The following is a 288,358-nucleotide window of genomic DNA, read 5'->3' on the forward strand; positions in this document are numbered from 1 at the left end:
CAAATATGGGGATCTTACTATCATTTGAGAGAGGAAAACCTTTGAATTTTCTGCACTGTGATTGTCTGAAATCAACTTTTCAGAATCAAATCCTTATGGCTTGTATACATTAGGAAACTTCATTGTGTTTAACTTTGTTCTGTGTTACTGATAAACATTAAGATGTTATTTTACTTGGTACATTGTAATAAAATGTGGAAGTTTCCTTTTTTATATGTCATGGGGTTCATCTGGTTATTCTGAATGTTGTCTCATGCAACGTGGCAGGAATTCACACTCATAAAAGACAAGATTCTTTTCCTCATTGGAGATTAACTCAGGCATAAATAGTGCCGTTTTATATTACCACGACCGTTCATAACCCCGAAGACTAGTTTGTTCTGTTAAGAAGGGTACTCTGCTGTGAAAAGTACGCATTGTGTAATGTGTGCTCCTAGTTTGTTGATGTTGTTCTTATTATTATTATTATTTATTATTGCATATTTCTTTTTCTCAGAAATATGTCTGATTCACATATAATTTTAGTTGATTAATTCAGTCTGTTAGGACTCAAGAACCCAGATGGTTCATTCAATTAAAAGATAATAGGACAATTACCTCATTCGTATGTGTTTGCAACCACAGCAATATATAAACAACAGTTTGTGTATATATTTGACTATTATATGAGAAAGACAAGCTGGGTGAGGTAATATCTTTTATTGGACCAACTTCTGTTGGAAAAAGACAAGCCTTTGAGCTACACAGAACTCTTCTTCACATCTGGGAAAGGTAACTATTGTATTAAACAATGCATCCGACGAAGTGGGTATTCACCCACGAAAGCTCACGCTCCAATACGTCTGTTAGTCTATAAGGTGCCACAGGACTCTTTGCTGCTTTTACAAATCCAGACTAACACGGCTACCCCTCTGATACTTGACATTATATCAAAGAGTAACAGATTGTTTAGCATAAATAACTCACACACATTGTAAGAGACCATTCAGCATGCAGCGGGCAATTAACATCTCTGCAATCACAGGACAATATTGCTATGGCTACGCTAGAGAGCTTACACAGCAGCAGAGATGTAGCTGTGCCACTGTAAGCTTTCTAGTGTAGCTGCTCTAAATTGACAGGAGAAAGCTCTCCTGTCATCTTAATTAATCCACCCCCAATGAGCTATGTCTGCGAGAGAAGCTCTCCCATCAACATGGTGCTACCTACCTCAGCGCCTTGGTCAGTGCAGCTTATGTCGCTCAGGCGGTTGGCTTATTCACACCCTGAGCAACATAAATTACACTGACATAAGTAGTAGTGTAGACATAGCCAAAGGAGGGTTACAGATTGTTGTAATGAGACATAAAACCAGTGTATTTACTGAGCCCATCATTTTTAGTGTTTCAAAGTTATGAATTTAAGCTCCCAACCTCATCTTTTGAAGGGGTTGTGCAGGTTTCCATTGAGGATGAGGAGATCCAATATGTAATGATAGTTTTTGAAAAGTGTTCTCGCATATATAGTGGACATAGGCCTGGAGAATTTATGAAGTATTTTTAAGGCTCCCAGTAGCTCTGGAAGTCCTAGGGTATCTGGACCAATCTGATATATTAGCAAGTGGTTTAGTTGTAAGTACTGCCACTTGGCTGATGGTGACAGGTTATACTGTTGCTTTAGTGCTAGAAAAGAGAGAAAGCCCTCATCTTTGATTAACTTGGAAATCCACATGATGCCCTGGCTCAGCCAGTTCTTCCAAATTATAGGGTTTTTTCTCCCCACTTTACAAGTCTGGATTTCCGCAGATAGGTGCTTTTTCATGACAACAAGGATGAAATTGGTACCTTTTTAGCTAGGATATCCCAGCCCTTTCACACAGCCACCACTGCAGGCACCTTATTTTTTTTCATCGGACAAAAAAAGCAGACTCACAGGCGGAATTGGATTAATCAATTCTATGATAGGTTGTTCACCCCACACCAGAAAGGAAGGGGTTAAAAGCAGCGTAGGGAGGCTGCACAGGGAGCAGCCAATCAGGGCCCAATGGGTTCACATAAAAGGGAACTGCAGGGCAAAGTTGGGTCAGTTGCTGCAGGGAGCCCAAGTTGAAAGGACTGTGTTCCTAGTAGGCTGCAGGAAGGTAGCATCTTAGACAGAGCAGTTGCTAGCAGGTACTTAGGGAATAAGAAGGAGTTCCTGACTGGCTGCTGGGACATGCTGGCTGGAGGCCCTAAGAGGAAGGGGAAGAAGGTGCTAGGGTTGTGGGGAAGTGGCCTAGGGAATTGGAGAAGTTTTGGCAGAGAAGATAAGAAGATGCAACAGGAGGCTGCTATTGACAGGGTCCCAGAGTCGTGAACAGGCTCAGGTGTTCCCTCCCTCACCCACCAACCACTGGGGAAATAGCTGGACTATAGAACTGGGAGATACTTCCTCCCTGGAGGGGGGAAAACACAGATGGTGATGTAGCCAGAGGTTATCCAAGGTCATGTTGTGATTCAAGAGGTTGGGTAAGAATATAACAGTTGGATCTAGGAAATAAATATAAGTCCAAATTTTTGTAAGGTACAAAACATATACCTCCAAGCTGCTCTATGAAAGCCTTTCTGCATCCAAGGCTAATATGGCTTGTGGTTTGGGGTCATATTTCACTGCTATAATATCAATAAGAAGTCAAAGCTTGTCAGAGTCCATCATGGCTCTGATAAACCCAACTTGAATTGGGTGCATGACTTTTGCTAATATTTTGATATCACTATTAAGTGAAATTGGCCTATACCTGGAACACAGTGTGGAATCAATTTTTGACTTTTTGAGCAAATCTTAACTTCTTTATGTCTAAGTTTTCCCCTCAGTAAAATTGGAACAGTGTTTTCCCACTTAACAAGGTGTTGTCAGGTTTAACCCATTAATATTTGCAAAGCACTTTGAGATCCTCAGATGGAATGTGCTAGAGAATTGCAAATCATTATTGGTATTATTTATTCCTTCCCACATTTATGACACATTGAGAGAAGTGAATATTACAAACTTTTTGAAATATCCCAAAAGCTGGTAAATTGTATATCAAAAGGAGATTAACTACAATTATATACATTCCTTCTCCTTTGTTTATAACATTGTAGAAGTTAGAAAACATTTGGGAAAACACTGGTTGGCTGGTTGGTTTGTTTCTTCTCCTGTTTCATGTCTCTCTTTTCTCCTCATGTCTGTGTGCCAACATTTTCAGTAAAGACAGCATGAATCTACACAGGTTTGAGAATAAATTGAGAGCTAACCTCAGCAAAGCCAATGCAGCCAGTGAAAAAGAGCTCAAAAAACTGGCTACTGTTTGTGTGTGTTTGTTTCAGTTTAGAACAGAATAATGGATTTTTTTTTAAGTAGATACTAGGCTCAGTCTGCACTCCTTACTTCTACCTAGGCAAAACGTCCAGTTGTTTTAAGGAGCACATTAGTGGGTCTATTCTAGAGAAATTTCTCAATAATATAATTTCAAGCTAGGTCAAATTTGGGGCTTACACTACTTGTCAGTGTCCCTTTTGCTTTTTTCCTTTGCTATGCTCATTCCACTACCTAGCAGTAACCAACGAATGATGTCATTCTTTTTTCCAGAAGTGTCACTAGGGAATGAAGCGTCTAAGTGAGTGTTGCCAATGCAAACTACTGACAGTGCATTCCCTGAAATACTAATCAATGGCATGTTCGTTTCTGAAAATGCTGTAAATAGATGCCGGGGTAGGTTGTGTGTATTCCTTTGTGATGTATCAGATATAAGAAGTGTAAATGGTTCCTTTTGACTTAGGGCATCTCTGCACTTAAAACTCTGCAGAGGCACAGCTGTAGCACTTCAGTGAAGATGCTATATATGCAATGGGAGGGCTTCTCCCATTGACATAAGTAATCCACCTCCCTGAGAGGCAGAGAATTCTTCTGTCAACCTAGCACTGTCTACATTAGTGGTTAGGTCAGTCTAACTGTGCCATTCAGGAGTATGGACTTTTCATCCCCCTCGAGCAATGTAGTTTTACCAACCTAATTTCCTAATGTAGACCAAGCCTCCCATGTTTCATGTTTTGCATATGCTTGTTTGCTTACCTTTAAAAAGGTAGAGATTGGTGGCTGTACACATTTAGCTTGTTTTGAGCAATTCCACTCCCTTTTGTTCAATGCCCATCATTTTCTAGGATGCGTAGTCTCAATCTTGTGAATGGAAAGGCCTCTGAAGTATATTTCATTTTTTCAAGAAATACCATTGCTGAGGCCAGAAACCAATGAGGGCAGATACAAACAGCTATAGAAAGTGGCTAAATGGGAGCAACTTGATTGAATTACATGTAACAAGGCATCTTTCCCATTTCCCAGTCACTGCGGGGTTGGGAGAACAAATTACCAATAGCCCATTGTTTTTTTTATTTAACCCTGGCTGGGATATTGATTTAACCCCAAGACAAAATGTCCAAAGATAAAGCACTGTGAAACAAGAAATGAAATTAACCACATATCTAACATCTACTTGTTCTTAAAATTCATACCCATTCAAAGTGATCCATGCTGCTGCTCAGAAGTGAATATCTGTCAGAACAACTAACCAAAAAACTAAAAAAAAATGCATAACTGCATATTTGAACTAACTGGGGAGATCAAATTAAAAGATAGTACATTTATATTGTAATTTAGCTAAAATATCTTTATACAGTAATGTAAGAGAGATTGGAAGCAGCAGGGTGGAACAAAAAGGAGGATGCTTCATGGAGGATTGGTCCATTAGCGACTATTAGCCAAGATTGTCAGGGATGCTGCCCCATGCTCTGGGTGTCCTAAGCCTCTGACTTCCAGAAGCTGGGAGTGGACAACCTGTTCTGTTCATTCCCTCCGGGACACCTGGCATTGGCCCTGTCAAAAGACAGGATACTGGGCTAGATAGACCATTGGTCTGACCCAGTATGGCTGTTCTTAAATACTATTTGCCTTTTAGGAGTGGCATCCCACTCCAGGCCAACCAATCCGTGACTCTGATTGGATCCAAGACTGATCAATGTCATCCTTCCCAACAAGGAAGATATTACAGTGGTTGGCAGGTGCTGTGAAACTGCCAACACAGAGGCCAATCTGCAGGGCGCACCTCAGCAATCTGACATCAGCTGTTAGGATAATTATACCTTTTTTGTGACACTTACACGATACATTTGCTCAGCTTGCAAAGTCATTTCTTACAACAGCATCAGGGACAGGAGAAGAGGACTCTCTGGGTACGTCTACACTACGGGATTATTCTGATTTTCCATAAACCGGTTTTGTAAAACAGGTTGTTTAAAGTCGAGTGCACGCGGCCACACTAAGCACATTAATTCGGCGGTGTGCGTCCATGGTCCGAGGCTAGCATCGATTTCTGGAGCGTTGCACTGTGGGTAGCTATTCTGTAGCTATCCTATAGTTCCTGCAGTCTCCCCCGCCCCTTGGAATTCTGGGTTGAGATCCCAGTGCCTGATGGGGCAAAAATCATTGTCACGGGTGGTTCTGGGTAAATGTCATCACTCATTCCTTCCTCCATGAAAGCAACAGCAGACAATCATTTCGCGCCCTTTTTCCCTGGATTGCCCTGGCAGACGCCATAGCACGGCAACCATGAAGCCCATTCAGCCTTTTTTTACTGTCACCATATATCTACTGGATGTTGCTAACAGACACGGTACTGCAGCGCTACACAGCAGCATTCATTTGCCTTTGCATGATAGCAGAGACGGTTATCAGTTGTTCTGTACTGTCTGCTGTGCCATTGTAAATTGGCAATGAGATGACGGTTATCAGTCATTCTGTACCGTCTGCTGATGTCATGGGTGCCCCTGGCTGAGGTCGGCCGGGGGCACAAAGGCAAAAATGGGCATGACTCTCCGAGTCAATCCTTCCTTTATGGTATCTAAAAGTAGAGTCAGTCCTGCCTAGAATATGGGGCAAGTGTACTAGAGAACCAGTGTACCATAGAACCAGAGAGCACAGCCGCTCCATGTCAGATCCTGCAGAAATGATGAGCTGCATGCCGTTCACAGGGGGTGCCCCTGCAACAACCCCAGCTGTTGCTTCCCTCCTCCCCCAACCTTCCTGGGCTACCGTGGCAGTGTCCCCCCACATTTGTGTCATGAAGTTATAAAGAATGCAGGAATAAGAAACATTGACTTGTTAGTGAGATAAAATGAGGGGGAGGCAGCCTCCAGCTGCTATGATAGTCCAGGCAGGACATTAAGTGGTGTGGGGGAGAGGAACTCAGCATCCCACTGCTATGATAGTCCAGGCAGTACAGAATCTTTTCTTTACACATGAAAGGGAGGGGGCTGATGGAGCTCAGCCCCCAGTTGCTATGAAGAGGACAGTTACCAGCCGTTCTGTACCATCTACTGGGAATGACCGGGAATCATTCCTATTTTTACCCAGGCGCCCCCGGCTGGCCTCACCTGAGGCCATCCAGGATCACTCACAGGCTCATGACGAGGACGGCTATCAGTCCTACTGCACTGTACCGTCTGCCACCGGGGAGGGGAGGAGAGGAGAGAGGATGCTACTGTTTACTGCTGCAGCACCGTGTCTACCAGCGCATGCAGTATACATAGGGTGACATATAAAAAAGTCAAGAAATGATTTTTTCCTCTTTTCTATCACAGAGGGGAAGGGGGGGGTGTAAATTGATGAGATAGACCCTGAACCACCCCGGACAATGTGTTTGACCCTACAGGCATTGGGAGCTCAGCCAAGAATGCAAATGATTTTCGGAGACTGCAGGGACTGTGGGATAGCTGGAGTCCTTGGTACCCCCTCCCTCCCTCCATGAGCATCCATTTGATTCTTTGGCTTTCCATTACGCATGTCACGCAGCACTGTGCTGTGGACTCTGTATCATAGCCTGGAGATTTTTTTCAAATGCTTTGGCATTTCGTCTTCTGTAACGGAGCTCTGATAGAACAGATTTGTCTCCCCATACAGTGGTCAGATCCAGTATCTCCCGTACGGTCCATGCTGGAGCTCTTTTTGGATTTGGGAATGCATCGCCACCCGTGCTGATCAGAGCTCCACGCTGGACAAACAGGAAATGAAATTCAAAAGTTCGCGGGGCTTTTCCTGTCTACCTGGCCAATGCATCCGAGTTCAGATTGCTGTCCAGAGTGGTCACAGTGGAGCACCGTGGGATACCACCCGGAGGCCAATACCGTCGATTTGTGGCCACACTAACCCTAATCCGATATGGTAATACCGATTTTAGTGCTACTCCTCTCGTTGGGGAGGAGTACAGAAACTGATTTAAAGAGCCCTTTATATCGATATAAAGGGCCTCGTTGTGTGGACGGCTACAGAGTTAAATCGGTTTAAAGCTGCTAAAATTGGTTTAAACCTGTAGTGTAGACCAGGCCTAAGACTTAGCACCAAGCCTTTTCAAAGCCCTGTACAAACATCAGTTAACCCTCACAATACTGTGAGGTAGGTGCTAGCATGTTTAACAGAAATCAGGAGACTTGTATGAGGCCACATAGCAAGTCATCTGCGGGCTGGGATTACAACTCAGACATTCCTGATTTGTAGCCTCATGATCATTCCCCTAGATTACACTGCCTCCATATCTGTAGACCTCAGTCTTTCTCCCATGGCATCAATGGCAAAACTTCTATTGTCTTCAGTGGATGCAGGATGATGCCTTTATTGGGGGTACTTTAATCCAATGCTGTTTCAAGATCCAGCATTTATGGATTAGTCCATGTCATCAGCAAAGGTATATTGTTTACTGAAACTGCAAACAGGTTTTACACTGCAGATCATAAAACCGAGATCCAGCATGTATTTAAAATTGGAAGCTGACTACTCCAGCCTTAGAAATCAGTAAATTTATACTCCAGCTATTTTTGCCAAACCTTGAGAAGAAGCCATCTAGCAATGCGTTGGTGACACAATAGATGATATAACCAACCTCAGCCTGTAGGGTTGGGTGTGCATATTATTTTTCAAATATATATTCTGGTAGAGCCCAGGGGCTGTGTGATAGACGATATACAAAAAAAAAAAACGTAAACATTGTCCCTGCCACACTTAGAATAGAATCTAAGAAAGCAAGCAATGTACAGAGCTTGAGGGAGAAGGAAACAAGATCTATATTTTTTGCATTTGCTGTTTTATTTGTATAAGCATTGACTTTCCCCACTGCCACTCTAATTAGATATAAAGTATCAACTGTTTGTTTTTTGTTTTGTTTTGTTTTGTTAATGGGCATCACAGTAAAAAAGGGACTTGCAAAGAAGTTGAAGGAAGAAAGGTGCTTCCAAGCATAAGAGGCTGGCGTGGAAGAAAGAGATGTAGGTCTATATGGAGAAAGAAAGGGACAGAATATATGATGGTAGCATGTAGCAGAATACAAAGATTCAGAGGGTTTTTTGTTTGTTTTTTTAAAGGCCAGAATGGATCACTGTGATAATCTAGTCTGACTTTCTGTATAGCACAGGCCATAGAACTTCCCTGAATTAATTCCTGTTTCAAGTCCAGTAGCTGTGCTTGAACTAGAGCATATCTTTTAGCAAAACATCCCATCTTGACTTAAAAATTTCCAGGCACGGCAAATCCACCACAACTAGAGCTGTGCAGAGAAAGGTACCTATAATTCCATTTCATGGAGGATTTTGGTATTTCCCATTACGTTTTGTTCCAATTCAGAATGAAATTTTTTTTTTAAATTCTCTGCAAAAGAGAATGGAATACCAGCTCCGGAGCAGTCTGACTGTTAGATTATCCTAGAGCCAGGAACCTTGGAAGTCCTGAGGTCCCCAACTCAGAAGCAGTCTACCAGGTGGTCTGCTCCGAGACTGGCTCCTGGAAACCTGGGCTCCCCATCATCCTACTGCGTGGGCTGCCAAGTGGCCAAGCTACCAGGAAACATAACAGGTTTTGAATGACCTGCCTGTCTTCTGTCAGATTGTACCATAGCTACAAAACAATTTGATTTCCACAAATCGACAAGTTCTGACCAAAAAAATTATTTCAGAGGAATTTTTTGAACCAGCTCTAACCACAACCCTTTCTAAGTTGTTCCAGTGGTTACTTACTCCCACTGTTCAAATGGGTTAACAGACTGATTGGCATAATTCCAGAATAGTTGCATTATCCCGGAGCCTGTGTTTCATATTCAGGTCTCCTGCTTGTTTGCCGCTGTAATAATGCATGGTGATCTCTTTCATTAGCATCCTTTAGTTTCCTATGGACCTTCCCTTAGGCTGTGAAGAGCAAAAATGTCCTAACTAATCAGCTGTCAGATGTGGCCAGGCTGCAGCAGAAGAAGGCAGCAGTGGTAACATGAAGCTCTGAACACTGGGTTTTATTTTTAGATTCCTACTTTGTTTTTTCGCTGTAAATATAACTAAACGACAGCTGGTTATGTGCTGCGAATAATTTCCCATGCAAATTCTTCACAGGACGATGCGTATGGTCCTGTTGTAGTCACGAATGTACAAAATATAGGCATATCTGTAAGGGCACCCATTCATTAACAAGAACCGGATATATGTGAGTTGAAGTCTCCATGACAATGTTTAAAATAGCTTCCCTTATATTATAGGCACATAAATCATAGTCCCTAAATACTATTTTATGCAGTATGGGTCTAATCCAAAATTTACTGAGATAAATGGGAGATTCTCATTGACTTCAGTGGTCTTTGGATTACAATTTATGATGATTTGGTAACAATTAAGCACTTAAGGTCTGATCCTGCTCCTGTACAATTCAATGGCAAAATTCTCATGACTTAAAATGTGCTGGATTGAGCCTTTAAAGTCAAGACCTTGGAAAGGCTGTTGTGTATCTGCCCCAATATATAATGTGAAACAAAATGGTTTATGAGACTGTCCAATGTTATTTATCTCTGACACTACCTTCTTCAGCTCAAACTCAACATCGCTAAAACAGAGCTCCTAAACCTTCCCCCTAACCCTTCCTTCTACCACCATTCTTGATCACTGTGGACAGCACCATCATTCTACCTGTCTGTCAGGCCTGAGATCTGGGCCTAATCTTCAACTCTCAGGGTACGTCTACACTACCCGCCGATCCGGCTGGTAGTGATCGATCTATTGATCCATTTATCGTGTGTAGTGTAGATGTGATAAATCAATCCCTGATCACTCTTCCGCCCTCCACCCCCAGTGTAGACAAGGCCTCAGACCCTCAGACCTAGGTCCTCACATCCAGGCCATATCTAAATCTCACCAAATCTTTCTGCATAACATCTCTAAGACATGGCTTTTCCCATCCATCCACCCACACAGCTAAATCTCTCATCCAAGCTTTCATTAACTTGTGTCTCAATTATTGCAATATCCTGTTCTCTGGCCTTAACAAATACAGTCTTGCCCCACTGATATCCATTCAGAATTGTGTTGCAAAGATCATTTTCCTAGCCCATTGCTTTGAATATGTCACCCCCCTCTTTGCATCCTTTCACTGGCTCCCCCTTTTCTGTTGCACCAAACATTAGCTATCTGCATTTACTTTCAAGACCTTTCACGGTCAAGCCCCACTCTACATATCATCCCTCAATTGCTATCAAGATGTCAACTCTCTAATTCGCCCATGATGCCAGCCTCCATCGTCTACTTGTTACATTTTCAAACAAGCACTTTCATGCTTTCTCCCATACTGCTCCTCATGCTTGAGAGAAGTTTCCCTAAACATCTGCAAAACTACTTCATTATCTACCTTCAAATCCCTCCTTAAAATTCTCTTTAGTTGTAATTGTAATAACCTTAGTCCCAGATTTGGACCTTAGCGTCCAAAATATGGGGGTTAGCATGAAAACCTCCAAGCTTAGTTACCAGCTTGGACCTGGTACCTGCTGCCACCACCCAAAAAATTAGAGTGTTTTGGGGCACTCTGGTCCCTCTGAAAAACCTTCCCTGGGGACCCCAAGACCCAAATCCCTTGAGTCTCACAACAAAGGGAAATAATCCTTTTTCCCTTCCCCCCTCCAGATGCTCCTGGAGAGATACACAGACACAAGCTCTGTGAAACTACACAGAGTGACTCCCCCTCTCTGCTTCCAGTCCTGGAAACAAAAAGTACTTTCCTATTCCCCCAGAGGGAATGCAAAGTCAGGCTAGCAATCCAACACACAGATCTCCCCGATTCCTTCCTCCCACCAATTCCCTGGTGAGTACAGACTCAATTTCCCTGAAGTAAAGAAAAACTCCAACAGGTCTTAAAAGAAAGCTTTATATAAAAAGAAAGAAAAATAAGTACAAATGTTCTCTCTGTATTAAGATGATACAACACAGGGTCAATTTCTTAAAAGAATACTGAATAAACAGCCTTATTCAAAAAGAATACAAATCAAAGCACTCCAGCACTTATATTCATGCAAATACCAAAGAAAAGAAACCATAGAACTTACTATCTGATCTCTTTGTCCTTACACTTAGAAACAGAAGACTAGAAAGTAGAACTACTTCTCCAAAGCTCAGAGAAAGCAGGCAGGCAGGCAGACAAAAGACAAAGACTCAGACACACAATTCCCTCCACCCAAAGTTGAAAAAATCCGGTTTCCTGATTGGTCCTCTGGTCAGGTGCTTCAGGTGAAAGAGACATTAACCCTTAGCTATCTGTTTATGACAGTAATGCCTACAAGAAACTTGACAATGGTTAGCCTTCTAGTGTGCTGAACCCACTACCTATCATGCTGAGCAGTGTTTTCTTGTACTCCCCTGTTTGTTGTCTCTTGTCTCATACTTAGACTGCAACTCAAATTGGATCAACTTTTTGATCTGTTTATGTACAGGGCCTAGCATAATGGTGTCCATGACTAGGTCTCCTGGGTGCTATGTCAATACAAAGAATAACATTAATAATTACCAGAAAGTGCCAAGGGCAGGGAGTGTGAGGTCATCATTATCCATTTACTTCAAAGGTGGATCATTACATTATTTAAAATATGAATAAACCTTTTAAACTAATCTCAATAATACCCTAAATCTCTTTAGTGCTCTGAAAACTTAGATTTACTGTATTTGAAGAAAAAATGGTAATTAGCTAAGTAAAACTAATTGCAGTGTCCTGTAAATTCTGTAACATGTTTAATTTTTTTTAAATCATAAATTAAGAAAAAGATTTAAAATCTTAATCCCATTTGCAATGTGCTTTATTCTTAACCATTAAGGGATTTGGGATTCATGGTATCCATTTAATAAATCTGATCTGAAAGAGGTAATTTGTCATAGCCAGAGAAAGTGCTTACAAAAAAAGCATGACAAGTTAATTAAATAAAGCTGAATATACTGTATAATAAAAATAAGAATCTGTATTTGGTTTTTGTTTTAATAACATTTGATGCCTGGAAAATCAAGGCACAGAAGAAATTTTATAGACGTAAGAGGGGGAAAAAAAAACCTGGCAATAATTAAGGTATATTTGTTTATTTTATGCTTACAGGATGTGATCTTGCATTCCTTGTACACCCTAAACTCTGAGTGAAGTCATTAGACAATTGTATGGTTCAAAAATTAAATCAATTTTTTTTAAATGTCACTGTTTTCATATAATGCCTAACTCTGCACCCCTTGCTGAGGACTAATGCAAGATCACACAAGATTACTCATATGAGTAAAGAGTGTAAGACTAGTCTTTTAGGCCCTGTTTTACAAAGACTTACACATGTGCTTAACTTTACTATCCCAAAATCAATGGGACCTCTCGTGGTAATAAAGTTAAGCATCTATCTAAGTCTTTGCAGGGCTTTAGAATCTTTTGTTCAAAGGGGCTGATTTTTACATACATATAAGTAACTTTGTTCATTTGACTAGTCTCATTGATACCAATGTGTATAAGTGCTGCAAGAGCTGGCAGATTTGCCAGCTCATAAAAGGCTTAATCCCACTGGTGCTGAGCCTCTCCCAAAAATTACTGTATACCTACAACTCCCATTGATGCCTTTTCAGAGGAGCTAGTATTGCCAGCTCTAGACATTCAAAAATCACAATTCAGGACCCCCAAAATCATGAGATTGCCTTAAAGAAAACCCACATGTTTTTAAAACAATACATTTTGTGTTGTGTTATTTGTTTTTCTAATTTTTGAGCTTCCAGGGGTCTCATTTTAAGGCTTTTTCCACAAACATGATGGCTAGAAACACTTTTTTTCCCATTATTAAATAAAAGCTGAGATTCTTGTATAATCACATGACCTGAGGAGCTGGAGCTTTAATAAAAAACTGCAGCTGTCAGAAGAACCACAAACAAATCATGAGCATTAGCAACAGTGGGCCCTGAGGCTACTGTGAGGTTATAGCAGTCTCTTTAATAATTATTAATCTTTCACAATATAATAATTGAAAATAAAATATTTTTGCTAGCTCTCTCCCCTCAAAATATGTTAGGGCAACTCCAGTTTAAAAGCTTGATCCTGCAAACACTTAGTACCTGCTGTAGTCCCTTTGGAGACTGACTAAACCAAAAGCATGTGTTCCATGAGTTGTATTCCATCTATGCCAGGTTCCCCACTCCTATCCTGGGCTCCCTGACAGCATGGCTCTTTAGGGATGTGTTGCACTGACTGTCTCTTGCTGCTGCTGCCGTCTCAGACACACCTTTCCAAGGAAGTCACCCCAGCATGGAGAGAGTCACATAAAATGTAATGCAACCTTGCAATGGATTAACCTAATATAACCTTTCTGCTGGTCTCCAAACAGACTGACTTTCAATCCCATTTCACCCCTTCTCAGGTCATAGTTCCATGCACTTGTGAAGGGCTCACTATGTGTCTGGTGGAGGATAGAAAGGGGAAGAATGATGGGGCAGAAGTGACTGACTCTCCTGAACGTACACATACACACATAGAGCATATCAGAGATCCATGAGGAAGGTTATCTCCAAATTCTCATATTACTTTCAATGTGATTAGGCCCTTAGGGAGGGCGGTATAGTGGATTTTACTGGGGGAAGAACAAACTTAAAAGATGTCTATGCCCCAGCATTGAAGTCAGTGGGAATTGCATCCATATTATTTTATTTTATTGTTTTAATTCCAGGACTAAATTTGATCCATTGTTCCAGATTAAAGAGCCAGATGCTGACTGCCTGGTGTGCTTCATTATGCTCTGTAAAAACCCACAGCCAGAGAAGGAAAATGGAGTGGAAGTTTTCCATACCAATTCTAACTCCCACAAACCCATGGAAAAGCCACAGAACAAGGACTGGGGCTCTAAATTTGTGTGTGCACATTCCCTGTCCTGCCATAGCTATATGCACATACAGCCATATACACAGATTATTTATGATCCTAATAGGAATAATTTATATAGGGGGAGAAGATAAATCAGTGACAAGAGCACAATAATGAGGTGTCTACAAGTGTATTTGTCATCTATTTTGGTGGAATTTAAACAGAGATATAACTTGGCCTCAAATCCTCTTTCTATTACTACTTAAATTCATTTTATACTCTTATAAAGGTATTCAGACAACAGCTGAGGCATTAATGTACACCAACATGTTCTTCTGCTGCCCACTCTTCCGAGTTCAAGCCAGACTGGAGAAGGGAATTTTGCCCCAAATGTCAACATTTTGTTACAGTACTAAACATGCTCAAATTAATATTTCATTTCTATGAAACAAGTTTCCTTTCCATCAACATACTCCACAGAGTAGGAATAAATGTGGACTGAAGTAAAGTGAGTCATGATAATAATAAGATAATCTTACCTTTAAATATCAGCTATTGTTCTATTCTAAGATCTCTCTACATTGTAGTCCTTAGAAAGTTAAATGAGAGACTGCCACTGCACTAGACAAACACAATAAAAAAAATTATCGCCAAAGAAACTACTTTGGGCCTTTCTTTTCCTCTAAGACAGGATTAAAGAGAACAAATTCCATCATTAAGTGCAAATGTAACATTAACCTTCATAACAGTGTCTAATGTACTTGAGGAATAGGTCAAAGCAATTTTTTTTGTTTTGTTTTGTTGCATGAGGATCAGAAATGTCAAACCCTCCTCGCTGTCTGTGTCACACTGGCCTCCTGATCCTTCACAATACTGCAGCAACACCAACACAAACTAGCAGAGATATGAGTCAGGATTCTTTTATTATGACAATAAGGACAAAATTGATTGGCAACTTGCTTTTGTTGCTGTTGCTATAACAGGAAAGAATATCCATGGCAGTTACCTAGGGGCAGTGCTCTGCAGAAACCACAGGATCAACTTTCAGGCCATGGGCCAGGTTGTGACTCATTTACTCCTAGGTAAATCTGATGCCATCCCCCTGACTTTAATTAAGGACTTATCTACAGACAAAAATTGTACCACTTTACCTATACCCTCCTGCTCCCCCGCCCCCAGTGTCAACCATATGGGAAGAGGAATAATCTTTCCTGGTATAAGCCATCTTTAGTCTGGTATAACTGTATACACACTAGAGGTTGTAATGATGTGATTATACTGGTAAAAAAATCACAACTCTAACTAATATAGTTATACCAGTACAGAGGCTATAGCCCCAGAGTTAGGCCTAAGTAAGGCAGTTACATTGACTGAATTATGCAAGTGTCTACACTAGTGTCTTACTTCCCCCGAAGTAAGTGGCCTGCCACACCGACATAGCTCCGTCTCCAGAAGAGGTGTAGAGCTTATGTCAGGCCTTGTCTACTCGGCCACTTTACAGCACTGAAACTTTCTCACTCAAGGGTGTGAACCCCCCCGAGCGATGCAAGTGTCAGCGCTGTAAAGTGGCCAAGTAGACAGTGCACCAGTGCTGGTAGCCGCGCTCCAAGCACTGGTAGCTACTCTTCTTGTGGGGAAGGTGGGGGGGTGTGGGTTTGGTTTTTTTTGTTTTTTTTTTACAGCACTGGGAGAGCTCGGGTGTAGTCGCTGTTGCTGCGACTACACAGTCATGTTAAAGTGCTGCTGTGGCAGTGCTTTAACGTTGGTAGTGAAGACGTACCCTTAGTGTAGTCAGAGTGACGCAGTGTCTATGTAGACACTACAATACTTCAGCTGCCAGGCTCACCCCTGAAGCCATTAAATTGACAATGTCAATTTCACTGCTGGTAGGCTCCTTGTTGTGAAATTAAGCCCAGCTCTGGACTCCTAGCTTCCCCTGCCCCAGCTGTGTGCCAGGTGTCTGGTTTAGAGCTGGAGCCCCCATCCCCGGGGAGACAGCCACAGCTGTGACCCCAGTGAAGGGCTCAATTTCACAAAATGGAGACTACTCCCAGTGAGATTGACATTCTTGCCAGTTTCACAGCTCCAGCTGTGAGTCCCCCTCCTGCTCTGAGCCCCAGGCAACTGTGAAATTGATAGGAAGGTCAATTTCAGTGCCTGCAGGCTCTGTGAACTCACAAGGGGCTCACTGCTCCAGCTGTCACCTCTGGGTGGGTGGCTCCAGCTGTGAGCCCCACTCAGCTGTCTGTGCCTCACAATGCCCCACTTCAGAGAGTGCAAGTGTTCCTGGTGAGGAGACACACCATTTGCAGAAGGAGGGTAGTGTGGACAGCAACAGCAAATTGAATTACTGCGGTGGCTGTAGGTTGACCTAAATTAGGGTGACCAGATGTCCCAATATTCAGGGCTTTGTCTTATATAGGGACCTATTGCCTCCTCGCATCCCCATTCTGATTTTTCACAGTTGCTATCGGGTGACCCTAACCTAAATTATGTCAACCTAATTTTGTAATGTAGACAAATCCTTAGTTACTTCAAGTTTAATGGAGTGCAAATTCTGGCCTCAATTCTCAAGCTCCCTGATTCTACAAGGGTTGAGAGCACTGTAGCCTTGCTACTCTCTAAGAGGCAGGGAGTATCTTTTATTATTCAGCAGCAGCTGAGTCCTGATTCAGAGCACTGGAGTTTTGACTAGTCACTCCTATGCAGCCAAATAAATAAATAAATAAATAAATAATGGTGTCCTTAGTATGAGGAGCTCAAGAATGGGAAGGATTCAAAGTTGAGGGAAATATGGGCATCCTCGGCACTTCATCTGGAAAGTGAAGAAACCCTGGGAGTAAGGGACAATCAGAGGCAACTCTGCAGACCTTCTATGGCAGAAGACACAAAGACAGGGCATGCCCTATGTATCAGGGACATGGTCCCAAGGAGGTAAGAACCGAAAAACAAAGCAAGGTTGCTGCTGCTAATAACAGACCTGGGGGAGAGTAGTGAGGGTGAGTGACAGAGCTGGGGGAGGTTGGATAGTGAGGGTGTGATAAGGGTCCATGCTTGTTTTTCCTGCCTGCCAATGCTCAGTGGTAGTAGAGGCTATATAAGAGCTCAGACTAATGCTCGCAATGGCTAATTGCTGCCCACAGTTAAGCAAAGCAAACTGGTACACTGAGGAATGCTACATCACCAGACTTCCTAGGGTGCACAAAAAGCTAGCACCAGCTCTATATACTGTTTACACAAGAGGTTTTGCTCTACACTTCACAGAGTGATTCACAGGGCTGTACCCTGCAAGACTTAGATCGGATTCTTGCACCTGCTTTTATATCTGTCCCTGGTATTTTTTCCCTCTAGGGCAAAAGCAACAACATAGTAGCTTTATAACCCAAGTTGTCAAAAACTGCCACTGAAATTGTGCCTGCAGTTTTGTACCCATAATTATTTTTAGCCATATTTTGTGTTTGCAGGTGTAGTTTTCACAAGCAACTCCTAGTTTCTGAACATATAAAAACTTGAACGTGAAAATTTGGGAATGCAAAGTTGTAGGCATAATTCTAAAGTCTCTCATGACTAATCTGTAGTATTGCTGATATGAAAGAAATTTCTCTATTATATGTATTTTTGAAGTGTCTTAGTATGAAAAATGATGGTTTTCAAATACATGAAGCATAACAAGAAAACAGAATGTTATAAAATAATTTATTTATATTAATAATTGCAGCTGCAGAGAGTAACACAACCTTGCATATATCTAGTGTTGATAGCAATATACAGCCAAGTGTAATAACAAGCTAGATTTCACAAGGCACAGGAAGTAAATCTGGCATGATTTCTTGCATTATAGATAGTAGTCTTTTTTTCAGAAGCAATTCCTCCTCATCTGTTGTCTTTTATATGCTAAAATATTTTAAAAGGATTTTGTTCAAAGGACATGATCAGTGGGACAATGGGCATCAGAACTCTTGCATTATAATTCCAACTCTGTCACTGACCTATTGTGGACTTAACTTTTTTGTAACTCAGTTTTCTATCTGTCAAGTGGCTATAATACTCAACAACCACACAGGAATCTTGTGCAGATAATATTTTCAAAGTGTTTTGTAATCTTCAGATTCCAGAAGGTATGTATGGAAAAGAAAAGAATTATGAATTCAAAACTATAGGCTGAGAGTGCGGTATGCAGATCAGAATCCATCTGAAGTCCCTTCAGATTTTGGGTCTGATGCACAGCCAAACCTGTACAGGCAAAGTCAGCCTCTAGCATTCCATAATGAGTCACTCCCCACTTCAAAAATTCGGAAGGGTTCACATTCAAGATTTTGATTTTTGGCTGATCTCTATTCTAAACCTGTTATAACTGATGCTATGCAAATGTAATGGAGTGTTTTTAATGTGGGGTTTCTTCCTTTATTATAAAAATGTAGGCTGTTGTGGCAGTTAATTAAGAACTAATATTTTCTTCCAGTTTGTTTTCCCCCTCATGAGAATTTATTATTTGATCTTTTGTTGATAATCCTTGCATCACTGTTAGATGTTGCTTTGGACATGAACAAGGCTTTCCCTGTCTATCATAACTCCCTTTTTGTGTTTCTCTGAGTACATCTACACTGCAGCTGGAGATGTAATTCACAGGTTGGGTAGACATTCACGTGCTAGCTTTGATCGAGCTAATATGCTAAAAAAATAGTGTTGGTACAGGGCAATAGCGGGGGCTAGCTGCCCAAATATAATCCTGTCCAAGAACCTAAGTACATACTTGGGCAACTAGCCCAAGCCTCTGTGGCAACACTGATTTCTTTTCAGTGAACTAGTTCAACCAAAGCTAGCGCATGTACATCTACCCAAGCTGGAATTTACAACTCCAGCTGCAGCGTAGATATATCTTCAGGCTTAATTTTTTGATGAGGACGGGTTATTGGGCTATCACTCAACCTCCAACCTGGAGGACCAGCGGAATCTTTTTCATCTAGTCACAATCCTTTGACTCATAGGTGCTGGCTCCATGGGTGCTCTGGGGCTGGAGCACTCATGGAAAAAAAACAAAGGGTACACAGCACCCACTGTAAGCCCTGTGGATCAGCGCATCTGCCTGCCCCCCAGCACCTCCCACCTGCCGTGGTCAGCTGTTCAGCGATGTTCAGGAAGCACTGGGGGAGAGAGGGAGGAGCAGTGGCAGGAAGAGGTGGGGTGGGTAGGGGCTTTGGGGAATGGGTGGAGTCGAGGTGGGGCCGGGGTGGGAGTGGGGGTCAAGCACCTCCCAGGAACAGAGGAAGTCAGCACCAATGCTATAACCTGTCTAGCTTTGGTGGCTCTACCCTTGCACAGATTTCAGAGACGTTGTAACACAGCCAGGGAAGGTATTGCTGGTATAGAAATCGCTTTATAATATATAGAACAAAGGCACTTACAGAACTTTTTATTGCCCCTTTTCCCACCAAAATAGTTGAGATCAGATTATTGCCTTTACTCTCCCTCCCAAAATCTAATTGGATCACACTGATGCTGGGCTACTCACTAGAAATGCTTTGCTTGTGAAATTCCCCCTCTGAGGGTGTTTTCAGAATTGTCAAGTGTGTCCTATTTGTTTCAGTATTCTGTGACCACTTCTTTCCCTATTTCCAGCCTACCCCTCCTTTGCACAAGAGAGTTTGGATCTTGATGCTGGCTGTTTGGGATTAATGGAGTTGTTTTTGAAAAGTGCCTTTAAAGTGATTTAATATTTGAAACCTGTTTTGTTTTCATTCCTTCTTTGGTTTTGCCTTGGCAAGCCATATTGAGTGCTTTGTATTTGTGCTTTGCATTTTATAATCCCATTTTTAGATCTTCACAGGGGGTGAACTCATCCCTGTGCAGAAAGCCAGCACAAGGTATAGGTATCACTTAAGCTTCATTTAAACCTTCATTTGAGGTATTAAGAGGGAATTAAGTGTTGTATGGGCATTATTCTGAATCTCTACAGAGAGCTGAATTTCATCCTTTGACAGCAGTATCCTCACTAATTAGGACTATTTTTTTGCCTTTTCTCTCTTAGTACTCAATAGTACTATTGCTCTGGAAGGCATAGGGAGAACTGATTTGACTCACTAAGAAGGATTATAGTAAATTACAAAATTGCTTTTCAAGAGAGAGGACACAGAAATATCTACAGAACCCTTTAGGCCTGGATGGCATGAAGCCACATAAGGAGCATAGGCTTTTGAGAACCTCCACTCTCAGTTCAAACTCATTCATGAATGCAACCACATCCCTGGCCCAGTATCCCACTGCAACTCCCTGCTCCTGTCACTGTCTCCCCTTTGAATTTTTGTATACGTTGGTGTATAAGGAAGTTTGGGGTATATCACACTCAAGAGCACACCAGATCATGCAAGACTGGGATTTGATGGGCCTCGGAATCCACTGTACACCAAGATCTACAAAATATCAAAGGAAAATTCAAAAATAAATGAACCTCAAATTCATCTTTAAAGGGGGAAAGAGGTTGCAACTGGCTTTCAGGTAGGGAGGTCATAAGTGTATGCTGAGCACAAGAAAGATCTGACTGAGTGGTCCTTTAAAAGCTTAGGCCCTGTGTCTCAGACCAAGTACATTTGGCACAGACTAGGGGCTAACCCTCAACTGTAAGTATCTGCATATATTCTGATGAAAATTATTGGGGGTCTGAGAGATGAGATTGATGTGCCTTGCTGCAGATGCAAAGCACTTACTATTAATCTATAATAACAAAATGTCAATGACAAGGAACATCTTGTAAAATGCTGCTGCCACATGTGAGGTGCAAGTGTCTGTCTACACCCTTGATCTCATCAGATTCAAGATCTTTAAATGCAGAACTGAAAGAGAGGTCCACCCACAGGGCAAAGGGGAAGTCAATCACTGATGGAGAACCATAATAAATATGCTGCTGCATGGAACAAAAATAAGATAGAAGACCGAAAAGCAGAAGCATGTACTCAAAGCAATGCCAGCTATGAGAGTGAGTCAAACTATCCGAGAAGGATGGAAAATCCAGACATCCACCCTCTCAGTCTTAATATCACACAATCCATAACTGAAGTCAGAAGCAAAGAAAATGTCTTGGTCCTCTGAAAGATATAGAAGACGACGCTGTCAATTAAAGCATCAACAGATCTGAGCTCTTCCATAGGAGATTTTTTTTAAATTAAATTAAAAGCAAACATTTCAAAAATAAATAAGGCAGGAACAAACAGAATCAGTTTCTTCTTTGTGACAAAGCATTAATCATATTATAAAATCAAAACGTAAGGCACTGTTTCTACAAGCTGATCCATATGGGCAAACTCCAGTGTTAGCTCATAGCCCCACTGTCTTCAGTACAGAGATCAGCTGGCAGAATCAGAGACTAAATGATTAACAAAAGTGAAACTAACACATTTATGGCACAATCACTGATGCATTTCCCATTTATTTGCCTAACCTGTGGCCCTATACCACTCAGGAACTGACAGATAATATTAAGAGATGATCCCTCCACTTCCCATGAATATTTGGGCTGTATGTGGATTTGAATTTAATCAGGCATCAAATAAACTTTGACCAAGATTCTCAAACATGGGTGCCTAAAATTAGAATTCTAAATCTGTAGTTAGGCAACTGAATGATAAGTGACTTGATTTTCAAGTGTGCTGATCATCCAGAAGCTCCCATTAAAGTCAGTTTTCTTTTTTGGGTGAAGTAAGAGCCAGCTGCTCTTTATCCAGGTGCTGATCTCCTGTTACCATTAGAACATCTTTGCAATGTTATTGGTTATGTGAATCAGAAATAAGGTATATGTAAGACTGCGAGTTTGTCACAGAGGTCATGGAAGTCACGGATTCCGTGACTTTCTGTGACCTCCATGACTTCTGTAGTGGCTCGTACAGCTGGACTGGGGGCCACCTGAGCAGCTCAGGCAGCCCCTGGGCCAGCTCCACTGGCTGCTGGTTGGGGCAGTCTCAGGCCTCTGCCCTCCAGCAGCAGGAGTTTGGGTGTGGGATGGGGCTCTGGGCAGCACTTACCTTGGGCGGGCTCCCTGGAAGTGGTGACATGTCCCTCCCTCAGCTTCTAGCTCTGCATGTTGCCTCCGTCTATGGGCACTGCTCCAACAGCTCCCAGTGGCCCTGGTTCCCAGCCAATGGGAGCTATGGAGCTGGAGCATGGGGTGGGGGCAGCGTGCAGAGCTAGGAGCTGAGGGATGGACATGTTGCTGCTTCCAGGGAGCCGTGAGAAGCCATGTAAGGAGCCTGCCAATCCCCCACCAAGAGGGGACTGCACACAGTGCCCGCTGGACGGCGACCCCCCCCCCACCAGCACCCACAGCACCCCCCAGGCCACCCCCCACCAGCACTTGTGGCGCCCCCTAGGTTGCCCATTCACAACACCCATGGCACCTCTGAGCCTCCCCCTCCCCAAGATTTAGTCAGGAATATATAGTACAAGTCATGCACAGGTCACGGCCGCGCCGCTTCCCGCAGCTCCCATTGGCTGGGAACACCAGACCTGCAGCCACTGGAAGCAGCGTGGGGCCATGCCTGCAGACAGTCAATGTAAACAAAACGTCTCGCAGTCCGCTAATGGATTACCCTGATGGTCCGTGTGCCGAAGGTTGCTGACCCCTGGTGTATACCCCCACTTAGGTGGAGTTTTATTTAACTAAAATTGCAAATTTATGACACTCTACTGAAATTACATGAAACGTCCTAGATATCACATCAGAAGCCTTGCTCTTTTGCAATGTGGACAGTCAAAGGACTGGAACATCTTAGAATCCAGGTTCCTAGAGGAAGGTTTATGCCACCTGGTCATGTTGGGGACTAAGCTCAAACTGTAGTTGAGGTTCTGTTTGCATCATTGAGGTTTGATCCTGAAAGTTATTAACTACTCTGACTTTGATCCAGCAACACATTTAAGCCTTACTGGAGTGTAAGTATGAGTAGTCCTCTTCACTGGCACTACTTGCATGCTTAATGTTAATTCAGCTTTTAAGTGTTTTACTAGATTGCAGCCAGAGTACTCAGTACCTTGCAGGACTAAGCCCAGGGTGAGCGGCATACAATGGGAGATGACGTTACTGAGGTAATGTGTGGGACAAGAGCTAAGGAGCAACATACTGGAGGCACAGTCACAACTACAGGATTGTCAGGCAAGAGCATTCCATTGGAGGAGTGGGATGAAGAAAGGAGAGCCATTATAGTACTGTATTTACAGTGACAGCCCAAATAGCAGGGCTTATAATAGTGCTACTACAGGGGCCATTACTGTTGCCAGAATACTCTTTAGTTTCTCCTTTAAGAGGAAATTGGTGGCATTTCATCAAAGGCTCAAGCTAAAACCCTACTCCTATACCTCTGAGGCTGCAGTCATGTGTTTTCAGGGCCTGTGCTAAAATGGTAACTTCAGTGAAACAGAGGATGGTTGGTATATTACCAAGATGATCAGAAGTTGGCCATCTCTCTCTACATGTAAAGTAATTTATTGCACAATTATATTTACTTCTTAAAATATTAAATTCCTGAAAGTGAAGCATTTAATATTTCTCAATAGTTTAATAGAGAAGAAACTTAAATTACCAGATATATTATATTAATTTAGATACAATAGAAGAAGAATTCAATTTTTTTTAAAAAAACCCACTACTAATATCTACTGGATAATGCAATCGTAAGCAATATGCAGCATGGGTTTGCTAAGAATAAAAGCTGACAGACAAACTTGATTTTTTTTATGGAATTACAGAATTAGTAGATGAAGATAACATGGTAGATGTAATATATTTGGATTGTTAGTACAGCATTTGAAGCAATGTCTTAAAATTAATTGAAGTTAATAAGGAAAGTACAGCAGGTTGTAACCTTAATCCAATTTCTCCCAGCTGGCCTTTTAAATAACTTCCACCCACTTCAACCCACGGAGTAATAAGTGGCAAAATATCAGCTTGAGTATAAGTGTCTAGTGGATTCCACAGGGTTTGGTATTAGGACCATTTTTTTAGGGCAAGATTCTGATCCTCTTACACTGAGTAGCATGTTACTTTGCAATGCCACTGAAGTAAATGGAATTACTCCTGGAGTAAGATGCTACTCAGTGTAAGGGCATCAAACTCTGGCAATGGTTTGGAAGATGGGGCAAACAGCATGTGTATAATATGTGAAGATAATAAATTGTGAGGAGTTGGAAATATAAGTGGGAACAGAAGAAGACTATAAGGGGCTCTAAATATTAAAAAATTGGCAGAACAGAACAAAATAAGACCCCACTCGGGGAAATGCAGCCTGGTACATCTCAGGGGAAAATAATCTGAAACACACAAATGTTCAATGGGAGGGAAAAACCTGGAACCAGTAATGTGGAAAGAGACATGGGGTCAAAGGCACTGACTCCCTTGGTGCTCCAGGGCTCCCATAGGAAATCACAAAGTCAGTGCCTCTGTATGGGGTGATAAAGTACTGCAAATCTGACATGAGTCTGGAGTGCATTATTGCAGCAAAAAGGCCAGGTCACTTTTGGGCTGCACATACAGAAACATCAGTTCACAGAACAGGAAGATAATGGTCCCTCTCTCTTTGACTTTGGAGCCTAGTAGGCTACAACTCAGCTAGCTACATCAAACTACAAGGTCTTTCCCTACATCTACACTAGGAAAAAGGTCCAGTTTAAGTCAGGATTACCTAATGTGTTAGCCAAACCTGAAGTAAACTTGATCACTTTTCCTAGTCAAGACAAAATGCTCTAGGGCTCTGGTCTGGCTACAACTGGAATAGTGAATAAATTTCTGAGCACCACCTCATAAGGGAGATATTGACAAATTGGAGACAGTTTAAAGAAGAGCAACAAGAATTATCTGGAGGAATGACTTTATGGAAAGATTAAAACAGCTAAATAAGTGATTCTGTTAATGGATGACTAAATAGGGTCATGTGAACAGTCTACAGATATTTAAATAATGTAAACATTAAGGATGGAGTGGAAGTATTTAGACTGGTACACATGGGTGTGAGTAATTAAATGAAATTAAGAAAGGAAATTTTAGAATGAATATCAGGAAACACATCCTGACAGGGAAGTGCATTAGGCTGAGAAACAATCTGCCAAAGAAGTGCCTTCAGTTAGGACATTTAAAACAGGAGTGGAAAAAATGCTAGAAAATGCGTAGTAGGGAGCAAATCCATTGACAGGAAAATGGACTAGATGATCTGAAGTCTTTTTTCCCCCCCTCTCTCTTTCTTGCATGAAAATTATCAAGAGAAGAAAATGAAGGCTTGACACATGAATTAGCCAATTTACAACACAATTATAGGAGCAAAGAGTAGATAACTCAGATCTACCTCTATCTCCTGAAGGATGACAACCAATATAACACCTGTGTCCTTTGTGTTCTTCAATGTACTGTTTCTCTGCCACTCACAATAGCAAAGCTGACAACCACAGCAATGCTGAAGGTGTGGTTGGCCATTGCAAAACCTGTATGGCTGATATTTTTCTGTGCAATTGGCTCTCCCTATTTATCATATGATTAAGGCACCTCTTGAACTTAATTGGCTAATTATTGCTGTAATTTCTCTTGAGCAGCAGGGTTTTATTCACATAGAACACATACTCTCCCAAAAACTACATTCTCTGTCCCATCATGATTTATAATCAGAAGTTCATTTTCCATACAAAACTTGACAGTCTATTTTGTTGTCGTTCACTGGGAAACAAGGATACTTTTGTATTGAGAGTAAATTATTTCCCTGCCATCAAAATATATTAATACATCCTGCTCCTACTTAAGTGTAACTGAGAACAAAGATTGAACTTTTAATATATAGGAATACTGTATATATGCCACCCAGCAACCTACTGTAGAACATCAAATATTTATGATTTAGTATAATCAGATTAATCCAGGAATAAATCTTAACAGAATACCTTCTCTGTTATTTACAGACCTTGAGCCCTATTATATTATTTTTGCCTGCACAGAACTCTTACTGAAAACAGTGGGAGTTCTGGACAAAGATGAAGGGGAGAATATGTCCCAAGAGCTATTTGTTTTCTATCTATTTAATAATATTCTACCAGAAAGTCTTCATATAGAGCATTTAAAAATGGTGAACGTTTTAATGCTACATTTAAGGTATATAAAACCCTGAATTGTTTATATTTGTAATGTTTCTTGCATGTTTCATAGTTATTAATTTATTTTTCATGAAATGTTCAGTTGGTGCTTCCAACGTTTCATTCTGAGATAGATTTTTGCCATCTACCTTCATTAGAGAGCCCACTGATTCCAATGGGACTTCTTACGGAAAGAGATATTACACTGTGAGTAAGGCTGACAAAAATCTGTTCCTCTGAGTGTTTTAACAGTGAACTGAAAATGTAAGAAGTAGAAAAACGGTTTATTTTTCAGAAAAGAGCACCTGTGTGCAGCAGAAGACTGAGTAAGGGGGCAATAACTAAGGGTGAGATTGTGCCATATAATACACATTCAAACAATTGCTCGGAGGGTGTCTTTTAAAGTTTTGTTTTTTTCCTAAGGAAAACTAAGAGCTCTTGGGCCTCATCGTGCTTCTTGGTGCCTAGACTCATTTCCCATTGAAGTTAGTGAGCGTTGCTCAGATTTCTCTAAGGTTGCTCAGGCTCTTTCATGTTGGGTGTGCACGGGTGGCTCTCAAAACTGTTAACAAACATTCACTACTAGGACAACGAGGAGTCCGGTGGCATCTTAAAGACTAATAGATTTATTTGAGCATAGGCTTTCGTGGGTATAAAACCCCACTTCTTCAGATGCATGGAGTGAAAATTACAGATACGGGCATAGATATACTGTCAAATGAAGAGAAGGGAGTTACCTTACAAGTGGAGAACCAGTGTTGACAAGGCCAATTCAGTCAGAGGGGATGTGGTCCACTCCCAATAGTTGATGAAGAGGTGTCAATACCAAGAGAGGGAAAATTGCTTTGTAGTGAGCCAGCCACTCTCAGTCCCAGTTCAAGTCCAAATTAACGGTATTAAGTCTGCAAATGAATTGTAGCTCTGCAGTTTCTCTTTGAAGTCTGTTTTTGAAGTTTATTTTTTGAAGGATGGCTACTTTTAAATCTGTTATTGAATGTCCAGGGAGACTGAAGTGTTCTCCCACTGGCTTTTGTATGTTACCATTCCTGATGTCTGATTTGTGTCCATTTATTCTTTTATGTAGAGACTGTCCGGTTCGGCCAATGTACATGGCAGAGGGGCATTGCTGGTACATGATGGCATATATCGCATTAGTAGATGTGCAGGTGAATGAGCCCCTGATAGTGTGGCTGATGTGGTTGGGTCCTCTGATGGTGTTGCTAGAGTAGATATGGGGACTGAGCAGACAATGGGACTTGTTACAGGGATTGGTTCCTGGGTTAGTGTTTCTGTGGTGTGTTGTGTGGGTGAGTGTTTGCTTCAATTCAAATGTAAGCCTTTCAATACAATGATCAAAAGGCTATGGAGTTCCAGCCTAGGATTTACAGAATGTCAGGAATGAAGGCCTGCAGCCAGGCCTGAGATCAGCTAGCAAGTTCGTAGGCTTCCTTCAGTCTCGAGAGACCATGGGTATGCACCCATAAGAGATAAAGAATTTATTCAGTTGGATTTATGGCAGCCAGAAACGTAGCTGAAGAGACCTACTAGAGAGGGACAAGCTCTGCTGCATCTGTCACATTTTAAAGCTGATGTTTCAACCCTTTGGACTCTGCCTTCTGGGAACTCTTTTCTCCTCTGCTAAGCTGGACTGCTTCCTTTTGTAACTCCACAGATCAGTTAGCTAACTTCAGCGGAATCCTCTAGTCAGAGAGGTTGCTTGATTGACTGAATGGCATTGCCAAGACAGCTCTTAAGCCCAGCAGTTCCATTGGCCAGTGGCTGCTCAATGCTTACACCTGCAGCTGTGCTTGCTCTTATGCCTCTCTTTTTTCCAGTTGTGCTCCAGTTGTTTCCCAGCCTTGGTCCAGCCCTGCTCTAGTCTGCTCCAGCCATGCTCCCCTGCTCTGTTTCTGACTCCTGGATCTGGAGTCTGGCTCCAACTATTAGGCTGGATCACCACTGCTCCGACCATTAGGAGTGACCACCCATGACCTGATGAGTGACAGTTTGAGCAGCCTACCAAAAAAAAAGGAGGTAAAGAAGGGGAGTAGAAATGGGTCGGTTACTGGGATGGATCCCGCTAAGGCCAGCATGATCTTGTGTGAGATAGTGAATGCCAATGTTCTCTCTAATTTTTTACATCCAATGTGTGGAATGAATTTTATGTGCACCAATATGGAGGTAATATGTGGTGGGGTGGGGCTAAAGGGTTATGAGTGTGGGAGGGGGCTCAGGGCTTGGGCAGAGGGTTGAGGTGAGGGTGGGTGAGGGCTATGGCTGGGGGTGCAGGCTCTGGAGTGGGGCTGAAGATGAGGGGATTGGGATGTGCAAGGGGGTTCAAGGCTAGGGCATAAGGTTGGGGTGTGGAGGGATGAGGGCTCTGGCTGGGGGTGCAGGCTCTGAGGTGAGGCTGGGGATGAAGGGTTTGAAGTGTAGGAAGGGGCTCAGGGCTGGGAGAGAGGATAGGGTGACCACGTGTCCGGAAGCAGCCAGCATGTCCTCCCTCTGGCTCCTATGCCAAACTGGACCTTCAAGGGGCATATAATCTAGTCTGGATCCGAGAGGAAGACTGCTTTCTGTACCAGGTACAGGCATTTCAAATACCTGGTCCTGCCTTTTAGCTTGTGCAATGCCCTGGCAACCTTTCAGCACTTCATTGATAATATCTTGGACCAATTTATCTTGATATCCTAATTTTTTCTCCGGATCGGGATCTTCATAACCAGCATGTGCACTGCATCTTAGAAGAAAACCACCTCCGTGTGAAGGCTGAGAAATGTGAGTTTGATGGAGACATGGTTTAATTCCTACTGTATGCTGTTTCCTCTAAGGGACTCACTGTGGACCCACGCAAGGTGTCAGCCATATCCAACTGGGAGGCTCCATAGGATATTTCAATAATATCTACTGGTGTTTCATCAAGGGATTTTCTAGGTTGGTCGCCCCTATGATGGCACTCCTGCAAAAAGGAGCATGGTTCATCTGGTCCTCAGAAGTTCAGCCTACCTTTGATCAATTGACTAGGACATTCACCATGGCACCCATCTTACCACTCAAACCCCACCAGATCATTAATTGTGGAAGCTGACATGTCAGATTTTGCCATATGCGAGTCCCAGCCAGTGAGCTCCCATAGTCAACTTCACCCATATGCCTTTTATTCCTGCAAAGTGAATGTGGCAGAGAATAATTATAACATCTGACACATGGCATTACTACCAATCAAGGCAATGCTGAAGAATGGTGTTACCTCCTGGAGAGAGCTCAGTTCCCAATTCAGGTTCTCACAAACCATAAGAACCTAGAATACCTCTGGATGACCAGGCACCTCAATCAATAGCAGATTTGATTTTGGTGTTACCTAGCACCCAGGGCCTACAAATGGGAAAGCAGATGCTCTGTCCCACGAAAAGGTGTACCTATGACTGGCACAAAACTTCTCTTCACAATCCTTAATGCATCCAATTTTTGTTTCAGGTCAGTTGATTGAAATCTAATATATCTGTTGTCAGCTATTCCACGACCCTTGGCGACCCAGATCCATCAGACCCTGGATAACATAGATGCCCAATCTGGCTCCAAATTCAGGCTGAAAGATGGCCTTCTCTATGACAAGGATTGTATTTATGTTCTGGAGGGTCAAGCTAGACTCCAGGTCCAGAAACTGTCATGACATGCCAGTTGATGGTCACATTGGCCAACCCAAGATGTAGGGCCTGATATTGCAGAGTTTCTGGTGGCTTGATCCACATGCATGAACCAAAGAATATGCAAGGCTCTGTGACATTTACTCCCAAATCAAGAGCTGGCACTTGAAACCACTCAGCCTTCTCCAGCCTTTGCCCATTTCCCCATCAACCCTGGCCTGTTGTATCTATAGACTCTGTTGTGGAGCTGCCTCAATCTCAAGGGCACAAATATCTTCCCCTACATGGGTTACCAACTGGAATCCTGCTGGACTGTGGCCCCCAGTTTGTCTCCAGTTTTTGACAGGCGTTTCAACAGTTTCTCAGCATAAAGTCTCTCACCTTGTCTGCCTGCCACCTGCAGACCAACAGGCAAACAGAACAAGTCAACTAGATTCTAGAACAGTATCTTCATTGTTTCTTGAATTACCCCCAGGACGACTGTTTTCTCTTCTTCACTATGCGGAAGTCGCCTTTAATAAGGCAATCCATGTCTCAACATAACAAAGCTCATTCTGTGTGACTGTTTTCATTCTCAATTCCATCATGACATACTCATGAACTCCCCAGTACCACAAGCTACAGATTGGGATGCCCATCTACACCAAGAGCCCCAGGAGCAATTGATATCCATAAATGAAACTTACAAACACCATGCTGACCAAGGCTGTTGGACCTTTCTCATCCAGTGGGGGACAAGGTCTGGCTACTGACCCAGAACCTCAAGTTGGTCCGCTTGTCAGCCAGACCCGATCATCAGTACTTGTGACCATTCAAGATCTTGGAACAGGTCAATTCTGTAGCCTTCAAGCTATGAATACCTGCTTCACTCAAGATGCATCCGGTATTTCACATTTCCCTCCTTAAGCTTTGTACTGAACATACATTCCCAAATCACTACAGCCCACCACCACTGCCCACAACCATTAGGGAGCAAGAATAAATTAATCTGGCAAATCTTTAAATCCCAGTGAGTTAGGGAAAAACTCCCTTACCTGGTCAACTGAAAGGGCTATGATTTGGATGATTGATCTTGGGAACTTGCTGAAAACATCCACACCCCAGACCTACTACAGGACTTCCAATGGGCTCACAGGCACTGGCTTCTAATTTTCCCCCAGGGTGCTCTACCCCCACTCAGACCCAGGCCCTGCCCCCACTCCACCCTTTCCCCCAAGGCCTCACCCCACCTCTTCCCACCATGCCTCTTTCAGCCTCCTCCCCTGAGCGCACCCTGTCACCACTCCTTCCCCTCCCTCCCAGTGCCTCCTGCATGCTACTGAACAGCTGTTCCACAGTGTTCAGGAGGCACTGGAAGGGAGGGGGAGGAGTTGATCAGTGGGGCCTGACAGTGGGCAGGAGTAGGGGGGAGAGAGGGGAGCATGGCTGTTGGTGAGTGCTAAGCACCCTATGACTGGGCTCATCTTGAGAAACCAGGCCCTAGGGCTTCTGAGAGGTGTCTTCAAAAGGGAGGGGTACTGTCTGGAATGAGGGCCTATAGCTGGGCCTGGGGTCAGCAAGCACCACAGCTGCAACCTGTAATTGGCTGGACTGGCTGAGCAGCATTGCAAGGTCTGCTCTTAAACCTAGCTGTAGCACTTAGCACAGGCTGCTCAATGCTTATGCCTGCAGCTGTGCTCGCTCCTGTGCCTGCCCTGTTCCCAGCCGTCTTCTAACTTTGATCTAGTCCTCCTTAGTTTCTAACTCCTGCTTTCTGATTACAGCTCCAATTCTTGGATCTTGATTCCTGCTCCAGATACTAGGCTGGACTGCCACTGCACTGACCACTAGCACTGACTGCCCAGGCCTTGGTCAGAGACACAGAGAAGTCTTTAACCCTCTTTTCTATGCAGTAAGTTTCTATGAGATTTGTGTAACTGATGACATTGTCAATTGTTGAGGCTTCAGGTGTGCAGAATACCTCATTTCCTCCTTTCCCCCTTGAGATTAATGCCTTTCCCATCCCTTCTATACTGTGACTGTATCTCTACTGAACAGCAAGAACTAAAGACTGTAGAGAAGGGGTTGGCAACCTTTCAGAAGTGGTATGCCGAGTCTTCATTTATTCACTCTAATTTAAGGTTTCAGGTGCCAGTAATACATTTTAACGTTTTTAGAAGGTCTCTTTCTATAATATAACTAAACTATTGTATGTACAGTAAATATGGTTTTTAAAATGTTTAAGAAGCTTAATTTAAAATTAAATTAAAATGCAGAGCCCCCAGACTGGTGGCCAGGACCTGGGTAGTGTGAGTGCCACTGAAAATCAGCTCACATGCCACTTTCAGCACGCGTGCCATAGGTTGCCTACCCCTGCTGTAGAGTCTCAAGGTGGCCCAGGCATCATTAGACAATAATAAGAAACAAAAAATGAAAATGATGACACCAATAACTCCAAAGTATATTATTACTGGATAAAAGTCAGTGTTATCGTGTGGGTGTAAAGTGTAATAGGCCATGAAATGATTTAACCTGGTGATAGTCTAAACAAAAAACCTCCCAACCATTCTTGCGGCTGTTTCCATCACTTCCTCCTGACTCAACAGACACAATACATACCTCAGAATGACAAGGTGCTAATCTGGGATTAGGGCCCCTCCTGGATCTTTTCCAGTTTCTAAAAATAATGTGATTTCAAGAAATTCAACCTTAACAAGAGGGGTTAAAAATGCTGTTGGGGTGGGGAACTGGATGATTTGGGTATGGTCATATGCAATTTTTCACTCTAATCTTGCCCGGGGTCAGCAGTGAATTAAAGTTATTGCTAGTGAAAGCTGTTCAGTGACCCACTTTATGAGACATGACTGCTGGTCTCAGGGCAGCTCCTAGAAAAGAAGACCAACACAAAAGTCATGATCACACATGGCCTCCTTATTGATAGTCTTAGCATATAAAGCCATGGAATTGCATTGTTTATGCACAGGCTGTACTACATATCCCAGGGATAAATAATCTCACATTGCTATCACACCTAGCATCCCTCTGTATTTCAAATTTGCATCACAAATTTTCAAATGTGAATTCTTTTATTGACATGACAAGTTTTCACACTTTTTGAAAAAGAATACAAGATCATGCACTATATCATGTACTTGCCTCACCAACACTGGGGGCAGGAGGAGGCGGGAAAGGTTCATTCCCTTGCTGTTTGCCTTTTATTGTTCACATATGCACAGAGTACCATCCCATGCAGGCAGGGGGCAGGGGCAATTTGCTCCCATGCAATGCCCTGTAGGTCTATTAATGCCCACGCATGGGGGACAGGACCCAGATGATGTTCAGGCAGATCTTGTCACCTCTGGGGCTCCCAGGACAGCACCCTCCAGCAGCATTTAAAGCGCGGGGGGGAGGAGGGAAAGAGACAAAATCAAGGGGAAATATCTCCTTCCTCGGACGAAGCGGCCTCTCCCAGGTGTGTAGGGGTCTCTGAGGCGGAATCTCCCCCCACTCATTAATCCACCTTCCCCTTCCCCGCAGGTTGCAGCAGGGAGTGCTGCAGGCAGCATAGAGACAGTACCAATGCACCATAGAGACTAGACAGCAGCAGGGACGGAGCGTCGAGCTGCACTAGGGACAGGCGTCCGCCTCCCGCCGCCATCTTGAAGCCGGGCACGAAGGCCCTCCCCCGGCTACTTTCACCGCCGCATCCTCCGCTCTGTGGCGTCAAAAGGGGCTGGAGTTTCGCCGCCAATCATGTCACGCCAGCGAGAGAAGTAGGCGGTTTCCGGACGCACAAGCCGCTCCGCAGAGCGTCGCGCGGCCCCTGCCCTCACCTATGATGGCGACTCTCCGCTCCGCCCCTCCCCAGCGCGGCGGGGGCGGTGCCGGGCCCGCCCCCTGCCTGGGGGGGAAGGGGTGTTGTGTGTGCGCCAGGTGCCCGCCTGCCCCGGCCGTGACTGACACTCGCATGCGCCCCGGGACGCAGCGAGCCCGGAGCCCAGTTCGCAGGGCCCCGCCGACACACCGAGCCCGCGGCAGCAGCGCGATGAGGGCCCGGCGGGAGGTAGCGGCGGCCCCCGGCCCCGGCTCTGCCCTCCCGGCGCCCGCCGCCCCCCGGCTCGGAGCGGCGCTGCGGCTGCTGCTCGCGCTGCTGGCGCACACGGCCCGGGCCGAGCAGGAAGGTGAGAGGCGTCCCCGGGCTCCGCTGTTACCGTTTGGGGCCTGGCCGCAGAACGGGGCCCCGATCCCGGCAGCCTACGCCGGGCCCAGGCTGGGGAGGCTCCCCTGGGGCGGGGCGGGGCGGTTGCTCAGGGGTTTGCAGCGATCCGTAGCGCTCAAGCCGGGGAAGCGGCTTCTCCCCCCACCCCGCAGCTCCGGGGCTGAAGGAGCCCCAATGCCTGGGCCGCTGCCACCCTCGGCCGGGCCCCTGTGCGAGGGGTCCCCCTTCGCAGCGCCTCGCTTCTCCCGGCCGCGCTGCCAGCTCACAGGCTGGGGCTGGTCTCCTGCCGCCCTGCCCGGACTGTCACCGCCGGGCTGACGCGCCCCGCCTCGGCCCGGGGTCAGGCTGGGTGGCTGGCTGAGGAGCAGGGGTCAGGGCTGCCCGTTGAGGCTTATCCGCAGGCTTTCGGAAGGCAGTTGACATTGAGGTGAACTTCTGAATGGGCTTCACCTCGGGACTTTTTCTGAGGCAGTGGCAGGGGAAAGCTGGTGCTGCCTCGTAAAACACCTTCCCTTGCGGGCGCTTTCCCGTGCTTAAGTTCGAAGGCAGCTGCCCATTATAAGACTCTTTTGCATAGTTACCCCCCCACACACACAACTCCGCTAAGAGATTGATATCCACCCCTCCCCCAGAACTTTTGACAGGCTGGACCTAGTCACTGTGTAGGATAGAGAGTATGTTTTTGCCTGAGTTTGGTGACATTCAGAAAAGGACTTTTAAACCTGGTGTTTTGAAAAGTCTGCTACCACTTTTTTGTGTGGCTTATTTTATTTCTCATATGGGTTGATGCGAAATGCTAAGTTTGCTTTGTTGGAGTTGCTGAGATGTGCCTTCTGGCATTGCGGAGGGGCCTAACGGAATAGGTAAAAAGGTAGTTGTCTTTAAGTGTCAAAAGAGCAACATTTAAATATCAGTGTTATTGTTTGTAATATAAGCTGACATTGTGCTGACTTCAGGCTTAGATGCTGAAGCAATTCCTGGGTTAAACAAGAAGTGGAGGTGCACATACAAGGGGTAGGGCAGAAGTGTGTCCAAGCAGAAGCCCAGAAAGAGGGAGACTGATAGAGAACTGGGAAGTACAAGCAGGTCAAGGGGAACACAGACAGGTGGCCTAGAGCCATAGTTTTGAAGTGAGGAGAGAGCAGTATAGGTGGTTCTGCTGGAGAAATGTGGGATGGGACCCCAGTGTCATATACACAGAGATCAGAATACGTTTAGCTCGACTGCCATTTTCTAACCAAGGAATCAATTGTAATAATTAGCTAGTAATTTGTTTTTGTAGATTTTAAGGTGGCAATGTTGATATGGTATGATAGTGACAGAATCACAGCACAGAGCTGGCTGGATCCCTTTTTGTTCAATTCAAGACATTCTGGTGTTTGGGTTTAAAAAAAATGTGTAAAGAATGTTATATTTGAGTATGGCGAGTTCATAGACCCAACAGTCAGAACTGTGGTGTCTTCTCAGTCGTTGGGTAGTTCAAATGTAGACACTTCCAAAATATGGTTATTTCCATGCCTTGTGTTTAGTTATAATAATTCTGGTGTATGTTTGCTCATATGTATCTAGTCAACTCTTAATTGAAATAATCTCCGAATATGATACCACTGATCTATGCTCGAGACTTAGTGCCACCTTAAGACCACTATTTTATGTTGACTCTTCAGGAGGGCTGATCACCTTCATTCTTTGAGCAATTCCATATTGACATTTTCTGAGAAATAAATGCATTCTGAGACTCAAGATCAAAGTTTGAGCAGGGGCGGTTATACCACTTTCTTGAAAGAGCTCAACTGTGTCAGTAGTTAAATGTGCTTTTATCAGTATAACTTATGCCTGTATATTTACTCCAGCCATCTCCACAGAGTGAATTTGACATCCATGCTCTAGTCTAGAAGACTCCTTTTGTTTGCTTTTTTGCATGCTACCTGGATTGGAAGCCCTGGATAAAGTGAACAATTAAGGTTTACCTATCAAGAAAAACTCCTGGATACAGGACCTCTGTCATATTTATGGGAATAAGCTATACTGCTACAAGCACCCTTATACAGATATAAACTGTGTCTGTACTATAAGGCTATAGTACTATAACAAAACTAATTATAATGGTACAAAAACTGTGTAGCCCAGCCTTAAACTGGATAGAAATCCATATCCAGACTGAAATTGACTGGAATTTGTCATTGTCATTGATACCCATATGGTTCTGAAGAGCATCAGAGAGACTCTTGAGAATGCTGTTAATCTTTTTTATTTTTATTTTTTAATTGTTTGGGGAAGTAGCAGAGCGACTGGAATTGGTCAGCAGAGTGAGTAAGAAAATACTGAATTCACTCACAATTTGAAGGATCTGTCATCAGCCATAAGGACAAAAAACTTTAAATTTAACTACTCTTCTTTAAAAGCTTGCAGCTGTCTGTGTTTCAGGCTTTCCTTTCTTATTGTTATGAAGGTGTCCTACTCTACTGCCAAATGGATTTTTCAAGATCATTTGATATCTTCCAGTTTTTTGGATACTAATCATGACATGGCATAGAAGTGATATTAGTCCTTGCTTTCAGTATAAGTCTCTGGAATCAGTTCCTGATCAAAGTTTATTTAAGTCTGAGCCAGGCCACATTCAGGAAGAGTTTTAATTTTGCTTTCTAGCAGATGATCTGGAACCTCTGCCATTCAGTTTATTAACCGCATTTTCCTCACCTTCAACTTGTACAATTGTTCTGTATTTGTTGTCTTAGTATTCAATATATAACTTTATACAAAACGCTGACACTGGAAAGTAACTTTCCAGAATAATGCAGCATAAAATCCCTGCTTTGCAACTGGGCAACTGACTAATGGATGCCTGACTACTCTTTTAACTTCTGATAGCCGTCTTACCTGCCATTTCACAAGACTGGAGCAGAGAGAGCAGGACTGTTAGGGTAACTTTAGTCCCTGATGGTGTAACTCTCTTAAAAGATGCTTTTTAGTGCTTATATTGGAACAACTTTTATTTCAACAAACCTAACAACTGACAAGTCAGCATGAGCAAATAATACCTTAGCATGTTTGATTTACTCTCTTCTAAAGTCCTTGATATTTATCTTTGAAAGATGGCAACTGGACATAAATGGAAGTTAAGATTACCATTAAAGATGGTCTGTACTGGGACCTAGAGAATCCCCTTCTGTTTTCAGCTCTGCTGAAGACTTCCTATGTGATGTTGCGTTAGTCACTGTCTCTCTCCACCTTTGTTTACATCTGAAAAATGGGGAGAGTAATACTTCCTTATGTTGTAGGAGTATCATAAACATAAATTCATTAATACTAGTGAGGTCCTCAGATACTACAGTGATGAGCACCATAGAGAAAAAGCCTATGTGTGATGAAAGATAAGATCTTTCAGCCAAAGAAGTTTGTCATTTCTATTTGTATCAATAAAAAAGGAGCAGTAAGCGGTTAGGTAGTGGTTGTCATTTATATTTGCTGGTCCTGTTAATCCATATTCTTGGGTTGTTAGCCTAACTAAATATGGTAGACAGTGTAGTCATAACAGCCATATCCTGTCTTCTGACAGTGGCCAATGCCAGGTGCTTCAGAGGGAATGAACAGAACAGGTAATCATCAAGTGATCCAACCCTTGTCATCCATTGCCAGCTTCTGGCAACAGTGGCTAGGGACACCATCCCTGCCCATCCTGGCTAATTGCTGTTGATGGACCTATCTTCCATGAACTTAACTAGTTCTTTTTTGGACCCTGTTATAGTTTTGCCCTTCACAACATCCTCTGGCAAAAAGTTCCACAGGCTGACTGTGTATTGTGTGAAGGAATACTTCCTTTTGTTTGTTTTTAAACCTGCTGCCTATTAAGTTCATTTGGTGACCCTAGTTCTTGTGTTGTGTGAAGGAGTAAATAACACTTCCTTATTTACTTTGTCCATACCAGTCATGATTTTACAGACCTCTATCATATCTCCTTTTAGTCATCTCTTTTCCAGAGTGAAAAGTCCCAGTCTTACTAATCTTTCCTCATATGGAAGCTGTTCTATACCCCTAGTCATTTTTGTTGCCCTTTTCCAATATCCAACATAGTCTAGTGGCTAGGGAGTCAGGAGCCATGGATTCTACTCCCAGCTGACCTGATGTGTAGCGTTTGGAAAGTCATGTGGGTCATAGCCCACGAAAGCTTATGCTCTAATTAATGTTAGTCTTTAAGGTGCCACAAGACTCTTCATTGTTTCTGCTGACACAGCTACCCCTCTGAAACTTATATATCTGTTTCTCCTCCCATCCTTTGTCTTCTCTGTATAGGCCCCAAGCCTACAATTCGTTGCTTACAGGAAGACTGCTGTGCTCATGGAGCACCATGAAAGTCAACAAATTGCAGGTTGTGGGCCTTAGGTTGTAAGTTCTTCAGGGAGCTCTTTCATTATTGTGTTTTGTATAGTGCCTAGCAAAATAAGGCCCCAAACTGTGCTCAAGCCTGTAGGTGGTGGTGTAATACAATTAATATATATTGATGTTTTTAGTTTGAATCAACATGACTTCCAAGTCAACAGTATTGCAGTATTTTTGAAATACCTACTTTGAGCTATTTGGATATTTTTTGATGAAGGTATTGGCTGAATGCAGAACAATTTCATATAAAAATGAACGTTGGGCATCTATTGTACAACATATTTGGCTAACTTTTAAAATGCAGTTCTGCATCAAAACATGACTTGGCTTTTGGTTCCATATTTGTGTTCTCTCAGTGATTCCCAGATCAGATCCACTCCGTTTACAAATATAAAGATTACATTTCTTCCATAAGCTCTGCAACTCAGTCTGGAATTTGAAAATGAAAGATGGGCTTTTGTGGGCTGTGCATTGCAAACAGTGAAGGATCTGTGATTGTTGAAGTGCAAGCCAGAACAGAATCTAGCTCATTCACTTGCCTATTGCTCTGCAGGGCTAATGGGAGTAAACAGTAGTCAAAATGTTCTTTGTTGCTTTGTGTTCTTTCTTTGCTGTTTGCCTGTGTGCTTTCCCAACTGCCCTCCCCGTCCCCACTGCTCATGCATGTACACCTCCACCCTATTCATCTTGCTTTCCAGATTAAAGGGCTTGAGGCAGACATACTATGTAGAGCAGGGAAGCATGGGAAGAAGATAAAAAGGAAAGTGAGAGAGAAAACTAATGCTGCTTAAAAACTATTATTTCTTTCAAATACAAATTTGCCTCTCCCCATCCTTTCAGTCCACACCACATCTATTGGAGACATCTTCTTCAAATGTTTTTTTTCCCTTTTGTTGTAAAATTGGGTGACTTCCACTATAGTTTGTCATATCAATGAGTCATTTAATTATATTTGTGATTAGAGAGTCAGAGACTGAAGAGGTTAGAAATTGATTATCTAAGATGAAGAGTGAAGAAATTAGTTAGATACTTGATGGAGTGTATGTTCATTGGTTGTCTCAGTTTTTGGGGCCTCAGTTTGAAATCAGTGTTGCTTGTATTAAATGGATTAAAACTGGCTAACTGATAGACCTTAAAGTAGCTCTAAATGGGGAATTATACAATGGGGTTGCTTCTAGTGAGGTTCTGCAGGGATCTGTTCTTGTTCCAATTATATTAAATCTTTATCAGTGATTTGCAAGAAAATATAAAATAGCACAGATTGGTGGGATGGAAAATAATAAAAATGTCAGTTCTACAGAATAATCTATATTGTTTGGTAAGCTAGGTATATCAAAATGCAAGGTTATACATACTTTCATAGACTAAGGCCAGCAGAAATCACTGTGTTCTTCAAATACAGCAATAAATCTAAATGAATCTTAGCTAACTAAGGAATCTAACTGAGACAAAACCCCATTCCTGGGATGTGCCAGTGGTGCAGCTTGGATAGTGGAATGGAATGCGCTCCAGCAGGCACTGCTGTGAAACATTTGTGCTACCTCCTGCCTCTCCCTGTACTTTTTCTGACCATATTGAATGCAAGGCCATAGAAGGGGGTGTGGCACTCCACTTCCTCAGTTCTTTCCAGCTGTGGCTGCAGATGGACCAGGGACTTCTCCTGGCTGATCCATCCAGATCCAACCCTTTTGAAGATTGTACGTCATTTAGATCCCTTAGCTGAGATTTGTTTAGATTTATTGCTTTTAAGTTATTTATTTTAACATTTTATTAGTTCAGGTGGGCTCACAGATCATAGTGGCAGATCTGAAGGGGACGAGGCTTTGGACTCCCATACCAGGTATCTAGTTTGCTTGGAGGCAGAATACCCTTCTTCACAGTGCATGATCTGCAGCATCTTCTTTTATGCTCTTGGAGTGATGCATGAAACCAAACTCCAAGACTTGCTGCTTCAGGAGGCTATGCAAACCCTCCAGCTCTGTAACTGCCAGTTCCATGAGTACTGTTGGGCTTGCATCAACCCTTCACCTCCCAGGGAATAAAAAGCAGCCCAAGATCCCACCTGAAGGTAGTATCTTCCTATCATGGAGTGAAAACCAAACCTTTGGTACCAAAGGATCCTAAATCATTCGATTTTGGTTCTAGACGCAACAGAACCCCATATATGTCAGCCTTTATTAGAAGATCTTTATGGGTGTGCCCTTTCAGATATGACCATTTTGGTTCAGAATAAGGGTAGAGCCTGTCAGCAAAACTATGCATTGTTTTGGGTCTCTGTTCTTTAGGGTCAGTTCTGAAAACATCACTGGAACCTAGACTAAAAGTTACTGCCTCAGTGCAGGGAAAATCCCAAAGTAAGGGGTGTGCCCCTAATGTAGCAAGTATATCAGTTCCAGGTAATTTCGATTCCTCTACGTGGTCAGCATCCACTATAGTGGTAGTTGCCCAGGTACTGCTCAGATCTGCTGTTAGAGCCATTATCTAATTAGTGAACTGTATATCCCCTGGGCAGAGTGGTAGGGATGTTTCTGCTCCCACCTCCCCACTGGAAAAGAGACAGAAGGTCAGAGAAGATTCAGATTTCCCCAGCCATATCACTTCCTTCCCCGAAAACACCTCACCAAGGAGATTTGTCTCCCCTTTTTCAATTTCAAGAATTCCAAGGCATTAGTTGTCCCTTTACTAACTGCCTTGGACCTGATATTGGATCTGCAATCTGTCAGTGAATCAGATCACATAAATGGGTTAATATACCAGCTCAGTTCCCATCAGCTGAGGTAAAAGTGAACCCAAATAAATGTTACTGAGATGCTCCGTGCAGCACACACACAAGATCATACCCTTAACCAAGTAAGTACTATGATTGGGAATGTGATACTAAATATTAGCAGGTTTAGCAATTCCCTCCTTGGTACAGATCATCATCCCTACAGAGATCTAGCACCTCCTATAGATCAGGGAAAATCTCATATATTGGCTTGGTTTAGATTATCTGGATATACTGAGCACTCCCTGATAGTAGTCCCAGATACGCTCAAAGAGGAGGAACCGATGGGACTCTTCTCATATCAGGACATGGATTTGAAGTCTAATGATCAAATGTCCCCCTGATGACAATGTGGGAGTCACTTCAGCATCTTCCTCACCGGAAGATGTCATTCAGTTTCATGGACTGTGGTCAGAATAGCTTCAACCTTAAAGAATACAACTGTGTCCATAGAAGAGATCTGTCTTCGAGTATTCAATATATTGGGTCCTCCTAATAGCAAGATCACCCCACTCAGTTTTAGAAGCACTATTGCAACCAACCAAAACTATCTGAGAAAGTCCTGCCTCTGGTCAAGCCATGTCAAAGAAGGCTGACGAGCTATAGCAGTTACCACATGAGGGTTTTTCTTTGCATCTTCCTGCTCCTAACTTGGTGGTGGTGCCGCAGCAGTTCAGAGGACAAAATTTTGAGACCAAGTGCATTCTGTCCCATTTGACAGAGGTGAGAAACTGGGTACTCTGGACAGGATGGTTTTCTCCTCAGCCTCACTGGGCATTAGGATTGCTAATTGTCAGGCTCTAAAGTTGTAGATATCAGAACCATCTGTGGGGGGAAATGGCCTTGTTTGCTAAAGATCTGCCTGAAGAGCAAAGGAAATTGGCTAAAGCCTTAATAAAAGGACAGCTAGTAGTTAACATGGATGTGGCTAGATCTATAAAATGACTTGGGTGCCTAAGTCCAACATCTGGATGGCACTGAGCTCCTCAGAGTCCCCACTCAGCTGCTCATAAACGTATATGAACACACATTTCTGCTGTTAGTCACCAAGGTGCCTACAAATCTGCTGGTGAGCATGTTCACAGCTGCCTCAATCTAGGCAGTTGGTGCCTAAGTTCCAGCAGGATCCTCGAACTAAGCATTCCCCTCCCAATCTCGCCTGCAAGTCCTAATCCAATAGGCCTAAACCACACACAAAACTAATGGTGAAATTCAACCCTTTGCCTGACGTGGAGGAGGGACTTGAACACAAGTCTCCACCTATCAGAGTGCCCTAACCACTGGGCTATGAGGTATTTTGGGGTACGGGTGTCTACACAGTGGAACAGTTTCAACAGGAGATAAATATGTAAATGTGCATTGGAACAGGAAGACTGGACCCTGGGTCCCTTCCCTCCCTGACCAGGTGAGTGCCATAACCACTGATCTATAGAGTCATTCACACTCTCTGGCTGTATACATCTTTAAATATTTTATGTAGTGACACAGCTTCAACAGGAAAGATTGAAAGAGATCTGTGCTGATATCTCTTCTCCACATGAAGCAGAGGGGAGAATTGAATCCACCTCTTGTACATCCCAGGTGAGTAACCTAACCATTGGAGTAATGGCTATAAGAGAGGCATACCACCATCCCTTCCTTCAGTGTTTCATGTGGGTGTGTGGCGAGGGGAAGGATTAGCACCTAACCCTTTAAGGAATTCAGGAGATGTTTAGAGCTGTGAATTCTGAGCTGAGATTGGTGTTTCCCTCTGGCTTATATGTAGGTGCCTAACTGACTTTGAGGGATAGAGTTTAAGACCCACCCTCTTCTGAGCATTTTCTACTGTCTAGGCTCCCCGTACAATGGGCTGGCTTTTGTGGATCTAGTTCTTAAGCACTTAACTCTCCCCAAACACTGTGTTAGGGAGCCAGGTAGGTGTCAAACTTGGAGCTGTGGATTCCAATGGGTGACAAACCACCTGAAAGCTAGGTGTGACAATGCCTAATTTCCTTTGGTGGATCTAGCCCTTAGAGCCTCATTTGATGCTTCAGACACTGCAGCAACGGCAGTGGTTTCAGCTATCACAATAGGTCAACACACATGGTTTAGGCTGTGTCTACACTAGCGCTTTTGTCAGTATAACTTATGTCGCTAAGGAGTGAGAAAAAACACACCCCTGAGCACCGTAAGTTACATCAACAGAAGCACTGGTGTGGACAGTGCTATGTTAGCCCGAGACACTCTCCTGCCAACATAGCTATTGCTGCTCATTGGTGATGGTTTAATTATGTTGGCAGAGCTATCTTCCCGTCAGCATAGAGTGGCTACCTGGGAGATCTTACAGCTGCATTGGTATAGCTGAGCTGCTCTAAGGTCTCTAGTGTAGGCATGGCCTCAGATTATCTCATCTTCCACCTGAAACCAGAGCACATGTGGAAGAACATTCATTCATAGGTGATGGCTTGCTCAGTGGAAGGACTGATAGTCCTGGAGAAGATTAGATGCTAGATGAGCAGCTAGATTGCTAGGGGATTATTAACCCTCAAGGAGAAGGTTTGGAGCTATTGTCTTAATTATTGTAGACAGCAATACACTTCATCAGTTTATATTTCATACAGAGATGCTATTATTTGCACAAACAACTTCCAGTTCAATAGCAGCGAAGGAAAAAGAGCGCCAAGCAAATAAAGGACAAATAAATCATACCCTTTTCTTTTGTGTTAAGCCTTAGACCTCAGGTTTGACATGAGGTTCCAGAGCTGCAAACCAATCTTAAACTATTCACACCCCTCCTTCCACACCTTTTGAGCATTAATTTTCTCACTCCAACAACTGGGGTTTCATCCATACAAACAAATGGATCCTGGAAGTAGTAGTTTATTCCATATAATTTGACACCATACCATCCCTTCCCTATCTCATCAGGAATCCGCAAACAAGAACCTACTAAAATCAGAGGTTCACTTGTTCGCAGAAATAGGGGTCATAGAGGAAGTTCTAAGAGAATTCAGGGGAAAGGGATTCTTTGGAATCAGAAAGTATCTGAAAGCATCTTAAGCCTGAGAGTGCTTAGCTCCTTCATCAGAAAGTTCAAACTGTGCATGCTGACTCTTTAATTAATAATTCCCTCCCTCCCCACTCAAGTTTGTTGTGAGCTTTCTGTTTAAAAAAGGATGCATATTACCACATCTCTCTGGCTTTCACATTGCAAATACCTTTGTTTCTTTGTGGGGAGGAATGGGGAGGGAGGAAGATCGCTATCAATATATAATCCTTCCATTTGACCTTTTTACCCCCCTTGTATACTTACAAAATACTTATTTGTAGTGGCAGCACATCTAAGATAGGGTGTACATGTATACCCTAAGTTACGTGACACGCACATTAGAGGATCATAAGAGAGCTTATCCAGTGATACAACTTGCACCTGCTTCCATTTTGAGAAACTGGGACTTGGAATAAATTGGGTGGGGAAAAACATCACGCTTGCTTTCTACTCAAAGAATTCTCTTCATTGGGGAAGATCTGAATTCAAAAGCAGACAGAGCCTTCCTGCCGGAAGAAAGAATCCTGAACATTCAGTTAGCTATACTTAGGCATCAAGAGTTCTTACCAGATAGTAATGTTCTTCAGATTGGTGGGCCTCAGATCTCAGTTACACATACAAATCCCACCCATGCTTGTCTTAGGTTGAGAGTTCTGCAGCAATACTTAGCAAAACATGATCTCTAAAGCTCAGACAACATGTTCTCAAAGTTGACACCCCCAGGAGAAGGGTCACAGTGTCCTGAGAGAGAGAGCATTCAGTCTCCCTGTTTGATCTACAGGTATCCCCTTCAGTGTCTCCAACTTTAGGAGAGGAGCCTATTTCAACAATTTACTAATTCATGGTCATCCGGGCTATGTGGAGAAAGATGCATACTAATATTGAGGGAAATTTTAGTATGGGCTTGCAAGGCTTTCCTTCCTCATTTGCAAAGCATAGTAGTCCAGCTTGTTACATACAATACAACAGTGGTGTCTTATGTAAATAAGCAGAGGAGTTCATTCCACTCAGCTGTGCAGAGAAGCTGTAGCACCATGGAACTGGTGCATCATCACACTTTACCACATAGCCCTACATTGGGTGGGCTGGGCAAAAACTACTACTTGGCAGGTCAGCTGAGCAGGGGCAGAAGAGAACAGCATGAATGGTCAGTAAACACATCAACAGATGACATCTTTGCAAGTCTGAGTTATCTGTAAATAGATCTGCTTCCAGTAAAGCACAATGCCAAGTGCCCAAAGTTCTACTTGAGAGCAGGAGAGCATTCCATTTAGGATGCGTTACTCAACTGGTTTCCTCTCATCCAAAAAGCAATATAGAAGATAAAGCAAGATACAGCCAATAATAATATGGTTATGACAATGGTTTCCAGACTTTGTTCTTCTCTCCAGAGAAGTATATTGTTTATTTAATGTATTACTGTTGCACCTAGGTGCCCCAGTCATGAACCAGGACCTCATTGTTCTAGGTGCTGTACAAACACAGAACAAAAATACTGGCTTTTCTCCCTATCGCCATGGACCTGTTATCTCAGTAGAACAGCCAGATTTATCACTCCATCCTTCCATTCAGTATACCTGATAGCATGGGCCATAGGACCTCTCTAGATCTGTTAGTTCTGTTGCCATGTCTTGATAGGTTTCCTGAAACAATCGACTCACAAGGTCTATGACTTGAAGTGGAAAAGGCTTACGGTTTGGGCATTCAGTAACATAGTCCTAGGGTACGTCTTCACTACCTGCCGTATCGGCCGGATAGCAATCGATTGCTCACGGATTGATATATGGCGTCTCATCTAGACGCTATATCTCGATCCCCGAACGCGCTTATATCGATTCCGTAACTCCAGCAACCCGAAAGGAGTTGCGGAATCGACAGGGGGGGCCGTGGACATCGATCCCGCGCCGTGAGGACGGTGAGTAATTCGATCTTAGATACTTCGACTTCAGCTACGTTATTCACGTAGCTGAAGTTACGTATCTAAGATTGATTTTCCCTCGTAGTGTAGACCAGCCCCTAGCTTCAGCTCCAAACCAGTCTGTTTGCTTTGCTTGAAACTTTCTAATACCTGTTTTACTGTCTGTGAAAATTCATCTAGCTGTCATATGTGCTTACCACATACTCATTGATAACAGGATTGTATTTACTCATGGCACAGTAAAGAGATGTATGAAAGGTCTGGTAAGCATCTATCCTCCAGTCAAAGGTTCAGCTCAATCACAGGATCTTAATTTAGTGCTTACTCAATTTATGAAGCTGCCCTTTGAGCCTCTGAATGTTCACTGTTTGTCTATCAGTCAAAACAGCATTTATAATAACCTTAGCATCTGCCAGGAGAGTAAGCGAATTGCATGCTGATGACTTATGTTACCTTCACAGTTTTCCACAAAGCCAAAGTTGTTCTCCATCCCCACCCTAAATTCTTGCCCAAAACAATAATTTATTTGTATCTCAACCAATCATTTATCTACCAATAGTCCTTCCCAAACATCCACATACCAGATACTAAAAGCTTTCTATCTAAATAGAACCAAAGAGTTTTAAAAAGTCACTAAATCTTATGCATAAAATAAAAGGCAGACCATTACTTTAAAAACTATCTAAGTGGGTTATGCTGTGCATTGAACAGAGCTACAAATTGGCCTCTGTTCCTCTCTCTTTCCAGACAGGGATTAGAGCCCATTCCACGAGGGCAGAAATGGCCTCTGTGACATGCCTTAGGCATATTCCCATTGTGGAAATCTGCAGAGCTACAGCATGGAGTTCTAGCCATGTGTTTACAAAATGCTATGCACTAGACCTGGTCAGATGCTCTATTTAGTAGAGCATTACTTCTTTCGTTGTTTATTTAGGACTCCTTGTTTCCACCTTCCTTGAATGACGGTACTGTTGATCAAACTGGCCCATGAGTGGGAATGTACAGAGGCTAGTCAAAGAAGAAATGAAGATTATTCACCTGTAACTGGAGTTTGCATATTCACACTTCCTGCCTACCTCCTCCTCTTCCTCAGAGTCCTAATTCTAGTCTTGGATCTGAGAAGGTGGTGGTAAGAGCAGAGATGACTGGAGTACCTTGCCTCTTAGTGTTCAGGAACAGTGAAGGAAGGTGCAGGAGAGGGTGTGAGAGTGCTCCAGTGGGCACCACTACAAAACATTCCAGTTCCCATGCTCCATTGTAGGTGCATCCAATGAGTGGGAATGTGGAGAGCCCACTTGAAGAACTCCGTTACAGTTGCGTAACCTTGGTTTAAGCTAGCCTGATCAGCTGCCTAACATAGTAGGCTGTTGAATTTCACCAGGTGAAATGGAATTGGTGAAACTACTGGATTACTGTGTCCAGTTTTGGTGTCAACACTTCAGGTTTTTTTTTTTTTTTTTTTTTTTTTTGCAAATTGGAAAGAATTCAGAAAAGAGATACAAGAGTGATTTTGAATTCTGAAAAACTAGCCTTTTAGGGAGACTTAAGATAAATAGATTTTTATCTAAGACAGTTGAGAATTGATTGATCATGATCTAGAAGTACCTATCTAGGAAAGAGATTTCTGATAGAGGGCTCTTTAATCTAACAAGGCATAGGAAAATCCAATGACTGGAAACTGAAACTAGACAAATTCAGACTGGAAAAAAGGTGCATGTTTTGAACCATGAGGTTAATCAATCATTGGAACAATAGTAAGGAATGCAGGGAATTCTGTCACTTGATCTTTAAATACAGATGAAATTAATTTCTAAAAGAGGTGCTTTAGCTCAGACAGAAGTTATGGTCTTGATGCAGAAATTACATGGCCTTTGTTATGTTGGAGGTCAGAATGGATGATGATAATAGGCCCTTCTCACTTTAAAGTTTTATTCTATAAAAGGGCCTGATTTTTGGGGAAGGTGCTGTACATCCACCTTTGAGAATCAGTCTACTTTAAGATTTCTCAGGCAGATGGACTCAATTGGAAATCTTTTCAGTTACACATTGCAATATTAGACTTCCAAATATATATTGTGCTCTTAACTAATATTTATGGTTTGTTCTTTTCCAAAAGCCTACGAAGATCTTTCCTTTTGTATGCTGCTTCTTGTTTTGCCCTTGTCTCTTTCACTTTTTGTTGTTCTTGTACTCCCCCATGCGCTCTCTTCTCTGATTTTATTACGTTTCAGCCTACCTCTTCCTGTTCATCTGTGCTCCCACAATACAAGGTATTTAGTCATTTTGCTAAACAATATATAGGTAATATTAATGCAAGATTACTGACACTTTCCAAAAGGAAGGCTTTGTTTTTGCTCTTTCCCTGACCATATATGTAAACTTTGCATATGATCAGATGTTGTCTTGGTACAATTTTTTTTCCTGTCCTCCAGGCTAACACACTTTTTTCAATGACCTTTCTAGTATGGGAAGTGGAATAGAAGAACTTAAGCAGGATAGATAGATTTCACTGTTCCTTCTGATTAGTCTCCTCTCGTTTATTTTTTAAATATAAACTATTATGCAACACTCCTTCCCGAAGTTATCGGTTTAAAAACTGCTGCTTCTGTTGCTTATCAAAGTGCAGTCGTTGCCCTTGTGAAAATGAATACAATTCTACTCTGAAAAATGACCATGGAAAAAAGTGTCTTCTTACTCATTTGTCCTGCTGCTTATGTGTATTCAGTCAATCTGTTTAGTTTAGTGACAGAAAGCACCAGGTGATTGTGGGGCAGGAGCCAGAAAGGTGAGCAGCATCTGAAGAATGCTGCTGTAGCTTGTAGCCAATTGCAGTCCTTTGTTGTTAGAAAACTGCTTTTGGTAATCCTATTACTTTTTAAAGGTGTTGATATTGGGCGTCAGGGCAATGTTCATACCCTAGTATCTTCCTTTTCCTGCTCTCTGGCCCTCCCACACTGAAAAATCCTGTCTTTCTTCCCCTCTTCTTTAGAGTGAAGAAAATCCTGTGTCAGTATTCTTAACGGTTGTGTTGTGCGGTGGGATATTGTGAGGTGTCGTTGTAATTAGTCTGAATGGATACACTTTTGAAGCAATTTGCTTGAGTTATGTTTTCGTTGTGTTTGCACAGTCCACTTAATAGTTTCCTTAATCTCTAGTTAAATTCACAGAATTACAGCTTTAGGTAGTTAGTACTGGCACTAGTGGTGAGAATCCTCATATAAAGATAGAATTATTGTGGGTTGGTGGTTGGATCTCCTGAGCCTGCAGAGGTTATGAGTAGATGATAAAGAGCTTGGATTCCCAGGGAGGCCCAATCTCTCACCGAGTAGCTTGTATGGAACTGGAGGCTTTGGTTAGGCCTTGGATAGCTGCAGGTGTTGATTAGGTTGTCCAGAATTTGGGAATTGGGATGTGAGGGAGTGTAAGGTTGCCAACTTTCTAATTGCTGAAAACTGGACACCCTTGCCCCATCTTCTGCTCAGCCTCTTCCTCTGGATTTCCCCCCCCCCCCCAATCGCGCACTCTGTTCCCTCCCTCCCCCCCCCCCCCCCCCGCTCCTGGGACTCACCTGCCAACTGCAGAGCCAGGCTTGGAGGAGCTGATGTGGAGCTTGCCCACCAGCCCAATTAGGACACTGCAGTTGGACTCTGACTTAGAAAAGGAGTGAGAGGCAGGGGGCAACTGGGTCACAGTGAGGAGGTCAGTCCCTGAAGTGAGGGGCCAGGAGGAATTGTGGGAAGGTCAGTCTCTGCAGTGAGGGGCTGGGGTGGGGGCAATTGGGGCACAGGCTGAGGGGGTTAGGAAAGAGGGAGTAGACATGATTTCCTCCCTCCTCAGGCAGCAATGGCACTGTTACCTGCCTCTCCACCGGAGGCTAGAGCTTTGTATCTGGGTGCCAGTTCTCTCTGTCAGCAACTGACCAGCTCCTCCAGGTAGCAGCTGCTGCTCTTCTGTCTTGATGGGGAGGCTGATTGTAGTTACTTTGGTAACCAACGTTTAGTGTCTGGTCATCAGTACTGACTGAAGACTGCCAGGTCACCTTTTGGACTGGACTTTCTGGTCAAAAACCTGGCAACCCTAACTGTGGAGGATGGGGCAAAGGATAGGTTGTAAGTAACTCTATTTCAACATTAGTTCTAATCAGTTATAACTGTGCAAATGAAAACAACAGATTGGCAGAGGTATAACTGAAGATCTGATTTAGGTTACTGAGCCTTACTACTGATGGCGATGCGTAAGAAGGAAAAAGCTAGAGCCCTGTGTGGATACAAAAGGTTATATCCACAGAGCTGCAGGGCTCTAGTGACAATGAGTGAGACCATCAGGGCTATAGCCAGCAACCAGGCCAGGAACTGCAGTGGCAAAAGCAGCAGCATGTCGGGCTGCTGCTTGCAGGAGCCAGTGTTCAGCCTGGGCAGCTCCTCTGGTGTGACCGTGCCGCCTCCAGCCCTGCCTACTTGGACAGGCACCAGGCTCACCAGCAGCTGTGCCTGGTCACTCTGGTGTGTGCATACGACTCTCACACTCCTGGACAGGAGTCCCATCAATGTTGTACATTTGAGTTCTCATCGGCAGTAGGGGTAGTCTGTGCATTGGAACAAAAGATCTTGTAAGCATGGGTAACCTTTAGTGAGAGCACTTAATCTCTTTCTACTAGTAGGCGTACATAGTTCCTTGCAAACTCTTTTTTTTTTTTTTTGCCCAGCACATCATGTTAGTGGAATTTCTTGCTCTCTTTGAAGAGAAACCTTGGTACGCTTTTTTTTAGCTCTTAAAAAGTGACAGGTGCCCTAGGGTAGGGTCTGTTTGATCAGGGCCTGAGGCTGACTCACTTCCATTCCTCCAGGCTAAGTCTAAGTGCTCTTGTCCATCACCTATGTGAATCAAGAGTGTGTTGGCACCTTCTCTTTATGGCTTGCTTTCAAAACCAGACTTTACTAAAAGCAAACCCTGCTGCAAAGCTAAACTAGAAGTGGATGAGACAAGTGGATAAAATCCATGTCCAACTACAGGAAAAATAAATGATGTAACAACTCCCGGAAAGCATTCACTGAAGAGCTACTGTATAAAAAGGAATAGCAAAAGGTGTCTGTCCTTCTCTGTCTCAATGTTTTTCTGTCTTGAGTTTTAAAACTAGTATTTACAAATTGTGATAAGGCTTGCTCAAAACAAATACATTGATCTTAGTTATTCAACAAAAGTTACTTTGTTTCCAATTCATCTTAATCTGTTTGCATGTATGTATATTTATTTATTTAAAACCTGGTTGTTGCACTTTTAGTCTTGTATAAAATCTCTACTTCAGCTGTAAATGGTTTAACTGTCACTGAGTATTTTCCATGTGACTGTTAGCCCTTTGCTGGAGAAGAGGGGACAGGAGGGAGGGGGCGTTTAAGGAGATGGGGAAGTGAAAAGAGCAAATGAAAGTTTCTATGTGACATGAGTTTTTGGTCTCAGTCCAGTTCCCCATGGATGTTTTGCAGGTGGTCTGTGCTGCTCTCTTAAATGTGTATGTATAACCTTGCCGTGATGGTTCCATCTGGACTCCCTTTAGAAAAGAGTTTATTTTATCTGTGCACAGACCCCTGCAAAGGAAAGGAAGAAAGCAGGTCATCTGGCTTCACAATCAGCAAGAGCACCTAGTTTGAACTGAACAGCTGACTGGTCCTTTTCTACCCCTAGGACACTATGTAAGGTGATGGGGCCTGTAGGGGAGGAGTGATGTTCTGAATTCTCAACCCAAAATATCATGTCTTAGGAGACGGATAGAAGTTCGGGCTGGTTTCTGTGTTACTTGAATCAGTTGGTTCATCTCTAATGAGAGTTGGCTTTTTTTGAACAGCTTGCAGTAATGAGCTGCCTAATGTGTCTGTCTCTCTTGTGGCAGAATAAGCTTCCGTTCTCCAGTGAAACTGATGATAAGAGTTTATTACTGAAAACATATCACTTTCAAACTATTTTTGGTTGTTCTTGGATGTCTACGTTTTTTATGAAAAGTTGCACTGAGTGAGCATGGCAGTCATATATCCTATGTATAAGTTTCATGGCATGCTGTCCATTTCTCCCAAGTGAAAATTCCTATCTTGTTTTCCTACTCCTTGGTATCACTGCATATGTTAGCCATTTATTGAAACATATTACTTTTTCTCCTCAAGTATTCCACACGCTGCTCAATTTCCTTCTCATAGGTTATCCATCATCCTGTTAGTAATGTCTGTTCTATTGGGTGGACTATGGACTATAACTTTGTCAGAAAATCTCAGTGTTTCATTTGAGCAAGACAAAGTGCACTTTGTGGCTCATCTGAACCAAATAAGTTGTTTTTTTTTAAAAAAAAAAAAAAAAAAAAAAAGCTATGGTGTCTTTTCGAATTGAGTGATCTCAATTTTTATATGTAGTCTATTTCTTTGTGTCAGATACAGTCAAGGCTATAAAACTTTTTCATCCAGTTCTAGTCTACTAACACACTAACATGTATTTGTACATGTTATGAATCTTGATATAATGGCAATCACATAGATATACAGTGAATGACATTATTGAGCATATTGTAATTGGTTCACGGTTATAATAAGCTCATAGTGAGCTTAGTCACAGAGTAGGTTGGAAAATAAAATTTTAAATTAATGTAAAGTACAAAAGATTTTTTGAATAATCGACTTTTATCCGTTTTGGTAAATTAGGCATCACGCTTCCAAAGTGACAGACAAATCTGGAGATAATTCAGAGAACAGATGGTAACAAGTTTCATAAATAAGACTCATTAGGGAAAGGTTTACAGTTGGGAGCGTAGTCAGTCTAAAGAAAAGACTGAGGGGAGACATTCTTTTTATAAATAAATAAAGAAATATTTTTAAAAGAACACTAAGCAATTCGTCTTCCTAACATAAAAATAAAAGTGGAGGTAACATGATGCCTGCCTACCATTACTTTGATTATTCTGCTTGTATTTACTACATCTCTTTTTGTCATCCTTTGCCTCATTTATTTTAAATCACTGAGATCAAAAAGTAAAGTAAGTTGCTGCCTTTAGGCACCAGGAGGCATAGTAGATTTTAGGGGTGTTAGGCTGAATACAAACTTATTCAGTTTAGTATATTGGTTGCACAGTACATCTTTATAACTTTCTGGTGTTGGTTAGGAAGTTATGGTGCTAAGTGCCATCTTGTTTTGGAGGTTTTCCCCCCCAAATTAACCCTTCTTCTGGTTATCTGATGCACTGTAGATCTATATTATTTGTGTCCCAGGCCCAAACATGTTTTGTTCTTTTGTGCTGGGCAGAAAACTGCTGTCTGTACTTGGTAAATGAAATTTCCTTAATAGGGAATGAGAGAGAGAAAAATATTCACATGCATATTTGTATTAACTCCTACACACTTAGGGCAGGAAACAAGAGGTTGGTTGGTATTGGATAGTGCTGCCTGTAGCTGTATCAACCTGAAGGATGGTGGCATAGGCAAGAAATTACTTGTTTTTACCATACTTCAAAATAAGCTAGGACCTTACAATTAAAAAACACACTGGTTCCTGACCCAAAGAGTTTGCAGTCTAAACATGCGACATGACAAGGGAAGATCAAACTAGAGGGAAGTAAAAGGAATGAATTTCTGACCATCTGGGTACTTTTATGGGTCTCATCAGTGTAATATTTCAGTATCTGGCAGCTGTCACCAAAATGAGTGTCTGGTGGTTGAGCATGTCTTGTTTAACGTTTGTTTTTAAAGTTTTACACTTCAAAAATGACTGTTTTCAAGCTGTGGTAAAGAGTGAAATTTAAATAATCACACATGCTACAGCATATTTACTAAACTACCTTGATGAGCTTCCTTCAACATTATTTACTGAACAGAAATTCATGTCTCATTACTTAAGTGTTCATAAAGCAGTTTTTAGTATAAAAACATTGGATCAAAACTATGTTGTCCAACTGAATGTTAATGCACACTTGTGCAAAGATAATGTCTTTGCTCTGACAGATATTATGTATATTTAACAACTGTTAGACTACTAGATTTGTTTTCAAATGTGTAGAGGTTTATTAAGTTGTTTATGTATATGCATAACATTCTCCCTCTGTTTTCTTGTCATTTCCAGTAACATCATAATCAGTTGCTATGAATGACTGTGGATTATTTCAGTTTCTCCATAAAAGGATTCTTGGGACAGTAGAAAGTTTAACTTAGAAGAAAGATATTTGAATAATGCATGAATAGTAAGAAGACAAAAAAAAAAGTTGCTTAATAGGAAAGCTGTCCTAAACGAAGAATTTAACTTTTTGAGGTTGCATCTTGAAGCATATCACTAAACAGCCAGTGTATATGGTCTACAGTATTTTTACTAGCTGCTATTGCTTATGACATCACTTCTGTCAGTGATGTGCAGTTATCTACTTTACAGGAGACTTTCCATGGCTAGGCAAAAAATGGGCAAGCTGTCTGTAAAGGAAATTTTAAAACAGGGCTTTGGAGCAGAGCCCGGAGCTGGAGTGCGGGCCAGTAGGTTTTTGCCTGGAGCTGGAGCGGAGCTGGAGCAGAGCAATTCAAAAATTTGGTTGTTCCAAATCCCTGTTTTAAAATACAGCTCCCCAGACTCATCTTCTGAATTTAGTGACTTCAGTCTGAGTGGGAGTCTGAGAAGTTACATGCAACACAAATTTTATGTTATTAAGCTGCAGTTATTCACTTAAGTTTTGCTTTGTTTTTATGAAAATGGAAACAAAAGCTTGAGAGTCAGTGAGTATGTCACCTAAAGTAAAAGGTTTAACCACAGAAGCTTAACCACAGGCTGACTTAGGAGCCACCACTGCAGAGCTTGGCTGCTTGCCGTGACTTCCCCTTGTTCTAACTGTCGCTTACTCTCTGAAAACGTCTTGTGAAGTGATATAATGATGAAGGGCACTTTTATTGAAAACAATCACTCACTTAAACACAAAGCACTAGATGTTGCAGAAGGTTTAAGATATATGAAATACAAAAATGACTTGGAGAGTGGCAGAGGAAGTTTGTGGGTTTTACAGGAGAGCTGCCTGAACTCAAGTTGCTTGGTCGTAGGACTCTGACATAGTTATAGTGTATGAGTTGCTGTGTGTTAAGTTACAGTAGTGACTTTTGGAAAAGTACATTCTTTGTTTACAAATTTGAGGCTACAGTCATTTCAGCATGCAGTTCAGGACCTCTGATTTAAAAGTGAAACGTGGGGGGAGGGAAGAGCTCTTTCACATCTACATACATTATAACTCAGCAAAAGAGGCAAAGTGGTATTTTAATGGGAGGTGGGTGTTCCAGCTTATGTTACATTATACTTAAGTCCTATCTACTCTGGGTTTTTTCCCCCAAAGACTTTACAACTGGAGAATTTCTAGAATTATGATATCACAGATAACAAGCAACTAAAATTCGATTGAGAGGATTCCTATTCACAAATTCTTGCAACAGTTTTTTTTTTTTTTAAACACAGATGTAACTCAGATACTTCTTTATAGTGGAAGAGTGATGGATCTCTTTGCTAACGATGCAGCCCAGCCTGATCTCTCTCTTTGTCCCTCAGTTGAAGGCATAGAGCTCCAAATCGACATGAAGTTCTCCAGGATAAATTTCTGGGTGGAGTATTGAATACCAGATCTAAGATTCTTGATACTATGGTTAAAAATGGACTAGTAAAAAAAAAAACAACTTTTCTGTCAGTGCTATCTTTTTCTACTCACTACTTCCATTTTACCTCACCTTTAAAGTCCTGGATGGCCTGGACGGATTCAAGAGATATAGAAGCCAAAAATAATGGGTTACCTGAGAACTTGTCTGTTATACTTGTACTGGCAGTTAGTTTGACTGGAGGACTCATGTTCTGAGTTACTAGGATTAAATGTTCTAGGGCTGATGGCTGTAATTTCTCAGTTGATTCTACTGGCTTTGCAATTTGGGATTCAGAGCCCAAGTCCTAATGAGCTTGATGTTATGATATAGGAGCTAAATTAAATGGGTCTTGTTTGATTTTTTTTTCTATGTAGTTTGTAATTTTGTAAGTAACTGCTTGATTGCTAGGATAGATACTCTATAATACAAAACAGTTAATAGATTAAGAAAATTTACTGCTTTTTTTATTTGCATATTTAACATAACTTAATGTTTTCCAAGCACTCCTGTGTAGATTGATTAAGGTTGTAACTCAAATACACAAAAGCAAGCTAATTCAGAACTAAGACTGATGCTGGAATGACCTGTTCCCACTAATGCCACTGTTAAGATACTGCAGAACGTTTACACGAAGATTAACTATTTGGAGCCCCACATAATATTGAAGCATACCAGGATGAATGGGGCCATATTTGCAACCTTGTATTTGAAACTTTGCTTTTGAGTTTTAAAGTTTGGAGGCTGACAAAGCAATGCTGTAAAATGACATCCTGGGGTTCTGTATCCTCTTCTCACTTTACAAGTAAAAAAATGTTTTTTCTAACTGCAAAGTTTATAAACTCCACCTGTGAACTCAAAAGCAAACTGTGTTCTTCCTGTTATCAATAATAATAAAGATTCTGTAATTGGTACAAAGCAGTGTAAAGTAGATTCTCTCCTCCATTACAGAAGAGCAGCAGTCGAAAAAGCAAACAGGATATTAGGAATCATTAAAAAAGGGTTAGAGAATAAGATGAAGAATATCTTATTGCCCTTATATAAATCCATGGTACGCTCACATCTTGAATACTGCATACAGATGTGGGCTCTTCATCTCAAAAAAGATATACTGGCATTAGAAAAGGTGCAGAGAAGGGCAACTAAAATGATTAGGATTTGGAACGGGTCCCATATAAGGAGAGGTTAAAGAAATTAGGACTTTTCATCTTGGAAAAGAGGAGACTAAACGGGGATATGATAGAGATGTGGAGACAGTGAATAAGGAAAAGTTATTTACTTGTTCCCATAATATAAGAACTAGGGGCCACCAAATGAAATTAATGGGCAGCAGGCTTAAAGCAAATAAAAAGGAAGTTCTTCTTCACACAGTGGACAGTCAACCTGCAGAACTCCTTATCTGAGGAGGTTGTAAAGGCTAGGACTATAACAGGGTTTAAAAGAGAACTAGATAAATTCATGGAAGTTAAGTCCATTAATGGCTGTTAGCCAGGATGGGTAAGGAATGGTGTCCCTAGCCTCCTATTTGTCAGAGGGTGGAGATGGATAGCAGGAGAGAGATCATTTGATCATTACCTGTTACGTTCACTCCCTCTGGGGCACCTGGCAATGGCCACTGTTGGCAGACAGGATACTGAGCTGGATGGACTTTTGGTCTGACCCAGTATGGCCATTCTTATGTTCCTAACTGCACTGTGAAGAAAAACAGTATTTTGATAGCAAAATTAGCTGAAAGGGTTCTACAGAGTACATTAAAGTACTTTTTACATAGCACCATATTTATAGACGGGACCTCTAAGACTTTTTATAAACTAAACTCCATAATTAGATTGAATAAATAAGTTGGATAATGGTATCTTTTGTTTTAGCTGCTGAAACAGAAGGGAAGGGGCCAAGAAAGCCGCCTCAGTGGTCTAGTGGCAACACTCTATAGATCAGGGCTGACTTCTCTCCATTGGTCACAGAGGCTGAATATTGTGCAGTGAATCGAACTTTGAAGGAAGCTGGCCAATGTTGGGGCTAAAAAGTTAATTAAATGCCACCACCTTAAGAGAATTGCCCCACCTCCCGCATCCAGTGTAGTATCTTTTCCTTAGCTCTGCGGAAAGCAAATCAATCTTCTGGTTAGAGATGATTGGGAAACCAAACTTAAGTTCTGCACAAATTTGAAGAGTTTTTAAAATGTTTTTGTTCGTCCCAAATAGGATGAAAAACCACAACTTAAAATCACAGAACTGAAAGTTGGCAATTTTTTTCATTTTGGAAATACTGAAATATAATATTTTGAAATGAAATATGCTCCCTGGCAGCTGCCCACCTGCTTGGCTGCCATGAAGGTAGTGACCCTAGAAACCCTGGCAGCTGCTGACTCAAATTGTTAGTCTGATCAATTCTATCACTGACTAGCTGCTGTGAGCGGCAGGGAAACTGATAATTTATTTCAGTCAGCAGTTGCCAGGGTTTACAGGGTTCCTGACTCCATAGTGGCCCCCTGATGGCCTACCTTGGACCAGAAAGCCTGGAAGTCCCAGATGCTCATTAGTAGGCCTGTTGGGCTGACCAGGAGCCAGGAATGGGAAGCCCTGGGAGCACTGCCTCCCAAGCTCTGAGGCTCAGCCAGTGGGCAGAAGGGGAGCCAGGAGCCTGGGAGTGCTTGCTGTGCTGTAGGTTACCAAGGGCCTTGGGAGTTGGGGCTCCCTGACTCACAGTGAGTCAGTGGATCAATTTCAAGGCACTCCGCATAGCAGGGTTGCCCTAGAAGAGTGGCACTCAAACTTTTTTTTACTGGTAACCCCTTTCACGTAGCAAGTCTCTGAGTGCAACTCCCCCTTATACATTAAAAACACGTTTTTGTATATTTTATACCATTATAAATGCTGGAGGCAAAGCAGGGTTTGGGTTGGAGGTTGACAGCTTGCAACCCCCCCATGTAGCAACCTCGTGATCCCCTTGGGGGTCCCGACCCCCAGTTTGAGAACATCTGCCCTAGAACTCAGTGGATGAGCTAGGAGGAGACCAGGCAGGGTTCCATCAGAAGTTTGTCTGAGTCAGTTTCCACAAAATATTTAGATGTCCCCAACCTTTTTCGTCTGGTGAGTGCCAGATGACAAGCCACGGAGGACCTTGACGGCAGATGAGCATCCCCCAAAATTCCGCCGAGAAGCAGCAATGTCAATAGGCGTCACCACCAAAATGCTGCTGACAAGCTGCGTCATCCAGAGGCGTCACCGCCAAAATACCGCCGAAAATCAGCGGCATTTCAGTGTATGCTCATCCACCGGCCAGTATGCGGGCCCTGCACTGGGGACCCCTGGTTTAGATTTTGATGAATCAGTAAAGTGTTATTGGGGGAAAAATGTTTCAATTTTGCTGTCCAGCTCTACTGCTGATATGAAATGAACCTCAAATATTTGAGGGTTTTTTGTCTTGAACTTTGCAGATATATAACAGCTGTAATACACTGTTATTCACTACTCTAAAATCTTTTAGGATATAATGGAAGTCAAAATTAAGGCAGACAACTGAAGTAGTTGAGTTCTAGTCAGTTTTAAACTACAAATTAAAGAATGATGCTCAGTTACCATTTTGAGTAATATTTCAGTGCTTGACCATGATGTTCACTACTGATCAGTATCACTACTGATGCTTATTGATTAAAAATAGCTATGTGGGATAATCAGAATTAGTCACTAAGATATGTTGTTGAAGTTTTGTTGTTGCCCCTCATCTTTCATAGCAAAAGTCTGGGATTTTCATGGGGGGTAGGGGAGAGCTGGGTACTCATGTAACTTAAGGAACTGTAGCTTTCATAAACTGTTTGTGCAAGGCAAATATAATGCTTCCAGTTACGTTTGTTAATGTTATGAGATTAAGAATATTTGTCAGTAACTAGCTTTCCCTTTACTTCACAGCTTTCATCCAGTCGGATAGCATAATAGAAGTGCTACGTTTCAATGAAGGAGGCTTATTGCAGGTAAACAGTCATAAAGTAAGACCATATCAGTTTGAAGTTTTAGATCACCTCTGTCTTTTATCACTTCTGTAACTTTCATCCCTTTTTTAACTTGCTAGCTGCATTCAGTGTCTCCTGATCTTGATTTAAGTAAATTAGGCAGTGTTGCTAAAACTGCTGATTTTCTTAACTGACTTCTATGAAATCTTCAGCATATTTTTTCTGTTGTCTTGCTGCAAGCTGATGAATAATTAAACTGTATTATACGATCAGTATTATTCCTTTGAATGAAACATTAGAAAAGGGCATCGCAAAGTCTGTGTATACACTAGGCATAACTTTTGCTAAAATTTCCCACCATTACTACCACTTTTTCAGCCCATTGGTGTAGCAGAGTGAGTGGGAGAGGGGTGAGGGGGGCCACTAGCGTAGAGAGGTTTCTAGGTAGCTTCCATTGTTTTTAGGCACTGTTATCGATCCCTATGTCGTGCACACTTTCTCTGACAGGACTTAATACACCATTGCCTGCCAGTACCTTGTTTGTGCTAGCACTCCTACCTTTACTGCCATCAGTCGAGCTTAAGCGATAGTAGCTTAGATTCCTTTGCATTTGGCAGGGCTGTTTAAGTTCCTTGTTTCTTGCTCCTGCAATCTGTTGATGGCAACTGGCCCACTGTATACTTCCTTAGTACCTGCCATTATGTCCAAAAATAACAGTGTAGTGCCTTGGCTTGATTCAGTTAAACTGATCAGCAATGAAATTGCTAATGTTGAGAATTAAATTGTCATTGGACTTCGGCATGAATATCCTTGATGAATAGGGTAGTACATGTTTCTCTAAGTTTTTGTTTCAGGCTGTCTTAGTCCATTTTGAAGGTTGTCCTCACAACCATCATGGGTAGAGATCTAATATAAGATCTCATTTAAAAAAAAATACAGAGCACAATCTTGTGGCAAGGTATACAGGTGCATAATTACATTTATACATGGCGCTCTGCCTAATGTGCATTTATACATGGGGCCTTGCCTAATGTGCAAGGCCTTGTGTATGTGAGAAAGTAGCACTCATTTAACTTAAGGTATGGTTTAACTAAAATCAGTTTTAAATAGGTACAAACAGGGGTGTGGATACTCTTATTTTGATTTTAGTGATATAATTCTGTCTTGCTTAAAATGATTCTTTAATTGAGTTAAGGTAGACAGAAATAAGCCTGGTTTAAACTGAAATAAGTGTCCTTGCAAAGGGTTTGCACTCGTTTAACTAAATAAACCAGGTTAAAATCATACCTTAAACTAAACTTGTGCAAGTTCCTCATGTAGACAAGTCCCACATTTCTCATTTGTTGCTAGCACAGTTGGGAAGACAGTGAAATTCATGACAACTGAGAGCCCTTTGGTACTTGGTCTTATGATAGTTAACAATCTTAAAATCCAGTAGTGCTTGCAAGTTGGGTGAAGATTGAGAGCCTTATAATTCTGAGTTTATGACTCAATTATTTGTTTCTGGATTTACAGATATGGTAAACTCTGCTTGTAGCGCACCTGAGCTGTAAAAGCTATAAACCCTGAAGTATACAATAGGGCTCGTGTTCATGACAACATCTAGCACAGTTACTTCTCCCTGTTGGTCCCTATACATTACTGTAAGACAAATATGTAAGGCTAAGACACTGTATACAAACTTGCATGCAAAAAAAATCTCAAATTACCACTAAGATTATTAGAGGATATAACCTTTATACAAAATACGTATTAAGATTGTTATAATTAATGCGTAATGGTTTGGAGGTTTAAGAATGCAAATGACTAGGAAAGGTAACTAGCAAATATATATTCAGTTATTAAATTGGAATGTGTATATTCACCCTACAAATTCTAATGGCACTATCTCTCAGCCACCAGACCTGCTTATGCACTTTATCATCATATCACTCTCAAATTGTATAGACCGTAGTCAAAAATATATGTACATTAGTGATTAGTGAGATGCATATGCAAGTGGCTCAGAGGTAATGTTGTTGGAATGTGTAATGACAGATTTTCATATGCCTATTGTTGTGTAATGGTCTATTTGTGTATTTTAACTCTAGCACTAGCAATAGTTAGTATTGTCCTGGAACCATTTTTCATGTTTATGGACCTTTTTGAGGGCAGGGCATTTGGTAATGTCTAGCAAAAGTATATGGAATCTCTGATTTCCTTTGTAAAATATTAGGAAGTTTCTTCAAACTTCCTAGCATTTTACAAGTTACCTGATATAGCACTTGGAAAATGCCAGTCAAAGTTGTTCATGCAACCTTAACTCTGTACCCTTGTATGTGTATAATGATCATGTACTATTTCTGAAATAGTTCTACAATTATTTTTCTATGACTTTTCTAAGGTGAATCATTTAAATGAGTGAGGCAAGTGTGTGTACGGTGAATGAGGCAAGAACTCTATTGAATGCTTGATTTTTCTCACTGCAGCTTGAATCTAAATGAGGACATATATTTAAGCAGTAGTACATGATCATAGAATTTGTCATGCATGTGCAGATAACATTTGCAGGGCTACCATTCACAATATAGGTTTTGTATAAAGTTTGTATTCTAGTAACTTTAATTGTAAGTTAGTAAACTTACAATGGCTTCCATTGGTTGTTGCTTGTCCAATTTTATTCACATGCTCTGAAAGTTCACTATGTAAAATAGCAAAGCAAAAGCAAACTTTAATGATTTATTCTTATATTAAAAAATGTTCTTAGCAAGAATAGTATAGAAAGGTAGAGTAAAGGACAAAATATTTGTACAGTTCAAAGACCAGTTCTTTTGAGTGATCATTGTACAGTATATTGTACTCTCAAGCTATTTCATTTTGATGTTTTCTTGCTATAATGATTTTTCTCCTCGTTCTGTAGTTTTTAATATGGAGGTTTGTCACAGTTACTCATTTCAGCTGATCCATTGCAACCCAACAGAGGAAATATATTTATCATAAGTTCAACTTGCATATCTTGTCAGAGAACAGTTATTTTTACGGAAGCTGTAAACTCTGTAGTGTCTACTTCTGTAGTTACACTGCACCACTGTCAGGGTGTGTTTACGCATCGCTATTCAAGACTGAGCATTCACCTCTCTATACATCATGTAAGTTCTTATAAATATGAAAGGTTTTTCTGGGTCACCTGATGCTGTAGAATGAGAACGATAGGAATAACTTAAGTTTTGAATTTTAAAAAAGCTTGTCTGGAGGTCAGATACTAGCATTCAGATGATATTTAAAAGAACTGATTTTGTATGCAGAACTTCAATAATGGAATTAAGAAACATTGTATTAAACATTCTTGGGTGTCCTCTCCTTAAGGAAGTGATACCTCTCAGGGCAAGATTCAAACTTTTATACCCTGGAGGGAATTTACTTATCCAGTCAACAAATTACAAAAGTGCAGACTGTTGCACAATTTGCTTTATCTACTGGAGCTGAAAGGAAAACTAGTCTTGTTGTTGATTTTAAGATCAAAACGTGTATATATACCTGGAAAATACACTCACAGTAGAACGCTGCAAATTCATATTAGTTGGGAGCCCATTACAAATTGCTGCACTCAGATTTTGACCACCAAAAGCAAGGAAAATGTGTGCCAAAATGTAGTCAAAATACCTTTTATTGTTTACAATACTTGTTTAGTTTGTTTTTAATTGTCAGTCATCCACAGAGTATAGAAATCTAATTTACTAATAAATAGTCTGTATCAGATTTGATAAAAGTAAAGAAGCCTTGGTGAGTGTGAGACCATGCAGAAGGTTGCTATTAAAGTGCTGCTGAGAAGTAGGGCAAGAGAGTCATTTTTGTGTGAATTATGGCGTGAGTGTAAAGTGTGCACTAGTATGATGTTCTGCTTGCCTTAAGGGAACAACGTAGAAGGCTTAAGTGGAACAGTTTAGATTGGAATATATACTTGAACTAATGCATGGTAATTGTGCCCATGATAGAGAGAGAGTTTTAACTGTGTTTAATTTTGCAGATTTGGTCACCTCCACCTATATTCTGTATCCAAATCCATGTCCTCTGGGACTATATATAGTATTCCAAACCTACAAGCTTTCTCAAATAGCTTCTGTTTAAAGTACCAATGAACTTCAACTTTTTTTCCTCCAAAATATGGACCAGGTGAAACCAGGGATTGAAAATTGTGCAGGCATAGCAACTTTCAGTCCTGGGTGAATAAGTTTTTTGACCCAATATTTTGGTCTGAATGGCTAGAAAAATATTTATACCAGTAGACATTTGTCATTGTAGGCTTCCTGCCTTACAGCATTCATTTCTAATCTTGATGATTTAAGACAGCAGAATTTAAAATCTAAAATTAATCTCAAGAGGGAGGATAATTTTTGATCTTCAAAATTTTGATAGTACTTATGTTTGTCACTTGGAGATATTATTACTCTCATGGCAACAAAGGGAGACTGCCAAGAGGTGAACAGCTTAACCAATAATGAGGCTTATAGCTGTAGACTTCCTAAAACTATTTGCTCTATAATAGATTTTTAAAAAATGGATTTTTTTTAAAAAATGTGGTGTACTACACCTTTTGTTGGCCCTTGTTTGGCATGACCTATAAGTTATTCCTAACTAACATCAATGAAAACTTCACACTACTCTAACCATAGTTTTCTTTCACAGTAGAGACTTACCTTAAGGCTATGTCTACGCTACGGGATTCTTCCGATTTTACAGAAACCGGTATTTGGAAACAGCTTATATAAAGTGGAGTGCACACATCCACACTAAGCACATTAATTTGGCAGTGTGCGTCCATGTACCGAGGCTGGCATCAGTTTCCGGAGCATTGCACTGTGGGTAGCTATCCCATAGTTCCCGCAGTCTCCCCTGCCCATTGGAATTCAGGGTTGAGATCCCAACACATGATGGGGCAAAAACAATGTCACAGGTGATTCTGAGTAAATGTCGTCACTCAATCCTTCCTCCGTGAAAACAACGGCAGGCAATCATTTCGCACCCTTTTTCCCTGGATTGCCCTGGCAGACACCATAGCATGGCAACCATGGAGCCCGTTTAGCCTTTTTTCACTCTCACTGTATGTGTACTGGATGCTGCTGACAGACGCGTTACTGCAGTGCTACACAGCAACATTGCCTTTGCAAGGTAGCAGAGACGGTTACCAGCCCTATTGCACTGTCTGCTGCTGTCATGGGTGCTCCTGGCTGGCCTCGCTGAGGTCGGCCGGGGGCACATGGACAAAAATGGGAATGACTCCCCAGGTCATTGTCTTGTTTATGTTTTGTCTAAAAATAGTCAGTCCTGCCTAGAATATGAGGCAAGCCTACTAAAGGACTGGAGAGCACAGCCGCTCTGGGTCAGAGCCCCAGATGTCCCGCCAAAATGATGAGCTGCATGCCATTCTAGGGGGTGTCCCTGCAACAACCCCACCCATTGCTCCCACACCCCTCCTGGGCTGCAGTGGTAGTTATCCCCCCATTTGTGTGATGAAGTAATAAAGAATGCATGAATAAGAAACACTGACTTTTTAGTGAGATAAAATGAAGGGGAGGCAGACTCCAGCTGCTATGATAGTCCAGGCAGGACTGAATCTCCATTAGACAAAGCTTAAAGAAGGGAATGACCGGGAGTCATTCCCATTTTTGCCCAGGTGTCCCCGGCCAACCTCACCGAGGCCAGCCAGGAGCACTCACGGGATGACGACAACAGTTATCAGTCCTATTGCACCATCTGCCATCAGGGAGAGGAGGGGAGGGGATGCTGCTGTTTAGCGCTGCAGCATCCCGTCTACCAGTAGCATCCAGTAGACATACGATGACCTTGAAAAAAGGTGAGAAACAATTTTTTTCGCTTTTCTTTCCCGGGGGGGGGGAGGGAAGGGAGGTAAGTTGATGTTTATTTGTATTTGTCTTTAAAAATACAGTTTTTTAAAAGGTGTGATAAAGTATTGTTCAGCCTAACATAGGGTCACATCTTATTGTCAGCCATTATAGTTTATTTACCTTATATACCTTGAACCACCCGCGACAATGTTTTTGACCCTTGGGGCATTGGGAGCTCAGCCAAGAATGCAAATGGTTTTCGGAGACTGCGGGAACTGTGGGATAGCTCGAGTCCTCAGTCCCTCCCTCCCTCCATGAGCATCCATTTGATTCTTTGGCTTTCCGTTACGCTTGTCACGCAGTACTGTGTTGAGTCCCTGCTGTGGCCTCTGTCTATCATAGCCTGGAGATTTTTTCAAATGCTTTGGCATTTCGTCTTCTGGAACGGAATTCTGATAGGACAGATGTGTCTCCCCATACAGCGATCAGATCCAGTATCTCCCATATGGTCCATGCTGGAGCTCTTTTTGGATGTCGGACTGCATGGTCACCCGTGCTGACTGGCGCTCCACGCTGGGCAAACAGGAAATAAAATTCAAAAGTTTGCAGGGCTTTTCTTGTTTACCTGGCCAGTGCATCCGAGTTCAGATTGCTGTCCAGAGCAATCACAATGGTGCACTGTGGGATAGCGCCTGGAGGCCAATACCATCTAATTGCGGCCATACTAACCCTAATCTGACATGGCAGTACTGATTTCAGCACTACTCCCCTCGTCGGGGAGGATTACAGATATCGGCATTTGTGTGGATGGGTGCAGGGTTAATTCAGTTTAACTCTGCTAAATTCGGTATAAACACGTAGTGTAGACCAGGCCTAAGTTGCAAGTAAACCTGTCTAGGAGGATTTAGCAAGTCAGTCATCAAATTGTGCAAGAGGGATGCTGGCAGTTGTGTAGCTATTCAAAAGCTGGCTGAAAAGTTTGCTAACATGTCTCCCGCTACAGAAGGGAGATATATACCTGGGGGCAAGGAAAGGGAGATGTATAGAAATAAACTATAATGGCTATCTGTCAACAAGATGTGACCCTATGTTAGGCTGAACAATACTTTATCACACCTTTTAAAAAAACTGTATTTTTAAAGATAAATACAAATAAACACTTGCCTTTTAACTTTCAGAATAAACTCCTCATGGCTATTGACAAACGAGCAAATTTGAAGTGTGTGCTAAGGTCTGCTGTCCCCTAAGAAAGGGATTTACTATAAACTTAAGGCAATCCAGAAGAGGGGCGTATGTGTAGTTTTTTTTTTTTCCCCATTTGTCTAATGTTTACTCACCCACTCTGAGTAGGGCAGCTATCTTCTAGACTAGTGATCTCTTCTCACCTTAAATGGCTGTTAGGTACTGCTCTTAATGCAGTGCATTTTAGTCCTGAAGAATAAATACACCGTCTTCTATTATTAAGGAAGTGGCAAGAGAACCTCAAGCTCACTCTAAGGCCATGCTTACACTAGAGAGTTTACGGTGGCACAACTGTACCGATGCAGCAGGGCCTCTGTAAGATTGCTCATGCAGCCACGCTCTCCCCTTAACGTAATTAAATCACCCCCAATGAGCAGCGGTAGGTATGTCGGTAGGAGACGCTCTCCCACCAACATAGCACTGTCCACGCCGTCATTTCTGTCAGTGTAACTGTTGCTAAGGGGGGGTGTTTTCACACCCCGAGCAACACAAATTATATCTACAAAAATGCTAGTGTAGATATCCATACTGACTGAAGAGTTTTAGGCTGGTTTTTTTCTGCTATAATTATAGGTATGCAGAATTCCTTTCAGAAGCTGGCTACTGTAAAAGGGTGTAAGTCTTGGCAGGCACCAGCTGAAGGCACTGAAGGGCCAAATGGGATGGAAAGTAACAATAAAAATAACTATGTACACTTATATATAATGAGTATCTTTGGTGGTAGACTCATGTAAATTCTGCTTAGCACCAAAGGTGTAGGAATCATAACTGCCCTTCAGTCCTGAGCATCTCATGGACAAAACTAATAGGAAATATAGTGACTTTGCAGTGTGGACAGCTTGCTAAAAGAACCAAGCTGAAGAGTTAGGAGCCTGTGACTGGAGACCACCTTTGTAAAGGCTATAGTGTCGTAACCAGGATGCTGCCATGCTTTTAATTGTAAGTAATTTGATAGCTTTAATAGAAGTACTTTAAACACATTGCTACACTTCTTGATAAAACCAAAGATAGTGTCTCAATTTCATAATGTAAATCACTGAAATCCATGACATTGTGGAAATCTGAGGTGCTAGGATTGTGCACTCTATAAATGTCTTCATGTTGTTCACCTTTGCTCCTGAGAAATGTTTAGACATAAGCCTTTTTTTGAATCATTTCAGAAATGGGATTTTGTCTTGTTGTATGGTAGAAATTACTATCTTCAGTCTTCAGGGTTTTAAAAAAAAAAAAATCAGCAGTGACCAAAAGTGAATGAGTATTGCAAAGCCAATGTCAATAGAACAATTGCATCAGCTGGAGTCAACTGGTGTTTTCACTACCTCAGCTGAGTTAGGTGATGATAGAGCAGGGCAAAAATGACTAATTCTCAATCCACTAGTTCAGCGAACTCACAGATTTTAGGATATTTGATTTTGATTACTTTTATCAAGATATTCATTAATGCCTTATTTAATTCTTCTGTTTATTAACTTAGAGCTCATTAATGTGGAACAGAGACTGTTATTTCCTTACCAGTTTGGCAGTTGCCTTGTAAGAGCTCGACTGCAGCATAGCAAGCAGCTTTTGTACTACTAGAAACATACCTTAATAACAAACAGCAATGGATATGAAAGATCCCTAGTATATCATGATTGGGAGTGACTTTTGAATTTTAGTTTTTAAAATACACCTCTACCCCGATATAATGCTGTCCTCAAGAGCCAAAAAATCTTACCCTGTTATAAGTGAAACCGCGTTATATCAAACTTGCTTTGATCTGCCAGAGTGCACAGCCCCACTCCCCTGGAGCGCTGCTTTACTGCATTATACCAAATTCATGTTATATCGGGCCACGTTATATTAGGGTAGCGGTGTAGTGTATGAAAATTATAGGAATTAAAACCACTTTGAAGAAAATTATAAGTAGGTTTAAAAAGAAATCTAAATCTGGGAAGTGGTGGTAGTTTAGGAGCTTTCTCCATCCTTTTCTACTAGCTTATCAACCAGTGGGAACAGGACAGTCCAACAAATTTGTGATTCCAACTCCTTCTGAGGCTTGGTTCTGACCAAGTTGTTACAGTATTGGCTGAGTCCCTCTTGGGGGACAGTCACCAGATTGTGTTAATTGGACACAACCTTTGGATCCCACATGCATCCAAGACCGCTGGATCAGGGCAGAATCCAGGCAGTGTCTTGTTGTGTAGGGTTCACTCCTAAGTGCAGACTCCGTGTATGAAACCCTTCCTTGGGATGTGAGACTCCAGAGTCCAACTGCCTTAGGCCCTAAAACCAGTGTTAAACCTCCCAGACTTCCTGAGTCACTTATATGTGCTCCTCCAGAATCTCCTTCTTATAGGCATTCTGGTTTATAGTTTCCATCTTCAGGGACATATGGCAGGTAAAGTTAAGGAACACAGACTTTGCACAGGAGCTTTTTAAACACATGCACATTTTACTGTTAGTACAGGAGAGTTACAGATCTATGCAAAATAACAAATACCTGAATGCAATTCCCTCTTCTTGTCCTCACCATTGAGTCTCACAACAAAGGGAAATAAACCTTTTCCCTTCCCCCCTCCAGGTGTTCCTGGAGAGACGCACAGAAGCAAGCTCCATGAATCTAAACAGAGGGATTCCACCCTCCTCATTTCCAGCCTTGGAAAACAGAAGTACTAATCTCTCTTTCTCCCTCACCCAGAGGGAATGCAAAGTCAGGCTAGTAAATCTAACACACACAGATTTCCCCCTGACTTCTTCCTCCCATCAATTCCCTGGTGAGCACAGACTCAATTCCCTGGAGTTCCCCACTAAAGAAAAACTCCAACAGGTCTTAAAAAGAGAGCTTTATGTAAAAAGAAAGAAAAATACATAAAAATGGTCTCTCTGTATCAAGGTGACAAATACAGGGTCAATTGCTTAAAAGAAATATGAATAAACAGCCTTATTCAAAAAGAATACAATTCAAAGCACTCCAGCAACTATAGACATGTAAATACAAAAAGAAAAACAATAGAAACCTTACTGCCTTACTATATTGTACTTACAACTTGGAAACAGAAGATTAGAAAGCAGGAAACAGAAATCACTTCTCATAGCTGAGAGAGTGCAGGCAGAAGACCCTAGAACAAAGGACTCACACACAAAAAACCCTCCACCCAGATTTGAAAAAGTCTTGTTTCCTGATTGGTCCTCTGGTCAGGTGTTTCAGATTACTTTTTTTCAGGTGTAAGAGACATTAACCCTTAGCTATCTGTTTATGACAAGCCCATATTACCTTTTTTAGAATTCAGGGCCATGTTAGGAAGTTCCTATATCTGATTAGAAATGTGAATTTCTGAATCACTTTGTTTACCAGGGTAAGCAATATTTTATCTATCAGTTTTAGACACTTCAAGGTGAAAATCATGCATTTTTATTTTTGAGATGCATACTGCTAGGTCAGAAATCTTTTGGGGGGAACTTTCATACATGTGCATGGAAAGTTCAGGTTCATTAGTACGTATACCAATAAGACAGGAGAAATGTTCTGAGAACTGGTGCACATCTCAAATGCATTGAAATAAAAGGCTCCTTTTGGGAGCTGCAGGTGCTCAGCAATTATGATAATCAGGTCTCTTTTATTTAGCTGTCTAAAAGCAGATACTAGTGTTAGAAAAATTCAGCTATAGAACATAAGACTATTAAATATAGTTGCCACTATCCTACCACTTTTCCAGAGACATCTTGTTGAAAAAGTCCAATGCTTGGAGTCAAACAGAGGGTTGAATATGCATCCTTTTAAATGTTGGTTTATTTTGTAGTCTGAAACCTTGAATCAGGGACTCATACAGATGCCCTTTTATTAAATTACATCTTGTGATATTGTGAAAATATTTTCCATTACTTTAAAAAAACCTGCAAAAGTTTCCTGATGGGGGAGCATTTTGCCTGGGATATTGGTGTTGGAGTCTCTATTACTTGCTCTCCAGTATTCTGGAGACATTCAAGTGGAGAAGTGTCAAAAAATGACTTCTACAGTGATTTGTTCTGGAGACAGTGTGATGAAGCATGTGAATATTTTGAGTCTTAGCTCTTGAGCTCTTCCAGAAAGCTTAAGCATTGCAAGTGCCAGGTCAATGAATTTTTTTGCTGTTCCTTTGTAAATGCTGTGACTAACATTGCAATGGGCTAGTGAGGCCAGAAATAATATTCTTATGGTACTCGCAAGCTTACAAATCATACTAGTAAAACCTATAATTTCCTGAGGCTTCAGATGTATTTCTTCTTATGGACACAAGATTGCAGTCCCCCCGAATGCATCATTTGAAGCTTATTGGAAAGTAAGCTCTTCCAGAAGAACCTGTTACTAATACAATCACCACTGAGGAAACAAAGATTTCAGTAAAGATAGATTGTAGATAATCTGTTTAGCTGTTTTGGAGTTACGTTAGCAGGAAGGGGAGAGACTTCATTTTTAAAAGCAAAAACGAGAGGAAACTCTCTGACAAGTCATAAGCTTCTAGTGCCCTTTAACTAGATATAAAGCCAGGAACTCTGGAATTATTATATTAAATCTAAAGCCAGGAACTCTGGAGACTTGCAGCTGTGGTTCCAACACCAACCTTAATTCTACCCCATATTCCAACCACTCGCTAGTTTTAGGCCAGATACCACCTTACTTTGCCCACTTTTCTTCTTCTGATCCACAGTCCCACTATGAGCCAGAGACTAACATTTTACAGCTTGAGATCTGACTACTTATTCCTCTCCATATGGTGTGCTCCAGTTTACCAGTACATAAGCTGGAAGCCCCACTAGTCTTTCCTCGTATATCCTCTTGATAACAGCTGGAAGACTCACCTTCTGTATGCATTTCAGAGAACTAGCCCTATTCTATTCACTCTACCTATACTGCCGGTCTGTGTAACAAAGCAGGGACTTCCCATCACCTCAAAGAAGAGATAGGGGAGCAAGTCTACATCGAGGCCCTGCTCGGCAGCTTCCTAGTGCCCCCAACATTTCACTGCTAACTCTTACTTACTCCACCCCTAATTAGGTCACTTTCAGTTATGATGTAAGCTGATGCTTCAGCTGCTCCTCTTCCCTTCAATCTGAGTCCTGCATATTGCTGATGACCCTCTCCCACATTGGGCCTGATTCTTAGCCTGCTTTGGAGTTCACCTGACCACCTCTACCTATATAGAGTGAAAGGGTGGATTTACGATAAGTACAACTAAAGTCTGTTTCTCTGCAATTCATGTATTACTCTTGGGGGAATTCTGTGCCAAAAATTATGTGCACAATATTTTAAAATTCTGCGTATTTTATTTGTCAAAATAAGACAGTATAATCACACCAGTTCCAATTATTTTTGATTTATTTCAAAATACCTGTCAGCAAGTATGGTTGCAACAATACAGGCGATAAAAAAAGATTCAGGAAGTGGTTTTTGACCAATAGATTCCTTAGTAGGCATATTACTCAGTTCTGTATTAATAATTAATTATTAACTACAATACAGAACCATATTTCTCACACCCTTCAGAAGCAGTGCAAAGGCTTGGTGGAGTCAGGGGTAACGGAGGTGCTGAGGGAGACGGAAGTAATTGCTGGGGAGGATCCTGGGTTATGAACTTGGAGGGTTCTTGAGTATGGGTGGGAAAAGTATGGAACAGGTGTTTTTTCAGTGTGGAGGTGGGGAGGAATTGTTAGCGAGTTTCCCCCATGCAACTCTGGCTGACCCTTAGCCTCTCCAATTGTCAGGCACAGCTGACCCTGTCCCAGTGTATCCCTGCACCCCCTTAACCAGCCCTTCTCCCATGTGGCCCTGCACCCCCATCCCCATGTCTCTGTGCCCCCACTCAGCCATCCCTATTTGCCCATGTGGCCCTGGACCCTCTCCCCGTCACCCTGTTGCCCACCACTTCCTTCCCCACTGTGGCCCTGTGCCTCCCCTCCCATTCAGCCCCTGCCCCCAGTCTGTCCTCCACCACTAACACTTATGAGCCCCTATCTGTGACCGCCCGAAGCACAGCAGTCAGGCAGCTTTCGGTGACGTGCCTGCAGGAGGTCCGCTGGTCCTGCACCTTTGGCGTACCCACCGCTGAATTTCCGCTGAAGTCGCAGGACCGGTGGACCTCCTGCAGGCATGCTGCCAAAGGCTCCGTGACTGCTGCCCTCAAGATGACTGGCATACTGCTCCCCCCCTCATTCCCCAGGCACATGCTTGGTGCACTGGTGCCTTGAGCCGCCCTTGCTCCCCCTCCCAGCAGTCCCATGTGCCCCATGCTGTCTTTCTCCCCATATCCCCTCTCTTCTGACCTGGGCTGACTGGCGCTGTGAAGAAGGCACTGCAGCCTCTTTCTCTTCGCTATGGTAGCTGGGGCTGGCTGGGGATTGGCTGCTCTGTTCTAGTACCACAGTGCCCTCTGGTGGGCAAAATGCATAACTGCAGCAACTTCCCAGTAGAAGTTATTTTCGGCAGGGAAAAAAAATATGCATGGCACATTAATTATGTGCATGCAAAGTGCCGCAAAATTACCCCAAGAGTAATATATGCACAGGAGTATATTTAAATGTGGTATGGCAACTGGTGAAAGTCTCTAGCTTGAAGGTGGATGATGGGCAGAGGCTGATGGGGCTGATTTATGATTGATGTTAGAAACTTAATAGCAAATCTAGTTTCTAGAATTCTGAAACAATAACATTCTCTCTTAAAAGATAGTATCATCTTAAGCTTTATTTAGCCATAAAATGTCAGCTCTAATTTTTAACAGGTTCCAGTAGTGTCCATTCATTAAGTCAGCGACCATTACAACCAAAACCTACTTGGTTACCTTTATAAGATTAACAATTTTTCTCTCATTTCACCTAGACTTAAGAATTCATTTCCCACTAAATTACTTTTTTGTTTGGGAGGCATAGCTGCTAAAAGTAAAGATGAACACATCTTGGAATTGTTCAGAACTAAAACTATTGTGGAGTAAAACTTTTTTGTATTTTCTAGATGGTAAACTTCAAATTCTGCCTTTTGAGCTAATCTTGGAGGAAACAAGTGTCCCATTAATTGACAAGCAGTTAATATTAGTTTGTGCAAAGATGCCTATCATGAGGTGGACGTTGCAATAAAACTACTGCTGCAGAAGACTGACTAAAAGGAGCCTTTTATTTCTAAGTGAAAGAAGAGATGTGTGTCCAGAAATGACATGGTCAGGTTTGCTAAATGTCATTCATTTACTATGCAACTTATAGAAACTTGCATACATTTTATTATTTTTAACCTTGACCAGGTGCAAACTTCATCCTGGACTGTGCTAACTTTGCCATTGTAATTACATTTTATAATTACCTTTCCTCCTATGTAGATGAGATTTGACAAATTTTTCCTTTAAGTTTTTTATGCTAATGTTACACTCTCATTGATCTCTTTCAAGAAAGAGGGATATATTTTGTATGTACTGTAGAAGTGTGTGTGATAGGGCACAATATTTGTTTCAACTTAGCACTGCCTTTCCTTTGAAGTGTGGATTGGGAAGGAATAACTGATACATAGTTTTAGTTCTTGGCAGTCATGCACACAGCTGGTGGAGAGATGGACCAAGTCAGACAGGAAAAAGAGCATGCCAAGCTCCAACACAGAACACCCACAAATTCATTTGATGCTGGAAGAAAAAAATTGTCTAAAAAGAGAGTATGTAATTGAAAAGCCTTGTCTTATGCATCTGTATATATTATGGATTTTGCAGGACTACGTAGATTACTAATCAGTTTTATGTAATACCAATTACAGAAGCTGCCACATCAGTTTTGCATTTGCTTTAGTTGTGCAATGATTTAGTTATGCTCATGAGCTGTTCACGTTGCCTTGGTGTCATTTTACCTTAGTTCACCTTGATTTCAAAAGAATCATTGAGATTTGAATCTCATTTTACATGTATTACATTTAACCTAGGTAGTGAAATAGGCAAAAGAACACTTTTCTGTATAAATGTCAATCTTAGTGATCTTTTTTTTTGCTTCCTTTTTACAATTTTAATACACTGAGAATCTGTTTAGTGTTCTGTTTAGTGATATACAGTGTTTATGATATGTCTTCATGTATGAAGCATCAATCTTTTAAATTTAGTTTTAAAGCATAAGGGGTGTTTGTGTGTATATAGTGTGTGTGTGTGTGTGTGTGTGTGTGTGTGTGTGTGTATATATATATATATATATATATATATATATATATATATATATATATATATATATATATATATATATATATATAATATAGCCATTTAATCACTACTGGAGTAGAAGACATGGCAGTAGCTGCAGAAGTACTTATTATTCAGTAGTTCAAATAAGTTGAAGGAACATTTCCATTTATTCCTCTATGTTCAGAAGTTTAATTCTAGCCAACGTTTGCTTCTGGCTGCAAATTGGTCTAAAAGATCTTGGTTCAAGACTGACAACAAGTGTCTTGTTTAAGTTTAGAAATTGTGGGAGGTTTTTGGAAAAACTTTTTCACTAGGAGGGTGGTGAAGCACTGGACTGGGTTATCTAGTTGGGGATCAGTCCTGCTTTGAGCGGGGGGGTTGGACTAGATGGCCTCCTGAGGTCCCTTCCAACCCTGATATTTTATGATTCTATGACAGGTTGGTCTTGGAGATTATCTCCAAGGGTTACTTGATCCATTTCACATCCCTCCCTTCTCATGAGAGACTCTTAACTCATGATCTATTTCCTGACTTATGTCTAGGGGCCATGGTACTAGTCCCTACTCACCTCAAAGGCAAGGGGTTTTATTCCAGACATTTCTTGATCCCCAAGAGAAAGGGAGGTTGGAGACCCATACTAGATGTAAGGGCACTAAACAGATATGTGAAGGCACAGAAGTGCAAGATGGTTACACTAGCCGTCATTTATTCCATCTCTGGAGCAAGGAGATTGAAAAGTGGAAGTAGACATCTTGTAGGCTGAGGGCCGAGAATCAATCTGACCATCTTACAGGAGATTCCTCTGATTTACCTTTGGGTGGGACCATTGTCCATATAGAATGCTCCCATTCGACCTCGTCCGCACCCAGGATATTCTCCCAGGTCCTTCTGTTGTAGTGACATATCTACGAACATTAGGCATTGTCCAGGTATGGGTAAATAACAACTGCATTCTCAAGGTTCATTCCTTCGAAGATGCCCTGCAAGCCACCCAGAGGACCATGCACATATTTGTGCAACTGGACCTACACCTCAATAAACAGAAACCAACCTTGACGCCCATATGTCTGGAGTTTATTGGGACTTAACTTGTCGGAATGTAAGTGAGAGCATTCCTTTTGCTGCACAGATTCAGCACCCTGATGAGTCTCATTGACAGTCTGGGTCAGCCCATCAACACCAGCCAAGAATTGCCTCTAGCTTCTCGGGCACATGGCATGCACATTTGTGATCCCACATGCACTTTTGACATGAGATGTTTACATACATGCCTCAGATCTGCCTACTCTCTGAACAAGGACAGGCTAAACAAGCTGCTGTTGATGCCCTCCAGGATCAAATGCTCCCTGCACTGATGGAAAGAACCATCCAACAGCCGTGCAGACGTCCCGTTCACTCAACCAACACTGATTTTAACAATATGCCTCTCTGATAAGCTGGGGAGCCCACCTAAACAACTGCAAAGTCCAGGGAAAGTGGCCTCCCACAGAATCGGTACTCCATATCAATCTTGGAATTAAGAGCTGTCAGAAATGTCAGTGCACACTTTCTCACACAAAAGTCATGACAGACAATATGGTGTGCATGTTTTACGTAAATCACCAAAGGGGTGCCAGATCACCTTCCTTTTCCGTGGAAGCACTGTAACTTTGGAATTCGTGCATCCACCACAATGTACTCATTTCAGCCGCTTACCTGCCAGGGGTACAAAATGTGACAGCAGACAGACCATCAGAATTTCTCATACAACTACGAATGGGAGATGAACCCAGCAGTACTTCATGGCATATTCAGCCTATCGGGAACCCTGACAATAGACCTGTTTGCTACTTACTGCAACAAGAAATGTCTGCTACTGCTCTAGAGCTGAACTGGGGAAACGGTCTCTAGGAGATGTTCTTATCTTCCCATGGTGCAGGGAGCAGCTACATACCTTTCCTCCATTTCCTCTCATGTCAAAGGTGCTATTAAGGTTACGGAAGGACAGAACAAAAGTCATACTGATTCCCTCTACTTGGCTGAGGCAAGTGTGGTACCCACACTTTGGACAGCTGGCAGTGTGTCCTCCAATTCATCTTCAGTCCATTTGTCATGTGCTCTCCCAAAATGACAAGTGGATCCTTCACTTCAACCTACAGATCCTCTAGCTCCAGGCTTGGCACCTTCATAGTTCCAAAACTTAAAAAGCAAACGCTCTGAGGAGGTGAAAGAAGTGTTACTGCGCATTAGGAAATTGACAACTCCTCTCACTTACCCGCAGAAGTGGAAATTATTCCAAATTTGGTGCAATTCCAAACAAATAGCTCCGATATCTTCCTCTCTCCTCTTGATCCTAGATTATACTCTAGACCTCAAAAGGACTGGTCTCTATCTTAGCTTACTTAAAGTACATCTAGCAACCATAATTCATCCTTACACCATCAGTTGGATGGATGCTGAGTATTTGCCCATCCAACAAACATGTTCTTCCAGGGCATGGGAAATGTCTTCCTGCACATTAGACCACTCACTCCAATGTGGGATCTCAATCTAGCTCTGAAAACCCTAGCTAGACCACCCTTTGAACCTATAGCCACTTGCTTTCTCCTACACCACGTAGGTGCTGGAACTGGGGGTGGTTCTGCCGCCCCCCCCATCTTGAAGTAGTGTAATAACCCAAATACATGGTTTCCGCCTTCACTATCCTTACTATAAAAATTGTTCCAGCACCACTGCCTGTCCATGAAGGTAGCATTTCTTGAGGGCATGACTCAGCATGATGAATAGGGGAAATAGCGGCATCTATGGTGCAGCCACTGTTCAGTCTTTTTTTAAAGACAAAATCACCCTGTGGCAACACCCGAAATTCCTCCCCAAGATAATCTTGTCCTTCCCTGTGAACCAGTTCATTCACCTCCCTACCTTTTCCCCAAAACCACATCGTGACAACAGGGAGGCAATACTTCATACACTTGGTGTTAGGAGATCCTGAGTGTTTTATGTGGACAGAACTAAGGACTTTAGGAAGTCTCCTAAACTCTTCCTTTCGTTCATGGAAACACACAAAGGTTATGCAATATCAACTGAAAGACTCCAAATTGCTCTCCAGTTGCATTAACCACTGTTCCCATGTGTGTAACCTAACCCAATCAGGAATCTGCACAAACTCAATGAGATCCATTTTTACCTCGGTCACATTTGTTAAAGATGTCCTCGTCTTAGAAATCTGCAGGGCAGCCTTTGCCCATACTTTCAAGAAACGCTACATGATCACTCAAGACTCAGCCTCTGATGCCATCTTTGGCTACACAATATTATTGTCTATAATAGACTGCACTCTGAAGCCCCAGCCCTCCATGGGGGATACTGCTGTGAAGTCACCTACAGAGGATCACCCATTGGGACACTACTCAAAGGGGAAGTTACTCACCTTGTGCTGTAATAACGGTTCTTCAAAATGTGTCCCTATGGGTGCTTCACAACCCACCCTCCTCTCTTCTACTTTGGAGTTCTTGATGAGGGGTTCTGTAGTAGAGAGGGAACTGAGGGTGGTTTGCCCATGCAGTGCTAGATAGCCATGAGGGAGAGCTCATTTGCGGGCAGAAAAGACACTGCTACCTAAATTCTCTGATTTGAGGCGCAGGGGCGCAGATAAACCCACAGTGGTGCACCCATAGAGAGAGACATCTCAAAAAACCATTGTTACTGCACAAGGTGAGTAACTTCCTTCTCTGGGTTCTATCCCAAACTGTTCGTCAGTATGACTACAGACTAGTCAGCATCTCTGTACTTCAGTTCATCATTGATGATGATAATTTTAACACTCCATAGATATAAGTGATGCTTAGCTAAAGCCTTTGAATAGAAGATAATATAATGTTGATGGTGCTGTTAAATGGAATCAAGTTTGTATAATGCTTGGACTGATACTATCCTATTGCCCAGATCTCTAGGACAAGCAGAAGTGCTTTCTGAACTGTTGTCAATTTTCCTTCCTTCTGGACAGGGTGCAGTAGAGGACTTGTGGTTGGGTTGAGTATCTAGCACAACAGCTCTGTACTGCCAGTCACAGAAAAGGGTGGCTATGCATGTGCTTCCTCAGGAGCAGAGGAAGAAAAGGACCTGAGGGAACAGCAGAACACCTGCTGGTCATTGTGGAAGGGGATAGGTCTAGCTGATGTCACCCAGACAAATTATGCCTTGGAAGAGTGGGGTAGGGGACTACGAGCGAATGTTCTGCTGGGCTTACCTGTTGCTAAGCCTTTTATCTGAATGGGTTGTCTATTAGCATTTTGATTAGACATCTCTTAATGGGGAGGGGGAAGACAGATGGGATCTGGGCTTTCAGCAACAATTTAAATTTTCTAGCCAAGCCTGAGTAAGCTGTGTACTGATTCTTAGAGCCTTTCAGACATCGTAGCTCAGAGTTTAGTTTGATTTGGTTTTGAAAGAGAGAATAAATCTTACAAACTCTAAGGGCTTGTCTACATCAGAAAGTTGCAGCGCTGGTGAGGGAGTTACAGCGCTGCAACTTTGAAGGTGTACACATCTGCAGGGCACCACCAGCGCTGCAACTCCCTGTTTGCAGCGCTGGCCGTACTCCCGTTTTGTCTCGGGTGTAGAGGATCCAGCGCTGGTGATCCAGCGCTGGTAATCCAATGTAGACACTTACCAGCGCTTTTCTTGACCTCCGTGGAAGGAGGAGGAAGCCTCTGGTAATCAAGCTGGTCTCCTTTTCCGGTTTGCTCTCTCGTTCCCGGAGCCCAGAGCAAGCAGGTCTCCTTCCCTGCGGTTTGCTGGGTGGCTCCGGGAACGCGAGAGCAAACCGCGGCGAAGCGGGTCTCCTTTCCCGGTTTGCTCTCTCGTTCCCGGAGCCCAGAGCAAGCAGGTCTCCTTCCCTGCGGTTTGCTGGGTGGCTCCGGGAACGCGAGAGCAAACCGCGGCGAAGCGGGTCTCCTTTCCCGGTTTGCTCTCGCGTTCCCGGAGCCCAGAGCAAGCAGGTCTCCTTCCCTGCGGTTTGCTGGGTGGCTCCGGGAACGCGAGAGCAAACCGCGGCGAAGCGGGTCTCCTTTCCCGGTTTGCTCTCGCGTTCCCGGAGCCCAGAGCAAGCAGGTCTCCTTCCCTGCGGTTTGCTGGGTGGCTCCGGGAACGCGAGAGCAAACCGCGGCGAAGCGGGTCTCCTTTCCCGGTTTGCTCTCTCGTTCCCGGAGCCCAGAGCAAGCAGATCTCCTTCCCTGCGGTTTGCTGGGTGGCTCCGGGAACGAGAGAGCAAACCGCGGCGAAGCGGGTCTCCTTTCCCGGTTTGCTCTCGCGTTCCCGGAGCCCAGAGCAAGCAGATCTCCTTCCCTGCGGTTTGCTGGGTGGCTCCGGGAACGAGAGAGCAAACCGCGGCGAAGCGGGTCTCCTTTCCCGGTTTGCTCTCGCGTTCCCGGAACCCCCCTTGAAGCCGCCCAACAGCGCTGCAGTGTGGCCACATCTAACACCACTTGCAGCGCTGGTTGCTGTAAGTGTGGCCACTCTGCAGCGCTGGCCCTATACAGCTGTACTAATACAGCTGTAACAACCAGCGCTGCAAAACTTTAGATGTAGACATGGCCTAAGACCACAACTGTATAGTACAAAGGTAGTTATTTTTTGCCAGTAAAGTACATAGTAGTTCAATTTGTCAACCAACCCAAAGTATGCTGTCTAGTAAAATAAACTACAGTATGATTCCTTGTTGCTGGAAAGCACAATTTGATTAAACTTTAGGAGACAAGTTGCATCTGTAATATTTCAAGATGTTTGTTGTGTGTGTTTTTTTTAAAGCTTGTTAGCTGGTACCAGAGTCTAGCAAGTGAATTTGCAAATAAATCCTTGACTGACTTATGATCTAGTTTGCCATTTTTTGCACCAATTGCAGTCCAATAAAACCAAAAGATTTAAAAACAAAAAACCCACCCTCAAAATTTTTGAAAACTATGGATACGCAAAAGGGAAAAGAGTATTCTGACATCCTGGTTTAATGGAAGCATTAATCAAATACTGAGATTTGTAAAGCAAAAATTCACAGTTCCTTAATACTCCAGTATTTTTGCTTTTCAAAGACTGTATCCTTAAAAGGACTCCATAACAAGTTTTGTTTTGGGATTATCTGTAGTATATTACTTTTAGTGGTTAAATGTTCTTTTAAAACTTGATTTCTGATGTAGTATTGGAAACTTTAAAGCTCAATCCTATTTGCTAACTGAACTTTCTGTCAATTTCTGCAACTTGTTTGACTTTCGTTTGATTTATAGAATGCCATTCATAAACGTTTCTTACCCCCACGTTAACTCTTGGTAGGTTAGAGGTGCCTACTTTCCTCTTCTGGCCCATAAAATGTTGCCCTTTCTGATTTTTTTTTTCCTCCTCCCTTTTCAATCTTCCTGAACTGCTACATACCTCATAGTTTTCCATGTTCCTAAGATTTCAGGAATCATTACTAACCGCTTGATTTCTGAATTGCAGGGTGCTTTGGTGTGTGTTAGTTGCTTGATTTGTTGATATCCTTGGAGGTAGACAGTTGGCAGATACTGACGTGGACTTCCTGCCCCAGACTCAGAACTTCCCTTGTCTTTTAAAAGACTGTTCTAATTACTGTACTTGTTAGCATTGTATTTTTTAATATGGAAAACATATATTTTATATCAGCCATTGCAACCTTAACTGTTCATTCTTCTTGTTACAGACCGACACAAGTATTGGCCTCAGTTCATATCAACAGAAGAGGTAAGGTGTGTTCCAAAGTAAGATGTTCACTTTTAATAAATTCCCCACTGGGGAATTTGTGATTCTTGATGTCCAAAAAAAAAAAAAAGACTGTTTTTGTGCAAGTCACTGTTAGAAGTAAGAAGGCTTAAATCCAAATATTGTAATCTTTCATTTAGTAATCCATTCAAATTTCATGTCTGCTATATATAGAAATTTTAGTTGGCTAATGTTTAAATACTAAACATTCTAATGTTTAGTAAACATCCTGTTAATGAGCATCTCACTTCATGTATTTGGAACAAGTGAGAAAGAAAGAACACCCTTTTTTACCCATGAAAAACAATTCAGTTGAGTCAGTTTTCTGTTGTGTTAGTGAACACCTCTGCCATTGGGAGAGTCCTGTGTATGTAACTCACAAAGAAGAAAAGAGCAGCACCACATTAACATGGAAAAATTAGGCTGAATATCTTGGCGAATGTCTTAACAATTAGATTTCTGAGCTTGGGGAATAAAGTGATGGAAGCTCAGTAGCTTAGGACTCTTGGAGCTACACTGAACAAAAGACTAATGTACATCAAGGAACAATCCTCCACAGCAGAGATGAGGCTTGACTGACTGACTCTGCCTATAGATTGTGTGTTCTGTTAAAGGTGACCTTGCAGGTAAAAGAGGTGTAGTCCTCTTTGCTGTTTTATGATGATTAAAAGCCTGAAAAACTTTTTAAAAAGTGTTCTTATCTGTCCTGCATTTTAAAGACTCTGTGGGTTACTTGAGAACTTTGTATAACTATGACATCAAAGAATCAAAACAAGTGAAATGTGATTAATTGCAAAAAGTGGCTTATTCAAGCTGTTACATTTTAATACTTCTCTTCCTCTTGGGAAACATTCAAGAGGAAAAAGATGGTGGTAAAGATTCGGCGCCACTGCCCCTTCCATTAAAGGCTAAGAAAGTAGAGTCCAACCCATCTTTGACTTTTGGTGATCTTTTTTCTAGTAAAACCAGAATGATTTCCTTTAAAAGATTGAAGAAATCATAATTAAAAAAAGGAGTGTATGACTTTTTGGGTGGGGCTGGGGAACTACCTGTAGGATTTTTTTATGCATTATGCCTTTTGTTTCTTTATGGTCCTTTTTTATACATCTATATTTGACTTTAGAACGGTGGACAACATAAGTCCAGATAAGGGCCATGCACACAGTATTAAATACACTCTATAAAGCTTCCAAAAGGGAAAGGTTCATGATATCTTGTTTTAAATAGTGGTGATAAATAGATTACATAAAACTTCACATATTTTGCTGTACAAAATTACCATAGCAACTGCCGCACATCTGGGTTGTGATATATAGGATTGCATTGTTCTGACTCACAAGTTCTGTTCTTTTTAAAGAATCTTATATGCATGTGTTGTCCATCTTTATATTTTAAAAGTTGCATCTTTGAAGCTACAAGGAAAACTTTGATTTGGTCAGGGGAACAGATGAGGTGTCTGTAATAGGACTTTTCTCTTGCATGGTGTCATATTTATTCCTAAATCTCAGGGAGAACCCAGAAAATAAAAATGTACAGTACAGGTAATTACATAATCATTTACAAATACCTATGGGTAGGTCTGCTGTCAGCTTTCCCCCTTTACCCACCCTGGTCCACAGCCAACCCACTGCTGTGACCTCGCCATCCTCCCCCTCGAATGGGGATTTAAGAGGATTATAAAGGGGGGATTGATTCCCAGCCGTACCAGTCATAGAAGCCTCAAAACCCACTGTTTCTGCTCCCTTAAAGAATACCTCATTTAAATCCTTTACCAATCCATTTTATCTGATCACCCTATCCCTTCCCTATGGAATATCTGTGCTGGACATCTGCCCCAATGAGGCGCCAGCAATTAGCTTGGCTGCTTCCCCCATACCTAGCCGGATTCCTAGACATCTACTAATGCCCTTTTTTAGTATTGGCCAAAAGCGTGTCAGCTCCCAAATCTGACCGGTAAACCTCATTTTCCCCCCCTAAATTATTCTGGTGCCCCAAATGCTATACCAAGATGAGAAATTACTGACACCCCCTCCTCTCAATGCCATGTATGAATTTGGCCATCTCCCTGTTTACATCCCTCCTAGCCTTGTTGGCACAAGGGGGCTTCATTGCTTCCCACCATGCCCTGCATTGCAACATGACCAACGAAGTAATTTTTATTCCCAGAAGAAGTTCCAGGGTCCTCCTGAGGTCCCTCTTAGCTCTGAGCATTAAGTCCACTGCTTTACACGTTCCCAAATCTGGGAACAATGTATGCCCTCGCATCCTCCGCAGGGCAGGAGCTTGTCCCATAACATGCCTCTCCTCCCATGCTAGCTCAGGACTGCTTCACCACTGAGGCCCAGCTGTGAATCTCCAGACAACTTGGAAGCCTGCCTATGTGCCTAGTAACTAATACTGTGCCCGTAGAGCCACACCACCATCTGCGTGGCCCATCTGCCAGCATCTGGAATGCAAATACAAAGGAAAATTTGACATTGATTCTCCACCTGGGATCTCATGTACATTCTGTATGCTTTGGAATGTCAACATCCAATTCCCTGAATTACTGTAGCTCCCAAGCCCCTCTGGGCCACTGATGTTGCCGCCCTGATCCTGAATGAGTGGGAACCAAACTCGTGTGCCGGAAGCTTCAACCTAATCAGTCCTTATCTTAAAACTTGAATAAACCAGTATATTGTGAGGGGACTCCCATCATGTGAACCAAGAAGGACCTGGCCATCCAAGGCCTTATTACCATGTATGCCCTCACACCCTCCGCAGGGCAGATCCACCCTCCTGTAGAATAATAGGTTCACCCTGCCCGCATTGATCCATGTTCATCCTCCTCAACATTTATATCACTGATCATCCCTCCCAACATATAGCCCTCAGATCCAAAACCCTTCCAGAAGAATCCCTACCCCTAGGACCCAGGTACTAGTTCATATATCTTAAAAACTCCAAAAAAACACTACCAGAAATGCCTCCTTGAACAAGGCCATCTCTTGTCCACAAAGATATGTGGGCTTTAGGATCCATGTCAAATTCCTAAGTGTTATTAATAGTGATGGGGCAACATGTATTCTGTCTAGTGTTGGTGCTTCAAGATTACCAGGCTAGAAACCTCCGAACTAAAATCACATGACAAGAACCTTGGTAACCATTCAGCCTATTGACAAACATAAGGACCAGTAGGCAAGTGGAGATGGTTGATGAAGCTGGTTGCTAACACCATGTGCTGCAGCACCCATTCCTGTGTTGTAGGCCATATCAGTGCCAGGCCCTCCTGCTCCTGAAATTGCACAAAATCATTAAAACTTTTCTCATAGCACCATAATGTTCGCAGAACCACTGATCTGACAGCCATCATGTGCCAAGTTTCCTTAGTACCCGCAAATAAAATGTCATCTAAGTAATGCACTACCTGCCATAAACCAGTTTCCCACATCACTGACCAGTGTAACATTGCACTAAATTTCTCAAACGCCTAACAGGATATTGCCCAGTCCCCTGGGCATAGCTTTATCAAATTGTCCTTTGAAAGAGAAATCTAAAAGATTAAAGTCAGAAGGGTGCACCGTCAGCAACTGAAAAGCAGACGATACCGCAATTGGCCATCAGTGACCCTGGGCCACAATATCTAACCATGCACACAGTCTTTTCAATGGAGGAGTAGTGCATGGAACACAAGGCCAGGTCTAGTCCATCGTTAACTGAGCTACTCTGTGGTTCTGATAGGTGATGATATCACCTGTCTTAGGGACCAAGCCTAGGGGAGACTTTTTGTATTGTCTATATATGTAGAGGGTTGAATGGCCCTGCTGTCCTATTCTTTAATTGTTGTGCAATCTTTTTCTTTACAAATATAATCCATTCCCACTCAGGACTTCAAATTTTCGGCATCACATGACTTCTTTTGCTGGTAAAGGAGATAATAAACCCCACAAAAATGCCCCATCTGTCTTGTATAGGGTAATCCCAAAGGAGCATCTTTATAAACCTCCATCTTAGCCAGAGATGGTGCTTCTGTCCAGCCCCCATGTTCAGCTTGCCCCCCCACTCCTTCCTGTACGTTAGTCCCTAAACCCTGCTCCTGCCCCCAGGGATCTGCGGGCAGCACCTGACTTATCCCACATTCTGTTTCCTCACTGCAGCCTTCCCCAACTGCTGTGGCAATTGCGGGCTGTATAGGCCCCAAAGCATATTTTGCAAGCATGCTGAAATTTCCAGATGCTACGAAACACCTGCCTTCACTAAAATGTCATTATAAGATTCAGGCCTCTGGCGGGCATGCTGTGGAATGAATGGGCCACTGTCAGTGTGGAAACCAAGCCGCGTGGCGTCATCCATTCTAATCATATCACATGATATGGAATGTCCCACCGGATCCCAGGTTGTGTCACCACCCTCAACCCAGTCATAGTTAAACCAAGCTGTGCTCCTTAAAATAGTATGGTTTGATTTCTCCTGACTTCTTGTGAGGGAATGAGGGGTAAATGACCACCCTTCTCTCCCTTAAATCCTCCCTAGAGGAAAAGTGGGCTAGTTCCCTAAACCTCACCAGATTCCCCCCTATAGATACCCATGCAGCATGGGACAGAAGGGATTCACTTTCACACCCTGCCCCTGCAATCTCCAGCTGGTGTTGGTCACATTCATTCCTGCCAGCTTTGTTACTTTCCAGTCCTGCAATCCGTTCATAGTTTCATGCTGTCTGGAGTGGCTCACTGCCATGACTGCCAACCTCAGTGCAGATTGTCAAAAATCAGGGCAGAAACCTAAACTCGTTGTATGTTCTATAGTTAGATTTCACCAACCCAGTAACAAGTGTGAACTCCTAAAGCACTAAAACAGTCTTACCATGGAGTCACAAACAATCCCCCTCCCTTGGGCATTCCAGTCTGTGATAGATGGTCACTTTACACCAAAATTCACTAATAATAATTTGATTACTCCCAGTCCCAGAGGCCCAGCCACTTAACAAAGCTCAATTGTACTCAGATCTCAAACCAAAGACAATGCTTGTAGCCAATCCTGTAATAAACTAACTAAAGATTTATTAATTAAGAAAAGATATAATTATTTACAAGGTTAAAACTGGAGATGCACATGCACAAATGTATCCGAAGAAGTGAGCTGTAGCTCACGAAAGCTCATGCTGAAATAAATTTGTTAGTCTCTAAGGTGCAACAAGTACTCCTGTTCTTTTTGCGGATACAGACTAACACGGCTGTTACTCTGAAACACGCACAAATGAGTTAGTTTTAGATTTTAAAAGATAATAGAAACTTTTATGATCAGTTCCTATATGTCCTGTAGGGCAGACCCATGCCAGTCAGCATAGGCATCTCTCATGTTTAGGAATCTTTGCCTCTCAGAGTCCTGACAGCATACAGATCCCGGTTTCTCCTTGTCCATGGATTGTTAGTCCCTTCAGCCCAGAAACCAGGCTGATGGCATTTGTTCATGCACAGATCTCCTCTTCTTGGAGGGAGTGAGGCAGGCAATCAGCAAGGTTTATGTCCTGTGACACTACACAATGCCTTCTTTGCCTTCAGCGGGTCATCTTGTGTGCAGGATGAGCACTTTACCCTAAATAATGCCTTTTTCCTGTTTAGTATGTTACACTGACAGAGGTTTAAAATGCAAACACAAGATATAACTTTATACCATGAGATACGGGTATTATAAGTAGGATTAATCCATGCAGCATTCTATAAGCATTCCATAAAATCTAAGCACATTCTTATAACACTGATGCCTAACTATGTTAGGCGAGCCAGACTAGTTTCCAGCTATGCATTTGTCAGTGTTTAGTGAGGCCTTGGGCCTTGGCATGAGCTGGCTCCTGGTCTGCCAGCATCACTTAGTAAGCTTCGCAGTGCTGCAGAAACAGCTTGGGAAGCAACTACCTGGATGATTTGAATCAATTCTCTGTTAGCTCTGCCACATCTAAATGCAGCTAGTTCCCCACTAGGAGTGTTTGCTTCTCCCGGATTTACATTACTTCCCAATGGAGGGGAATCCATTTGGTGGGTAGGCAGGCCACTCTAGGATCTGCCAACCGCAGTCCTGGGTCCTCATGCAGCTAGGAGCCCACCCCCTGGGATTCTCATGGCCTCTCGAACACCACTCCATCCCCCCTGAGCTGGGGTTGGAACTCCTTCCCCTGTCTTCTCTAACACACCTGCTGTGGCCACCTTGTACCCATATCCACCTAACCTCGCTAGTCGGCTAAAATCCCACACTGATCTGTTTGAAACTTCCTCCTCTTCCCCTTCTGCTACAATACGCCTGCTTCTGCTGCTGCTCCTTGCTCCTCACTGTTCTCACTGGTCTGGTGTGGCTCCCAGCTGAGTGGGAAACTCCCTCCCCCTCTGTTATTGAATGCCTACTGCTACTGCTGTGGGCTAGAAGTGGCCGGGCTCTTCTCCCGACTTCCCTGTTCTCACGTGTGCCACCACATGGCACCATGAGAGAACAGTTTGCTGTGCTACTGTTCTGCAGCGCTGCCTGGTCCAAGTAATAGAGGGCTTTTTCTACACCACCGTGGACCTAAATATTTCCCCCTCTCTTCTGGTTACCCTGGGATGGGGGGATGGATCAGTGTAACAAGGCTGACTTGGTCTGAAGCTGCCACAGCAAGTCACTGTCTGGCTATCTAGCCCTTAAACAGACAAGCCAGACAACAGTCCCCACAATTTGTGTGGTGAGGTCATTACACTGCCATACTGACAGGTGCTAACTTCTTTATGCCAATTTGTTAAGAAGATAGGTCATTTCCCTCTGTGCATATTTTATTCCACTGTTTAGCTGTCCATTTGCCTTATCTCAATCCCCATCTTGATTCTCTGTGTAAACTACATATATGCCCACAATCTTTCTCTACTTAATGCTCCCTCAAATTGTGTTTAGAAATAGTTGCCTTTTCTGATCCTAGCAATGGGATGTTAGTCAGTATGTATTTGGCTTTAATTGCATGGGTTAAACTTTTTGTTTCTCTTGTTAAGAAAATGTTTTGAAAAAGTTACTGACCTTCCTTTCAGTTCTTTGATGAAAAGATTTGTATATATAGAATTAGCTAGATAAAAAGCTGCATTGTTTCTTTCCTCATGCAGACAACTCATTTTGTATTGTTTTGAGTTTGGCTGTTGAGAACCACACCTGTATGAATTGCATTACAGACCTTCATAAAGCAGTAAGAACTGGCAAAAATTAAACTGCAAAAGCATAAAACAGATTAATATTAACTAACTTTTTAGTGGTCTGTGTTTATACTACAAACAGAATAATAATCTGAATTAAGGCAAATTTTCTTCATAGCCTGCTTTTCATGGATAGATATTACAGGCATCCACAGTCAATTTCAACTTGAATTTTACTTTTTTATTCTTTTGTGAATTTGTTCTGCCATGTGTGTCTGTGTCGGTATATATGTGTGTGTGTTGTTTTTTTAATTTTTTTTTTAAAAAAGGGCCTTAAATTCCCCAAATGAGTTGATTACTAATGGCAAGCTTCAGAAAATTTTTGCCACATAAAGAATCAGCAATAGCCGATTCTACAGTTTTTAGCGTGTGAATTGTGACAGAAGTTTTACTAAAAATCCTTAGGTATAGTGGCAAGAAAAGAATGGTGCATGAATTTTTGTGTGCATGCTGTTTTTAATGCCTTTTAAACAACCTGAGAATGGGCTGAGAGGCATTGGAAGTACAGGATATAGTGCACAAGTTCCTCAAGCAGCACTGCCAAAGCACTTTGGTCTTGACCTTGCACCCCCTCTTCTCAATTTTTTGCCTCTTGAGTATTCATTAATAAGGCTACAATTTAGTCACAGATATTTTTAATAAAAGTAGTGGACAGGTCATGGGCAATAAACAAAAATTCATGGCTCATGACCTGTCCATGACTTATAAATACCCCTGACTAAACCTTGCAGGGGGAGGTCACCTCTGCTGGCGGAGGGTGGCCCAAGGAGCTGCTGCTTGGGGGGGGGGGGGGGGGGAGGGGGAAGGGTGGCGCCACCAGCTGCTGGGGGCCGCTGAGAAGTGGCTGCTCTGGCCACCCCTGGACTGCTGCTGAGGGCCACTGACCAGCGGCCGTTCTGGCCACCCCCAGAACTGCTGCTCAGACGGTCCCTGAGCCAGCAGTACCTGTGACTGTTGGGGCTGCACCTACAGTGGCCGGTGCAGCTGGCTGCTCGCAGGACCAGCCACTCGAAGACCCGCCGGTGCAGCTGGCTGCCGTGGCAGTCCTGGGGTCAGCCACACTGACCGCAGCAGAAGTCACAGAGGTTGTGGTAAATCATGGAGTCCATGACTTCTGCAACCTCTATGACAAAGACGGAGCCCTATTCATTAACTAGTGTGCAGTATGAGGAAGCCATCCTGATTCCTTTTCACACAGTGCTCCACAAACTTTTCCAGTAGGTCCAGATCTCATGAAAATTGCAAGTTGTAAATTGTCCTTAATACTGAAAATTCCAATTCCAGTATTCACATTCCTAGCAGAATTTTTGGTTTGCTTCAAAGCACTGTTTTTGATAATACAACTGCCTTGCTGTTAACATCACTACTGAGATAGTTGCTGTTTGCTTTCTACTGCAGTTTAGAGTGGGTCATGCTGATGCTGTCTGAGGCCATGGCTACACTTACAGTTCTGCAGCGCTGGTAGTTACAGCTGTGTTCGTACAGCTGTGTAGGGCCAGCGCTGCAGTGTGGCCACACTGACAGCTACCAGCGCTGCAGTGTGGCCACATTTGCAGCATTTGCAGCGCTGTTGGGAGTGGTGCATTGTGGGCAGCTATCCCAGCATTCAAGTGGCTGCAACGTGCTTTTCAAAAGAGGGGGGTGGGGTGGGGTGGAATGTGACAGGGAGCATGGGAGAGACAGAGAGATTGGATTTTTGGAGCTGACACTGTTCTCAGCTCCCTGCCTTGCAAGTTCTAAGGACTGGAAGACACACAGTGCCTACCTTCAATCATTTTAAAAGTTCTGACCCCTTCCCCCACCCCTCTCTCATTCACTAAATGCAAATTATGCACTCCTAAATAGCCGTCAGACCAGATAAACATCTGCTCAACATGGACTTCCCCCTCCCCCTTTGCCGTGTGAGCATGCTGTTTCTCTCTTCAAGCAAACAGCTGTGAACATTCCAAAGTAATTCCCCTGCCTGCCTCCGCTCGCTCAGCAAACAGGAGCTGTGTTTGTGTTTGTTTTTTAAATAAGCAGTTTGGCTGAACTCCGAGCTCCCCCTTTCTTCCGGTTTGTTGTGGACAGGAATTCTGGGATACCTCCTTATACCCCGGGCGTCAATAAAAGCGCTGGTGGGGTCCACACTTGCTGACCAGCGCTGGATTACCAGCGCTGGAATCGCTACACCCGAGTCTCGACCGGGTGTACAGCCAGCGCTGCAACCAGGGAGTTGCAGCGCTGGCCGTGCTTTGCAAGTGTGGCCACATCCTAAGTTGCAGCGCTGTAACCCCCTCACGAGCGCTGCAACTCTCTCTAGTGTAGCCATGGCCTGAGTAACAGAGGTACATGCTGTAGTAGGTGGGTTCTCCAGCTGTGACTTGTAGAACAAGTGTACACAGTGAATTGTTGGCTTTCTGACTTCCCACCAGAGACATGTTGTATGCTGGTCTTTTTTTTAATAGATCACAAATTTTGTCTTATTACTTCTAACCTGAGTGCTTAAACTGCGTTTTAATTTATATTTAGGCACCTGAGTGGTGTGACTTTGAAGGGTTGGTTACTAAAGCTCCTATTTGATTTCAGTGGAAGACATTAGCGCTCTGACTGCTTAGGTACCTAACTATGGGGTTAGGTGTCTAAATTCAAGTATCCAGATTTGAAAATTTCAGTTAACTGTTTGTGTATCTTAAGTGTCCTGTTTAACTACTTATTTGAAAATGTTCTTCCAAAATATTTTGGATATGAATAGATAGAAAGTTTGATTACTAAATAGGACTTCCTTTGTAAATGTAAATATGCTTAGTGCAAAGAGACAGCATTACAAGAAAAACCAGCAGCATGCAGAAAGGTTCTTACTCTGACACAGCCAGAATTCTTGCTTGCTGCTTCCTCTTACACATTTTAGACACTATATTGAGAGCTGCAATAATAAGCATTATTTTCTTTTAGAAATTGTTACGCCAAAAAAAAAGGAAGTATATTTGAATAACGTTTCTTGCTCCTTCGTGCAGTATTAGGGCGTAGATTTGAATGCTGCATTTCAATTTAAAAGTCAATTGTTTGCATTGGTACTGTAAAGTTAAAGCCATCAAATAACTTCACATTAACCCCTTAATTTGTAGTTCTTTACCAAGGATCTATATTAGACCAAGATTTCTCATCCCATTGATCATGACTAAGGCTATGTTTTAGTCACGGGTATTTTTAGTAAAAGTCACAGACGGGTCATGGGCAGTAAACAAAAATTCACAGCCGGTAACCTGTCCATGACTTTTACTAAAAATACTCATGACTAAAACTTGGCCGGGGGGGGCGGGGGGGGGGGAAGTTGCACACCCCTGCAGGGGGGAGAGAGGGTTGACAGGGCCGGTAGGCTCCCTACCTGGCTCCATGCCTCCCCCCAGCAGCAGCAGAGTTTAGATGTGGGAAGGGGCAGAGGATTTGGGGCATGAGGTGGACTCTGGGCAGTGTTTACCTGCAGGTCTCCCTGGAAGCGGCGACATCCCCCTCTCTCATCTGCTAGGCAGAGGCATGGTCAGGCAGCTTGGCGTGCTGCTTCTGCCTAGAGCACTGGTTTCACAGCTCCTGTAGGCAGAGGCAGCATCGTGATGGAGAGACAGCGGGGGAAAGGGGGGCTAGCCCTCCAAATTTGAGTGAATGATGCTGCAATCACATGCATCAGATACCAGTGCTGTTCTCACAGATTTGATCTGACCAGCTAGCCAAAACTGAGCAGCACTGCAACATCACATCATCTGGAGCGAGGAGCCATGCCCAGCCAGCCCCAGGAGACACGAGTTTCAGGAGCTTGCTGCTGTGGTACACACAGTGCACTTAAATACTTATTACATAAACGTGTGTTCTATATTGTGGTTAATATTTAGTAAGCTAGATGGTTTTTGCACTAAAGTTATTTATTGGGTCGTAACTGGCCATCAACATTTACAAATGGGTCCTTAGCCCAAAAAGGTAGATAACCACTGTATTAGACAGATCTATTGTGACCTTGTCTCACTGCACAACATAAATCCCTCTTCATTCCAATCTAATAATTTGATGCAGAAAACAACTGATGCAACAGATTTAAATACAAGTCTCATGTATATTTAATCAGTTTCTGTATATATTGTTCACAGAAGAAAACATCCTTGGCTGAGATACACCTCTACTCTGATATAACATAAATTCAGATATAACACTGTAAAGCAGTGCTTCGGGTGGGGGGCTGCACACTCTGGCAGATCAAAGCAAGTTTGATATAATGCGGTAAGGTTTTTTGGCTCCTGAGGGCAGTGTTATATCAGGGTAGAGGTGTAATTGCGAAAATCCAGAATCTTGTGATGTTATGGGTGCTTTCACTCCCATTGAAAACAATGGTATTTGAGGGTATTCAGTATCAAGATCCAGACCCTAAATTTAACTAGATTTACTGAAACTGAAAAATTTCTTGAAAGTTTTGCAGATAGTCACAGTTCAAACTGATTCTCTCCACCACCGTAGTAAACAATTGAGAAGAGCTTTTCAAAGTAAACTCATAATAAAAAAACAAAACAAAACACTACCACTGCATTAACAATTAAAGGTTTGTTCATTTAGTGCTATGCTATTGCTGCTATTCTAATCACTTGATCCTGGCTGGAGTAGTTACTCATTTCTTTAGCTCATCTGTAAACTGGCAATGCAGTACAGCACAAAAAATACTATCAGCCAGTTGGAGAACTTCATATTTTGTTTATAGAAAAAGCTGATGCAAGATTCCTCCACTCAGGATTTCTTAACTCAGACTCTCAGCACTGGGTTCAGAGAGCAGCCTTTTTTTTCCCCCCCCGGCACTTATTGTGTAATATTACCTCAGACTGTTAAATGAGCATGTGTGGTAGTAATATTTTACATATGCAGTGCTAAGAAATGTACTCAACTAAACCATTAGTTTCTTTTAGTACCGTATGTTTTTACTATGGCAACGTAGCAGGAGTTTGTGAACTAACACTTACACTGTCATGGTTTTAGTAACAGTTATCTTGTGAACCATTTGTTAAGTATGGATTCCTTAATGCACAAAATTCCATCAGTTTAGTGCTACAATTGTCCGTGAAAACTCTTGTGATTCAAATCACAACCTTCAGAAATAACTGAATGTTTGTGTGCAAGTAAGAACCATCTTTATGAAAGTGCAACTATGTAAAACTAAATTTAGCACTGTCTGTTTCTTTTAAAATATTTTTAAAGCAACAAAATTTAAAGGATACTCTTAAAGCTTCAGCATATCCTTGACTGACTCAGTACTGCTTATTGCATGCAATTGAATGTAATGGACCTATTTTGCTATTCCAGGAAGAATGGCATAACAGATTTAAATCCAGAGTAGATGCTTTAAATGTAAATGTATGTATTTTGGGGGGAGGTAAGTCAGCCCTTAATGTTGGCGCATAAGGCTTACTTTTGTTTATATAGATATATTGATTTAAAGGAGCGATTCTGGTACACTATTTTTTGATAAATTTACTTTTGGTCATATTAGACATGATCTGAATACAGTGAAGTCTAGAATCTTCACTTAATATTCAGATTCCTTAGGACCAGATCTTCAGTGCCTTTAATCTGCTCCATAGGGGTCCAAAAGCTATATTAACAGAGGAGAGGGCTTCTTGGGTTGTACGTCAGTGTCTCCCAGTTTCCTGGAGTAGTGTGTGTGGCAGGAGAGCATTGAGTTCTGGCAATTCCTTACCTTCACAACAGCCCCATAAAACCCAAATCAGTTTGGCCCTTAAGCCATTTTTGGCTTCTGCCCACATGACAATCTTCCCCATTGGATCTTGAGGATTGGGGTCTTGGTGTGTCACTTGTACAGATTTTAAATCTGGATAGTGTCACATAAATGGACATTAGATTTTAAACAAGCTCTCTTTTATCTAGCAAACCACAGCAGTGCATATTGAGCGTGTTGGCAGAAAGGTAATTCTGTTTTTGAAGATACAAGTCATTTTTAAAAAGTGTGATACTGTGTTGCTGTTAATCATATCTGTAGATTGGGTCTTTTTCTTTAGCAGTGCATGGTGCCTTTTGTTTGTTTTTCTGAAGGAATATTTATCTGTAAATTGAGCAATAATAGCCTATGGGTACATTGCAGAGAGATGTTAGCAGTGTTTTGACTTCAGAGTTTGGCATTGCATCGTAATCATGTCAGAATCTGCTGGCCTTTTGCCTTGGGGTGCATGTAACCATGCACCTGTGTGCTTATATGCTGGCTGTTCTAGCCTTCAGCTGTCTTAAACAGGAGTGCTGACTAGACACGCAAAGAGGACTCTGTAACTTTAACAATAGGTTGTGCTTCAACCTGTACTTGGGTACTCTGTTTACTCAGAATTTTGTAGGGTGGCGGAGTTGTGTCATGGAGGTCTTTCCAATCCTCGTCTTTTTCCATGGGGGAGCTTTATGCTGCACTTCCTTTACAATGGTGTTGGGGGAAAAATGTGATCTCCATTGCCCACAAAACATATCTTCCCCAGTAAGTGGATGAGTACAGTAAGTTTGCAAGACTGATGTGTACAATTTAAAAACGTAGTCAACAGAATTGCAACTTTCTTTTTCTGATCTTTAAATTCTGGTCTTGTAATTCCACATAAAAATCCTCAATATGAAATGTCTGTTGTGTAGTTTTAAAGTTTGTCTATTGAATTAACCATTTTTACTTTGTAGCTTTTTCGGCTGTGTGGTAAGAATTTTTGTGCTGTGAGACTTCTTGTTTGTACATTTCGGTGATTTGCATAGTTAACTAAAATTTCTCTTGCTGTGGCTGTGAAGCTTGTTCTGTCCCAAAATCTCCATGTGAGAATGTTCTTTGACATTAGCCTGTAGCTCATATACAGATATTTGTAGCTTTGACATCAGACTGTAGCTCATGCATAGGGGAGCAAAGAGGACCCAGGGAATTATAGACCTCATCAGCCTAACTTTGATACCTGGAAAGATACTGGAACAAATTATGAAACAATCTATTTGTAAGTACTTGGAGAATAATAGAGTTATAAAGTTATAGCCAGAATGAATTTGTCAAGAACAAATCATGTGAAACCAACCAAACTTCCTTTTTTGACCGAGTTACTGGGCTAGTGGATAGGGGAGAAATATAGTAGATGTGATATCTTATTTAAGTAAGGCTTTTGACACAGTCCCACATGACATTCTAATAAGCAAATTAAGGAAATGTGGTCTAGATAAAATTGCTGTAAGGTAGGTGCCCAACTGGTTGAAAGATGGTATTCAGTAAGTAGTTACCAACGGTTTGCTGTCAAACTGGGAGGGTTTATCTAGTGGGGTCCTGCAGGGTTCAGTCCTGCGTCCAGTACTAGTTAATATTTTCATTAATAACTTGGATAAGAGAGTGGAGAGCATAGTTATAAAATTTGTGGATTCCACCAAACTGGAAAGGATTGCAGACAGTATTAGAATTCAAAATGACAGTGACAAATTAGAGATTTGGTCTGAATTCAACAAGATGAAATTCAGTAAAGACAAGTGCAAAATACTTCACAGTCACCAGAAGTGTGGTGGCCAGCTTTTTAGGGAGCCACTTGTGTTGGCACTCATATCCCAGACATAAGACAACAGCTGTCTGCATATCTGCTGGTTAGATTTCAGTCACCTATGGATGGAGGCTCAGCAAATCTTGAGCACAGTAAGCAACTTCCCTGTCCCAGTGTCTGCTACTATATCACACAAGGATAGAGAAGTATATTACTTTGCTATTTCTGTTAAAATAAACAGTGAAATATCATCATGATGGCAAATTTCAAATGGATGTGGCCACCTTGCAAATCAAGTGCTCCCCAGATCGATATCTGTCAAAGTGTTTAAATTGATCAGTTATATATAATATTCAGTTTGTCCATCAGTAGCAGTCTTATCATGCCACATAAGCTTTTGGCACCTGTGTGATTGCTGGCTTGTAGGAGCATTCCTTGGTACATACATTTCAGAATTAATTGGTCTCCCATTCTTATTATGTGCCCATAACAAGAAAGCAGCCGAAACTGAAACAGTGCTGATGGAGACGATTGCTGGGTTCAGCTTTGAATGTTCTGATGTCTGATCTTGTCATACTGCTTGGTATGAAGTAGTTGATACAGATGATCAGAATGGAAAATGTCAATCCAATGTTCTTGAAACTTCCTCAGCCCTCACATTTCACTGTCATACAACAGAGTTGGTATAACTGTGTGGTTCTATAGGTCCGTAGCTTTGTAGCAAACTTGTCGCACCGTCCCCATGATATGTTTCAAGCCCTTTAGCAGCTTCAGCAACTGCTCACGTGTGTTCACATCTTTTGAGCATCCTCCAGCACTGTCTATGATTTTGTCCAAATACGACAGCTGCCCAGTATTCCATCCACACAAATTAATATTGAGCTAGAGACTGTTTGATAGTAATCACCAGGAATTTAGTTTTATCCTAATTAATAACCAGACCAATGCGTATTGCTTCTTGCCTGTCCATATCAGCCATCAGCTGCAGGAATTAGTCAGTGAGACATTGTCCACAGTGTATTCCAGATCTTGAAGTGAAATGGTGTTGGGTTCAACACTACCAACAGCTGCCTTCTCAAGTGCATCCGTCAACTCTTTCAATGGTGGCACAATGCAGTCTTGCCAGACTCCCATGCAGATAGGAAACTCTGGCATGTATCTGCCATGGACACAAATGCAGCTTTCTGTTCTCTTGTAGAGCTCTTTTATCAATGACACTGTCTTCTGAGGATTGCCTCGATGCCTCATCAGATCCCACAAACTTGCCCAATACGCTGGTTAAAAGGCCTGACAGAAATCTATAAAAAGTGCTGCACAGCTTATTAAATTCAGCCATCTTTTAAAAAAACTGTCTCAAGGTCATTCCACTGTTGACTAGATCTTTATCAAGTCTAAAGTTGCACTGAGTATTTCAGCCTTTGCCACAAATTGCATCATGGGTTCAAGACACTAATACAGAAGCAAATGCTTTCCCTGGGTCCGATGATAGCATAATACCTCTGTGATAGGGACTTGCAGCGTTAGTGAATAAGTATTATCTAAACACAGAAGGTCCATGGATTTAACTAAAGGTGTAGTGTTGCACCAGTTTAAACAATTGCCACTTATGTGTGGACACTCTTAACATGGGTTTAAATTCAAGTTTAGTTTGGACTAGGATTTAAGGTGTGGTGGTAAAACCTAGTTTAATTTTATACCTTATAAAAGCAATTACAGGTTAGCTAAGATGGTCCAGTTAAAAGTCCTAACCTAGGTTTATATAAATGTAGTTCTTGTTTAAATGGAAAAGTTTTGCTACTTATGCCGCTGTAGATGCTTTTATTCTGTGTAAGTGGCTTTTTTGACTGTCTAGACACCTTCCCAAGCAACATAAGTCAAATCAAAATCACTCTGATACCAGAATAAGAAGGTCTGCCTGCGGGCTTATATTAATTAAGCTGTTCACCTGAAGTTATATTGAAAAAAATTACCTGTGTAAACAAAGCCTTTTATCCTAATCCAAACAACCTAGATTCATTAATTTTGATTCACATTTTGTAGATCCTTTCCATGACCATAACTAGAAGTTTTTAAACAATGGATTTTGGGGCACAAGTATGGCATATTAAGAAAGGACAATTGCATGATAACTTGTTTTATGTATCTGTGTAATCACTTATACAAAGGGCCTTGGTCATGACTGAAAGATGCTCCTATTCTGAAATAAGACCCTAAGGGCAGTTGAATGAATTCTGTTTATGGAAGTAGTATATTCTGCATAAACCAGATGGAGAAGCCTGAGCAGAAAAATCAAACCCTTTTACACTCTATTTAAATTTAAAAGAAAAAAGACAGGAAAGTAGCTTTCCACCTCTGTGGTTCTCAGCTTGGGGTCTGCGGCCCCCAGGAGGACCATGAGTCAGTTTCGGGGGCCCCCGAGCACTGGGGCCCTGTGGAGCAGAAGCCCCTAACCCATGGGCAGAGATGGAGAGGAGCATGGGGAGAGTTGTTCCCCCAAACTGCAGTGCCTTAACCAGAGTGGGACAGTCCTGGGGGCAGATGCGCACATTCCCCCTGCCCCCAAAGTCCCACCCACTGGCCAGGTCTGAGGTGGGAAGCCAAAGCCAGGTTGCTACTCTGGTTGGTGCTACGGAGGGCGCAGCCGCAGCACTCCCCTGTCTCCTCTTCCTTCTCAGCTCCCGGACCCTTTTGACTGTTCGTAGAACCGGTAAGAATCACCCTGGTGGAGGGACCTAGTTCTGGCAGAGCCCTCAAGGAGCAGCAACTGTTGGGGGGGGGGCCCTCCTGGCACAGCCTTTAGCTACCGCCTTGCCTGAACACCTTCCAGCATAGCAGCACCTATGGCTTGCCATTGGGGAAAATGAAGGACCCTGGTATGAGGGAAGGGAACGGGAAAATGAAGGGGCTTATCCCCTGGCATGGGGGAAAGGGTAATGGGAGGTATACAGAGCCCCTTGGATGGGCAGAGTGGGGAATGGGGGACACAGCTTCTGCGGGGTGTGTGTGTGTGTGTGTGTGTGTGTGTGTAAGGTTGCAGGCATTCCTAAAATTGAATGGGATAGGAGGGCGGCAGGCAGGGAATTTGAAGGGGGAGTGGAGGGACATAAGTAGCCCCAGATGTGTGCAGTGCGCTCAGCCTACAGAAACAACAAAGTGTGCAACCCTCTTAATTATCATATCTTATTGAAGTGTGGAGCCCTTCGGTTTTAAAGATTTGGTCTGTTGCAGTCACCCGCATGGGGTGAGTTCTCATACACGTCAAAGTTGTTACCCACTTGTGTTTATTATGAGGAACAGACTTGGCTGTTAACAGGCAGAGACAAACCTTTTTTGAAAGTGAACTTAAAAGTGAGAAAATAACTTGCTTTGCATGAAACCTTAGTGGCACTTAGTTGAAAGTGTAGAACATCGCACATAATGTGGGCAGAAAGTTGCAAACATAATATGTTGCAGTTAAGATAAATGTGAAGCATCTATTTTCCTAGACCAATTCTTATTGAATAAGATATGACTAATGGGAGGATGTTGCTCACAATACAGTGGCAAAAATTCTGTCACGATGCTATAAAAGATTTGAAAGTTTAAAAAAAAAGGGGGGCAACCTAATGCTCATAATTTTCTAGAATTTAAGAATCATAAGGAATCATTTTTACTTTTTATAAAAATTACACCTCTGCTTGCAATTGTTTTTAGGCTATCTCCTGAAATTATAAGAAGTTGGGGCAACCCAGCCATCAAATGAATTAAAATAAATAGTATTTGGCTAAGTTAAAGTTGAGAAGAGGCTTTGGGGAATAGAATGCCAAGGTTTAAAAGTGGAAAGCTTGTTGAGACTCCCATTCTGCATTTGTAGTGTTACTTGGCCAGATTTGGAGTGACAAATGTGTTTAAATTTCTTAGTAATGACTTAATACATTCTCTGTGAACACTTACAAAATCCCATATATAAACCTGAAATACCTGCCTACACTACACTCTGAGACATAATTTGAGACGTGAATGGAAGGAAAGCGGATATGCCAGAACTTGTTATGAGGAAGAGGTGGTTATTAAGTATTCTGAAATGCATAGTCTTTCAAAGTAAGTATATAATAGAATGTGATAAGTACAGTTGTATAGTTGTAATATAGAGTATGAAACTAATTTGAGATCTAAATGTAACTTATAAGCGTCGGGTTAGACTTCTAAGGATTGGATGATTTTCAGTCTTGTATGCCTAAACTTGGGCACCTGCGTAAACTGATTTTTTTCAAACAAGCTATGTGGCATCTCCCATTGGACCATCTATTTAGGTGCCTAGTTATGGACTTAGGAGTCTCTTTAGGCCTCCAATTTTGAAAATCTCAGCAAATGAGAAGTAATGTCCCTCATTTTATTTCAAAACATTTATCTTGCTTTGTGCAACACTTACCATCAGTTTTCTGCTGCTTTCTGATTTGACACTGATGAAAAGCTTGTGATACAGACCCCATGAGTAGTGTGAAAACATTTCATATTTGGGTAAACAAATATTAAAAAATGCCTGTTTGTGGGTGCAGACAGAAGAGTTTTTGGGGGATAGGCTAAACAGCAGAGTGATGGAGGCCGTTAAAGACAAAAAGACAGTTTAAAAATTGGAAATAAAATCCTAATGAGGAAAATAGGAAGGAGTGTCAACTGTGGTAAGTCAAATGTAAGAGTAGAGTAAGGCAGACCAAAAAAGAATTTAAAGAGCAACTAGTAAAAGACATTTAACAGCAAACAAAAATTTCATACATCAATAGCAGGGAAGTGCTAAAGGAGCACTCAAGGAAGGTAAGGCCATTGCAGAGAAGCTAAATTAATTCTTTGCATCAGCCTTCACTGCAGAGGATGTGAGAGAGATCCCCACACCTGATCCTCAGATTTGTGACCTAAAAAGAATGGAACTGTCCCATAATGATGTGTCAATAGAGGAGATTTTGGAACAGATCAATGAATTAAAGAGTAAGTCTCTGAGACCAGATGGTATGTATTCACCAAGAGTTCTGAAGGAACTCAGATATGAAATTACAGAACTACTAACTGTGGTATATAACCTATCACTTGAATCAGTTGCTCTACCAGCTGACTGGAGGTCATGTGATGTCAATTTTTAAAAGAAGGCTCCAGAGACAATGTTAGGAAACATTAGAAAAGGGATAGATAATAAGGAACTAATATAATGCCAGTATATAAATCACTGGTATGCCCACACCTTGAATACAGCATGCTATTTTTGTTGCCCCATCTAAAAAAGTTATTAGAATTGGAAAAGGTAAAGAGAAGGGCAACAAAAATGATTAGTCATGTGGAACAGCTTCCCTCTGAGAAGAGATTAAAAAGACTAAGACTTTTCAGTTTAGAAAAGAGACAACGATGGAGTATGATAGAGGTCTATAACATAATGGTGTGCAGAAAGTGAATAAGGAAGTGTTATTTACTCCTTCTCATAACACAAGAACATGGGGTCACCAAATGAAATTAATATGCAGCAGGTTTAAAACAAAAGGAAGTACTACTTCACACAACACACAGTAAACCCTTGGAACTTTTTGCCAGAGGATGTTGTGAAGGCCAAAAATACAACTGAATGGAAAAAAAAAAGAAAGGATACTGGGCTGACCCAATATAACCAGTCTTCCGACAGTGACCAATGCCAGGCTCTTCAGAGGGATGAACAGAACAGGTAATCAAGTGGTCCACTCCCTGTCACCCACACCCAGCTTCTGGCAATTAAAGGGTAAGGAAACCCAGAGCATGGGGTTGCATCCCTGAGCATGTTAACTAATAGCCATTGATGAGCGTGTCTTCCATGAACTTGTCTAAATCTCTTTTTGAACCCCTTTCTTGTTTTGGCCTTCCAAACATCCCCTGCAACAAGATAGGAGCATGAAGAATAGGTTCCTCAAGGCTGTTTGCCAAGATTGTCAGGGACACAACCTCATGCTCTGGGTGTCCCTAAACCTCTGACTGCGAGGTGCTGGGACTGGACAACAAGGGATGGGTTATTCTATTATTGCTCTGCTCTGTTCTGTTCATTCTCTCTGAAGCATCTGGCATTGGCTACTGTCAGAAGACAGGATATTGGGATAGATGGACAATTGGTCTGGCCCAGTATGACCATTCTAGTGTTCTTATATTATCACTTAAGATTAAACTAAACTCAAATACTAGCTTAATTCATAGCATCCATCTTGATAATATCCTAAGAGAGAACTAGAAGCAAAATAGAGTTTCACGTGTTGGCTAAGTGAAACTAAATTAAAACTTGATGTTAGGCATGCACATTTTATATTTACCTTGTGAACTGAAACAAGGACAATTTCCTGGTGCAAGTGCTGGACGAACCAACTAAGGGCAGAGCTCTTCTTGACCTGCTGCTCACAAACAGAAGAATTAGTAGAGGAAGGAAAAGTGGATGGGAACCTGGGAGGCAGTGGCCATGAGATGCTCGAGTTCAGGTTCCTGACACAAGGAAGAAAGGAGAGCAGCAGATTACAGACCCTGGACTTCAGAAACGCAGACTTTGACTCCCTCAGGGAACTAGTGGGCAGGATCCCCTGGGAGAATAACATGAGGGGGGAAAGGTGTCCAAGAGAGCAGGCTGTATTTTTAAAAAGAATCTTTATTGAGGTTGCAGAAACAAACCATTCCGATGTGTAAAAAGAATAGTAAATATGGCAGGTGGCCAGCTTGGCTTAACAGTGAAATCCCACAAAAAAGAAGCTTACAAGAAGTGGAAGATTAGACAAATGACCAGTGAGGAGGATAAAAATATTGCTCAGACATGCAGGAGTAAAATCAGGAAGGCCAAATCACACTTGGAGTTGCAGCTAGAAAGGGATGTTAAGAGTAACAAGAAGGGTTTCTTCAGATATGTTAGCAACAAGAAGGTGGTCAGGGAACGTGTGGGTCCCTTACTGAATGGTGGAGGCAACCTAGTGACAGAGGATGTGGGAAAAAAACTTATGTACTCAATGCTTTTTTTGCCCCCGTCTTCACAGACAAGGTCAGCTCCCAGACTACTGCACTGGGCCGCACAGCATGGGGAGGAGGTAACCAGCCCTCTGTGGGGAAAGTAGTAGTTTAGGGCTATTTAGAAAAGCTGGACGAGCACAAGTCAATGGGGCCGGATGCACTGCATCCGAGAGTGCAAAAGGAGTTAGCGGATGTGATTGCAGCGCCATTGGCTGTTATCTTTGAACACTCATGGCAATCAGGGGAGGTCCTGGTTGACTGAAAAAAGGCTAATGTAGTGCCCATCTTTAAAAAAGGGAAGGAGGAGGATCTGGGGAACTACAGACCAGTCAGCCTTACCTATGTTCCTGGCAAAATCATGGAGCAGGTCCTCAAGGAGTCCATTTTGAAGCACTTTGAGGAGAGAGAAATGATCAGGAGCAGTCAGCATGGATTCATCAAGGGCAAGTCATGCCTGACTAATCTAATTGCTTTCTATGACGAGACAACTGTCTCTGTGGATGAGGGGAAAGCAGTTGACATGTTATTCCTTGACTTTAGCAAAGCTTTTGATACGGTCTCTCACAGTATTCTTGCCAGCAAGTTAAAGAAGCATGGGCTGGGTGAATGGACTATAAGGTGGATAGAAAGCTGGCTAGATCATCGGGCTCAACGGGTAGTGATCAATGGCTCCATGTCTAGTTGGCAGCCGGTATCAAGTGGGGTGCCTCAAGGGTCAGTCCTGGGGCCAGTTTTGTTCAATATCTTCATTAATGATCTGGAGGATGGTGTGGATTGCACCCTCAGCAAGTTTGCTCATGATACTAAACTGGTAGGAGTGGTAGATACACTGGAGTGTAAGGATAGGATACAGAAGGACCTAGAGAAATTAGAGGATTGGGCCATAATAAATCTGATGAGGTTCAACAAGGACAAGTGCGGAGTCCTGCACTTAAGACAGAAGAATCCCATGCACTGCAACAGACTAGGGACCGAGTGGTTAGGCAGTAGTTCTGCAGAAAAGGACCTAGGGGTTACAGGGGACAAAAGCTGGATATGAGTCAACAGTGTGCCCTTGTTGCCAAGAAGACTAATGGCATTTTGGGCTATATAAGTAGGAGCATTGCCTGCAGATGGAGGGATGCGATCATTCCCCTCTATTCGGCATTGGTGAGGCCTCATCTGGAGTACTGTTTTCAGTTTTGGGCCCCACACTACAAGAAGGATGTGGAAAAATTGGAGAATCCAGCGGAGGGCAACAAAAATGATTAGGGGGCTGGAGCACATGATTTATGAGGAGAGGCTGAGGGAACTGGGATTGTTTAGTCTGCAGAAGAGAAGAATGAGGAGGATTTGGTAGCTGCTTTCAACTACTTGAAAGGGGGTTCCAAAGAGGATGGATCTAGACTGTTTTCAGTGGTAGCTGATGACAGAACAAGGAGTAATGGTCTCAAATTGCAGTGGGGGAGGTTTATATTGGATATTAGGAAAAAGTTTTTCCTTGGAGGGTGGTGAAGCACTGGAATGGGTTACCTAGGGAGGTGGTGGAATCTCCTTCCTTAGGTTTTTAAGGTCAGGCTTGACAAAGCCCTGACTGGGATGATTTAGTTTGGGATTGGTCTTGCTTTGAGCAAGAAGTTGGACTAGATGACCTCCAGAGATCCCTTCCAACCCTGATATCCTATGATTCTAAAACATGGACTCACTAAATGAGTTTTTATGCCACCCTGATCTCGACTGGGACTCTGGGCATTATGATAATACACATGGTAGCAATATGAATTTAGTGAGCCTGTACTACAATAGCTTGCGCAGGGGGCAGCATACTGCACCAGTGAGGATGGTATTGAGGCAGCTGCTTTGCTTTGCAGTGGTTTTGATGGTGGTATCTTTATCAAAATTTTGCTTTTTAATTAAAAGCTGCTGTATGAAACTTTATTTTTAGCCTGTCTTCCCACATAAAATATTAGACTACCTTTCTTGATGCTTCCTCTTTGAATACCTCTTCTGCTTTCTTATTGTCATCTGCAACGAATTTGTCTTCTGTTCTAATCCTTCCAGGCCCTGGATGGCTGCTGCTCCTCTTCCTCCTGCTCCTCTCTCTCTCTCTCTCTCTCTCTCTCTCTAATCTATGTTCCACTCAACCCTCTCAACCTTCCAGTATCCTCCCACAGTTTTTTTGCACCTTCTTGTGTGCTGTCCCTTATAGTTAGAATAGTTTCTCTCTCATCATGTTCAAGATAATCACCTTCTCCTTCAAATCTTTACATTCCTTCTGCAAGACCTTGCAAGACTTGTGTGCAAACTGAAGCTTGTAGAGTTACCTAGTATATTGTCTGAACTAGACTGTAAACTCCTTGGGGCAAGGATTATGTAATTTTTTTGTATAAAGCATGAGAACATTGTTGGCACTCTATATACAAATATAATTAGAAGCTAGCCTTTTCTTTAGCCGTGTCCAGCAATTACAATAAAATTGGAAAATCAATGCTAATATGATAAAATATTGCTAATTATCACCAGCTTGTTTTTAATTAAAAGTGAAGTTAAATGTCCTCAATATGCCCTTGCAAATAGAATCCCTGACTTTACAGGCAGAAATCCAAGAATTGAAAGAACGTGTATCTACCCAGTTAGACGAGCTGATTACACTGGTCTACAATTTTTGAGAAGTCATCTGCTTCAGAGATAAAATGTGATATTTATTATGTATTTTGATGTGCTGAATTCAAATACGACAATTAAAACAACTGATTGGCTACTGTTTCTAAGATATTTAAGTTTTTATATTTTATGTCTATGTGTATTGTGTAGATAGTAGAGTTTTTAATCATAAATTGTAAACCTAGGTCTTTTCATGTGTTTATGGTTGCTTTACATGATATTTCACCTGTCCTGTTTATATAACACTTTAAAAATCAGCAAAAGGGTTATATCAATAAAATGTATTAGGAAACAAAAGGCAAAAAACTATTATGTACATAGTTGAGTCCTATTCAGTGTCTACTTGGCGCTTCTTGGCTTGTCTCTTGTATTCATTAAATGGAGCATCTCTTGTCACTGTCCAGCAATAGTCTGCAAGCATTGATGGGCTCCATTTGCCCTGATAGCCTGCCAGGAGATTCCACTGCTGTAGTCTGGAGCCCAACAGCTCTGCTTTACTCTTGGGTAGTTCCAAATCCCTGACAAGGTCATTCAGTTCACCTTGTGTTAGGAGGTGTGGTTCAGAGGAGGAGGATGGGAGAAAATGTGGGTCCTGTGACATTGATGGTTCAGGACCAGAAGTTTCATCCTCTTCCTCATCTGATTCAAGTGAGAATGATTCTGGTGCATCAGGAACCGGCAGTCCTTCTCCGTGGGGTACTGGGCGTATAGCTGATGGAATGTTTGGATAATGCACAGTCCACTTTTTCTTCTTTGACACACCTTTCCCAACTGGAGGCACCATGCAGAAGTAACAATTGCTGGTATGATCTGTTGGTTCTCTCCAAGTCATTGGCACTGCAAAAGGCATAGATTTCCTTTTCCTGTTCAACCACTGGCGAAGATTTGTTGCACAAGTATTGCAGCATATGTGTGGGGCCCACCTCTTGTCCTGATCTCCAATTTTGCAGCCAAAAGAAAGGTGATAGGCTTTCTTAACCATAGTGGTTAGACTGCGCTTTTGTGATGCAAAAGTCACTTCACCACAAACATAGCAGAAGTTATCTGCACTGTTCACACAAGTACGAGGCATCTCTGCTCACTTTGGCTAAACAGAAATGTGTCCCTTTGCAAAATCAAACACTGACAAATAAGAGAGCACGACACTGGATGATTTCTAGAGCTGATATAGGGCAATTTGTTCAGCAGAGTGATGTAAGCTTCATTATGATTGCATCATCCATGACTTCTAGGAATAACATGATGCTATTCATATCAGGTATGACGCAATATCAGCTTCAGATTGCATCATTCATTGTTTTGCCTAAAAAGCAAGTACTGTCCAAACCCAGTCATAGATTTATTCATAGATCCAGTCAAAGATGTATTTTAGTCATTTCTGGTTTAAATTGAGATCCCTTCCCTTTATAACTCACTTATCCTCCACCATTTCCAAGTCAAGGGTCGTATATACTGACCCAATAGCATATCTTGAAAACTAGAGCCAATCAACAATTTTAAGCATCATTTTCGTTCTCAGTGACCCAGAATTAGTAAAGTTGGACTACATTTATTTCAGAAGCATTTTGGCTGTAGAGCAGTGTTATTATCTAATAAACTACTTGTGGACTATTTGCCTATTCTGTGAGACTAAGCAAACAATCAGTTTACAACAGAGTGTATAACTAAACTTGTTCCCTTGTGTAGACACCTCTAAAAGGACACACATTTTTGTAACTTTCATTACATTTTTGTAACTGTGCTTTGAAATCAGTAGAAGAAGAAAAACTCTCATTGATGTATTGCAGCATTTAGGCACTTGTGTTCTGTAAGAAACTGCATAAATTCAAGTATTTCTCCCATCTGTCACTTCCCTGCATGCAAGTAGATCAGTGAAATAAAAGTACCAAAAATTTGGGCTCTGTCTGTCCTATCAGATCAGAGTGGAATAACGATGATTTTTAAATTAATTTTTAATCGACATTTAAAAAATTTAAATCAGATATATTTTACATTTTACTCATCCTTTAAAATGAGAAGAAAGTGAGGTCCTAAATTGCTAACGTGGATGTTTTGTGCTTGTTCCTTTAGTTTTCCTGTAGTTAGTAGAAAGTCTATGTAAAATATAAAATTCTTCTAAGAAGTTTTATGCTTAAAATCCTCGTCTGTACTGAAGAAATACATAGATATAGACAAAACAGAACACCTACGTGCACTTCCCCACCTCAGGTTTCTCAGCACTCTTGAGATTTTTTGGGCTAAATCAGTGTCCCCAGTGGAGTCCAGAATCCCGCCATCTGCACTCAGTGTCTCTCTTTCTCTCTCTCTCTCTCTCCCCTTTGCACCTGGCTTCCTTTCTTCTTCCTTGGCTGGTCCTTCAGTTAAACAAGACCCCTCTGCTGTGAAAGCATGACTCTCTGATCCTCTTTCCTGCCCATGCTTCTTGTGTCTCTCTTGTTTCCCCTGACCTGCTCAGTCTGTATGATTTTAACACTTCGGTTTTTTGTTGTCCTGTTCGGAGATTTCTCCAACTTGGTTGAACTGGTTTCACAGTTCAAGCAATCCTCCTTAGCATACATCTTGTTTAGTAGTCACAGTATAGTTGTTAAGGGTAATGACTTTCCATTGTCTCTGGTCTGGCAAATGGGTGACACAGGTCTGACAGAACATAGCTGATACGCCATACACTGAGGCATGAAATGATACAGCTGTTTCACAACATCAGTCTGAATTCATATATTTTTACATAAGCAGATTCTCCAAATTGTCACAGTGACTTAAATTGTACCTCGCATCTGTATGCCCAAATTAGTCTGCTTGGAGAAGTTTTTTATACAGCTGATGTTAGGACTCAGTTGTATATCTGTCTCCTAAACAGAACCAAACTTAATTGATCGTTTCAGTAGTGTAGTAAAAAAAGCTTTCTTTTTTTTTGGTTAAAACCCTTAAGCATGATTACAGTAGAATTCGTTGTAAATGTAAGCATGATATTTTTGTGTTCATCTCATGTTCTGGCATATTAGGTTTTCAAAAACACCCCAATATGGTTAACATTGGTTTATAAATAACGAAATTTCATTTTATTACTGAGTTCAAAGTAGACTTTCTTGTTGCGGTCTTTGTGAGATAGTGTTCTAGATGCCACTGAAGCATGATTATTAATAAGTTGTTGCCAAAATATTGCATTTGGTGCAATTCAGAAGTGTTAGCATGGAATCAAATCAATGTAGAATATCTCAAATTTCTGTTTCAGAAGATCTTTACATGGCAGTATGCATGCATAGTAACTGCTAATGTTGCCTGTTCAGTGGTGAGTCTGATTAGCAGATGCCTAGTTCTACATTTTCATTTTTAAAAACCATAACAAATGTCAATTTAAAAATAAGGAAGATGAAGAGACTTACCTGGTTTAGAAAAGTTTGGGTGCTTGCCTATTGTGTTTAAATTGGCCTGTAGCCATCCCACCTTGGGCTATAAGCTTATTAGATCTCACAAGCTAAGCAGGGCAGGGCTGAGACAGTACTTAGTTGTAGATCTTCAAGGAATACATGTAGGTTCTGCAGAAAGACATTGGTGTCTCAGTAGGTAGCAATCTCATCTGAGTCAGGTAGGTAGCCCTACTCCAGCTCCCACTTTTGTAGGGTCCAAAGACCATAACAGTTGCACTGGAATAGCCCATGAAAAGGCCCTGGTCAAATTTCAGTGGTGATAATTACCTTCCACCTTCACCCATGCTCCTCTGCTGGGCCTACTGTGCAGTACTGGAAGGGGCGTGTGGACAGATTCCATTACTGGTAAAGCGGGCGTGACAGGAAAGCTTTGGGCACCACTGATCTATTGGCCACAAAGAAAAAACACCTTCTGAACAAATCGGTTTTCTGCATGTATGAGAGTCATAGGTTTGCTTCAGCGACGAATAACTCCTACTGCCTTTTATTCCTGCAAACACTTCAGAGCTGAGAAGCGGAAGAAGAGTTAGCTGAATTACTTTTTGGTTTGTACCATCAACAGAATTAACTGTGTGTCAGCTGCAGCATCTATATTAATGTTCACTCCTTAGCTAAAATAATAGCTTGACTTTTATTTTTTTTGACCTCAAATTGCTTGCAGGGCTGGCAATTCAAAAATACTTCTGAATTGACTTGCTGTTGAAGACGTTGAGAGAAATAAACATGGAACCTCAGTACCATTTTTAGTCACTTTTGGGGGACTATATAACCACAGAGTAAGCCTTGTTCCCACTGTCAGAAGCCTTGAAATGTTTTTTCCATGCAGGCATGGGGCCAGGGTCCAAGAATATGAGTCCAAAAAAGTCGCATTCTACAGTAATGTAGAGTGTCCCAGAATAAATGTCTGCTTCCTAGTTCTGATATTCTTAAGTTATAGGAAAGTCAAGAATTGTGAGGGGCGAAAAAAGCACTCTTTGATCCTGACATTTTTTAGAAGGTTCTCTGAAAACTCTACTATTCAACAACTTAAACTATCAGAGGGGTAGCCGTGTTAGTCTGGATCTGTAAAAGCAGCAAAGAATTCTGTGGCACCTTATAGACTAACAGACGTTTTGGAGCATGAGCTTTCGTGGGGGAATACCCACTTCGTCAGATGCATGTAGTGGAAATTTCCAGGGGCAGGTATATATATGCAAGCAAGCTAGAGATAACGAAGTTAGTTCAGTCAGGGAGGATGAGGCCCTGTTCAATCAGGGAGGAGAAACTGGTTTTGTAGTTGGCAAGCCATTCACAGTCTTTGTTTAATCCTGAGCTGATGGTATCAAATTTGCAGATGAACTGAAGCTCAGCAGTTTCTCTTTGAAGTCTGGTCCTGAAGTTTTTTTTGCTGCAGGATGGCCACCTTAAGGTCTGCTATAGTGTGGCCAGGGAGGTTGAAGTGTTCTCCTACAGGTTTTTGTATATTGCCATTCCTAATATCTGATTTGTGTCCATTTATCCTTTGCCGTAGAGACTGTCCAGTTTGGCCGATGTACATAGCAGAGGGGCATTGCTGGCATATGACGGCGTATATTACATTGGTGGATGTGCAGGTGAATGAACCGGTGATGGAGTGGCTGATCTCGTTAGTTCTTGTGATGGTGTCGCTGGTGTAGATATGTGGGCAGAGTTGGCATCGAGGTTTGTTGCATGGATGGGTTCCTGAGCTAGAGTTACTATGGTGCGGCGTGCAGTTACTGGTGAGAATATGTTTCAGGTTGGCAGGTTGTCTGTGGGCGAGGACTGGCCTGCCACCCAAGGCCTGTGAAAGTGTGGGATCATTGTCCAGGATGGGTTGTAGATCCCTGATGATGCGTTGGAGGGGTTTTAGCTGGGGACTGTATGTGATGGCCAGTGGAGTCCTGTTGGTTTCTTTCTTGGGTTTGTCTTGCAGTAGGAGGCTTCTGAGTACATGTCTGGCTCTGTTGATCTTATTAATACCCGCACGAGGAAATAAGGAAACAGATCAACAGAGCCAGACGTGTACCCAGAAGCCTCCTACTGCAAGACAAACCCAAGAAAGAAACCAACAGGACTCCACTGGCCATCACATACAGTCCCCAGCTAAAACCCCTCCAACGCATCATCAGGGATCTACAACCCATCCTGGACAATGATCCCACACTTTCACAGGCCTTGGGTGGCAGGCCAGTCCTCGCCCACAGACAACCTGCCAACCTGAAACATATTCTCACCAGTAACTGCACGCCGCACCATAGTAACTCTAGCTCAGGAACCCATCCATGCAACAAACCTCGATGCCAACTCTGCCCACATATCTACACCAGCGACACCATCACAAGACCTAACGAGATCAGCCACTCCATCACCGGTTCATTCACCTGCACATCCACCAATGTAATATACGCCGTCATATGCCAGCAATGCCCCCTGCTATGTACATCGGCCAAACTGGACAGTCTCTACAGCAAAGGATAAATGGACACAAATCAGATATTAGGAATGGCAATATACAAAAACCTGTAGGAGAACACTTCAACCTCCCTGGCCACACTATAGCAGACCTTAAGGTGGCCATCCTGCAGCAAAAAAACTTCAGGACCAGACTTCAAAGAGAAACTGCTGAGCTTCAGTTCATCTGCAAATTTGACACCATCAGCTCAGGATTAAACAAAGACTGTGAATGGCTTGCCAACTACAAAACCAGTTTCTCCTCCCTGATTGAACAGGGCCTCATCCTCCCTGATTGAACTAACCTCGTTATCTCTAGCTTGCTTGCATATATATACCTGCCCCTGGAAATTTCCACTACATGCATCTGACGAAGTGGGTATTCCCCCACGAAAGCTCATGCTCCAAAACGTCTGTTAATCTATAAGGTGCCACAGAACTTAAACTATGGGTATTAAAATACTTGCCTTGCAAGATGGCCTTCCCAGTAGCTGTTAACCGTGTGAGAATTGTGAATATCTGTAGAGGTCAATCACATTTCCTTTTAAATGAATCTCTAAAGCCACTCTTTCTTTTGAGTTCAACTTTCATTTTACCTTAGAGTTAAAATAGATCCCCTGGTAATAAATCCCTTGTTTTGGTGGGCAAACTCCAGCATAAATCTGATGTCTATATAGTTCTAATAAAATACTTAAGCAGCTGGCTTCTTTAAGGCTCTTACTATTGCGTAAGAAATAATTTGGGTGGATAAATAGGTAGATCCAGTCAGTCTCAGAGCCTATTTCATCTAAAAAATTAGAGGGAGAAAATCTACTGGGACATGTAGTACATTCTTCATGCCAATGTAGATTTTGGTCCCTGTTGTATATTTTCTTAAGACTCCTGTTCAGTCTAGTTATAAACACTGTACAAGAAATAGTACTTTAACTCCTTCTACTGAAAGACTATACCACAGTCATGGACTTTACTGGTTAGACATTTTTCCTGATACTCTCTTAATTTCATTATTCTTAGTTATAGTTTAAGATACTGAGGTAAACCATTGGAGTTTAACCCTACAAATGTTGACCATTATATGCCTTTTTCACTTTTCTTTGTCTAACCAAACTGTATTACTGTAATTTCTTTCCTCATAAATCTGTCCCTTTAGGGTCCTAGTCACCTTTTGTTACTCTACTATGAATTGTCACCATTAATTCCTGTTTGTTTATACCATTCTGGAACTGAAGAAAAATAGGCCCTGACTCCAGATGCCTTAGAATTCACACATGGGGGAAATTAGGATTCAGAAAAGATAATTGGCAAAAGGAAATTTATTTTAAAATGTTTAAAGCTCCTCTAACAGCATAGAGGGCTAGGACTCAGATTAGGCAGAGTATCACCGAATGTGACCACGTTGCTTTTTGTGGTTTCTGCCATCTTGTTCTCCAGAATTTTGTCTTTTTATTTAAAAGTCTCTCTAGCCATTATGGTTGTGAAGAAAACCTACAAAAAGTGAGCAAAGTGTAACCGAGAGGTCCCCAAACCAGGGGGACACAGAGGAATGTTCTGCTTCAGCCCCACTCCCAGCCATGACCTCCCGACCAGGTATTGAGTTATCCCTAAGTGCGCCATTAGTTCCAAACCATAGTATACCAAAAAGATTGCTTTAGAGTACCATTCAAAACTATTTAAAAATCCACGTAGGAGAGTAGTTGCAGAAAGACACAAGCTTGTCTCCTTTGGAGCAAATTCGTTATACAGTTTAAAATAGCACAGTTGGAGTGGAAGCAGTAAATAGAGAAAAGAATATGGGTCCAAAGAAGTTTTTATATTTTGATGTTGAGGAATTTGCATTGAGATAGTGCCCACCTTTCACAAATAACTGTTTTGAAACTATATTGTGTGGGTTAGAATAAAAATTAGAGATGCCATAATGCAGTTTAACTTCTTCATGGCTGAATTTTAAAGCAGCTATGAATATGCACAACCACTCTGTCAGTCTGACCACTGGTAAGTGGCTTAGTTACACATTAGAGCCTCTCTAATTTTCTCATATGGCCAGTTCTCACTTCAGCACTGAGCTGTTAAATCTTTGCTGAGGGCTCATATTGCTAAGACTTCATTGGTTTTGCAAACATATTACTGGTTTGGTCATGGTCAAGGCTTTAATCTGGTTCTAAAATACATACATCTAAAATTTTGTCTGGTATCTTAATTTTGTAATTGGTTCCCCAACTACACTGTGGTTGAAATGTGGACATATGCCCTTAAATTTGATCAATATTTAGCTTTTCTTTGAAGTACAATGGGAGAGATTTAGGTTCACATGTGCACAATTTCTTTTCAAATCCCATTGTCACAATTACAGGACTAGTTACATTACTGTCCCTTTTCTGGTCTCTCTAATTGCAGTCCCTCAGATGTCAGGGATCTTTACCTATCTCAGGATACAAATCCACAATTTTCCCATTCATAGACCAGGCCCTGTGTTACAGTATCCTGGGGGTATGTCTACACTGCAGTTAAATACTCCTGGCTGGCCCGTGTCTGCTGTCTCGGGCTCGCACTATGGGGCTGTCTAATTGTGGTGTAAACGTTCAGTTCAGGCACAGTCTGGAGCCTGGATTCTGGGATACTGAGCCCAGGCACCAGCCCAAGCCCATACATCTGCTCCGCAGTTAGACCCACTGTGCAAGCCCAGGGAACCCAAGTCAGTTGACCACAGGTCAGCCATGAGTGTTTAATTGCAGTGTAGACATACCCTGTGCATCAACTGTGCTTGCCCAGCAGGAGCGACAGAGTTTGGCACCTGTGGCGCTTCCCTTTGTGAGTCTGTGATCAGGGGTATTGTGACAAAACAGCCTTTTTAAAACCAAAGCATTGTTTAAAAGTAGAAACACAGCATTTAGAGAGAATTTTAAAGCAAGTCTTTACACATGCCTATCTTACCTAAAGGCTTACTATCCTCTGATGGTCATTGTCACCTATTCTTTGTACATGGTAGGTTGCAGGTCTGTTGCTAGCAAGTCAGGCTTCTGTATCACATAGAGCCTGACTACAGAGCTTCCCCTCAGAGAGATACACCAGAGATGTCTTCCATAAGATCTTTTAAAGTATTGCCAGGTAGGGCTGAGGTTAGCTGAAGTTAAGATACAGTAGAACCTCGGAGTTATGAACATCGGAGTTACTAACTGACCAGTCAGCCCCACACCTAATTTGAAACTGGAAATATGCCATCAGGCAGCAGAGACCTCCCCCACCAAAAAAAAAAAAAAAAAGAAAAAAAAAGAAAATACTGTACAGCACTGTGTTGAACATAAACGGCTAAAAAAAAAGGGTGGAGGGTAAATTTTTTTTGACAAGATAAGGAAACTTTCTGTGCTTGTTTCATTTAAATTAAGATGGTTAAAAGCAGCATTTTTCTTCTGCATAGTAAAGTTTCAAAGCTGTATTAGGTTCAGTTGTAAACTTTTGAAAGAACAGCTATAATGTTTTGTTTAGAGTTAAACACTTCAGAGTTACGAATACCTCCATTCCCAAGGTGTTTCAGCTCTGAGGTTCTACTGTCTTATACACAATGCCACCTAGTGGCTGAAGAGTATAATATGGTCAGCATTCCATTCGTTATCTAGTCATTGCTAACTTCTTCAGACACCCCTAGAAACTTCTTCCCTTGAGAGGATTCTTCCATTAAAACTTGCCACAGTTCTCTTAATATTCTGGTTCCCAAGCCTTTTCCAGTTTCATTGAGAAGTGGCTTATTTTGAGCCATTTTCCCCCTTCCTGCTTGTTTTTCTTACAGATCCCTTTTAAACTAAACCAATATAGTTGTACATTAAAGCAGTGACCTGGTTAGCATACAGCATTCATAAATTACAGAGTAGCTCCAATTCAATCACATCTATTTCATTCAAAGAGAAGTAAAATATTTTGGGTTCAGCAAGTGAAGTTCAATTTCAATTTGAAATTAATTATTCTTCCTTCTTGTTCCTCTTTGTAATGTGTGGATATGGTTCTGTAAGAGACCAATCATATGTGCATGAAATATTGTCATATGTCCGAATGGACATATGTGTTTGGACATTGATGTGTTTCCCTAATGTTTCGTCTTGGTATTTTGTTTGTATTGAATGGATATAATTGTGGAGGGAAAAATTAAAATGTTGGCTTAAACTGTAGCTATTTAAGATGTATAGTCTTAATATAACATAATCCTGTTTGTCTCTGCGTTTAATAGAATGCATTCAACATAATTTTCAGATCTGTTCACTTAAAACCATCCAGTAAGTTTATTCCTAAACGTATGTACTAAAGCACTGCACAGTAACAACTTGAGTAAATGCTGTGCGAACGTCACTGGTTGGACAAATTTGTTAAAGTCTTTCTTCATCTAAAGTAATTATAACAATACTAGCCTCCAGAAATTATTTGATAGGAAAGGAGGAATTGAGATGTGTGGAGAGAAAATGTATTTGTCACTACTTCTGTTACAGAGCCTTATTTTTTTTCTGCAGTATATCTCTGTATCGGGGGAATTGCAGACCTATCCGGTTTGAACCACCAATGCTGGATTTCCATGAACAGTAAGTTGTGAAGCTTTTAATTTCTGTCCTAGTTAGAAGACAAATACAAAAATTAACCTAAACAACACACACATTTGATGGACAGAACTTTAAATGTATATCCATAATTGCAGCTGGCCTAGCTGTGTGTGTCAAAATGGGATCTCAACCATCTTTAACTCCTAGCTAAAACTAGGCTCTTGACTTGTTTTGTACAGTTGGTCTAAGATGTGGTGGGATAGCTTGTTTTAAGCAGAGTCTGCTTTCATTGCATGCTACAGTGAAGCTAGCTGGATTACTTTTCATTTGTAGGAAAGAGTAGTGGCACAATGTAGGGGATGTAGAGCAGTATAGGGAAAATAGTGGAAGTTTTGCCTGTCCAAGCCAGAATTTTATGCTGATCCTGAGTTATTTGTTAACCTGTGGAGGGAAAGAGTCATGTATATAGTTTTGTCAAAGTGGTTGTCCAAGAATACCCTATGCACATGGAAGTATCCTTCTCCCTTTCATATAGCTTTAATGTTTAGCAACGTATTTACTATGAAAGTGCTTTATTTTACAAGTATTAATTAATGGCCTTTGTCAGTGCAATGAACAACATACTATAGCTAATATGCCAAATTTATATTAACACATTGTTACAAAAAACATGTAAGAGAAGCTAACCAACCATCTTAGGTTTGTCTATGTTTCAGTACTTTGGTTTGGCAACTTTCATGATTTTTAAGTGTCAGTATGTGGTCATGGTCAGAGAACTAATTGTAGTTATTTGCTTATTATGTTTAAGCAAAAATGTGCAGTACAAAAGTGCCATGTTAGTCACATCTCTGCTATAACCACAAAATTTGATTGAATATCATTCATATGAATAATGCAGCACAAGACCTAAATTCAGTAAGTTTTTAAAGACTGCTCATGTAGATAACTTTTTTCTATGACACAGTTTTGATTATATGGTCTTAGTAACTGAATAAGAATAAAGTAAATGTATGGGGAAATTCCTGAAGAAGTTTGATTTGTAGTAAATACACAGCATTCTTTTAAGAATTAAAGTTTATTTTTATTTTTATGCAGTTATTTATCATAATGTTAATTGCTTCTACTCCTTTGCTTTGTAGAAAAATCTCACTTAAAATCTTCTGTAAGCACATCTGAAGGAAATTAAATGAGTTATGTGAACTTTCTTTTTTTTTTTTTTTTTTTTTAAATTTTGGAAGTACTCGAATATCTATTTTTCATAAGTATGAATTTTAATATAAAATATCAGTGTTTTAGCATTAAAACGGATATCTTAAATGTTTGTTCTAATAAATTTGCTCTTCATTATGCTTCAGTTGGTTTGTATATAAATCTATCCTTCCAGAACTCTCTCACTTTGAAACAAGTCAGTTAATAGAGATCTGAAACACTGCCAAAATTGTTGAAGTTTATGATCTGCAAAGGGCATGTCCAGCTCTGTAGAATTAGTGCCAATGATATGGGCTTTTTTAACTGAATACAGACATTTCCAATTAAAAGTTGTAATAGGAGCATATGTGTCAGACTTTGGTTTGTTAAATGTTTTCTTCACTTCTTAAAAATACAAATATGTTAAATATATTTTACTTGCTGTAGAAAGTTGAAATGCATTGCTGCAATTATAAATTTAGTCAGAAAACAATGGTTTGCTATCATGATAGATTTGTTAAAAATTTAGTAGGACTGTGTTGAACATAATGTGGAAAATAGATTTTGTTAGAGGTAACTAGATCATGTTTCGTTGTGTCCCCTTCATGCTCTTAGTAGGGCTGGAAAACTCTTGGGGAGGAGAAAGTATTAGTCTTGGGTTGTAAGTAGCACATGTATGAGCTGGAGGTACAAGGGGGGGAGGAGGAGGGTAGCCCCAGAGTCTCCATCTCATATTAGGGAGATGGAGTGAGAAGGGGCTCTGCACACACCTCTGCAAACTGTGTAAACTGGCCTATTCATCTCATTCAGATGAGAATATGCCTGTGAGAAATATCCCATGGAGATGATTACACCTTGAAATACTATCTCTGAGAAGCTGAACTGCCCCATTCATCTCAACGGGTGTTCTCCTTTCCCTCCTCTCATCACTGTACCTGTGGCATGTACCAAACGTGTCCCAGCCTCTTATCTGAGTCTCAGCCCCCTGTGCCTATTGCATGCACTGAGATGCTTCTTCCCAGCTTCCAGAACAGGCTCAGTCTATCATGCCTAGTGATGCCTTGCAGGAGTTCAAATAGACAGTCCTAGTAAAGAGAACCATAGCTGGTTTCATAATACTTCCCACCAGACCATCTCAGGTTGGACTCAAGCAAGCAAGTAGATGGCTCTGACCTGTTGTATCGAATGCAAAGCCTGATGTTTTTAAGCGTGAAATTTCATGTATTTTACCAGTTGAGATACACTTGGTGAGCTTGGTTTTAAAAACCTAACTGTATCCAGTATGCTTGTTTCACCAATTTAGAATTTCCCCCCAGATAACTAGCTCTTAAGCACTGCATTGCTATGTCACGGGGTCCATGTAGACCATGTTGGATTGCCACTGATTAGACAGAAAAGATACTAAATTAACCTCTCACTTGTAGAGAGTGATCCCTCTAGAAGAAGAATGGAATTTGACTGCTGCCATAGCTCTAACAGTATGTGACTAGAGGACTTTCTTTTCATTTTCTTTCAATCTGGTCTTTCTCACAAGCACTAAATTTACAGTTCGTCTTGTAAAAGTAGTCTGCCAGTATATTCATTGAGGTTGTTGAATCATGATTAACAGACTATAAAAGTCTTGAAATGGTACTGAAATCTTCATTTTGGCAAAATGTATCTGTGGAATGGTCTCACCTCACTAGTGTTGAAAAGCATCTGCCACATCTCAACCTATGCCTAATGTTTTCTTCCTAGGTTAATATTCTACAAGCCTAACTTTTTAGTTTTTGTAGTATTTTCTGTTTATCACTGCAAGTAGTTCTATCTTGCTTGTAAGCGCTATGCTTTTAATATTTGGCAGGCGGTTTTTACTCTGAAGAGAGTACAGAACAGCTTTGTCTGCACTTAAAAACATTAGCAAGCAATTCCTTTTAAATTGAATATCTGAGTCCGTTCTGCATGTGATATAAGAATAATTTAAGGGAATGAGAAGCGGATCAGACCCTTGTTTCTTCAAGAACTCTAATCTCTAACAGGATATGGGGAAAATAATTATCAGCAAGCAGGAAGATCATCCAAATAATTAGCATTCTTTTACATTCTTTAAGCAGCCATTTTCACAGATTTCAAGGTGATTTTATAAGATAGCTGTAATAAAGAACCACATGTGCATTTGTCATGTTTTTAATACATAAGAGCTTTATAGAATCACTTAGATTTTAGACATGCTCAAGGTAATATAAAATATTTTTCTTCTCTCTTTGTAATAGACTTTAATTCACATCTGTTTTGGAGTTGGTTAAAAAAACAATCTAGAAAACAGTTCTATTGGTAGATCAAAACTGAATATGTTAAGTTGATGCAATCTGTTTTGTATTTGTAAATTATTTGATCTTAGAATGAGAGATGCTGATAAGTCAAATAATGCAATAATTTAAAGCCTTGTATCATAGAATCTTAGAAGATTAGGGTTGGACGAGACCTCAGGAGGTCTCGTCCAACCCCCTGCTCAAAGCAGGACCAATCCCAACCAAATTGAGCCATTGATCACTACCCATTGAGCCCAACAATCTAGCCAACTTTCTATCCACCTTATAGTCCATTAATCCAATCCATACTTTTTTAACTTGCTGCCAAGAATACTGTGGGAGACCATATCAAAAGCTTTGCTAACGTCAAGATATATCACGTCCACCACTTTTCCCATATTCACAGAGCCAGTCATCTCCTCATAGAAGGCAATAAGGTTGGTCAGGCGTGACGTGCCCTTGGTGAATCCATATTGACTGTTCCTGATCAACTTCCTCTTCTCCAAGTGCTCCAAAATGAATTCCTTGAGGACTTGCTCCATAACTTTGGACCAGTTCATTCTAGGTGACATGATTGGATAATGACCTGCTCTCAGTATTTCAATCTGTGGAGCTTTGAAAACCAGTTGAAAAGAAGCTGATGTACTGCAAAGATTGGTCCAAAAATATACCTTATAGAAATACTTGTACTTGTTACATTAATTTAAAACTTGAAGATTAATAATCTCAGTCTCTGATAGTGCAGTGATATCTCTTCCTTAATTTCTGCTGTATTTCCCCTGGTAGGGTGACACAACTGATCTCAGTTTATCTCCCTCAGTTACTTGGTCAGAAAAGTAACTCATCCATATTGCTCCGACCAACCATTATGTATGTCTGAGTGCAAAGCAGGGAGCACACTTTTTTAGTACTTTGGTCTTGTCCATTGTCTTGCTTTCCGTGAAGCTGTGGCAAGAGTCCAAAGCTATGTCCAAAGAGTCCAAAATTATGAAAGGATAACCTTTCCATTTAGGGCAAACTGGGTATTGCATGTGTCACTAAAGTCAGAGTAGTCTCCTTTGCTTAGGTCTCTTTCTCATAGGAAGCTTTCCTTTAGCCTGATTTTCAGCAGCTGTCCTCTATCCAGCCCCCCCACTCCCTGCCCCCTTACCACACTGCCTGGAGCACTGGTGACTGGCGGCGCTACAGCCGTGCCACCCGGCTGGAGCCGGGCCATACCACCACTGCCACACAGCACAGAGCCCGGGTCAGGCCGGGCTCTGCATCTGCGCTGCCCCAGGAGCTCACAGCCCCAACACCCAGAGCACAACAAGCGAGCTGAGGCTTGCAGGGGAGAGAGAACAGTGGGGGAAGGACTTGGGGCTAGCCTCCTGGGCCTGGAGCTTGGGGGCCAGGCAGGACTGTCCCACGGGCCATAGTTTGCCCACCTCTGTGTTAGAGGGTCTAGACTTCTCTTTCCCTGAACCTAAATAAAGAAGCCAAAAATCACAAAAATATCTTTCTATTCTTCCTCATCCTCCAGTTTTCCCACAAAGAAGTAGATATGTTAAGGCTGAATGGGAATCCCTGCTGAGATTACATTCTTAACTTTTAATATTCAAATGAAATCTTACAAATTTCAGAAGACAAGTTTGCATTTGTTTGAAGAATCCCAAACTAAATACAGATTGGAAAGAAGCCAGAGATGTTCTCAGTAAAGGTCTTTTCCAAGCAACCTGTCCTTGCCCCACAATGAACAGATGGAAATCTCTGAGAATTACTTTGAGCCGATAACAAGGACCCTTGTAACCTTTAGCCGCAGGTTCAACATGGCTCAGTGCAAGGGACTTACCCACGTCTTTACTTCTAAAGAGGAGGGTAAATTCCATATTCACTAAAACAATTCTAGCAGTTATGTTTCAGATGCCTTTAGGTTCTCTTCCAGATTCATAACTTCAGTTATCAGGTGCTACATATAGCTGCATTTCTAGAAAGCCAAACAGTGCAGAGGGGGAGGATAGTATTTCAGTGGAATAAAAATAACTTGTTAGTAACTATATCCTTGTTTGATAGACTCATAGGCTTTAAGGTCAGAAGGGACCATTATGATCATCTAGTCTGACCTCCTGCACAGTGCAGGCCACAGAATCTCACCCACCCACTCCTGTAACAAACCCCTAACCTATGTCTGAGTTATTGAAGTCCTCAAATCATGGTTTAAAGACCTCAGGGTGCAGAGAATCCTCCAGCAAGTGACCTGTGCCCCACGCTGCAGAGGAAGGCAAAAAACCTCCAGGGCCTCTGCCAATCTTCCCTGGAGGAAAATTCTTTCCTGACCCCAAATATGGCAATCAGTTAAACCCTGAGCATGTGTCAAGTATTAGAGGGGTAGCCGTGTTAGTTTGGATCTGTAAAAGCAGCGAAAAATCCTGTGGCACCTTATAGACTGACAGACATATTGAAGCATGAGCTTTCGTGGGTCAAAACTCACTTCGTCGGATGCAGGCATCCACGAAGTGGGTATTGACCCACGAAAAAGCTTATGCTGCAATACATCTGTTAGCCTGAGCATATGGTCAAGACTCACCAGCCAGCACCCAGGAAAGAATTCTCTGTAGTAACTCAGATCCGACCCCATCTAACATCTCATCGCAGACCATTGGGCATATTTACCTGCTAATAATCAAAGATCAATTAATTGCCAAAATTAGGCTATCCCGTCATACCATCCCCTCCATAAACTTATCAAGTTTAGTCTTAAAGCCAGATATGTCTTTTGCCTCCACTGCTCCCCTTGGAAGGCTGTTCCAGAACTTCACTCCTCTGATGGTTAGAAACCTTCATCTAATTTCAAGTCTAAACTTCCTAGTGTCCAGTTTTATATCCATTTGTTCTTTTGTCCACATTGGTACTAACCTTAAATAATTCCTCTCCCTCCCTGATATTTATCCCTCTGATATATTTATAAGGAGCAATCATATCTCCCCTCAGCCTTTTTTTGGTTAGGCTAAACAAGCCAAGCTCTTTGAGTGTTCTTTCATAAGACAGGTTCTTCTTCGAGTGCTTGCTCATATCCATTCCAGTTAGGCGCACACCTATCCATTTCAGTTAGGTGTGCGCGCGCCGCATGCACGTTCGTCTGAAGAGTTTTACCCTAGCAACCCCCAGTGGGTCGGCTGCGTCGCTCCTTGGAGTGGCGTCGCCATGGCACCAGATATATACCCCTGCCGACCCGACCGCTCCTCAGTTCCTTCTTACCGTCCATGTCAGTCATTGGAACAGTGGAGTGCGGCTTAGCTGTCCTCCACCTCCCTAGTTACTCCTTGTTTCTTCACTATTGTTGTTGTATATAGTTGGTTTTATATATAGTTATGGTTAGTTCTTGAATAGTTAGTGTATATAGTTACAGAGGGGTTTGGGCATTAACCGCTTCCCCGCACCCGGTGCCAGGGCCCATGCCCGGTTCATCGGGGTTTAAACCGTGCTCGGCCTGTCATAAGCTGATGCCCACAAGCGATCCCCACGACTCTTGTCTAAAGTGCCTTGGGGAATCGCACATTACGGATAAGTACTGTATTTGCAAGGCATTTAAACCGAGGACTAAGAAAGAGAGACTTTCGCCTGAAGAATCTCCTCATGGAGACAGCTTTGAACCCTCCGTCCTCAGCACCGAGCGCTGAGCACTCTGCTAGCAGCGCTCCTCTGGCACCAAACCGTGCCGGCACCGCCAAGACACCGAGGCACCGGCCATCTCCGGTGCAGGGATCTGCTCGGCACCAATCTCTCTCCCCAAAGCAGAAGAGGTCGAAGTCCTCCACTACCTCTGTGCCCTTGGCACAGATGCAGCCTCATGCAGACCGCCCGGCACCTGCACCTGCCGCAGCACCGACTGCTGCAGTACCGTCGACTCTGGTCCTGCGGGGGCCGTCAAATCCGGTCCCTGAGAGCTCCCCGCCGAGTCCTGTGGTTGAGCTTATGGTCCCCTCTACGCCAGAGACGTTCTCCGTGGCCAGGGACCTTATAGCCGTGACGGAGTCTGTCCTGCCTCAACCCCCGGCACCGCCAGTGCGGGTATTACACTCCAGAGGCAAGCCAGCCATAATGAGACCTCCTTCAGTCATCTCGGCAGACTGGCACCGATCACGATCCAGGTCCCGGCGCTGTTCGCGGTCTCATCGATGATCACGGTCCTGACGCCGCTCGCAGTCCCGGCACCGATCGCCTACTCGATACCGGTCATACTCGCGGCATAGATCGATGTCTCGGCCTCCGGCCCGGTACTCTCGGTATTGCTCCCGCTCCCAGCACAGCGACTCTCGAAGCCGTTCCTGCTGCAGACCTTCGAGATCCAGGTCAACCTCCCGGCGCTGCGCCGGTCGCAGGTCCCGGTCTCGCTCTCGGCACCAGTATGACTCCAGATACCGATCCCCGCTGCCGAGGAGATCACCAACAGCGAGAGAGAGGGACCCTTACCATGGTCTTTCACCTTCTCCCTGGCCATCCCGGCACCCGTGCGTGTCTTCACAGGCAGACAGTGCATATGTCCAGGACAGAGACGCCGATGTGCCTGCCACGATTTTCCACGAGCCCCAGGCTCAGGATCACAGACCTCAACAGTGGGCATTCTGGACACCTTGGGCATCATCAGGCCCTAGGTACATATCCAGGCCCATCGCGCTCTGCCACATCAGAACACCGGGTGCCGGAAGCTACCATAAGCCACCCTCCTCCTTCTGCTTCGGAGGAAGTGTCAGTTCAGCCACAGGACTCCCAGATCCCAAGGGAGGCAGAGGCTGTCCACCACGATGAGCCCTCGACTGACCCGCTTGTCCTAGGTCTCTCCTCATCCTCCTCCCCTGACGAGGCAGTAGCCGGAACGTTGTCTGTAGGCCCTTCACCAATCGACTTGAGGGCCCACCAGGACCTCCTCAGGCGTGTCGCACAAAATATGAACCTGCAAGTCGAGGAGGTCCCGGAGGTAGAGGACCCAGTGGTGGATATTTTATCCTCTGATGCCTCCACGAGAGTGGCCCTCCCCTTTATACGGACGATCCAGGCCAATGCCAATACAATCTAACAGTCTCCGGCCTCTGTCCCACCTGCTGCCCGGGGAGTGGAACGTAAATATATGGTGCCCTCCCTCCAAGGGCTACGACTACTTATGTCCATCCGCCTCCTTGCTCCCTCATTGTCCAGTTGGTCAACAAGAGAGAACGCCATGGCCAGCAGGCTCCAGCCCTGAAATCAAAAGACGCGAGGCGCATGGACTTGCTGGGCTGCAAAGTCTATTCTGCAAGGGCGCTCCAACTCCGTGTGGCTAATCAACAAGCCTTCCTTAGCCGCTATAATTATAATACCTGGGCAGTGGCGGACAAGTTCAAGGAGTTGCTCCTGCAGGACTCCCGACAGGCATTTGCAGCCATCCTGGACGAGGGGAAGAAGGTGGCTAGAACCTCCCTCCAGGCGTCCCTAGATGCTGCGGACTCAGCAGCCAGGACCCTAGCCTCCGGGGTTACTATGAGGCATATCTCATGGCTGCAAGTCTCAGGCCTTCCCCCGGCGCTCCAACATACAATTCAGGACCTCCCCTTTGAAGGGCAAGGCCTATTCTCTGATAAGACAGACCCTAGGCTGCAAAGCCTAAAGGATAACAGGGTCATTATGCGCTCACTGGGCATGCACATGCCAGTGACTCAGCGCAGGCCCTTCCGCCCCCAGCCACACTGCTCTTACCCTCAGCCCAGACAGACAGGACTTTGCTAGAAGGCGGGGTAGAACCGGTCGCCGGAGGCAGTCAGGCAACCAAGAGGGCCAGAACCAAGGTCCCTCCAAACCTTCCACAGGGCTAAAACCCTCCTTTTGAAGGTGCGTCCGAGGGCGTCATACCAGTATCGTCAAAGGATCCGTTCCCTCCTTTCTCCAACCGCCTCTCCCTTTTCCTCCCTGTGTGGTCCCAGCTAACGACAGATCGCTGAATCTTACGCATGCTGGAATTAGGGTACCACCTCCAATTTATTTCATGCCTCCCCTTCCGCCCCCCTTCCTCGTCCCTCTTCAGGGACCCATCTCATGAGCAGCTCCTCCTCCAGGAGGTGCAGACGCTCCTTGCCAAAGGAGCCATAGAGGAGGTACCGGAACACCAATGGGGCACAGGATTTTACTCGCGCTACTTCCTAATCCCCAAGGCAAAGGGGGGTCTCAGACCTATCCTGGATCTGCGGGAACTCAACAGATACATGATAAAGTTGAAGTTCTGTATGGTATCCCTGGGGACCATCATCCCATCCCTGGATCCCGGAGACTGGTATGCCGCCCTCGACGTGAAAGATGCATATTTTCACATAGCCATCTACCCTCCTCACAGGAGGTTCCTCTGGTTCGTAGTCAAGCGCCAACGTTTTCCGTTTGCGGTCCTACCGTTCGGCCTCTCTACAGCCCCAAGAGTATTTACGAAATGCATGGCTGTAGTCGCCGCCCACCTCCGCTGCCGTTGGATACACGTTTTTCCGTATCTAGACTGGCTCATCCGAGGGACCTCTGAGGCACAAGTGATCCATCACGTCCGCATTGTCAAAGACCTTTTCCTACATCTAAGCCTAATGATCAATGCGGAAAAGTCCACTCTGATTCCCACTCAGAGGATAGACTTCATTGGCACCACCCTGGACTCCATCCTCGCCAGAGCTTGCTTACCGCTGCCCTGGTTCCAGGCAATGGTGGCCATCATCCAGAGTCTGCAAGCTGCTCCCTTGACTTCAGTTCACACTTGCCTAGGTCTCCTGGGTCACATGGTGGCCTGCACGTTTGTGACGAAATACGCCAGACTGCACCTCCGTCCCCTCCAATTGTGGCTCAACTCAGTGTACCGACCAGGCAGGGATGCCATAGACATGGTCGTCACCATTCCCCCGAGCATCCTAGGCTCCTTTGACTGGTGGCTGACCCCCACCCTGGTGTGTGCAGGGCTGCCGTTCCATCCACCCCAGCCCTCTGCGTCCCTGATGACAGACGCATCATCTCTCGGCTGGGGTGCTCACCTCAGGCATCTACGCACGCAAGGCCTTTGGTCATCTCAGGAACTGGCCGGGCACATCAATGTCCGGGAGCTGAGAGCAGTCCGCCTTGCTTGCCAGGCATTCCAACAGCACTTGCAAGGCCGTTGTGTGTCAATATTCACCGACAACACAACAGCCATATACTATATAAACAAGCAGGGCGAGACAAGGTCCTCGACCCTTTGTCAGGAAGCCATTCAATTCTGGGATTTTTTGTATAGCCCACTCTATAGACCTCATAGCGTCCTTTCTCCCAGGGGTTCGGAACACTCTGGCGGATCGCCTCAGCAGATCCTTCCTTTCTCACGAGTGGTCACTTCGCCCAGACGTTATTCTTTTGGTCTTCCGGAAGTGGGGATTTCCCCATGTAGACCTCTTCGCGTCCCGCAAGAACAGGAAATGCCAGATGTTCTGTTCCTTTCAAGGCCTCTCACAGGGTTCGATAGCGGATGCCTTCCTGATACCGGGGACGACTCACCTGCTATATGCTTTTCCACTGTTCCCGCTCGTCCACAAGGTCCTGCTGAAAGTATGCAGGGACAGAGCCCGCTTGATCATGATCGCTCCAGCGTGGCCCAGGCAGCACTGGTACACCATGTTGCTAGACCTGTCAATAGCCGACCCTAACCCACTACCTCTCCACCTGGACCTGATAACTCAGGACCACGGCAAACTGCATCACCCAGACCTACAGTCCCTCCATCTCACGGCATGGCTCCTGAGTGGTTGACCCAGTCTGAGATGCGTTGCTCAGCCCCAGTGCAACAAGTACTCTTGGGTAGCAGAAAACCTTCCACTAGAGCAACATATCTGGCCAAGAGGAAGCGTTTCTCATGCTGGTGTGGAGAACACAACGTTCTTCCCACCGAGGTCTCCATCCCCACCATCTTGGACTACCTCTGGTCCCTTAAACAACAGGGCCTAACGGTATCATCATCTTTGAGGGTGCACTTGGCTGCCATCTCTACCTTCCACCCGGGGAGAATGGTCGCTCAGTGTTTTCACATCCTATGGTATCAAGATTCCTCAAGGGCTTGGAGCAGCTATACTCCCAGGTACGGCGCCCTGCCCCAACCTGGGACCTCAGCCTGGTTCTTACCAGACTTATGTCGGCCCCATTCGAGCCATTAGCAACTTGCTCCCTTCTCTACCTGTCCTGGAAAACCGCTTTCCTTGTGGCCATCACATCGGCAAGACGAGTTTCCGAGCTCCGGGCTCTCACGGCGGACCCTCCATATACTGTGTTCCACAAGAACAAAGTGCAGTTGCGACCACACCCGGCCTTTCTCCCCAAAGTGGTATCGGCCTTCCATGTTAACCAGGAGATCTTCCTTCCCGTCTTCTTCCCGAAGCCACATTCATCGTGCAGGGAGCAACAGCTGCACTCCCTAGACGTCCGTAGAACACTCGCTTTTTATATAGAGTGGACAAAGCCCTTCTGCAGAACCCCCCAACTCTTCATCGCAGTGGCAGAGCGTATGAAGGGCCTACCCGTTTCTTCACAGAGGATTTCATCCTGGGTGATATCGTGGATCTGCGCCTGTTATGACTTGGCTCATGTTCCGTTGAGCCACCTCACGGCCCACTCTACCAGGGCTCAAGCCTCATCTGCTGCTTTCCTGGCTCACGTGCCGATTCACGAGATATGTCGCGCAGCTACCTGGTCCTCGGTCCATACCTTTGCCTCTCACTATGCCCTGGTTCAGCAGTCCAGGGATGATGCAGCCTTTGGCTCTGCGGTGTTACACTCTGCGACATCTCACTCTGACCCCACTGCCTAGGTGAGGCTTGGGAATCACCTGACTGGAATGGATATGAGCAAGCACTCAAAGAAGAAAAGACAATTACCTTTGTAACTGTTTGTTCTTCGAGATGTGTTGCTCATATCCATTCCAAACCCGCCCTCCTTCCCCACTGTCAGAGTAACCGGCAAGAAAGAATTGAGGAGCGGTCAGGTCGGCAGGGGTATATATCTGGCGCCATGGCGGCGCCACTCCAGGGGGCGACCCAGCTGATCCACTGGGGGTTGCTAGAGTAAAAATCTTCCGATTAACATGCACGCGGCGCGCGCGCACACCTAACTGGAATGGATAGGTGTGCGCCTGACTGGAATGGATATGAGCAACACATCTCGAAGAACAACAGTTACAAAGGTGAGTAACCGTCTTTTTTCCATTCCTCGGATCATCCTAGTAACCCTTCTCTGTACCTGTTCCAGTTTGAATTCATCCTTCCTAAACATGGGAGACCAGAACTGCACACACTATTCCAGATGAGGTCTCACCAGTGCCTTATATAATGGTACTAACACCACCTTATCTTTACTGGAAATACCTCGCCTGATGCATCCCAAGACTGCATTAGCTTTTTTTAACGGCCATATCACATTGGCGGCTCATAGTCATCCTGTGATCAACCAATAACACCTTGGCCTTTAGCTTCAGGATGCTTAGCACAGTTTTACTTCATAAACAGGAAGCATTTTCCAGTTACCTAAATGATCAGTTAATTGTGATGCAGGTTGATTATTATCACTCAGGTATCTGTCAAACGCCTGCTTGACAGTCAGCAAAATTATTCTGCTTCACATTTGGAACCTGAAATGAAATGTTATAGAAACAATTGCATAATTACACTAGCATTTGTTAAGTAAACTGGTAACTAGCCAAAACTTAAGTTGCAAGGATCTTCAACCCTTTTGATTTGTATAAAACTATTTACTGGAATTGCTCTATGGTATCTACTGTAATGAAAGTGTACGCTATTTGAATAGACAGACTACAGTTTTAGGGAGCAAGTACACACATGAGCTGACGGTAACTTTCAGAGACTAACTTGGAGTAAACTTGTTGGTTACATACACATTAATCCCAGAATGGTTTATGTGAAAGGTATGTTTTATGAAGTATAAAACAAATTTCTTCAGACACATTGAAGTCTGAAAAGCAATCATGAAATCAAAGCATGTCTTGTTTTGTCAGTATATATGTGCTTTAATAAAAGGAGTGAGTAAAAAAACTTCGTAGAACAAATTATCTGTTTGATTTTACTGTTACTGAAAAGCTTGCTGTTTGTTCATCGTTTTTGTCAAGTGAATGGATTTTGTAGTTTCACTGCTCTCTAGAGCTTTCTGCACTGATAGCCTGATTTGGTTACCTGAAGTGTATTTTAAGAACCTTTTCTATGTTGTCCTAGAGATGTAACATTCAAATAAGAATATTAGATTATATTATAATACTGAATCAAAAGTGATGTATATATTTGTATGCTTCTAAAATACAGTACATTTTCTTTATAGTAAATGGATAGGAAACACAGGACCCAGATAGGGCTGCTCGTGAAGATCTGATGAAAATAATTTCAGCATTTGAGAGTTGTGGATTGGTGTTGTGCGTTCCCTTTTTTTTTTAAGTTGCTTTGATGTTACAAACTTATACAAGAAAGGAATGATGGCTTTGTCTCAGTTTCATCTATAAAACAGTGATATTACTTTACTTCACAGAGATGCTTAGGTTAAATTCTTAATGTTTAGGGCAGGAGTTGCCAACCCCTGGGGCTTCAGAGACACATGCGGCTCTTCAGAAGTTAATATGTGGCTCCTTGTGTAGGCTCCGACTCCAGGGCTTGGAGCTACAGGTGCCAACTTTCCAATGTGCCGGGGGGTGCTCACTTCTCAACCCCTGGACCTGCCCAGCCCTCATTCCTCCCCCCCCACCCCCCGCCTCCTGCACACTACGAACTAGTTGATCGGAAAGTGCGGGAAGGGAGGGGAAGGTGCTGATCAGCGGGGCTGCCAGTGGGTGGGAGGTGCTGGGATCGGGGTGGGGAGAGCTGAAGGGTCGGGGAGGGAACTGCTGACATATTACTGTGGCTCTTTGGCAATGTACATTAGTAAATTCTGGCTCCTTCTCAGGCTCAGGTTGGCCGCCCCTGGTTTAGGGTGTGTCCAGATACCACTACAAGCACCACAGAAAAGTGTATAATCAAATAAAATAAATAATTAAACTACAGAACAAGAGCAAGTTTGTAAGAAGGTGTTGCTTTTCTTATTTCCAGGTGAGACTTAAGTATTGCTTCATAATGCTTTTAATGAGGACTTGCGTATGGGAATTCTTTTCACTGCTTTATTTAAATTTGTATTTCTTGTCCAGTCTTCTGTGATATGAAACCTAATAATAATTCTATCTAATAAAACACAGTAAAAACATTCTGAATAGACTTTTATATTCTTTCTCTTGTCTTTTGACAGGCCCGTTGGGATGCCAAAAATGGAAAAAGTTTATCTACATAACCCTAGTTCAGAAGAAACTATTATATTAGTATCAATATCTGCTACAACATCACATTTTCATGCATCATTCTTTCAAAATGGGGTGAGTTACTCTGCTTATTAAAGTTATCGTGTTTTTCTTACGATTGTAAAAACTTGTTTCTCTTTGTAATGAGTAGCTCTTGCTTTAAACAAAATTTCTGGTGGATATCTAAAACTTTATCGATTCTTCAGTTCTTTTGATCTTTACCAAGACTGATCAAACAACTTTTAATTTCTAAAGGTATTTTCAGCAATTAAATATCCAGGCCTGACTGCAGTTGTGACTTGCACGCTTTCCTTTATGAATCCTGGTTTTTCTTCCCAAAGGTTGCCAAGCTATGTCACAACAACCTTCACTTCAATTGGAGGACCCTAGGAAGCTGCTTTTCCTGTGTTCATCAGTGAATATTATTAAGTTGGCCAGAGAAGAAGCTGAGATGTAGGGTACATGTAGCAATGCACTTCAAAATTTCTAGGCTGTTTCTCAACACTAGTTGTAACAGTGATTTATGCTTAGTTTAGGCTGTGTGCAGATGTTTTTACTACTGTCAGTCTAATCCTGTTTAGAGCAGAGTAACTTTCTAGCATAGGGGTATGTCTACACTACGGGATTATTCCAATTTTACATAAACCATTTTTTAATACAATCTGTTTTAAGTCGAGTGCATGCGGCCACACTAAGCATGTTAATTCGGTGGTGTGCGTCCATGTACCGAGGCTAGCGTTGATTTCCAGAGCGTTGCATTGTGGGTAGCTATCCCATAGTTCCCGCAGTCTCCCTTGCCCATTGGAATTCTGGGTTGAGATCACAATGCATGATGGAGCAAAAACAGTGTCGCGGGTGATTCTGGGTAAATGTCGTCACTCAATCCTTCCTCCATGAAAGCAATAGTAGACAATCATTTTGCGCCCTTTTTCTCTGGATTGTCCTGGCAGACGCCATAGCATGGCAACCATGGAGCCTGTTTAGCCTGTTTTCACTCTCACTGTATGTATACTGGATGCTGCTGACAGAGGCGGTACTGCAGTGCTACACAGCAGCATTCATTTTCCTTTGCAAGGTAGCAGAGACAGTTACCAGCCCTATTGCACCATCTGCTGCTTTGGAAATTGGCAATGACGGTTACCAGTCATATTGTACCATCTGCTGCTGTCGTGGGTGCTCCTGGCTGGCCTCGCTGAGGTTGGCTGGGGGCGCATGGACAAAAATGGGAATGATTTCACAGGTCATTCCCTTGTTTATGTTTTGTCTAAAAATAGAGTGAATCCTTCCTAGAATATGGGGCAAGTCTCCTAGAGAACCAGAGAGCACAGTCACTCCGGCTCAGAGCCCAAGATATCCTGCAGAAATGATGAGCTGCATGCCATTCTAGGGGGTGCCCCTGCAACAACCCCACCTGTTGTTTCCCTCCTCACACACCCCTCCTGGGCTACCGTGGCAGTGTCCCCCCATTTCTGTGATGAAGTAATAAAGAATGCATGAATAAGAAACACTGACTTTTTAGTGAGATAAAATGAGGGGGAGGCAGCCTTCTGCTGCTATGATATTCCAGGCAGGACATCTCTATTATTCATTAATGGGTGTGGGGGGGAGAGGAGCACAGCTTTCCGCTGCTGTGATAGTCCAGAATCTCCATTAGACATGAAAGGAGGTGGGGGAGAGGAGCTCAGCCTCCAGCTGCTATGATGAGGATGGTTACCACCCCTATTGCACCATCTGCCAGGACTGAATCTCCAGGAGACAAAGCTTAAAGAAGGGAATGACCAGGAGTCACTCCCATTTTTGCCCAGGCGCCTCCGGCCGACCTCACCGAGGCCAGCCAGGAGCACTCACAGGATGATGACGAGGATTGCGATCAGTCATTTTGTATCGTACTGTCTGCCACCGGGGAGGGAAGGGGAGGGAATGCTGCTGTTTAGCGCTGCAGCACCCCGTCTACCAGCAGCATACAGTAGACATACGGTGACATTGGAAAGAGGCAAGAAACAATTTTTTTTCCCTTTTCTTTGAGGGTGGGAGGGGGGTAAATTGACGACATATTCCCTGAAACACTGGCGACAATGTTTTTGACCCTTCAGGCACTGGGAGCTCAGCCAAGAATGCAAATGCTTTTCGGAGACTGTGGGAACTGTGGGATAGCTTGAGTCCTCAGTCCCCTCTCCATGAGCGTCATTTGATTCTTTGGCTTTCCGTTACGCTTGTCACGTGTCACTGTGTTGAGTCCCTGCTGTGGCCTCTGTCTATCGTAGCCTGGAGATTTTTTCAAATGCTTTGGCATTTCGTCTTCTGGAATGGAGCTCCTGATAGAACAGATTTGTCTCCCCATACAGTGATCAGATCCAGTATCTCCCGTACGGTCCATGCTGGAGCTCTTTTTGGATTTGGGACTGCATGGCCACCCGTGCTGATCAGTGCTCCACGCTGGGCAAGCAGGAAATTAAATTCAAAAGTTCGCGGGGCTTTTCCTGTCTACCTGGCCAGTGCATCAGAGTTCAGATTGCTTTCCAGAGCGGTCACAATGGTGCGCTGTGGGATACCGCCTGGAGGCCAATACCGTCGAATTGCGGCCACACTAACCCTAATCTGACATGGCAATAACGATTTCAGCGCTACTCCCCTCGTCAAGGAGGAGTACAGAAATCGGTTTTAAGAGCCTTTTATATCGATATAAAGGGCTTCGTTGTGTGGACGGGTGCAGGGTTAAATCAGTTTAACGCTGGTAAATTCGGTATAAACGCGTAGTGTAGACGAGGCCTAGGTCTCGGAATAACAGAGTTTAGGGTGGTGGTTTGGTTTTAGTTATAGTACAGTATACTAACCATTTTTGCAGTGATGCAAGTAGAATTCATTTCTTATCAGTACGCTGCACTCATGGAAGGGAAACAGGGTGGGTGCATGTGACTTCTAGACATGACTCCTCCTTGCCCCAGCCTGGGGCCCCATCCCCTCCCCAAGATCCATCTCATGTTACCTGGGGGGAGCAAGGGAGGCTCTGTCATCTTTTTGCTGTGTTGGAGACTTCTGAACTGCAGGGCTCTCTGGAACCACAGCGGTGAATGGAGCAGAACGTGGGGCGCTGGACAGCCCCACACTGGCAACTCCTCTGGCATGGCGGTACTTCCCCTGAGTCCTTCCATGCAGATGCGTCTCCTGAGTCCTGTCTGGGGTCTGTACAGCCTTGCCGGAGGACAGGGCGTGGGGTGGGGCTGGGATAGGGGAACAGTACAGCCACTCCAGGGGAGCTGCTGGCGTTCTGCTCCTTTATCGCTGCGGTTCCCTGCTCCTTTCGCTGCTGCAGTTCCCAGGAGAGCCCTGTGGTTCAGCCCTGGAATGGCTGTACCACCACCAGCCCAGTCCTCTGGTAGGGCTGCTGTACAGATCCCAGCCAGGAGACGCAGCTGCATGGAAGGGCTGGGGGTGGTACAGCCGCGCCAGAGAACACAGCCCCACATTCTGCTCCTCCCATGTCTTTCTGGTATGGTGTACTGGCTATAAATATCTTACTGGTACGGCATACCGGCCTGTACCGTCCTACTTGCACCATTGATTGTTTGTATACCACTTTCCTTTACATTCTAAACATTTCTTTCCAGTAAAGTCTTACTAATTTTGCCATGAAAGGAACCTGCATTGAAATCCTTAGGACTCGTTAAACTAAGACAAGTATTTTTGCAGGGAGCAACTGAAACTCCTCTGCCTTAACCTGATCCTTAAGCTCACTAGATCATTCCTGCTTCCTTTAATGTCAGTCAGTTTACTCTTTTGGTACCTATCAGCAGATTTTTTTGTGGTAATAGTTTCTGCATCCAATTCCAGGAATGTGTGGGGTTTTTAAATGCGTTTATCATAAGGGAGAAAATTGGAAACAGTAAATACGCAGACACAACTAGATTAAGATTATGAAAAATGTAGCCAGCTGTGCTCTAAGGTTAGTTACAGAGAATACTAGCTAAGTCTTACCTTTTAGGAAATCCTGTGTCAGCTAGTTGCTGTCTGAGGCTCCCTCCTCCTCCCCTCCCCCACCCCCCATGGTTTGTCTAAATTAGGACAGTAACCTTTTACTGACAATGGTTGTCAACTGGTTCCTTCTAGATCTGTGTCAACTGATGTCAGTACAGTTTGGTTGGTAATGTAGACGGGATCCAATAGTTTAAAACTCTAACAGAACCTATATCATACTATGCCTCTAGGATGCTTCTGTGGAGATGCTGAAAACAATTTCTTCCTGTTTACACTAGCAGCCAAACTGCTTTAAATATCACTAGAGGAGCAGCTGGGGGAGATCCATTGTTAAATTGTCAATAATGTGAATCACTTTCAGAGAATAATCGGTCCCTCTGAATCACAAACTGTGTCTAGTTCCATTCCTTCTCTTGTAATCCAGTGAAGCTCTGAATCCATGTGGTGTTTTTATAAGTCATACATTACTGTATCCTTTAATCAGATATCAGTCCACAAGTACAGTTGTATTTTAAAGTTCTAACCTATTTGCTTAGATGTTCAGTACAGGTCTCAGAAGCATCTTTCAGTTTGCTTAATTTTGAAAGGGTACAGATCCATACTTTCACCCATTTCAAAAGAAGTCTTTGAATCTGTCCAAGAGGTGAGTCCTTTAAGATGGATACAGAAATGCTGTGCATTTGAAGGAAAAAAAAAATCTTTCCAAAAAACAAGTAGCCCAAAAGTTTCTGATATACCTTAAGGATCTTTCAAAGGGTCTTCAGTTCCCTTTGTGCTCTTTGAGCTTGCATTTTTCTTGAAGCAGCTGCTATTAGCATGGTTAATGAACACTTCACATTGGGAATTTTGTTTCTTAGCTGAACGCAGTTTAGAAAATTAAAATTAATAGAAAATACATATAGAGCCAACATATTGCTATAACAGATACAAGCCAAATTGAACAGTGAGATTTGAACTGTCACACTGAGATCAGAAATACCTTAATATGTTTACTTCATTCTTTGGATTTAACATTACAAAGAATCTGATTAATTTTAGTTAAACCTTTCTGCCTCTTGTAAACCTTATGTACAGTACTCTTGATAGAGTGGATGTCTCGAAGCTCTGCTGATTGTACATGTGTTGCCTTTAGTATGACAAATTTACAGGGGGTTGTACTTGTTACTAACCCATCAGAGCAGTTTTTTCCAAGGCCCGTGAAGCAAATGAGACAGGCATTGAGCTCTCAATCAAGAAATCTGAAGAGGGCCAGCACCTGTGTGCATTTCGTTTTTTTGTCTAGTTGTGTTGAGAAAACTAACAGCTTTTGGGTCCTTAACCATGAGATGTCCTTTCTCAGTGTTGAGAATTATGATATTTTAATAGTCAATAAATCAAGGTTTAGAAAAAAATAATTTTTAAAAATTTACTTTATCAAATAGCTTTGAATATGAGTGAGATTTGAGGATGTGGTAGGAAAACGGTTCATTATCCTGAATTTACCAATGGTTAATTCCAGTCTTTATCTGGCCAAATAAATTTCTCATTTGTCTTGCTTCATTTGTCAGTGAAATGGCAATTCATTTTTATTATTTAAAGGACACTGTCAAGATTGGTTTACCATTTCCTCCCCCCCCTTAAATTTTGTAGAAATTCCTTCCATTTAAAAACGTATAAAAATATCACAATGCAGAATTAACATAGTTTGGACAGAAAGATGAAAAAAAAACTTAGCATATTTAATGTTTAATGTGAGTTTTTCAAAACAAATGTTTTATTGCTGTTTCTTATAAGTGATGGATGAGATGAAGAGGAAAGAAGGAAAAGTGGGAATAGATTTTACTTTTTCTCCATTTAAAGATAATGAACACTGACACTTTTTGAAATTTTAATAAGTCAGTGAAGTGATGCGTGGTGAGAGTTGATGCACTGGTGTTTCACCACCAAAGTGGCAAAACTGGATAATAAAAGAGTGCCTTTTGATAATCAGTGCCCAAACCCTGTACTGTAATCTTTAATATTATGGAATGTTTTGGTTCTAAGTGTTGAATACTCATCAGGATTTAAGGTCCTGATTTAAGGTTGAAGTTTGCAGTGTCATACAACTATGTGGACACTGAGATTCAAATTCCTTTTGCCTATGTAAAGGTAGAATGAATAGGTGATGCATAGTATTTTCTCCTTATGAAATTGACTGTTTTCAAACTAAAATCTTTAAGAAATTTCAGTAACATTTTAGATTATGCTGTTAGAAACCCATAGGAATATATTAATTATTTCTAACTAAGTATACAATAGCTTAAATATTGCTTTGTTCCTCTAACTTTTTTGCTAATGTTTTAAATGTGCAGTTTCAGCTAAACATTCTTTGAACTATATAGCTTTCATTGTGGCGATCTTAAACTGATTTGAAGAAAACAAATTACAGTGAAGAGAAAATATGACTGATATTAGAAATGTATTAACTCATTTAGTCAAAGCCCCGCTTACTGTGCCATTCTGTGGTTGCTGACTTTCCTTCAGATTCCTCTCTTTGTGCCAGAACTATACTCCAGGATCTGAGCTGCATTTAAAAATAAAATAGAGTTTCTAGCCTGTATAGTTACAAAGAAAACTTTAAAAACATTAATGAAGTGTAAAACAATGTAATGATATCTTCCTGAGGTATAAGGCTGTCTGAAACAGTAATTCTAACGCAGGAGTAAATGGCCTCATTCATATCCACGAGTGTTAATGCTGAAACTTGATGTCATTAAATGTCAGAACGTTTTAACTGCTAATAACTTTAACAGAAATATTCATTTTTTTTTTATTTTGGGTAGCATCTTAAGGTGCTATACAAACACACATGTTGTTATGGTTCCTGCCCCCAAAAGCATAATCTCTTAACAACCTTCTGTGCATCCAAGAGTTCTGCCATAATTGCTAATTTATTCACACCAATATTTGTTATGCAGCTATAAGTTATCAGTACAAAGTTTCTGAAGGATATTGAACATAAAAACATAAGGTGTAGTGTAAATTTTAATCATAATTTCAAATTAAACATGTAATGTATTAATTATATTATTCATATTCACATTTAACTGAGTTTAAAACCTCTTTTCCTTTATGTGAAGCTGCCAGAGAATTTCTAGTCTGCTGCAGAATCCTTTCCATAGAATATAGGTCAAGTTTGCCATGAAATACACTGGAGAGGATTCTTGACTACAACATGCAACATTGTTTATTTGAAAGGTGTAAAGTCCTCCCTAAATATTCTTCTTTTCTCATTGCTTTTATTTTTCAGAAAATTCTTCCAGGAGGGAACACATCTTTTGATGTAGTTTTCCTTGCAAGAGTAGTTGGGAATGTAGAGAACACTTTATTTATTAACACTTCCAATCATGGGGTATTTACTTACCAGGTAAGAGAAGAAATGGGAGAATAATCTTTTTAACATTCTTAAAATAGATAACCATATAGGTCTGTAAATATCTTTTGTGAATATGTTTAGTGGCAGGTATAAAAAGTGTTGTTTAGCCAGCTAGGGAGGTGCCAAGAAATGGAGAAAAGTGCCACAGAATTTGTTGCCAGACTGAGAGCATTAATACCTTTAAACACCATTATTCTGACAAATTGTTATATGTAAATCCCCCTATCAAAACCTAATACTGAGCATCTTGTCAGAAAAGTTCCCTGAAGACAAAATTATGCAGTAGCTTGCCCATTGTTACCACAAGTTTGTGTCTATTCCTGACTGGAGCAACATTTTTGACAGAATGCTTTCCTTTGGTGTTGTGCAGAAAGCTTATCAATTAAGGGCAAGAATCTGACCCCCTAACTCATATTGTGGATGCTGTTCAGTGAGAATAAGGGTATCCAAATAAGATATTAAATAACTTCCATGTAAGGGTAGGTATTCTTCGTATATCTTGTATGTACTAGGGAAAGCCAAAGGTTCCTCCAAATATAATGTGGATGTCTTAGTGTTAAGTTAGGAGGATGGAATTATTCAAAAGGTTGGCAATGTGATAGAGATGTCAACTTCTAGGTCACTTGTAAGTTGATTCAAATAATTAGTAAATGAAGTACTTGCCAGTAGTAAATCTACCAATGCTGTTAGGCATATGAGAAATGAGTGGGAAGGAGAAATGGTGGTGGGCAAGTAGATTCTGTGAGCTGGTTACTAAACCAGTTTTTGAAAATCTGTACTGAATTCCCTAGCAATATATTTTTTTAAAAGTAACTGCAGAAGTTATATGCCAGTAATTTTGCTGCTGTTGTTTACTAGATGCCCAATGGGCCAACTTAATATAATAATTCATATGCTAGATTTTAAAGTTTGGTTCTAGTCCAAAGTCGCACAGTAAAGTGTCAGAGAGGAGAAGAATAAAGCAGGCAAGGTGGATGTAGGTTAAAGTGCTCAGTGTATTTTCTTATAGTACTAGGGCAAGGGAGGATACAGTGAAATTGAAAGACAGAAATTTTAAAACTGATTAAAGGACATTTTTTGTATTCACTGTGCAGTTAATCTGTGGAACTCATTTCCACTAAATATAATTCAAGTGAAGAGGTTATCATAATTTCAAAAAATAAATAAATAAATTAGCTGTGTGGATAATGAGAACATTTGTAGCTAAAATGGATAGGATAGAAAAATATAGAGAAATACCCATGTTTCTGCTTGTTAGCCTGCTGCTCAGATACTATGACCATGAGCGTGACATTAGAATTTATATAGAACAGAGAGGAAGTTTAGATGTTTAGGAAGAAATTACAGCTATGCTGTAACTGTCTGTTATGAGATGTTTCACCTTTGTGAAACATCTGGTACTGACCACTCAGAAAAAATATCGGACCAGAGAGATCAACAATCTGACCTGACTTTTGTCACTCTCAATGTTTTGTGTTTGTGTGTCAGTTGTTAGCAGAGGTGGCAGATATAGAAATCATACTTTTGGTTGTACACTGAGTCAGCTTGATCTGAAATAAACAAGGATTTCCATGATGTCTTTTTAAAATTAATTTTCAGAGTTAGAGCACACTTTAAATTGATGGCATTTATTTGAAAAATTGCTGAGTCTGTTCCCTAAAATTGACACATTTTGTAGATACAATACTAGTTGCAGAAACTAAGACTTTTTTCTCTGGTTTGAAACAGGTGTTTGGTGTTGGAGTCCCGAACCCTTATCGGTTGCGCCCTTTTATTGGGGCAAGAGTTCCTGTAAATAGCAGTTTTTCTCCAATAATAAATATACATAATCCCCACAGTGAACCTTTGCAGGTGAGCATCAGGTGCCAGTTTCATGTGTGTGTTTATTTTTTACAGTGTTCACTGAAATTTGTTCACTGTTTGCTTTGAAATTGCATTAAAAAAGTGTTTTTGTTTAAGAATGCTTCCCTCTCTTTCCCCTTCCCACCCCGCTTTTCAAAACTCCTTTTCTGGTATTTTGAGCACTGTGTGCTCTGTTTAAAATGCACTAAAGGAGAAAACACTCGTAACTGATTTTGATGACTTGATTGTCTAATTTAATATTTTGAGAAGCTGTGTTCAAAGAATTGTACAGAATTACAAATAAACAGGTATGTAAATTTAGGGCCAAATCTTACAAATTATAAACACTTTACATGCAAGTCCCACTAGAATCATTGGGATTGCTCACAGGCAGAAAATTGAATAGAAGTTTGCATGATTTGGCTTTCTTATGTGAAACTACTCTCTAAAGAGAGAATCAAAAAGTAGCCAATTTAAAAGCACTTTTCATAATACTCATGTAAAAAATTAAACTTGACAAGCCACTTTAGAAGTTAGTATATGTGCTTAATCTTTGCCTTCGCTGGTAATTAAGGAAAAACATTGATGCAAGCAGAATGCAGTATATTTTCAAAGCAGAGAATTAAGGAAAGTGATTCATTGTTTGAACACAGACAAGTTACTTAACTTCTCTATGCATGTGTTCAACTGTAAAATGGAGTGTAATCATTCTTAACCACTTTTTTGTAAAGTGTTGAGATTTATGGATGAAAAATGTCAATTCTAAAACATTAATAAAAAAGAAAGGGAAAAAGTTTCCTTAAAAATGACTGTTTATTTGTCAAAGACTGCCAAAAGTATTGGAAGTCTGAAAGTACTGAAACTAAAACCAAATTTATTTTCCTCTACTGAAGTTAAATAAATAAATAAAATAGATGTAACTTGTCCTAAACTACCTCATTGTGTGGATGGCTTCTTTTTAAAATTTACAGAAATATCTTCTGAGGGCAAAAGTGTTCTAACATTCAGACATAGGTAATGTTGGAAGTGGTAGCTGTGCCTGGAAGAGAAAACCAATCTTCCAATGATGTGATTTCCGTAAATGCGACACCTTATGCTCTACAAATTCTGACATACATAGATGTAGAAGGTGCCTGTTTCCTGAAGCTTAACACTGTAACTATCTGAAATCAGCAAAATCTAATTTATCAAAATTGGAATAGATCCAACAGACTGTGCTCTTGTGCCTTTGCTGGTCCATTACACTGTTGATTAGATTATAATTTCACATAACTAATGAAAGTTCTTTTTAATATTTATTTTTTGTCATAGGTGGTAGAAATGTATTCAAGTGGAGGTGATCTCCACCTAGAGCTTCCAACAGGTCAACAAGGGGGTACAAAAAAACTGTGGGTGAGTGGTAATATGTTTTCTAACAGGTTCTATATTCATTTTGGTCTGGTGATTTTTGTTCTTGTTCAGCAACCATTTAAAAAGTAGATAAGCATACAAATGATTATTATTAAATTGAAGTCAATGAGAGTTGGGTCAGATACTTATTTAATTGCAGGTATCTACTCATGTTATGTATTTTTCTGAAATGGGAAAAATAGAAAAATATACAGTGATTCATTTTGGGGTCACGATGCCACTTGACCATTGTCATGTATAGGATGTCAAATTATGTATATGACTGTTGCAGGGTGAAAGATTCCCAAAGAAGAACTTCCAAATGTACATCCTTAGTTTATGCATCCATGAGTGAAGGGGTGTACTGTCACTATTCTAGTTCTGGGCTTGATTAATTTCAGAAATACCTTTTTTATAGAAGTGTACTCTACCTTCATTTCTTTTCTACCTCTATTTTGAGATGAGTGGTGCCCTTTTGAAGAAGGGACTGACAGAGGCTTTTATCCTTCAGTAGGAAGTTCTATAGAGAAACCAAAATACATTTCAGCAGCTTAAAGCTACATCTTTAAGATACAAAATGCAACATGTTAGCAATGTATGATTGCAGTGCACAGAGTTTATGGCTATTAAACAGTGTATAAATCACCTTATAATTTTCTTTGCTGTGGCTGACAACCTTTATTATTAAAGGAGAAACATTTCTTCATTGTCTAAGAGAAAAAAACCTGCATGTTGTGTTGAATAAACGCATAAACCTATATTTGGTTATGATGGAAATGTAAGTTTATTGTATGTTGCTTTTGTATTACCCTGTATTCAAGTGATTATTTGTGCTATTAAAAATCTCCTCTTAAATATGAACTCCATCCAATGTGAATACAACAAAATTCCAGTTATGCCTGTATGTCTTTCTGATAAGCGTTGAAAATTTCTTCTGGCCCCTTCTCAGAGTCCCAAGAAAAACTCTGTTGCAAGGCAACCTAAGCCTTCACTCCAACAGAAGAGGGCTGAGGACCTCCTCCTAAGGCTCCACTTTCAGTCCCTCAGTAGCATTGCTAGAGATCAGCATGTGGCACTGTAGAGGGGTTTGGCCCTCTCTGGGGCGGCGGGGAACCACACTGCCTCACTACTTCCTTTAAGTTGTGACAGGGAATTAGCCTGGCCGTGGGAGTCTCTCGCCGCGGCAGCAGGAGAGGCATATCACAGTTATTCACTCCCTGTCAGCAGGCAGTAGTGAGTCACGGGCTCACTGTTATATAATGAGCAGGCCCTGGGTCAGGGTGGGGCAGCAAAGAGTCAATGGCTCAGGCTCTCAGACAGGCAAGGCAGGTAAACAGCAAGTCCAGACTCTTGGCTCCGAAGGACCTGGGAGAGGGGGGACGCAGGCCCACCCACTCCACTGCATCCCAGCCTGGAGCCTTACCAGCAGCAGAAGGCCTGCTGCTGAGTCAGTGGGGATCCTGGCCACAACACACTGGCATAGGCTCTGGCAGTGCTGCAGCCAGATTAGGGTTGGCTGCCCCTGGGCTACTTCCTAAGTCCCCCTTATAGGTACCTGGGTCTGGACGGTGTCCTCCAAGGGGTCAAGCACCATGGGCTCCTCAGGGTAACTGGCAAAGGGCAGGCTTGGCAACTCCTCTCGGTAACTTGCACGGGGCAGGCTTGACAGCCCCTCGGGGCTCTGGTTGGCATCAGGCATTGGCAGATCAGGCTAGTCTTCAGGTCAGCAGCTGATTGCTGGGATCTACCAACCAGGCATCTGGTCTCTCCAGCGGCTGTTCCTCTAGTAAGCTCTGGGGCTGGGCTTTCATACTTCCTGTCCTAGGCCTTGACCTCTGGGGGCGGGCTCAGGATTGGTGGGCTCCACCCATTTGGGTGTCCTGAGAGGCTTGTCCCTCTCCAGGGTGGCGGGGAACCACACCACCTCACTACAGGCACGCTTTTCCTCGGGCCAAACATGCTGACGCAGAAATCTGAATGTATCTTGTATTGTGCTATCGGTAGATTGTTAGCTAGCCCTTCTTTTCTTTTTTATAAATATGCAATTATTATCCACTCCAATATACTGCTAATTCTTTTTAGAGTATTGTCTATGCATAAAAATGACACCAAATATTCTGAATTTTTTTTAACAGTATATGTTTGTTGCAGCCTTATTGGAGCTACTGCATTCTTATTTGTGTCTGATTATTTCAAAAGGAAATTCCCCCCTATGAAACAAAGGGAGTGATGAGAGCCAGCTTTTCTTCAAGAGAAGCAGATAATCATACAGCCTTCATTAGAATAAAAACAAATGCCTCAGACAACACAAAATTTATCATTCTTCCTGTTGAAGTAGAGGTTACAACAGGTTTGTAGGAAAATGCAGTATTCAAAATATTCAGTTTATATTGCTATACTAGAATAAGAAAATATTAATGGTTTTCCTTTTCTTTTTTGTAAAGCTCCAGGAATCTATTCATCAACAGAAATGCTAGATTTTGGTACACTACGAACACAAGGTAAATTGTACTTAGGGTTTCTCATTCTAGGTTTTAAAAATTAAATCTCACCCCCAAAAAATAAGATTGTAGAAAATATGCATAGAAAATTCCTAGCTCTCCATTAATGAAAATTATTTGTGGAGGGGAATGGTGAACCCCAAAGATCCTCCTATCTCTGCTGAGCTCAATTTGTGATTGTCTTCACAGGCGGTTTTTTTAATGTAATTAAAGGAAAATGACTTTTAAAATGCCATTTAAAACTGATCTTTTCCTCCTAATAATAAATATTCCAAAATGTAGTAAAAAAAAAAAAGAAATACTTATCAGATAAAATATGAAACTAAAACCAAAAAAATAACTTGGGTCTGATTTTCCAAGATGGATGGAAGTGATTGCAGATGCCAAGCTCATGTGCAAAAATGTTATCAGTGCATGCAAATAACCAGTTAAATATGTGGCTATATGCAAATAATTTGTATGCACAATTATAATACTGATGGTATCATGGACAAATTAGGCTGACACAGTTGCGCACACCTAACTCTGAGAACTAGGTCCATACGGCTTATTTCCTTAACTTTTGAGTGAGGTTTTTGTTTTTTAGGTGACTTAAGAGTTTTGGAACATTGTACACAAATGTTAGACTATATTCTAATTTAGAGGTTTTCAATCATTTGTTCACCTCAATTTTTTTTTCAAAAGAACATGTAGACCCCTTTGGAAATCTTACACATAGTCTGCACCCTAAGGGGTCCGCAGACCACAGGTTAAAAACTACTTTTCTAATTTCATTAAATTTGCTGTTCTGATTTAATCTTCATTCATTGAAATATTGGTCAATTACATGATTATGAAATCTTGGCACAAGTGTTTTTATAGTTAGAAATTAAATGTGAACAGAAAATCTGTTAATCTTCAATATGTGCGTCAGAGAAAGTAATATATCGGTGTCAGTTTTGTGAGATGGTAATAACTTGCAACTTTGATAAAAGAAAAAATCCATCTATGGTGAATATGAAAAGACAGAACTAGTGGTTGTGTTGTGTTTTTGTTGTTTGGCTTTGTTGCTTTGTTTTTTTAGAGTGGGTGATGTTGCTTCTGAAATAACCAATTTCTGACTGGTTGAACTGTTTTTAAAGTTTCATATTGAATAGTGTTTAATTTGTGCAGAAATCTGGTTGGAACAGATTGCTTTTTGTATGATGGATTATACAGTAGTATGACCTGATAATTAATTTGTATTTGTTTTTAACAGACATGCCAAAAATTTTAAATCTACATTTATTAAATTCAGGAACAAAGGATGTACCAATTACAGTAAGTTTTTTATTTCCTTTTAATGTCACACGTTTTGTTTAGTTTTATGAAGGGAAGAAGACTGTGTCCAAACTTTAAATCATTGACATTAACATGATATAGTCCACTAAGTGGTGGTCAAGGTTGAATTCTAGGAAACCTACTTTTTCTTTTCCCTGAATTGGTATCCCAAGCTTCTAAACAGTCCAGTGGCTTATTACCAAGATAGCTTGATGTCTTTCTGACATGGATTCTAGAAATTGCAATGTTGCACTTAATTTCATATGTTTTTACCTTCATTCTCAGTTCAAACTGCCTGCCTGCCTACCTTAGTCGTATTAAAGCTGTACATCTTGAGGTTGCATATATAATTCTTTGGCTTCTTGAAGCTTCTCCTCTCACCAGTTAATAAGCTGCAGTAGGTCTAGCAGGACAGATAATGAAGGGGTTAACTCTGCCATACTCCTATCCCCTCACCAGCCCCAGTGGAAGCCTCTGGGCCCTGTGGGCACCTCTACACTCTCACTCTGTGTGGCAAAATAGCTATCAACAGAAGCCTACAGAAAGCCCCTTGAAGCTTCTACACTTTTTAGTTTGCCAACAGCAGCTTTCAGCATGAGGGGCAAGTCCTCAGGGCTTTCCATCTTCCTCTCCTCACAGTGTTGTGCTGTCTGGAGTTTTGCAATTTTTCTGCATTTGCTGTTTTGCCATTTGGTTGTTGGCCCTATCTTCATCCTGCCTCTGTCCTACCATCACTACCCTTCTGTTGCCTGGTTTCTCTTCCTGCCTTCTGTGCTACTCACTTTCCTTCCCTCTCTCCCTCTGCTGTTTCTTCCACCTCTCCCCAGTCTTTTAACCCTACAATCACACCTCTTCCCACCACTTTCCACCCCCATTTGAACCCCACAGAGGGCCCCTATAAACAACCAATACAAGGTCTAATACCAAAGCTAAAAACATACATCCATCAAGATCTGTGTGTAATATTCTTTGAGCAATCACATTTTGTTCTCATTACTTCTGTCATCACCCTCACCCCATCTCTGCCTTTTTTCTTTTTCCCTTTTGAATTGTCCATTTGTTTTGTGGGGGCAGGAACTGTTCATTTTGTGGTCTGTAAAGTATCTAGCACAATTCATGAATGCAATGTACGTTATTTTGCTAGTGATACCAGTTGTTTGAATCTAAATATGGTGCTGAGTCACTACCTTCTTCATGCATCTCCAGAAAAGGTCCATCTATTTGTGAGGTTGTGGTATCTGCATAAGTGTAGCTTTATAGCTTGTTCTTGGTCATTAGGAAACTATTTTATTATTTCATTTTGCAGGTTGTTATAAACCAGATGAGAGTGTATGTCACTTTCTTACACATTAACAAGTGCTTTTTTGGCTCTATGCTAGCTTAAAAGTGTCTACTTTTACAAGCTGTTACCATTGCAAGAATAAATGTTTTAGCACTTTGATAAGTATGAGAGATGTTTTTCGAGGTTTTGAACAGGGAGTTATACGTTTTGATTTGCATCTAATTCCTTGGACATAACCTGAGATCTTTTTATTCAAAAGAATCAACTACTGTATTGGTGTGATATTTATGAACTATACCCCTTCTAGCATTTCAGACGTGGCTTGAATTTCTATTACCTTGCCAGTCAAACTGATTCCAGAGCCGCTAGTATGGGTATGGGTTCTTTCCTTAAACTTCTGTGAATGGGGCTCCTCCTAGAACAGTTTAAGACATATACTGTTGGCCTTCTGGAGCTTTTGTTCCTTGCTTGTGACCTGCTTTGGAACATATCTGTCACAAATTTTATTTTAATGTCATGAGAAAAGACAGTGTCTATATTTAGCATACATCTAAGCTGGCTGCTATTGAAGAGAAGTATCTGCAGGTTATCCATGTATACCCCAATAGTATTGTAGCCAAAGTTACTATATTCTTTCTTTCTTGTGTGTACATAGCCAGGCCAATTGAACATATTACCTGGTGTTAGAAGCCTATAGAAAACGAAACACAAAATCACTGACTCATTCTGAATTCTGTGGCTGTTCAAAGAATTTACTTTAAATTTTTACTCTGGAGAGAATCATGTTTACTTTCCTGTTGGCTGGATAATATTTAGCAACCTTTTAGTGGTTCAACTGTGTGACAGTGTCAGAATGTTACTGAAAATTTGTCATTGGTTATTTTTTGTCTGTTTGTGTTCTAGAATGAACACTTAACAGTTCTGTAGCTTGGTAAATTTCTTTGTTAAACACATTTGGTTGCTAGATCAGAACTTTGCTCCTATTGGCACAGCAGATACTAGTACAGACATGCTGCTCTCCCTGCATAAGTGCTTGGAAAGTTGTGCTGTTTAGTAAGGGGAGTTTCATGCATGTGGGGAGAGCTGCATACGAAAGCTGAGATCCATCATAGGAATATGAGAGCACAGTATACCTACCAAGGCATATAACCCTTATCACTTGCCCAGTGCTTCATGCAGAAATGACTATTTTTCTCCTTTCCACTCTGTATGAGAGATACGTGATTCATCTATAGGTGGTTTTGTTTGTGTGTTTTATTATTTGGGGCAAGGGGTGAGAGACAAAATTGAGGGGAAGCTAAGTTAAGGAAATGCTTTCTTAAAAGTTAGCCATTCTGGGTGTTATGTGGTAAGGTTTCAGTTTCTGTGAAAATTGGCAAGTTTATGCCCCCCTCTAGATTGAGTATTCAGTCCAGGGTTTAGCTGTCTGTTTTTGAGTCTCATTAACAGAAGGTAGAGGGAAGAAGAGAAGAAGGAATCTTCCAGTTCTTTCACCATAACTATGCTATGGCTTCATTATTCACACTCCCAAGAAGGTATAGAAGGTTTAAGTTTTCAAATATGCTGTTACCTATTGATTGGGCACACAGAAAAAGTGAGTGTCGTTTAGTTAAGCTGGGTTGGTAAGTTGGAACATCAGCATGGAAGTCTGAGAGCAACAGTCCATGGCAGATCTAAATGTTGTGTAGTTGGCTACTTGAAACTCTCCCTTTTTCCTTGTGTGGTGATATGGCAGTTGCTGGTTTACATAGGCAGGCTGGGCTGATGGCCCAACATTCATTCTTGGTGAGAGTTCTTCAGATTTGGAATGTCATTCCTATGCCTTCCTGTTTGGGTGCAGATTTAGTGACTTTCTAGGAACACTAAAAGAAACTTGTTTTCTAAGGTGGTATTTGGATGAGCGTTTTTATTTGGGGGGAAATGAGATTTTGTTTTAGATTTAAGAAGGTCTTTGAGGTGGTTGGTTGTTCCTTAATCTCTCTAATTTGAATTAATTTGCTTTTAAATGTTTTAATCCATGTGGAGAATTTGAGAGCTACAAATGAAAACAATTAAGGAATTTTGGACAGCAACAGAATTTAGTAATACAAAGATTAATTCCTTTTTAATGAGTTTTAGCCACAAGGTAAACATTTTGAGGAGTCCACCTGCAGAACTTTGGTGCACCACTGATGTTGAGTTACATGCATTTCTAAAATTTCCTACTTTCCTGACAGAACTACGTAAAGAATCTTGTATATAGAATGAACTGGCCCTTTTAAATATTTCCGAACTTTAATTGCTGGATATAACTTCTATAATTTTCAACTTTGGCTATTAAGGAACAGATAAAAGTGAGTGTGCCTCAATCAATTGAATATACAAGAGCCATTAAAAATTGTTATCCATTGCTTTAGGGGAGGTACAAATGGCCATAAAATGTGAGTTCTGTGCTTGTTTACAACACCTTCAAAGGTTTTTTATTTTGCAACACACACAGTCCTCTCCAGTATCAGAGGGTAGCCGTGTTAGTCTGGATCTGTAAAAGCAGCAAAGAATCCTGTGGCACCTTATAGACTAAGAGACGTTTTGGAGCATGAGCTTTCGTGGGTGAATACCCACTTCCTCAGATGCATGTAATGGAAATATCCAGGGGCAGTTGTATATATGTGTGCTAGCAAGCAAGCTAGAGATAATGAGATCAGTTCAATCAGGGAAGATGAGGCCCTGTTCTAGCAGTTGAGGTGTGAAAACCAAGAGAGGAGAAACTGGTTCTGTAATTGGCAAGCCATTCACAGTCTTTGTTCAATCCTGAGCTGATGGTGTCAAATTTGCATCTGCCCTGTTCTAGCAGTTGAGGTGTGAAAACCAAGAGAGGAGAAACTGGTTCTGTAATTGGCAAGCCATTCACAGTCTTTGTTCAATCCTGAGCTGATGGTGTCAAATTTGCATCTGCAAATTTGACACCATCAGCTCAGGATTGAACAAAGACTGTGAATGGCTTGCCAATTACAGAACCAGTTTCTCCTCTCTTGGTTTTCACACCTCAACTGCTAGAACAGGGCCTCATCTTCCCTGATTGAACTGATCTCATTATCTCTAGCTTGCTTGCTAGCACACATATATACAACTGCCCCTGGATATTTCCATTACATGCATCTGAGGAAGTGGGTATTCACCCACGAAAGCTCATGCTCCAAAACGTCTGTTAGTCTATAAGGTGCCACAGGATTCTTTGCTGCTTTTACAGTCCTCTCCAGGGAGCTGGTAATTATGTGATTTATAAATAGACCCTTCAAGGTGTCATCTACACTACACCAGAGCATGTTTGACCATAAATCCCGGTACCCCTTAATCCAAAGACACACATCTCTTCCACTTAACTGATAGAGACTGTTTGTTAACTGTACAGTAGAACCTAAGATATATGAGCACCTGGGGAATGGAGTTGTTCATAACTCTGAACAAAACACTGATTGTTCTTTGAAAAGTTTACAACTGAACATTTACTTATTACAGCTTTGAAACTTTACTATGCAGAAGAAAAATGCTGCTTTCCCTTTATTTTTTTTAGTAGTTTACATTTAAACACAGTCCTGTACCGTGTTTATTTTTGTTTTTTGGTTTTTGTCTCTGCTGCTGCCAGATTGCATACTTCCGGCTGCAAATGAGGTGTGTGATTGACTGGTCAGTTCATAACTCTAGTGTTTGTAACTCTGAAGTTCTACTGTAGTAGTGTTAGTTGGGCTGATTGCATCTGGAAACCAGCCACTCAGGGGCATCAAATCTGGTTTGGATAGGTCTGAATAACTCATCTAGCAGAAAGCAATAATATAGATATACAAAATTTTAGAAATTGGCTTCTTTAGATGAAGAAAATCCCAGCAACTTTTATTAAATAACATTGTGCTGATATATTCAAGATCCCGAACTACTCTGTTGTATGACCATTGGGACCTCTGCGAATAAGCTGTGGCTAATCACAGTGACAGAATGACTTCCTAACCATGTTCATTGACTATTTCACAACTCTAATACCATTTCCACTCACTTTAGAACATTAAAATGCTGTTGGAATCTGAAAAGTGACCCTGTAAAATTGTAGAATTCCATGTGTAGTATCTGACGTGACAAATTTTTCAGTATACAAGCAACATTTTTTTTCTTACTGCCAGCTCTGCAAATTCAACCTACACTCTGAGTCAAGCTGGGATCATTGCCTTGTGAATCCTCAAATGGCACAACCTTTATTGATGAACTTTAAATACTTAACAGTTCCGTTGATGTGTGAACCAAAAAAGAAGCTAGTTTTCTTCTGTAGGTGTATTAGCTCTGCAGCATTAGCAACAGTAGAAAGTAGTAAAATCTTAACTATTATAAAAGTAAGATAAAACTCACTGCCTGTGTGTATTGTATCATTTTTTACATAGACACTATTTTCCCCAAAACCAGAGTTGGATTCACCTAATACTGTTAGTGGAAAGTTCTGTATTACCCACTTCACTGGATGTTAACTTGACTAATTCAGAGTCCTTTGACAGGTTCCCAAGCCTCTTAATCTTACAATGCTGTCTTCATTATAATGAATATAAAACTGTAAAAAAGCTGCAAATGCTGTTCCCCTGATCGTTTGGAAAAATACAAAAAGCTGTGCACTGTTTTGGTGGTGGTTTGTAAATTTTTAGCAAATTAACTGTTTAATATTTTGGCTTCTGTTTGCAGAGTGTTCGACCCACACCACAAAATGAAGCTATAACAGTACACTTTAAGCCAGTTACATTAAAAGCTTCTGAGAGTAAATATACCAAAGTTGCAAGCATTAGTTTTGATGGTAAGTATTTTTTTTCTTTCTTTGTAGAAATTTTAAAATATTTCTAAAGTGCTACTGAAATCTCATGGAAAATCTGAAAAATACTTCTTTGGAAAAATGTATGTTCCGTGCCATATTTCTAGGGAAAGTGAGTAATTCCTTCTCATGTCAGAATTTTGTTGATTCATGTGACTTCAAAACTGGTTTCTTTGGAAATAATTATGGCATGTAAAACTGTAAACTAATCGTTTGAGTTAGTAGCAGGAATAGATGAATTCTAAAGTACTCCATCTTGTAAACATTTAAAAAAAAATGGAATAGCAAAATTACTTGGCTGCATAAGCAGAATTGTTTGTAGAATATATCAGTTTTTAGTTGACTGTTAAAGCAACAAAGAGCCTGTAGCACCTTAGACTAACAGACGTATTGGAGCACAAGCTTTTGTGGATGAATACTCACTTCGTCAGATGCATGTTTATTAAAGGTAAAACTGAATTGTTGATGGTAAAAATTAGGTATTTATAAATTTCAGGAAAGCAGATACTTTCCTTACACTTTAGTAATAGAAATTTGAACAAGATGTATCATTTCTTGGATCTTCAGTATTTTCCAACATCAGATCAGAAAACTTTTTCAATTTGGGGCAATCCCAGAAGATATGAAAATAATTCCATATACCATAGAATGCTCTCCAGCATTCTGCTGTGAATTTTAAGTCTATTTTCTTGTGAAACATTGGTGTGCAAAATAGAACTTCCATTGGTATTGTTTCTATTAGGGAGAGCACATACTGCTCACAATGGCTATCACTTCTATCTCTTTTGGTCATTGGAGAGACTTGGTGGTTCATTTCCTTTTCCAGCCTAACCTCATGTGGTCAATATTACCCTGCAATTTTATTGGAAAAAGTGCATAAAACATACCTGTTTTCTACAAAAGCTTTTGAGTTATCAGAATAAGTGTTTGACACATCCGCAAGTTATTACAGTAAAAATATTACAGGGTGTAGTACGTCTCTCAGGCTGAAATGACTCAGAATGGAGGGTTGTGTGTTCGGATATCGTTCATTTTGAGATGAACCAAGATAAAATGTTGGGAGACTCCCCAAGTGAATTACGATCATTGCAACTTTTAAGAGCCTAATATTAAACTTTTGTAAGAAGACAGTGAAATAAGAAGTTAGGACACAAATTCTAGACTTGCCAAATACCCCCAGCTTGAGGAAAGGATTTGTCCAGATTTAGAAATTTGAAGAAAAAGCAGATTATTAAGACTGAGATCAAATGAGTGTGGTAGGGCACTTTAAGTTGCGTAATGTGAAGTTGCAGACTCAGCTGGGTTCAACATTCTGTCTAATAGACCATTTGCAGCATTTAAGTGGTTCGCTGATGGGTTGGCTTAATGAAGAGGACCTATTCTGAACATTTTTTCTGATTTTACTCCCCTAATATATGAAAGTGGTAGGTGTTTGTGGCTTCCACCAGCCAATATTCATGACTTCATTAACTGCTTTCTTGTGGTGTTTCTACAAGCATGATGTTCTGCTTGCTGAGAGACCTTGGGAACAACTTGTTTCAGCTTGTACTACGTCTGAGTCCTTGCAACCACTGTGGTTTTGCTCATTTCTATAGTCTTCCAAGTTAAAACGTCCAGGGTTTTTTTTTCCCTTCCTTATTAAATAATACTGGATCCCTGTGACTCTTATTTGAGGTTTATTCCATGCCACTCCCTGAAACTTTCCTTAGGGGAAAGATTCAGTTTCCTCCCCCATCATAACCTTATCTCACAAATAGCTTTCTCTTGTTCACATTTATTTTCCTTGCCACCTGATAGAGTAACTTTTTGGCTAATTCTTTATCTACTTCAGTAAGGCTCAAATTGGGACTTAATTTTGTTGCACTCTGCTCCTAATAACTACTGGTCTGAGAGTTTGGACTGAGTATTTTTTTTTTTAAATCACTGCTAAACATCAAGTACGATTGTTTGCCTAAAAATATTCAGTCTTAAGAATCTCTCCCGCTCCACCATATGCAGCCTATTGATACTTTCTATTAAAGAAGACATTTACTAGTATCTCATCTAGTAGCAGCAAATAATCTTGAAGCAGTTCTTTAGAATAAGGAATGTGAAGGTGGAGGTCTCATGATTTTTAAATAACTGTGCCCTGGTCTATTGGTGACTAAGGTACCCATCTTCCTATGATATAAAGAAAAAAATTACAGCTTTAGTATTTTATGTATAAATCAGGTGAGAAAAATGATCCTATTACTGGTTTGCAGAAGTTAACTTTTAATGGCAGCTTTAATTGCTTAACAATTAAATTTTAAGAATAAAGAATAGCTATTGATTTACTATTTTATGTAAATAAAGTGATCACAGAACCTATTTTATTCTTTGTCGTACATGTGCAGCATCAAAAGCAAAAAGACATTCTCAGTCTTCTGGAAAAATAACTGTTAAAGCAAAAGAGAAGAGTTATTCAAAACTTGAAATTCCCTATCAAGCAGAAATATTAGATGGGTAAGTCTGTATAAACTGAGTGCTGATTAAAAATTAAACACCGAGAATCAGATGCTTTTCTTTTATTGTGTTTTGTGGAATAAGGTGTTGCTCATGTACTCTTAACTACGGAGTTCTTCCAATAGCACAGGTGCTGGTTCTAATTTTTTGCTTTCTTGGGATAGCAGATGAGCTAGTATCAGAGGGGTAGCCGTGTTAGTCTGGATCTGTAAAAGCAGCAAAGAATCCTGTGGCACCTTATAGACTAACAGACGTTTTGGAGCATGAGCTTTCGTGGGGGAATACCCACTTCGTCAGATGCATGTCTCATGCACGTCTCATGCATCTGACGAAGTGGGTATTCACCCACGAAAGCTCATGCTCCAAAACGTCTGTTAGTCTGTAAGGTGCCACAGGATTCTTTGCTGCTTTTACAGATGAGCTAGTGGTACTCAGTAATACATAAGCAAATTTCAAGATTTGAACACTCAGTGGCTTTCATGAGTCATTTACCTAAGTGGCTTATGCTACACATGTCATATTTTCCAAATGTAAACTTATATCACTTGCTCTTCTATTTGAAAACATTGGAACAATCACTGTTTTGTGCTTAGATTGCCCTGCCACTGTAGCCTGAAGCAAGGGTAGAGAGTATACACTGGGAGAGCCATCCCTTTTGCCTGAATTGACTGCTTTTAGTCTTTGGAGGTAAAGAGCACAGGAGATTATTTTTGAGGAAAATCTGAAGTTTTTGATACATTTTTCTTTTTAAATAGATATTTAGGATTTGATCATGCTGCCACAATGTTTCACATCCGGGACAGTTCTGCTGACTCTGTGGAAAGGCCAATCTATCTTACAAATACATTCAGTTTTGCAGTCCTCATTCATGATGTTGTGTTACCAGAAGAAGTAAAAACAATGTTTAAAGTAAGCCCAATTCCAATGAAAGTTTTACCTTATATTAAATATTTAATAAACTGTATTATATTAAATTTTAACTTTGGTGTTATTTCTTCACTAATTTAGGTCCAGAACTTCAGCAAACCAGTCTTGATCCCACCTAGTGAATCCATATATATTTTCACACTTTATTTTATGCCTTCCACATCATCTGTTCATGTAGATAACAGTATTTTACTTATCACCAACGCTTCTAAATTTCAATTGCCTGTGCGAGCATACACAGGTTTTTTAGATGTAAGTATTTATTTTTCCTTGAAATTTCGCTCTAGATCAAAGAATACTAATTTTGATTTCCTTGGACTTTCTCCATGGTACCTGTTCGACTCCTTTGTGATTTAAAACAAAAAAGCAAAGTAAATTTTGCTGCCCCTTTCCCCGTGACATTCTCAAAGTACTAAATAATTGGTCAGAGATTGGTTTAATGTGGTGAGTTTTTCCCCGTTTTTTCCATTTCTCAGTTATGTGGTTTGTTTGTTTGGTTCATGGATAGAATAAAGCATAGTCCCAAATTTTTAATGCTTTCACTTATTAATTAATTTGCTAGTGAACTCTGATTTTGAATGTACTGTGTATTTTTAAGTGCAGCTATAATGCCTTTCGTAATCTCTCTAGTACTTTGTATTACCCCCCAAACTCGAGGAACGTTTCATAGATTTTGGCATATTGAGTGCAACAGAAACTACTAGCATTTTATTTGCAATCATCAACAGTAATCCCATTGAGGTAAGAATCAACATATTTTAAATTCCTGTTTGTTGTAGTAAATTTCTGCATCTATGTCATTGCTGAGATTGTCATCTTTTTGTCTTTTTTAAGCTGTCTATAAAAAACTGGCATGTTATGGGGGATGGCTTGACAATAGAACTCCTGGTTACTGAAAAAGGCAATATAACCACAATAATTGCAAACCTTCCAGAATTAGAAAATGCCAGTGTATCTGATCAATCTTCAGTAAGTAAACTCTTCTTCTTGAGTCCTTAGTTAAAAGCTGCTTATAGCACATTGCTACATTATTTATCATCCCTTATCAATGAATGACGTAAGTATAACTTTGTCATGAAGATATTCACAGGATAAGGAACAAGGTAGCATGTTTTGAATAGAAGGTAAAATAAATTTGTTCATATGTGGGGTAGTTGTAGCCTAAGGGTACACTTGAAGGATTGGTGAGTTTCTATAATAAAATGTTCAGAAAGCTGAATCTTGGTATACATGCTTCCTGGGTCATTGCATAGTAGTCATTTCCCTGGTCACTTTCTAGAGCTGAATGAACTTTGAACTAATCATTCATAACAGCTGCTCGGGGAAGTGAAAGTGATTGAAGCAGATAGCAGCAGGTTTCACTCTACTTTCCTCAGCTGCTCTTATGAAATATGAGTGGTACATATGAAGATACAAAGATGGGCTCAACTTGTGAGTTTCTTTGTTTACAGAATGTTCCCACTGCAACCTTTATGGGTCTTTGTCCAGCTAGCTGGAAGAAAAGGGGCATTGCCCCTTTAAGGTCTCCCTTGCAGTAGGTGGAGAGAAAGGAATAAAGTCATGGCCTAATTAAACCAAATCCATGGCTTCCTGGCTTTCTTCTGGTGTAGATGGACAATGGGCATTATAATGTTTATATTTTATTTGTATAGGCAGCTTGCAGGGATTGACTGTTAACCCAATATCACTGATGCTGCTCATAGTATTAAATCATAATACCATTGTTAACATTAATGCATGGCAGCCACAAATCCCAAGCTTGGTTCTGCTGTTCTTACCATGGTTAAATAACTCACTTTATTCTCTGCCATGATATATTGTGTCCTGTTTTGGAAAATTAGGTCTTACAAAGAGAAAATTTAGAAACATTAATCTAGGTAACACTGTAAATGTTCATGGTGGTTCGCAAAGAAGTTTTAAAAAACATCTCCCTGGGCTGAGGAATTTACAGTCTAATTTAGACAGAATATTGATTAAGTTGAAAGAAAAATAATTTAAACAGATTCTGTATTGGTATATAGAACTTGCAGTTTATTAGGTGTGTTTCCTATTAATATTTCTGTTTATAATGGAAGAATGTGGCATAAAACATAAATGATTAATTATATATTTCTACCACTTACAGGTAATACTAACATCTGGTTACTATGCTGTGTTTAGAGTAAAACTAATAGCAAAAGAACTTGAAGGAATTCATGATGGAGCCATACAAATAACAACAGATTATGAGGTATACTTATTGCTCACCTAAATGACTGTGGTGCTGCCATAGATGAGATGAGTTAATTGTTATATTTTGGTTATTGTGTAATAAAACATTTTATCCTATTGTGGACTGGTACTTTGTGCTACCTGACTCAGATATTAACTCTGAAAAGCAGTTGCCACATTGGTGCAATAGTTGCTTGCCATAAGTGATGCTGCAAACCACATCAGTAATCAACTGTTAAGTCACAACAGATCCATTGATGGCAATGTCTGGATCCCAGGGGATAGAATACTGTATTAAGCATGTGTTGCAATGAAATACAGTGCTAGTGTATTTGCTTTGAAGGGATTTGAAAAAGGCAAGTTTCGCTCAGCTTTCCACTTTACTTCTGGAATTTCTGTTTCAATCTATTATGTGATGCTTCAAGGCGAGTCCAAGTGAATTGAGGCTCGATGCATACTAAAAGCACCATGGCATGGATCTTTTGACATGATACATTGTGACGCTCTTAATATATCATGTCAGTCATTTGTGTGAAAGCTCACTGTAGCACCTCCTTTTGAGACGTTTAGAATGTGTTATCAGCCCACAATACGGAGTCATGCTGTTGGAGAGAAGTAATAGAAAGTTACTTTACTCGACATCTTTGGTCTTCAGTGCTAATATCCACAAAATAAGGCCTGGTCTACACTACGCGTTTAAACCGATTTTAGCAGCATTAAACCAATTTAACGCTGCACCTGTCCACACAACGAGGCCCTTTATATCGATATAAAGGGCTCTTTTAAACCGGTTCCTGTACTCCTCCCCAATGAGAGGACTAGCGCTGAAATTGGTATTACTATATCGGATTAGAGTTAGTGTGGCCACAAATCGACGGTATTGGCCTCCGGGCGGTATCCCACAGTGCACCATTGTGACCACTCTGGAAAGCAATCTGAACTCGGATGCACTGGCCAGGTAAACAGGAAAAGCCCGCAAACTTTTGAATTTCATTTCCTGTTTGTCCAGCGTGGAGCTCTGATGAGCATGGGTGGCGATGCAATCCCAAATCCCAAAAGAGCTCCAGCATGGGCCGCATGGGAGATACTGGATCTGATCGCCGTATGGGGAGACAAATCTGTTCTATCACAGCTCCGTTACAGAAGACGAAATGAGAAAGCATTTGGAAAAAATCTTCAGGCTACGATAGACAGAGGCCACAGCGCAGTGCTGTGTGACAAGTGTAACGGAAAGCCCAAGAATCAAATGGATGCTCATGGAGGGAGGGAGGAAGGGAGAGGGTACTGAGGACTCCAGCTATCTCACAGTCCCCGCAGTCTCCGAAAAGCATTTGCATTCTTGGTTGAGCTCCCAATGCCTGTAGGGTCAAACACATTGTCCGGGGTGTTTTAGGGTATATGTCGTCAATTTACCCTCTCCCCCTCACCCCCCCCCGTGAAAGAAAAGGGGAAAAAATCATTTCTTGACTTTGTGTCACCCTATGTCTACTGCATGCTGCTGGTAGATGCGGTGCTGCGGCAATGAATAGCAGCATCCTCTCCCCTCCCCTCCCCAGTGGCAGACGGTACAATATGACTGCTATCCATCGTCGTCGTCAGCCCATGAGTGCTCCTGGGTGGCCTCAGGAGAGGTCGGCCGGGGGTGCCTGGGTAAAAATAGGAATGACTCCCGGTCATTCCCGGCAGCTGGTACAGAACGGCTGGTAACCGTCCTCAGCATAGCAACTGGGGACTGAGTTCCATCAGCCCCCCCACTTTCATGTCTAAAGAAAAGATTCTGTACTGCCTGGACTATTATAGCAGCGGGATGCTGGGCTCCTCTCCCCTCCACCGTTTAATGTCCTGCCTGGACTATCATAGCAGCTGGAGGCTGCCTCCCCCTCATTTTATCTCACTTAAAAGTCAGTGTTTCTTATTCCTGCATTCTTTATTACTTCATCACACAAACGGGGGACACTGCCACGGTAGCCCAGAAAGGTTGGGGGAGAAAGGAATCAACAGGTGAGGTTGTTGCAGGGGCATCCCCTGTGAATGGCATGCAGCTCATCATTTATGTGGGATCTGACACAGAGCAGCTGTGCTCTCTGGTTCTCTGATACACTGGTTCTCTAGTAGACTTGCCCCATATTCTAGGCAGGACTGACTCTATTTTTAGATAAACCATAAAGGAGGGATTGACTCAGGGAGTCATTCCCATTTTTGTCTTTGTGCACCCGGCCGACCTCAGCTAAGGCCAGCCAGGAGCACCCAGGACAGCAGCAGACGGTACAGAACGACTGGTAACTGTCTCTGCTACCTTGCAATGGCAAATGAATGCTGCTATGTAGCACTGCAGTACCACCTCTGTCAGCGGCATCCAGTACACATACGGTGACAGTGACAAAAGGCAAAACGGGCTCCATGGTTGCCATGCTATGGCTTCTGCCAGGGCAATCCAGAGAAAAAGGGTGCAAAATGATTGTCTGCCGTTGCTTTCACAGAGGAAGGAATGAGTGACGACATTTACCCAGAATCACCCGCGACACTGTTTTTGCACCAGCATGCATTGGGATCTCAACCCAGAATTCCAATGGGCGGGGGAGACTGTGGGAACTATGGAATAGCTAGAGGATAGCTACTCACAGTGCAACGCTCCGGAAATCAATGCTAGCCTCGGTACATGGACGCACACCGCCGAATTAATGTGCTTAGTGTGGCCGCGTGCCCTCGACTTTATACAATCTGTTTTGCAAAACCGGTTTATGTAAAATCGGAATAATCCGGTAGTGTAGACATACCCTCTGATATATTCTAATCTCTGCAATAAGAGGAGTAACCTTGAAGCATATAATGGGATCCCTTTCATTTTTAACAACATTTGGCTGTAACTTTCAATGATTTTGTGTGTGTTGATATAGCATATTATAAACTATATTGTGAACATTGTGTTTGTTTTTGTGCGTTTATGGAGTCAGGAAGGGTTGTAGTTTATTCTGAATGCAGCTGCAGAAAAAGGGGCTCTTTTAGAAGTCTTCTAGTATTCTGTATTTGGCAGAAATAATAATGGCATTTGTTTGCATATGCACAGATGCATACATATTTGACCCTCTGGGCAATTGTAAAATCTGAAGCTGTTTGGTTTTTTCCTGTGTGCACACACGTTTCAGTCTTGTTCTGATTGTGAGAACTTTGTTGCACTGATATCTGTTCATCTTTAATACTACTTTTATATATTCCGATCCCTAAAACAGACATTTGCATCTACAGCTTAATATTTTACCACGATTTATAGTGCTTCTAGAGCAGTTTAATATTTCCTTTGTAAACATAGGTGCAGTATTTTTAAGAAGATGTCATTGTATTTTCCAAGGGGGAAAAAATGCCCATTGGAAAGTTTGTAACTTGTTTGTATGTTTTATTCTGCATTGTATGCAGTTTGAGTTGCATATAAATTAATAGAATGTGTGTGATTAAGGAAAAATGGATTTCTTAATATTTTTCATGATAAACTTTTGACCTGAGGAGTTTTCTTTTAGAAAATTGGCTGAGGAATCAAAATATTTGGCTGGATGATGAGACTTTAAAATAATCATCCTTGCATTAAACTTGACACACTTGGTTGTCCTGTCATTATGCCAAGTCTGTTGGCTTGATTATATGTACATATGAAACATGAATAATAGAACTTCAGATTTTTAGAAAATGTGTTGATGTAACTAAAAACAGAAATAAAAGGATGAATAGATGGACATATAAATATTCCACTTGGAGAAGATGTATTACTAAACTTCTCTTGTTCTTTCAGATTTTGACAATTCCTGTGAAGGCTGTAATTGCTGTGGGTTCACTGACTTGCTCCCCTAAACACATTCACCTTCCGCCTTCCTTTCCAGTAAGATATTTTGTTGACAATATTTTCTTTCTTCACATCCTTTTCAGGAGCAACTTCCTTTGATTTGCTTCATGACTTCTGAATTGCTATGCTGTAGGGAACAGTGGTGATTATTCTTAAGCTCTCATTAGCTGGCACTATAAAAACTCGTATCATCCCAGATAGTAGACATAACACACACCTCAACTCACCTTTTATTGTATCACTTGAAGAGAGCCTGGGATATTGACTCCTGGCCCAGACTTGGCTTTCTATTCAGCTTCATTCTGATGTAGCTGTACTCAATTGTTTTCTCCATCATTCCTCCTGTGTTAGTGCCAGGAATGAGAGAGAGGCATCTAATTATCAGGTATATCTCTGGATTTCTGAGATCTTCAGAAGAAAGACTATGAAACCAAAGAAACTCTTAAATTGGCCAATTTACAAAAACACAAAATTAGTTGTATGTTTAGCATTGTTTTCCAACCTGGAGATGGGTCGCCCCAAAGGGGATATGTGGAACAGTACAGGAACAATACAGCAAGGAAGCTGTATGATCCTGGATCCACTTTAATCTCTCTGTAGACACACGATGACTGCTTGTGGAGATCTGCTTATCTTTCATCTCTCTACTTCTGCTGCAGTCTTCATGCACTGAGCCCCAGAAGCATCTGATTTTGTACAGGGCTGTGTGTCAGGGAGCAGCCCATTAACCAGATTTTATGTTCTCTGCTCCTGTGGCATTTGGCACAACCATGGGATCTCGTGCAGCCTGGCCCAGCTGTGAGCCATGAATGGATGATCACCCAGTCTGAACAGCATGTAGCCTTCTGATGGGTAGCAAACCAAGGAGGAGGGAGAATCATCAGGGAAAGGAATACAAAAACTAAAAGTGCAGGGGGAGAGAGAGATCAGAGAGGAGAGATGCTAGCACAGGACCACTGTAGGGGTGCTTTATTGCAAGGGAGTGAGTTGAATAAAGGATGGGAATTGGATTTTTAAGATTTTTTTGTATGGCTGTCGGCTCACAAAGGGGATCGTTCAGCTGTATAGTCTCTTCTTGTTGGTAATCACTGTACAGGTTTAGGACAGTGTTTTGATTTAAAAAAAAACTTATTAGTTTTTGCTAAAGACTTTACTGGAGTCCCAAATTGCCCATTTAATAAAAGATGGGTGTATCTGCAGGACTCCATACATGAGGCTCTGGCACAGTCATTTCTTCCTGCTATGGAATGTGTCCATTTGTCAGGACAAAGCGATGTAGTAAACTGTCCCTTCATGCACCAGTCATCACTTTTGAAAAATTATTTTTCTTGTTTGTGACACTTCAAGAATTTCCTGAGCCTACAGCCATCATTGTGGCTTGCAAGCCCACAGCTGTGACTTACCCCCGTTCCTCACCCCAGCTCTGGCACTGAGATATATAAAAGGTAAATCTCAGATTTCATTTGAGGGAAGGATGCAAGTTTCTAGTCCTTTTTCTTGCAATAAAACCTCAAAGACATAATTTATTTGCATCTGTCTATATTCTTTGGTGAATGCTGAAAGGTGGTCACTGATCTTGACTAAAGATCACAGGTTATTTATATTCTCCTTCACGTTCACCAGCATTGACCTTTGCAGTGAGTGGAAAAACATTATCCCAGGTCCCGTGATTTTTGTTAGGATCTCAGAGTAGTTTGTGGCTATGGGGGGCTGTAGCATCTATACTGCCAGAGATGGCAGTTAGGACAATCACAATTTCCAGCTAAGCCAGCCTCTACTGAGCATCCGTGATGGCTTTTTGCCAGAAGAGGGAGTATCTCAATGAGTGCCAGCATGGCATAGTGAAATAGACACAGGATGGAGAACATGGGGCTCAAGCATTCTAATCAGGGCTCTGCAGATGATAGCTGTGTCATCTAACTCTGCTTTAAAATTGTGGCATGTTACTTACCTGCTTTATAGAGGGAGGATCATGACTAGAGCTGGAACAAAAACATGGAATTTCAAAACTTTTCTGTGAAACATCTATTTGTTTCTCATACATATTGATGAAAGTTTCATTCTCTTTTTTGGCCATCTCTGGTTGTGATGTTTTAGTAGTAGTGTTTTTAAAGCACTATATGTGTTGTAAATTTCACCATATATGTACTCGCAACCCAGCAGTAGCTGAGGGCCTACTGGATTCCAGAATTCTACTTTATTGTGCCTTTCAAAATACTTCTAAATGTTCGCAGCTATGCACAAGTTCCATCACAAGCAGCTGGTTCCCCTTCTGCCTTAGGGCTGGGGGAACCTAAAATCCAGCCCCTGGTCTCTCTTTTGTCACCTATAATGTAAAAGGAGTCAGATAAATTTGGGGAGTATCTCAAAATATCATCTACCTAATCCTCCTGAAAATACTTAGGGTGGTTCTCTGCATTGTACTGTGATATACTGGGAGAGGAATTGGCTCTGTTTTGGGAGAGCAGAATGAAAAATTGTTCAGGCCTCCCCCAAAATGCTGAGGTAGGTAAATGCTACGTATGTAGGTAGATGTCTGATGGCTTGCCCACTGTGTGTTGTGAGTGGGAAAAATGTATACAGTATAACTTTTTTCCTTTCCTTTCCTTTAGGGGAAAATAGTTCATCAGAGTTTAAATATTATGAATTCCTTCTCTCAGAAGGTGAAAATACAATATGTACGCTCTCTGTCCAAAGATGTACGGTTTTATTACAAGAGATTGAGGAGCAATAAAGAAGATTTAGAGCCAGGAAAAAAATCAAAGGTTGGAAAGTTTTTTGTGTATTCATACTAATAGGCAGTTTTTCTTTAAATGTAACACATTGATAATTTTGCAGTTATTCATAGAATCAAGAATATCAGGGTTGGAAGGGACATCAGGAGGTCATCTAGTCCAACCCCCTGCTCAAAGCAGGACCAATCCCCAACTAAATCATCCCAGCCAGGGCTTTGTCAAGCCTGACCTTAAAAACCTCTAAGGAAGGAGATTCCACCACCTCCCTAGGTAACCCATTCCAGTGCTTCACCACCCTCCTAGTGAAGAAGTTTTTCCTAATATCCAACTAAACCTCCCCCACTACAACTTGAGACCATTGCTCCTTTTCTGTCATCTGCTACCACTGAGAACAGCCTAGCTCCATCCTCTTTGGAACCCTGTTTCAGGTAGTTGAAAGCAGCTATCAAATCCTCCCTCATTCTTCTCTTCTGCAGAGTAAATAATCCCATTTCCTTCAGCCTCTCCTCATAAATCATGTGTTCTAGTCCCCTAATCATTTTTGTTGCCCTCTGCTGGACTCTCTCCAATTTTTCCCCATCCTCCTTGTAGCGTGGGGCCCAAAACTGGACACAGTACTCCAGATGAAGTCTCACCAATGCCAAATAGAGGGGAATGATCACATCCCTCGATCTGCTGGCAATGCTCCTACTTATGTAGCCCAAAATGCCATTAGCCTTCTTGGCAACAAGGGTACACTGACTCATATCCAGCTTCTCGTCCACTGTAACCCCTGGGTTCTTTTCTGAAGAACTGCTAGCTAGCCACTTGGTCCCTAGTCTGTAGCAGTGCATGGGATTCGTCCATCCTAAATGCAGGAATTTTTCTCTGTTTTAGTCATCAGAGATGCTTGCTTCATTTAATTGTTCTTGTACAATTTGCAGATAGCAAATATTTATTTTGATCCTGGTTTACATTGTGGGAATCACTGTTACGTTGGATTGCCTTTCTTAGGTAAATGTAAGTAATTTTCATTTTTGTAATTAAAATCTCATTTTATTCTCCTCCCCCCTTAATATTGAAGTGTATAAAAGTATGGTTTTTGTTTTTTAGCTGAACCTAAAGTTCAGCACAGCTTAACGATGCAAGAAGATGCATGGGATTCGGATTGGGATTTGCATGAGAACTTGTTCAGAGTGTGGGCAGGAATCAGCGAGAACTCAGGTCATAGGTGAGTGTATATTTGCCCTGTGGCCTGTGAATCACTTGATCCTTTTTGTTTTGTGTTTACAGCGTTGAATTCTTGTGTTGCCAGAGAAGGGCAAGGAATAATTGCTAGGTTTGTTCTTCTAAAAGAGTTTGAAGCGGGGGAAAATGACATTTTTCTCAAGGTGCTATGTTTGGCTTAGATCAGTGGTCATCAAACTTTTTTTTTCTGAAGACTACTTGAAAATTGAGAGGTTCTTGGTGGGTCACTTAATGATCTTTCCAAATGTTGTTGGTACGGTTAGCGAACTATTGTAAAGCACTTCAGATAAAGGCGCTATATTAAAAAGTTAATCATTAACGTTTTTTGTTCTACAAACAAAAGCACACAACTCATATATTTTAATATCAGTAGTCTTACCTTTCTAATGCAATGAATGTGCCCTCTCTCCCCCTTGATGGCAGCCCCTGAGCTGGGGCTGGGAAAGGGGGTGTGTGTCTCCCTCTCTCCCCTGCTGTGGCAGCCTCCAAGCTGAAGCTGGGAAGGAGGGGGGGGGGTCTCCCTCCAGCAGCCACAGCCCTGGAGCTGAGGAAAGTCGCCTCTTTCTCTAGCCGCCACAGCCCTGCACATCCCAAGTTCCCCTCGCCCCCTCTTCTTACCCCACTGCTCTTTCACACCTACCCCCTACCCCCCCCCACGGCTACCACCTCACCTTTCATGTGCGTCTTCTCCAGGGGCCAGGCACCTAATTAGTGGAGTCATGCATGCACAGCTCCGCTGATTAGGTGGGTGGCTGTTCATTCTCTCATGTGCAGCCACCCAGGCGTGCACCTTAGAGGAAACTATCAACGGACAACCTGAATGGAGCTCGCAGACCACTGGTGATCCACGGACCAGAGTTTGAGAACCTCTGGCTTAGGTAGATCAACTAGTGTGAATTTGTAGTTGACTATCTTTCTTTGTAAACTAGAAGGCTAAAGGAAACCCCAGCTTACACAGTATTCCTAAAATATGTGGTATTGCTTGTGCAAAGTAGCTGCTGTGCTCCTGTTTATCTAGTTTATCTCCTTTTGCCGCTGTACTGAGATTACTCTATTCACCACTGAAAAGTAGAAATCTTTTAGTTTGGTGTAAAGTATTTTGGGATACTTTTTTGAAAGGTGTTATATGGAGTGTGATGATAATGACTAAAAACATTCAAACTAATGTCTAAGAAGTTGAACTGTTTTGTGGTGCTACTGTGCTCTGCTAAAAGCATCTGCTATATTTCATGCATGAAATGGCTGCTTTTCAATGGTGGATAATACGTTCTATGTCTCAGAAGGGTATTGTGTGGATTAGTTAATGTTGGCAAAGTGCTTTTGAGATCCTATTTATTGTGATAATATCCATTTTAACTTGGAATTTATTAATGTTCTAGACTTTGTGAAAACACAAAAAGACTTAACATAAGTATTGAAATATTGCAATAGAACTATATCAACAGCATAACAAAAGTGCCTGCCACATCCCTTGGAAAGCACAACAGTAACTCTTAAAGGAAGGGAAATATGACCCTGTCAGAATTCCCTGATATTATCTACTTTTTGCAGTTTACATTAAAGGCTAAACTATTTGAGGAAGAGAGAAAGCAATACAGGAAAACACATCTCCAAATAGTTACATGATACAATGAATGTGTAAAGCCCTCTAAATTCAGTTAAAGAAACAAATAATACAGAGAAACTTTAAACAAAGAAGCAAAGAATCCTGTGGCACCTTATAGACTAACAGACGTTTTGGAGCATGAGCTTTCGTGGGTGAATACCCACTTCCTTGCATCTGAAGAAGTGGGTATTCACCCACGAAAGCTCATGCTCCAAAACGTCTGTTAGTCTATAAGGTGCCACAGGATTCTTTGCTGCTTTTACAGATCCAGACTAACACGGCTACCCTCTGATACTTTAAACAAAGAATAGAGCATGCTCGGTCTGAATACTGGACTAACCTGACTGGTACTAAAGCCATGCCAACAGAAGGCCTTGGCTGAGGAGCCTGAGACCTATTGTCCATATCTCCAGTGCTCCTACCTGCCTACTGAATCTCTACACCAGCTAGTAAGTTTTATTTGGGTGTTGGGCTACTCTGTCCCTTACTAGGTGAGAATCTCTTTGGCCTGGTCTGACAACTCATTACACTTATCCTTCAGTTCCATTTTCTCCCTAAGCTTGTGCTCTGCATCTTTCAGCATGACAGTGGAGCCCAGAAGAGTGAGTGCACTGAGCAGCTGGGCCAGAGAAGGGACTATCACTGGGGCAAGAGGAAAACTGAATTAGGGATACAGAAAAATTTAACAGCTTAGTCCAGTTAGACTAGATGACTAATGCCCTGTCTCAAATTGGAATCAAATTGCAACTGCATCGGGGGCAAACATGTATCCTCAGTACTGCCATCTCTCGGCATTCAAATATCATGACTCAGGCCTCAGTAAATCATGATTTCATTAATTCATGAGGTTTAACATAAATACAGATGCTCGCCACGTTATGCAAACTTGACTTACAGAAATCCAGACTTAACGGAAAAAATTCCATGTACACTTTTTTTTTTTTTTTTTTTTGGCATAATTATCGGAGATACATTCCTGACTTAACAAAATTCAACTTATGCAAGGTGTTCCAGAACGGAATGCTTGCATAAGTCGGGGAGCTTCTGTATGAGATTCTTTTCACTTACTTTCTGGATTGGACATTTAGGGTTCACTTAGGTCAGATTGTTCAGATTTTTCTCTACAGCCATGGGATTTGGAAACTTTGTGAAAATCTTAACTTTCATTAAAATCACCTGACTCCAGGATCTGGTGCTGAAGAACACCGGATATCCTGAGACTTGTGATAAAATGGTGGTAGTTGGCATTGCTGTAACATGGTTCACTGTGTGTCCTGTATTTATGACATAGTTTGTGAAGCTGTATAGCTGAAGCTATGCCATATTGGACCAGTGTTTAAAAACAGCTAATGTTTATAAAAGTAACTTTGCATATCCACTCGTGGGTTTAATGCTGTTTGACCCTGTTTACACTGGACAGCCAAACAGTATTAGAAAAGGATTCAACAGTAACTGTTTACTCTAACTCCCCTTTTTGCACCACTGTAGTCAGAGCCTTAGTCATGGTCTCGCTACCATAAAACACCTTTGTAACAAAAGAGTACTCTGGTAATTGAAGGAGGCATGGGAGGAACAAAACAAGAAAGCACAGAATATTCTGCAAAGATATGACAGCACAGACAGTGTGGTTGTGTTGTCCCTTTGTGCTTTCCTTTTCTTATAACTGAAATAGCAGTAAGTTCAGGTAAAGATCAAATGTCTGACAAACGTAAAAATATATTGAAGAGTGGTGCATTCCAAAATAATTATACATTTTCTAGAGTGCATGGAAAGTTAACAAAATGTTGTTGTTTTTTTAGGCTATCGCCATTCCACTATCACAAGGTGGATTTTATAACTTTTTTTCTTTTCTAGATTGAGTGCCATGTTTGAAGTGGACACAGATCTCCAGAAGGATGTAATATTGAAAATCACAGCTGAACTGGCCTGGCCATCCATACTCAGTTCACCACGCCATTTAAGTTTCCCACTTACTAATACCAACAGCTCATCGGTAAGTGTGTGTGTGTGTGTGTGTTAATAGGATCATTTTACAGTGACTAAGCATATTTTGAAATAGGTCTTCACATTTGGAAAAGTTCACTATATTCACAATTAATATGAATGTAAATGTTTGTCAAATTGTTGCTTTTGTAATAGGAGGAAGAAATTATTCTAGAAAACCCAGCAGATGTTCCTGTCTGTGTTCAATTCCTTCCTTTAGCTCTGTATTCCAATCCATCATCTTTTGTAGACAAATTAATAGAGCGGTAAGTATTGTTTGGAATATTTTAACTCCTCTTGCTTTGATGCCAAATGTGCTACTTGCAGGGAGGTGGGGGGAAATCAGTGCAGTATTTATCAACAGCAGTTGTGCTGTAGAGAGAATTCAGAGCTTTAGTATAAATGGGAAATGAAAAGCTAAAGAAACTTTAGTACACTTTCATTGCCAGCCATCAGTTTGGGGCAAAGCTGGTGAGCTAAACAAATGCTTCAGATTTTCCTCTTTGGAATGCAGAGTGGAGAAAGGAGAGACCAAGCAAAATAAGAAAAATAAGTGGCCATTTTATCTGTGTATCTTCATTATAGTCATCTTAATATAAATCCTGGTGCTTTTGGTTAGTGTTGAAATCCATAAATTATTTCAAATTGTTATAAAGCCCATATTGTCAATTATGTGAATTTCATAAATATCTGTATATCCTATCTCACTGTAATATAGTTTGGTAAGAAGTATATGTTTATATTTTAGGTTTAACTTGAGTAAGTCAACAAATTTCAATTTGAGGACACTAGAATTCCAGGTTTCCAGAAACTCTGTAAGTTATTTCAGAACACTTCCTTCTTTTCTAATGTTTTTACATAGCCACACAAATATTGTATAATAAAAATACTGCCATAGAGTCTTCAAAGTTATGAATGGCATGTGATGTTTGTTGGATATGTTAATAGAAATTGCAGAGCAATTTTCCTGCAAGATTAGTGTGTAATTCAAATTTATTTTTTTTCCAGTAGGTTTATTCTTTTATGTAATTATAGAACTTAAAGACGAAAAATATCTGTTGGCTTATTTTATTCATCCCCTTACTGTTATATAAGTATTCCATACAATATATTCTTGGATGCTAGTTTTAAATACTCAGGTGGTGGGACATCTGTCACTTCACTTTTCATTCAGAATTTTGTGACAGTCTAAACTTTACTTGTGATCCCCCTAAGCAGATGTTCTCTTCGAATGTATAAATATTTATTCTTTTCCCTCCAATTAGTCAGTTTTTAGCTAAGCTATACCTAGTTACTTATTTCAGGGGTTCTCAACCTTTTTCTTTCTCAGGTCCCTCCAACATGCTATAAAATCTCCATGGCCGACTGCCACAACTGTTTTTCTGCATATAAAAGCCAGAGATGGCATTAGGGAGGAGCAAGCAGGGCAATAGCCCAGGACTCCACACCACAGAGCGCCTCGCAAAGCTAAGATGCTCAGGCTTCAGCTTCAGCTCTGGATCACAGGGCTCAGGGTCCTGGGCTTCAGCCTCATGCAATGGGGCTTCGGCTTTCTGCCCTGGGTCTCAGCAAGTCTAATGCCAGCCCTGCTTGGCAGGCCCCCTGAAACCTGCTTGTGGCCCCTCAGGGGGCCCGGACCCCTGGTTGAGAACCACTGACTTATTTTACTATCGTCTCATAAATCAGTGCTTTCTTACAGTAAGATCAAGATCAGGAAAAGGTCACTTGAGAAATTTTTAGAAATATTAGATTTGTGTCCTCCTTTTACATTGGTAATACTTAGCCCGTCTACCTCAAAATGTGTTCTGAAGATTTAATAATTGTAGAGCACTTTGAAGATGTGAAGCACTATATAATTGCAAAGTAATAATATTAGTGTTAGAGATGCACATGAAACAACCCCCTGAATACCCTGTCCTCTGAGGGTTTTAGGAACCCAGGTGAGTGTTTTGTAGCTCAGATTGCTTGTGGTGAATAATCCAGTTGCACTGCTTTGAACTTATATATATAATATAGCATTTTTTTGTGCTGTAGATCTCTTGTTTTTCTGTTAAAGGCTATGATAGCTTAAAAATAAAAATAACAAATGTTGCATATCAACTGGTGGCAGAATAGCAGCTGCAACCTGTTCTTTTTGCCTGATCAAACTCTCATTGACTTAAGACTATTTGAGGCACTTCCAGTTCATGTTGGACACTCTTGTGAATAAATGTTTATGTATTTTTTAAAAGAAAAACTTTTTTTCTGTTACCCTTTAAGTCTAACAGAGAATTAGAAGACTTTAAAAGGCTACTTAAGTATTTAAACAACTTCATCAGGAAGCATGTTTTGATATAAGAATTTTTTAGAAAATATAGTTTGTATGTACTCAGTGGAATCTATGCAAAATTCCCTAATTTTTATAAGTGGTTTTTATTTTTCATTGTCTTAAGGTTCAGCCATTGCAGAGCACTACAGGATTTGCAGAGGGTCTATCTCGACATTCGGTTTTAAACATAGTTTTAAAGCCTGGAGAGCGAAAATCTGTCAAAGTAAAATTTACTCCAATTCTTAATAAGACTGTTTCATCATTAATTATCATCAGGTATGGTAGGTCTCTGAATTAGGTTTGAGTTAATTAGGTTCTTATTTATGTGTAGGTTACACATTTGACCACTTGTGACCAATAAATTGTCCCATTGTTTCAAGATTAATTGTGGAATCTCCAGGTTTGAAATGATGGGTTTAGTTTGTATACATTACCTTATGATTTATAATGGTCAAAGGCATTCAGTTCATATCTTCAAATATTCATTCAAATATTGCAGATATGTTTTCTACATTAAGATGTTTAGATTCTTTTCAAGTTCATCTATACCAGGGGTTGGTCAACCTATGGCACACGTGCAAAAGATGGCACGCGTGCCAATTTTTAATGGCACGCGGCTGCCTGCTGGGACTCCGTGTGCCATTAAAAATCCTGCCAACACAGCAAGCCGCGGGGTCCGCGGTCCCAGGCTGGAGCGCTGACCTGAGCGCAGCAAGCCGCCAGCCCCTTCCCCGCCTCCCCCAAGAGCCCTTCCACCGCGCGCGCGGCGCTCTGGGGGCTGGGGCTGGGGCTGGGGCTGGGGCTGGGGCTGGGGCTGGGGCTGCGCACTCCCGCAGGGCAGCGTTTGGCTCCCCGCTCATCCGGAGTCCTGCCGCCACTCGCACAGCGCTCTGAGGGGTGAGGTGGAGCAGGGCTGCGCACGTGGCGGCGGCAGGGCTCCGGATGAGCGGGGAGTCTCATGGTAAGAGGGCCAGGCGGGGGCAGTCAAGGGACAGGGAGCAGGGTGGGATCCCGGGGGGGTGGTTAGGGGCGGAGGTCTCTGGAGGGGGCAGTCAGGGAGCAGGGGGGCGGTTGGATGGGTCATGGGAGTCCCGGGGTCTGTTGGGGGGTGGATAGGGGTCAGGGCAGTCAGGGAACAGGGAGCAAGGAGGGTCCTGGGGGAGCAGTTATGGTGGGGGGGATCTCTGGAGGGGATGGTCAGGGGACAAGGAGCTCGGGGGGGTTGGATGAGTCGGGAGTTCTGGGGGTCCTGTCAGGAGGCAGGGGTGTGGAGAGGAGTTGGGGCAGGTAGAGAGCAGGGGGGGGCTGGATGGGTCCAGAGTTCTAGGGGGTCCTGTCAGGGGGTGGGGAGCAGTTGGATGGGGCATGGGAGTCCAGGGGGTCTGTCTGGGTGCGGAGGTGTGGATAAGGGTTAGGGCAGTCAGGGGACAGGCATGGGGTAGGATCCTAGGGGGGCAGTCAGGGGACAAGGAGCGGTGGGGTTGGGGATTCTGGGGGGGGCAGTCACCCAGCCCTCTGCCCTGAGTCCTGACCCCCCCACACACACACACACCCCCAGGCCCCTGCCCTGAGCCCTCTACCACTCGAACCCCAGCCCTGACTCTGGCACCCCCACACATACCCAACCCCCCCCCCCACATCCCATGCACCCCGCACATCCCCATCCCCATCCCCACCCCCACCCTGAGCACCAAACGGGAGTCACATTCCCACCTGCACCCCTCACACCAAATGGGAGCTGCCCAGGTAAGTGCCCCCACACCAAAAACTCCTGCCCCAACCCTGAGCCCCCTCCTTCATTCTAGCTCCTGGCCAGACCCTTCACCCCCAGCCCTGTGCTCAGTGCACTCCCACACTCAGCTCAGTGCAGAGAAGGGAAGAGAATGGGCCAGAACCAGGGAGAAGTTAGGTATCCACTGTATGTGGGCAGGGCCGGGACCCCAGACCGGCAGTGGGCTGAGCGGGTCCTGATACCCCTGAGTGGCAGTGGGCTGAGCTGCTCAGCCCACAGCCGGTCTGGGGTCCCTGCTGCTGGCCCTGCACAGCCCGCTGCCGGTCGGGGGTTCTGGCTGTCAGACCCTTCCCAGCTGGGGTCCCAGATTCAGGCCCCACTCAGCCCACTGCCGACTGAGGTGAACAGAACCCCAGACCAGCAGTAGGCTGAGCGGGCTGGTGGTGTAAGATCAACATTTTAATTTAATTTTAAATGAAGCTGCTTAAACGTTTTGAAAACCTTGTTTATTTTACAATACAACACTAGTTTGTTATATATAGGCTTGTAGAGAGAGACCTGCTAAAAAAGCATTAAAATGTATTACCGGCTCGCGAAACCTTAAATTAGAGTGAATAAATGAAAACTCGGCACACCACTTCTGAAAGGTTGCCGACCCCTGTTCTATACTTTCTGTATTGAAAGTAGGGACTTGTCAAACACTATTTTTCCTAAAATATTCTTGCTGTGAGAAGTCGAGAGTTTAAAGAAGTGTGTTTACTGTTTGAAAGAAGCATGTAGGAGATTTGCAGTTCTAAGTGTTGTTGATAAAATTTTATAACTAAATCATGAGTTTCTTCACTAAAGCTTAGTATGCGTTGTGTTGGTTACTGCAGCCCTTAACCTGCAAACACTTACTTTGCATGGGAATTGTGAGTGAGATTACTCATACACATAAAACTGTTCTAGGATTGGGAGGTAATGTAATATAGTTTGTGAACATGTTTGAGAGAGCAATGGAGTGCATATTTATTTTGCTAAAAGTTTCTTCTTTCCCCTCTTCTCTTTATACAGAAATAATTTGACTGTAATAGATGCTATAATGGTACAAGGCCAAGGAACAACTGAAAGCCTCAGGGTTGCAGGCAAGCCTCCAGGTCCAGGAAGTTCATTACGTTTTAAGATCACTGAATCATCATTAAAAGACTGTTCAGAAAGTGAGTATTCTATGAAGACCTATTACACTGAACAGAAAATCTCATGACATCTGATGTATACAACTACGAATATCTGCAGTAACTAGAAAATACCACTTTCCTGTTTTATAACGCCTAGATGAAATGAATCTCTACAAATATGTAAAATGTGTGAATATGTGGCTGATGTACCTTGACAAATACTGTATTTCAATATACAAGCAATATTTCTGAACAAAATTTTTTATTTTCATAGTGTCTTCAGCATTTGGCCATTGTGAACAGATTGATTAAGAAATGTAAACATACAGATAAAGGTCTGTCCAATGTTACTTTAGTTTAAAGTGATGGATACTAGAGACTATATAACCTCAATTTTTAAGAGAAAAAGAATGAAAACAGACAAAAGTAACAGAAAACCCTCTACAATGGCCCTGGATCTCTCAATCGGAGAATAGGTGAACCAAGGCAGCAACCAGCCCTCTGTCTTCCTGAATCCTTTAGCAACCCTCCACGCGAACAATTTGTGTAGGGGGCAGGGAAGGGAGAGGGTAGAGGAATTGGGGCTGAAGAACTATTCAAGAAGATTTGTCTCTCAGCCTTTGGCAGAGATCCATAGTATTTCTTGATGGATGGTCATGAAAATCCTTCTCCATTGAGTGATGTGTAGAAAACTCAGTTGAAGTTCAAAACTCAGATCCTACCTCTAAACATGCCTCACATTGGTTTTCCACTAGCAGTGTAAATTCTTAAAAGGCGATATTCCTCTTAATAATGCTGACTTTGATGTCTTTGATGTCATCCATGAGCTTTATTTTCAGGATAGAAAAGAATTTAGTGTTAGAGTACAGATAATACTACACATGCTATCTGAAAGTAATGTTTACAACCTTCAGTTAAATGCTGCTAGTACAGGAACTGTGTACAGAAGCAAAGTAGATGCAGTGAACAATAGTTTACACCACTACACAGATGGGGGACGGGTTATAAGCAATATTAGTCTCAATAGATTAGCTTTCTCCAGGTTTTTTGTGAGGGAATAGAATGCTCTGGAATTGGACAAAAACCATTCTACTTGATAACCATCTGACACTGCTTGCAGAGACCTCTGTTTTAACATCTTGTCCAAAGGTCAGCACTTCGACCACCCACCACTTCCCTGATGCATGTATTTCCTGGTATCTCTGTTGGGCTTAAAGTGAGGATGGTACTAACAGAACTTTGCAAGCATTTTTTGTAGATAATGAATTTACTGCACTGTAGTGACTTAACACAGTCCTAATTGCTTTGTTCTATATCTTTTTAGAAATGAAATTAAAAGAACCAAATTTCACACTGAAAAGAACATTCAAAGTGGAGAACACAGGACAGCTTCAGATTAATGTGAAGTCCATGGAAATCAGCGGATATACATGTGAAGGATATGGATTTAAAGTTGTTAACTGTCAAGAGTTTGCACTAAGTGCCAATGCCTCTAAAGACATTGTTATATTGTAAGTACATTGTTGAAGAGTGAGGCCATTTTCCTCATGTAGATCATTTGAGAATACTCTTGCATTAGAAAATGTATGTACAAAGCTTTACTCAGTAAGAAATCGGTGTTGATTAAATCCTTTTTTTCATTTAAACTTTTTGAGTTGCTTAATTTTCTTCTGTACGAACAAAAATTGTGAAACTTCCTTTCCTTTCTAAAAGTGGAACAAACTTTGTTTGTAAGAACCTATTAAAGAGATTTCACAGCTGAGTACAGTGTTGTATTTACTGGTCATAAAACAGTTTGCTGTAAATTTGGAACTGTATAAACAGAGGCATATTAAGACAACTTCATTCAGGATATCGTAGAATATAGACATAGATGAACATATCCTTGTGGTTAATTGCAGTGTGTACTGAAAAGGATCCCTCTGTGTATTATGAGCGACCCTATCATAATGTACAGCATTTTAACCCTGCAGGCTTTGTGTATGCTGCACTGACTGAAATTGTAGTGGGTGTTTTAATCAAGAATTGGCTACAGAAAGGACCCCTCTGCTCCAGAAATGATCTTTGGGCCCTGGTTGTATTTAATGCCTCTTTTGTATACTAATTGATTAGCCTTTACTAAAAATTCATAACATTTAAGACTGTAAAGGAGCATTTTAATTAACTAGTCTGGCCTGCTATGTGACACAGGCCACAGAATTTCACCCATTAATACCTGCATAAAGCTCAACAATTAGTGATGAGACTACAGCATAGCTTTCTAGAAAGATATTCAGTCTTGACTTGAAGATGAAGTTTCCACTTTTCTTGGTAATCTGTTTCATTGCTTAATTACTGTCGCTCTTAAATTTTGCATTTTTTGCATAATTTTAGTTTGATTTTTAGTTTGATTTTTTTTTTCTTAATGAAAAAAATGGGTCCAAATTTAATTCCAACCATTGTATCTAGTTGGCTTCATCTGCTAGATAAATCTGCCCTCTGGTATTGGCTTAATTCTAGGCCTTCTCTCTTACAGAATACATTCGTTCTATGTATGTACTTAGAGACTGATTTCATTGTCTTTTAAGTTATTTGAATTATAGCCATAGGTACTGTTTGGCTAAGGTGTCTGGGAGACTAGTGATCATCCTACTGATTCAGTCAGTTTCAGCAAAAACCTCCTCAAGTTACAGCCATTGCAGTCGCTATTATCTTTTTAAAATATGAAAAGGATGAATAATGCAAATTATTTAGAACTTAAAACTGTCTTACTGGATTTAGTCTTAAAATATGGACAGGTGTAACAATCTGCATTTACTTTTTCAGGTTTACACCAGATTTCACTGCTTCCAGAGTCATTCGTGAACTGAAGTTCATTACAGCAGGAGGTTCTGAATTTATATTTGTGTTGAATGCATCTCTTCCATATCATATGTTAGCAACATGTGCAGAAGCCCTGCCCAGACCCAGCTGGGAGCTGGCACTGTACATAATCATCTCAGGAATAATGAGGTATGAGTTGCTTGTACCTGCATAATGTACATGGAGTTGTCTGAGTTTGAATACAAAATACAAAGGGTAGATGCTTTGATTTTAGTATAATTTAGGATACATTTTGTATACAGTGCAATTGGTAATTGATGTAAAATGTATTATGGTAAGATGAAGTTAAGAACAAACAGGTGCAAACTACTGTGGATTTTGTGCCAACACCATGACATTGGGAATTCTAACTGTCTGTGAAAAACTAGTGCAAAATACAGCATATGTTTGCCCAGAACATCTTTGCTAAGATCAAATATTGCACTCCTATTAACCATGGTGATGTGTGGTTGTTTATAGCTGTAACTAAGCCAGACTTGAACCAAGTTGGGGATTGGTCCTGCTTTGAGCAGGGAGTTGGACTAGATGACCATCTGAGATCCCTTCCAACCCTAATATTCTAGGATTCTGTGATAAGTTAGGAATTGAGGCAACGTTGTTAAACATGGCTTCTTTTGGAGATGAGAAGTCGCTCTTCCACAGTGCAGCACCTTAGGGAGATATGAAACAGTGACTTAGATGAGTTCAGCTGCAAATGCCTTTTGAATGATTTAATTCTGCTACCATCTTCATATGTGATAGACAACTGGTGATACTAATAATGGAATTTCTGAGAACCTGGAGGGCATTGTTGAGTCATATGTAAAACATTTAAAATAGAGTATCATCAGTTAGTGAAGTTACGTAATAGCAAATGTATACACCGGACAACAAAGCACATTTTGCTAGGCAGCATACAGACACGTAGTGAAATAGTCCCTTCCAGGAAGAGCTTATAATCTAAATAGATAAAACAAAGAATGTAGCGGGAGAGAGAGGTGCACACAGAGGTGAAGTAAGTTGCTCAAGGTCACAACTCAGATCGGTGGCAAAGCTGGGTGTGGAACCTGGGTCTCTTGACTTTCAGTCCAGTACCTCCCCCATTTCTCACTATATTCCTTATATTGTAATTACAAACAGAAATGAAAATAAATTTGTTTTGCAATTTCACTGTATTGAAACACTAATGACTGAGTATAGCTAAAATATCAACAGTAAAACTGTAAAAATAAGAACTGAATGATGGAAACAGAAGAGAACTTTTTTTTACTCAAGCAACAGTGTGTTATATAAACACACAAACACACTTTTTTTCTCTCAGTACAATCACTTGCTGTGTGTATTCAATAGTACTTTTAGTTTGCACACTAAATCTGTTGACAATATTTTAGTCCATCTAGTATATTTTAATTACACAATGGCATTTTTACCCAAGAATTAAAATTTCTTCAGTTTTCTGTGCATTAAATCAGATGCTAACCTGTTCACCTCCCCTCATCGCTCTCACTCTTCCTCCATTGAAAGTGTGGTTTTGACAGGAAACAGTAGCTAAGGCCAAAATTCTTCCCTCTTGTATAGAATATTGATGAATTTATCTGAAGATGTTTCCCTGTTGTTGTTGTTTGATTAATCTGTTTTCCTTAACTCTTTTATTGCATCTTTGTGAAAAACTTTTTTGTGAATTGGTACTTCATTTCACTCAATGGAAATATCAAGAAGCTGTCAAAAATTTGGAAGAAGGAGACGAGACCATGCTGATTTGAAACAAGTTAACTTCTGCTTCAGAAACCTTTTTCCATAGCTTTTTGGTTTGGGGATCATATGTATATCTTGTCTTTGCACTTTAATTGTAAATCCCATAATAATATGTGTACATTGAGGGGTTAAATAGGTGTATGTGTTATGCTGGGATTTTGCTCTTTAGAGCAACATATAAAATTGCTTTTTTGGGTACTGTTCACCTTTTACTTTTGATTTGTTGGCAGAAGATGCATCTTCTTTGTCTTGTTGCATTCAGGCTCATCACCCCTAACCCGATGACAACAAAATCAATGCTTTTTTTTACTTCTATTCCCTGTAGTGTACTCTTTCTCTTGGTAATTGGAACAGCATATTTAGATGCTCAAGGAATTTGGGAGCCATTCAGGAGGCACCTGTCCTTTGAGGCATCAAACCCGCCCTTTGATATGGGAAGGCCATTTGATCTCAGGAGAATAGTTGGAATTTCATCTGACGGAAAGTAAGTGTACACACATTTGAATAAGGCCACTTGGAAAGGAACATTTCTTCATAGTACAGGAGACTAATCAGGGTCACCCTCCTAACAAAAGGGGCTGGTAATTTAGCAATAACTTAAGAGGGCATCCAAATAGTGTGGGGAGGGTGGAGGAATTCCTACTTTTTTGTGAAAATCAACTTAGTAAATTACATACTACCTGTTAGAAAAACAGAAAGTGTATAATGCAACAGACTGGGGCAAGAGTGTCTCTCCTTAAGGCTCTCTGCCTAGGGCAGAGGTAGTCAATAGGTGGGCCGTGGCTGAAATCTGGACTGCCAGATACTTTTGAACAGACTGTGAAATCTTTTCATTTACTACAACTTCTTGTTGCAATGTGAAAAATGTTTCTCTGGAGTCTGGACCTTGACTATACCTTTACAAAAAATAGACTACCCCGGGCCTCCTAGGGCTTTATTTGAAAAAGAAACTCCCCACACCAGTATTCCTTCTCACATGTACTATGTGTTGTTGCTGTGATTTGTCCACAAATGTAAATAAGTGAATAATGGATATTAAGTATTACTGACTTGTCACTTGAGCTTTAAGGGAGTTTTCATGTTACATTTCTGTGATAAATAAGCCAAGAACTGTGTAGTTCAGGATTACTAATTGATGTAATAACTCTTCTTATGTAGAGGAATATACACTTACTGTATATTTGAACACACTTGCTCTTCTTCCAGCTTGAATGCACCTGGATCGGACTCTAATCACAGTTCCTCCAGAGGAATCTATGTAGCAGGTGGTTCCTCATCACGATCCAGTGCAGGAAGTCACAAGCAATGCAATCCAACAGCACATCTGCACAGCAATAGAAATTCAGCTGATATTGAAAATGTCAAATCTAAAAACAATTCAAATGTTGCTAGCAGGACTTCCCTACAGACAGCTTCCATGCAGTCATCTAACAGAGGAGGTTCCCTTATCCTGGATTCAGGTGTTATAGCTCAGAATCATACAGCAGGCAGAAGATCCAGGGGGGCAAAGCAGAACCAGCAAACAAACCAGCAACATGCTCAAGTTCTCTTAGAGCAGCATTCACAACAGCCAACACCAACAGTGCCTCAGCAGCAAGAGCAACAGACTGAAAGTTCTTTGCCACAATCACCACTTCTTAACCCTTCACACTCAGAATGTACCAGCAACACAAGGCACAGCTCAGAGGATTCAGATATCGCTGGTCTGATAGAAACTATGGACAAAGAGTTTGACCACCCAGAGTCCCTGTCCCCAGATGTGTTTACAGAGCAGCCTCCATCTCCAGTAACAAAAAACAAAGGTAATACAACTCTGCTTTGCTTAATACGGGTGGCACATTATGACAGCCACAGAGTGAGCTTTGAGCCAGTAAATGTAAAGGTTACAGTTTCATAGTGTTGTAAGCTGCTAACTTCACAGCTGTACCAGAGCTTCATGCATGATCCTGAGTAGGGTTTATACACTTCCTTTCTGTCATTTGATAATTCTGGAATTGTCCATTCAACATTGGATAAACTTTCTTTTGCAAGTTTTATATGACATAGGTTTGTACTGAAAACAGGTGTCTGTGTGTGTGTGTGTGTGTGTGTGTGTGTATATATATATATATATGTATATATATATATATATATATATATGTATATATATATATATATATATATATATATATATATATATATATATATATATATATATATTTAGAAATCTTTGTAAATTACTATTCTTCTGGCTTCAGCCCTTTTAGCCTACAGTTAGTTTTGGGAAAGGGGGGTGGTTTCCCTAGTTTATTATGAAAACTGAAAAGTGGAGAATAGTGAATCAATACAGTACTATCACAATGGAATTCTTCATGCCTAGCACCTGCAGTTGTGACAGAAAGTCCTTAATGTTAGGAGGTCAACAAGTTAATAAATGGCACCTGCTTTATTTTAATTTTTATAAAGTGTGTTAATCTTGAAGCCAGGGTGCTTGTGGAGTTGTTTTTATGTGCACCTTTTGATTTTTCAAATGCTCTTGAAGTACATACCTCATGTGTTTTAGATTTTAGACAATTTTCAAAACAGATTTTGAGATTATTATTAGAAATTTATCCTCATGCTGTAAATATTTCGTTAGTGTAGCTTTTGATTACACTGATTGTCCAAAACTGTTTTCTAATTAGCCTGTTGAGTCTAACACACACATCTCTGATGGGTCACCCTAGTTACAAATTTAAATCTAGTATTCTTTTTAGTTGTTTGTTTGGTTTGGGGTTTTTTTGGGAGGTGGGACTCATTTAGGCAGTGTTGTTTACATGGAATATTGCTGATGCCTTTCCTACACGCTATATAAAATTCATTGGAGATGGATATTGGTGGGGGAAGAGAACAGAGGATACGGTTAGAAACCCTAAAATGACTGTGTAATCACAACAGATAAAGCAATTTAAACTTGTATTGTAATCATTAAAAAATACAGCAGAGTAACACAACATTGTTATGAACAGATGGTATTAAATATTCCTGCTGGATGCAAAGTTTTGGCTGTGCTTATGAATGAGATGCATCTAGGATTCCAGCAGTATCAGGGTCTAGTGGAACTATGGAGACTATACTTTTTATTTCTTAAGACTTGGAAACAAAATTGTTGTCTTTTTTAACAAATGAATGGCTAGTATGACTTAACTACCATTTTCATATCTGGTTCCTGGTTGGAACAATTCTCAGCAATTTGTATATTGGAAGATTATCTTAACATGTTCAGGATGAAAATAGTTGTTCCTAAATATTGTGAGTGCTGGTTATAAAGTTTTTATTTACCCATTTTTCAAGCAGTATGCACTGCGTAATCACTTGCTAGTTTGTTGTCTAACAGTTTCAGCAGAAGTCTAAATGAAGTTAGAACATTTCACATAACTCCTAATGAATTATTTATAAGACACATGTCCATTTTTTCTCTTGTAACTTTTTCCTAATTCTAAACACCTTCAGATAAGTCTGTACTTCTATAAAAAAAAATCCCTTTAGTAGCGTTGGTCATTTCTGTTTGAGAGTGAGGCTACAATGGATGCTTTTATTTTTTTTCTCTGCTTTCAGACAAGCAGTTTTATGGTGTTAACTTTTCATCTTCCCAAACCAACAAAATGCATTTATATATAAAAAGCCCTTCATCCTTAGAAAAGTCTACACAAAACTAATATTTACTATACAGTTTTGAGTTATACAATTTGAATACTCAGTGCAATACATAATAAAACTTGTCCATTTCCAATCTTTCTGTAATACACTTTTTAAAATTTCTTCATTGAGATATTTGCTTCATCCATTAGGGCTTGGATTTTAAAAAATTGGGGCCCGATTCTTCAAGCAGTTGTGCATGTAACTATGCATATACCCAAATATTTGCATAATCAGCCTCTTATGAGATAAAATTTGTGCCATGGTATCTAGCTAAGGAGTATCACTTCTGTAAAGTCTTGCGGCAGCTGTTTCTCAGTCTATAAACTAGTCCTTCAGTGATAGTACACTCTCAAAGTCTGAAGTTTGTTTGTGAACTATCAGGACCTTGTCTGATTCTGTTATATGAAATTGCACAAGAAAAAATACAGGATTTTTTTTGTCATAAGTATAATTTCGAGAGATTATACCTTATATAACTTCTCTATATGTGAAAGCTTAGGAATGTTAGAACAGACACGTCAGGCTGATGGAACTAGATTCTGATTGGTCAGCACCCATGAAAACGTGTTGCTTTGGGAAATCCTGATTATTATTTTTTTTAATAGTTCACTGAGTTTATTAGTATGAAAGATGCAGTTTGACAGCAACTTTTTGAATGTTTGATTTTGTTCAAATGTTTATGTAGGATTGATCAAATACTGTTGTATCCAGAATGTGGTGGTCTAACATGGAAAAAAAAATATCAGAATAGAGAAATTAGTTCCATTATAGAGGAACCAGACTCTTAAGGGGTCTTACAGTATTTTAGAGAGCATTATCAGAGTGAAAATGTGTATTAAACAAATTTCCTTACTTATCCTAGAGAGAGAAGGTAGGTGAGGTAATGTCTTTTATTGTACCAGCTTCTGCTGTTGAAAGAAACATGCTTTGGAGCCACTCAGAGCTCTTCTTCAGGTCTGGGAAAGGAACTCCCAACCTCACAGCAGAACTGCAAGGTTGAACAGATTGTTTAGCATAAGTAATTATTACTTATATTGTAATGGACCATTCAAGATAGAGTGGCCTGTTAAGACCTCTGGAGTCATAGGACAAAAAGTGGGGGTTAGTGGATAAGCCATAATAAGTTGGTCCAATAAAAGATATTAACTCACCTAACTTGTGTCTCTAATATCCTGGGGCCACCGTGGCCACTGCATACTTACCTACCCTACTAATAATTTACTATAAAAATGAATGGAATTTTTAAACATTTATCTGGTGAATAGACTTTCCCAGTTTCAAATTCTTGTGCCGTAACACAATGAAGCAAACAGTACAAGGGTTATTTTTGTTAAAAGTACACTGCTACCCCGCTGTAACGCGACCCGATATAACACGGGTTCACATATAGTGCGGTAGCAGCAGGGCTCCAGTGGCGCTTTAAAGCGTCCGGGGCTCTTGCTCCTGTGGGGAGCCCCAGGCCCTTTAAGTCACCGCCGGAGCCCTGCTGCTGCTACCCCAGGGCTGCGGCGCTGGGGCTGGGCTGGCGATTTAAAGGTCCATGGGCTGCTGCAGAGAGCCCCGAGCCCTTTAATTCACCGCTGGAGCCCTGCCGCTGCTACCTCGGGGCTGCGTCAGCAGGGCTCCGCCAGCAATTTAAAGGGCCTGGGGCTCCCCAAATCACTGCTGCAGCCCTGCCACCACTACACCGATATAACGGCGTTTCACTTATAACGCACTAGGGATTTTTGGCTCCCCATGACCGTGTTATATTAGGGTAGCGGTGTATTGTTTACAGTCAACATTTTTTCATTTCATGAAAATATTTCAAGTCATCTAAGGTTTGCTAAGTTTTAAATCAATTACTCTAAGGTTTGATAAGTATGTCTATCTTTACAAAACCTAAATTTTGGGCCAAATTTGACCTAGCTATTTAAATTACCCATTTAACAAGGTCTCTTGTAACAAATCAATAGAGATTTCGTTAGTTAATGTACATCTGTTAAAGAAGCACAATCAACTTGAAATCTACTTTTAAAAACACAAAAGTTCAAGGTGGTTTCATATACACCTGATCTTTAGTACCCCTACCAACTTTTCTATTTTTTACATTAACGTTTTCCTGAACAGGAGACACTGATAACATGAGCCAGGCTTTTAATGGTATTTAGGTTCCTAAATATGAAGTTAGCTACCTAGTTTGATTTTCAGAAGCACCTATATGGATCTTTAGACATCAGAATACCTTTAAAATCTGTCCTTATTTAGTTTGTGCCTTTGACAAAACTTTGTCTAGAGATATAACTAAAAAATGAGACTTTTTCCCCCCAATATTAGTAACTAATAAAAGCAAGGGGAAATTTCCTGAGAGAAATGTAATTTTTTAAACTAGACTGTTTTCTTCCAGCCATTGTTGGATGCTAGAATGAACCTTGCTTGATGTGTAACTTTGTGGTTTTTTCAACCTTCTCAATTGTGATAATGAATAGCCAGATCTAGGAGGAGGAGAAGTCAATCATTAGGTTTGCAAAAATGTTTTAATATATTTCGTGAAGGTTTCTACTAACTATTTTACAATTTAATGTTAGGAGTAATAGCTTCTCAGACGAAGTGAATTGAAAATGAATTTTTGCAGTGTTTGTTAACTTTTATACCCAGAAAAATAGAAGTTTAGGTTATAGGTACAGACTGTGCGGGTACAGCTTTGCACAATGGGGCTCTCTTCACAACTAAGTGTCTTCAGGGTCAGAACCTTATTTTGTGTAGCATTTTTCATGTAACCTTTTATTCCAAAAAGTTTTACACAATGAAATATGGCAACAACCATTATGAATCAGATTCGGTTCCAACATAAGCAGACACAAATCTCAATTGAAATTGCACTCATTTACTAGAGCTGAATTTGGTCTTCTCTCAAAATATTAAAAAACAAAACAGCAGTATGTAGACAATATGGCTTATAAGTGAATGCATTTAGTCTTAAAGCCAGCATCTGAGAAGGATGTTATTAAAAGGTATTGTAGTGGATGGCTGGAAGAAAGTAGTAAGGGAATAACTAGAGGTAATGGCAAGAGAAGCCTATAGATCAGGATGAAGGTGTTTAGCAACAGGTGTGGATTTGTTTGTTTTTGTTTTTAAAGTTGCTCCATATTGATGCTCTTTATGATGTTAACTCATTTCCCTTGCCCAAGAGTCGAAGACATACCATAGTATTTTGTCTACCAAGAGGTCTGGCAGGATTTTGGTAGATCTGTAGATGATGCTCCTTTGAATCTATCCCCCCAGTAAGTTTCCCTGAGCTCAGGCACCTTCAATCTGAAATTGAGAGAAACCAAAAAGAAATAAGTATATTTAAATGTAATTCGCTCCTCTATATATATACATTTGTTGTAGAGACTGGTGGGTGATCTTAACTGTTACAACTAACTTTATAGATAAGTCTATGGATTTTTTTAACACATTTTTCCTGTTTTGGCCTGTAGTAACATTCAAAACATTTGGGCTTAAAATGTAGGACATCAAATTTAGTTTTAAGTATTAAAATTTAACATGGAGAGAACAAAATATGCTGAAGGCAGATTGATGTTTAATCTGTATCCCCCGGCATACTTGTTACATCCTCTCATTAGAACCTTGTAATATTTGTAAATACTCTCCATCAAATTACTGCTGTTCTCAAACAAACAAAAAATGCACAACGGAAGTCTGCAGAGCAGTTCCATTTCTCATTTGTCTGTTAGGGTGATAAAACATTCACAGTGGTTTCTGAAGTGACTGTTGTCAAAATCAGTTTTACATGGTGAAATTTCTAATACTGAACATTCAAACAGAACTCCAGTCACATGGTAGCAGAGAGTCACAGAGGAGAACTATGTATGCCTAAGTGGCCAGTGTCTGTGGAAGGTGGATAATGTTGGTAGGATCTGCGGGAGTAAATGTATGAGTGTTAGTATTGGTCAGAGTCCTTTAGGTTTGACATGACTTGTTTAGATGAAGTGAAGTGGTATAAAGACATATCAGCAAAAGTCTGAAGTTGCACTTTTAACCACCATATGAGAAAAAAGATGCAAATGCTATGGCAGTCCATTTCTCCGTGAACTAAGAGCTGCAGCTGGCTTGGGAGGCTTAGTGATGGATTGTTTTTCGGTGCACAAAGTGGTGCAAAACACTTCCAGTCTTGGAGCACAGCTGCTAATAATCTGGAGCTGCCCTTATCTCCCTAGGGAAAGGGAAACCGTTTCAGCGCAAATCTAAACCACAGAAGAAGAGGGAGGAAAAGGAGAGAAGAGGAAAGGGAAAGCAACAGGAGGATGAACTGAAAGATTCTTTGGCAGATGATGACAGTTCTTCAACCACCACAGAAACCTCCAATCCAGACACAGAACCGCTACTGAAGGAGGTACAGAGCCGTTAGAGAGGGAAGGGTACTTTTCTCAGATACGTGGTGGCTCACCTAAGTAGAAAGCATGGCTTTGCTTTTGAGACACATTCATTTACAGTGAGAGCTGCTACTTATACTGTGTTCGCTGGTGCCAAGAATAGTAATAAGCAGCCTGTTTCCAAATCTCTCTGAGAAATATAGGGATTCTTCCCTTATAGAAAAGAGAACTAAAACGTGCTTGCGTTGCTAACTTGTTTCACTCATAGGACTAAATGATGCTTGGTAATCAGCTACAGCGTCTCAACCACTGGTATATTGGTCAAATGGTCATGATAATGGTTTTGTCTCAAAACATGCATTATGAAACCAAAATAAAACTAATTGGGGAGAACAGAAAGCCGGAGCCAAATTTTGGGCATGTTTTTAATGTGATGAATTTGTTGCAGCAAGAATCCTGCTGTTTTGAAAGCAAAACTGGTTAAATACATGTTAAAATATTTAGGATTTGGTTTGATCAGTTTCTGCTTTGCAAGATGGTTAGTCATTAATTTGACAGTGTAATTTATATCACCTAAGTCATAAAGCACAGAGGGTCCGTAAAATGAAAGAGAAGAAATAACTCAAATGGTGAAGTTGCTTGAACTTGCTATTTCTTTGCTTAAAAGCATCTTGTCTAGTTGAGATATGGAACCACTTCAGTTTTGGGTTGTCTGTCAAATGCAGCCCAGGTCATCAATGACAGAAAGTTACCATCCTCTGACTGATCAGTGACCTATACAAACTGACTTGTCCATCTCCGTCCAAAGTACATAACCAGCATCCTTTTTAACAGTCTCACCAAAGGTCTGAATGAACATGGAGTTGTAGCTACCCTCATGTTCCTACAATAGCCCCCCAAAATCAGGTTTGAAGCACAGTAGTAGGGTAATCTGAGGAAGTTCGTACTGCTGCTGCCTATCTTGTACTGTTTCTGTGGATAAGCAGAGACCGAAATCCTCTAGGAAAGTCAACCACCTTTTGATAGGCATCACTTTCGGGATGGAGGGGCATGGTCACTATTGAGTGTTGAAATGTTATCATCCATTATGCAAATTGCTCACAATTGCTGATGCCACTTTCTCTCTCTGGTTTTTATTGAAACAGAATCCTTCAGTTACTGTTCTTAATGTCTTCTGTGTTACTGTGTGTTGGCTTTTGTAGGAACCAGAAAAGCAAAAGGGAAAACAAGCCATGCCCGAAAAGCATGAAAGTGAAATATTCCAAATAAAACAGAGAGGGAAAAAACTATCAAATATCAAGAAAGAAATTCCAGCAGATGTGAAATCAAGGTGAGCATAATTATAAGGATCTCCTCCTAGTAGGAAGGCTTTATTCTTGAAGGGAAATGTGAAGGTGGAGCTTTCTGTGATCTTCAAGGCTTTGGGCTGCCAGCCTGCTCAGAAAATCCTACTTGTAGCAGCGGCTAACCTTACTTGTCTTCCTTCCTGATGTTGGAGAATATCTGTTTTGTAAATGTAAGGAAACATCTGCCAGGAATGCTGTGCATCATTGAGATACATGCTAGATCTTGAGCAGTGAATCAACTGCACTAATGTGACGCTTTTGGTAATAAACTTCATGTAGAAAAAACGATATGGCCAACATTCCATCAAGTGTTGCAACTACATAATAAAGTACACGGGTCACACCTGTGGTTGATATCAGAAACTCTTGGTGGAATTATAGTCACTGCTACCTCTTCCTCTTGTCTGGTGCTAGAATGATTTTTGCTGTGCCTCTGCATCATCTGTGCCAACGGAGGTTTAGTCTTACTGCACCCACTTCTTTCTGACTCTGCTGACTGGGGAGTTTTATAAAATCACAAATGCCACACCTCTGAATTGCATAATAGATGAAACACAGAATATTAATTTGTGTGTTCCCGCAGGGGTTGTGGCAAATAAATACTAGACTAGCAGAAATCTAGAGTGAGTGTATACACTTTTCCTTCAGACTACTTCTGAAAATGCTGCTTTATATAGTCTCCCCTCTTTCTTTTACCACAATCATATTTTGTTTGCTTTCCAAATAATAGATGGGTATTTATTAATAAACACTTACATTATGACCGCATCCAAAGGCTATACTGAGAATTGTGTTGGGTTTGACTCTCCCTGTCCTGAAGAGTTTACAGTCCGAATGGTTGGGGATTAAGAATAAAATATACAGGCAAATGAGCTTGCTATTGGTTGCAACAGTTTTGTTGTTTTTTAATGTTTAACTGGGAGTTGAGATGGGATGATGGGAGTGGCAGGAATGTTTGAGCTAGTAAGAATAGAAAAAGGAGAAGAAGGGCAGTCACAGCTCATCCCCTACCTAGCGGTGACAGTTTTGTACCATCAGAAAGCTCCAGTGTGGAAAAAAATCACTGGGTTCTTGAAGTTGTGGGTTAGTTTAGAGGCCATAATAAGTCTAAGGGGCCGCAGCATAAAAGGTATAGAGATAGAGTTTGAAGGAGGAGACAGATGGGGTGATAAGGCACCCAGGGATCTGGGTGCGTGACAGTGCAGTGGGATGTAAGAGATGAGGGCAGAGATGTAAACAAAGGCAGACTTACAGTTATGGAGAACTTTGAATGGGAGGAGAAGCTTGACATAAACAAGGAAGGCCAATGCAGAAATTCAAAGAGAAGAGGAGACTTAGAGCAGTAGGAACAGATCATCTTGGCAGCTGCAGTCAGGATGGACTAAAATCAGGGGAGTAATGAGGCAAATCGGAGAAGACCAGACTTGTATAAAACTACACTACGTGTATATACATGAAACTCTTCTGCAATACTTCACTCAGCAACAACGAATAAATCTGTGTTCATGTTTTCACTTTAGTTCCTTGGAGTTGCCATATACTCCCCCACTGGAAAATAAACAGCGCAAAATCTTTTCATCCAAGATGTCTCTTCAGCACATGCTGACAAATGGGTCCAAATCAAGAAACCTCCCGAAAACAAGAGGTACAATATACCAGTTGCTCTTAAACAAGTATTTTGGAGTTTGGAGGATTTTTGTTAAAATACACAAGTAGTTTTTTAAAATTTTCAGTTTTTAGAGTTCTAGCTTCTAGATCTCTGCACAAGGAGAAAGAAGTGCATCTCTTAATGGCTGTGGCTTGCTCTGTTTTTTTGTACAGGTCCAAACAATAAGTTAATGGACAGCAGGCCATCAGCACTAGCAAAATTTCCCACAAGTGGCTCTGGACAGGAATTAGGCAATACCAGCAGTTCAGAAGGGGAAAAAGATTCTCCACCACCAGAGTGGGACTCGGTGCCACTTCACAAAGCAGGCAGCTGTAAGTACAGTTACTGTACAACAGGAGGCTACAGTGTTCTGCAAAACAGCAAGGACTGTTTATTGTGATTCTTGTTTAAATCTTCCCATTCTCTCTACCCACACAATTCTGTTCCTGTTTTTTCTGTAGTGGCCCCCATTTTGATAGAATCTAGTGGTAGTGTGGAGGTCTGAAAATGAGGAGTAGAAACTTGGTATTTCCACAGTTCTTTAGCAATGGGCAGAATGGTGCAAAAGCTGAGAACTGGCGATCGTCTGAAAACAGAATGCACCATTCTTTTAAAATGTGGGCTCCATTTCGTCAGGTCCATTACAGCTGAGGTTAAAACTAGCCAATTTGCATATCCTAGGGAAGCAATAATGAGAACATCTGAAGTAAACAGAGAGCATTTATTAGACGGAACTACTCACTATTACTACTTGCATTTCAGTAGCAGCCAGAGCCCCCAGTAAGAACCAAGACCACCTCATGCTCGGTTTGTACACACATAATAGAAGCAGTCCCTCTCCCAAAGAGCTTACTAAAAAGGTTTACAATGTTATTCCCCTCCCCTGCAGTACCAACCAGGTTTGCCTGAGTATTCTATCCAAGCTGTGTCCCAAAAAAAGCTTATAGATATGAATAATACAAGACGAGAGTATTCTGGTGGGATCAGGGACAGTTTTCCCTCCAACTTGAAGCCAAATGCTACACCTCAATCATTTGTTAGGCAGTCAGGCTTAGAGGGCTGTGTTTGGATCCAACTGATGACTGATACTTCAGGGCAGGGTGTGAAACCAGAGAAACAATCAAACCTGGCTTTATGCCAACAGTGGAGGGGAGGAAATTGTGAAATGCAGAGTTCCTGCTTGATTCCACTTTCTGAGGAAGATCTTTGCCACTGCTGGCACAGATTGCTTTGGATGTAAACGTATGCCTCTTGTAGTGATTATAGTAGCATTTGTTGGTTTTGGTTTTTGTTTTCCTGCCCCTATATATTCATCTTCCCTGGACTGAGAGTTTCAGCCAGGGAGCTTTAGTTCTGGAGTAGGGAGGATGGACATGATTCTACTTCCTAGGTGTGTCAGAGAGAAGCAGCAGCCTTCTGCATTGAGCGAGCAGGCACTAATGAAGACCATAGGAAAAGGTCAGTGTGATAGAAGCTAAGTGGCATGGATGAAAATTTCAGCAGAGGTAGAGCTAAGGCAGGGATGTATAGAGGTGATGATTGTCAGATGTAGGTGATGTGGTAGAATAACAGTTTATGGTCGAGTGTGATGCTAAGGCTATATAGAGTGGAGGAAAATAGGAGATTTTTAATTGAGGAAATGGAGACGAGTTTAAAGACACACCTTTCTCTACCCATTCCATGCTTTTCATTTCCTGCTTTAACTCATTTTGTAAATAAACTACCTGCTGTCTTTGCTCCAATTCACTATCCCAAAAGTATATCGCCAAAGACATTCCTATATAGGTCTGATGTGCAGTCCTGCAGCAATTTTAATTAGCAACTATATCAATATGGGCTTCATGTGCTGCAATGTGCATCAATTTTTTCACTGATAATTCAGAAATCTCCTCCTGTTGTAAACTAAATCTGGTTCTGGATCTAGCTATGTTTGTTCTGCATTAATTAACCTTTAAGAGATTTTTTTTAAAAAAAAACAAAGCGTTTAAACAAAGCGCTGAGAACTAGAACTGTGGGAAAGGTTGACTGGCAAAATTGTTGGAAAACTTTATTTTCACCAAAGTTTGTTCACCTGGTGTTTTAGTAAAAACGATAAACAGCCTTTTCACCTGATTGAAATCTACACAGACTCCATGGGGGAAAGCCAGTACCATGATTTGATAGTTTATTAGCAGAGAATTACAGGCTATACTACAATTAGTTTTTGCTGAAGTTCTGTCACTAGTACAACTCCAGACAGCTTTCCTCCGCCCAGCTTTTTGTGACATTATATTGGATGATATTCATTTCACTTAATTCTCATTTTCTTTCTATGAAAATTTGATATAGGAATATTTCATTCAAATATATTCATGTAACAATATTTATGTATGTAAAAATTTCTGAGAATTTGAGCAGGAGCTACAGTACTTCAGAAAGATGACAAACCTCCTAACAAGTGGCCTATGTGGTGAAATGAATACTATAAGATCTTCTTTGCTTGGTTTCCCAGCTACCGACAACCTTTATAAACTGTCTCTGCAAACCCTCAACGCAGATGCTTTCTTGAAACAACGACAGACCTCACCAACTCCTGCCTCTCCATCTCCACCGCCTCCATCTCTAGCTTTTGTGCAACGGAGCACTTACAGTAGTATTGTGAACAGCAGTTGCAGCAAGTAAGTTGAAATCTCTACCTCATGTTAAGCAAGTTTTCAGTCTTTTTGCAGTTATGTGAAGCTCTTAGAAATGTACAAATTAGAGGTGGAAAAAGAGCTATCAGGTTATCTCAGTCATCCCCCTGACAGTATATTTCCCTAAAGTATATTTCTTAATGTGTTTTCTCTCCCTTTTGTATGGGAAATGAAAAGGGTATTAAGTGTCAATGGTTCTTGATTTAAAATGCTCTGAATTTGTTCTTGAGTATGTACCACTCCTGTAATTTTGCAATGGATTGGGGTTTCTTAACTTTGATTCTTCAATATGGCAAATTGGGAAACTGTGTTATCATAGACCACTGCTTGAGGTTGAAATGCTGCTGCTGAGACCTCTGTATCCATGATTTTACTGCTGCTTCTTTTGAGAAGCTGAAATTGATATAACAACTGAATTTCTCTGACACTTGCATTTTAAGCTGTTTGAGTATTGTTGGGCAAAATGTATTGATTCACTGTAAGGTGAATCAATATATACCTGCCCCTGAAAATTTCCATTTCATGCATCTGACGAAGTCGATATTCACCCATGAAAGCTCATGCTCCAAAACATCTGTTAGTCTATAAGATGCCACAGGATTCTTTGCTACTTTTACAGATCCAGACTAACACAGCTACCCCTCTGATAATTGTCATCATAGAATCATAGAATATCAGGGTTGGAAGGGACCTCAGGAGGTCATCTAGTCCAACCCCCTGCTCAAAGCCGGACCAATTCCCAACTAAATCATCCCAGCCAGGGCTTTGTCAAGCCTGACCTTAAAAACCTCTAAGGAAGGGTATTCCGCCACCTCCCTAGGTAACCCATTCCAGTGCTTCACCACCCTCCTCGTGAAAAGATTTTTCCTAATATCCAACCTTAAACCTCCCCCACTGCAACTTGAGACCATTGCTCATTGTTCTGTCATCAGGTACCACTGAGAACGGTCTAGGTCCATCCTCTTTGGAACCCCCTTTTAGGTAGTTGAAAGCAGCTACCAAATCCCCCCTCATTCTTCTCTTCTGCATACTAAACAATCCCAGTTCCCTCAGCCTCTCCTCATAAGTCATGTGCTCCAGCCCCCTAATCATTTTTTGTTGCCCTCTTTCCAATGTTTCCACATCCTTCTTGTAGCGTGGGGCCCAAAACTGGACACAGTACTCCAGATGAGGCCTCAGCAATGCCGAATAGAGGGGAATGATCATGTCCCTCGATCTGCTGGCAATGCCCCTACTTATACAGCCCAAATGCCGTTTGTCTTCTTGGCAAGAGGGGCACACTGTCGACTCATGTCCAGCTTCTCGTCCATTGTAACCCCTAGGTCCTTTTCTGCAGAACCACTTCCTAGCCATTTGGTCCCTAGTCTGTAAGAGTGAATGAGATTCTTCCATCTCAAGTGCCGGACTCTGCACTTGTCCTTGTTGAACCTCATCAGACTTCTTTTGGCCCAATCCTCCTATTTGTCTAGATACTTCTGTATCCTATCCCTACCCTCTAGCGTATCTGCCACTCCTCCCAGTTTAGTGTCATCTGCATACTTGCTGATAGTGCAGCCCATGCCATCCTCCAGATCATTAATGAAGATATTGAACAAAAACGGCCCCAGGACCGACCCTTGGGGCACTCCGCTTTAAACCAGCTGCCAACTAGACATGGAGCCATTGATCACTACCAGTTGAGTCCGATGATCTAACCAGCTTTCTATCCACCTTACAGTCCATTCATCCAGCCCATACTACTTTAACTTACTGGCAAGAATACTGTGGGAGACCGTATCAAAAGCTTTGCTAAAGTCAAGGAATAACACATCCACTGCTTTCCCCTCATCCACAGACCAGTTATCTCCTCATAGAAGGCAATTAGGTTAGTCAGGCATGAGTTGCCCTTGGTGAATCCATGCTGATTGTTCCTGATCACTTTCCTCTCCTCTGAGTGCTTCAGAATTGATTCCTTGAGGACCTGTAGTTCCCCAGATCCTCCTCCTTCCCTTTTTAAAAGATGGCCACTACATTAGCCTTTTTCCAGTCATCCGGGAATCCTGTCGATCGCCATGAGTTTTCAAAGATAATGGCCAATGGCTCTACAATCATATCCGCCAACTCCTTTAGCACCCTCGGATGCAGCGCATCCGGCCCCATGGATTTGTGCTCGTCTTGTTTTTCTAAATAGTCCCGAATCACTTCTTTCCCCCAAAGAGGGCTGATCACCTTCTTCCCATACTGTGCTGCTCAATGCAGCAGTCTGGGAGCTGACCTTGTTTGTGAAGATGGAGGCAAAAAAATCACTGAGTACATTTAGTTTTTTCCACATCCTCTGTCTCTATTTATCTCTCCATTGTGATAATCTGTGGTTTCCCTTGGGTTTAATGTCTGTTGTTTATCTTTGTAGGAAACCGAGGGCAGGTCTATGCTTAAACGCTATAGTGGCGCAATAGCACTGGTGCAGCTGCGCCGCTGTAGAACTTCAGTGAAGACTACCTTGCCGAGAGGAGAGCTGCTTCTGTAGGCAGAGTTAATCCACATCCGCAAGAGGCAATAGCTGTGTTGATGGGAGAAGCCCTGTTGTCAACATATTTCTGCCTACACCAGGGGTTAGATCAGTATAAGTGCGTTGCTCAGGGGTGTGAAAAATCCACACCTCTGAGCAACGCTGTTATACTGATGTAAGTTTACAGTGTAGACCTGGCCTGACATCTTCCTGGTTTTACTAGCTTTACCCAGTTTATTGAAAAGAATGTCATATACTACTTTTATCCAGTAAGAACGCAATATAATTATAGATCTACTATCATTTTATTACTTCCAGAGTCATCCATTTACAGGATACTGATACTTTATTGATCACACATTTATCAAACTTAGAAGAAATAATATTTCATGCATATCATAGTAGAGACGTTATCTCAAATCTGTGCAGTGCTTTTAAAAGCTTGGGATCATCCATGTAACACAGATAACTGGGAATCTGATATAAAAAATCCTGCTCATCTTAACTCTATATTTAGTGATAAAAACTAGAAATGTACTTCTTAATTGCCTATATGTCCTAACCGTCTGATTATCAAATGTCTACAATTACACATAAACAGTTTTTAAAAGCATAGATTATATGGAATTAGCTGATTCTGCTGATTGGTGCCGTTCTACAGTAGGCTCTTATAAGCATATAGGGGAAATGGTAAACGTAAGCTAGAATGGTGTTGCATTTTCCCATAAAGCTGTATTTCTATAGCCCTACTGATGCTGACAGCAGTGTAGCCATGAAAAATTGATTCCCACCTGCATTTTCTTTTGATTTAAAAAAAAAAAAATTCTGTTGCTACTGAGTGGTGTAATCTCAATATTCCTCCTTGTACACCTCTACCCCAGTATATTGCGGTTCTCAAGAGACAAAAAATCTCACCGCATTATAGGTGAGACCACGTTATATCAAACTTGCTTTGGCACTCACCCCACCCCACCCCCCGTTCCTTGTTCCCTGACCATCCCCTCCCCTCCAGAGACCCCTGTCCCTAGTCACCCCCAGGACCTCACCCCCTACCCAACCCCCCTGTCCCTTGACTGCTCCGACCCCTATCCACACACTCTGCCCCCTGACAGGCACTCACCGGCAGCACCAGGAAGCAGAGCAACGTGGCCCCAGCCCGCTCCACTCCGCCAGCTCCCAGCCACGGCGCTCCGCTTCCCACTGCCGGTGAGTACGGGGAGGTTGGGGAAAGGACGCCCCCCGTACTTACCTGTGGCGGGAAGTGGAGCACTGCGGCTGGGAGCTGGCGGAGTGGAGCGGACTGGAGCCAAGCTGCTCCACTTCCGCCGCTGCCAATGAGTGTGGGTGGGATCCCTTCCCCAAAGCCCCCTTCCCCGAGCGACACGGCTGGGGCCAGGGTGAGGGAAGCAGAGCGGGCTGCTCCCAGCCCCCTGCTAATCCCCCGGGCCACTCTGAGACTGCGGGGCCCCCAAAATTGCCCCCCCTACCCACAGCTCCTGTCTCCTAGACCCTGGGGTGGAGGAGCCCCTGACCGCCCCCGAGACCTTCTGCCCCTTATCTAACCCCTCGGCCCCAGGCCGGCACCCTTAACACGCTGCTCAGAGCAGCGTATCAGAGCTTTACCGCGTTGTATGCGAACCCATGTTATATTGGGTTGCATTATATCTGGGTAGAGGTGCAATTGAAAAACGTACTGCCCTAAAGTATAAAAATATACATATTTTACTTCCTTGGGCACAGTTAATAATCTTTACTGAAAGAAAATCATATATATTTCCAAATAAAATTTAAAAATCCAGCAGCTAAAGTTAGATCCTGTGCCCCTACTGTTATAGACTGAGACTAAGTAACATTAAAATAGAGTGACTTCTCTTAATATTTTTACTTTCCCTTATACAAATTCACCTCAATATTTGCAGTATTTCCTATATATCCAGGGAACAGTAAAATACTGAGGTAATGTTATAGAACATAGGTCATACTTAAAAGATTAACTTTCTGCTCAGATTTTATGTAACTCGATGTTTCTCAACATTTGATGGCTAAAATATGGCTGCATATCAACAGTCTTTCTTACCAGCTTACAGTAGCAAAACTAGAGAATAGGCTTGTTACATTTTTCAAGTCAGCACTGGCTCAGTCATCTGCTCATTTAAGAATACTCAAGGCCTTATCCGGTGCCCACTGAAATCAACTGAAAGACTTTCATTAATTTCAGTGAGGATTGGCAGTGGCCTTTAATCAGGATGATGCTTAAATTTTCATCCAGTGTGTTTGGGTAGATGTGCTTGTTTTGTGGGGATTAAAATGACTGAAATGGGACGATTCTGTCCTCTGCTAACAGTAGTCTGAAATTTAGTTTGTCTGGAAGTTGTAATTCTGAGTAGTTAATTAAAAAAATTAATTACCACCATATGCCTAGGAGTACTAGTCATGGACCAGGACTCCATTGTGCTGGGTGCTGTACAGACACAAAACAAAGACTGGTCCCTGCCTTGAACAGCCTAAGTATAAGATGAGATATCAAATGGATACAGAGAGACAGATTGGCGAGTACAAGAACACAGTGGTACCACATTGGTCAGCCTGATGGACAGTGGGCTCTGCACATCAACCAACTAACTCTTAAATATTTTGTAGGCATCATGTCAAAGGAGAGTTTGAAGGAGGATAATGAGGTAGCTCTTCAGATGTTTACAGGGAGCTCCTCCAAGTGGAAGATGTCTGAAGATGTAGTAAGTGGCCAGTGGAGTCTGGAGGTAGTTGCTGACTGGAGGCAGGAGTCAACATTTCAATACTGAATGAGAAGTCATAGATAGTAGGGTGGGAATAGGCTCTGAAGACCCTTGTAAATGAAGACAAGAAGCTTAGGTTTGGTGTGAATGAACAGGGGGAGTCACTGGAGAGATTCAAAGAAAAGGTTGACATGATCAAAGCAACAGGCCCTTAATATCATCTTTGAGCAGCCTTCTGAATGGATATCAGTAGGGAAAGACTGCATTTTTTCAAGGCCAGAGAGTTGTTGCAGTAATTAAGATGAGAGCATGGATGACAGCTTTAGCTGTGTGGAGGGCTTCTGTTCCTTCTCAGCAATCTCCAAGACAGGATGACACATTCGAGGACCAGGAAAGAACACCGGACAAGGAAGCTACTCCACAGTCTAATATTTCTTCTTTCTCTCTTCAGAGCTGTCATCTCATGTTTACTATTTCAGACAGTTTCAAGATCTGATCATTCCTATTAGAAGTAGTGCAGAAAATATGGTAAAAATTGTTTAACATATTGCATACATTGTCATCAGCATGGAGAGCCCTCCCTATTTTCTAGAACCTACCCAGTCCATCTGGCAGAATCCTGTTACTACTCCCCCACCCCCACTACTAAAAGACCAAACAAAAAGTATTGTGTCCCAGCTGGGGGATGGGAGTTTTATTTCCTCTGCCCACACCCCTACTCCACCCCCACTGAGTTCTTCAGTCATGGGCAAAGACTACTCCTCATGACAAGGATCACAAGTATTTGGACCTTTTGGGGCACAGGTGATTCTGGAAAAATACAATCACATTAATTATTCAACAGTAAGCTCTTACTGAACATCTACCACAAGAGCAGTTTCAAGTCATTGTTGCAGAAGGGCAGCTCTTGGCTAAAATAGCCCTGCAAGCTTCTCTGGCAGCTGATACAGCAGGTCTTTCTACTGCTACAGCTCATAGACTCATAGACTCTAGGACTTGAAGGGACCTCGAGAGGTCATCGAGTCCAGTCCCCTGCCCTCATGGCAGGACCAAATACTGTCTAGACCATCCCTAATAGACATTTATCTAACCTACTCTTAAATATCTCCAGAGATGGAGATTCCACAACTTCCCTAGGCAATCTATTCCAGTGTTTAACTACCCTGACAGTTAGGAACTTTTTCCTAATGTCCAACCTAAATCTCCCTTGCTGCAGTTTAAGCCCATTGCTTCTTGTTCTATCATTGGAGGCTAAGGTGAACAAGTTTCCTCCCTCCTCCTGATGACACCCTTTTAGATACCTGAAAACTGCTATCATGTCCCCTCTCAGTCTTCTCTTTTCCAAACTAAACAAACCCAATTCCTTCAGCCTTCCTTCATAGATCATGTTCTCAAGACCTTTAATCATTCTTGTTGCTCTTCTCTGGACCCTCTCCAATTTCTCCACATCTTTCTTGAAATGCGGTGCCCAGAACTGGACACAATACTCCAGTTGAGGCCTAACCAGCACAAAGTAAAGCGGAAGAATGACTTCTCGTGTCTTGTTTACAACACACCTGTTAATGCATCCCAGAATCACGTTTGCTTATTTTGCAACAGTATCACACTGTTGACTCATATTAAGCTTGTGGTCCACTATGACCCCTAGATCTCTTTCTGCCATACTCCTTCCTAGACAGTCTCTTCCCATTCTGTATGTGTGAAACTGATTGTTCCTTCCTAAGTGGAGCACTTTGCATTTTTCTTTATTGAACTTCATCCTGTTTACCTCAGACCATTTCTCCAATTTGTCCAGATCATTTTGAATTTTGACCCTGTCCTCCAAAGCAGTTGCAATCCCTCCCAGTTTGGTATCGTCCGCAAATTTAATAAGCGTACTTTCTATGCCAACATCTAAATCGTTGATGAAGATATTGAACAGAACAGGTCCCAAAACAGACCCCTGCGGAACCCCACTTGTTATACCTTTCCAGCAGGATTGGGAGCCATTAATAACTACTCTCTGAGTACGGTTATCCAGCCAGTTATGCACCCACCTTATAGTAGCCCCATCTAAATTGCATTTTCCTAGTTTATCTATAAGAATATCATGCGAGACCGTATCAAATGCCTTACTAAAGTCTAGGTATATCACATCCACTGCTTCTCCCTTATCCACAAGGCTCGTTATCCTATCAAAGAATGTTATCAGATTAGTTTGACACGATTTGTTCTTTACAAATCCATGCTGGCTATTCCCTATCACCTTACCACCTTCCAAGTGTTTGCAGATTATTTCTTTAATTACCTGCTCCATTATCTTCCCTGGCACAGAAGTTAAACTAACTGGTCTGTAGTTTCCTGGGTTGTTTTTATTTCCCTTTTTATAGATGGGCACTATATTTGCCCCCTTCCAGTCTTCTGGAATCTCCCCCGTCTCCCATGATTTCCCAAAGATAATAGCTAGAGGCTCAGATACCTCCTCTATTAACTCCTTGAGTATTCTAGGATGCATTTCATCAGGCCCTGGTGACTTGCAGGCATCTAACTTTTCTAAGTGATTTTTTACTTGCTCTTTTTTTATTTTATCTTCTAAACCTACCCTCTTCCCCTAAGCATTCACTATACTAGACATTCCTTCAGACTTCTCAGTGAAGACCGAAAGAAAGAAGTCATTAAGCATCTCTGCCATTTCCAAGTCTCCCGTTACTGTTTCCCCCTCCTTACTGAGCAGTGGGCCTACCCTATCCTTGGTCTTCCTCTTGCTTCTAATGTATTGATGATAAAAAGTCGTCTTGTTTCCCTTTATTCCCATAGCTAGTTTGAGCTCATTTTGTGCCTTTGCCTTTCTAATCTTGCCTCTGCATTCCTGTGTTATTTGCCTATAGTCATCCTTTGTGATCTGACCTAGTTTCCATTTTTTATATGACGCCTTTTTATTTTGTAGGTCACGCAAGATCTCGTGGTTAAGCCAAGGTGGTCTTTTGCCACATTTTCTATCTTTCCTAACCATCGGAATAGCTTGCTTTTGGGCCCTTAATAGCGTCCCTTTGAAAAACTGCCAACTCTCCTCAGTTGTTTTTCCCCTCAGTCTTGATTCCCATGGGACCTTACCTCCCGGGATGAACGGTGAGGGCGACAGATGGGTGTCTCCGTCCCCCTCAGCAGAGAGTCTCCAACCACCACTACCCTACGTTTCTTATTATCAGCAGACCTCCCAGCCTTAGGGGTACGAGGCTTCCCCTCCTTAACTGTTGGGGGTGATTCCTTCTCTCCTGTATCAAGAAGAGCATAACGGTTATCTATTATCACAGCAGGAGGGTTTGCAGCAGGGGTGGAGCACTGCCCGCTGCCAGAAGTAACCAGCTGCCAGTGTCCACCCTAAGCCATCTCCTCCTCCACTGGTGTGTCAGATACACCCTGAGCCATCTCCTCCTCCACTGGTGTGTCAGTAGTCCTGTGAACTGGGACAGCTACGTCAGCTGTCTCTACATGAATACTGAATCATTAGCAACCTGTTCACTTCTGAACCTCTCCATGAAAACCACATTCCTAGTGGTTACTACTTCTGCCCAAAAGGCAGGAGAAACTGTAAGCTTTATATGAAGGGTCAACTGTTTCCATCTTTGTCAAAGGTAACGTTTCTCTTTGACTATATCCACACTTTTTACCCAAGATTACTTTGGATTTTCATATCAATGAATCAATTCATCTTCCAGTGGTCTATCGCAAGCCTCATCAGTCAAGACAGGAAGTTGGTCTTTCTACCTTAGATGTTGGGAGAGCATTGACTATCTATCTGGACAAGACTAGACTTTTTTGATCTTCTCTGAGATTTTGTTTTTATGCCAACAGAGCTAAAGGGGTACCAGAGATTACCTAGATGCTTCCTAATTTTCTGGTTGTGTGCTTCTTTTGTTATACACTTTCTAATGTACTCTGCCTGCTTAAGGTCATTGCTCATTCTACCAGATTGCATTGCATATCTGTGGCCCTACTAAAGGGCATGTCTGTTTGCAGAAATATGCAAGGTTGCTGCGTGGGCTTGGATCCACACTTCCTCAAAACATTATATGTTGGTCAGTGCTTCCTGGGCAGATGCTGCCTTTGGCTCTGCAGTCCTGCTGGCAGCCTTAGACTGAATTCCAAAGCGTCCATGTTCTTCAGGGGGTACCATTAAGGAGTCACCTCAAATGGAGCACACATCGCAACACGACTCTGAGAGGTTACTGGAGTTCTTTGAGATGGGTGTCCCTGTGAGTGCTTCAGTACCTGCTCTCTTTCTACTCTGCTTTGGAGTCACCTTCTTGGGGCTTTGCAGTGGAGAAGGAACTGAGGGAAGTTTTTGGGAACAAGAATCTGAGAGGCATATGCGGGGGTCGAATGGGCACTGACACCAACCATCTTTCAAGGTGCGTGCACACCTCAAGAAGAACTCCAAGAACTGAACAAGGAAAATTAATCTCTCCCTGAGTGGTGTGTACCTAAGATAGATTTGTTCACTTTGCCTCTCTGCAAAGTTACTAGTTTTCTACAGACGGCATTGAGTGAAGCACACCGAGAATAAAAGCCTTCTGTGCCTAGTGGAAGTTGGGGAGTTGATGTACACGTTTCCCTCATTAACTGTAGTAGTAAAGGGCCCGACCAGCTCATGAAAGAGAGAAACTGGCTCGTCACATGTAAACTCTGACCCTTACTACAGCCCAGCTCAGGATAGCATGGCTCCTAAGGGGATAGAGATGTGCCTAAGCATGTGTCTGAAGTCCTGTCTGCTCAGGAGTCTTCCAGAAAAGCAAAACAATGAAAGGAGAGAGAACCAGTTTGACTTTCTTCTCCTGTCTTAGTATGTGCTACAGATCTCATCTGTAAAACACATTTCACAGCCATTTCAACTTCATAGCTATATAGAAAATAGACCAATTTCTCTGCAGCCCGAAGTCATCAGTCTTATGAGGGACTTCATTGCATTTAAAACCTCCCACTAAAAGAGATTGTTGTAAGATATTAACATGGTATTTAGGAAGCTACTAAACATACCCTTGAGTCACTGAATACTTGGGATGTTCAGGCACCTAAATTCCTTTCAAAGGCATTGCTTAAATTCCACCTTAATTAAAACAGTTATCCAGCCAACTTTCTTCCTCTGCCTTTATGCCATTCCCAGCAAGGCTCTTCTACAAAAATTAAACATAAGCAGGTCCTGAAGTGTTCATCTGTAGTGAAACTTAAAAGCCCTTAGAAAGGGCTTTAAGTTTTCTGTTTCAGTTTAAGCTGATACACTAGGTTATGCTGTTTCCAAGAGCCATGGTCAAATGGCTGGCTGCATCTCGTATTTTTGTTCCTTTGTTCCTTGTATTTTTGTAAGTTTATAGATATGTGGTATGGTTAGTCCAGGGATCAGCAACCTTTGGCATGCGGCTCGCCAGGGTAAGCACCCTGGTGGGCCAGGCCGGTTTGTTTACCTGCCACGTCTGCAGGTTTGGCCGATCACAGCTCTCACTGGCTGTGGTTCACTGCTCCAGGCCAATGGGGGCTGCGGGAAGTGGCACAGGCTGAGGGACGTGCTGGTCGCCGCTTCCTGTTGCCTCCATTGGCTTGGAGTGGCGAACTGCGGCCAGTGGGAGCCACGATTGGCCAAACCTGCGGACGCGGCAGGTAAACAAACCAGCCTGGCCCTCCAGGGGGCTTACCCTGGTGACCCATGTGCCAAAGGTTGCCAATCCCTGGGTTAGTCAGAGAGGAATGTATCACATGCCCCCAGGATCTGATAATTATTTAACAGTGAGATTTGGAGGACAGCCACATGAAGTTACTTGCGTGCTTCTATGAAGTGTTACTGTGTGGCCTCACCACAAGCTTGTAAACTTAGCCCAGCAGTGCTATAGGAATTCTCTGAACTAGCCGTGCTCCAGGTCTCCCACTCCAAAGTAGCTTTATTTTCTGGTGTAACTTTCTGTCTCTTGATATATTTTATCCCTCCATTAAGTAACTTCTAAGATAGGTTAATCTGAATAAAGCTCATTCCTGCCTTGCAGTATATTTGCTTCTGCTTGTACTTGTAACTTTTCTGTTCATATAGGTAAGTTTACTTCTAAAATACCTTGAGAGAAATACTCTGGAAATTAAGTCTCCAAGAGTGGGGACCTATTTCAGCTGGCACCTTTTGAAAATAAAATTACTTCCCATGTAATGTTTGCTGAAGACAGAAGGATATATTAGATCATTGCGCCATTGAGCACCTCCCTTCAGAGCCCAATATTCTGTAATCCATTTGATTTTTTCAAAATCTGTACATCTCTACCTTTTGCGTACAAAGCAGCTAATGGCAGGAGGCACTAGGATTTAGAAATGGTTGCATTGCAGGGCAGAATGTGACTCCATCAAAGCTAGAAGCATGGACCCAAATCTGATGGTCTTCTGCAACCTGTATAAGTAATTTTTCCATTCACCTACCTTTGTCCTCACCCCACATCCTAACTTTAATTCATCCTCCAAAGGGGTCCTCCATATCCTGAATAATCGAACCCTTCTTGCCTTTATTTTCTACGTCCTGCCTAACCAAACTCTTCTTCCAGATTAAGAAAACTAATATGTTTCTTCTAGATCTCAGCAGTGCTGCTGCTTGGAGCCTTTGTGTTTGTAATCACTCAATAGTAATTCCTTTGCTTGATTATGTAGTCAAATTATTGACATCTGGTTGTTCTAGTCACAGATCTAAATGTCAACAGGATAATTAAAAGCTGGGCTTTGGGAACTAGTGTGGTATTGTATTCTGGTCAAAAAGGTCAGTAAGCTATTTCTGTAATAACTTTATATCATTGCAAAGCCAGTTAAATACTAGTCCTGAGAACTTCCTTTTGTAATAATCCCAGCATTACCTTTTTTTTCCCCACCCAGTGAAACAAAAAGCAAGCCCCTTAATGGTATCAAACACAAGTTGGCAAAGGCAGCCTCTCTCCCTGGCAGGAACGGAAATCCCACCTTTGCTGCTGTAGCCGCAGGTTACGACAAGAGCCCAGGTAATGGAACTGTTTTGGAGTAATATCTATTGCTGCACAGTGTTAAATGATGTTCTTGTACCATTTCATTGCTTTACTCAATTTGAATTCATTGTTGCAGGTGGTAGTGGATTACCAAAGGCTTTACCAAATAAAACAGATGTTTCTGACAATAGGAGCATTTCTCACACACCCGTTGACAGCGATGGCTCTGACAGGTAACTAATACACTTTTAGAAATCATCCCCCCCTCACCACCCGTATAAAAACCCTAGAGAATACACAGGAAGTTAACAGAGGCATCCTCTGCATGGCTAGGAGGAGCTCATTCTGGTTCCTAGAAGGGATGCTTTTATTAAAAATTTTAGGGGTGGATATCGGAAGATGACCTTCTAAACATGAGTACCATTAGCATGTCCAAGTTTCAGAACTATATGCATGACTTGGAAGTAGGGGAAAGTGTCCTTCATGGCATCTGATTCTTACCCTTTAACTCTTTTTCCCCTTGTGAGACAACTCTATCTTTGTCCCCATCCAAACAATAGGGAACCCACGTGGCTTTCTCAGCATCTTGAGAAGAATGCACTAGGTTCACCTGATGTAATCTATAGGTGGAATTTCTGACTACAGAGCAGGGGAACAAAGTGCAACACTCTTCCTCTCCTAATGTAACCTTGAAGGCGGGAATGGTGACTGCATTTCCCAATGTTGAGGGCAGAAGCAGAGTGTAGTCAGACTAACTGATACTCGCCAGTTGGCAGCGTGACCTATGTGAAGTGGGAATGAATGTTACACCAGTGTGATTATTAAGGCAATGGGCAAGAGGAGAAAATGAGCTTTGAGGGAGCATGTGTTTGTCACACATCTAGTAACTGTTATGGAATAAGAACTAGCAGGGGCGGCTCTAGACATTTCGCTGCCCCAAGCACAGCAGCATGCCGCGGGGGACGCTCTGCCAGTCACTGGTCCCGCGGCTTCGGTGGACCTCCTGCAGACGTGCCTGCGGAGGGTCCGCTGGTCCTGAGGCTCCACAGAAGCCGTGAGACCAGCGGACCCTCTGCAGGCGTGCCTGCGGGAGGTCCACCGAAGCCGCGGGACGAGCGGACCAGCTACCAAAAGCTGCCTGCCGCCCTCCTGGCGACCAGCAGGGTGCCTCCCATGGTATGCCGCCCCAAGCACGTGCTTGGCTTGCTGGGGCCTGGAGCCGCCCCTGAGAACTAGACATCAACTCAGCTTCTGCCTTTCTGACCAAGCTTCTCCCTTCCTCCCCCGATTTGTTATTGATCCCAGTAAACCTATCTGCTTTTCAATAAATTTAAATCCAGAAACTACAAACTTAGTAATTAAATGGCTTTCTTTTAAGGGATCTCTCAAATAATTTAGAACCTAGACTTCACCTGGCTGGTAGAGAATTTCTCCTAGATTGTGACTCCAAAAGCTTCTGAGAAATTGAGCAAAAGAGCTGTTGTCAAACTTGCACTTGTTATAACTGTATCAGGAATTAACTAATCTGCTCTATTTACAGAGAGGTTTATCTCTCATAAGACAGGTGCCAACAGAAAAGTAAGCAAAAAGGCTAGCTGAAAGAAATACTTAGGGCCAAATAAGAGAGATCTAAATTAACTGAGTGCAATAATGATGAGTTAAAATTTTTAAAAAACTATGTTAAAATACTTGGTCACTTCACTTTTCTTTACACGTGGTCTCCTGTTTCGACTTGTACTTCCTAACAATATATCTGTTTGTTCCATACAATGTTTATATGTATAGCACTAGGTTGTTATCATTAGTGATGCAATTTCAGTGTTAACTTTTGTGTATTGTTCCTCCCCCTGTATGTTTAGTTCTGGTTTGTGGAGTCCCATCAGCAACCCTAGCAGCCCTGACTTCGCACCCCTCAATTCATTCTCAGCATTTGGAAATTCTTTCAACTTAACTGGAGGTGAGCTTTTTAACACTAAAATTAGTAAACAATAAATAGTGGCGTGTGAAAAATTCTTCATTCCTTTCTCCATATTGGAAAAATAACAATAGTTCAGCTTTTTTGCTTAAGGGGAAGGAATAGTCTATACAATGCTTCTCAGTCAAGGGTATGCATAACACATGGGGCACACAAAGGTCTTCCAGGGGGTGCATCAACTCATCTGGATATTTGTCTAGTTTTACAACAAGCTACATAAAAAGCACAAGTGAAGTCAGTACAAACTAAAATTTCATACAGTGACATGTTTATGCTGCTCTATATACTATACACAGAAATATAAGTAAAATATTTATAGTCCAGTTGATTTCTTTTATAATTATATGGTATAAATGAGAAAGTAAGAAATTTTTTCAGTAAGTGTGGCTGTGACACTTTTTTTTGTGCTTTTTTTTTGGTCTGATTTTGTAACCAAGTAGTTTTTAAGTGAGGTGAAATTGGGGTACACAAGATAAATCAGATTCCTGAAGAGGTACAGTAGTCTAGAAAGGTTGAGAGCCACTGGTCTACTATCTAAGCCCAGAAGAAATAGCAACTTATTTTGGTATTACTTATGTGCTAAAACTGTAGCGACAGTAACATTTTGGTTTTTACTGTCCTAAAGTGGACAAAGAAAGGCAACAGATGGTTGTTGCTTCACTTGGTTAAGAACAGAAAGTAGGCTGAGATTATACTCTTATTTGAAGCTGACAATTTCAAACTGTTTTCTGCGGTGAAGCTTTGAGGTCTTGGATTTATGCCATTGGGTCTTGCTTGCTGGATTGACTTCTCATGTGGTAGTGTGGTGCTTCTTTTGAGTGACAGGAAATGCTGCTTCCAAAAATACTAGTTAATAGGCTATTGGGAGATCAACAGCAAGGTAACTAGCAATGGGAAGTTTTTGTGAACGACATGTGTCGGTATTCAGATTGCCAGAGCTGCAGGATGTAAAAACTGTATAAAATAACACCTGCTCTAGGGAATAGAGAGAATGAGCTTCTGTTTTCCTTGTCTCAGAACAAAAGAACAATGAAACCAGATGGTAGAAATTTCAAAATTGATAAAAAGCAACACTTTATATTCAATTCATAATTAGACCATGGGACTTTGAATCCTACTAAATTAAGTGATGGTACAAAATGTCATTGAGGCAAAATGGGATTGGGAGTTCATTTGGATAACAAGACTATGCAGAGTTATAGTAGTTAATGGAAACAGTCCTCATGCTTCAGGTTTTAAATCAGTCTCGAGCTATTGGGGATCAGGATGAGACCAGATGAGATCATACCTGCCTACTGTGGGGTTTTTGCACCTTCCACTTAATCACTTAGTGCTGGCCACTTTCAGAAATGATACCGGACAAGATGGACTGTGGGTCTTATCCAGTATGGCAGGTCTGACATTCTTTTACAGCAGTGAAAAAAACCTATTCTATTTCAGCTGTAATTGAGAAGGTAACGCTGCAGATGTGATCCCTGAGACCTTGTTTCATCACCTTAACCTGTTCCATCTCTGGGATTTAGTCTTATTCATTAAAAATTCCCGACATAAACTTCCCAACATCATTGGGGGGGGAGGGGTCAAGGAATCCCAATTCCTGGCACTAATGAGTTAATATCCAGTCCTGCGGCAAGCGCTGAAGAGGAATTAACCCATGTGTAGTGTGTATGTAACTTTTTCTCTCTAAGTATCATCCTGGTTCCAGTAAGATGTCAGCTGTGGACAGCAAGTTTCCAGGATTGCGCTCGATGAGTTTTTCTGATATTCCCCTAGGTGGCACATCAGATAGGATCTATGCTTTTCTGTTACACGAGCGTTCTCTATTTTTCTATCTGTTTCCCCCTGTATTGGTATCCACTGCACTGTGGAAAAGCTTACACTATAATATTGTGTTTAAAATATCAGGGGAAATGTGAAGTGATCATGTTTGTTTGATTTTTCCTTTTTAGAGGTTTTCAGCAAACTTGGGCTCCCTCGATCTGCTTATGGCCAGGATATGCAGCGGAACTGGAGTGAAGTTAGTAACATCCCTTCATACATCTGGGACTCTTCGGCTACCCCTCCTGTACCCTCCTGGCCAACAAATTCAGATTCCCCAACTCACACAACTGCAGTAAGTACACGGGCTATATAATCTTTTATTAATCTTTTTGCCATGTGACGTCAGTAGTATCTAATCTTTTTTAATTGGCTGAACTTTCAGCAGCACTCAATCTTCAAGTGAAGGGTTTTACAAGGAAGAAAATAGTCAAAATAGCTGTTGAATAAAAAAAAAACTATTAAAATCATATGGTTGCTGTAAAAACCAATGAAAAAGATCAGCTCACTTGCAGATAGATCAGTGTATAGTGCTTTACACAAAATACTTGTCTTAGGGCCAGTCTTACAGCTGTGGTGCAAGCACCTGGAATTTTTATAAAACCACTTGTTTAGTACCCAAGCACTTCCAGCATTGCACATACACACCCGTAGTGCTGCTCTCTATCCTGCACTGAAAGCCAGGAGCATTAGCTCTATCACCTGTAAAGCTACTCCTTCCACTTTCATGCACAATTAAGAACAGCCGAGGTGACATTTGGCAGATCTTGATTCTGCTTAGTAGCCCCAATGTCATCCCAGCCTCTAAATCACTACAGTCCAAGACAAATGATGTTTTCGTACCCACTCTTTGAGTCACAGATTTTCCTAAGATGCAGCTTAAAAACAAAGGCCATAAACACAGAGAAAGAAATGAGAAACTGAAGGGTAGATTCTTTGCTGACCATTGATTTTAACCACCCAGGTCATATAGCTAGCTCGCTAGAAAGAAGAATAGATCCTACATTCAGACAGATAGTGGTAGCTCCACACACTCATCCTCCCACTCCATATTTTACTCATTTAGTATGAAGACTGACATTCAGGACAGCAATGGAGGGAAGGGTTTTTGTTGAACTGTGTCATGATACATTTTTTTCTTACTATGGTTAGTTCTTATAGTGTATAGGAAAATTAGTTTGTATACAGTTTCTTCCCCATTTCAATGCAGCGTTTACCTCATATAAGAGTTTAGGCGGTGTAATGCACACCCTTTGTTGCTAAACCTTAACTGTTTTGTTTAACTCACCATTTTAGTGACATAGGAGAGATTATAAGAGTGTCGCTTTGATAACACTTCAGCATCCTCTGAAACTACTACCTAAATCACATCTCAGTAGTTTCCTTTTGCTGGTGCATAGTTAGTTTCACATAGGAGCAGTGATGACTCCTCCATTCCTGAGGAAATTTTTTTGCAGAAATGAAGATTAAATATTCAGGTGAAAATCTTGAGATTCAAAATCCAGGTTGTTAGTACTTAATTTTCCAAAATGAGTTTTAATTTTTGCCCTCAAATGCAGCATTCATTGGTATGTAATTGTTTAACATACGGAAATGTATCAGGGTTTTATCTAAGCATTAGAAAGCTCAGGTAATGTTGAAGTCCAGTGCATCTGACAATTCCATAACTAAATGTGTCTGAGCTAAAGGAAATTAGTTTGAAAGCTGCCAGACAAAGAGCAGTGACTATGACTAATATTGTATTAACAGGTTTATAATTAACCAACAATTTTTTTGTACTGCAGTCGATCCTTGGCAATCCCAGTGGCCTGTGGTCTACCACCACTCCGTTCAGCAGTTCTATTTGGTCAAGTAACCTCAACAGCACCATTCCCTTCACCACTCCGGCAAATACATTATCTGGTATTGATCTCATGGGTAGTGAAAACTCCCCCTCTGCTCCTCCATCTACTGCTGCCAGCGTTACTACCCTAGCTGAAGACATGGGACAGACCTATAATCCCTGGCGAATTTGGAGCCCTACAATTGGAAGAAGAAGCTCAGATCCTTGGTCTAACACTCACTATCCTCATGAAAACTGAAATTAGGCTAGACAAAGGAACTTTTATCCAGATCATGATACAATTCTGAATATGCCATTTTTGAAACATCATTTTCAGGCTATTACCATTGCTTTTTTCTTCCCTTTTTTGCAACAAAGTTATGAACCTGTCATGCTTTCATCACTTTCTCCTTTTAAAGTCTACCTTGCAATTATGATAGTGTGAGATCGCAGTTAAGCTTGAAAAAGTCAGTGTGGTAACAAACCAAACTTCAGCTAAGATTTGTGAATCGGAACAATTTTCATTGGTTTCATATTTTATTATCTGCCATTCTTTATTTGGGAGACAATTTGAATTAGAAAATGGTCCCAGCATGCAGCAATTTTATCAAAGTACCAGTTTTTGGTTTTTAATTTTTTTTCCAGTATTATGCTCCAAGATCTAATTTTTTAAAAAAGCACTTTGTGCTAAAAATGCAGAGTATTTTTTTAAAATAAGGCTGTCTTTGTTAACAGGTTCTAAGAATGTAAAAACATTAAGAGCAAAAATGGCTGAATGTAAGAAGATTCATTCTGTTAAGACTGTGTACACTTTCTGTGCTGTTTGTACATTTGTAAACCTGAATGCATTTTTAAGTTGAACTGAAATGCACATAGCCAAGACTTGTGAAAGAAACAAGATACCCCGTGCATTTCTTACAGATACAACTTTGGGTTGTACTTTAAAATAAATAATGCTTTTTTCAAAAACTGTCTATTGTATTTCTGTGCTCGAGACTCTGCAGATTTGCATATGTACAGGTCTGAATGGCTTCAAAGCAATTTTCATTCTGTGCATGTGGGCTTTATGAGCGGGAACCCCACTGCACATGAAACACATTCCACTGCAGGCTGTTGTTTTCAGAGCAGTGGAACTATATTGGTGCAAGTCACTTATATGGAGGTTTGCTCTGTAGAAGAACACTGTGCAAAAACACGTATTGAGTGTAAACTTTCTTTTGAAAGCCAGCTGCAATAAAGTTTGCTAGCAACAGGCTTGGCGGCAGCAGGTACTCCTCTAGTCTGGTAATTCTGCTCTTCCTGTCTGTCACTAGACAGCAATATTAGGCATATTGTCTCCTCCAAAGCTGTGTTTGTTGGGCTTGCAGATCAAGTTCACTCCTACACTTGGATAGTGCCCTTTGCCAGCAGTGAATCAAGTATGTTTTTAATGCTTCCTGAGGGTAAGAGCTGCAAAAGGCAGCAAAAGATACACTTGGTTTTGTTTTCACTCGTGGTGTACTCTCTGCAGAGTAATCTCTCCTACAGCTGCTTGTACAACATAGAGAAGGGAGACTACCTCTGCTACTCAATGCTTCCCCAGCAAGAGCAGAAAAGCAGACAATAACGGCATTAGAACCAGCTGTTCTTGCTGCCTCTGGACAAAGCTAGAGGTATGAATTTCTGAAAAAGGAACTTGAGACATGCAGGAGAGGAATACAAGAAAACCTGGGAATTCCTGGATTGTAGAGTCCAGGCTGACAGCTAGATCTTTGAGTTCACCAACCATTCTTTCATACACTGTGTTCCACTACCTTTTGGTAACTAGACTGAACCATTTATAAGACTGCCTGTTACCAGCTCTGTATTTGAATGCTGTGGACGAGAGCCACTGATATGTCCTAGCATGTTTCCTCTCAGCCATCCGCCAGCTTTTTTTAGGGGAAAGGGAACAACAAAACATCTGTATTAAGCACAGGTAGGTCATTAAAGCAGAATAGGTGCTACCTTTTTCCAGCAGGCCTTTGTAGGAAGGTATCAGCTGATTCAATAATGAGCCTCCATCTACAATGGCTTTTAACAAAGTTTATCTATCAACTATAGATCAACAAGCCTAGATTTATTTTGACTTTATCTGACCAAAGCACCTCAAATGCTAAATGTGACATCAGGAAAATAATTCTGCTACTTTAAAGGTCTGCCACCCTCAGGGGCTCTGCTTCTTAATGTTAGACAAGAACACAAACAGAGTTCTTGAGTTTTGGTTCTCAGACATGAGCCCTTCTCTGTATTCTATTTCAGATGCCTCAATTCCCTCTAGTTTCTACCCAAGCAAGAAGTGAGAAGATTCTAAAGCAGGAGCTCCCACCCAAACTCCAGCTATACCCAGCAGCAAGTCTGCATTTGCAGAAGTCACAACAGACCTTAAGAAACAAAAGTATAGGCAATTTTACCTTCTTGAGAGAGACCAGTTTCACAAGGTTCCTATTCTTGAAGAGTGAAAAATCTGAGGAATCGCTTGTAAAGTCTTTCGGCAATAACTCCTTTTGGCTTTGATGAAAGCTCTTTGGTTTTCATTAAATCATAGAAATGTATGGCTGGAAGGCAGCTCAAGAAGTCATCTAGTCTAACCCTCGGTGCTGAGGAGGACAAAATATAGCGGGACCATCCTTGAGAAATATTTATCTAACCTCCAATGACAGGTATTCCACAATCATCTTTGGAACCTCTGCCAGTATTTAACTATCCTTAAAGTTTAAAAAGTTTTTTCCTAATAGCTAACATAAATACCTCTTCTGGCAGACTGCCAGTTACTTCTTGTCATATCTTTAATGGAGAATAACTGATCAGTCCTTTTCATAACAATCCTTAACATTTTTGAAGACTTATCAGGTTCCCCCCTCAATTTTCTGTTCTCAAGTCTAAATCTACGCAGTTTTTTTAACCTTTCTTGTAAGGCAGGACTCTAACTTGTCCACTTTTTGAAGTGTGGGGCCCAGAACTGGATACACTACTCCAGGTAAGGCCTCACCAGTGCTGAGAAGAGCAAGACAGCTAACTATTTTTCCTAAATAAAATGAGGCAAAGCTTCAAAGATGTAACTGACCTATTTAAACTACTTTCTGCATGTTCTGATAAGACAGACGTTAGCAACAGAGGGAAAGTTCTCAGAAAAAAGCCTATGTATGCACAACCTGAAACCTGCTGCTTCATGTGATGTTTCTGTCTGGCTAGTCTAAAGTATAACAAATAGTCAAATGCTTCATAGGAAGCAGACAAGCTCTTCATAAAGATGGATGTTTTGAGTATGAGGCAACTGCTTTAAGTCTAGTTCCAATTAATTCTCAGAGAAATTATTTAAGAGGGAAAAGACCAAAACAGCATCCAGTGCAACGATGGATGAAGTCCACATCCCAGGTCCTATAGGGAACTTCTCTGCTCACCATAGTCAGAAAAAATAAAAAGTTCTTGAAGGAGGGAGAGGGTTTATGGCCAAGGCTACATTTTAGTCACGGATATTTTTAGTAAAAGTCATGGACAGGTCACAGGCAGTAATCAAAAATTCACAGCCTCTGACCTGTCCATGACTCTTACTAAAAATACCTGTGATTAAAACTTGGGTGGAGGACTATGTGGTGGGAGAGGGGGAGGAGCTGTCAGGGGCTCCCTACCCAGCTCCATGTCCCTGCAGCTCCTAGGCAGCAGAGAAGCACAAGCACCAGCTACCCTAGGTCCCGTTGGCTGAGAATCACAGCCAATGGGAGCTGCAGCAGTGGGCCTGCAGGCAGGGGCAGCACAGAGCCCCCCCAACTCCTCTGCAGCCTAGGAGCTGCAGGGCTATGCCAATGGGAGCCCCCTGCCCCTAGCCCTGACCTCCTCCCACACACCCAAACAGCTGCTGCTGGCCTAGGGGCTGCCCGGCTTGGGCAGCCCGAGCTGCTACAGAGGTCACGGAATCCATGACATCCGTAACAGACTCGCAGCCTTACTTATGGCCAAGCACCACAGCCTGTGTTCCATTCCATCTGCTGACTCAGGTTCAGAACTGCACAAGGTCTTATGTTTCCCACTTCCAGGTCTCAGGTCCAGAAGCAGCCAGCCAGCCAGAAATATGTCAATGGTATCTAGAAGCCTTTTCTTTAAAGGAAGCTATTCACAATTAAACCTGAAGTATAGCAGAGCTTTTGGATGTACTGATATAACCCTAAAATGAGAAGTACCACTACAGCAGTGGTACTCAACCTGTGGCCCATGTGCCATCCTCAGGGCCATATGGGTAGTATTTGCTGTGGCCCACAATGGTAAATCGGTTGAGAACCATTGCATGAGAGCCTTGGGAGCTGGGCGTGAAATAAGAGATTCAACCTGAACAAATGCAAGTTACTGTAAACCAGCTACAGGATATTCTAATCTAGAGGCGGGCAAGCAAGGAATGCCCAAAGAAGCAAAGGAATTTTTGGCTACCTGTAACTGCCCCAGAGCTACCACCCTCTTTCTGCACGGCCCTGGAGAGAGTACTTGATATACTGCACTCTGTTCTAGGCCCCTCCACTGCAGAAATGTCAACAAGTTGGAGAGAAGGCAGAGTTTGTTCAATTTGATTGATGAAAGAACAATTTAAGAACAAAGATGAAAAGGACATAGCGCTTGACCAAATGACAGTAAGTGGGGAATATAAGATTGCAAAGTTGGGGTTTAACACAGAGCAATGGTCCACAAAGTTACACTTGGACAAAACTGAGCAGAAGTTTGCCAGTGCTACAGCTGAAACAACGTGCTTTAGAAAGCTTACAGTGCAAGAAGCATTGGGCCTGGGCCTGTCCAGGATGACCTGATAGGAAACATAGCTGTGAGTTAGGGCTATGTATATGGTGCCTAAGGAAAGCTTTCACTTGAACTGTACCTTCCCTAACTGCCAAATAGTATAAACCTGCGTATAAATGTTGGAGAGAGTTCATGGTATTCCCTAAATAACTGTAGTCCAGTCCCAGCCTCACAGCCATGTGCTAAGGTTGTAGTGTGCTACACAGCTCTTGCTGCTGCAACCTCTGTTGTCCAAATAACGTTAGCAACCACTGTGGGTAGGAAATTTTCTTAAGTATTTTCTCTCCATTGCTGCTGCTTGCTCCTCAAACAAGGCTCCTTTCCACTTCCTGCTTTCTAGTTGATATAAGCAGGCTTGACTACAACTGAGTACTTCATTTCTGACCCCAAGAAGTGGCACTGATTGATTGTGAGCAAGGTCAGCAGTTGGATGGATGTACAAGCATGAGCCGCTTTGTCCTCTTTAGGAAGCTGGCTGCTATTATGCACGCAGATGTGTGTATGCCCAGTGCCTGGGATAGATAACTTCTCATTTGAGAGCACAACCACCCTCGGTCAATCCGAACCTTCACTGAGCTAAGGTGTAGTCAAACAAATACTTGAATAGGGTGGGGGATGGGTTTTAGTATACATACATCTGCACAGTCCATACTCGGTTTTAGCCCCTAGCATAGACCTGAGCCAGCCACTGCTGAGTTTTAAGCCACCTTTTTTTGCACCTGTAAGCCTGGCATAGCTGTGCCGGAGCTGCTCTTCAGTATTTATGCTAAGTTTTATACAAGCTGCAAATCGCTCAAAGGGCCAGGACAGCTGCCTGAATCATGAAGGTGCTGGGCAGCCCCGGCCATGTACCGCATGCAAATGCAGGAAGGGAAGTGATGAGATAGGATTTATTACCAAGCATCTTCCTACACCAGCTTTATGACCACACATATGAAATATCCCAATGCCAAGAAGCACCTGAGCCTGTGTGCACTTGCACCTGTGTTAGCCACCTTGCTGGCCCAGAAACTCATTAGCCTGCTAAATTATTGACTGAAGGCACTTTAAAATTTGCTTACAGCAAAACTGACTTGTCTGTTTTAACTGAGCAGCATAATGGCATCTGGGCTTTAGCTGGTGCCTTAAGTGCTGTATCAGAGCAGACAGCCCAAGACCATATTTATTAACTCTGACACTGCCATCCTACCTACTCATTTTTACTCTTCTGCATTCCACTTATTCTCTAGCAGCCTCCTCTCCTTCACACAATTTTTTTTAACCTTTCCTAGGCCCCACTTAACCCTATCATCCATGTTACTTCCTCATCTCCTTAGGATGATATTCCTTTTGCCTCTTCTAGGTCCTTGTCTGGCCACCCTTCTTCCTTTCAGGTATACAGTCTTGTGGCTTTGATCATCAAAACTACTGCAATCTTGGCATCAGTGCAAGCCAGAAGATGATGATGGCCTCTGACCTGCCTTTCCCTTATGCTGAGAAACGCAGTAAACTACCAAGGGGGGTAAAGTTAGGGGAGAGCTGCAAGATCCAAAGGAAGTAGCACTGCAAAATTATTGCAGTCATTGGGAAAGGGATGTATGCTCAAGTGTCCCAACAGCCTGTGGAAACTGGAAGAAAACTCCAGGAGCCCTAGACCTGACTAAGATGACTTCTTATCCTAGTTAGAGGTGACCAGCTTCCTGCAGTCCCCATTGGCCTGGAGCGGTGAACCACTCCCAGTGGGGGCTGCGATCGGCCGAACCTGCAGACGTGGCAGGTAAGCAAACTGGCCCGCCAGGGGGCTTACCCTGGTAGGCTTCATGTCATAACTATAAAGAGAAGGGTAACAACCCTCTTGTATACAATTCTATAAAATCCCTCCTGGCCAGAGGCACCAAAATCCTTTTACCTGTAAAGGGTTAAGAAGCTCAGGTAACCTGGCTGACACCTGACCCAAAAGACCAATAAGGGGACAAGCTATGTTCAAATCTGGTGTGGGGGGAGGAGGAGGGAAGCTTTTGTTTGTGCTTTGTTTTGGGTGGGGGTCACTCTTGGGACTGAGAGGGACTGGACATCAATCCATGTTCTCCAAATCTTTCTGAACCAGTCTCATATTTCAAACTTGTAAGTAACAGCCAGGCAAGGTGTGTTAGTTTTATCTTTGTTTTCTCAACTTGTAAATGTTCCTTTTGCTAGAGGGTTTACTTCTGTTTGCTGTAACTTTGAATCTAAGGCTAGAGGGGGTTCCTCTGGGCTCTTTAAATCTGATTACCCGGTAAAGTTATTTTCCATCCTGATTTTACAGAGATGAAGTTTACCTTTTCTTTTAATAAAATTCTTCTTTTAAGAACCTGAGTGTTTTTTCGTTGTCTTAAGATCCAAGGGTTTTGGATCTGTGTTCACCAGGACTAATTGGTGAGGGTATACTCTCAAGCCTACCCAGAAAAATGGGTGCAAGGACTTGGGGGGGAGGAATTAGTCTCAAATCTGCCCAGGAAAGGGAGGGGGTTAGGGACTTGGAAAATATTTGGGGGGCAAGGCCAATCCCTGCCTTAAGCAATGTCCATGGAGATCTGGTCATTATGATACAGTTTTTAAAATTACAAATTTTGGAGTCAGGCCCTGTCCCTAAGGTTTCAACGGATGTTTGCAGCCATTTAAAATGAAAACAAGGCCCATTAAACATACAGTGATACTAAGTCAGCGTATAATAGCAGGCAGAAATCTGTACTGCAGCTATTAAAACAATGAGAGTAGAATATTGCTGAAATCAGTAGGCTGCTGCCAGACAACTGCAGCAAATTGACAGTATTTTACTGTGCTTTCCTCCGTGTGTTTTAGTTTAGCCTCCTTAAGAAGTTTCAGCTATTTAGCACCTAGGGCAGTGGAAACCACATTGGCAAATTTCCCCCACCACTACCAGCAATTGTGATTAATTCAGCGATTTGCAAATTACACCTTGTCTAATTCAACAGATATGACCAATACAATTAAATTCCTCTCTGCACAGCAAATAACTAGAGAGCTTTAAATATAGATCAACAGCACCACCCTGTGGCTTAAGTAAATGTAGTACTTTCAGATGTGTCAGTTTTCAAAGGTAAGATACAACATGCCAGACATAGGACTTTTCTACACTACCTTGGTAAGTCAACCTAAGTTACCCTACTCCAGCTACATGAATAACATAACTGGAGTTGATGTAGCTTAGGTCAACTTATAGCGGTGTCTACACTACACTACATCGATGGGAGACACTCTCCTGTCGACTTATCTTACTCTTCTCCTTATGTGGAGTACCAGAGTCGACCAGACAGCACTCCGCCGTCAATTTAGCAGGTCTTCACCAGACTCGCTAAATCAACCCCCATGCATTGATCACAGCAGCGTCGATCTCGGGTAAGTGTAGACATGACCATAGGGAGAAAGTAAGGGCAGACAGAGCCCTTGCAATGAAACAGTACTTACATTTTATGTTTGTACAACGCTTAGCACGCAATTGGGTCCTGGTCTATGACTGGGGCTCCTAGCTGCTACAGTGATACAAGAACTGTAAATATTGCTTCCTGTAAATATTTTACCATATACTACTTGTAGGTCAAGTTATCTAACTAAATTGGACACTATGTCTCCTATTACAGTATCCTTTTATTTATTATCTATGGCTAGCTCTACCCTCTGCCTTCCTCCTCCAAAAAAGTCAATTTTTCATGTTCCCATTCTGCACCTTCCTACCCACTGTCTATTTTTATACAGTTTAGGTATTTTTGATTTATACACCTTATTTTCCCCAATCCTTCAGACTAGTTTTCCCTTTCCTCCCTTTCGTTGTTTTTCACCCACCCCTTTCCTTCCTTCTCCTAGCACACAGCCCTTAGACATGAGCTAAATATTATTACAGTAAGACTCTAGCATATTCTGGTCATAGCGCATTGGACAACTACAGTTCATGGATGGTCATGAATTTTCTAATATACACGCACACAAATAAGATAAGCACCTGCATATATCTGCACAGTTAACTGCATAACTCCTACAATCATTCTCTTGGGTTTCTGTAGTTCACTGTATGAGCATAAGTGTTTGAAGAAGAGAAGTGACTGAACTCCCCTTCGAGAAAAAGAGGGAAAAAATTAAGCGTATATGGAAAAAATGACCAAGTAGTTCTAGAGAACAATGAGAGAAACTTCCAGGCTATATGAATGACTTTGGAGAATGGATCACGCACACAGGATTAGTAATCACAGGAGCAGAGGGCAATGTTAAGTAACTGATAGGAGTCCCAGAATCTGAAATTAGGAAGTGGCATAATCATGCCCAAACATGTGGAAACTTTTCAGCATACTTTGGTAAGATAGTGAGATGTGGGACACTAGCGCCACAAACAGCACTAAGAACACAGAACTAGACAAACACAGCTAAATAGAAGTGGATATAACATCATTCATTCATAGGTTAATGTTACAGAAAAAGGAATTCAGCCATTTTTCTCCCCCATCCTCCCAAAAAATGGAACATTCAGCCTGAAGGGTGACTATCTCCAAGGCATAGAGAGAACTCCCCTCCTTTTGCTCCCTCTTTTATGCAAAGAAAATTAAGTTACATATTAAATCACAAATAAATGAAAAAAAGCGTATTAACCTTAAAGATCTGTCTCTTCATTTTTTTATATCTAGGCTGAAAACCAGGCACATGGTGTGACTGGCTTTGTAGGTTGGACTAGAGATGACCTGTAAAAGTTTTAAGGCGGCAAGTGAGGAGACAAATTTTTGAGCTTTTGCATCTGTGGACGTCTCAATATGCATATTAAAATATCCTAGGATGAGAAGTCTGGGGTGTTTCACCACCATCACCAACAAGTATCAGTGAGCTCCATCATATACAGCTGCCATTATGATCTAGAGTTAGATGCACCAGGGAAATATATGGTATAGCATAATTTTATTATATCAGCCTAGAAGCAATGGTCTGGGGAGGGGGAGTCAGATGCAGGAGCACTGGCTCCTTTAGAAAACTACGTCTTCCATGCCTGTTCTCTTTGCTCTCTCTCTCCCCACCACCACATCATATAGCTCTCATACCGTAGTGCAGTGTTTCCCAAAGTGTGGTACGTGTACCCTGGTGTTACGTGAAATGGTTTGAAGGGGTACGAGGCACAATTTTTTATTTTACTTTATCATCTTTTTTTTTAGCAGCAGAAAACAATTCACTAAAATTTAATATATAAGAATGGTGTACATTTGTACAGTAGAAATACACACAGGTTTACATAACCTTAAAAGGAACTCTTTTATCATCAATGTTCAAACATTGCCAAATAACCCCTCTGATTCAGAAGAAGAACAGCTCTTGGAGCTAGCTTCAGATAGCTTCCTGAAAACAAAATTTGAGCAAAATACACTAACATCATTTTGGTTGAGGGTTAGCTCTGAATATCCAGTTCTATCAGACAAAGCTGTCAAGTATCTTCTGCCTTTTCCCACCTCGTATTTGCACAAGATTGGAGTGTCTGCACTGGCTGGCATCAAAACAAAAAATGAAATAGTCTTATTGACGCGGAGCCCCATCTTTGTCTTAAGATCACAAACATCGAGCCAGATATCCCTGCGATAGTGTCTGGTCAAAAGCAGTTCCATCCCTTGCACTGAATAGTTTGGTTTGTACTGAAAATTTTTCAATACTGCAATAGTAAGTATTTAAACTAGTGCTTTCTTCACTAACCTAACCAAACCAGAGTATTTTAATTCCAGAATGATACAAATTCACCATATATATATATATAAAAAATACACATACACGCTGTTCTGCAAGACTGTTGATTTGCTTCTATTATTTTAATTATTTCTAGTACTATTTCTGTATGTAACTATTATTTCTATTAAAAGTTGTTTCAACTGTATGTAATATAATTTTGTATTTATTTCTAATAAACATTTAATCCAGAATGAAACGAATTAGGAGTGTGTTATAAAAATGTGGCTATCACCTCCCACCCCAAATTATCTTCACCGGAGAAGGGATATGACGGTAAGACAAATGTCTCAAAAGGGGTACACAACTGTTGTAAGTTTGGGAAACACTGCCCTCGTGCTTTAAAGGACACATAGGCATTGGAGGGAAGAGAAGGTTACTCATCTTGTGCTGTAACTGAGGTTCTTAGAGATGTGTATCTTTATGAGTGCTCCACTTTAGATGTGTCTGCATCCCTGCACCTAGTATCAGTGATTTTTTGGTAGCAGTGCTCATTTTGCCCACAAATGCAGTCTCCCCATCTCATGCTGTGTTCAGCAGCTATATAGCACTGTGTGGCCAAACCACCCTCAGTTCCATTTCTACCACAGAGTCCATGTCTGAAATGCCAAAGTAGTTGGAGGAGGGTGGGTAGTGAAGCACCCATAGAGAGACAGACATCTTAAAGAATTTCAGTTACTGCACAGAATGAGTAATCTTCCCTTCTTCTTCTTCAAGTATTGTCCCTATGGGTGTTCCACTTTCGGTGACTGTACAGCAGTCCCTCTCATTGGAAGGATGGGGCTGCAGAGTTGGATTTCTTAGTGATGTTAAAACAATCAATCCTAACAGAGCAGCAGATTATGAATTCCGCACAATGGTGCAGTGTTCCAAGAATGTGTGAGCAGAGCCCGAGTCGCTGCTATACAAATGTCTGTGATTAGTACATTGCTCAGGAAAGCTACAGAGGTGCAAAGTGATCTTGTTGAGTGAGTTCGAGTCCCTGGTCGGTGTTGCAAATTATGCTGCTGATAGCAAAGGTTAATACAACCGGAAATCCACATTTCAAAAGTCATTGTTTTGTATGGCTGATCCCGTCAATTTCTCTGCAATAGAAAGGAATAATCTTGGTGCCTTTCTAAAGGGTTTGGTCCTTTTGAGGTAGAAGGCTAACACCCTTCTAATGTCTAGCGTGTGGAACATGGCCTCCCTTTTATTCCCATGCGATCTAGGGAAGAATAATGAAAGACGAATAGACTGATTCACGTGGAATGACAAAGGTATTTTAGGTAGGAACTTTGGATGTGATCTTAACAGGATTTTATCTTTGAAGAAAATTGTGAAGGGGATTGTCATAAACAGATAGCTAAGGGTTAATGTCTCTTTCACCTGGAAAGGGTTAACAAACAACACCTGACCAGAGGACCAATCAGGAAACAAGACTTTTTCAAATCTGGGTGGAGGGAAGTTTTGGGAGTGAGTTCTTTGTTCTTTGTCTTGGTTCGGTGACCCTCTCGGCTCTGAGAGTGATCTTTCTATCTCCAGGCTTTCTAATCTTCTGTTTCCAAGTTGTAAGTACAAGGATAGTAAGACAATAGGTTTATATTGTTTTTTTGTATTTACATGTGTGTAGTTGCTGGAATGTTTTAACTTGTATTCTTTTTGGGATACGGCTGTTTATTCATTTTTTCCTTTAAGCAATTGACTCTGTATATTGTCACCTTGATACAGAGACCATTTTTATGTCTTTTTCTTTCTTTTTATATAAAGTTTTGCTTTTGAAGACCTGTTTGTTTGTTTTTTCCCTTGTTGAGGCTTGAGGGAATTGAGTCTGTACTTAACAGGAATAGAGAAGGGGGGGGAAAGGGTGGAATCCCTTCGTTTAGATTCACGAAGCTTGAATCTGTATATCTCTCCAGGAACCCAGGGAGGGAACCTCTGGAGGGGAGGAGGGGGAAGGGAAATGGTTTATTCCCCTTTGTTCTGAGACTCAAGGAATCTGAGTCTTGGGGTCCCCCAGGGAAGGTTTTGGGGAGACCACAGTGAGCCAGACACTGGAATTTTCTGGCTGGTGGCAGCGATATCAGATCCAAGCTGGTAATTAAGTTTGGAGGTTTCATGCTAGCTTCTCATGTTCTGAACTCTAAGGTTCAGATCTGAGTAGGAAAGTTATGACAGGGATACGCCATGAGAGCACCTATTTCCCCCACTCTTCCAGCATGAAAGGGAATTTTCATAGATATATGTATGAGTCAGCAAGTCATGTATGAGTGAGGCATTGTAGCACTAGGTTATGGTCCAAAGATGGAGTGGGATCTTATGCTTTGGGGTAGAGGTTTTGAATACCTCTGAGAAATCTTTTTGTTATAGGATGGGTGAATACTGAGGGTCCATCAATCTTGTGGTGGAAGGCCATAAGGGACGTGAGATGTACTCTAACTGAACTTGAGGACAGTCCTGATTTTTTTAGATCTAGGATGTAGTCCAGCACCAGTGGCAAGGGAGAGGTTGCAGCTGTGGTGTGTCTATTGTCACACGAGGTGTGGAATCTCTTCCCTTTGTGCCGGTAAGTATATCATGTATTTGATCTGCTATTTAATAGTATCTCCTTTACATCTTCAGAACAGGTCATTTCGATATTTTGGAACCACTGAGGAGCCATGCTTTCACATGGAGACTCTTACAGTTTGGATGGTGCACCTGGCCCGCATCTGAGACAGGAGATGTGGAACTGGGGTGAAGAGTGACTGGTGGGCATACCACCATCTGTAAGAAGTAAGGGAACCATGTTTGTTTGGGTCATGTTGGAGTTATCAAGATGACGCTGGCTTTTTCTTCTTTTATTTTGTGTATTAATGGGATTGGCAGAAAGGCATATACCAGATGTGCATCCCATTTGATAAGGAAGGCTTCCCCCAGTGATCAATGACCGTCTTGCTCTTAAGCAGAACTGTGGGCACTTGCTGTTCCTGATCATGGCAAAAAGATCTATGCTTGGGAGTCCCCAACATCTGAATATTTTGTGTAGGACCATGGTGTCTATTTCCCATTTGTGTTCCTGTGAGAATTTCCTGCTTAGTGCATTTGCTGTGGTATTTTGACATCCTGGTAGGCAAGTAACTGAGATGTTGACCCCGTGGTCAATGCACCAATTCCATCATTTCAGAGCTTTGGCACACAGGGATGGTGACCTTGCTCCTCCTCATTAGTTTATGTAAAACACACAGGTGATGTTATCTGTCATTATGTTCTTGTTTCTGATTAGCATTGAAAAGTGTGAACATGCATTCTGGACTGCTCATAGCTCCAGTGGATTGATGTGTAACATAGACCCTGAAGGGGAGCACTTGCCCTGTACTCTGTAGTCCTGCAACTGTGTTCCTCAACCCAACAGAGATGCATTCGTTGTCAGTATTAGTGATGGTGGTGTTATGTGAAAGGAACTCCAGCACACACATTGTGGGGCTTTGTTTACCAGTCTAGTGAGCTTTGGACTGTGACTGACACAGAGAGACTTGTTCAGGTTGTGTATGTATGGAACGTATATTGTCCTGAGCCACCTCGCAGGCAACGCAAATATAATTTGGCATGTCTTACAACAAAGATGGTCGCTGCCATGTGTCCTAGTAGTTGTAAGCATGTTCTGGCTGATATCTGTGGCCAGGTTTGCACTGTGGAAACCAAATTGACTAGGGTGGTAAATCTGTGTGTTGGTAAGGAGGCTTTGGCCTCCTCTGCACTGAGGTAGTCCCCAATGAATTCTAGGTGTTGTAAAGGTGTCAATGTTGATTTCTGAGTGTTTATTTGTAGGCCTAGTCATAAGAAAAGATCCACAGTCATAGATGATGCATCAAGGGGGCAGGGAATGTGGGGTCAAATCCACCCCCCCAATTTTTGCTTGGCCTGCCGAGGAGAGGGAGCAAGAGAGGGGCTCAGCCCCTATCCCTGGCAACCTGGAGCTGAAAGGGCGGGACCAGCTACTTCTCACCCTGGGTCGCTCTGGGTCACTACTCTGGGCAGCATGGCAGCTGCCTTTGAGAGCCCAGCCAGTGAGGCAGCAGCAGCAGGGTACCCCGCTGCCCAGGCCTGGCTGCTGGGGACAATGGCCAAGCGAGCTGGAGTCCTCCCCGCCCCCATCATGTCTTGCTTGGCCTGTCCCTGACAGCCGGGCCCCGGGGATAGGGAGAACCCATCACTGCCTCCTCCCCAGCCAGGCTGTCACTCAGGCAGCCACTGCCCATAACAGTAACCCGGAGCAGCCCCATCCCGCTCCCCACCTGGGCCTAGCTGATGGGGACAGGGGCCGAACATGCCAGGGGGAGGTGCATCGGGAGAAAGAGTGCTCCCTCTCACAGGTAACGCTGGTGGGCAGGGAGAGTGCGGTGGCCTCGAGCTGGACACAGGACAGGTGGGTCACTGGGCAGAGGAGACACATGGGTCAGTCATGTGCCCTCCCTTTTAGATTGTGCCCCCCCCGGTATCAGGGGGCACAAGCCATCTATGTCCACAGTCTTTTGTATAGCTACTAATGTGCCATCTCAAGAGGGGGCTTTGAGTAGGCAATTATCCAAGTATGGGAATATTATAATTCCTTGTTTTCAGAGGTGCGCAGCCACCACCACAAGGACCTTGGAGAACACTCTGGGGGCCACAGAAAGGCCAAACAGAAGTACTTTGTCCTGGTAGTGGTCCTGCCCAGGAGAAAAATCTGAGGAATTCTCCTGTGGGACGGATGTATGATAATATGAAAACATGCATTTTGGAGGTCGAGGACTGAGAACCAATCCCCCTGGTCCAGTGCTGGGATTATTGCTGCTAACGTGACTATCCTGAATTGTTGTACTTTCATGAATTTGTTGAGTTTTCTTAATCTTAAAATCGGTATCCAACCATCGTTCTGTTTCTGAATTAGGTAATAGTGGGAATAAAAGCCCCACCCACTGTGTTGGATCAGAACTGGGTCTACAGCACCAAAGTGTAGGAGATAGTTTATTTCCTCTCGTAAAAGGTGCTCATGAGAAAGGTAACTGAAGAGGGATGGGGAGGCAGGGTGAGTAGGAGGGAGGGAGGGATATAAACTGAATTGAGTACCCATTGTTTGCTAATTTCTAACATCCACTTGTCTGAGGTGATACTCTGCCACATTGGGTAGAATAGGGTCAGACAGTTGCCAAACTGATGGATACTTTCTGGTGGTTGCAGCACATGAGTTTGGGGGAGGCATCTCATGGCCTCAATCAAATTCTCAAAATTGTTGCTTTGAAGTCGATGGTTGGGATGTTGATGATTGAGATGGAGGTGGCCTACGCTTTTTAGCCTGTCTCCTCCTTTGAGGGCCATATTGTCCCTGAGGAGGAACATATGGAGTAGGCCTCAATCACTCTGAAGAATGGTATTTACTTGGCCTTCTTTTTTACACAGGTGTGTAGATACTTAAAGACTGAAGAATTGCCCTAGAGTCTCTTAAGGAATGGAAAGATTGATCCATCTTATCCGCAAACAATTTGGATTCTTCAAAGGGAATATCCTGTACCTCTTTTAGAAACCCTGAGAGGTGGAGCCATGACACCCTTCACATGACCACAGTTGTAGAAATGGATCATACAGCTACATCAGCTGCATCCAAGGAAGCTTGTAAAGTTGTCGTAGCCAGAAGATGAACCTCAGAGATAATTGCTTGGAACTGTTCTTTTTTGTCATCAGGAATGTAATCAATAAATTCATTCAGCTTTGAATAGTTGGTATGATTATATTTGGACATCAGAGCTTCATAATTGCAATTCTAGAGTCAGTGATGAGTAGCCTTTGCATCCAAATAGGCCTAAATGCTTCCAATCTATCATTTGGGGTAGTTTTAGTATGATATTTTCTGCCCTGCTCATTCACAGCTTCAACCATCAAACAATTCGAGGAAGGGTGCAAGAAGAAGAAATCCATGCCCTTAGAGGGGACATAGTACACTTCGTCCTCTCTTTTATGGGTGGGTGGTATTATGGCAGGTGTCTGCCAGATGACCACAGATGGGTCCATTTATGGGAGTGCAATTTTAGATGAGGTTGATGTATGTTTCTAGTATATCCAGTGGAGGGCACTGACCTGATTGGTCACATTCAGTTGGTACCAAGTGCACTATGGGTGTGATGCAGTATCAGTACTGAGAAGCTGAGATTCTGGTGTCTTGGATATGAGCAAGTCCTTCTGGAAATGAAATTCTTGCAGTATCAGGGTGGGCATCGGTAACAATGAAGATTTTGGGGGCAGTACTGCTATAGTTGGAAGCGGTTGACAGTGCCGAGGAGGCTCTGCGTTCCGTTCAGTGATTGGTAGGTGCTGCCATAATCCGCTGCAGTGTTGATCTAACCAGTGCCACTTGTCTGAGCAGCTCTGTTGGTACCGTCATGGAGGAGCTAGGCCTATTTCTGCCACTCCTTTCCAATCCCTCCCTCCATGGCTTTACCAGCATCAGTGGTACCGGAGGATCCCACTGACTCAAAGGTACTCAACTGTGCTCCGATTGGTACCAATGTCACTGAGTATGCTGGGGATCTTTTCTTTTTAACTGGTTCCCTGGTAGGGAAACTTGGTGCCTGCTTCGTGGCAGCCAGTTGCGAGGAATGCAGCGACTTTCTCTGCAAAGTTAGCAGGGAATGTTTCTCTGAAGCTGTCATCTGGGCCGAGCGGGATCACTGCCCAGACTGGGTCTCCAAGCCAGAGTCAGAAGGCAACTGAAGTGAGCTCCATCATATTAAGTTTTAATTTGAGTTCCCTGGCTTTTTTGGTGCATGCTTTGAGCTTGAGGCAATGCATTCACTTCTGAAGCATGTGTGCCTCTCCTAGGCAGTGGCTGCACCATGAGTGTCCATCGCTGATGGGAACAGCCTCCTGGGGAACCCCGTTTGAACCCAGGGGAGCCTGGAATGCCCCTCTTTTCTAGCTGTTTTTCCCTAATGGGAAGGAGTATGGGGAGAACAACTATACTACTCTAAGGATAATTAACAAATCTTTAGCGAAATTTTTTTAACCAATAAAGAAATAAAATGAGGGGGGAGAAGGTATAGCTCTAACACACACTACACTGTAACAAGATCCATGAAAGGCAAATGGTGTGTGTGCAGGAACTTTAACTGCTTTGCAACAATTTTTTGAGTGTATTAGGTTTCCTAGGATTTTTAATGCTTACTTGGATGGGGGGACGTGACAGATTGGGATTACATCTATGTCAAATTGCAAACAGACGTGTGGGTAGAGATGTTCAAGGGCTTTGAGGAACCTGACCGTTATGTTCTGAGCAAAACCCAATCTGCCTGGAGTGGAGGATGGAAGGCTGAAATAGCAAGTGGACTTTAATAGATGAAAGAGACAGGCCTTGGAGCTTCAGATGCAAAAGGTACTCCAAGATCAACTACAGTGAGGCCTACTTGGGCCAAATGCCTTTTTCTGAGGTCGAACATGTCAACCACTTCCATATGGCCAGGTAGGTCACTGTGGTGGAGGGCTTTCTGCTGCCCAACTGGACCTATTGGACCCCGGCACTTAACCACGCAGCAGCCATACAGTCAGGTGCAGTGCTACCCGGTCCGGGTGCAGAAAACTGCTTTGGTCTGGGACAGCAGGTCTGACTGGAGCAGTAGCTGAAACGGAGTAGCCACCGAGAGGTCCAGCAGCGTGCTGAACCAGTGCTGGTGAGGCCAAGCCAGGAACTGTATCATAGAAGATTATGGTTGGAAGAGATCTCAGGAGGTCATCTAGTCCAACTCCCTGCTCAAAGCAGGACCAACCCCAACTAAATTGTCCCAGCCAGGGCTTTGTCAAGCCAGGCCTTAAAAACTTCTGAGGATGGAGATTCCACCACATCTCTAGGTAACCCATTCCAGTGCTTCACCACCCTCCTAGAGAAATAGTGTTTCCTAATATCCAACCTAGTCCTCCCCCACTGCAACTTGAGACCATTGCTTCTTGTTCTGTCATCTGCCACCACTGAGAACAGCCTAGCTCCATTCTCTTTGGAACCCCGCTTCAGGTAGCTGAAGGCTGCTGTCAAATCCCCCCTCACTTTTCTCTTCTGCAGACTAAATAAGCCCTGTTCCCTCACCCTCTCCTCATAAGTCATGTGTCCCAGCCTGACCCACTAATAATTTTCGTTGCCTCCGCTGGACTCTCTACAATTTTTCCACATGGTTTCCTGTAGTGGGGGGTCCAAAACAGGACACAATACCTCAGATGTGGTCTCACCAGTGCTGAATAGAGGAGAATAATCACTTCCCTCCATCTGCTGGCAATGCTCCTGCTAATGCAGCCCAATATGCTGTTAGCCTTATTGGCAACAAGGGCACACTGTTGACTCATATCCAGCTTCTCATCCACTGTAATCCCCAGGTCCTTTTCTGCAGAGCTGACACTTAGCCAGTCAGTCATCAGTCTGTAGCAGTGCATGGGATTCTTCCATCCTAAATGCAGGACTCTCTACTTGTCCTTGTTGAACCTCATCAGATTTCTTTTGGCCCAGTCCTCTAATTTGTCTAGGTCACTCTGGACCCTATCCCTACCCTCCAGCATATCTATCTCTCCCCACAGTATAGTGTCATCCATGAACTTGCTGAGAGTGCAATCCATCCCATCATGCAGATCATTAATGAAGATGTTGAACTTAAAACTGGCCCCAGGACAAACTCCTAGGGGAATCTGCTTGATACTAGCTGCCAAATAGACATCAAGCCATTGATCACTACCCATTGAGCCCGATGATCTCGCCATCTTTCTATCCACCTTACAGTCCATTCATCCAATCCATACTTTTTTAACTTGCTGGCAAGAATACTGTGGGAGACCATATCAAAAGCTTTGCTAAACTCAAGATATCATGTCCACCACTTTCCCTATATCCACAGAGCAAGTTATCTCATCATAGAAGGCAATTAGGTTGGTCAGGCATGAGTTGCCCTTGGTGAATCCATGTTGACTGTTCCTGATCACGTTCCTCTCCTCCAAGTGCTTCAAAATGGATTCCTTGAGGACCTACTCCATGATTGAAGTGAGGCTGATGGGTCTGTATACCCCTGGATTCGTCTTCCCTTTTTTAAAGATGGGCACTATATTTGCCTTTTTCCAAACCTTCAGGACCTCCCCCAATCGCCACGAATTTTCAAAGATAATGGCCAATAGTTCTGCAATCACATCAGCCTACTCCCTCGGATGCATTAGATCCAGCCCCATGGTCTTGTGCATGTCCAGCTTTTTAAAAATAGTCCTTAACCTGTTCTTTCACCACTGGGGGCTGCTCACCTCGTCCCCATACTGTGCTGCCCAGTGCAGCAGGCTGGGAGCAGACCTTGCCTGTGAAGACCGAGGCAAAAACAGCATTCAGTACTTCAGGTTTTTTCCACATCATCTGTCAATAGGTTGCCTCCCCCATTCAGTAAGGGTCCCACACTTTCCCTGACCACCTTCTTGTTGCTAACATACCTGTAGAAACCCTTCTTGTTACCTTTCACATCCCTTGCTAGCTGGAACTCCAATTGTGCTTTGGTCTTCTTGATTACACCCCTGCATGCTCGAGCAATATTTTTATACTTCTCCTTAGTCATCTGTCCAAGTTTCCACTTCCTGTAAGCTTCTTTTTTGTATTTAAGCTCACCAAAGATTTCTCTGTTAAGCGAAGCTGGTCGCCTGCCATATCTGCTATTCTTTCTGCACATCAGGATGATTTGTTCCTTCACCCTCATAAGGCTTCTTTAAAATAACAGTCATCTATCCTGGACTCCTTTCCTCCTCATATTAGCCTCCCAGGGGATCCTGCCCATCAGTTCCCTGAGGGAGTCAAAGTCTGCTTTTCTGAAGTTCAGGGTCCATATTCTGCTGCTCTTCTTTCTTCCTTTTGTCAAGTTCCTGAACTCAACCATCTCTTGGTCACTGCTGCCCAGGTTGCTACCCACTTCTACTTCCCCTACCAATTCTTCTCTGTTTGTGAACAGCAGGTCAAGAGGAGCACGACCCCTAGTTGGTTCCTCCAGCACTTGCACCAGGAAGTTGTTCCCAATACTCTCCAAAAAACTTCCTGGATTGTCTGTGCACTGCTGTATTGAGCTCCCAGTCTATGTCAGGGTGATTGAAGTCCCTCATGAGAACCAGGGCCTGTGATCTGGAAACTTGGTTAGTTGTTCGAAGAAAGCCTTGTCTACCTCATCCTCCTGGTCTGGTGGTCTATAGCAGATGCCCACCACGACATCACCCTTGTTACTCTCACCTCTAAACTAAACCCAAAGAGACTCAACAGGCTTTTCTCAAGTTTCATACTGCAGCTCAATCGTACTTCTCCTTTACACATAGTGCAGGGTATAGCCAGAGGATATTATGTTGAGCACCCAACGGTCTGAGGTCAGTCACAACCAGGCCGACCGGAAAGGATGCAGGTGATTGAGGAAAGAGTAGGAAGGTGGATCCTGGGATGTAACTGGGCGTTGTCCTCGAGCTTACCTTCAAAATGCCTGTTACTGGCTTTCCTAGTTTCTGGAAGGGCCGGACTGAGTAGATGAATGGAAAGATGAGGGGTGTCATTGTTTAAACCCCTTGTCTCTGTCCTTTTTTCTATATGTGCTCAGCCAGGAAGTTCTGCAGGACCTAGGTAGAAGAGGCAGAGGAGAAAAGGACTTTCTGGTCTGCTGAGGAGTATGAAGGCCCAGAGAGTGGAGGCTGGCACAGGAGTCTTTCAGACCATACAGCCATGCATCCATGAGCTCGGAGAAGAGCCTAGTTCCCTCAAACAGGAGGTCCTGCAGAGTGGATTGCATCTCCTGGGATAACCCAGAGGACTGCAACCAAGAGCTGCACCTCATTACCACCACAGAGGCGGCAACCCTGGCCTCTGACTTCATCACGTCCCAGGCCATCTGGAGGGCACCTTTCATCAGCGCTGTGCCTTCCCTCCACTAAAGCGGCAAACTCCTGAGCTCGATCCTGTGGGAGGATCGCCTTGAATTTACCAAGGAAGCCCCACAGGTTAAAATTGCACCTACCCAACAGGGCCTGGTGATTAGACACCCAAAATAGCAGGCTGGCCACTGAATAAATATTTCTGACAAATAAGTCCAGTCTCTTTATGTCATCTTTAGTGTGCCACTTACCTGGCCCTCTCATTAACAGCAGACATAACCAATGACCCAGCTGGGGGGTGCATTTAAAGGTATTCAAATCCCTTTGCAGGGACTTAATACTTCTTTTCTGCCTTCTTAGAAGTGGGTGGAATAGAAGAGGGGGTCTGCCACAGTGACTGCGATCTTAAGGATCCCTGGGTGGATGGGTAATGCAATCTGGGCTGGGGTGGTGGAGGATATGAGGTTGAAAATGTCATCTGATTGCTCCACAGATTCCTCAGTTTCCAGATTTAAATTGGTAACCAGCCTTTTAAGGAGGGCCTGGTGCTCCTTGAAGTTGTCGAGGGACTGCCAGTCTGGGCAGGGCCTGTCACCACTTTGGCGGTGAAGACAAGTGCACTGTAAGTGGAGGGGCAGGTTCCCCTTCCCTTTCTGGGGACAGCTCCATAGGCATTGAAGCCTGCTGTGTGTCCCCCACATCAAATTCCGCATTGTGCTCTGACCCCGCTGCCATGAGTGGTTTGTCCGAGGTGGCCAGGGAGGAGTGGTGGGAGTACAGGACTGGCATCATCAGTATGTCCCAAGGATTCCAATAAGGCCACTGAGCAGGCCACTGTTCTTGCTGCCATGCTGCCGCCATGGATGCTGCACTGGTCTCGCAAGTCAGTGGTGATTCACCCTTTCTCGGCGAGGGGCTGAAGGCCTGCTCCAAACCAGACCATTCCCCCTCTGGTGACCAGGGCGGAGCTGAGGAAGCCTGTGTCCACATACTGGTCTCTGACAAGCGTCAGTTGGCAGAGGGCAAGGTAAGATGCCTGCCTAACAAACAGTGCCACGATGAGAGGCAGTCCTGCACTGGTGGGGACTGATGCTTGGGAGATCGTCTAGGCCAGGGGTCTCAAACACGCGGCCCGCAAAGTTTTTCTGCGGCCGGCGAGCTCCTCGTGCGGCCCCCCGCCCCAAACATTTACTTACAGTGGCTCTGGCCCGACGCACACCAGGGGCAGGGCAAAACCTGAGGAAGGAGGGGCGCAGGGTGTGTGTTGATATTGCTTTAGGCACTGCCCCCATTGTCTGCGGTTCCCTGTTTCCAGCCAACGGGAGATGCTGTGAGCGGTGCCTGAAGCAACAGCAACACACACATCTGTGCCCTTGCACGCCCCCATGTTCCAGCCACTTCCCGGGGCAGCGTGGGGGCAGGGAGCCAGACCCCCCCCCCAAAACCCCTCCTGCAGTCAAACCCCCTGCCCTGAGCCCCCTGCCACACCCCTCCTGCACCCCAACTGTTGCCCTGAGCCACTTGCCATACCCACCCCCTGCTGCACCCCACACCCCAACGCCCTGCCCTAAGCACTGTACTGCACCCCAGCCTCCTACCACACCCCTCATCCCTCCTGCACCCCACACCCCAACTCCCTGCTCTGAGCCCATCCCACCCCTCCTGCACCCCCTGGGGGCAGGGAGGGGGCAGAGTTGGGGGTGGGGCTTTTGGGGAAGGGGTTGGAATGGAGGTAGGGAAGGGGTGGGAAGAGGTGGGGCAGGGACAGGGCCTTATGGAAGGGGTGGAGTGGGTGGAGGGCAGCAGGGGGAAGTTGTCAGTAATGCAGCTCTTGGGCCACTGTACTAGTCCTCATGTGGCCCTCATGGTCGTTTGAGTTTGAGACCCCTGGTCTAGCCAACAGTGATCTGTGCCATGGTGATCTCTGGTGGGAGGTTCACTGGAACCGTAAGTACAGGGACCGGTGCCTCAACTCTGGTGTTCCGTGCCTTATAGGAGAGCATGGTACCATGGTGCCCAGAGACCGGTGTTTTAGGGCCTGGCTTGTGGTGATAGGGACCTGACCCTACGGTTCAGGGATTGAGGGTGTTCCGCTGCCCTTTGAGGAGGTCCCATAACTGACTTGGCCTTAGCCGAGTCTGGCACTTGGCACATCTATGTGTTGGCCAGCCCACTAGATCTTTAGCCACCTGGGCCGCTTTGGGCAACGAAGGCCCTAGGTGGAGGTCCCCTGCTGTTCCAGGGAATCAGAAGCAGATCCCTGGCGGGGTGTGAGGGTCCAATCGCAGTGGTACTCCCTTGGAACTTGGGGGGAGGGGGGCATATGGCCTGACATAGATCCTTTACACAAAGCCATCCTCTTCCCTTACTTAGGTGGTGCCAGGGAGCCCTTCCTCTGCTGCTTCTTGGGCATTGGAGGGGGTGAATGATGCTGGGTGGGCCTGGTGCCAGCAGTGCGCTCAGCACCGATGCCCAGGTGGTAGGAGTAGAGTCCAAATGAGAGGGCTCTGACACCGAATGAAGCGGGCCCTTAAACAGATATTCTGCCCCTTCTGGATTCTAGGGCAAAAGTTCTTACAAATCCTGCACTTGTCCTTTATTTGAGACTCCCCCAAGCACTTCGAACAGCTGCCATGGGGGTCACTCATAGGCAACTGCCTGTTGCATGACCAACATGGTTTGAAGCCCAGGAAATAGGGCATGCCCTATACCAGGGTGAAGTCCTGGCTGGAACTCTGCTACTAAACTAACACTTAAACTAATGGCTAACTAAGAGGTAATAATACCTGTTAAGAACTGCTAACGCTCTTGCAATGTAAGATGAGGCACTGTAACCAACCGTTAAAGGTGGTAAGAAGGAACTAAGAGGGCATAGGGCTGGTGGGACCTAATATACAGGTGCACTGGCACAGCACTCAAGAGGACGCTACAGCCGACCCTACGGATACCCCTAAGGCAAAAATCTCCACTGACTGTGCACCTGGGCGTGCACACACTTCGAGTGCTTGCTCATGTCGATTCCATTTTGAGAACAATGGGTTTAATATCAGTAGGACTGTTGAATGAGTACACATAGAAGTGCGGGGGAATGGGGCAACTAGAACCCAGAACTTCCCCAGAAGTAGTACGTGGCCAAAAGGGGAACAGAGGCTGCTTTAAAAAAGGAGTGCTTCTCTAAGCAAGGCTGGCAAGACCAAACCACTGTAACATGCAAGAAAGTCCAACCTTTGAAGGCCAGGCCAAAGGATGCTGACCAAACCTATGATTCACAGGAGTGAGATCATATTTTGGGAACTGCATCCAGTATTTTGTTTTTCCAAAGATCTGTAACTCTCTAGTGTGCTTTGTTAAGAGTAAAGAGTAGGTTGTTACTAAGCCTTTGTTTCTTGCCACACTGTTCCTGAAGGATTTAACTAGAAACCAGAGCTTCCATAGCCAGGTGGACTTGGGGCGGGGGGGGGGGAGAGAACATGTCTAAGCAACTGGGAGTTTGGCACGGGTCCAGGATCTGAAATGGCCAGACTTCAAGATCCACTACCCAAGAAAGATGTCAGATTAAGTGTCTGCATATGGAAGTGTGCCTGAGACCCAGACCTAGGAATATTGATCAGTCACTGCCCAGAGCTAGGGGGGCTTAAAAACACCTGAGATCTGGCAACTGTGTCGACTAACAACAGACTGAAGTCAGTCCAGAGAAGGAGACCAGGCCAGGTCCCGACAGGGGATTTAGGCAATGTGCGTGGGGACCTGTGGAGAGTAGAAGTAGAAGCTACTGAGGTACATGAATCCCTTCTCTTTTGTAGAATAGACTCTGACAAGAGAAATCTAGTACCAGATGGACATATAATGTGCGCCGCCTCTCCACTGACTCTGTCAACTGGTCTTGTGTGGGCCCGGCTCCAATCAACCAATTAGGATAACTTTCAGTTATGGGTATGAATAATGGCTAAAAGTGACTCTAAATTCAACAGTGAAGGAAAAAAACCAGCTTCCTTCTTGCAACAGTTCTTTCTCAGCATTTACCTACCTACCAAGTTTTATGTAGATAGACAATGTTTTATAAGAGATAGTTATGCTTTTCATTGATTGCCAAGGGAAAATTTCAACCAGAGCCCTATTTCAAAGGCTTTAATTTAAACCTTGTGAAATTAATTATAGTAACTACAAAGAAAACTCAAAGGACATAAAAACTAGCAAGGTGTAAAATTTCACAGATTACGCACCTACTTTTATAGAAATCCACCCCAGGAAATTATGCCTTATGTTAAAATCATTGTAGAATGCAATTCTAATTAAGGAATCACTACCAGGGAGAGGAAGAAGTTTAACAGGGATGACCACAAGACTCATGAAGGGGAGCATGGCTCTTTGCATGAAATAACTGGTTTATTTCACTTCCCATTTTGCACATTCAGGATTTTCCAAGGAGCAAATTAAAATTAGCAGCTGGAAAGGACACAGACAGGTATTTAATATTTTTCTCTACTTCCAAAATCATACATGCTTCTTATACTGATGCATCTGAATACAAAATGTCATTAACATACTGATTACTGATATAACATCTACAGTATTCTTAAAAAATATGAATTACATATAAAAATACAAGTAGCAAATGTCAAGTTAAGTTACAGTAGCATGATTATTTCTGAATATTTGCCATTAAACAGAAACAGCAACAATAATTTAGATGTAAGTGTGAACATTTTTAAAGTTATTCTTTGTGTTTCTTGTTAAAAGTTTAAAAAAAAACTTTGTTTTTGTTCCTGTTTGACAAACAGATTTGATTTGCCCCTCCCTTCCTCAAGAGCATGAATTAGTATTCTATAACCTCCTTGCTTTCAGCAGAATTATGCATTTGTTACACAGCTCTAGGAATAGATTTCGCTAATTGCTGCTACTGAACCAGTATTAAGGCACTATTACAGAAAATACTTAAGCACATCTGTAACTAAAATGATGTCAGTGGTTCCATTGACTGTGATGCTTTATGTTACACACATGCTTACCAAACATGTGCTTACTGAACCATAGCTTTAGAGCATTGGTTTCCAAACTGGTGGGGGGCGTGAAGAAATTCCAAGGTGGGCGCAAGGCTGCCCAGCCCTTGAGCTCCCAGCTGGGAAGGCTAGCCTCCGGCCCCTCCCCTCCTGTCCAGCCTTCCCCGCAGCCACACCACCACGCAGGCAGCACGGCTTGCGCCCACCCACCTCCCAGGCTTTCCAATGAGCCAGTCCTGCCGCTCTGAGCAGCCCAGTAAGGGGGCGTGGAGTGGGGGGTAGGATAAGGGGCAGGAGGTCCCAGGAAGTGGGCAGTCAGAGGACAGGGAGCGGTTAGATGGGGCAGAGGTTCAGGGGGGCAGTTAGGAGACAGGGAGCAGGGGAGTTGGATAGGGAGTGGGGTCCCAGGAGGCACGGTGGGTCCTGGGAGGGAGCGGTCAGAGGACAAGGAGTGGGGAGGTTGGATAGGGGGTGGGGTCCTGGGAGAGGGTGGTCAGGGCACAAGGAGCAGGGAGGGTTGAATAGAGAGTGGGGTCCTGGGGGGACAGTTAGGGGTGTGAGGTCCTGGGAGGGGGTGGTCAGGGGACAAGGATCGGGGGGGGGGGTTGGATGACGATAAAGAAGAGGTGAGGGGCATGAGGGTTTCTTAAAAAACCCTACTGTTAGTCATACCTTCTTGTCAACTGTTGGAAATGGGCCAGCCTGATTATCACTACAAAAGTTTTTTTTCTCCTGCTGATAATAGCCCACCTTAATTGATTAGTCTCATTAGAGTTGGAATAGCATCACCCATTTTTTTTTAATGTTCTCTGTATATATCTCTATAGCTTCCCACTGTATTTTCCACTGCATGCATCTGATGAAGTGGGCTTTAGCCCACAAAAGCTTATACTCAAATAAATTTGTTAATCTCTAAGGTGCCACAAGTACTGTTCGTTCTTTTATCATCTTCTAAATATTTTTTATATAATACAAGATGGAGTGGTATGAAGGTTCTTTGGGTGAGAGTTTGGGATGACCAGTTCGGATGATCACATATTTTTCACAGTGGTAAAATTATGTAGGCAATCCCAAGCAAGTGCTGATAAAACCTTTCTACCACATCATTCTGTATGGACAAAGAAAATCCATTTTACAGGATATGGTATCTTACACAGAGTTTTCTTGTTAGTGTAAACATTCATTGTATTCCTAACCCTATAAAGTTTTCACTACAAAGGGCCAGATCCTCAACTGTAAAAAGCCATTTGGGAAGGTGTAATTATGTTTTGTTCTTAAATGGTAAGTGTTTGAAGCTGCTCAGAGGTTTGAAATATTAGGATAAGTTCCAAGGAGATGGATTAATGGGCCCAGAACAGGCAAAGCAATCAAAGACTCATGACAAATTAATTTAACAAATGGTTCTGAAGCTTCTGAAGTAATTGTTCATTTACTTGTGTCTTCAGGGCTGTTCATTCTGCAGAATCTACAAACAAGCATGCTTTCTTGTTGTGTAAACTGGACTCAGGTTACAAACCAACTTTAAATAAGTTACATAACAGATGTAAGATGATAAACTCATTCACTACATTTCTGGGCCATATTCAAATTAGTAAACTGAAGTTAAACAGTTTTGTTTCTCATGACCGTGGTCCTTCAAATTCTTCTACATCTTCCCTTTTTGAAAATTTTCAAAAATATGTTTTAAATGTTATCATTACATGTTGAGCTCCTGGATCTTAAATAATACTTTGCAAATCCTTAATCTAGATTCTCTAAGTAAAAATTGGTTTGTTTTCCCATAATAATAAAGCAGTGAGAATTAGAACAGTCTATCTTCTCCATCTTACAAACTGATGACAGATCATATTTATATGTATATATTCTAGATTTCAATGCTGTTTCTGTCTACTGAGTAAATGCATGGTAAAGTAGAGTACTGGCCTATCAGGTAATAAGTGCATTCAGAGTTATCTAACAATTAGGCTGCCATTTTAACTTGCACTTTGAATTCTCTCACTACTGTAGATTTAAATGGGTCCTTTTCATAATCACTTGAATGCACTTTGTTGGAAATCTGACATACGAGAAAGTTATTAACTAAAAATAATTGTATGTTGTCTGATAGTAACTATGAATCTAAAGTTATCTGTACCATTGTAACTAGACCTACAGTTCAAAATTAACAAGATTGGGAAATTTATCAGACAGCCAAATGTTATTTTAAAGCAGCAATGAGAAGTCCCTTGAACTTCTCTAAATCACACTTATTAATGACAAAAGCTTTATTTTTCTTCTTAAGAAGACCAGCCATATCCATTACCATCATTCCTCTAGTTAGTGAGCCATTCAGCTCCACACTTACAGCAGTTTCTATGGCTTCTGTGACAAAGCTCTCGTCAATTGCAGCAGCCATAGCATAGGAATCACAAGACACAAATCCTGAAGTCCAGAAGATGTTGCTTGTATTTTCGTGTTTTGGATCTGTGAATTTTATACTGTGCTCAGATATTTTCTGCATGAACTTGGCTTTTTTGGTGTCCTGATTAACCCACTCATGATAGAATTCCTGCACACCAAAAGAATAAAGTTGGCAATTAAAAAAAAGAAGAGAAACGTTGGGATATAGCTTCAAACCTCTTTTTGTGATTAAGGGTATGTCTACATCTACAATTTTGCAGCGCTGGTTGTTACAGCTGTATTAGTACAGCTGTATAGGGCCAGCGCTGCAGAGTGGCCACACTTACAGCAACCAGCGCTGCAAGTGGTGTTAGATGTGGCCACACTGCAGCGCTGTTGGGCGGCTTCAAGGGGGGTTCGGCGAACGCGAGAGCAAACCGCAGGGAAGGAGACCTGCTTGCACGGGGGTTCGGGGAACGCGAGAGCAAACCGGGGAAGGAGACCTGCTTCCCCGCGGTTTGCTCTCGCGTTCCCCGAACCCCCCTGCAAACCGCAGGGAAGGAGACCTGCTTGCACGGGGGTTCGGGGAACGCGAGAGCAAACCGCAGGGAAGGAGACCTGCTTGCACGGGGGTTCGGGGAACGCGAGAGCAAACCGGGGAAGGAGACCTGCTTCCCCGCGGTTTGCTCTCGCGTTCCCCGAACCCCCCTGCAAACCGCAGGGAAGGAGACCTGCTTGCACGGGGGTTCGGGGAACACGAGAGCAAACCGGGGAAGGAGACCTGCTTCCCAGCGGTTTGCTCTCGCGTTCCCCGAACCCCCCTGCAAACCGCAGGGAAGGAGACCTGCTTGCACGGGGGTTCGGGGAACGCGAGAGCAAACCGGGGAAGGAGACCTGCTTCCCCGCGGTTTGCTCTCGCGTTCCCCGAACCCCCCTGCAAACCGCAGGGAAGGAGACCTGCTTGCACGGGGGTTCAGGGAACGCGAGAGCAAACCGGGGAAGGAGACCTGCTTCCCCACGGTTTGCTCTCGCGATCCCCGAACCCCCCTGCAAACCGCAGGGAAGGAGACCTGCTTGATTACCAGAGAGGCTTCCTCAGGTATGCTGCGATAACTGCTTATTCCACGGAGGTCAAGAAAAGCGCTGGTAAGTGTCTACACTTGATTACCAGCGCTGGATCACCAGCGCTGGATCCTCTACACCCGAGACAAAACAGGAGTACGGCCAGCGCTGCAAACAGGGAGTTGCAGCGCTGGTGATGCCCTGCAGATGTGTACACCTCCTAAGTTGCAGCGCTGTAACCCCCTCACCGGCGCTGCAACTTTGTGATGTAGACAAGCCCTAAGTCAAGACTGCCCAGCAACAGAGCACGTACACAGCTTCAGATACAGTTATTTTTACATTCCAATTCAGGGAGCTCTGATTTAGGACCCAGTTCTGTAATCTGATCCATGTGGACATACCCCTGTACCCATGCAGACTGAGTTTCACCAGATTTACCTTTAGCTTTAATTTATATTAAACATTTGGTGTCTTACCCAAGACAATGAACTGCGACATGTAAATTCCCATGTTGCAATATAAGTAGGGCAAGTGAACTCATTTAAGACAACATACGCAGCTTCTGGATCAGTTGCAAAATTGAATTCTCCACAGACTGTAACATTTCCTCTGGCTAACAAAAACATAAACCGAAAAAGTAACTGTTAAGTATATGTGCTTACTTTCTTCAATCGTTTTACTTTTCATTGCCAAAGCTTATAATATTTACTGTGCCTTGTCCATTTTGCTTACCAAAAAATCATAATACAAAAAAAGAACATGTCCAAAACAGATTATATTTTTAGCATCAATATATTATCATAAGAAATTTATTATAAAATTCCAATAAAGATTTAACTTCAAGTTAAGGTCATTAAAAAGGTATTAACTGTGAGTGCAATTACTAAAAATCAAGGAACTCTCACATTATGGCAACATTAACAACCACACCAACCTCATTACATTCATTTGTGTATTAGATTAGGTATGGGAAGTCTAGCAATTGTATAAAAAAGGCCAAACAGCTTCTGAATAAGCATACTGGAGATATTAGTTAAAATGTTTGCCTACTGATCATTTTATAAATTACTTACATTCTACATTTCCTCCCATGATGAACATATTTTTAAGCTTCTGAGGAAATGTTGGATCCAATTTCACTGCCAAAGCTAGATTAGTCAAAGGACCAGTGGCAACTACAGAAATCTACAAAACAAACAAAACACTACTCCATCTCTTTACATGTTACTCCAATGAACATTTTTCTAAGTGGTTTGTTTAAAACATTTGTTTACAGTTCTCTTAAAGCAACACTCCGTGACTTCATCTACTGGTGAATGACTCCTCCCACTTGACAGAAGGATTAGTTACGTTGGGGTTCTTTTGGAACTCTCACAGCCGATGTCTGGGAATCCCAGAGAAGTCACATACTTCTTTTTTCATCTGTAGTTGTTCAAGACATTATGGTATTTTCTTGCTTTTATTGGAATACTGCCATAAAAACTCCAATAGGAGCTATCTATAAAGACTCAGAAGCTACAGCTAGTCCAGAATGAGGCTGTTTATCTGCTAGACGTAGTGAGTTGGTATGAGCATATTGTGCCTGGGCTCCATATGTTGTACTGGCTTCCTATCTGTTATGAGTGCAAATTGAAGGTGTTGTTTTTCACTGAAACATGATACAGCTTAGAAGCTGGACACGTAAGAGAAAAAAAATCTATCTCCATCATTATGACATAAATTAGTTAAGATACTTTTGCTGACAGTCCCTAAAACTACACTTTTGAGGACTGGAGGCAAGATATTTTCATTGGAGAGTGATCTGAACGTGGGTATTTCTACAATGCAATAAAAGACTTATGGCATGGCCATGGCTGGCCTAGGTCACGGGGCTGGGACTATGAGGCTATAAAAGTGCCATGTAGCCGTTCAGTCTCAGGCTGGGGCCCAAGTTCTGAGACCCCATGAGAGGGAGGGTATCAGAGCCCATGCTCCAGCCTGAGCCTGAACAGTTACACTGCAATTTTCAGCCTCACAGTCCAAATTCCGAGACACAGTGCTGCAGGTTTTTTTATTGCAGTATACACAGACCCTGTGAAGCTCCAAGCTCACTCCCTTTGATAAGCCATCAGAAGCAGCATCTACTAGCTTTCAAAAGAGGGAAATCTGTATATTCTTGCACTATTTACCAGCTAGGTACTAAAATGAGGGGCAGAATGGACCCATAGGTGATTTTCTTAAAAAAGTTATCCCTGCCCTCTATTGGTAAGATGAGGCAGAGAAGATCAGATTCCTCAATATTTGGTTGCGGAAACATTACGAGGAGCACTAGGTTTTTAGGTCTTTGGGAAGCAACTCTAAATGGTCTTCCATTCTGGCCAAAAACATTCAGGAAGGTTAAAGAAGGGATTTAAACAAGAGGCAACAAGTTGAATGCTTAAGGCAGAGGACAGTTAGAGTGCGTAAGATGGCTGATTTTATTGTCCAGGATGAGGAAGCATCTGAAGAGGGTGTTTTTCCATTTTAATGCTAGATTAAAACAAAAATAAAATGAGATGATGGCAAGAGAAATTGATTAAATCAGAGAGGTCGGCAACTTTTCAGAAGTGGCGTGCCAAGTCTTCATTTATTCACTTTCATTTAAGGTTTCGTGTGCCAGTAATACATTTTAATGTTTTTTAGAAGCTCTCTCTCTATAATTCTATATAATATAACTAAACTATTGTTGTATGTAAAGAAAACAAGGTTTTCAAAATGTTTAAGAAGTTTAATTTAAAATTAAATTAAAAAGCTGATCTTAGGCAGCCAGCCTGGGGTTCCGTTCACCTAGGCCGGCAGCAGGCTAAGTAGGACTGGCGGCCGGGACCCCAGACAAGCAGTGGGCTGAGTGTCTCAGCTCGCTGCCGGTCTTGGGTCCCGTCCTTGCCCACACAGAGTGGGTACCTACCTTCTCCCTCTCTTCCTCTCTCTCTGCACTGAGCTGAGGGTGGAAGTGCACTGAGCACTGGACTGGGGGTGAAGGAGTAGGCTGGGGGTTGGGGTGTAGCGTCTGGCCAGGAGCTAGAATGAAGGAGGGGGCTCAGGGTTGGGGCAGAAGGTTTGGGTGTGGAGTGCTTACCTGGGCAGCTCCCATTTGGTGGGAGGGGTGCAGATAGGAATGTGGGGGGGGGGGGCGGTGCAGGAGCTCCCATTTGGTGCTCAGGGTGAGGGTAGGGATGTGGGGGGTGCAAGAGTCATGGCACCCCAGACACCCCACACACACACACACACACAGCCCCCTGCCCTGAACCTTGCACCCCCTCCACACACCTCCAGCCCTCTGCCCTGACCCCTGCACCCCCTCCACACATACCCAGCCATCCCACACCCTGACTCCCAGCCATCCCACACCCTGACTCCTGCACCAGCTCACACACCTCCAGCCTGTTCTGACTCCTGCACCCTCCACACCCCATGCCCTGACTCTTGCAGCCCCTCACATCCCCTCCCTGAGCACCGAACGAGAGCTCCTGCACCCCGACCCCCCACATTCCCACCTGCATTCCCGGTCTGGGGTCCTGGCTGCCAGCCCCACTCAGCCCACTGCCAGCCCGAGGTCCCGTCTGCCAGCCCCTTACCAGCCGGGGTCCCGCAGGCCCCACTTAGCTCGCTGCCAGACTAGGTGAACGGAACCCCAGGTCGGCAGTGGGTTGAGTGGGCTGGTGGTGTAAGATCAGCATTTTAATTTAATTTTAAATTAAGCTTCTTAAACATTTTGAAAACCTTTTAACTTTACATACAATAGGTTAATTATATAAATATAGACTTATAGAGAGAGACCTTCTAAAAAGCATTACAATGTATTACCAGCACGCGAAACCTTAAGTTAAAGTGAGTAAGTGAAGATTCAGCACATCACTTCTGAAAGGTTGCCGACCCCTGACCTAGAGGCTGACAGAACACATTAGAATGAGAAGCTAAATAAAGTTTTGCCAAAGGTATACAGTTTAGACAAGGAAAACATATCATAATAACTATACCAAAGATGTATTTGGGAGCATAGGATGAAGACAATATAATCATGAGCAGAGTTCTCTGTAAAACTGAAAATATTAAAAGACAATCCCAAAATGCAAGAAAGATGGTCAATAGGATCCTTGGCTGCATTTGAGGAGAGACATTATGAACTACACAAAGAAAATTAATATCTTAATTTTTCTATGAATTTGAGAAGAGTGTTAGAATGAGACCTGGAAAATCAAGTCGTCAGTTTAGCTACTGAACAGTTACACCATTGGTGAAGAAAGACACTTCACTATGCCGTTCCAACAATGGGCCACAACTCTGACCATCTCTAGAGGCAAGATATTGTTCACAGACTCTATGTCCATTCAATCCTTGGTCTCTGCTGGAACTGTTATCTATCTTGACAATCACTATCAAGTCCAGAGGTGGCTTTTGTGATTTGTCTACTTGTCCATAGGGAATTGGACTGAGCACCAGATCCATTTCATATGGACCGAACACCCATCAAACAGTAATAGCTTTCAAGCACTACCAACGAGGCCTATAATCTGAATTTCCGATAAAGATGAAACACACTATGTCCTATTTTCAGTCCCTCCAAGTCATGCAATCCGCCACAAGGAAAACTATGATATAGAAACACTGAGGCCCCAAAGTGAAGTACCATGATAGTTTGTGGCTCTGTAGGGATGTAAAAATTCTAAAGAAGATTAAAAAAAACAGATAAATTAAACAAAGGCATAGAGGGTGTTAGCTACTATGAAAGACTGATACCTTTGTGCCTACATAGTAGACGTGGAGAAACAGAAGGCGGTAGGAAATCTTATTGCAATAAATACCTAAAAGAGGATCACGAAGACATGAGCAAGGACATCACCTAAAGGACATGTTTGAGGTAAGCAGCAAAAAAGATACAGACTCTCCTAAATATTAAATAAAGATATTATTCCTCTAGGAGAAAGGGAGACGGTAAATCAGTGTGTCAAATTCTTTGCCTCCAGAATTACCTGACTAAAGGAACAATTACTTGGACACCAGTGACTTGGGACTAGATGTTTAATTATGGCTATTCATGTACAGGGTTAAACTGAATGCCAAATTTCAGTCTGAGAAAATTTCTTCCAGCCTCAGTGTACAACGCCATGGACTATCAGGAGAAGGTAGGCGGGTCATCTTCCACTGAAGACTGAACCTCGATCCTCCACTAGGATTAGACAGGCAAAGCAATTTCATATAATTGCAAGGCATTGGCTTAAACAGACTTCAGTCCTGCTTGCTGTCTTCTGTTACTACATAAAAAAAAAGATATAAAGAACACTCTCACCTGACCAGGCTTCTCATTAACAATTCTTAACATTGCAATCACAGCATGTTCTTTCTGTAGATAGTCGTCTAATCTTGGAGCATTTGGAACAGGAACATCACCCAAACCATCTCTTCCATGATACATAGCCCCTTTCACAGGACCACCAAGTAAGGGAGCAGAAGCACCTTCGTAAACTGGAATCTAAACAAGATGTAAGTTGCAAAAATTGAGTATAGCATGGCTGCACATCACCTAAAGGCATCTTGCCTCTGTTTAAATTTATATTATCCCAGTACTACCACCACCACCGTTTTATTTACAGTATTAACCCTGTTGTTACATAAACACACAATCTATTTTAAGGAGCAGATTGTGTTTGGAGCAAGTCTCAGGAGTGGTTTATTATTATTCATGCTGTCTTCTTGTTACTGATTGAGCCCCCCTCCCTCCTCCGTGGCCCCCAGCTCTTCCCCTCCCACCCCCCCATGGTTCTGCTGAGTGCCTCCAGCCTCAGCACGCCGGGCAGGCGGCCCCTCCACCCCAGCACTGGGCAGACGGTTTGATGGCGGCTGCCGATCAGCTATTTGGTGGTGTTCATGATGGATGATGCAATGAACAGGGAGGAACTCCAGAAATTTGGGATTGCTTTTCAAGAGTCCGATAAGACCTACTTTTCCCCCCACCATTGCAGGTGCTCCATCCATTGCAACACTGACAAGTTTATCCAGTTGTACGTCACCTTAGCATTTGTCAGTGCTTTGTCAAGTACATTCTTTATGTCAACAACATAAGTTGTTTCTTTTAGCACTACTAAATTCAACATTATTTCTTTCACAATTACATCTGTGGAAACATAGCGAACAAATATCGCTAGTTGTGGTTTATCTTGAGTATCTGTGGATTCATCGACAGCTAGGCTGAATGCTAGAGAATTCTTTAGATCGTTTTGCATGTTGCATCTGGGAGATCTGCCTCTCCATACTGTGGCGTGAAATTGGAATTTGCTGCATTAGTCACTGAAGTTCTATGTTACTTGGATCTAAAATTGGAATCACTTCTGCAATAATCTTCTTAACAAATTCTCCGTCACAATATAGACATTTAGCACGAGCGATATTCCATGCCATAACAAAACTAGCTTCAGCCATTGTGTCAGCTTCCTTACTGAACACAGAAAGTAGGGTCTATTGAGGCATAATTTTAATGTGGTTAGCTTATTTTTCCTTAATTCTGATCCAGGAGGGTACTTAGATGAAAAGTTATTATGAGTAATTTGAGTAACTGTCCACATGAATTCCACTCTTAGAGACTAACAATCGGTTATTTATTCCCTGGAGGTGGGTATTAGAGTCCTACTTAAATGGCTATAAGACAGCTCTAACAAAACCAACATCTGATGTGGGAACCCTTACTAAGCAATAGTGTCTTGTAAATGTCTGATTAAAGCGCCACATAACTGCTCCTCAAATATCGTGGATTGAGCTTTAGTCTGGCTAGATGGATCTATCCTGGCTAATTCATAATATGACCTTAAATACCTGGAGACCCACTTAATCAGGGGTGAAAAAGGGAGATGAAAGGACTGGCTCATACGGAACTCTGAGACAATCTGGTGAGAAACTTTGAGTGAGATCTAAGAATGACCCTGTCCTTACAAAATACTGTATATAGACGATATGTCAGAAGGGCCTGAACATTCCATTCCCTGCGAGCTGATGTAATGGCCACCGGAAAGGCAGTCTTCACTGACTGGTGGGGAACAAGTTGCTGAGGGTTCAAAGTGGGGACCCATCAACCCTGCTAATAAATATTATATTGCTATACTATATTGAAGTCCCAAAAAGGGAGAGGGGCTCCTGCATTGGGGGGAAAACATGTGAGGCCTTTAGGAATCCTGCTACTGTAAAGTGGGAAAATACAGTATTACCCAGGAGTGAGGGATGATATGCAGATATTGCTGCTACATGGACCTTTATGATCTGATGTAAAGTCTAGACTGTTAAAAGGGCTAGCAAATACTCCACCATTGCTGAAAGTAATGAAGTCAAAGAAGACAACTACCACTGGCATCCCAAGTAGAAAACCTCTTCCATTTAGCCTAATAAGTAAGGTTGAAAGGTTTCCCCTGCTTTGAAGCAGAATGTTTTGAACAGTTTCTTTCAGTAGATACAAACCACACAGCATCTAGGCCCTGGTGGGCAAACTTTTTGGCCTGAGGGCCACATCAGGGTAGGGAAATTGTATGGCGAGCCATGAATGCTCACAAAATTGGGGGTATGGGTGGGGAGAGACGACGGCTCTGGGATGAGGCTGAGGGGTTTGGGGTACAGGAGGCGGCTCCAGGCTGAGACTGAGGAGTTCAGAGGGCAGGAAGGGGATCAGGGCTGTGGCAGGGGATTGGGGCATGAGAGGGGCTGAGGGGTGCAGGCTCCAGGCAATGCTTACTGCAAGCAGCTGCCGGAAGCAAGTCCCCCCTCTATGGGCGCCGCTAGGTGGATCTGCGCGCTGCCCCATCCACAGGCACTACTCCTGCAGCTCCCATTGGCCGAGAACCACGGCCAACAGGAGCTGCGGGGGCGGTGCCTGCAGATGGGGCAGCGTGCAAAGCCGCCTGGCCACACCTCCGTGTACTACATAGGAGCCAGAGGGGTTCATGCCGGCTGCTTCCTGGAAGCCATGCGAAGCGGGTCAAGCATCCAACCCAACCACTCTCTCTGGCTGGAGCAGGGCAACCCCCCAACCCCGCTCTCCAGCAGGAGCTGAGGGCCGGATTAAATGGTCTGATGGGCCAAATGTAGCCCTGATCTAGGCTGTCAGGTGTAAAAATACTGGATCCAGGTGCAAGATCTGATAATTCTGGAAGACTGTGAGGCAGAGCAGGTAAGGTGATAAGTGGCTGCACTGAAAGTTTCATGAAATCCAAACACCAAAACTGCTTGGCCCATACTGGGGCTATCATAACAACACTGCATCCTGCCTCAGTATCCTAGGTATCATAGGGATTGGCAGAAAGGCATACTTCAACCCTGGCATCCAAGGGATGAGAAAGGCATTGGTCAGGGAGCTTTAGCTTGCACCTCTTCTGGAAAAGAAGAATGTCTGACACTTGTTCTGGTCTGTTGCTACTTTTGGGAATCCCAATTTACAAAAGATGTTCTGTAAGAGTGAGTCTTTGCGAACACACTTGTTGTCAGGGAATTGCCTGCTGAGTTGATCTGCCAAAGTGTTCAGAAGGCTGAAAAGGTGCACAGCCACACATGTAACTTAGTTCAGAATATACCTGTTCCATAGTCCTATGGTTTCCTGACAGAGTGAGAATGATCTTGTTCCCCATTGCCTGTTGACATAATCCACAGCTGTGGTGTTGTCTGTCAACACTTGTATTAAGGATTCCCAAAGAAGAGGCAGGAATGCTTTGCATACCAAGCTGACTCTGAGCTCTAAAACATATAATTGGGAGCAAGCTTCCTGAGGGAACCACAAATCCTGAATTTCAAGATCATAATCTGGATCAGTGTTGGGCAACGTGCGGCCCGTAAGCGTAATCTGCTGGCGGGCCGCAAGACAGTGTTTACATTGACTGTCCACAGGCACGGCCACCCGCAGCTCTCAGTGAAGATCCAAGGTAGGCCATCAACCTCCTTTTTTCTTTGGGATCAAAAAGTAATGGGAGTAAAAAGCCACCTCCTGTATTGCTCCCAGCTGTAAAAGGGAGTGTACTTCTCAAACTGATGGTCTTTCATGGGAAGGTTCCCCGAAAAGAGCCAGGAAAGGAGGCAGTAGGAGGGTGGGGAGAAGGATGGGATTGAAACTGAATTAGCTGCTCCTTGGCTACCATCTCTGGGACCCATAAAGCCAAGGTAACCTCAGCTCAAATTTCTCCAAAACAAAAGAGGTGGTTGCCAAGCCGGAGGTGTAGAACAAAAGAGGTTCGCAGATCATCCTGTCAGTTTCTCAACTTTGCATCGCACCTGCTGCCTGGTGGTACCCCAAGACTGTGGGGCAGCAGAGGAGGCAGAGGGTTGTCTCCAGTGGAATCTCTCTCTCTTCATTGGCAGTTCCGAAGTACAATGTGGCTGACTGTAAAACTGGACTGAGGTATGCTGTCTATAGGATGTTGATGCGGCTGCTTCCTTCTTGGGTTGGAACTCAAAGTCCTGAAGAGAGCAAAGTTGGCTTTAAATCTTTTGGAGGCCATGGGGCTTCACCAATGTTGTTGTTGAAAAACTCATTACCCTCAAATGGGAGGTTCTTGTTTGTTGCCTGGAGCTTCCTGGACTTCCTTGAAGACTGAAGTCATAAAGATCTCCTCCTGGCTACTGCAGTAGCTATTGAGTGCACTGTGGTGTCAGACATGTCCAGCATAGACTGTAGAGAAGTACAGACAGTCACCTGAAATCTTTAATGGCAATGGCTGGATAGTTAGCCATCTTCCTCTAGAGCATAGCTGTTAAATACACCTTGTAGCTGAACAGATTGAGCTTTTCTGGATCCTTTTCTCTTGGCATAGATTTAGAAGGTCCATGCTGTTTAGTTCTCTCCTGTAGCGCTGCCACTAGAAAAGAACCCAGTGTTGGATGTAAGCAGAAAATCAAATATGCAGCAAGAACCTGGTGCCCACTGTCTGCTCTTTTTGACATGGACGGGATGGATACAGATGTATGTCAGATAGCTTGTACAGGCTCTAGTAGCCTGTCATTAATGGAAATGCTCATGGTGAGCCTCCCTATTGCAGAAGGATTCAGAATGACCAAGTTTCTTATCAGAGGGGTAGCTGTGTTAGTCTGTATCCGTAAAAAAGCAACAAAGAATCCTCTTTGTTGCAAGTTTCTTATGATTTTCTTGGCCCAATTCCAGAGGTATGTCTCAGCAATTTGGAATGATTTAAATCAAAGCAATTTAAATCAGCAAGCTGGAAACGCTGATTTAAATAATTGGTTTTAATCTTATTTTGCTTTTGTAATTTTTAGTTATTTTCCTAAAGAATGGTTGACTCTCATTGGTTGATAACCATTAAAACATGTTGATTTGGAATGAAATACAGCCTTTACACTAAACTTGGTACTACTTTTTGCTAACCAGGAGGCTATACTATGCATGCTCAAGTCAGTAAATGTGTGTGTGTAACAAGTAATCTTAATTTACAATTATTCAGATTCTTATTGTTTACATTTTTCTTATGTTAAGAAATGTCATTCATCTTTTTTCTTTACTAGAGGATGAATAAATTTTTACCTGTGAACTGTATCAATTTGAATGGAAATTCAAATTCCATTAAAAATGCACAAAACAGCATTTTAAATTATTTTATTACGAAAACTAACAAATGTGCTAGATATGTGAGGGAAAAAAGTAAATTTATCAAAACATGTTTTAAATTTATAATTGTTTTATTAAATGAAGCATTATCTGTAGCTAGTGAATTGATCCTAAAATGCTTCCATGTCTCTCAAGATTTTAGAACTCATCCTCTCATACCTATGCTAGCTGCCACAGGAAGTAAGAAGGAGCTGAACGACAATTGGGTCTACTCCACCCTTTATGCCCATTAGGGAGGAGATGGAAGGGGGCACAAGGGCACCCGAGGCACAGCATGGTCTCAATTAACACTGCTGGCCAAAAGAATCCAAATCTCATGGGCATAGATGCATGCACACAGTGTATGGAATCCATGTAGACAATCACTTGAAGAAGCAATATTACAGGATCAATTTCAAAGAATATCCTAACAGTGATCAAATCAGTGGCACTAAAATTGCAGAGCCTTTATGAAAAGAGCAGAAATTTCACATCAGCCAGGAAAAATAGAAATGCAGGGAAACCCTGCTATAATGCACCCCGCAATAATGCGATTGTAAGGTGGCTCCGGCCGCCCCAGACCAAAAAAAAAAAAAAAAGCAGCTGGAGCCCTGTGGAAGCACAAAAAAGAAAAAAGAAAAAACCGCTAGAGCGCTGCCGAAGAGCAATAAATAAATAAATAAATAAATAACTAAAGCGGACGGAGCACAGCGGAAGCGCAAAAGAGAAAAAAAAAGGAAAAAGAAAAAAACCACCAGAGCACCGCTGAAGCGCAAAAAAAATGGCTGGATCACCGCCGAAAGGCAAAAAAGGAAAAAAGAAAAAAAAAAAAAAAAAAGAGGCTGGAGCGCTCCCAAAGGAAAAGACAAAAAAACAAAAAATGGAATGTGCCTTTCCCCCTGCCTCTTCCCCCCTACCCCCGCTTACCCTTTTGGTGAGAAGAGCCATTCTCCTCCCCAGCTGCTCCTCGCTCTTCCTCTGCCCCTTGCACGTCTCCCCTGCTCTCCCCAAGTGTTTCCCTCTCTCACTGCATGGCTGAGAGGCCCGCTGCTGGAGCTGCACCCTTTCAGTTACTGTTATGGGCAGTTTGCAAATGAAAGTAGTTCTCTGCCCAAGAGAAATTGACTGGCTTGAAAGTGACCAGCTTGAAATGGTAAACCCCGCTATATGGCGATCCCGCATTTAGCGCGATCCAATTTTTTGGACCCAATCATCGTGTTACAGCGGGGTTTCACTATACCTATAAGATTTTTTTTAAAGGATCTAGGAAAATTACTATTATTATTCCTGGGATTGATATGGTGAGACAATAAACAAGACAAAAATTATCCTACATCAGCAAAGAAATTAATTATGGAGTACAAACTATAAAAGGTGATCCTAGCCTACGCGAATTGATGATTTTTAAGCAAGACCTGACACAAAGATAAACCCTTTCACATACATGTAAGAGACTGATTACCTCAAGCCTATTACAAACTTGTAGTACACGAAGTACATTTTTGCAGACGTTTTCCAACACTGTGTTTCCATAACAGCAAGTAATTCCCAGGATTTCAACACTGGGAGATGCCAGCGCCATCATTATGGCTTGAGCATCGTCGACTCCACAATCAACGTCAATCAACAGCAACTTTGTCATTTTTGAAATACCTACAAAAAAAAGTTACAAGCAGATTAGACAACTAACCTAATAATTAAGTTTAAGATATGTTGTCAGTAGCTACCTTTGTGGTACTCTGCTCTTGTTTGATGATGATAACAGTCGGCTGTGTGCGTGTTCCCTCTGTGTGCTGCCCTGGCTCTGCACAGATAGCTGATGCAGCAAACTCTGAGAGAACTCCCAAAGACCACAGACTCTAGTAAGATACGAAGGAACCCGAGCCAGGTTTATTGTCAAACGAAGCACAGTAATAGTTTCCTATAGACTGTACAGGACATATTACGAATATGTGCCCCCTGCCAATGGAGACAGCTCAGTCAGTGGTAGGACACTCCACTGCTCCTTAGGCTGGACAAAGATGTGCACTCCGGGACCTACTTTTATACAGATTACTCATCCCTTCTGACTTATTGAGGTACAGCCCATTGGCTCATTAGGGTACTGTCTCTCCCTTCGATCATGTTGTTTCAGACAAACAGATCTATCCATCATGCTGTCCTTTTGACCCTGTCCTTAAGATGCACCTGCCTGTTCCTTGATATGTCTATGGAGTGTCCTGGTATTGGGATGTTCAGGTGCCGTCTTGGCACAAGTTCCTCTTATTAGCACTTATATGTGAAAGCATCTGCTGCTAACAACCTTTTTCTCTCCAACTTCTGTGACTGGGGCCTGCTTCAGGCTCACAGCCCAGCTTTTGCTTAGTAATGCCTGGAAGTACTTTGGTTCAGGCTTCAGACTGGGCCTCTGACACAAGAGTTTGTTTCAGGGCCTCATCTTACTAAAAGATACAGTAGGTCATGTGGAGAAAACATATTCTAAAGATATGGCTACAGTTTAACTGGGTTTCAGTTCAAACACGAGGTTATTTGCCAAAACTTTTTTCTACAGACTTTTGTTTTATTTCAGTTTACATCTGACTTCTTTTTTGTAATGTTTTATGTAACATAAATTTCACCCACCTCTATTTTCAGAGAAAATGTCAAGAATCACTGATTTGTAAATCAACAGGAACCTAAAAATGAGTGGTTAACTGGGACTTTTGAGAAGTTTTCACATGTTAACTATAACATTTGTGCAGTGATTTAAAAAAAAATTAAATGTACATGTTTATATACACCCAATTAAAATAATTGGGGATATTGTAAATTACCTGCCAAATACCAGTTTATATTAAAATTGAAATGATTTCTTAATCCCTATGAAAAAGCTAGTAGTTATGCACACTCCTTGTGACAGTCAAGTAAATTATAATCTGGGAGGTGGAGACAATACCCACATGGGCGGGAAGGGGAGCATCTGAAACCAAGGAAACCAGCACACAATTATAGGAGCTGGGCCACAACTTTAACACTTACCTTCCTCAATGCTTCCTTCCCAGTTAGAAAGCAGTGTATGCTCGTCTCCACTGCAATTATCTGAAATGAGATGAGGAAATATTAGCCATACTCACAGAACAGCAACCACTGTCTGCTAACTTAAACTCTTGTACCTTCATGGGCACCAGCTTCACGTTTTCACTGGAGGTGCTCACCCCTGCCCCTCCCTGCTCTCCCCCAAACCCTTCCCTCGGGGAGCCGAGCCGCTGGGTGACGTCCGCGTCCCACACACGTTGCGGCCAATCGAGAGCCGCCTCCGCCGGACGGTCCCGCGCTTCTGCTCCCTGCAGTGGGAGAGCCGAGGGGGCGGGGGGGGTCCTCGCGCTAACCTCTGGCCGCGCCCTGCTTGCCCCGGGGGCGGGAGTCGCGCGGATGCGCGCGCTCTGCGTGCAGGGGGGAGGGGCGAGGGGGTGGCTGGTTGCGCGCGTGAGCGGTGTCCCTCGGGGCCCCCCCCAGCGCCTGCCGCCTGCTCGGGGGACCTGCTGACGTGTGTGAAACAGCGGGGGCGGGGGCAATAGGAGCCCACATAAACAAAAGACCCCGCGTCAAGGGCCGCCGCTCCGCGGAGCGGGGGAGGGGGGGGCTAGTACGGGGAACTGAGACACCCCTAACGACACAAACCGCTCCCGCGGCCAGTTCCCCACTTCGGGGGCACTGAGCGGGCTCTCTCGAACTGCGCATGCCCAGTAACCTGTGCTGTTGCCACTGTCCTCACGTCTACTTACGATTTGCTGCCGGGGGGCGGGGCGGGGCGTTAAAAGCATTAGGGGGCAAATCGCAGCGGGGAGCTTCGGGGGGGGGCAGAAATTTACTGGCGGGGGTGGGGGTGTCAAGCTGCTGCAGGTAGCGACAGAAGAGGAATATCGGGTGAGAGGTGGTAGCTGGGGGTGAACGGGGCGGGGAGATGTTGCTAGACCCTGCGGAAGAAGCAGATCATGAGTGTTTTCGACCAAAACCCCCATCCCTACCGCTTTGCAACCCCACGGAGCAGGCGGCAGCAAGGCCTGAGCAGTAGCCCAGATGGTCAACTTGCGGGACAGAAACTGCACCTAGTTGCAAGAGGGGAGGGTTGCTAAACATGTGGTCACATCTGCCCCTGCCTGCTGATGCGGACTGGTACCTCAGGCTGCGGCAGTGCAGTGTAGAGAGTGAGGTTGAGCCTGCACTCTGAGCAATGAAACAAGCCCAGGAGCCTTCCCCAAGCTTTTTTTTGGCTTTTACACATTTGCACTTTGCAGTTTTGTTTTGACTGTTTAAAATGAAAACAAAATGAAAACAGAATTTGTCACTAGTGAAATAAAAATTGCCTACTAGTGTAATTTTAACAAAAACACGACAAACAATTTGAGTTCAAGTATACACTGTAATGAAAAACATTAGTGTCTTCCAGTTTCTCATAAATTAAAAGAATTTATATGAACTGAATTTTTCTGGTTTTTATACTTGTGTAGTCTTTTAATAAGTCAGGGAAATCTAAATTTTTTACAATACTACTTTAAGTTGAAATTAATGCAAGTCCTGGCATGATTTTGAGCAGAGCAATGGCCTAGTATATATTTGTGTAAAGCAGTATGGTTTAGTCACACAAATTCACACTTTTAACAGTATAGTGTATTCCCATAAATTTATGCTAAAAACTTTACCAGTAGAACAGCATCCTCATTAGGGGATGTACTGATTTAACTATACTAGTAATAAAATCAACCCCATACCAAAATAGTTAAATTGGTTAAAAATAACTGCAAAGACCTGGCCTAAAACCAAGATTCCATCATTTAACAACATGCTTTGAGAAGCTGATTCATGCTGTCTTCTCTATTTGTATTTGGTTTTTAAAAAAAACCCACATTTTTAAGCTTAGAATAGAAACAAGACAGCTCTCAGAAGTGATCTTTAGAGATACCCACCTGGCAAGCTTCCCAGCAAGAGAAGCTACCATTTTAAGGACCTAAAATAGTTTTTGTTCCACACAGTTACAATTGAAAGGTGACCATTAGTACCATGTTGACAGACATACTGCTCTGGAACCTTATAACACACAGATTTACAATGCAAGTAAATTAGTCAAGCCTGGCTTTTCCTTCTCAAAACTATACCTATGTTGTCATGTCACGTTACTTCTCTTCAAGGTGATCTTATAATTAAATTTCCAACAATATCCCAACAACTGACATTAAATTAGCATATAGTTACCTGGTATGTTTTGTGCTACTTTTCAAATCTGGTGTTATGTTTGCTGCTTTCTAAGTATGTTGGAATTTGATCTGGAAGTAGAGAACTTTATAACATACCAGTTAATTTGTAATTTCCTGAAAACAGAAGGTGTGTGTGTGTAGTGTTGTATATGAACTTGGGACTCTTCACTCTTTACTCAACGTGTTGGCATAAGATGAAATTCCATTGATTATATAATATATTTGAAAGCTCAGACCTTTGCACTTCTCAGTATTCCTGCACAATAAAAATAGATGTCAAATAACTATCAGTCCTACCATGTTCTAGATTTTTTTCCCCACAGATTCAGGGCCTAACTTTGCACTCTCTCATAATTATTTATATTACAGTTGGACTCAGGGCCAGACCATGCAGCACCAGGTTTCCCTGGGGGAATTCTGTGCCACTGTGCATGTGCAGAATTTAAGTCCCCCACAGATTTCTTTGCTTCCCAGCAAAAAAATGGCTTTCTGATGGGGAAGCCACAAGAGCCATCATGAGAGCCACCCAGAAGTATGTTTTGAGTGCCCAGGGCAGCCAGCAGAGAGGTAAATCACTGTGCGTCATGGGGTGGGACTGGGGAAGACCTGGCTGGTGGTTCCTACTCTGTGCCGGGCGTAGATGCTAGTCCTGGATAGTCCTGGATGGGGAGGACGGGACTTCCTCTTTCCTGCCCAGCATCTGGGGCCACATCAGACCCACCCCCCGATTTCTCCCCTGGCTGTAGGAAGCTCTACAAACTCTCTGCCCCCCTCTCCACCACTTCCTGCACCCATCCCTCCTCAGCTGCAGAGAGAGGGATACCTATACTAGGGAGCTGCTCCCCCATCCGCCCAACTCTTGTGCATCCAGACTCCCTCAGACCTGGACCCTCCCACTGAGCCTCACCTCCCTGCACCCAGAACCGCCCCTGAGCCCCACTCCCCCTGCACCACCCCAAGCCACCCGCACCTGGATCCACACCCTACCGAATCCCAAGCAGCTGCACCTGGATCCCCATCCCACTGAGCCCAACACCCCTCAGCATCTGGACCCCCTCCCCCGCCGAGCCCCAACCACCTTCACCTGGACCTCCTTGCAGAGTCCCCTTACTGTTGCACCCAGATCCCCCACTGAACTGCCTGCACCCAGATTGTCCTACACAGAACTCTTTTATACCACACCTGGATCCCCCCATAGTAAGCCCCTCCCCTCCACACTTGGATCCTGCGTTGCTGAGCCTGCCTGCTCATGCCTGGTGCACCTGGCATGGAGGGGCAGGGCCCTGGGGTGTTTCTGGGGCAGGCTCTGTCCTTGTGCTGTGTTAGAGTTGGGTGCAGACTCATTGCAGAGTCCGTGTCCTGGGTGGGGGGGAGCTGAACAGTGTTCTCCCACCTCTGTGCAGCCAGTGGCCTGTGCTCCCCCAATGCCATGTTGGAGCCCCACATTTATTTGACAAATAAAATTTGCAGAATTTTAAAATATTGTATGCAGAATTTTTATTTTTATTTTTTTTGTGCAGAATGCCCCCAGGAGTAACCAGGAGGTGCTGCCCTGGTTGTGCAGAGTTCATTGCCAAGGAGAGAGCCCATGTAAAGGCCACTACTGAGACTGGAGCCCCTTTGTGCCAGCCACTACAAACAAAGAGACAATCCCTGTCCACAGGGGTTTGCAATCTAAATCAGGGTGGGCAAACCTTTTGGCCCAAGGGCCACACCAGGGTGCAAAACTGTATGGAGGGCTGGGTAGGGAAGGCTGTGCCTCCCCAAGCAGCCTGGCTTCCACTCCCTATCTGACCCCTCCCACTTTCCACCCCCTGACTGCCCCCTCAGAACTCCCCACCCATCCAAGCCCCCCTGGTCCTTGTCCCCTGACCGCCCCTTCCTGGGACTGCCACCCCAACCACCCCCCGGAACTCCCCCATCCAACCTCCTCTGCTTCCTGTCCCAACCCCTATCCACACCCCTGCCCTGACAGGTCCCCTGGGACCTCATCCCCTATCCAATCCCCCGTACCTCATCCCCTATCCAATCCCCCGTTCCTCATCCCCTTCCCCCCCCAACCTCTGCCCTTCAACTGCTCCCTGTCTGCCCCCCAGGACCCACTGCCCCATATCCAAACCCCAGCCCTGGCCCTCTTTCCATGCCGCTCAGAGCAGCATGTCTGGAGCCACGCCTCCCAGCCGGAGCCAAAACACACTGCCATGCTGCCCTGCATGAGCGCGGTGGCATAGTTGCAGGGGAGGGGAGCTAGCTGCCTGGCCAGGAGCTCAGGGGCCGGGCAGGACAGTCCCGCGGGCTGTAGTTTGCCCACCCCGATCTAAACAGAACAACAAAGGGTGAGAAGGGAAACTGAGGCCCAGAGCCTTGCCCAAAGCATGTCAGTGGCAAAGCCAAGAATAGAACACAGATCTAACTTCCAGTCCAACGCCTTATCCACGAGATCACACTGCCTTCTCTCATAAAATAATTCCAGTTTTATCCTCCCTTTGCTAATAGTTTACAAAACAATTATTCAGATATTTTGCAGTTTGACATTTCTTTGGGGAATTTTGAGGTTCTTTTTAACTTGCTCCATTTTTATAGCTAAAATAACAGTTTTTAATTTTCCTTATGATATTAAATTTTGGAAGACTCGTGTTTATTCTTTCTGCTCATTTTTTACATACTTAACCACATTTGTTGCTATGGCCTCTTAACTCATCTGGGATACACTGGGATGAATTTAAAATTGTGTGGTCTAGTACACTGGGCCAAGAGCCAGGAACTGAAGAGTTCAAATCCCAATACTGACTGACTTCCACTGTGGCCTCAGACAGGTCTCTTACTCTTTGTGCTTCAGTTTCTCCATCTGTAAAATGAGAATGAAAACATCATATCCAAATTTTCTGATTGTTCATAAGTTTTGGTACATCACAGTCTGTACCTAATAGGAGAGGGTTATTTTTTAATTAATAAAACTATTTTCATGAGGAGTATTTTTGTTGTACCAATTATATTAGACCAGTAAAAACGAGCAGGATCTTATTAAAGGGGACAAGGCAAAGATGCCACATTTATTATGATAACAATTTATGACTAATAACTAATATCTTAATTCTTATATACACACATTATACCTATTACCTACACACACACACACACACACACATTCACATTATAATACCTAATACCTATACACACACACATACACACATTCACACACACCCACCCACATTCATCAGGTGTTCTGCAGCTGCTGCATAGTTACCAGTCCTGAAGATAGCTTAAGTTCTATAAAGTTGTATATGCCAAAGAGATTCATTAGAGATATATCATAGTCAGCCAAATGGCCAGATAAGGAGTTCAGCCAATCTTTGTCTCACAGAATAAAGAAGATTCTGAAATTCTTTTTGGCCTTCTACTTTGAGCAAGCAGGTCTGCTAGCTAGCTCCTGTAAAAGAAATCAAGTCCTTATCACTAAACATGTATGTTTATTAGTTTTATTAAGTTGTCTTTCACTCTATTTCTAACAAAGCTTTCCAATAGCATGGACAACGTTGTATTATATCTAATACAGAGGTTTCTTATAATAATTTTGTTTAATGTTCCCTGTGTTGTATTATGTTTGCCTTGTGAAAGCTCTTCATAAATACTGTAATTACAGCGAGGTTTTGATAGCAGTATACTTAAGGTTTTATCCTTTCAAAGCCTTTCTTGGAAGCACAGTATCCATTCTGTTGTGGAAACAGACCTTCAAACTACATTAGCTAAGCAGGTAAGTGTGTGTGTGAACCACAGACCTCAAAGAAGGAAACTTGACAAATCAGGGACACTGTATCATAAGAGTTAGAAGCTAAAATGTGTCTTAGAGTTTCAGGCTATATCATCTGGATACATCCCAGTGTAAATATTTATAGTACAGGAAGCTATAACAGGCTTCTGACCTATAAAAAATGTAGGACTGATAAATGAAATTGTTTTCAATTGTTCACTTAATTAATGTAAATTCTGTTCACCATTCACTACACTTGCCTATACAGTAACTTCTGTTCCATATTGTAATTCAAACCCCATTTTAAAACACTCACTCCATTTTGTAAAAGCTTCCTCCAACCTTCATTTTTGCAAACCCTGCTGTGATCTTATTAGTTTAGTTCAGATGTGTGAATGAGGTATGTATGAATGATGGAATCAACCTCCAGCCCCAGCCTGTCCTGATGAGATAAAGTTCAAATACCAACGGCTGAAGACCTGGACAACAGCCCTAAACAAAGTAAGAAGCATCCACCCTAAAAAGAAAAGGACAACAGAACAACAGAAGGAAGATCAAAGCCAGGTCCAAGGCTGAAAGTCACGCCTGCAATTGATGGGTGATCAATCTAAACCTAGAGGCAGCGTGACACAGCAAGACCTATAGACTTTGAATCCAAACTAAAAGCCTATAAAAAAGAAGGGTGAGATGAGAAACTCTGGGTAACATTCTGCTGCCAACATGGAAGAACATCGGTGCCTGCCTAACAGAAATCCAGCTCAGCCTTGTGCCCAGCTTTCCTGGCCAGTTAGCTGCCACAAGCTACGAATCCAAGCTGCAAAATCAAGCCATGAACCATCTGTTACTGATTTCACTGTGTGCTTGGCTTATCAGGTCACTGGAAAACCTCCTGCTTTATAGCCAGGGAGTGTAAAAATCAAAGCACTTGTGAGGGGCCCATTGCTGAGAGAGGTTTTTTTTTTATCCAGTTTTCATATTCTGTGGTTTTCATTAATTCAGCTTTGCATACTTCAAAACCTCTTGACTTCACTTAAGGCTGATGGCCCGAGCAGAAATTTTTGACCAATCACACAGTTAATAAAAAGTTCACTTCTTGACTTGAGTTTAAAATTAATTTTGTTCTCATAGGATAGAAATGAGGGGACATGCAGAAAATGCAGGGAATGCAGGGAAAAGCCAGACTTACACCTCCCAAAAAATCAGTCATTAAGAGTGTAGATTCAGACACAGCAGGGAACAGAAAGATGGCAAACCCTAAACATCAGATGTTGACAGAAATATTATGATTCTGGAATTAGTATTAATTAAATAACAAATAGAGGCAGGATTTCTGTCCCTTTAAGTAATGCCTGCTGGATTAAAATCCTTCATTCTCTGAGAGGTTTCCAACATTCAGATGTTGAAGTAATAATTGTTTCTAGAGAGAATACATCATGAATGACTTACAGGGTCATTTATGTCCCTACTAAATGGGTGATTTGATTATTACAATATTTGGGTTTGTGATGACTGGGAGAATCACATAGTGAGTTACCTGGCAGGTGCAAGGTTGTGGAGACATCCAGATCGATTTATGTGCAATGCTGGGGAGGAGCCAGTAATCATGGTTCACTCAGGTACCAATAATATAAGGAAAGGTAGAAGAGGGTTCCTGAAGGCCAAATTTAGGCTGCTAGTTAAGAGATTAAAGTCCAGGACCTCCATGGTTGCATTCTCTGAAATGTTCCAGTTCCAGGCACAGGGTCATCTCAAAAAGTATAACTGCAGGGTCTCAATGTGTGGAGGATACGAAGGTGTTGCAATCGGGAACAAACTGAACTTCCCTTACATTCCAGAGATGCTGGTTGTGATGTCCCTATGCCACAGAGTGGGGTTACATGTTTTCCTTTAACCTTTCCCATTTTTTCTTTATTTTTTAAAATTGATTGGTGTTTAATAATTTGTATTTGCTTTGAACTGTATATAATGATCACTGGGTCAGGGAAGTATCCAGTGCAGAGAGAGCACCCTGGAGTGGGGACACCCAACCCCTGCCCTAAGTGACCACGACAAGATTGGGGGTTGAGCCCCCCAGGAATCCTGAGCCCAGTCTTGTTGGGGTTACAAGGACTCTGTCACAGAGGAGTGTGGATGGGGAGCCCTCGAGGTCAGTCAGGCTCTGGGTAAAGGAAGTGGGAGTGAAGACTCAGATCTTTTCGCTAGCCCACTTCACCGGGGTAGTGTATAAGACAGGAAATAGAGGGACCATTCCGCTGCTTACAAACACAAGTAATCATAAATAAAATTCCTGAAGGAGGAAAGAAACCAATGTAGTTCCTACTTAGCAGTAAGATTTTTAATGATCTCTTGATGTACACATCAAAGAAGCTTTCCAAGCTTGTATGAAGTAGCAAATTTCACCAAGGTGGAGCAACTAAGTACGCATCCTAATTACTAATAACACATGTGCACATTTATAATTTAGATGTAATAGAATTACTAAAATAAAACATTTAAAATGATACACATAAGGTGACCTTCAACATCAGGATCTGCTACTTTCTCTCTGCAGGCTCAGCATTTGCACTAGCAATTCTTTTGCTTTCCAACTCCAGATTTCCTACCATTATGCTTCAACTCCCAGTGTACTCTCTTCACACTCAGCCCAACCCTCTTACAAGACAGTCCTCAGCTTTAATGGGACCACACACCTCCACTAAGATACCATCCTCCCCGTTCCCACTAAAGCCTCTCCTAAAACTCTAGTCCTCCCATGATCTCTCTTCCTCCCACTCAGGCCATCTGAAATAATGAGCACAGATGAGGAAGTCCTGAGTTCTAATCCAGGCTCTGCCACTGACTTTAGCAAGTCACTTCACCTCCACACCTCAGTTTCTCCATTGCTAAAATAGGGATAATTATATGTACAATACCTACCTCATTGGATGGGGTGAATATTAATACTAAATGTTTGTAATGTATTTTGACCATGTCAAAGGATATATAAATGCTAAATTATCCAGTGTCTCCAGTTATTGGCACTTTGGGAGCTGCTTACAAAATAATTTTTACAGACAGACAGACAGACAGACAGACAGAGAGAGAGAGAGAGAGAGAGAGAGAGAGAGAGAGAGACTCTTTCAAATTCCAATTTAGTAAACAAGACTTCATTTTGGTTCAAATGATCCTGATGATCACTGCAAAGACATGGATGCACATTATTCCACAGAGAAAGAAGTCAACACTTAATTGTTTGTACAATTCTTGACACAATGGTAATCTATTCTTTCTGGGGCCTTTGGGTGCCACCATAACACAAACAAACAAACAAATAAAATAAAAACACCTAGCTCAGACATATTGGTTGCAAAAGCTAGAACTTTATAATAAGCATCTTGATATTGTTGAAGGCTTAATGCAGGAAAATACGGAGAATGGCAGGTATTTATAAATGGAATACTAATGTTGATGTTAATAAATAAATACAATGAAATACCAGTTATTGTGTTTTGGAAATGTCAAACTTTGCAACTGCATAAAAGGAAAACAGGGATTCTATCTACACAAATATTTAACCATACAAATGAGAGCTGTTAGCCAACACAAATTCCACATCTTGCTAATATAACTTCCAGCTAACGCAAGCTCCTAAGTACACACGGCACTTCAAAAATATAGGTGTGATGGGTTCGGTCACAGAGATCCCCTTGGGACTGTTACCTGATATGCCGAAATTACGTCTGAGCCTGTTTTCCCTAATGGCTTGGGACTCCAGAATCCTGCCTTGTTGAGCCAGACACGCTAGCCTGCTGCAGCACAGACCCAGGTCTGAACCACACCCCCAAAGCTGCAGGCTTAACTGAAACCCACTCAGCAGGTTACTTATCTCCAGCATCTAGCCATCCAGTTCCTAATGGGATCCAAACCCCAAATAAATTCATTTCATTCTGTATAAAGCTTAAATAAACAAATGAATTGTCTGCCCTCTATAACACTGATAAAGAGATATGCACAGCTGTTTGCTCCCCTAGGTATTAATCACTTACTCTAGGTTTACTAATAAACAAAAGTGATTTTGTTAAGTATAAAAATAGGATTTAAGTAGCTTCAAGTAAGAGCAGACAGAACAAAATAAGTTACCAAGCAAAATAAAACAAAACATGCAAGTCTAAGCCTAAGGCATTAAAAACCTGAATACAGGTAATTCTCACCCTCAGAGATGTTCCAATAAACTTCTTTCACAGACTAGACGCCTTCCTAGTCTAAGCTCAAACCTTTCCCCTGGTACAGTCCTTGTTAGCTCCAGTTCAGGTGGTAACTAAGGGATTCTCATGACTGGCAGCCCCCTTTGTTCTGTTCCAGACCCTTTTATAGCTTTGGCCCAAGGTGGGAATCTTTTATCTCTCTGGATCCCCACCCCTCCTTCTAAATGGAAAAGTCCCAGGTTTAACATGGATTCCAGTTCAGATGACATGATCACATGTCACTGTAAGACCTCCTTCTTCATTACCTAGTAGCTGGAAGACAGGTACACAGGAAAGCTTGTAGTTAAACAAACCCATTCACAGTTCATTGATTCTGAGCCACCCTTAATGGCTTCCACTTAACATAGAATCATAGAAGATCAGGGTTGGAAGGGACCTCAGGTGGTCATCTAGTCCAACCCCCTGCTCCAAGCAGGACCAATCCCCAACTAAATCATCCCAGCCAGGGCTTTGTCAAGCCTGACCTTAAAAACCTCTAAGGAAGGAGATTCCACCACCTCCTAGATAACCCATTCCAGTGCTTTACCACCCTATTCCAGTGCTTCACCACCACTCAGAAGCCTAACATATTTACATCAGTAATACAAGTTTATATCTCATTCTCCTAACATAGAAATAATACATGCAAACAAATAGGATGAACACACTCAGTAGATCATAAGCTTTGTAATACCACCTTACAAGAGACTTTTTGAATAAAGCATATTCCAGTTAGATTATATTCACTCATAAGCATATTTCCATAAATATATGGAACTATTCATCAAATAACAAAGTTTAATATTGGCAAAACGTATGAAAAAACAAGTAAGTAAAAGATGAAGGGCCGTCATTATACAAATAACCCCTATGTCATCAGCTACCGAGAGCCTCCACATAATAGGCCTCAGACCCACAGATAATTGTTGCACTACCAAATGGAAATTTGAGGAGCAGCGGAATAAAATCACAGGGAATGCGAGTCGTAGTGACATAGCAAGAAATGTGTCTGCACTTTAAAATAATTTGGGAGACTAAGTAAGCACAATTAAACACGTACTGAGCCTTCCCAGCCACAGTTTGAAGATTCTTCAGTTCACACAACCTCTAGGAAAATGGACGATGATGGCAATGGGGTAGCCAAACATGTTTCTCTCTTGGACACTGGAAGGATGGGAACTCACCTTTCTACACCAAGTAATCAGTGGATGAAACTCATCAATGGAGAAACAATATGGTTATTACAAAATGAATTAACAAATACAGCAAAATGAAGATATCTTCCCTAAATGGCAGAATTCCAAATACAGACAGAACATATTCAGACAGCATTCCCCACAACACCATGCACACACCTGAACACTTACGCAAGAAGTCACCCAGCAACATAAGCAAAAGTTACACACACAAATCTACACATTCTTTTGATTGGAAATCTTAAATATTTTTATTTTTGTTAAAAACAAGAGCTGTGTATTTCACATTAAACCTATTTTTTGTGGTTTCTTATCTTGCCCATTCCATATTGCATCAATTTAAAAGTTTCTTTTATCAACACTAAGACACTTTTAAAAGATATTTTGAACTGGTAAAGGGGTTTACCTGTTAAGCTATTTATGGGGCCTCCAGTAGTATATAAAACCTTTCTGAAGTGCAATACACATCCTTATAAAGAAGTCCAAATTCTCTCTTTGACCTATATGTTCACAAAAAAACAACAGTGGCCAAGAGGAGAATCAGAAGGAAGAAATGGTATCAGTTCTGGTTCCATGCCAACTTCAGCTCAGGAGTAGTTGTTCCTAAAAGAGGTTTATGTCTTGATCCAATGGTGGTTCCACAAACTTGCCACAGAATACACCTGTTCCTGGCAGGAATAACCTGCACATGGAAAAGCATACATGGGGCTGCAAAGAGGCAACATTTGGCTCTACAATTTCTTACTTTAAAAAAAAAAGTTAGTCTTTGATGAGATCAGGTTTCCCCCTCACCCCCATCCATTAAAACACCTGGGTACAAGGAATAAGTCAAAGTTTTACTGAAATGAATGAGATACTTATGTATTTGATCTTGAAGGACTGTGTATTAAATCTGAACTACTGTCTCTGGGGATTCTTTGAAAGAGCATAACTACATCAAACAGTGTTGTAGTTTCATTACACAATAAAACAACTGCACCATTAATACACTTTTGTAGCAAATTTAATGCATACTGTACAATGTTATACCTAATTTTTTCTCTGTCTGCATAATCCAGATCCATAAATATTTATGCTGTTGTTTTGATGGGACTGTGTGCTAAGAATTTGCGTTAATGTACAGAAAGATAATGTGCAATGGGTGAAATACTCTACCATTTGAGGGCTCGCATAAGGCATAAGAACCACTTAGCTCTCTCTTAAGCTGCACAGGGATGAATTACATCCAACGAGAATATGGCAGCTCTTGTGTCTTACAGGTTCTCTTATACAGTTGTACGTGGGATATATTTTTTAAAAGCAGAAAACTCAACAACAAAACTCCAGCACAAATAGTCAAGATAAAACTTCATCTCACAAAATAAAGAACTTGAGTGTTAAAGTTCCATCTTCATCTGTAACTAATCCTCTCGTGCTTAGGGACCATTTTGCAATTTATGCTGCACAATGTCTGAAGCCATCTCAGAGCCCATGTGCCTAAGCACAGCAAGATAAGAAGCTTGGGGTGGAAGTGTGAACTCTGTGGTCTTGTCTTCGCTGCAGAGTTAATTCAAGGTATCAACACTGACTCCACGCTGTGCAAAGCGATTATGTCAGCAGCTGATGAGTGGTGCTGACTCAGGCTGTAGCATGTATTCACTCTCAGGCCAGCCAACTTGAGTTAAAAGCCTCACTGCACTTGAGACCCCGCCACACACACAAACTTTAACTCAAGTTAGAGGCAACACTGGAGTTATAACTAGAGTTAACTCAGCAGTGATGTCAAGCCCAGGATATCCTTGTTTCTGTGGGTCCACATCAAATCCAAAATGGTATTTTTATACAGATTCAGAAAAGCATGTTAAAAAGGACACAGATAAATACTTTTATTGTATCTAGCTAGAAGCCTACTAATGATTTTTTTGCCTTCCGCCAATCAGGAATTTTTACACTTGGCAATTATGTTTTCTTTCCCCATTTTGGATGATGCTGAACATTGTTTGGTTGTTTTCTGTTACTGTTGTCCTTCCATTGTGTGTAGAAAAATAATCTTTCCAAAAACAAATACAATTGCATTTGCCGTTCTTCAAACACTCAGAGACAAAGCAAAAAATAATGCGGTGAACATGAAAAGCTTTTGCTTAATTCATACAGAATTTATTGCAACTGAAACCAAAATGAAGTTCACGCACTCAAAAGGGACACTGTTCCCCTCAAGATCTAATTTATTTGGATGGTGAGGAAAGGGACTTGCAAGCAGAATGTTTGTTCTATGTAAACAATGAATACCAGTCTATTCAGGGCAGGGAAGTAGCAGAGGAAACAGGGAGGGATCAAATAGGTAAAGCTGTTCCAGAGCCAAGCTGACTGCAGTGGAAGCAGGAACAATAGAAGAGATTATATAATAGAAGGGAAGCAGCAAACAGAGTGAGGATGGATTGGGAAGTTAGAGAAACTGTGGAGATGTGGTGGCATAAACCACCTCATTTAGCTTGTTGCTAAATGTCACTGTGGAGACTACCCAGAATACTGGACCGAATTTGTGTCTGGTTTAACTACACTGACAGCTATTCTTCTACGGTGTACACAATGTTTTAGCAAGATCTAAAAAATAAATAGCTCCATTTTATTCATATAAATATGTAAAACATATCCATAAAAGATCCAGTGCCTTCCCCATTAGATAAATGTTATCAGATAGGTCAAGTTTGGAGCCAAAGACCTTGACAATATTGATTTATCTTAAACTGATGCATTTAAAAACAAGTCACCATCTCAATATTCTTGTCAGTTTTTTATTTTTTCATCCTAAAGACGAGCACATATACAGCATACATGGACTGGATGAACTAGGAATATATAAAACACTAACCATATGTTTATGATATATTAATACTGCCCAAAACCAAATAAATAAAAATATTTCAGTGCACAAAGCCTGGCAAATACAACGGTGTTGGGACAAAACAGTATTGTATTATACAATAACTTTACATATATAAATGAAACAAAAGGCAACTGTGCTGTGGGTGCTTTCACAGAACATACACAGAACATACCTGGCAACATTTTTTTAACCTAAGTATGTTTTATAATTTAAAAAAGTACTTAAAAAGAACATTAGACAGAACTTCATTTTACAATAATCCTTAATGTCTTTCCTGTGCAACAGAAAAGCTTAAACTCTCATGTGAAGGTTCCTATACGTTTAAAGTTTCACAGTTTTTCTTTTTAGATGAACTGCTCAAAATCTTACTGTTCAATATGCCCTCTAAGTAAGCCTATTTATGTGCATGTAATAGCAATGTTGTATATATAAAATATTAGCCGAACAATGATGCTTTACATGAAGTATATTGAAATTGGAATATTCTCCACAAAATAATGCAATACTTAAGTTTGGTGTTCCACTGCTTTAAAAAGGTGAGCAAAAAGCATGCACATAAAGAGTTTAGGAATCATTTAGATTAAGTGTGTATACAAAATAAATAAAGGCCACTATAATTTAGAGTGAATTTAATTATTAAGGAGTCCATAATACTAGTGAACAGCTCTAGTAATTGTAATAACTCTCTTGCATTATCCCCCCTCCAAAATTAAACACAGCATTCCTGTGTAACAATGTAAGAATTTATATATATGCTTAACTACATGATTGAAAAATATATGAAATAAACTGATCAACTAAATGTCACCAGTGAGAAACTGTTGAGTTCTACAGAGTACAGATTACACAAAAAGAAATGTGGCATTTATTAACGGAATAGGGATTGCAGGTTTAACAGAATGAATGGAATAAAATAAATCCAAAGAATCCTTACTGAAAAAAAAATTTTTTTACATGTATTTGTTTTATACATTGTCAAAAAACAAACACAAGTTGTTTCATTTGGGGTGAACAGAGCAAGTGGAGTTCCCAAGCATTGTTTATGCTATAGCCATAAATTAATTATTCAAAACAGGGGCAGGATAATTAATACTTTTTACAGACTTCTAGACCTATGCATATGTTACACAATATTCGTCATTTTGTTATCTTAGTAAGGTTGAAATAATAATAAAAAGCTAGTTCAGCAAAACAGTCTAACTGGCATGTGTGACACATTATTAAATGTTGAACAGCAAAAAGCAAAACGTGAAAACTACGGTACTTAAACCCCCAGAATGTATATGGGAGCAGAATGAACATGATCGACAGAGCAGCGAGAACACACACAAACACCAGGAAGACAGAGAAAGAAATAAGGAACTTCCACATACCTGGCTGTTGCTATTCTGTTCTGAATAAACTGACTGTATTTCCCATTCTAAAGCCTACTTCCTTAGAATCCAAAGTGGAGGGAGGACTTGACTATTGTATATTGGGCTAAATGTGGCTAGGGAAGATTAATCCTTATAAAATCTGGAAATTAATGTTTACATTCATTTTTTAGAATGTATACCCTTTACAGAGACTATTTTCAAGGAAATCTGTTGAACATTTCTTATTGGATGCTTATCTGGTCATTTTAGTCATGAGATGGAATAAGTATGAGATTTTAACACATTAACAGTTACTTTGTATCAAAATAGGACATTGCTAGATTCACCAGAAATATATGTTATGATAATCATAATCCTTGCACATTATTCTGACAGAGCTCAGCTGGGCAAAATGCAATGCTAAACAGAAACACATTTTTGTTATAGAATGATTGGGCAGTGGTGGGCATTTACAGAGCACTGTTGGGTTAGCAGGTATGGAAAATATCATCAAAAAAATTTCAGATACTAACATGATTGACCTGAAGTGATATAAAAAGCCATGGAAAAATGTGTTACTTAATACACAATACTATGAAATTTACTGACTTGCCTGTTATACTATAAATTACTATAAGTAATGGGGAGATAAAACTGTATTTGAATTTTGTTTGTTTGCATTTGATTAGCAGTGAGCGCCACCACATAAATGTTCAAAAAATTTTAAAAGTTTCTGAAATCAAATAAGGTGATTATGGGTCCAATCCTGCTCCCACTAAAGTCAATGGGAGCTTTGGATTGAGTTGGAGCAGGGTAAGACTTCATGTCAGTATCTGGCTTTGTACATTACTAACTCTATATATGAAAGACAGCATTATATATACACAGTAAAACATTTTAAGCTCCTGACTTTTATTGTGCTGACATTCTTTTTTAAAAATTAAACCGTTGTTGCCCGATTGTAACAATTCATTCTACACTCATCAGACTGCCCAGGGTCCAATTAATTTACTATTTACAACACTGAGGTTTTATTCTCAGTTTTAAAAAGTATTATGAAAAGCTTAATCTCAAGTTAACTCAGTATAAAAAGATGTTATGTGAAACACCTGCTTAAGCGCCATTCATAAAGTCCTTGACCATTCTGGAGGTACCAAGCTATTTCCATTTAGGTAATTATTCAGTGCTACAGTATTTGTGCATTTTACATACACTAAAGGCTATTTAAACGGGCAGAGAGTCATCAAGCTAACCTCAAACTAAAGTGTCAGAATAATCTTCATAAATTCCAATTCAATAAAGTAACATGCTCAATATAACCTAGTGAAATGCACAAAAATTGGTTATCTTATCTTGATGACAGATTCATATATTAAACTAGAGTGTATCCCCCTGTTTTAATGGAACAGCCAATTACAGGACACAGTATGCTTATGTTTCAACTTTTCCATAAGTTCCTTCTGGAGGCCTGTAATGCTTTGGGAAAGCCTTCAGTTGCAGGGAATTAAATGCATACTTGCGACATCCAACATTCTTCATTGTATTTTCTCTTCGACAACCCTCACTGGGGAAAAAAACAAGCACAAAAAATGACAGCAGTAAAAAGGAAAATAAACAAATAAAAGACTTAAACTAAGATGAAATGAACTGGTTATTTCATAGCATTAAAAAAAGTTGATTAGTTTCAATGGATGTTTGGATCATTTGCTATTGCAAATATTAAAAATGGTGGATCATTAAACAATGCTATTAAGAAGCACATAGAATGGACACATGCTATGTTTAATTGCTAGTTTTGCATTTCTAAAAAGGAGCAGTGTATCTAATGGAACAAACCTTTTATATTTGAGATGGTTTCATGTATTTCAGGGTACTTTTACTGAGAAGTTTAAATGCCATTTCATTGCACGTGGAATCCAAATAACTGCTGAAATACAGTTCTGCTAATCTGTTAGTAAATTAAATTGAAAAAGAAAAACTGCTGATCTCTGAACAGAATTTTTAAAATAATTTTATTGTCCCCTGTATGCCAGTATTATCAAAGCTTACTTAAAGAGTGAATACAAAAATAATGACTTTTCAGATAACTTTGCATGCACAAATTAATTTGAGAAGTAACAAACTGTACTAGCAGAATCTAAATCCTGAAACAGCAGCTTTGTATGGGTACAAAAAAGACTGGCTCCATATACTGTCATCCCACAAAACTGCTCAGAGTTTAGATTGCAAACCTTAAATGTTGCTATGCAGTTGCTCCATACCATGAGTAGGCTCTGTGCTATAATGAAAGCTACCCCAGCTATATGGCTTCTATATAATGGTTCTGAAATCTACTGCAAAGTCCCTTTGATTATATGCAAAATCCTTGTTTTCCAAAAACAGACTTACAAAGAGGAAGCACTTTTTAAAAAATGTAGGTTACAAATTAGATTCTCATGAGAATGTTTTCTTCTCTCTCTACCGCAGAAGGTAAAAATGGATAATGATAATGATTTAATGCTCTAGCTTGATGGCAAAATGTACATACCACCATCTTATGGCTGAAAGGCTACATTATTCCTGTTTTAAAGACAGATGAAAAGCAGCATGTAACATACCCCAGATAAACCATAGTGACTTAACTTAAAAGGTTGCTTTGAGTTTTGTTTACTTTTAAAAATCTTCTTCCAACATTGGCTTATGCTCATTGCTGGACTTATTTGATTTTGATTAATTAAACTGGCTGTAATTTTATTATTTGTTGCCTGTTTTAAATGCATTTAGCATTCTTAAGTTTGTCTCCTAAAGCCATCCTATTTAAAGTTTGAGGATTGCCTACTACAAATGTGAAGTAACTATTTTTTATAGTATGGATCTCAATATGTACATTACACCATTATTTTGTGTTTTTACACAAAATACCGCAAAAGTTGTTACAGCCAATTAAGTAAGTGAGATATATTGTGAAAATTTCTTGAATATATTTTCATGTCATGGACTTGAATTGCTTCAAAGGAGCTATTAAAATACATTTCCATAAATGATTTGCTTTCATTTTCGCTCCTTTTCTTGGACAAATTGTTTTTTTTTAATTGTAATTAAAACATTAAGTTTAATTGTGCAATGGTCTATATTATTATGTTCACCACATTTACAAGGCTAGGATAAATTTTGTACAAAGTATGCCTTGTGAAATCAGTTGAAAACTCAATCTGCTGAACATTATTGTTTGCTGATCATTATTGTCCTGGTAAAATATGTGCATCAACATTGTATGTGAAATTATAAGATTTGGCTGTATAGCATTGTTATACATGTTCCAAGGTTAAGAAAAGCAGGCCCAAAAAAGTTTTTCAGAGACAAAGACACACTGACACTCCAGCCAGGTGTTAAAGAGCTATCACCTGCTTAAGCAGCCAGTCTCAGGCAATGGGAAGGTGTGAATAAGATAGACTACTTGTTGCCTACACTCCAGCTGGGGGCAATCCTCAAAGAGGGGAGGGTGGTATAAGAATGAGAGACTGTGGCCTCCCATTTACCTCGTTCCTCCTTTATCTCTGCTCATAATATCAACCACTGTCAAAGAACTGAACTAAGGGGGCAGCATTTCAGGCTGAAGGAGACCCAGCCTGTGAAATTTACTGCAGCGTATGGTGAGACAAAACCTTTTGCTTTTAAGTTCACTTAGCTTGTTAAGTTAGGTATTAGCTTGCATTTTACTCTTATATTTTCTTCTGTAACCCACCCTGACTTTTACGCATCATCACTTGTAATCACTGAAAATCTATCTTTCTGTAGTTAATAAACTTATCTTATTGTTTTATCTTAACCAGTGTGTTTGGATTACAGTGTATGCGAAGCTCCATTTGGGATGACAAGGCTGGTACATTATCATTTTCCTTTGATGAAATGAGAGACTTCCTATGAGCTTGTACAGAAGGGTACTGAGCAGTACAAGATGCAGATTTCTGGAGGAACAAGGCTGGGACTAAGAATTTGTCGGTGTCGCCCTATATGTAATTCATGAATGACTGGTCAGAGCGCTCATGTAATTTATCTGGAAGTGATTTTGAATACTTAAGGCTGTGTGAACAGACCAGGAATGGATGTTCTGACAGCAAAGAAGGGTAAAAGACACCCCAGGCAAGAAAATTAAGCTGTTCAGCAGTCCATATTGTACCCTGGGTAATGTCACAAAGAGACAGTAGCATGGGACACAAACCAGAAAGTTAGGGTATTCAATGGTAAATTTAGCACTGTTCAGAATTCATCCCACCATGACCAGTTATTGCACACGTCTGAAGTGAGTCACAGTGATGGTGCTGCAAGGGCTTTTTCCCCCTCCTGTGAAGAATGTGAAGACAAGATATAATGTGCTATCACGTATCATTTTCTGTGCCAGATTTTCAGCTGCTATATATCATCAGCTTCAATGGAACTATGACAGTTTATACCAGCTGAGGACGTGGCTGTTTGACTGGAAACAATGGAGACCAGAAATATTAATTCATGACTTATTTTTCCTTAGGTGACCTAAGAGTGAACATAAATCCCTATTTCACCATCGAGATTCCTAGACACAACTGAATGAGTTGGTAACAGAATACTACACCAACTGGTATCGAGCTTCCTTAATTTTATTAGCTTTAGTCCTACCTTTAGTATAATCTTAAATATGATCTAAAATATATTTTGATATGTGACCACAAAGGCATAACAATAATTGTTATTTTTACCTTAAATGTAGGGGTTATCTTTGCCTTAAACTAATTAAAATATATCACACCTTAACCCTAGTACCTGTCAACATTTAATTACACGAATGAGAAACCTCCTGCCCAAAGGTAACCAGCTGAATTGTAAAGGTACAGTATTGCTCCTTCATGCCACCACCCAAAGTTACTAAAAGGTGTTCTAAAATGCAAAGAATGGAGACCTTGTGCTGCTTAATACATCTCAACTAATGGCACTTATGTTTATTACACTGTCATTGATATGACATAAGTCATCTCCTCATTAGAGATACTATGCACAGGTTCAGATTGAGCCTTCCTCAACTGAGCATCCGCTGAGTATATTGGGAGTTGAGGCACTGTGCAAGATTGAGACCATAGTGAAGAACCAGAATCTTAATTATGTGATAGTTTTTGTGAAGAATTAATTTCTTCTGGTCGAGGTATGTTGGCAGAATGCACTAAGCTTTTCAGCTTTGGAGACCTGAGTTTAAATATAGCCTAGGTCACAAAGGATGAAATCTAGGCCCAAAGAAATGAAATTGAATTAAGTATGCCTAGGGTTTAACCCAAAGTGAGACTAATCAGCTTCTTAAATTAGAGTTTGATCTTGTAAGATGATGAGCACGTTGGTCCCAGTCCAGCAAAGCATTTAAACATGCTTAATTTTAAGCACATGAATATTCACGGACTTCTATGGGACTAGTCATGTTCAAAGTTAAGCACATACTTCCCAGATTGGGCTAGCGTGCTTAGCATTTTGCTGGATCAAGGCCTTTGTCTGTACTGGATGCTTATTCACATAATAAAAACACAGAATTTGGCACAAAAGGCAGGCTGTTCAGGGGACAAATAAGGCTAGAATTAGAAGTGTGTGAAGATCAGGACTGAGATGTAGTGGCAGATGCAGAGTAATATATACCTGCCACCAATCCGCTTTGTATTTTCCATTGCTGGAATGCCATGGTTTCAATTTCATCAGCAATAAGCTTTCCCAAATTCATTCCAGGTTTTTTTTTTAAAATGAAATATAAATTTAAATAGAGTCGCCTTTTTAAGAAAACATAAAAGAGGGTATCTGGGGTATGGAAATCGGGAGACATTGTACTGTACAATCTGATTTGGTGAAGACATAAAAGAAAATATAGCCATGTACTTTCTGATTTAGTTATAACAGGAAATTAAACATTTCCTGAATTTAAGAGTCTATTCTAACCTCAAAATTACATAGCTGCTTTTTCATCTTGCGTTATTACTGGTCAGAAATGCTTCTAAAAACATCAAAATGAATATAACAGTTACAGTTATCTAGGCTTTCTGAATGCTGCTATGTGCCTATTTGAGCTAATTATAATGATGATAGAAATTACATATTAACTCACTGTCATCTATTTACCCAGGTACTTATGTGGCTCCCATAACCATAATATCTGTGCACATATAGCAAATATTTAAGAATAGAAACAACAGTAATATTTTGTCTATTGTCACTGCACAAAACCCAAATGCTTTGCCTTTGTAGTTCAGTGTAACCACACTAAGGGAGCTAACTAATATACCTCTTTTCTTGCCTGGTATATTATATGTCAACATAATTAATTTATAAGTTATTATCCTGATTGAGAATTCTCTTTTTTATAATTTAAAAACGGAGCCTCTTTCCCCAAGGAGGAATAAAAGAACAACGGATCACTATTAGTCTATTTTTACTACATACTCTCCTTTTCTGAGAGTCAGTCACTTAAATAGGCTACAGAAATGTATACCAGTAAACATAATGGAATAATGTTGCATGCAGTACACTGCAATTCAAGGTTTTTTTTGAGCGGGTACAGTATATGCTATTGAAATAGATTTAAACATGAGAAAGGAACAAGACTATGGGTTCTGCAAACTGTTTACTACTGTAATTTAGCGATTATGCTTTGAAATGGAAGTAGAAAGTGTCAGATTTATTTAGTTACATTTGTTATAAACCCCACCTATTTATTTTAAATGTTTCTCTTCCTACCTCATAAAAATGAAAGGCAAGGTTAGCATACACTTAAAGATTATACAAAAAGTTATAAATTCTTTTCAGACAGAGTTCCTTTCTCTGGAATACATGAAACAAGTAACACAACTGTATATATGAGAGAGACTCTTAGATCTGAATGTAAGAGAAATATTTGGTAAGAGAAACTGATCTTCAGGCCAGCTAAAGTAACGAGGTAACAGCCAACTTCAGACTATGTTACAAGCACTGAAAGCATAACAGTGGTTTAAACTTTCAATACAATTCCTCTTGATAAAATAATTTGATGTATATTTACAGTTTAGTACAATATAAACGTAAAATTGTAAGGCATAATAATAATTCTTGGCAGAGATTGCTATGACACATTCCTTTGTCCAGCAGGTATCAGGTGGCAATACATATTTAAGCACTTTATCTATTTTTGTTTTATTTAAGCTTGTCTTCATTTGCAACGTAATCGGGCCACCAGGTATGCTACGCTCAGAAACAGCCACACAATCAGTAAATTGGGGCTCAGAGCTAGTAAAGGAAAAGAGTAGAGGAGGCTGGGGTCTAGCCCGAAATCTCGGATGGGCACCAAGCCACTCAAGTTCTTCTGGGTGACTACCTCCCGTGTTCCAATGCTGTGAAAAGGAAGAAGTTTGGGAGAAGGGAAAATAAAACAGAAAGGAAGGCAGACATGCAACACATGTATCAAAAGAGATGGGAAAACAAGGTGACCAAGAAGTGAAATGAAAAACATGGAAGAAGCCACAACAAAATCAAAACATGGAGTAAAGGAAGAGTGGAGTAATGCCAAAAAAATCACCACAATTACAGATAAAAGGAGAGAGAAAGAGAATAAAAAGAGAAAAATAAGAAAAAATACTGTAGTCTACTGAAAAGAAATACATGTAGGTTGAACAAGAATGGTTTTCCATGTTCATTCTCTCAATTGGCCAAGCAATATTCCATGCTGCCCTACCATGCTTCCACATGCTGCAAAGAAATGAAGCTTTGAAAAGCAACCTGAACATGAATAACCATTGTAGTATTTGACCCTTTCAAACATGCTTCAATGCGAGTTGCAGTGAATTAAACAGCCTCTGATCTGTCTATTACAATGCAACAGATCAGATATTGTGCTTCAAACTGAATTATACTTATTCTCAAAATGCTTTTCAAACATACATTTGAGCAGTGTTTGATTTATGCAACTGCGGACAATGGGCAGTGGGGGAATTCCCAGGTCTCAGAATAATGGTCTCAAAATGGACCCTCACAGCCCAGACTGTTTTTGAGCAAAGAGGGCCAACAGCAGAGAACACCTGTCCAGGTTAGCTGAGGTTTCTCAGCCCAGCTCTTCATTTTGGATCACTATTCTGTTCTTACTACTGTCCTTCTCAATGCGAAAGCCACAAACACCTGCAATTTTGGGGCCTAATCTTGTGAGTAACAAGTGCCTCTGTGCAAGGTGCTGAGCAACCTCAATTCTCTTTGGCAGACAGGAACTTCCTGGAGGTCCCACAGGGAAGCAGGAATGAGGTGGACAGATGAAATTCTCTGTCTCCCTGCAACCCTTGGAAAGAGAGCAGGCATAGAAAAATGCTCAAAGCAACTTCCTCTGCCTGGCCTGCTGCTGGTGAAGAATGGTGGTGGACTGAGGAGGAGTGTATATGTGAAGTTAGGGTACGAAAAGGTGAATATACTTGGGATAAGTGAGTGGGAATCAATATGTATTGGGGGCAAAATAAATGGAGGGAGAATGCTGGTGAGTGGATGAGGGGAATGTAAATGGATTTGGGTGGGAGTAGGGGAGGCAGTGAACAGAGAGCTAGAACTGAATGGAAAATGTGATCAGTGTTAGAGAGAGATTAGACTGAATGGGCTGGGTGAGAGACAAGGCAAAGCTTTTTGATCTTGGAAGATGAGAGGAAAAGAACAGAATATGGGGCAGGAGAGAGAGAGAGAAGACAACATGAGGGTAAAGAAGAGGGAAGGAGGGAAGAAGCAACACTGAAAGTGACAGGAAGACATACATCAAGGTTGAAAACCAGAGAATGGAAAATGAAGAGAAGGATGGGAAAAGAAAAAGAAAGAACAGGAGATGTAGAGCTTGTGTACACTTGAAATGCTACAGCAGCATGGCTGAACCACTGCAGTTGCGCCACTGTGGCACTTAGCGTAAACGCTACCTATGCTGCCAGGAGGGGTTCTCCTGTTGGCCTAGGTAATCCACTGCCCCAAGAGGCAGTAGCTAGGCTGACAGAAGAATTCATCCATCGATTTAGTGCTGCCTATACTGGGGATTAGATCAGCTTAATTACACCACTCATGGATGTGGATTTTTCACTTCTCTGAGCAACAAAATTAAGCTGACTTAATTTTCTAGGGAAGACCAGGCCACAGCAAGTCACCTCTTTACCAACTCATGTAATATAAAACTGAATACCACTGGCATCCAGGTAAGTTAGACTTATTCCAGGCTCATGCAGTCACTCCTAAAGAGCAAAAAATTCTACATTTGGAACATACTACATTATGCCTAATAGTATGTGTTTCATTTATAATAGATGGAGATATATACCTGTCTCATAGAACTGGAAGGGACCCTGAAAGGTCATTGAGTCCAGCCCCCTGCCTTCACTAGCAGGACTAAGTACTGATTTTGCCCCAGATCCCTAAGTGGCCCCCTCAAGGACTGAACTCACAACCCTGCGTTTAGCAGGCCAATGCTCAAACCACTGAGCTATCCCTACCTCACATTTGACAAAGTGAAACGTTCATAGTGAGAATAACTCTACGAAGGAAAGAGAAATGGAGGAGGAAAATTCTTCACTAATCTGGTACTTGAATGTGGCCTAAGACTAACTGCAAAATTTTTCCCTCCATGTTATCCTTTAATGACGGTTAGTACCACTGAAAAGATCCAATTTAGCTACACTAAAAAGGAATTATACTGCTGACTGAGATTAGATCCAAATACCTTGAATGACAGTCAGACTTCAGATCTGGGGGTGTCTGGCTTTACTAGCCTTTTGTTTGGTGTTTTGTACAGAATTTCTGCCATATAGTACTTTGTAACATTTTTACTACTTAAGGTGCTGTGTCAAGATACCTCAACTTCTAACATCAAGGGATAACTTGTCTCTAAATGCACAAGTTTCATACATAGCATGAATGAATCCAGTATCACAAAGCCATTAAACTAAGTGAGAAAAAGAAAGACTACTGGCAACCAATAAAATCTAGGAGTGAAATCATTTAAAAAACAAAATTTACCAGAGTAAGAGGCTGTAGCTGCTATCATGTAAAGTATTTTCTTGTAGGCAATTGAAGATTAAGAAAGGGTCAAACAGCAAAAACATACAGAAAGGATAAGAGAATTGAACACTTTAGAGAATTTGGTGAGAAGACACACAGTACAGTATGTTCAGTAAGAGTGAATGTCAAAAACAGGACTCAACAGCATTGTTGAACTACATTAATAGAGACTAAAACTGGATTTCTTATCCTTTCTTTTGGTATGTGAAATACGGAGTTTTCCAGCAGTGCTTGAAACAAGGCATTGAACAACAACAAACATTTTTTTTTTCTAGTATTTAACTCGGCAAACATGTCTGCTGCTTCAGAATACAGAACACTGTTAAATTGATATGACAACAGAACATTGACAGGTTTTGATGGGGTTTGGTTGCTGTATCACGAAACACTCAAAATGACAATTTGCCCAGTGAGCAAACTGTTTCACTGCTAAGGAGTAAGCATAGCAAACCAGTGCAACCTGCAGATGCATACACTTCACATAAGAAAGAACAGAGAGGTCATCTCTGAAAAAACCTCCTGATCAAAAACTAAATTAAAAAGATAGCACCATAATGGCAGACAAGGGAATGTCACAATCATTGTGACTTTCAAGTGGGGATTAGTCTTCTATGCTCAACTGGTAGCTCAGCACTGACAATCTGTTTGAAAGGTCTCTCTTATGTGCTTCTCTGAACACTTCCAATATGCTGTCGAAAACTAAGGTTTCAAATTGTTTGTTGCCCCTTAAAGAGCACCTTGTGCAAATTTGGCAATAATCAATTTTACTTTGCACAGGTCAAGGAATTTAAGATTGAAAGAGAGATGGTCTGACAGCCAACTATAGCTTGTGGGGTTTATTTTACTTTATTTTTTGATGGAACTGATCCTTTCCCAAAAAGAGACAACCAGTCATCTGCAGTTTACATGGATTCTGAATTAGGAATAAGTGACTAGTGAGCAGTCCAACTCTTACCTCCTCATGCACTCCAGTGCCTGGGTGAAGACCTGAGGAGCCATTCCATGTTCATGCTGCAGGATCAAACACTGTTCTAGGGTCACTGACATGGCTGTCCTGTCCTTGGCACTTTTACAACTTGTAAATCGAACACCGTTTAGTCTCCGGCATATCTAGAGGTGGGATATATAATTCATCATTTCTTCTTTGTGGGAAACACTCTGGCTAAGAGAACACACTTATTGTCCCTCTCCCCAGCCCCCTTGTAATAGAAATTGCATTTTGCATCAGCTCACATTTTAGATCTCTGATGTCAAAAGTCTTAGTATTAGAGGCAGAGTGATGGAACCACTGTACCTTTAGTTATGGTGTTGGGCGAAAAAATTATTTTGGAAAGATATTTCACCAAGATGGTAATAAGATTTGTCTTTAATTTTTGACAGAGCTTTTAGATAGTGTTTTACATTTTTAATCTAGTGATTTCTGACATCTGCTTGTCAGACTGGTCTCTATTATTCTAGAGGCCAGAGGAGAACGGTGCAAGAGTTACTGTGGAAAGACATCTTCCAACCCTTCAACCAAAACACTCTCCAACATCTGTGTGAAGAATTTATTGGATTTAAAAGTGGATACTTTCCTTTCCAACCTTAGAGACTTGAGGTAGGGGCCACTTAAAAATCTACTTGCAAGACAACTGGGAAATTTGGAAATATAGGTTACAAAAAGAAACTTGAAAGAAGAAAGGGGAGTATATACTGTATATGTACAAAAAAGACTGTCAGAGCGTGGTAATAATTAGAATGATAAATACCTCAGCAGCTTGCCAAAGAATATCAACATTCTTATTTTTTCTTGCATGTACATTCTGTCCCAAAAACCTTAACAGTTCAGGCAGGCACGTCTGACTACGAGAACGAGGTAGGCCTACAAAATAAAAACAACTCCTACTTGTTAGTGGCCATTGGTTACACAATGATATTTTCACAGGATTTCAGTCTCTGGGAAACCAGAATCTGAGTGCAAAGTAATTACACAGGAAAACAGGATCGGTTTACTATCCTATATGTTGGGTGTCATATTTCCCTCCTCAAGAGGCCATAGTGGATTGGACCTGTTCCTGCAAGAACTCTGGAAATCTCATTTTACATTCTGCCCTCCCTTCAATGTCCAACATCACAGTATCCACAAACTTTCAGATTCCTGTCAGCATCATTCAGCTGGTCAGAGAAGCCATTACTGAGTGAAGCGAGGCACTCTCCATGCAGGACTTAGTATTCTGTGGATTGTTTATTAGTACTGAACTAAAAATTAATTAAGGTCTTTGATTAGATTCCTACTGAAGGAAATAGCCCTTCAAAATGCCATGGAAATTTCAATAGTCATCTCTATTCATAATCCAAGCATTATATATCATTTAGTACATAAGTATCAAGGTCTTCTACAGCAATTACTACTTCATTGTACACATCCTAAAGCTGCAACTGGATAAATGAGGTGATATATACTGTTAGAGAATTATTATCTGACAAAATAAAACATGCTGTGAACCATGTGATTCAGTTTTTGGACCACATCTCTTCTCTCAGATGGTACCAAGGCACAAGAAAGTCGTGAGAATAGCTACTCCTAATGGTCTACCCTGCTGGCTCCCTACACAGAGAGACTGCCTGCTGTGGGGAGGGTGTACAGGCTGCCATTCCAAATGTTTCTCAACAGTCCAAGTGGATAAAATGGAGGAGAAACACACTTCATATCCTCTCTCCAACCAGGAGTAATTCATGCTTCAGCGATCCTGAAGTGCTTGGATCCTACAAGTCTGGAAGGTTCTGCAGAAAGTTTCTTCTGACAATAGCAGAAAACCTGAGAAGTTGCTTCTGGGACGCATTTACCCTGGTTGACTCCTCCTGAGTCTCCATTTAAGTGATCTTGTGTCTCCCAGAGCACTCCGTCCCTTGAACAAAGGACCAGCAGTTTCCCCAATGGCCATTCATCCTTTGGACTTATGTAGTTACTGATACCAACCATGTGCTTTGCAGCCCCACGCCAGCTGGGGAAATTGTTAGACACTCTCCTTGCTCTGCCTGAGCTGGGCATGGGCTCATGGAAAATAGTGCCTGTTTCAGCTTGTAACCCTGCTCAAATATTGCCGCTCTGTGCTTGGAACAGAAGCAGAAAGAGAACTGCCCTCACTTCATTCCCTCCTGTAAGCACACACCTGGTTTTACCCCAGCTTTTCACACGATGTCCCAGAAACTTCTTTTGAGGCATCTGAAATTTCCCAATTTTTCACATCACTAATCAGAGTATCTGGTTAATATATAATCACAAAACAGTTGTTCAAGATGTATTGTAATACCAAGCAGATTTTATCCCTGGTAAACACAGGGCAAATAGTCCAGTGGCAGGAAAACCAGTGTGATGAATGGTACTTGGAGTGAAGAGAAAAGCCAAATGGGTCTAGACACTATCAAAGCTGTTCTTTTGCTCAAAGTGCATATTAGTGACACTTTCTATGCTTCAAGATAAATTTACTCAGAACACTAAGTTACTATAAGACAGCTTCTAGTGCAGAAAATATGTACGTGGTAGTATTGCGGTGGAAGCTGGAATTATGGCACCAGACCCCACTTTTAACAATAAGATGTACTTTAGCATTGTGAAATAGTCATTCAAATGACAAAAGACACTATCACAAAGGTGTCTTAGGGTTTTAATTCTGAAAGTATCATACCTCCTTCCAGCCCTACAAAGTACACAAACAAGAGAGGTGTGGGAGAGGAGGACACTCTGAAGGTAAGGGGAGGGACAATGAAAAAAAGATGGAGCTGCAGTGAGTGTCAGAAAGAGACTAGGGAAGATCAGAAGAAGATAAAGACTGGTGAACAAGATGACAGGACTTGGTCTGTTCTTTCTAGCTTAGTTGGTCTCTCGCAGGGGGAGGAAAACAGACTGCAGGATAAGGAATGCTTGGGAAAGAAAGAGTGAGAGCTAGCAAAGCAAGAGGCAGAACTAAATGAGCCAAGGGAGAGAGAAGGGAGAGGAGTGAACAAAACAAGAGAGGACAGAATTGGAGAGGGAAGAAAAAATGACTTGAATGACTCCTCACACCGAGAAGAAAACAAAGAAGAACGAAGAGAGAAGAAAAACAAGACATTGAAAAAAGCAAGAAAGAGTCCTGTGGCACCTTATAGACTAACAGACGTATTGGAGCATGAGCTTTCGTGGGTGAATACCCACTTCATCTGACAAAGTAGGTATTCACCCATGAAAGCCCATGCTCCAATATGTCTGTTAGTCTATAAGGTGCCACAGGACTTTCTTGCTTTTTACAGATCCAGACTAACACGGCTATCCCTCTGATACAGGATATTGAAAGTTAATTATTTTTTATTATTTAACGTGGCACCAAAATATTAAAATTAAATGTAGGGGTTTTTTTAGGTAAAGTCTTCTCAGAATATGATTACACAGGACTAATGGGAACTTGGAGACAGGGGGCCAGATGCTGTTCTCAGCTGCACCAGGATAAATCCAGTATAACTAAGAATGCAATCTGGCCCGACGGTGATTAAAAAGATGGGCAGTGTCCCATGTTCCTCTGTGCAAGGGAGGAAGGGGATAACATGCCTTAGTTTGGGGAAGGAGGGATCTCCCTAGCATTGTTACTGGCCTTTCGAATGCTTATGTATTTGTTTTTGTGTGTATGTGTCTGATGCAAATTCCATAAACGTGGTTTGGAACCCAATGGTTTTTGTATACGGAAAAAGGAAAGGTTGTGACTTCAAAGTTGTGCCAACTAACTTCTATCTTATTTTGTGGTTCCACGCATATATACTTACACCCTGCCTCCAGATAAAAGAATAAGAAAAATGTACAAGAAGTTTGCCCTCATACAGGGTGGAATTTTGACTTGCAGCCTCCATACCTGCTCTAGCAACTGGTTCTCCACTCTTTGAAGCAACCTCGCTGGCTACAAATGCTATCATTTCACAGGAGCTTAAAAGGAAAAAGACAGGAGGAATGGTGTGTGTCCAAGGTGTGGTGTCTTGATCTCACAACAGATTTCATGCATGTGGAGAATACTACCATAGTAGCAGGCAGAGTTTCTGCCATGCTACCAGCCGTGAAAATATTCACTTGTATAATTTTCCCCCAGCAGCCATACATTTTATAAATAAATATACCACTCAGAGAAGGATAAAAGTTCAATCAGAGTGAGCCACAAATCATTTTATATAACGCTATTTAACTCTGAAATTGCAACACAGTTTCATCACTGCTCTGGTGCCATTGAAACTGGAGTAGTTTCAACATTTAAACAATTAATTTGATACAAACTAATCAGCTATTTAAATGAAAAATACTAGGTCTACCTGCTATAAGTCACTGAGTACTTACAATCATCGGGCAAAACTTCCTTGAACTGCTCAAAATAGGAATTCAACCGAACTAAACTCTCCATATTAATTATTTCTTGTAACGAGGTGTCTCCAAACCTTTAAAGATGAGAAAAGGGCATAACATTAGCCCAGAGATACATTTACTCCTTTTCTTTTCTGACATTTAAGCATAAGAGGGTGACTTAAAGATTCAACCTGTGAAATTCCTGAAAGTTCAATCCTCTACTCAGATAGTGAGGAGTGCAGCATAAAAAGCTAAAGAGATTTATTCCAGGAGTAAAATCATATGTAGGTGCATATACACACACTCAGGCTTTGGCAGTTAATACTTAAAATCTTGGTTTCTCTATCTTTCAATATTGAAATTTCCAAATAAATGGGCTTTTAAGTTAATTTGGTTTGGGAAAATACCATCTGAAACTTTTGCCCTGTTGTCTTGCCAGAGACAGGTAAAAGGGATACAAAACAACAATGAGCAGGACTAAGGAGGAGGCTGTAGTCACTGATCCAAAGATACGTGACTGAGAAACATGCCTTTATTTATCCAGCATTTATTTTCTTTTATGACAATAATGCAAGGTATTCCACCTTGGCAGAAATGTATTTCCAGCAGAGTAAAAGATTATCTCACATCATTTAAGCTTGAATTTTTGTGATTGGATATGTACTTCTCTGCTAGGGTTTGCTGCTCATTGATTCCCACGTTGAAAAGAACAGGCTGAACTCTCAGTAGCATGCCGCTCTGAATCTCCCGGGGCAACGAATCAAACAAGGCGCTTGGCAAAGGAATCCTCACATTAAATCCATCACTTCAAACAAACAAACGGAAAATTTTACAACTATGGCATTTGCTTACTGATCTATATTTTTAAAAATGTGACATCTCTTTTTGCAAAGAATAATAGCTGAACATACAGCAAATTAATAGGGTATCAAAGACATGCTAGTGCTTTTAAGCTTCATACTGGTCAGAAAGCAATTTAAAAACTGCAGCACTCAAATTTTACAACTATGGCATTTGCTTACTGATCTATATTTTTAAAAATGTGACATCTCTTTTTGCAAAGAATAATAGCTGAACATACAGCAAATTAATAGGGTATCAAAGACATGCTAGTGCTTTTAAGCTTCATACTGGTCAGAAAGCAATTTAAAAACTGCAGCACTCAGCTTATGTCCTGGTGTGTTTACCTTTTGTGTTTATCTGTTTACCTTGCTGTCAACAATTAGTTTTCATTTAATTTAGTACTGCAGAGTGAGCATGGCTCTGGGAGAACAAGCTGGATTTTAGTGTGCCTCACACATCATCAACAGTCTGGTAACTTTGATTTCAAAATCTTTATTACTGATGATGATACAGAAGCAAGAAGAACCCACTTGACTTAGAAGCACCAGATTGAATTTGCAGGACTGGCATTTATGGGCTGGAGGGTGGTGTACATGTAAAAAAGGCAATTTGATACAGAGGTCAATGAGAGAACAAATACAGAATCTTTACAATTATTTTTCTGACCACAATGATACTTTAAAAGCTTTCAACCACTGTGCTAAGGAGCCTATGAAAATATTATATTAAAAAGTCAGTCTGTCTTGCATTGGATGGAGGGGGAAAAGAGTATAGTTTAGGCCAAATTTGCAGTTTTTAGTGGACAGAAGCAGAACACACAAACAGCAATTTCCCCTCAACATAAAGCTAACACCACAAAAATGACATATGGTTTTAGAAATGATGCTTCATTTTCTGTAATCTAACTGAAGGCGAAAAGACATGTTCATGGCTACATTTAATGTCCCCAATACCATGTTTTGCCCTTGTATTGGTTTTAAATCACATATTTCCTGTATTTTTCTTCTCTTATTGGACTAAAAGTATCTCAGTTAAAATCTCAATTAAATTGTAAAGAAACTCATTTAAAGTTCAGTGAGGGTCCTGCCCTTCCCTAGCTAAAGCCCTGATCCCTATACCCAGCTCCCTCTGGGCAGATCCCTGCATTCGTGCAGAGTCCTGCTGATTTCAATGAGACTCTGCTTGTGTGCAAGGATCTGCTGGTATTGTGCCAGGAGAAGGACTGTGGCCTAACTGACTAAGTGGCAGGTTGAAGTGTCCGATTCAATGTGTTGTTCTGGCGGTGTGAAAGCTTTGCTATTCTCACCAGATTAAAGCTGTAACAAATCCTAGTGTATATTGGAAAACTGCCTTTTGTTAATTCAAACAGACTTTTTATTTTTTGATCTGTTTAGGATGAGACTTAAAAAATGCTTGAAACCCTTGTGATTATGAAAAGCCAGGACAACTTAATATTTACACATGTTAACAAGTTCGTCATCTTTCTGGAGTCATCTTGTTATGCACTTTTCAGTTTGGCTGTTTGTAAAATAAAGCAATAGTAAAAATTATAGACTCATAGACTCATAGACTCATAGGTCAGAAGGGACCAATCTGATCATCTAGTCTGACCTCCTGCACAAGGCAGGCCACAGAACCCCACCCATCCAATTTTATACAACCCCTATCCCAGGATTGAGTTTTTGAAATCCTCAAAAATGGTTTGAAGACCTCAAGCTGCAGAGACACCACCAGCAAGCGACCCGTGCCCCACGCTGCAGGGGAAGGCGAAAAACCTCCAGGGCACCTGCCAATCCGCCCTGGAGGAAAATTCCTTCCCGACCCCAAATATGGCGATCAGCTAAACCCTGAGCATGTGGGCAAGAGTCACCAGCCAGCACCCAAGAAGGAGTTCTCCGCAGCAACTCAGTACCCATCGCATGCAACATCTCCCCGCAGACCATTGAGCAGACCTGTCTGGTGGTAGTTCAAGATCAATTGCCCAAATTAACGATCCTATCATAACATCCCCTCCATATACTTATCAAGCTTTGTCTTAAAGCCAGGAAAGTCTTTTGCCCCTACTACTTCCCTCGGAAGGCTATTCTTTTTAATCAAGATCAGTTTCAAAATCATTCTATTTGAAATGTTGGGATTGTAAAATATATCCAGATATTGGCTGTTTTGCACTTGAGGTTCAAGTATATTTTTAATCTTTCCTTCTTCTAGCCCCACTGCCCCCCTTCTCCTCTGTTTGGGTTTACTTTTTTTTTTTTTTTTTTACCGATTTCCTGTAATGACTGGCAGCATGTCAGCAGATGCACTTGATGTGGCCTGAGTTACTTTAAAGGTTACATTTCTCAAATCCATTATTCCCAAATTCATGTCCTCCAGCATTGCCAGCTCTTCACCTAAATCAAGGAGCAGAAAAGTGGATTGCAGTAATTACTTTCCATAAATAAACAATTTTCTCTTATCTAGTCTCAAATACACACTTGATATGATTGGGGTTCACCAGCATTCTGAAGAAATTAGGAGACCCTTATCCTTCAACTGGATCTACATGGGTAACCCATTGCTTCCATGCTAAAAACCTTAGACATTAATGAGCCTCCCACAAACATAAAGATAAGTAAAAGTTGATCTGACTGCAGGACTGGAGTCTTAACTGGCTTTATGAATCTTGGTAAAGATGGAAAACACACCCGTGGCTACAGCCTTAAAGTATACTTTATGTTTTTTTTTCCCATTGATAAATAATGTTAGTAAATGCTTCAGAGGCTGGTCATATCCATAAGCACGGTGTTCTGTCAATTTGTCATCAGCTCAAAAAGCATTAATTCCATATGTCACGGAGTATGGGGAGTCCAGTCCTGCCCCCCTCTTCCTGGGACCCACAGTGACTTTTAGCCAGCCAGTAAAACAGAAGGTTTATTGGACAACAGGAACACAGGTTACAGCAGAGCTTGCAGGCACAGTCAGGACCCCTCCATCGAGTCCTTCTGGGCTTTCAGGGTGCTTGGATCCTTGCTAGGATACCCTGAATTCCGCCCACACAGCCC

At 41.9% G+C, this 288,358-nt stretch overlaps 3 protein-coding genes across 24 annotated transcripts in view; 1 reads left to right on the top strand and 2 right to left on the bottom strand.

Moving 5' to 3' along the window:
• The first annotated feature begins 33,699 nt into the window (after nucleotides 1–33,699).
• TMEM131 (transmembrane protein 131) lies at nucleotides 33,700–211,035 on the top strand. Of its 2 annotated transcripts, XM_050931968.1 has the most exons (41): nucleotides 33,700–34,057; nucleotides 59,729–59,790; nucleotides 81,684–81,724; nucleotides 116,437–116,505; nucleotides 131,226–131,349; nucleotides 138,518–138,634; nucleotides 140,372–140,494; nucleotides 141,797–141,877; nucleotides 144,074–144,224; nucleotides 144,319–144,375; nucleotides 145,613–145,674; nucleotides 151,658–151,766; nucleotides 154,157–154,265; nucleotides 155,021–155,174; nucleotides 155,274–155,444; nucleotides 155,823–155,933; nucleotides 156,027–156,161; nucleotides 157,318–157,422; nucleotides 161,188–161,274; nucleotides 163,851–164,003; nucleotides 164,897–164,972; nucleotides 165,066–165,183; nucleotides 168,661–168,799; nucleotides 168,946–169,055; nucleotides 169,538–169,604; nucleotides 171,222–171,373; nucleotides 173,883–174,025; nucleotides 175,311–175,497; nucleotides 176,792–176,977; nucleotides 178,908–179,066; nucleotides 179,789–180,384; nucleotides 186,445–186,620; nucleotides 187,803–187,930; nucleotides 189,467–189,591; nucleotides 189,768–189,926; nucleotides 192,086–192,251; nucleotides 204,366–204,487; nucleotides 204,588–204,684; nucleotides 206,311–206,408; nucleotides 208,376–208,539; nucleotides 210,029–211,035. In XM_050931968.1, the coding sequence occupies exons 1-41, from the start codon at nucleotides 33,712–33,714 to the stop codon at nucleotides 210,323–210,325; spliced, it is 5,832 nt and encodes a 1,943-aa protein (XP_050787925.1). In that variant the 5' UTR covers nucleotides 33,700–33,711; the 3' UTR covers nucleotides 210,326–211,035. The 2 variants fall into 2 exon arrangements, with proteins under 2 accessions (XP_050787925.1, XP_050787926.1); XM_050931969.1 differs by lacking the exon at nucleotides 189,768–189,926 and having other exon boundaries at nucleotides 33,846–34,057.
• Nucleotides 211,036–235,814: 24,779 nt separating this feature from the next.
• On the bottom strand, nucleotides 235,815–254,192 carry LOC127043227 (inosine-uridine preferring nucleoside hydrolase-like). 5 transcript variants are annotated; one of them, XM_050937063.1, is made up of 7 exons: nucleotides 254,137–254,192; nucleotides 253,495–253,554; nucleotides 251,939–252,129; nucleotides 245,197–245,379; nucleotides 240,962–241,073; nucleotides 240,365–240,501; nucleotides 235,815–238,995 (listed from the first exon to the last, which is right to left on the bottom strand). In XM_050937063.1, the coding sequence occupies exons 3-7, from the start codon at nucleotides 252,116–252,118 to the stop codon at nucleotides 238,645–238,647; spliced, it is 963 nt and encodes a 320-aa protein (XP_050793020.1). In that variant the 5' UTR covers nucleotides 252,119–252,129; nucleotides 253,495–253,554; nucleotides 254,137–254,192; the 3' UTR covers nucleotides 235,815–238,644. The 5 variants fall into 5 exon arrangements, with proteins under 5 accessions (XP_050793020.1, XP_050793015.1, XP_050793019.1 ...); XM_050937058.1 differs by lacking the exon at nucleotides 254,137–254,192 and adding an exon at nucleotides 253,629–253,673; XM_050937062.1 differs by lacking the exons at nucleotides 251,939–252,129; nucleotides 253,495–253,554; nucleotides 254,137–254,192 and adding exons at nucleotides 249,150–249,335; nucleotides 249,414–249,564.
• Nucleotides 254,193–267,634: 13,442 nt separating this feature from the next.
• Nucleotides 267,635–288,358, bottom strand: part of INPP4A (inositol polyphosphate-4-phosphatase type I A) — a 195,295-nt gene continuing 174,571 nt past the window's right edge. For 10 of the 17 annotated variants that reach the window (XM_050931521.1, XM_050931575.1, XM_050931511.1 and 7 more), the window contains 6 exons: nucleotides 287,581–287,707; nucleotides 285,139–285,279; nucleotides 284,469–284,566; nucleotides 280,882–280,994; nucleotides 280,089–280,243; nucleotides 274,134–276,453 (listed from right to left, as the gene is read on the bottom strand). In XM_050931521.1, the coding sequence (XP_050787478.1) occupies nucleotides 276,273–276,453; nucleotides 280,089–280,243; nucleotides 280,882–280,994; nucleotides 284,469–284,566; nucleotides 285,139–285,279; nucleotides 287,581–287,707 (815 nt within the window). In that variant the 3' untranslated portion in view covers nucleotides 274,134–276,272. Of the gene's footprint in view, nucleotides 270,666–274,133; nucleotides 276,454–280,088; nucleotides 280,244–280,881; nucleotides 280,995–284,468; nucleotides 284,567–285,138; nucleotides 285,280–287,580; nucleotides 287,708–288,358 lie in introns of those variants that run through there. The other 7 variants (XM_050931620.1, XM_050931612.1, XM_050931559.1 and 4 more) reach the window with 1 other exon arrangement.

This window comes from Gopherus flavomarginatus, chromosome 1 (assembly GCF_025201925.1).
Source record: "Gopherus flavomarginatus isolate rGopFla2 chromosome 1, rGopFla2.mat.asm, whole genome shotgun sequence".
Lineage (NCBI taxonomy): Eukaryota > Metazoa > Chordata > Testudines > Testudinidae > Gopherus > Gopherus flavomarginatus.

Excerpts from the sequence above, each read along its gene's own strand:
- TMEM131 (XM_050931968.1), top strand. The coding sequence starts at position 33,712 with ATGATGGCGACTCTCCGCTCCGCCCCTCCCCAGCGCGGCGGGGGCGGT. Across the intron at positions 164,973-165,065 it reads ATTGCCTTTCTTAGGTAAAT|CTGAACCTAAAGTTCAGCAC; the intron begins GTAAGTAATTTT and ends TTTGTTTTTTAG. Across the intron at positions 180,385-186,444 it reads TCCAGTAACAAAAAACAAAG|GGAAAGGGAAACCGTTTCAG; the intron begins GTAATACAACTC and ends TTATCTCCCTAG.
- LOC127043227 (XM_050937063.1), bottom strand. The coding sequence starts at position 252,118 with ATGACAAAGTTGCTGTTGATTGACGTTGATTGTGGAGTCGACGATGCT. Across the intron at positions 240,502-240,961 it reads CATGGGAGGAAATGTAGAAT|CCAGAGGAAATGTTACAGTC; the intron begins GTAAGTAATTTA and ends TGTTTTTGTTAG. Across the intron at positions 238,996-240,364 it reads GTCGCAGTTCATTGTCTTGG|GAATTCTATCATGAGTGGGT; the intron begins GTAAGACACCAA and ends TTTGGTGTGCAG.